At 43.5% G+C, this 288,358-nt stretch overlaps 1 protein-coding gene across 2 annotated transcripts; it reads left to right on the top strand.

The window, feature by feature from the left end:
- The first annotated feature begins 81,189 nt into the window (after window positions 1-81,189).
- Window positions 81,190-255,109, top strand: LOC126210502 (mRNA decay activator protein ZFP36L1). 2 transcript variants are annotated; one of them, XM_049939747.1, is made up of 2 exons: window positions 81,190-81,664; window positions 251,407-255,109. In XM_049939747.1, the coding sequence occupies exons 1-2, from the start codon at window positions 81,602-81,604 to the stop codon at window positions 252,400-252,402; spliced, it is 1,059 nt and encodes a 352-aa protein (XP_049795704.1). In that variant the 5' UTR covers window positions 81,190-81,601; the 3' UTR covers window positions 252,403-255,109. The 2 variants fall into 2 exon arrangements, with proteins under 2 accessions (XP_049795704.1, XP_049795703.1); XM_049939746.1 differs by lacking the exon at window positions 81,190-81,664 and adding an exon at window positions 214,961-215,113.
- Window positions 255,110-288,358: the final 33,249 nt, after the last annotated feature.

Raw genomic sequence — 288,358 nt, 5'->3', positions numbered from 1 at the left:
CTCTTGCTCTCCCTCTACGATTTTTACCCTCAACGCTGCCCTCCAATACTAAATTGGTGATCCCTCGATGTCTCAGAACATGTCATACCAACCGATCCCATCTTCTAGTCAAGTTGTGCCACAAGCTCCTTTTCTCACCAATTGTGTTCAATACCTCCTCATTAGTTATGTGATCTACCCATCTAATCTTCACCATTCTTCTGTAGCACCACATTTCGAAAGCTTCTATTCTCTTCTCGTCTAATCTATTTATCGTCCACGTTTCCCTTCCATACATGGCAATACTCCATACAAATACTTTCAGAAACGACTTCCTGACATTTAAATCTATACTCGATGTTAACAAATTTTTCTTCTTCAGAAACGCTTTCTTTGCCATTGCCAGTCTACATTTTATATCCTCTCTACTTCGACCATCATCTGTTATTTTGCTCCCCAAATAGCAAAACTCCTTTACTACTTTAAGTGTCTCATTTCCTAATCTAATACCTTCAACATCACCCGACTTAATTCGACTACATTCCATTATCCTAGTTTTGCTTTTGTTGATGTTAATCTTATATCCTCCTTTCTAGACACTGTCCATTCCGTTCAACTGCTCCTGACAGAATTACAATGTCATCGGCGAACCTCAAAGTTTTTATTTCTTCTCCATGGATTTTAATACCTACTCCGAATTTTTCTTTTGTTTCCTTTATTGCTTGCTCAATATACAGATTGAATAACATCGGGGAGAGGCTACAACTCTGTCTCACTCCCTTCCCAACCACTGCTTCCCTTTCGTGTCCCTCGACTCTTATAACTGCCATCTGGTTTCTGTACAAATTGTAAGTAGCCTTTCGCTCCCTGTATTTTACCCCTGCCACCTTCAGAATTTGAAAGAGAGTATTCCAGTCAAAACTGTCAAAAACTTTCTCTACGTCTACAAATGCTAGAAACGTGGGTTTAGCTTTTCCTTTATCTAGCTTCTAAGATAAGTCGTAGGGTCAGTCATGCCTCACGTGTTCCAATATTGCTACGGAATCCAAACTGATCTTCCCCGAGGTCGGCTTCTATCAGTTTTTCCATTCGTCTGTATAGAATTCGCGTTAGTATTTTGCAGCTGTGACTTATTAAATTGATAGTTCGGTAATTTTCACATCTATCAACACCTGCTTTCTTTGAAATTGGAATTATTATATTCTTCTTGAAGTCTGAGGGTATTTCGCCTGTCTCATACATCTTGCTCACCAGATGGTAGAGTTTTGTCAGGGCTGGCTCTCCCAAGGCCGCCAGTAGTTCTAATGGAATGTTGTCTACTCCCGGGGCCTTGTTTCGACTCAGGTCTTTCAGTGCTCTGTCAAACACGCAATATCATATCTCCCATTTCATCTTCATCTACATCCTCTTTCATTTCTATAATATTGTCCTCAAGTACATCACCCTTGTATAGACTATATACTGCTTCCACCTTCCTGCTTTCCCTTCTTTGCTTAGAACTGAGTTTCCATCTGAGCTCTTGATATTCATACAAGTGGCTCTCTTCTCTCCAAAGGTCTCTTTAATTTTCCTGTAGGCAGTATCTATCTTACCCCTAGTGAGACAAGCCTCTAAATCCTTACATTTGTCCTCTAGCCATCCCTGCTTAGCCATTTTGCACTTCCTGTCGATCTCATTTTTGAGACGTTTGTATTCCTTTTTGCCTGCTTCATTTACTGCATTTTTATATTTTCTCCTTTCATCAATTAAATTCAATATTTCTTCTGTTACCCAAGGATTTCTATTAGCCCTCGTCTTTTTACCTACTTGATCCTCTGCTGCCTTCACTACTTCATCCCTCAGAGCTACCCATTCTTCTTCTACTGTATTTCTTTCCCCCATTCCTGTCAATTGTTCCCTTATGCTCTCCCTGAAACTCTCTACAACCTCTGGTTCTTTCAGTTTATCCAGGTCCCATCTCCTTAAATTCCCACCTTTCTGCAGATTCTTCAGTTTCAATCTGTAGTTCATAACCAATAGATTGTGGTCAGAATCCACATCTGCCCCTGGAAATGTCTTACAATTTAAAACCTGGTTCCTAAATCTCTGTCTTACCATTACATAATCTATCTGAAAGCTGTCAGTATCTCCAGGCTTCTTCCATGTATGCAACCTTCTTTTATGATTCTTGAACCAAGTGTTAGCTGTGATTAAGTTGTGCTCTGTGCAAAATTCTACCAGGCGGCTTCCTCTTTCATTTCTTCCCCCCAATCCATATTCACCTACAACGTTTCCTTCTCTCCCTTTTCCTACTACCGAATTCCAGTCACGCATGACTATTAAATTTTCGTCTCCCTTCACCATCTGAATAATTTCTTTTATTTCATCATACATTTCTTCAATTTCTTCGTCATCTGCAGAGCTAGTTGGCATATAAATTTGTAATACTGTAGTAGGCATGGGCTTTGTATCTATGTTGGCCGCAATAATGCGTTCACTATGGTGTTGGTAGTAGCTTACCCGCACTCGTATTTTTTATTCATTATTAAACCTACTCCTGCATTACTGCTATTTGATTTTTTATAACCCTGTATTCACCTGACCAAAAGTCTTGTTCCTCCTGCCACCGAACTTCACTAATTCCCACTATGTCTAACTTTAGCCTATCCATTTCCGTTTTTAAATTTTCTAACCTACCTGCCCGATTAAGGGATCTGACATTCCACGCTCCGATGCGTAGAACGCCAGTTTTCTTTTTCCTGATAACGACGTCCTCCTGAGTAGTCCCCGCCCGGAGATCCGAATGGGGGACTATTTTACCTCCGGAATATTTTACCCAAGTGGATGCCATCATCATTTAACCATACACTAAAAGCTGCATGCCCTCGGGAAAAATTACGGCCGTAGTTTCCACTTGCTTTCAGCCGTTCGCAGTACCAGCAGAGCAAGGCCGTTTTGGTTAGTGTTACAAGGCCAGATCAGTCAATCATCCAGACTGTTGCCCCTGCAACTACTGAAAAGGCTGCTGCCCCTCTTCAGGAACCACACGTTTGTCTGGCCCCTCAACAGATACCCCTCGATTGTGGTTGCACCTACGGTACGGCTATCTGTATCGCTGGAATGGCAAGGTAGACGGTTCGTGGGGGGGGGGGGGGGGGGGGGCTCATCATTAACCAGAACAATTTGGAGGAAATCTTGTCGATCAATCCATTGTTGGAGCAACCACTAGCACAAAATGCTTCAAATGGTTCTGAGCACTATGGGACTTAACTGCTGAGGTGATCAGTCCTCTAGAGCTTAGAACTACTTAAACCTAACTAACCTAAGGACATCACACACATCCATGCCCGAAGCAGGATACGAACCTGCGACCGTAGCTGTCGAGCGGTTCCAGACTGTAGCGCGTAGAACCGCTCGGCCAGTCCGGCCGGCCCCACTAACACAATGCGACCTTTGGTGCAAAGTCAGGCAGAAGCGTTGCATGGACACGTTGTGGGTGATATGTGTGTAATTATTGTTCGTGTAGTACTTGCCACACTGTAATATGTGCAGCGCCCATTTCACGTGCAATACGACGAAGACTTGTAGCGGGGTCCGCTACAACACGTTCCAGCACTTCCTCTTCAAAATCGAGTGCGTGAGTGGCGCTCATGTTGATAGGTTCGTTGTTTCTTCTTTCCAATGAACCAGTCTCCTGCATTCGTCGATCGAGAGAAATAAACACTCGTCGTGATGGTTGATGACTATTAGGGAATCGTACCCTGTACAGTCTTTCAACAGTGAGAGCATTTTAACGTACTTCTTCACACACAAGGTACATACATGTCAGTGAGTTCTGCGAAACTGTAGCGGTACTGCTCCATCGTATTGTTCTGTGCGTTTCTGAATAGCACTGTCGTTGATTCATAGCACGTTCTGTCATGGGACAATGTAAATACGGAACAAGAGTGCCACATTATGGACAAGTAAACGAAACGTGCATCATGACTTACTAGTAAGCAGGCTCGTCCTCCTTGAAGAGGAGAATGTACGTGTAAATAAACAGCACACTGCGTATAAAATTTGCAACGTCCCCTTAGAAAAATTATGAATTACTGTGCTGGTAAACTTCTACGTTATTTGATACAAAGACAGATTAGTAAAACCGAACATACTCAAACAATGTATTTACCTTAATAATGTTCAAAAGCCATCATATATATATCTATCAATTCATGACACCCATATTTACAAATTTCCTTTTTCTGGCGGTCACAGGTCCAGGTCGACCACTTATAGCAACCTCTCAAAACTCTGGCATCTCTATCTCCACATCCACCGCTGCTGGCGGCTCACCTCCAACTGCCCAACGCTACGTGCTGTTCGCATCCAGCTGCTCAACACTACAATAGCGAATATTCTAATGATTCCAACCAAAGCACAATCAGTGATTTTCATACAGAGCGCTACGTGGCGTTACCAACATAAAAACCTAAACAGCCTGTTTACATAGCCCCCATGCTCCCCACAAAAAATGTTACAAATTGTTTTGAGCAGTGGTCAATACACATCTGAAAAAATTTTTCGTAATTACAGTAGCAAAGATATCAAATGCACACACTTACTGATACAATGTTGGTCAAAAGCAAAGATTGTCCACAGTCCATAAAGACAGTCCTGATCAGTCATCACTGTAGTAGTTACTTTGCACAAAATCTGATCATTAAAAGAAAATTCACACAGAAGTAGTGGATTTCCATGCAGTCTTGAAGAAGTAGTGTTGTCCTTACAACGGAAAGACAGTGCTAACTCTTGATATGCAGCCGGCCGCGGTGGTCTCGCGGTTCTAGGCGCGCAGTCCGGAACCGCGCGACTGCTACAGTCGCAGGTTCGAATCCTGCCTCGGGCATGGTTGTGTGTGCTGTCCTTAGGTTAGTTAGGTTTAAGTAGTTCTAAGTTCTAGGGGACTGATGACCACAGCTGTTAAGTCCCATAGTGCTCAGAGCCATTTGAACCACTTGATATGCATACAGGTAATGGGCCACAACAGAGCAAACCCACAGCAGAGTCAGTCGAAGCTTTGAAGAATTTTAGTAGGTAGGTCATCACTGAGCACACACACTGTAGACCTGATAGAGATTATGGTATTGATGGGCCACCAGAGGTGCAGACCCACTGCAGTTCTTGTAAAAATAATGGTACTGGCGGGCCATCGAAGGTGCAGACCCACTGTAGTTCTTGTAGAGACGGCCATCAGCCATCTGTTGCGACTGTGGGGGTGCACAGTCACCATCGAAGAGTCCTGCGGGCAATATAGCAAGTTCATAAACCACCACTTGTGCACTCACAAATTTTTTGGAATGTCCTTAGAACCAGCAGTGCTGTTAACCAGTCCCTTGCTGAATTGTCAACACACGTGTGAGCACTAACAGTCCCCTTTTTTTAACTTCTCACTTATTGTGCGTATACTATGACCAACAGAAACGTGTGCAGTGAAACGAAACTTAATTTGAAGTACTAGTGTCTATACAATCACAAATTTACGACATGAGATTACAATTACAAAAGTACAAAATACATCATTAAAGAACATAATAATACAGATATCATTTGTAGTAATCTAGGCTTTACAAAAGAATAGAAATAAACATATACATCAGTGTTACAGGAATTATGACATAAGTAAATAAATAAAATAATGAGAATAATTTTTGAAACATAAACTTCACACATGAGCATTAAAACAGAACAATAAATAGTGTCTAAACATCTTTACAAAGTAAATAACAAATTATTAATGCAAATTATATTTGAGGATAACAGTATTCCTCATCCTAGTGAATGTAGGTTAGTATTAGAAAAATTCTATAACATAACTCTTATCAGATAAGCGCACAAACACAGGAAGATCAAAAATATACGAGGGCAGTTCAATAAGTAATGCAACACACTTTTTTTCTCGGCCAATTTTGGTTGAAAAAACCGGAAATTTCTTGTGGAATATTTTCAAACATTCCCGCTTCGTCTCGTATAGTTTCATTGACTTCCGACAGGTGGCAGCGCTGTACGGAGCTGTTAAAATGGCGTCTGTAACGGATGTGCGTTGCAAACAACGGGCAGTGATCGAGTTTCTTTTGGCGGAAAACCAGGGCATCTCAGATATTCATAGGCGCTTGCAGAATGTCTACGGTGATCTGGCAGTGGACAAAAGCACGGTGAGTCGTTGGGCAAAGCGTGTGTCATCATCGCCGCAAGGTCAAGCAAGACTGTCTGATCTCCCGCGTGCGGGCCGGCCGTGCACAGCTGTGACTCCTGCAATGGCAGAGCGTGCGAACACACTCGTTCGAGATGATCGACGGATCACCATCAAACAACTCAGTGCTCAACTTGACATCTCTGTTGGTAGTGCTGTCACAATTGTTCACCAGTTGGGATATTCAAAGGTTTGTTCCCGCTCGGTCCCTCGTTGTCTAACCGAACACCATAAAGAGCAAAGGAGAACCATCTGTGCGGAATTGCTTGCTCGTCATGTGGCTGAGGGTGACAATTTCTTGTCAAAGATTGTTACAGGCGATGAAACATGGGTTCATCACTTTGAACCTGAAACAAAACGGCAATCAATGGAGTGGCGCCACACCCACTCCCCTACCAAGAAAAAGTTTAAAGCCATACCCTCAGCCGGTAAAGTCATGGTTACAGTCTTCTGGGACGCTGAAGGGGTTATTCTGTTCGATGTCCTTCCCCATGGTCAAACGATCAACTCTGAAGTGTATTGTGCTACTCTTCAGAAATTGAAGAAACGACTTCAGCGTGTTCGTACGCACAAAAATCAGAACGAACTTCTCCTTCTTCATTACAACGCAAGACCTCACACAAGTCTTCACAAACGAGAAGAGCTCACAAAACTTCAGTGGACTGTTCTTCCTCATGCACCCTACAGCCCCGATCTCGCACCATCGGATTTCCATATGTTTGGCTCAATGAAGGACGCAATCCGTGGGAGGCACTATGCGGATGATGAAGAAGTTATTGATGCAGTACGACGTTGGCTCCGACATCGACCAGTGGAATGGTACCGTGCAGGCATACAGGCCCTCATTTCAAGGTGGCGTAAGGCTGTAGCATTGAATGGAGAATACGTTGAAAAATAGTGTTGTGTAGCTAAAAGATTGGGGAATAACCTGGTGAATTTCAATGCTGAATAAAACAACCCCTGTTTCAGAAAAAAAATGTGTTGCATTACTTATTGAACTGCCCTCGTACAAGGGTACACAATCACATAGCGGAATAACACAAAAGGAGAGGACATGGTTTGTTTTCAGAGTAACATTTGGTACTGCAGTGTTTATCGTATTTGATTTGCAAACAAAACTTTCTTTACTTCTTAGAGATCTCCCTTAGTTCATCATTATTCCCAAAAAGTCCTATCTATACCTGTTGTCCCTAAACCCTACATTTTTCTTCATATCCTCTTTCAAAATAATTTTTTCTTCATTGTATACTACTTTTGAGGCCAAACCTTTTTCTTATACCTTGTCAATGCATTTCTTCCAATTCTTCACAACTCATTCTCTTACATACCCTACACCCTCTTAAGCTAACTTAAATCTACTGAGCTCAGATGCATAAACTAAGGGACAAGGCAATGCAGGAGCACAAAACAATCAACACAAACATCAATGGCAAAAAAATGCAAATTGGCAAAGCAAGCAACAATACATATATATTAGCAAAGCAAATGCAACATTACAACTAATATGAGCCAATGTGCAGCAACAAGAAAGATAAAACAGTAGTAAAACTGGCTTAGCAGAGTAACACAAAGTAAAATTCAGTACCACTGTGCCCGGAAAACAGGAGCAGCAAATGCAATAACTTATACCTAAACATGACAAGGCTCAAGCAGAAAAAATATTACAGTAAATGTCTAATACCTATGTCATATCTTAACACTAGAGTGGTGCATCACAATAACTTACTCTACCAAACAAGTTATCAAGTCGTTGAAAACATTATGTATGCAGTTCCTGTGAAGGGAAATGTCAGTTTGTGCTCTTTTTTAAGAAAGTAGATCATAAAATTATTATTTAATACCTCTGTAGACAGAAAACATTTCTATTAGTACATCTAGCTGTAGTGCAGCTAGAAACTAGATATGAAACAAAATGAGCAAATGTATACTTAAGGCATGAATCATCATTCACTAGTCATGTGGCATTTCAGTAAAAATCAGCAATTACGAGCTCCAAAGTGTGATTATATGTCTTCAAGTATGAGCGTGTCGTATTTGCTGTGCTTTCTACAAAGAAATGTCAATAGCAAGGTTAATGGCCTCTTTTTTCTCCAATGGCTTTTTTCCAGGCAATTGTCGCGCAGCTGGGCGCCTACAACGCATTATGTCAAGGTCACTTACCTTCCTTACCGAAATATTTACGACAGCAGTCTCATATAAAACAAAAAAAATTCACAGGTTGAAAAATTTCAGTAGAAATGTGTAGAAACGAAATCTCATAAATAGCAGTGTTCTGATACTCACAGTCACGCATGTACACATATTTCATAACACTTAAAGTACAATTCTTGGTTTCCAAAATCCTTTTTCACAAATCAGTCCCTAACCACTACTGATTATTCCTTATCACACATGCACATATTCGTCGATAGTTCTTCAATATTTCATCATAATAAATACATAGCATAATCAAATTCTTCATATAGCATCAGCTTATTGATCATAAACATACATCAACAGCATAATACACATCATCGTCGTGATAATAACATCATAACACCTCAGTCAAATCTCTAAAACGTCGTAGCTTTCTTCAATAACTTCAAAATCTAAAAAAAAAAATCTCTGTTCACTTCAGTAGAGTCATCTACCTCAAACGTACTTAAAAAATCATGATCCCATACCAAATACCTCATTCAAAGCTCTCATAGCATCACAAGGGTTCCAAAAAACAAATATGGACAGTTCACAAAGTACAGACAAAATACAATATCATAAGTGTGAAGTTATCCATGTAATTGCGTAAACATGAGTCACTGACATAGTAAAAAAAAATGTTTGTCTCTCTGTTAGATAATCAGATAGCTGTGTAATTCTGTGTTAGAGAAATATGGTACCGATCTGTAAAGTTGTATAAGCAAATATCATATTAGCTAGGGCTCCTTGTGCTTGCCAAACACATGGTACACAAAGTAAGCATGTACCCCCCGAGGATTAATGTAATTATACCCTCAGGTGTTACAGATTACAGCAATGGAATGAAATGTATCGCGGAAAACTTTCTTTTTAATTCAAAAATCTTAAAAATAAATGTTTTAAGTACAAAATTAATCACTCAAATACGTGTACTGCCGCGCTAAACGGTGCATCTTGTTGTAAGATTATCTCTGTCATTATTTGACGGTAAAAATGTGGCAAGTGTCGTAGTTATCGTCCTCCATAAGCAAATTTCTGCAGAAGTCAATGTTCTTACCTCATCGTAAACAAAAGTGAAATGCTTTGCGTTTAGACATTGTAGTTATTACGCTTATTGCCATGATGAAGAAAGTACTGTACTGTAATGTATTGTTGTGCTACGGAAAAGGCTGTCTCATTGTAGCTATACCACAAAGTTACTACTAAAACATGTTTAACTTTCCAGAATAATACAGAAACACTGTGCAGTTATAAAACAGATACAGCGCAAAAGCAACAATGGAAATTTTGTCACTCATTAGTAGCGTCGTGCTATAATCTTGTAGCTGTCAAATAAACCAAATACTAAGTCATCTGTAACCTCACAGAAAGTACTTTAAATCCAGAATGTATTTTCAAGTAAACCAAAATGTTGCATTAAAATCTCATTAGCAGTATATGTTCCAAATATATAAGCCTTATAGTCGTTACGTAATCATACAACAAACAAGCAAGAACGTACACTCAATAACATGGTGTCATCTGTCCACTATAACAATGCATTCGTAATTACTGTCTATATAAGTTCTCTTGGTTCTTGACTGCATATTTAACTTCAAACATTGTTGCATGTTAACAGTTTCTAAGTCTGACAAAGCATACTAGTAACGTGAAGTGGAGAGTTTTATGGCAAAGACAAAGTTAAAAAGCAGATTATCTTTCAATAAACGGTTTTACATGTTAAATGTGGTGCAATCCTTTACTCTTCATAGTACTCAGAGTTTCAACTTGAACGCAATTATCATGCGGTATACGTCGGTAAAGAATACTGGAATTTTTCTCAAGGTTAGCGTCTATGTTATTTTTCTCTGAGCCAGCTGGCGCACGTGGCTGCCTGCGGTCAGAGTCATTGTCTACTGTCTGTTTGTTGACGCGCATCATTACTGGGGTTTGGATATCCAACTTCTAAAAATTCACCTTGCCGAGAGGGCCCTTCCCTGTGTGAATCCTGCCAGTTCTGATGAAATTCAGGTCTGTCATTATGATTATAGCAACTGTCGTCATGTCGGTAGTTTCTGTAGTTTCTTTCTTGTCGTTTAAATGGTGGAGAATTTCTCCCATAACCGTATCTGCGAGGTGGACCCTTGCATCTGAACTTATTCTGTCTCCCTTGATAATAATTGTTTTGGTTCCTGTATTTTCTGTTTCTATGGTTGTCTCTGTCATATTCATTACTATGGAAATGCGATCTTTCTCTACAATTATTATTACTCTGCCAACGGTTGTCATACGAGTGGTGTCTGTTTTAGTCACGATTTGCGTTGTAAGAATAACCTTGTCGTGTCCAGTTATTGTTTCTCTCATCACGGAATTGTAATGGATGTGACCTGTAATTTTTGTTCTCCTGGTTTCGTGTCTCGCGAGTGTCTGAGTCAATTTCTAATTCTTGTAAAAGTCCTTGAAAACCTTCGATGTCGTCTTTGCAACGTCCTGCCAAAATAATATGTCGTAAATGTTCAGGAAATTTGATTAAGCAAATGCGGATGAGTTCTGAAGGGCTGTATGGGTTTGAAAGATACTGATTCTTATGTAACATGTCTTCGAAATATTTCACAAGACTGGAAAATTCAGATTTTTCGAAATGTTTCATCATTATGATGCTATGCTTTACTCGGTCTTGTGTAGCTTGAGACCAATATCCTGAGAGGAAGGCATGATAAAATTCTCCTTCACTGTGACACTCGTGAATGACCGATCGCATTCTTACAGCTGGTTCATTCTCTAAATAGCCACACATAAATTCTAATCTGTGCTCTAATGACCAGTTGGGAGGAAAACATGAGAGAATTGATGAAGCCATGCTTGTGGATAAATGTCGTTGCCAGAATTCTTAAATGTTTTGAATTTACGTGTACTAATGAACAGCTTATAGTCAAAATCATCATGTTGGCGAGTCGCATATCGGTCATTGTTAAGTCGTGTTGGCGGTTCCATCTCAAAATTCGGTGCACCTTGCCAATTTCTTTCATAATTCAAAAATTGTTCAAATGGTTCGGAGCACTATGGGACTCAACTGCTGAGGTCATTAGTCCCCTAGAACTTAGAACTAGTTAAACCTAACTAACCTAAGGACATCACAAACATCCATGCCCGAGGCAGGATTCGAACCTGCGACCGTAGCGCTTTCATAATTTCCGAAATGCCCTGTATTATTATTTTGTGAGTTTTCCATATTTCTATGTCCCTCTTCCCATATTGGAGCGCGAATGTCCTCTGAAATATGTAATTCTTGTATTACTTGTGCCAACTGATCTTGCACTTCCCGGATTTCCCTTTTGTGTTGCGTATTAATTTGATTCTGATTTTGTGTTAATTTCTTAATTTGTTCATACTCTTCTGTGTCATTCAGATCATCATCTACCTTTGTAGATAAGTTAGTGAACTGATCTGAAAGGTCGGCTCTTTTCTCCAATAACTGATTTCCTCCGTGTGTTTTTCTGAACCAAGTTTTAGAGTATCTACGGTGTCCTTTAAGTTTTCCTGAGTTTTTTTAAGTTGCGTAACCGAATCAGTAGATGCAACTAAGTCAATTTTAGCTTACAAGGTCTCGTGATTTACATGAAAAATAGTTTGCAGCTCTTTTATGGCTGCTTCGTGATTCTGTAATGCATTTTCATGACGTGAAAAAATAGGTTGAAAATGCTCACAAATTTGTGATTTTACGTCGTTACAGACTTTTTGACATTTAGATTCGATGTTAAGTAACTCAGCAGTTAAATCTTCACGTGTTTCTTCAAGCATTGTGTCTAACTTTTGAAGCTTTTGCTGTGTTTGTCTCTGATTTTGTTCTATTGTGTCTAACTTTTGAAGCTGTTGCTGTGTTTGTCTCTGATTTTGTTCCATTTGTAGTTATGATTGTTTTTGATTTTGTTCCATTGATTCTAACTTTTGAAGCTGTTGTCCCATTTGTTGCATTAATTGTAATAACAATGCACTGGTGTCTGAAACATGTTCCTCTGTACTTTTCGGCAGTGCCTTTGCACCGACCACATTCGCATTTTTAAAAGCAGATAATGTGTCTTGACTTGATTGAGAAATGGGTAATGACGCAAAACTTGAATCTGCAGTATTTGCAAGATCATTTTGATTCCTGGGGCGAGCTGTTGCCGACCGATCGATCGACAATACTACCCTGTTAACTAGCTGTTTCACTGTCTACACCAGGGCTTCCCAACCTTTGCAGCTGGCGGACCCCTTCTTCAGTCGAAAATCCATGGCAGATCCCTAGTCAGTCAACAGCACAGTAACTTCAAATTTCAGAGTGAAACTCATGGGAACTGAAAGCTTCTTAATGCAGGTGCCATGTTCTCAATGCCCCCCTCCCCCTCCCCCGCGGAAGTATCGCTAGTCTTTGGTTTAGAAATGAATGAAAACAACTTGAAATTAACGATCCAATTTGAATTCCCACTGTATCCAGACACTAGTGAACTGTTCGCTGTTGACAAGCTGTCGCTTATGGTCTGTTCACTTCCACTATTTGGCTACTGTTGCATGCATATTTCGTAACAGCCGTGTGTGTGTATGTGTGTGTGTGTGTGTGTGTGTGTGTGTGTACGGTTTTTCGTGAAATCCGAAGAAAAATGTTCAAATGTATGTAAAGCCTTCCTTTGGTCATCCTCCCTCCTTTCATTTCAACTGGAAACTTCCCTTGTTGTGAAGGCGATGGAGAAACTGCAGTCTTCTTCAATGATCCTGACTTCAGCCACCGATCTATGTTAGAAGTAATAAACTAGTCAAAAATCGACTTATGAAACAGGTAGTGCACTGGCAAGGCACGTTAACATTTAATGATGCCTTGGGCCGCATACGTGCGAGCGAGCGCTGTGATTGGTAGATGAATCTCGCTCCGCGCATGCGTAAAAGGTTTCAGCGCATCTAGCGCCGTGAGCCGGCGCACAAACGACCCCCGTATTGTTGGGAAACAGTCGATCAGAGAAGCCGCATTCTCCGGCACTAAACTGTGTATGCATCCTCACGTAGGCACCGCAAAGGCTGCTTGGGGATATGACCTGAAGTAAAAGTACAAATGTTTTTCACACGAAAAAAAAGTGATGAATTTGATGTTCACATTTTTATTCAATAATTTTACTCATTATTTTACACGATTTGGTGAAAGGTGGCCGCGGGCCCCCTAGAAAGAGCCGGCGGACCCCTGGGTTGGGAAGCCCGGGTCTACACCATTATTTATTGCCTGGTCCATTTCCCTATCCACAGTTACCAAATTACTATGTTGAACATTAGCTAATTCATTATTCAGTGGCGCTAACACACTACTCTCGTCTTCACCATCATTTCTCAGTTTACTTTGGAGCCTAGTATTATGTTTTCCACATGCCATAATTGTCACAATATTTCACACGATGACACAGAAAAGCACAATTTGAAGAGTAGAACAACACATTAACATAGCACGGAAAATAATATCTAATTAATTGCAAGCACAGCTGCAAAATATTTGGTGCAAATCTACATGCATGCCACAACTGTTTTACAGTACAACAAAGAAAAACTACAACTACAAGGAAGATTTTCTCTACACTGACACACTAGCTACAAGCAGTAACTACACTAATTACACAAACTACAAGAAAAAATCAAAGATTCCAGTGAAGTATCCTGGCAGGGTCGCCATATGAAACGTCCCCTTAGAAAAATTTAAAAATGACAGTGCAGGAAAACCTCTTATGTTATTTGAGTTACAAACAGCTGAGCAAAACTCAACATACTCAAACATTTTTTTCTTACATATTCTGATCATCACTAAACTGACATACAATATTTTTAGCGCAATGCAATCTAGTTTTCAATAATACCTACAAAATAATGGCTAAGACTAACAATGACCTATACCTTTCATGAATCACTTACCTCACAAAAATCTTCGTTACTCGAACTACTGCTACACAGCAAGCACCAATATTGCCAGCTAAATAAAAGAATCTAACTACTGAAGGCACTAACTACTGATAGGCATAGTTAGCAAATGAAAGATTTTGATAGAGAACAAACAATGTATTTACCTTAATAATGTTCAAAAGCCATCATATATACATCAATTCATGACACCCATCTTTACGAATTTCCTTTTTCTGGCGGTCCCAGGTCCAGGTCCACTGCTTATAGGAACCTCTCAAAACTCTGGCATCTCTATCTCCACATCCACCGCTACTGGCGGCTCACTTCCAACTGCCCAACGCTACGCGCTGTTCACATCCAACTGCCCAACACTACACAAGCGAATATTCCAACAATGAGTCCAACCAGCCACAGATTGCACACAGTACAGTCTGTGATTTTCATACAGAGCGCTACATGGCGTTACCAACAAAAAACCTAAACAGCCTACTTACAGTACTTGCCACACTGTAATATGTGCAGCCCCCATTTCACGTGCAATACGACGAAGACTTGTAGCGGGGTCCGCTGCAACACGTTCCAGCACTTCCTCTTCAAAATCGAGTGTGTGAGTGGTGCTCATGTTGCTAGGTTCGTCGTTTCTTCTTTCCAATGAACCAGTCTCCTGCATTCGTCGATCACGAGACATAAAGAAGTACAGCGTGTTCAGTTTAATCACTCAGTTTGTTGTGCAAGTAATAAGTTTATTGCAAACTTACATCATAACTTATAAATTGCAGCACGTACTGGAAATGTTGTCCATCCATTTCTATGCACTTGTCGACACGTTTGACCAAGTTGCTGGTTACTCGTGTTGACCTTACACCGTCTGTTTCCTTCACGGCTTTCGTATGTTTGTCTTCAGTTCCCGCAGTGAATGTGGACTCCTCTGGTAAATAGTATCTTTTGAAATTTCCTGGCAGATTAAAACTGTGTGTCGGACCGAGACTCGAACTCAGGACCTCTGCCTTTCGTGGGCAAGTTGTCTACCAACTGAGCTACCCAAGCACGACTCACGCCCCGTCCTCACAGCTTTACTTCTGCCAGTACCTCGTCTCCTACCTTCCAAACTTTACAGAAGCTCTCCTGCGGAACCTGCAGAACTAGCACTCCTGAAGGAAAGGATATTGCGGACACATGGTTTAGCCACAGCCTGAGCGATGTTTCCAGAATGAGATTTTCGCTCTGCAGCGGAGTGTGCGCTGATATGAAACTTCCTGGCAGATTAAAACTGTGTGCCGGACCGAGACTCGACCTCGGGACCTCTGCCTTTCGCGGGCAAGTGCTCTACCAACTGAGCTATCCAAGCACGACTCACACCCCGTCCTCACAGCTTTACTTCTGCCAGTATCTCGTCTCCTACCTTCCAAACTTTACAGAAGCTCTCCTGCGGAACCTGCAGAACTAGCACTCCTGAAAGAGAGGATATTGCGGAGACATGGCTTAGCCACAGCCTGGGGGATGTTTCCAGAATGGGATTTTGACTCTGCAGCGGAGTGTGCGCTGATACGAAACTTAAGAAGGTAGGCGACGAGATACCGGCAGAAGTAAAGCTTTGAGGACGGGGCGTGAGTCGTGCTTGGGTAGCTCAGTTGGTAGAGCACTTGCCCGCGAAAGGCAGAAGTCCCGAGTTCGAGTCTCGGCCCGACACACAGTTTTAATCTGCCAGGAAGTTGCATATCAGCGGACATTCCGCTGCAGAGTGAAAATCTCATTGTGGAAATATCTTTTGAGTAGCCCCACGGAAAGAAGTCTGGACTACCAAGATTAGGGTATCGTAGTGCCCACAATCCTCCCGAAACGATTTTTTCACCAAAAAAATCCTTTAGCATCTCCACAGTTGAGGGAGCTTTACAGCAAGTGGCGCTGTTCTGTTTCCATGAACAACCACGCTCATCTTCTCGCAGTAAAGCTGTGAACTGTGTGATGTACCTTTTGCATTTCTTGCTTTTATGTTTTCGTTTTCTTCAAAGGCAAAGGGAAAATGTGAAGCGATAGCTCAGCGTGGAGCCTGCGCCTACCGTTTCAAATGTTAAAAAAACGTTAAGATGTTTTTCTTGTACCTCCGTAAGAGGAGGGACTGGCTCTCTTTTAATGAATGAAGTTAGACGCACGTTATTTTAGAGCGTAATCGGCGGTAGCCATTTTGGTTGAGAGAATAAGTGAAAAGTCTGCATTTTTTATAGAATGTAGCATTATTTTACCAATGAAGTGGTATGAGTTATTATCCCAAGTAGTACTGTAATATATAGAAATCCAAGAAGCCCACCTGTGTACTTGGGAGTTATCACGAAGATCCGATTACAATATCATGGACGCGGTCAAGACTTTGTAGGTGGATACGGCGATCGGACGTAGTATTATTAATTGATAAGCATAAATCTACAACAAGAGAAAGACTATTTCGTGCAAGTAGAACTAATATGAAATGATTCTTTACCCATTACTGGCATAGCTCAGCTTATTGTGCTCGAAGGACACGCCGAAAAATTAATCTCAATATTTCCATGTATCTAAACATGTATTATATATTTTTAATTACATTGTAACTGCTGGATAATGTCTCTGTAGACGTCAACTTTAAACTGCACACCACGCGCCACTCTTTTGTGGGTGTAGGGGAGATTCAATGAAAATGTAAAGGTTGTCAGCGCACCTATGTAGTTCTAGTATTAACATACCCATCAAGGTGAAACCACGCTTCGTCTGTGAAAAACACTTGATGTATAATGCCAATGTTGCCTCTAGGTCTTGAACTATTGACAGTAGTGGACGCTTCTTACACAATCAGCATTATTCAGCTCGTGGGAAACCTGCATGCGGTACGGATAACATTTCAGTGTCCTTACACTGCAATGAGGGCTGAAACAAGCGAAATGTTCCTCTTCTGGCTTAATCTACGCAACGATTTACGGGGAGATGTTGTATGTAAGAACTGCCTTGATACCACGAATGATCTCCGTCGTTAAAATTGACCTTATCTGGTACTTTTCTTATATAATACTGAGCCTACTCTACGAAGTATTCGCGCGACTGCTACGGTCGCAGGTTCGAATCCTGCCTCGGGCATGGATGTGTGTGATGTCCTTAGGTTAGTTAGGTTTAAGTAGTTCTAAGTTTTAGGGGACTGATGACCACAGATGTTAAGTCCCATAGTGCTCAGAGCCATTTGAACCATTTTTCTACGAAGTATTTAACTACTAAACAATGCTTTTCAGCGGTGCTTCCATTCCGAATTACTCTTTGAACTTTCGCTGAGACACATCATGAGATTTCATCACAAAATAAGTTTCAATCAGCAATGCACGTTCTCCAACTGTTAAGTGCTCCAAGATGCTACTCCAGGAGGGTGTGAAAATGAATGTGCGCAACGGAAAATAATAAACGCTAAAATGATGTTTTGGCCCTATCTGACTACCCCCTGAAGCAGATCTTAGGATCTCTCAATGCCCTCTTTTACATATAAGTTAAATCTAAACATAAATGAATGATGAAGGCAACTAATACTACTAAATGATAAACGTTGTTGTTCAATATACAGGGTGTGTCAAAAAATGTATACACACTTTGAACTGTCATAGACAATTTATTTCCCGTTCTACAAGGTTAAATATCTGTGAGAAAGTAATATTATGTTTCTTCAACAGATGGCAGCAGTGGCAAGGAATTTATTCACTATATCACTGTGCCTGGTGTAAATGTGTGGTGTAGTTTGTCTGCAAGGGGACTCATTGGGCCTTTCTGCTTTGAAGGTATTGTTACTGGAGAAACGTACCTAACAATGCTTGCTGATTCCATATTCACTGCCATTCGTGCATTATACGGTGACGATGAGTTTTATTTCCAACAAGATGGCGCCCCGCCGCACTATCATAGGGACGTACGAGCATACCTGGATCACAATGTGTCAGGCCAATGGATAGGACGCAGGGGACCAATCGAGTTTCCTGCACGCTCTCCAGACCTCACGCCGCTGGATTTCTTCTTATGGGGCACAGTAAAAGATGAGGTGTACAAACGTAAACCACGTAGCTTGGACACACTTTGGAATGAGATTCAGGCAGTGTGCACAGAAATCTCATTGGACACTTTGGTACGATGTATGGAATCAGTTGTGACTCGTACTCAGAAATGTATTGATGCTGAAGGCCACCAGTTTGAACATTAATCACATTTGCAAGTACATTTATTTTTCCAATTGGATTTAACTTTGTAGAACGGGAAATAAATTTCCTATGACGCTTCAAAGTGTGTATACATTTTTTTGACGCGCCCTGTATATTCATTATAGATTAAAATCAACCATTTAATTACAATCCTCTGTATTTCCTAAATAAAATTATTAATCAATTGCCCAACTCTGCCCCTTATTATGGCTGCGCAGTCTAATATCACTAACGCAAAATGACTGACGTCATCTACGTACCAGACACTAGAAGACACTACTTTCAAAGATGATCTACGGTGTTGTGGAACCTCAGTGGAAATAAATTACCTTTATAGTCCTAATAAGCCGAAGCAATCTGCGATATCACCGTATGTACTGTGTCTGGTGCGTCGAAGTGATGGTTCTCGTACTCGTCTGCGACGATGGAAGAACTCCAGCCACAAAATAAACTCTTTCAAACACCAGGACGGCAGAAGGCGGTCCTCTGACTAGTGTAATACTGTCTTCTCCTCTCTGTGTTCTACAGACGAGAAACGCCAACTCCCAGCCACATGGACGGAGTTCAGATAACGTCTCAACGTATGTATACGGAGAGGAAGTGCACTCAATTACTGAACGTTGCGTACTGAACGACGAATTCCAACCCGGAGGTGAAGTCCAGAATCGTATAGGTTCGCAACAGTACATTGCCTAACTGTTCTAACTATAAACTCTCCCGAGAGCAAAGACAGCAAGTCCGTCTGTACAAACAAATGCTAATACCGGGCGACTGTCACACACGGGCGCTCACAATGGAAGATTACGTCTCCCCAGCACTCGCTTCCCAGCAAGGCTCAGCTCGCCCCCCCCCCCCCCCCCCTCCTCCCCTCATAATTCCGGAAACGAATCATATTCCGAAACCACGGAATGTTCTCCCTCTCTACAGATTCTTACGTGTGACGACCAACCATATTTTAGTCTTTTGTCCTCCAGCGCGGAAAGTTGTACAATGGTACGTTTCTGAGTAAAACTCCTTGGAACTAGCCCAGCCTGCATGCTTTCTGAAGTGCGACTTCTTCGTTCCTCTCACCAGGGTCCAAGATCTGCAGAGTTCCCGGTTATCATTCCGGTCCTGCTACAAAAGCGGCCGGCCGTCACCCTATTGTGCTCGAGAGCTCAGGTGCCACGATGTCCGTCTAGCTACTTCCTGTTTCTAAGCATGACCCACGCCTGTGCGGGCCTTCCACACAGAGCTTGAGTTCTACCTGCCGTTTCATCTCCAGTGAGTTCTGCCTGCCGCTTCATCTCCAGTGGCGTTCCAATCTCTACTAGTATAGGCATTCATTACGCCATTCTGTTAATAAAGACACACCGTCACCTTTCATGCAATAAGCGTTAACAATTATTTACAAGGCATATGTGACAATGTCAGTCTCTACATCTACATATATACTCCGCAATCCACCATACGGTGCGTGGCGGAGGGTACCTCGTACCACAGCTATCATCTTCTCTTCCTGTTCCACTCCCAAACAGAACGAGGAAAAAATGACTGCCTATATGCCTCTGTACGAGCCCTAATCTCTCTTATCTCATCTTTGAGGTCTTTCCGCGAAATGTAAGTTGGCGGCAGTAAAGTTGTACTGCAGTCAGCCTCAAATGATGGTTCTCTAAATTTCCTTTCACGAAAAGAACGCCTCCTTTCCTCTAGAGACTCCCACCCGAGTTCCTGAAGCATTTCCGTAACACTCGCGTGATGATCAAACCTACCAGTAACAAATCTAGCAGCCCGCCTCTGAATTGCTTCTATGTCCTCCCTCATTCCGACCTGATAGGGATCCCAAATGCTCGAGCAGTACTCAAGAATAGGTCGTATTAGTGCTTTATAATCGGTCTCCTTTACAGATGAACCACATCTTCCCAAAATTCTACCAATGAACCGAAGACGACTATCCGCCTTCACCACAACTGCCATTACATGACTGTCCCACTTCATATCGCTCTGCAATGTTACGCCCAAATACTTAATCGAAGTGACTGTGTCAAGCGCTACACTACTAATGGTGTATTCAAACATTACAGGATTCTTTTCCTATTCATCTGCATTAATTTACATTTATCTATATTTAGAGTTAGCTGCCATTCTTTACACCAATCACAAATCCTGTCCAAGTCATCTTGTATCCTCCTACAGTCACTCAACGACGACACCTTCCCGTACACCACAGCATCATCAGCAAACAGCCGCACATTGCTATCCACCCTATCCGAAAGATCATTTATCTAGATAGAAAACAACAGCGGACCTACCACACTTCCCTGGGCCACTCCAGATGATACCCTCACCTCCGATGAACACTCACCATCGAGGACAACGTACTGGGTTCTATTACTTAAGGAGTCTTCGAGCCACTCACATACTTAGAAACCAATCCCATATGCTCGTACCTTAGGTAGTAGTATGCAGTGGGGCACCGAGTCAAACGCTTCCCGGAAGTCAAGGAATATGGCATCCATCTGATACACTTCATCCCTGGTTCGCATGATATCATGTGAAAAAAGGGCGAGTTGCGTTTCGCAGGAGCGATGCTTTCTAAAGCCGTGCTGATGCATGGACAGCAACTTTTCTGTCTCTCTGTCCTTTAAATATTCATATATATGATGTTTAGTTATTTATTTAGCATATGACATCTACAGAGTAGAAATGCACACATACTATTAATTAATGTAATAAACGAATTACAAATTATTATTAAACGATTGATTGCAAACAACAATATGCGAAAGATTATGGAGACAGCCACTGCAGCTATTACAAGTCCACATCTAAGCAGGTCACCCACTGAACTGCACGTGGAGTAGCATACATGATATCCCTCCATTCTCCTTCAAACCTCCTCGTAGGGCATTCGAAGATCACGTGAGGGATTGTTTGTTCTTCTGCACCACAGTCGCATCGTGGGTCATCAGTGAGTTTCCATTTGTGGAGAATGGCCTACACCTGCCGTGGTTAGTCCTCACATGATTAAGTCTGCACCAAGTTCTTCTGGGCATTTGCATTCCTTCCACCGGTATCGAACCTGTCTGGGAATTTGAGGACTTCGACTTCCCATATAGGTTTCCTGGATTTTTAGGCGAGTACTTGGTAGATGGTCCACTATTTTTCGGATAGGTATATCTTCAGAGACAGAGGGGTCATTAATTTTCTTCCATTCTCGGATAGCTGCTTGTTGCCTTCTGAGGGAGGGAGGAGCTATATTGCAAAGGGCATGAAATCAGGGACGTGGAGCTGACTGCAGAGTTCCTGAGACAATCCTCGTGGTGGTATTAAGCTGGACATCTATTTGCTTCGTGTGTGCGCTCTTGTACCAGACTGGGGCGCAGTATTCTGCCACTGGGTAAACAAGAGATTGTGCTGCGGTGCGTAGGGTGTTAGCTTCAGCTCCCCAGGAGGTTCCAGTCAGCTTTCTTAATATGTTATTTCCATTTTTTATCTTTTGACTGGTTATTTCTAGGTGTTTTTCATAGGTTAGTGACCGGTCAAGAGTGATTCCTAGATATTTTGGATGGCTGTTGTGCGTCAATCGCTCAAATGGTTCAAATGGCTCTGAGCACTATCGGACTTAACATCTGAGGTCATCACTCCCCTAGAACTTAGAAGTACTTAAACCTAACTAACCTAAGGACATCACTCACATGCATGCCCGAGGCAGGATTCGAACCTGCGACCGTAGCTGTCGCAACGTTCCAGACTGTAGCGCCTAGAACCGCTCGGCCACCACGGCCGGCGTCAATGGCTCATTGCAGAATGTTACTTGTAACTGTCGTACGAAGTGTGGACGACCTCCAAGACGGTGTACACCCGGTAAAGGCAAACAGTCTACACACTTGGTGACCGAACTACAGCGGGCGCACGAAATGTGTTACCATTTTGTTTTTGAATATAAACTTTATTGTCAATTCAATCTGAAAGGAATATATACTACAATGAAGAGCCGCCCATGGAGCTTTGTTCTAACTCAGCACATGCTCAATATGTCCATCATTTCGTTTCCTAACTTCCTTCAAACAAATACCGAAGTTAGTGATTACCCTACGGCCCAAGAGATGAATACACTAAGCAGATTCAGAAGGATGTAGGTTGCAGTAAGTACTGGGAGATTCCTCTTAATGTCCCATTGAAGAGGACAGCAGTGATCTCCCTTAATTTACATTTATGATGAAACGTCCCCTTAGAACAATTATACAAGACTGTACTTAAACTGACACACAATATTTTTAGCGCAACGCTACGCACTGTCCACATCCAGCTGCCGCTGCCCAACACTACAATGGCAGACAACAATGCAAATCAGCCACAGACTGCACACAGCACAGCCAGTGATTCTCATACAGAGCGCTACGTAACGTTGCCAATAAGAAAACATAAACAGCCTACTTACAATGATTGTGTCTCATACTGCATTTAAATAAAAGTACAATCAGTTAACCACCTGTTCTACAACACAACAACACGTCACCAGCACTACTTCAGACATTAGTCGAGTCCATGCCACGTCGTACTGGGGCGCTTCTGCGTGCTCGCTACACGATTTTAGGCAGGTGTACCAGTTTGTTTGGCTCTTCAGCGCAGATTGTAAAATAAGGAGTTTCACTTAGTTGGTCAATACGTATGTTTGTGGATAGGGTCCGCCCTTAGCAAAACACAATTTTGTTTTTTATCCCAAACATGTTTCACTGCAGTTGCAGCATCTTCAGTGGGCTTTTGTTTTTCGTCTGTTAAAGATAAAGAATGTTCTTTACTGTTTGTATACATGTAACTAGTAGTTTTTAAATTGTAATTAAAGATATATGAGAAAACACATAAATTATGAATTCATACCTTTTTACCACATGGTGTGGTTTTTCTGATGTGTTTCTACAGTGACTGTTTTGTTCAACAGTTTGTCATCTGCAACCACTTACACCTTAAAGTAGATAGTTTAAGCCAAAATTACGATTTGAAAATGGTTATTTCTATGACATATTAATTAATTCTATGTGTGTGTGTGTGTGTGTGTGTGTGTGTGTGTGTGTGTGTGTGTTTGTGTGTTTGTGTTTGTGTGCGTCTGTGTGTGCGTGTGTGTGTGTGTGGGTGGGTGGGTGGGTGGGTGGGTGTGGGTGTGTGTCTATTTGCATAACGTTTCACTTATGTTTTCTTTCTCCTCGTGTTCATCACTGTCAAACTCAATACATGGAGCTGTCACTGTCACTGTTTCGCTGTTTACCAGCTGTAAAACAAACATGGCGGGCAGTGGAACAGTTGAAGGTGTAAAAACAAGATGGCTGACATTATAAATAGACACACACACACACACACACACACACACACACACACATAGAATTAAATAATTTCAGGCATGGGTATAACAATTTTCAAATCGTAATTTTGGCTTAAACAATCTACTTTAAGGTGTAGGTGGTTGCAGATGACAAACTGTGGAACAAAACAATCACTGTAGAAACACATCAGAAAAAACACACTATGTGCTGAAAAGGTACAGATCCATAATTTATGTGGTTTTTTTTCAAATATCTGTAATTACAGTTTAAAAGCTAATAGTTACATGTATACAAACAGTAAAGACCATTCTTTATCTTTAACACATGAAAAACAAAAGCCCATTGAAGATGCTGCAACTGCAGTGAAACATGTTTGGGTTAAAAAACAAAATTGTGTTTCGCTAAAGGAGGACCCTATCCAAAAACATACGTATTGTTAAAGCAGACAGGGAAAAAAAGAGCTTCAACCCCAATATGATTATAGTTGGTCAGCTTATTCATCCAACAATGTTACTCACAAAAGAAATTCCCAATCATTACCTATAGGAGATAGGTTTTTTTTAAAAGCCGGAAATGGAAAGAAGAGGTGTGTAGTAGTAGTAGTAGTAGTAGTAGTAGTTGTTGTTGTTGTTGTTGTGGTCTTCAGTCCTGAGACTGGTTTGATGCAGCTCTCCATGCTACTCTATCCTGTGCAATCTTCTTCATCTCCCAGTACCTACTGCAGCCTACATCCTTCTGAATCTGCTTAGTGTATTCATCTCTTGGTCTCCCTCTACGATTTTTACCCTCCACGCTGCCCTCCAATACTAAATTGGTGATCCCTTGATGCCTCAGAACATGTCCTACGAACCGATCCCTTCTTCTAATCAAATTCTGCCACAAACTCCTCTTCTACCCAATCCTATTCAATACCTCCTCATTAGTTATGTGATCTACCCACCTAATCTTCAGCATTCTTCTGTTGCACCACATTTCGAAAGCTTCTATTCTCTTCTTGTCCAAACTATTTATCGTCCATGTTTCACTTCCATACAGGCTACACTCCATACAAATACTTTCAGAAACGACATCCTGACACTTGAATCTATACTCGGTTTTAACAAATCTCTCTTCTTGAGAAACGCTTTCCTTGCCATTGCCAGTCTACATTTTATATCCTCTCTAATTCGACCATCATCAGTTATGTTGCTCCCCAAATCTCAAAACTCCTTAACTACTTTATCTCATTTCCTAATTCCCTCTGCATCATCCGATTTAATTCGACTAAACCATATAGTAAAGCTGCATGCCCTCGGGAAAAATTACGGCTGTAGCTTCCCCTTGCTTTCAGCCGTTCGCAGTACCAGCACAGCAAGGCCGCTTTGGTTAGTGTTACAAGGCCAGATCAGTCAGTCATCCAGACTGTTGCCCCTGCAACTACTGAAAAGGCTGCTGCCCTTCTTCAGGAACCACACGTTTGTCTGGCCTCTGAACAGATACCCCTCCGTTGTGGTTGCACCTACGGTACGGCTATCTGTATCGCTGAGGCACGCAAGCCTCCACACCAACGGCAAGGTCTATTGTTCATGGGAGGGGGGGGGGGGGGTGTAGTTATGCAGAGCAAAATCCTTAACATTTCACGTGGAAAGCTGAGGATTTTACTCAGTGTGTAGCGCCACCAACTTGGGGATGGCTACAGTACTTGAGTCTGACTGCAGCGCCCCAGGAGGTTGGCCGGCTTGAGTGGCGGAGCGGTTCTAGGCGCTATAGTCTGGAACCGCGAAACTGCTACGGTCGCAGGTTCGAATCCTGCCTCGGGCATGGATGTGTGTGATGTCCTTAGGTTAGTTAGGTTTAAGTAGTTCCGAGTTCTAGGGGACTGATGACCACAGCAGTTAAGTTCCATAGTGCTCACAAGGGAACCTCCCCATCGCACCCCCCTCAGATTTAGTTATAAGTTGGCACAGTGGATAGGCCTTGAAAAACTGAACACAGACCTATCGAGAAAACAAGAAGAAGTTGTGTGGACCTAAGTAAAAAAAGCAAAATATACAAATCGAGTAGTTCATGCGCAAGATAAGCAACATCAATGTAAGTGTAAGGTCAGCAGCGCCGTGGCCCCGTGGTTAGCGTGAGCAGCTGCGGTACGAGAGGTCCTTGGTTTAAGTCCTCCCCCGAGTGAAAAGTATATTTTCTTTATTTTCGTAAATTTATGATCTGTCCGTTCGTCCATTGACGTCTCTGTACACTGTAATAAATTTAGTGTCTGTGTTTTGCGACCGCGCCGCAAAAGCGTGCGATTAGTAGACGAAAGGACGTGCCTCTGCAATGGGAACCGAAAACATTTGATCGCAGGGTCATAGGTCAACCGATTCCTCCACAGGAAAACACGTGTGATATATTCTATATGACACTGGTGACGTCATGTGCGCTGTCGACCCACCTAACTTGTACACTTGGCGAATGGGTAAAAAGATTCTTCTACCTTGCCCGATTTAGTTTTTCTTGTGGATGTGATAATCACTCGCAAAAAGTGATGAAAACATAAGAGTTTGTCACATAAACTGCAACAAATGAATGCAACAGTTTCACAGTCGCACATTTTTCCCTGTGCTCTGTCAAAACATGTGTTTTTAACGTTTTCAAATTTTTCCGTGTGTAGACCGTCAAATCCTGCATATGTCCAAGCAAAGCTGAACGTGTCCTGGAATTTTGGAGAGCGAAGTTGATATATAAAAATTTAATCATTTCACTCGAGGGAAGACTTGAACCAAGGACCTCTCGTTCCGCAGCTGCTCAGGCTAACCACGGGACCACGGCGCTGCTTAGCTCACATTATCCTTGATGTTGCTTATGTTGCGCATGGACTACTCAGCTTGTATATTTTGCTTATTTTTTTCTTAGTTCCACACAACTTCTTCCTGTTTTCTCGAATGATCTGTGTTCAGTTTTTCACGGCCTATCCACTGTGCCAACTTATAACTAAATGTGAGGGGGGTGCGATGGGGAGGTTCCCTTGTCAGAGCCATTTGAGGAGGTTGTCGCTCGTGCAGCTGCATGCCGGCAGCGGAGGTCGCCGCGTCGTGCCTCAAACCGGCGGGTCCCGGAGTGAGGAAGCGGGCTCGGGCGCTGTCTGCCTAGCCTCGGTGTGGAGGCGAGAGAGCGCCGGTTTCGGCACGTTCCGCCTCAAACGGCCTGTCCAGCCCGGCACGCGCCGCAGAAACAAAGAGACCTGCCGGTCACGTATCGGGCAGAGCCCTGAGGGCACACACGGCTGCACGGAGGTCACCAGGGTCTCGTCAGCTCAGTGCCATTCAGGCGTACACGTTTCTCTGAGAATGTCGTTCTGGCTCAGCCAAGGCAGACTAGCTGGAACACTTCTGAGGTCTTACCTACCACCAACATCAGCCATTTGATGTACACTGCTGGGAAAAAGTCTCGTCTAGGCTTTCACGTTCATAAGTACGAGGGTCACTCCAAAAGAAATGCACACTATCTTTGTTAAAATACAGTTTCCATTCTGCATGTGTGCAAGTCTTACAGTGTGTAGATACATCCTTTCCGCTTGTTTTCAAACTTAGTTCAACCTGTTCCCGTGAGTGGCGCGTCACAGCATGTCTTTAAGGTGGCTGCTACACTTGACGTTCGTCAGAAGCAACGTGCTGTCATAGAATTCCTGTGCTGTGAAAACGAGACAGTGGGAAACATCCACAAGAGGTTGAAAAAGTTGTATGGAGATGCTGCTGTCGATCGCAGTACAGTTAGTCGGTGGGCAAGCAGGTTACGTGATGAAAGCGGGCACGGCAGCATTGAGGATTGTCCTCGCAGCGGCAGGCTCCGTGCTGCACACACTCCAGACAATATGCAGAGAGTTAACGAACTGGTGACTGCTGACAGACGCATCACTGTGAACGAATTGTCACGCTACATTGGGATAGGGGAAGGAAGTGTTTGCAGAATACTGAAAGTGTTGGCGTTAAAAAAAGGTTTGTGCCAGGTGGGTTCCCAGGATGTTGACAGTGGCTCACAAAGAAACAAGAAAAACGGCATGCGGCGAACTTTTGGAACAGTACGAGAATGGTGGAGATGAATTTCTTGGAAGAACTGTGACAGGTGATGAAACATGGCTCCATCATTTTTCACCAGAGACGAAGAGCAATCAATGCAGTGGCATCGTGCAAATTCAACTTTAAAAAAATTCAAAACCACACCTTCTCCTGGCAAAGTTATGGCTACGGTGTTTCTCGATTCCGAAGGATTCTTGCTTATGGACATCATGCTAAGTGGAACCACCATAAATTCTGATGCATATGTGATAACACTGAGGAAACTTCAAGCTAGACTGAGTCGTGTTCGACCACATCGGCAAAAGCAGGATGTTTTGCTGTTGCACAACAATGCACGGCCACATGTCAGTCAAAAAACCATGGAAGCGATCACAAAACTCGGATGGACAACACTGAAACAGCCGCCTTACAGTCCTGACCTGGCTCCATGTGACAATCATCTCTATGGGAAACTGAAACACTCTCTTCGTGGAAGAAGGTTTGAAGATGATGGCTTCCTTGTGCACGCTGCCAAATAGTGGCTCCAACAGGTTGGTCCAGAATTTTACCGTGCGGGTATACAGGCGCTGGTTCCAAGATGGTGTAAGGCAGTTGAGAGGGATGGAAATTATGTGGAGAAATGAAAATATTGTTCCTAAAGGATGTATCTACAAACTGTAAAACTTTCAAACATGTAGAATAAAAGATGGATTTACAAGAAAATAGTGTGCATCTCTTTTGGAGTGACCCTCGTAAATAGAAGTCTTAGGGTACCGTTCATAGTAACGATAAAAGCGAGTGAGTGCGACTAGGACTCGCGGTCTGAGGATTCCAAACAAATTTAATCTATACTCATGTATAAAGACAGTCGTTCTTTGACTTTCTTAATGGGGGCCGTTAATGAAACTGACCAAAAATGTCAATTCTCGATTTGTTTTTTATTTGTTAGTACAACCATGGACAATAAGTTACCAAAGTTTCAATGTTAAAATCGCATCCGTACCGCCTCCCTGCCACCCCCGCGTTTTGAAGCGGCAATTAAGTACTACCTCAGTGAACAACGTGTGCGGCATATATATAGAAGGCCGTGATACATACTCTTACGTTTTATAGATTTTTTGCTCTGTTCCATATCTTGTTGTTGTTGTTGTTGTGGTCTTCAGTCCAGAGACTCGTTTGATGCAGCTCTCCACGCTGTATAACTTTCTTCATCTCCCAGTACCTACTGCAACCTACTTCCTCCTGAATCTGCTTAGTGCATTTATCTCTTGGTCACCCTCTGCGATTTTTACCCTCCACGCTGCTCTCCAATGCTAAATTTGTGATCCCTTGATGCCTCAGAGCATGTCCTACCAACCGATCCCTTCTTCGAGGCAAGTTTTGCCACAAAATCCTCCCCAATTCTATTCAGTACCTCCTCATTAGTTATGAGATCTACCCATCTGATCTTCAGCATTCTTGTGTAGCACCACATTTCGAAAGCTTCTATTCTCTTCTTGTCCAAACTATTTATCGTCCACTTTCACTTCCATACATGGCTACACTCCATACAAATACTTTCAGAAACGACTTCCTCACACTTAAATCTATACTCGAGGTTAACAAATTTCTCTTCTTCAGAAACGCTATCCTTGCCATTGCCAGTCCACATTTTATATCCTCTCTATTTCGACCATCATCTGTTATTTTTCTCCCCAAATAGCTAAACTCCTTTATTACTTTAAGTGTCTCATTTCCTAATCTAATTCCCTCAGCATCACCCGACTTAATTCCACTACACTCCATTATTCTCGTTTTGCTTTTGTTGATGTTCATCTTATATCCTCCTTTCGAGACAGACTCCATTCCGTTCATTTGATCTTCCAGGTCCTTTGCTGTCTCAGAGTTACAATGTCATCTGCAAATCTCAAAGATTTTATTTCTTCTCCATGGATTTTAATTCTCAATCCAAATTTTTCTTTTGTTTCCTTTACTGCTTGCTCAATATACAGATTGAATAACGTCGGGGAGAGGCTACAACCCTGTCTCACTCCCTTCCCAACCACTGCTTCCCTGTCATGTCCCTCGACTCTTATAACTGCCATCTGGTTTCTGTACAAATTGTAAATAGCGTTTTGCTCCCTGTATTTTACCCCCGACACCCTCAGAATTTGAAAGAGAGTATTCCAATCAACATTGTCAAAAGCTTTTTCTAAGACTATAAATGCTAGAAACGTAGGTTTGCCTTTCCTTAATCTATCTTCTAAGATAAGTCGTAGGGTCAGTATTGCCTCACGTGTGCCAACATTTCTACGGAATCCAAACTGATCTTCCCCGAGGTCGGCTTCTACCAGCTTTTCCATTCGTCTGTAAAGAAATCGTGTTAGTATTTTGCAGCCGTGGCATATTAAACTGATAGTTCGGTAATTTTCACATCTGTCAACATCTGCTTCCTTTGGGATTGGAATTATTATATTCTTCTTGAAGTCTGAGGGTATTTCGCCTGTCTCATACATCTTGCTCACCAGATGGTAGAGTTTTGTCAGGACTGGCACTCCCAAGGCCGTCAGTAGTTCCAATGGAATGTTGTCTTCTCCTGGGGCCTTGTCGACTTGAGTCGAAACAAGGCCCCCCCTCCCCTCACTTTGGGGGTGCCTAAAGGAAAAAAATTTCCCGAAACGTCCAAGTGATTTAATGGAGCTCAGAAGACTTATTCTTCAAGCTTGCAGTGAAATTACGGAAGACATGGGCCGTAGGGTGATCACTAACTTCAGTATTTGTTTGAAGGAAGTTAGGAAACGAAATGATGGACATATTGAGCATGTGCTGAGTTAGAATAAATCTCCATGGGCGGCTCTTGATTGTAGTATATATTCCTTTCAGATTGAATTGACAATAAAGTTTAATTCAAAAACAAAATGGTAACACATTTCGTGCGCCCGCTGTAGTTCGGTCACCTAGTGTGTGTGTGTGTGTACCGAAGAGCGAAAGAAACTGGTATACGTATGCTTATTCAAATACAGTGATATGTAAAAGCCGGCCGCGGTGGTCTCGCGGTTCTAGGCGCGCAGTCCGGAACCGTGCGACTGCTACGGTCGCAGGTTCGAATCCTGCCTCGGGCATGGATGTGTGTGATGTCCTTAGGTTAGTTAGGTTTAAGTAGTTCTAAGTTCTAGGGGACTAATGACCTCAGCAGTTGAGTCCCATAGTGCTCAGAGCCATTTGAACCATTTTTTTGATATGTAAAAAGGCAGAATACGGAGCCGCGGTCGGCAATGCCTGTATCAGACAACAAATATCTGGCGCAGTTTTTAGATCGATTACTGTTGCTACAATGGCAGGTTACCAAGATTTAAGTGAGTTTGAACGCGGTGTTACAGTCGGCGCAAGGGCGATGGGACACATATATATACACACCTGGAAATTGAAATAAGAACACCGTGAATTCATTGTCCCAGGAAGGGGAAACTTTATTGACACATTCCTGGGGTCAGATACATCACATGATCACACTGACAGAACCACAGGCACATAGACACAGGCAACAGAGCATGCACAATGTCGGCACTAGTACAGTGTATATCCACCTTTCGCAGCAATGCAGGCTGCTATTCTCCCATGGAGACGATCGTAGAGATGCTGGATGTAGTCCTGTGGAACGGCTTGCCATGCCATTTCCACCTGGCGCCTCAGTTGGACCAGCGTTCGTGCTGGACGTGCAGACCGCGTGAGACGACGCTTCATCCAGTCCCAAACATGCTCAATGGGGGACAGATCCGGAGATCTTGCTGGCCAGGGTAGTTGACTTACACCTTCTAGAGCACGTTGGGTGGCACGGGATACATGCGGACATGCATTGTCCTGTTGGAACAGCAAGTTCCCTTGCCGGTCTAGGAATGGTAGAACGATGGGTTCGATGACGGTTTGGATGTACCGTGCACTATTCAGTGTCCCCTCGACGATCACCAGTGGTGTACGGCCAGTGTAGGAGATCGCTCCCCACACCATGATGCCGGGTGTTGGCCCTGTGTGCCTCGGTCGTATGCAGTCCTGATTGTGGCGCTCACCTGCACGGCGCCAAACACGCATACGACCATCATTGGCACCAAGGCAGAAGCGACTCTCATCGCTGAAGACGACACGTCTCCATTCGTCTCTCCATTCACGCCTGTCGCGACACCACTGGAGGCGGGCTGCACGATGTTGGGGCGTGAGCGGAAGACGGCCTAACGGTGTGCGGGACCGTAGCCCAGCTTCATGGAGACGGTTGCGAATGGTCCTCGCCGATACCCCAGGAGCAACAGTGTCCCTAATTTGCTGGGAAGTGGCGGTGCGGTCCCCTACGGCACTGCGTAGGATCCTACGGTCTTGGCGTGCATCCGTGCGTCGCTGCGGTCCGGTCCCAGGTCGACGGGCACGTGCACCTTCCGCCGACCACTGGCGACAACATCGATGTACTGTGGAGACCTCACGCCCCACGTGTTGAGCAATTCGGCGGTACGTCCACCCGGCCTCCCGCATGCCCACTATACGCCCTCGCTCAAAGTCCGTCAACTGCACATACGGTTCACGTCCACGCTGTCGCGGCATGCTACCAGTGTTAAAGACTGCGATGGAGCTCCGTATGCCACGGCAAACTGGCTGACACTGACGGCGGCGGTGCACAAATGCTGCGCAGCTAGCGCCATTCGACGGCCAACACCGCGGTTCCTGGTGTGTCCGCTGTGCCGTGCGTGTGATCATTGCTTGTACAGCCCTCTCGCAGTGTCCGGAGCAAGTATGGTGGGTCTGACACACCGGTGTCAATGTGTTCTTTTTTCCATTTCCATATATATATATATATATATATATGTGTGTGTGTGTGTGTGTGTGTGTGTGTGTGTACGTCACGGAAAGTTCTTGACCGATTTACTTCACGTTTTTACACGTTACCCTTATCTTCTGAGGTGATCAGTCCCCTAGAACTTATAACTACTTAAATCTAACCTAAGGACATCACACACATCCATGCCCGAGGTAGGATTCGAACATGCGACCGTTGCGGTCGCGCGGTTCCTCACTGAAGCGCCTAGAACCGCTCGGCCACACCGGCCGGCTCTTGACTGATTAATTCATATTTTTCACGATAGTTTAGTAAATGATCGGGCGGACGGTCGTTAGCAAAATTCTCGGAAAGTTCTTGACCGACCTACTTCATATTTTTACACGATACTCTTCCGTAAGTATTCACACTGAAATACGTTATATATCTTTAAACAACAGTTTGTAACTTTCTGTTAAAACCAACTGCGAGAGAGAAAATGCTGTGCTGTGATAGTATGAACTTTAGTCAACATTTTCACAGTCTGTTTCAACCAAGACAACAGTGCATTTAAAACATTAGACAAATGGTTTCTCTCAAATATATTATTTCATGAGACTATATACAGCCAGCCGGAGTGGCCGTGCGGTTCTAGGCGCTACAGTCTGGAACCGCGTGACCGCTACGGTCGCAGGTTCGAATCCTGCCTCGGGCGTGGATGTGTGTGATGTCCTTAGGTTAGTTAGGTTTAAGTAGTTCTCAGTTCCAGGGGACTCATGACCACAGATGTTAAGTCCCACAGTGGTCAGAGCTATTTTAGACTATATACACAATTACACAACTATGTGTTGTTCTGATTTCTTCATCGCTTTTTGGCTTACGATTGGATAACTACTGTCTAATGTTTTTAAATGCCGTTGTGTTGTAATTAAAACTGACTGTGAAAATGCTGGCACAATTGCACGTCTGCACAGCACAGTATTTTCTGAATCATCAGAAACGTTGAAATTCTGCCCGTTGCCATTTGCAACTACGCAGATGCTAATCACTGAAGCCATTATCCTCACAGATCCAGCCGTAGAGGGATCTCTCTCGTGCTTCGTATGCCAATGCTACCAACGTTACTCCCACTCACTTTAAGTCCTCTCCCAATCAAGATTTCGTTTGCAACGTTGTTGTTATGGTCTTCAGTCCTGAGACTGGTTTGATGCAGCTCTCCATGCTACTCTATCCTGTGCAAGTTTCTTCATCTCCCAGTACCTACTGCAACCTACATCCTTCTGAATCTGCTTAGTGTATTCATCTCTTGGTCTCCCTCTATGATTTTTACCCTCCACGCTGCCCTCCAATACTAAATTGGTGATCCCTTGATGCCTACCAACCGATCCCTTCTTCTAGTCAAGTTGTGCCGCAAACTCCTCTTTTCCCTACCCCTACTCAATACCTCCTCATTAGTTATGTGATCTACCCATCTGATCTTCAGCATTCTTCTGTAGCACCACATTTCGATAACTTCTATTCTCTTCTTGTCCAAACTATTTATCGTCCATGTTTCACTTCCATACATGGCTACACTCCATACAAACACTTTCACAGACGACTTCCTGACACTTAAATCTATCCTCGATGTTAACAAATTTCTCTTCTTCAGAAACGCTTTCCTTGCCATAGGCAGCCTACATTTTATATCCTCTCTACTTCGACCATCATCAGTTATTTTGCTCCCCAAATAGCAAAACTCATTTACTACTTTAAGTGTCTCATTTCCTAATCTAATTCTCTCAGCATCAACCGACTTAATTCGACTACATTCCATTATCCTCGTTTTGCTTTTGTTGATGTTCATATTATATCCTCCCTTCAAGACACTGCCCTTTCCGTTCAATTGCTCTTCCAAGCCCTTTGCTGTCTCTGACAGAATTACAATGTCATCGGCGAACCTTAAAGCTTTTATTTCTTCTCCATGGATTTTAATACCTACTCCGAATTTTTCTTTTGTTTTCTTTACTGCTTGCTCAATATACAGATTGAATAACATCGGGGAGAGGCTACAACCCTGTCTCACTCCCTTCCCAACCACTGCTTCCCTTTGATGTCCCTCAACTCTTATAACTGCCATCGGGTTTCTGCACAAATTGTAAATAGTCGGTCCGCCGCTCGTCTTCGTGCGGTAGCGTTCTCGCTTCCCGCGCCCGGGTTCCCGGGTTCGATTCCCGGCGGGGTCAGCGATTTTCTCTGCCTCGTGATGACTGGGTGTTGTGTGCTGTCCTTAGGTTAGTTAGGTTTAAGTAGTTCTAAGTTCTAGGGGACTGATGACCATAGATGTTAAGTCCCATAGTGCTCAGAGCCTTTTGAACCATTTGTAAATAGTCTTTCGCTCCCTGTATTTTACTCCTGCCACCTTCAGAATTTTGAAAGAGAATATTCCAGTCGTTTGCAATAACCAATTTAATATTGGAGGACAGCGTGGAGGGTAAAAATCGTAGAGGGAAACCAAGAGATGAATACAGTAAGCAGGTTCAGAGGGATGTAGGTTGCAGTAGTTACACGGATACGGAGAAGCTTTGCTCAGGATAGAGCAGCATGGAGAGCTGCATCAAACCAGTCGCTGGACTTAGACCACAACAACAACGAAGAATGCTCATAGCGGGCGGAAGAGTTGGCGGACACAGAGGGGGAGGGAGGGGAAGGAGGAGATGGATAGTAGGAGGGATGAGGAACCGACGCACGGAGAGACGAGGAAGAAGAACACTAGGATGTATATCCAACGCCTAGAAAGATTTAGCAACTGCTAGTTATGTATATCCGAGGGCGAACTAAAATTCAACACCACCAAAAAATCGTAAAGTTTTTTTTTAAATAAAACAAATGTTATTAACATTCTTCGGCTTTATTCTTCATTTCTATATACAATAGAGCGTCGATTATCCGAAGTAATTGGGGGACATGGGTGTTCGGAAAACTGGTTTGTTCGGATAATCGAACTGTACATGTTTATTTGCCAAAAAGAAGTACTGTACAGTAAATTTATTCATAAAAACAGGCATCTCCTTTAGTATTACAAAGTAACATACAAAGGCAACTTCAGTAGGAATATATAGTATGTGGCGCAGTTTATTAAACAAAAATACAGGGTGTTTCAAAAATGACCGGTATGTTTGAAACGGCAATGAAAACTAAACGAGCAGCGATAGAAATACACCGTTTGTTGCAATATGCTTGGGACAACAGTACATTTTCAGGCGGACAAACTTTCGAAATTACAGTAGTCACAATTTTCAACAACAGATGGCGCTGCAAGTGATGTGAAAGATATAGAAGACAACGCCGTCTGTGGGTGCGCCATTCTGTACGTCGTCTTTCTGCTGTAAGCGTGTGCTGTTCACAACGTGCAAGTGTGCTGTAGACAACATGGTTTATTCCTTAGAACAGAGGATTTTTCTGGTGTTGGAATTCCACCGCCTAGAACACAGTGTTGTTGCAACAAGACGAGGTATTCAACGGAGGTTTAATGTAACCAAAGGACCGAAAAGGATCTGTTTGAAAAATTTCAACGGACTGGGAACGAGACGGATGAACGTGCTGGAAAGGTAGGGCGACCGCGTACGGCAACGACAGAGGGCAACGCGCAGCTAGTGCAGCAGGTGATCCAACAGCGGCCTCGGATTTCCGTTCGCTGTGTTGCAGCTGCGGTCCAAATGACGCCAACGTCCACGTATCGTCTCATGCGCCAGAGTTTACACCTCTATCCATACAAAATTCAAACGCGGCAACCCCTCAGCGCCGCTACCATTGCTGCACGAGAGACATTCGCTAACGATATAGTGCACAGGATTGATGACGGCGATATGCATGTGGGCAGCATTTGGTTTACTGACGAAGCTTATTTTTACCTGGACGGCTTCATCAATAAACAGAACTGGCGCATATGGGGAACCGAAAAGCCCCATGTTGCAGTCCCATCGTCCCTGCATCCTCAAAAAGTACTGGTCTGGGCCGCCATTTCTTCCAAAGGAATCATTGGCCCATTTTTCAGATCCGAAACGATTACTGCATCACGCTATCTGGACATTCTTCGTGAATTTGTGGCGGTACAAACTGCCTTAGACGACACTGCGAACACCTCGTGGTTTATGCAAGATGGTGCCCGGCCACATCCCAAGGCCGACGTCTTTAATTTCCTGAATGAATATTTCGATGATCGTGTGATTGCTTTGGGCTATCCGAAACATACAGGAGGCGGCGTGGATTGGCCTCCCTATTCGCCAGACATGAACCCCTGTGACTTCTTTCTGTGGGGACACTTGAAAGACCAGGTGTACCGCCAGAATCCAGAAACAATTGAACAGCTGAAGCAGTACATCGCATCTGCATGTGAAGCCATTCCGCCAGACACGTTGTCAAAGGTTTCGGGTAATTTCATTCAAAGACTACGCCATATTATTGCTACGCATGGTGGATATGTGGAAAATACCGTACTATAGAGTTTCCCAGACCGCAGCGCCATCTGTTGTTGAAAATTGTAACTACTGTAATTTCGAAAGTTTGTCTGCCTGAAAATGTACTGTTGTCCCAAGCATATTGCAACAAACGGTGTATTTCTATCGCTGCTCGTTTAGGTTTTATTGCCGTTTCAAATATACCGGTCATTTTTGAAACACCCTGTATATACATATTACATACGCATTCTGCATGAACAATACACATAGTATACAAAATTAACGTTTAAAAGAATCCTTTATTTTGGTCTGTCTAAGCAAGCCTACACGCTTACGAGCAGCAAGTGAACGCCTCAGAAGCTGTTGGTATATTGAGATGCTGGGGGCGCCATCTTTACCGGTGACGACGTTTAGAATCTCGCTGTCCTGCATGATTTGGTGTCCTGGATCTGCATCATCGATATTCATCCATTCATGAACGTCTTCTTCATCACATTCGTGGCAATCTATTTCTTTTAGCATACCGAGAATTTCGGACATATCATTCTGTTCGTCATTTTCAATCATACCTTGTGAATTTTCTTCTGTGTCTAAAATTTTATGCCAGGCTTTCTTCAAATTCTCTTCCTTTACACTATTCCATGCTGTGCTGATCATGTAGGACGCGTCTTTCAAGTCAATATTCTTATGATTTCTCTTTCTAACAATAACTTACGCAACAATTATTTCCTGTAATATCGTTTGAAAGTCTCAATAACGCCTTGATCCATGGGCTGTAATAAGGAGCTTACGTTAGGTGGAAGAAATATTACCTTTATGAACGCGTCTTTTTCGTTTAAAATATCACACGAGGGATGAGTTGGTGCATTGTCAAGGTGAAGTAGTGTTTTCTCCCTCTTCCCATTCTTTAGCTGATGAGCTTTTACAGAGGGTACGAAAACGTCCAGGAACCACTTCATAAAAATCGTACTATCCATCCAGGCACTCTTTTGTGAGGTGTACACAACAGGCAAGGCTGACATATTAACATGCTTGAAACAACGCGGTTTTTTACTTTTACCAATGACGAACATAGGCAGTCGGTGACTTCCAGTAGCATTAGCGCAAGCCAAAGCTGTAATACGGTCCTTGCTTGTTTTAGGACCAGGTGCTGCTAATTCACGACGTGAAACAAGAGCTTTTCTCGGTAAAGCTTTCCAGTTAAGTCCAGTTTCGTCAGCATTGTAAACGTTTTCGAGAGAAAATTCCAATCCCAAAGAAAGCAGGTGTTGACAGATGTGAGAATTACCGAACAATCAGTTTAATAAGCCACAGCTGCAAAATACTAACACGAATTCTTTACAGACGAATGCAAAAACTAGTAGACTCCGACCTCGGGGAAGATCAGTTTGGATTCCGTAGAAATACTGGAACACGTGAGGCAATACTGACCTTACGACTTATCTTAGAAGAAAGATTAAGGAAAGGCAAACCTACGTTTCTAGCATTTGTAGACTTGGAGAAAGCTTTTGACAATGTTGACTGGAATACTCTCTTTCAAATTCTAAAGGTGGCAGGGGTAAAATACAGGGAGCGAAAGGCTATTTACAATTTGTACAGAAACCAGATGGCAGTTATAAGAGTCGAGGGGCATGAAAGGGAAGCAGTGGTTGGGAAAGGAGTGAGACAGGGTTGTAGCCTCTCCCCGATGTTATTCAATCTGTATATTGAGCAAGCAGTAAAGGAAACAAAAGAAAAATTCGGAGTAGGTATTAAAATCCATGGAGAAGAAATAAAAACTTTGAAGTTCGCCGATGACATTGTAATTCTGTTAGAGACAGCAAAGGACTTGGAAGAGCAGTTGAACGGAATGGACAGTGTCTTGAAAGGAGGATATAAGACGAACATCAACAAAAGCAAAACGAGGATAATGGAATGTAGTCGAATTAAGTCGGGTGATGTTGAGGGTATTAGATTAGGAAATGAGACACTTAAAGTAGTAAAGGAGTTTTGCTATTTGGGGAGCAAAATAACTGATGATGGTCGAAGTAGAGAGGATATAAAATGTAGACTGGCAATGGCAAGGAAAGCGTTTCTGAAGAAGAGAAATTTGTTAACATCGAGTATAGATTTAAGTGTCAGGAAGCCATTTCTGAAAGTATTTGTATGGAGTGTAGCCATGTATGGAAGTGAAACATGGACGGTAAATAGTTTCGACAAGAAGAGAATAGAAGCTTTCGAAATGTGGTGCTACAGAAGAATGCTGAAGATTAGATGGGTAGATCACATAACTAATGAGGAGATACTGAATAGGATTGGGGAGAAGAGGAGTTTGTGGCACAACTTGACCAGAAGAAGGGATCGGTTGGTAGGACATGTTCTGAGGCATTAAGGGATCACCAATTTAGTATTGGAGGGCAGCGTGGAGGGTAAAAATCGTAGGGGGAGACCAAGAGATGAATACACTAAGCAGATTCAGAAGGATGTAGGTTGCAGTAGGTACTGGGAGATGAAGAAGCTTGCACAGGATAGAGTAGCATGGAGAGCTGCATCAAACTAGTCTCAGGACTGAAGACCACAACAACAACAACAATCTTCTGCCCTTAATACGTTCCTTAGTTTGACTTTGAAAGAATCGGCTGCGGAAGAATCAGCCGACAGTTTTTCTCCCTGTATTGTAAGCTCACGAATGCCATGTCTTGACTTGAAGCGTTTTAACCAGCCCGAGTCCGCAGCTCGTGGTCTTGCGGTAGCGTTCTCGCTTCCCGCGCACGGGGTCCCGGGTTCGATTCCCGGCGGGGCCAGGGATTTTCTCTGCCTCGTGATGACTGGGTGTTGTGTGTCTTTCATCATCATTTCATCCCCATCGACACGCAAGTCGCCGAAGTGGCGTCAACTCGAAAGACCTGCACCAGGCGAACGGTCTACCCGACGGGAGGCCCTAGCCTCACGGCATTTCCATTACCAGCTCGTGCTCGCTTTAAAATTGGCGAAGGCCCTCCGAGTTGAACTGCATTGCCTTCTCACACAGAATGGGACCTGAGATAGGTTCTCCTTCCGATCTCTTTTGTGCAAACCACTTGTAAACAGCATCGTCTAGATCTGTGTCAGTGGCGAGCTTCATAGTTTTACGGCTTGTTGATCCATCAGTAGAATCGAGCATAGCTATAAAATTTGCTATGCTCGTCTTTTGTTTTTTTGTATCCGTCATTGTCGACCTTCCCACCTTGTACTCATTGGATAAAGTGGTTGCAGATTCACCTTCTTCTAACCTTGTAATAATCTCGTACTTGTCCCTCATAGAAAGGACAACACGCTTACGTTTAAGCATTTTGTATCGTCAAGTTCACTTCTTCACGCAGCAGCACACAAGTGATCGTAACAGAGAACAGAAGGTGACTGTTAGCACCGTGAGAAGCTCTTCTTGGGGGCGCGCAATGCTTCAAACTGCGCGGAGCGGCACGCCTCAACTCTAAAGCCGTCGGCATCCGAACGTTGAGCGTGCCGAGTTTCTGACGTCATAGCCTGGAACAGCACGTTCAGGTGTCTTTCCGAACGTGCAGAGCAATATCTGGCACGTCAGATATTCTGAGCGTGCGTCTAAGCGTTGACCAATGAGATGGCACAACGCCACCTACGTCACACGCACGCCGTCTCCCTTCAGTACAGAGTCGTGAGGCGCCATATTGGCATCCATTTCAAGCTTATACGTATATATGCCGTTTGTGAGCACTAGCAAATTGAGAATCACTGGAAAACCCGTTGTTAACTGTGTGATTCGTTCCAACAAAATAATGAGACACATCATATTCGTGGCAAAAGAATTATTGTAACTTGCGCATTATGAGAGTAGGCTATTTGAAGACAGTCACACACTGAAGATCCACCCAAAACGCATTGTTCTTGGTACAATTTGTTATAATTAAATTTCAATTAGGAACATATCTACGATTAAGGTTTCCAGTAACGGTAAGAAACTATGATTAGTTACGAAGGGTCCGAAGTTTGTTCAGCGTAGTGAGTAGCGTCACTGTCTCTTAATTAAATATTTGTTGTGGCTGTGGTTCGTGTCTTAAAATTGCCAATTTTTTTTTTCTATCATTGGCGTTTTTATTAGGTTCTGATACTTTATTACTAGTTAAATATAAGTATATACTATAACATTTGATGTTATGTAAATATAACTTCACCTCTTTTTGAGGGGTGACATAAGTATATACTATAATATTCGATTGGCTTAATTTAAAGGACAGCTTGCGCTATTTGTATAAAACGGAAACAAGGGAAAACAAGGGAAAAACGGACCACCCAATTCACAAATAACCACCTTACGGCGGGTGGGCAAACGGAGAAGAATGGTGGGACGACCCCAAAACAAAGCGGCTGGTGACCTCATCAAGAAAACAAGTAGAATTTAACAAGTAAATCAAACAACGTATCACCAATCACTTTTAATAAACTGCGATTTCTGGCTAAGACGTGGCGCACCACCCCCAACGCTCTCCAGAACCGTCCGCTGCCAGCCACTTCAACGGACGCAGGAACGCGCGCCGATCTCCCGTCTCACGGCGTCGCAGCTCGCCCCGGCCAGCCCGATGTCGTGGTTTCATTCCTGTTGCTCTCGTGTCAACCGCGAAGTCGCTACCCCTTTCTATACGGCGCGGCCCACTGGACTCACGTGGGGACCTCACATGCGACGACGCTCAAGGCGGACAAGTCATCTCGTGTCTCAGTGCGCGACCGACCATCCGACCGATCCAACCGCCAATGACCGTTGCCCGAGCAACTCGAGCAGACTGGCGGCCTAACGCGCAGACTCAGATGCAGGAACTGAACCCCGACTGGGCGACCACTGGCTGAGTTCTGTTACTGACGGAGTGACTGACTTAAAGTTTGATCCAAACGACAGACATACTCGCACTCCGACGACAGACAGACACCAACTGCCGCACAAATGCGAACGAGAGACAGACCAGCAACTGGTGACGCGAGACTGACCTAGCCTGACTCCGAGTGACCAACTGCAGAGTTTTTTTTTTTTTCCTTTATTGTATTTCAATTCCCCATCGGGGCGGGCTGGCAGCAGCATAGGCGCTGCTCTTCAGCCGAAAGACATACAACAAAACAATAGAAGACATTTAAAAACAGCAAAGGAGAGAATAAGGTGAACATAGATATAAAAAAGGGGAACATCATGGAAGGCAATAGACAAAAAACGGGGTGACTGTAAAATGGAGATAAAAAACTGTTTAAAAGTAGCACACACAAAAAGCCACACACTGCGACGGTTAAAAGAACACGAGGCACAGTATGACTGGAGCATAAAGGTAGCGACGTATGGCATAGCACATAATGTAACACTGACGGCGAACCTCAAGGCAGGACACAATTAAAAGCACACCTCTTGACGCACACGAGAAACAGCACTAAACAACACTGATGAGGCACACTGATGAAGAGCAACACAGAGGATCTGCCAGGCGCTAGGAGATGAGGGAGACCTGAAGAAGGGAGGGAGGGGAAGAGATGGGGGAGGTGACCGGGGGGCGCGTGGAGGAGGGCCAGGGAGGGAGGGATGTGGGAAGGAGAGAGGCAAGTATGGGGTGCAGGGTCTCAGGGGAGGGGGGGACTGAGGAAAATCCGCTCTGGGAGAAGGAGGAAAGAGGGAAAGGGGCCCTGGGGAGTGGGGAGGGGGGAACAAGGCCAGGTTATAGTTGGAAGGAAGGGTAGATGTCACGGCGAAGTTCGTCATCCGGGAGGGGGAGGCGTTGGAAATTGCCCTGACGAAGGAGATGGAGGGTGTGGAGGTGGAGAGAGGGAGGGATACAGCGATAGAGGCGCGGCAACGGGCGGGGGGTGGAGAGGAAGGAGGAAACCAGAGGGTGGGGGGGATCAAGCCTGCGAACAATGTAAAGGATGCGGAGATGTTGGAGGAACAGGAGGAGGTGGGGGAAGGGGATCAGTTCATACAGGAGCCGTGTGGGGGAAGGAAGGCGGATACGGAAGGCAAGGCGGAGCGCATGGCGTTCAAGGATTTGGAGGGCCTTGTAAAAGCGGGTGGGGGCGGAGATCCGGGCAACGCTGGCATAACAGAGGATAGGACGGATGAGGGATTTGTAGGTGTGGAGGATGGTAGAAGGATGCAAGCCCCATGTCCGGCCAGACAGGAGTTTCAGAAGGCGGAGGCGGGAATGGGCTTTCTGCTGGATGGTCAGGAGATGAGGGGTCCAGGTGAGGTGGCGGTCAAGGGTGAGGCCAAGGTATTTCAGGGTGGGGGTGAGTTGGATAGGACGACCATAAAGGGTGAGGTAGAAATCATGGAGGCGGAAGGAGCGAGTGGTGCGGCCTATGATGATTGCCTGGGTTTTGGAGGGGTTGAGACGGAGGAACCACTGGTTACACCAAGTGGTGAACTGGTTAAGGTGGGTTTGGAGGGTACGTTGAGACCGTTGAAGGGTAGGATAGAGAGCCAGGAAGGCGGTGTCATCAGCATACTGGAGAAGGTGGACTGGTGGGGGTGGCTTGGGCATATCAGCTGTATACAAGAGATAGAGGAGAGGGGAGAGGACAGAACCCTGGGGGACGCCAGCCTTGGGATAAAAGATACGGGAGTTGGTGTTGTGGAGGGTGACATAGGAAGGACGGTGCGAGAGGAAGGAAGCGATCAGACGGACAAAATTGATAGGCAGGGCGTAGGTTTGGAGTTTAAAGAGGAGACTGGGATGCCATACACGGTCATAGGCATTTTGGAGGTCAAGGGAAACAAAAATGGCGGAGCGACGGGAGTTGAGCTGGAGGGACAGAAGGTGAACAAGGTTGAGGAGTTGGTCGTCAGCAGAGAAGGAGGGTCGGAAGCCACACTGGGTAAGGGGGAGGAGGTGGTGTTGAGCAAGGTGCTGATGGATACGGCGGGAGAGGATGGATTCAAAGACCTTACTGAAGACGGAGGTGAGGCAGATGGGACGATAGGAAGAGGCGGCAGAAGGGGGTTTGTTGGGTTTGAGGAATAAGAGGACGTGGGAGGTCTTCCACAGGTCAGGGTAGAAGCCAGTAGAGAGGACGACATTATAGAGATGGGCGAGGACAGTCAGGAAGGAATAGGGGCTTTCGCGAAGGTGACGGTAGGTGATACAGTCGTGACCAGGGGCCGTGTTGCGTTTGGACCGGAGGATAAGTTTAATGTCTTGTGCTGTGATGGGAGTGTTTATGTCGGAGGGGGGCAACTGCCCCAAGTACTGGAGACTAGGAGCAAGAGGAGCGACCGAGGTATCGGCACGTTCCATGACCGTGGGGAAAAGAGAATAATCAAAGTGGGGATCATCGGGGATGGAGAAGACCTCGGAAAGGTGGGAAGCGAAGTGGTTGGCCTTACTGAGGTTGTCAGGAAGTGGGCGATCGTTATGGAGAAGGGGGTAGTAGGGAGGGTGGCGTTGAGTCGTGTGCAGGTCTGGCGCCAGTCTCGGCGTTTCGTTGCTGTAATAAGGTTCCGTACGTGTCGCTGTATTTACCGGTGGCGTTGGAGTGTATCCCTGTCACGAGTGCGCAGGAAGGAGCGATAGAGGCGGCGGGATTCACGGAGGAGGAGGACAGCCCGCGGAGGGAGAGTGGGACGGTGTGGGTGGATGGTTTTAGTAGGAACATGGGCCTCCACGGCGTCAGTAATTACCTGCTGAAGGAAGGACGAGGCGTGGTTGATGTCGTCAGGATGGTGATAGGTAAGAGGGTGGCTTTCGACCTGGGCGGAGATGGAGTCCCGGTAGGCATCCCAGTTGGCACGGCGATAGTCATGGACGACCTTGGGAGGGGGTGCAGGGTGCGGAGCCGGAGGGGGGCGGTTTGCAGATGTGATGGTGAGGAGGACAGGGAGGTGATCGCTACCTGTGGGGTCAAGGACGGCGACAGTGATACGCCCAAGGAGGTTGGCGGAGGCAATGACAACATCGGGGGTGGTGTTACTTTCAGGTCGGGTGTGCTGGGGAAGAGGAACAAGGTCACCTTGAAGTGTGGAGAGGAACTGATGCCACCGCCGAAGGGCAGCAGGAGTGCGGCTATGGATGTTGAGGTCGGCGGCAATCACATAGGTGGAGAAGGTGTGGTCAATGTGTGAGATGAAGTCATAAGGAAGAGGAGCAGTGGGGCGGACATAGATGGTGGCACAGGTAATGGTGAGGGAGGGGAAGAAGACGCTAAGGATAAGGTGTTCAGTGGGGTCATTGAGGAGAGGTTGTGGCCGGACAGGGATATGCTTAAGGTGGCCAATCGCGACTCCACCCTGCGCACGAGGACCAGGAGCGTCAGTGCGGTGGAGGATATAGGGGGAGGTGCGGATAGAATGGTGGGGCTGGAGAAAGGTTTCGTTCAAGAGGAAGGTGTCGACCTGGTGGTGGGAGAGGGTGTGCATGAGGAGGTATTTGTTGGAGCGGAAGGAGCGAATGTTCTGGAAGAGGATGCGAGACTCGTGCCGCGCCATGACGGGAAGGAGGGGGGGAAGAGAGGGAAGGGAAGAGACTTAAACTAGGGTGTCGAGGCGGGTGAAGGTGAAGTGGGCTTGGTTGTGGGAGTAAGTGGCGAAGGCGTTCAGGTGGAAAACAGAGCGAGCAGCAAGGGATATTTGTTGGAAGGTGTGGGGGCGCTGAAAAGGGTGAATGTTTTGGAGGACAACGGTAATGAACCGGATGATGTCCTCGGCCGTGGGGGGTGGACGGAGGGAATTGTTGGGATGGACAGGGGGACCGTAAGTTCAGGGGTGGCTGGAGGGGGTTTAGCTTTACATTTGTGGGAGTATGTGGGATGGGGGCCATTGCAGGTATTACAGGAAGGAGGAGCAGCGAGGTTGGGGCAGTTTTTAAGAAAGTGGGAGGCCTTGCAATGGGGACAGGTGGGGGGGTTTTTGCAGTTGGGAGTCAGGTGGTCATTGTACATCAGGCACCGCTGGCAACGGTAGGATTGGGGAGGGGATTTGGAGGATTCAACAGGGTGGCGACGGTGGTATATCAGGGCACCCTGGGTGAGGAGATGGTCTATGGATGGGGCGGATTCAGAGAATACCCGCATGAGGTAGGTGGGACCAGAGGCATTGTGGATACGGCGGGCAGAGCGGATTTCCAAGTCCGGGTGGGAGTTCAGTTCTACCAACACTTCATCCTCTGTGATCACCGGGCTGAGCTTGGTGATCACAGCGGTGTAGGTGGGGGGGGCGACGGGGAGGCTGGGGCTGACGAGGAGTGGAAGCGGAAAGGAAGGGTGTCAGAGAGGCGTGGGGGCCAAACATAACTCGTGGGAGTTTTCGCAGGAGGTCTGTGTGAAAGGATGGGGACGGGGACTTGATAAGGACTGAGTCCCTGCGGGGAATGAGTTGGGAAATGGGAGCACCAGGTAAGTACTTTCGTATTTCCTTGGTGAGGGTACGAGCGTCGAGGAACTTAGGATCGGGAGTTGACAGGACGAAGGTGTGGAGGGTGGGGGCCAAGGTATGGGTGGCAGGAGGAGGAGTGGTGTCCATGGTGACGGCAGGGGGAGGGGGAGGTGGTGTTGATTTTTTGTGGGAAGTCTCGGGAGCAGAGTCGTTAAGGACGCGCTTTTGGGGTTTTTTGGAGACTGGAGGCTGGGAGGAGGGGAGAGGGACGGGGAGGAGAGGGAGGTGGCGGGTGGCAGATCCCTGTGGCGTAGCGGAGGCACCGGGAGAAGCAGCTGGTTCAGTGGTGGCGATGGTGGCTCGGCGCGACGTGATGCGTGCGGGAGATGCAGAAGACGAAGCGACGGGGTCGGTGAGAGAGGGGAAGCCAACGACCTGAGGGGCGGTAGCAGAGGCGGCAACAGAGGCGTACGTGAGGGCGGGGGTAGGAGTGGGAGCTGTTGAGGGCGTGGAAGCTGGAGGAAGGGTGTAGAGGTGTGGGTATACAGCAGGGGAGGATATAGGGGGATGTGTGAGCGGGGGAAGGGAAGGGGAGGCGGAAGGAGGGAGGCCAGGGGCGGCACTCCAGGAAGTGACTGTGGGAGAAGGGGAGGGGGAGGTGTAGATGACGGTGGAGGTGGGAGTACTCATTGCAGACGAACGGCGACGGACAGACGGACGTGCAGCAGGCAGCGGCGGCGTCAGCGTCGGCGTCGGCGATGGTCGGCGGCGAACAGCAGGCGGCGGTGGCGGCGGCGGCGGCGGCAGCGGTTACGACGACGGCGATGGACAGCGAGCAGGCAGGCAGGCAGGCAGGCGGACGGACGGACGAAAACTGCCGAGCTGATAGCGCCCCTTAAATGCACGTGAACAGGCAACCGTTCCGCTTTCCCACCAGAGGGAGACACCAAAGCTGCGACTGCCACAGTGGCGCCACCGCCAGAAACGGAGGGCGACTGCTTCAAACAACGTGCTGCAAAACAGCAGTTCTTTTACCATGGCTCATACTGTAGTAGACTATTCGTAAGTAAGTGTAGCCTACTGTAGTCTTCCTAGTAGCTTTGGTCAGGTAAGGCTAGGCGCGCACAGGCGATTTTTCAGTCGGCGCGACTTAACAATCGCTGTCGCGGAAGTACATTGTGGTGCGCACACAGCGGCAGGAAAATCGCAGCTACTCTCAGTACCAGCACGGATTTCATCGAAACAGCTTGTTTGGTGGCGCTTTTACTACGAAGGAGAGCGAGAAAACAGCGCAAATGTCGTTACTGGGTGCATCCGATTGTAAATCAAAGACTAGTGAAAGGGCAGTTTTACAAATTACACGAAGAGTTACAAAATCACCCAAATAAATTCTTTCAATACTATCGAATGAGTAAGAATAGTTTTGATATACTACTTCAGACAGTATGACCGAATATAACAAAACAAGATACGACATGGAGGAAGTGTACACCACCGGAGGAGCGCTTATCAGTGACTTTGAGGTGAGCACACATTATTTCATTCTACAGTTTTTATTGCCCTTTTACATTATTGATTAGATACATCAAGAGAATCATTCCATTCAACAATTGTTGTTGCCATTTTACATTACTGATGAGATACATCAAGAAAATCGCTACTGCAAGTCGAAATTGGCGAACTTGTTTCATGAGAAAACTGTAAAACCATGTTGCGCATAGAGTTCTCTGTGGTATTGTTGCGGTTGTCAGCAGAGGGCCACACGAACAAATTTTGTGGGGGTACCGTTTCATTTAGGACATTTGAAGAATACGGTTGAACGAATGAAGATACTAGAGAATAAGTTGCTTGAGTGGCGTTATAAGTCGCTTGAGTTGTGTTATAACACATGTTTGGATGCTGTGGAAAAATCGGTGAAGGCTGATAATATCTGGCATTCCTCATCACATTCAGTATTTCTATTTTCTTGTAATGTTTCTGTTCTTCGTTTAACTTCGTCAGCATGGGGACAAGCATTAATGTAAAATTCTCGTTAACTTCTTCTTTTTGTCTGTCTTTTGATATATTTAATAGAGATTCCTCGTAAGACGTAACCTACTTGGCTTCTCTTTTCGTAGGATGTCGTACTTTTGTGCTCTGTGCAGTATCGTTTTTGTTTTGTGAAGACAAAGTAGGGGGAGAACCTACTTCCTTGTTTCCTGTGCTACTGGGCATGATTTCGATGTTGCTGGTGGTCGGTCTGTCTTCCATTTGAGGGAGCACAAATAACATTGCATCCAAGTATAGATATTTCCCCCGTTTTCCTGCAGCCTCGCCAGACGAAGATTTTTTCTGTGATGCCAGTTCTCTTGCGAAGTAGTCCTTCAGATTTTTCCACTTCCTTTGAATATCTTTACCTGTCATAAATGAAATTTTCACTGTATATAATTTATTGTAAGTATTTACGTTAATACTTCTATGAATAAATATTAATGCTGTTACTGAATATTATTTCTTCCAGATACCTTGAAAATGGAAATAGCTTTCGCTCATTACACTACGAATATCTACTGGGAGCCCCTACAGTCAGAGAAATTTTCATGCGAGCTGTTGTGGCAATGTCTACAGCCTACTGATATGGCAGAAAAAACTGAAGATGATTGGAAGATTATTGCCAAACAGTTTTTAGACAGAACTGACTTTCCAAATGGCATTGGTGCTGTGGACGGGAAACATGTGAGACTGAAGAAGCCTACTGACAGAGGCTCAGAGTTTTATAATTACAAGAATTATTTTTCGCCAGTACTTTTGGCCGTAGTGGACGCTGACTATAGTTTCACTGTGATAGACGTGGGCTCGTACGGAGCCAATGGGGATTCTAATGTGTTCAAGAAATCCAACTTCTATCAAAAACTGAAATCTAATCAGTTAAACATTCCAAATCCTCAAAAATTACCACACGACGAGGAAGGAGAGCCTCAACCTTTTAATTTTGTAGGAGATGAAGCATTTGCACTGTCTAGACATATTCTGCGGCCGTACTCGAAGAAAAACCTGACAATGAAACAGTGTGTTTTTAATTATAGACATTGTCGTGCTCGTAAAATGGTGGAATGTACTTTGGGGATTTTGGCTAATAAATGCAGAATATTTCATCGACCTATGGACGTGGATGTTGGTTTTTCAGACATTATCATAAAAGCATGTACGAACTGTGGACGAGCCGTACGAATGCCTTCTGCAAGGCTGTGAGCCTATAGGAATAAGAGCTGATGCGTGTGGTATGCAGATAAAGGATTATTTTGCAAACTACTTTGTGACTCCACAAGGATCAGTATCTTGGCAATACGAAAAAAATTAAATTGTTGTAACTGTGATGTCTACATGAATGAATAAAATAAGTGAACCATGAAATACCTTTGTTAGTCTTTTCGGGTCCAGGCAGTTCAGTCCAGTTCCGAATTAGGCTGCAGCATACTTCTCCCCATAGTTTCTCTTTCAAATTGCGATCACTGTATTCTTTTAATTTCCTGTTGTAGAGAGCTGATCGCTTTTCTACTTCTGCAATTAGCCTTTCTGAATCGACAACATAACTTACAAAGTCATCCGTAGCGCAACTCCCGTTTTCAGACATGCTGCTGGCGCACTGAACTTCTGTGTATGCAACACAGAGCGAGAGCGACTGACTGAGAAATCGCGGCTAGGCGCAAATTGAGACGCGTATAGCGCGCGTGGCGCGACGCAGCGCAGCGCGCGTTTTTTTAACATCACAGATTCAAATGGGACCGCGCAAATTGCGACGCGACGCGACTGGGACGCGACACGCGCCTGCGCCAGGTCGCGCGGCGTTGTGGTTGAGGCAGTTTCTCGCGCCGCGCGTCGCGCTTGCCTCGCCAGCATCGTGGGAAATTTGAGGAGGGGAGCGGAAAAGTAGCCCGGCCATATGCTCACATCGTAACGGCGCATATCAGTAGTGGTAGTATTGCCAAAACGATAAATTTTGTCTTACTGTGTACTGAATTTTATTGCCTTTGTGTAGTGTTTCGTTTTTCGCCATTTAAACGCTCCAGCTTTCTTCGTTAGCACGATATACTTTTCTGTTATTTATATCTGCATAGTTTTGTTTTGTTTTTCTTCTGTCAAGAAAAATGTATACTTCAGTAACTGATGAGCCATTGGCCGCCGGAATTGCACCATATGCCTCCGTGATGTTTTCAGATCGCAAGAAGGGACAGAGGGTAGTGAATAAGGAAGCAAGGAATATTATAAAATCATGTGATTAAGAATCAAGGCAGGAAAGTAAAGCAAGGTTATATTCTCTCAGCCTAGTAAGCTAGCGTATCTGTACGATCTGTTACAAAAATTTAGAAAGGGATAATCTCCACAGGTGTGATCCCTTTGTTCTTGTGGTAAAAAGCGTCCAAGATCTGAAGTATAGAAGTTTCACTGTGATTACTCTGATATGGATGTAATAATGTAATACGACACACTGTACTACATGCATGTGAACAACATATTTCCACTGCAAGCTAGAAACAGTCGAAAAGCAGTCACAAATAACAATGTTTTAATTGGTTCGCCGTGATGAGAAAAAGCATTTCAATTGTTGCATGGACACTATCAGCATTAATAAACTAATTATACAACAACAGGCTACACAAATGAAGAAAATGGTCGTTATTATTACGAAAGTAGGAATATCCTAAAAGAGTGTTATGATTAGATATATTTAATTTGTTGAAATGTGCTGCTGACAAAGGCAGATCTACTTTCATGACAATGTTTTTCGAACTCCATCTCACAAGGCACACATGGCTAACTTGTGCATTCCTGTCGCGCGCATTATCCTTCGCTGCTGACAATACACTGACCCTTGTGTTGTGCGACAGATTAATTGTTTATTTTTCTCAATAACAACTATTTTATTCGCGATCACGCATTGTCAGTTTTGCAAGCCCTAGGTGAGTAAACAGTATCTGGCATGTGCCTATCATTCCGCCTGAAGGAACGGTCGTCATTATTTTAATACTGCTCAGATCAAGAGAAGGAATAAAATCCTTTGGTAAGTTTCCATTCCCGTCACTCAGTGTTAAAAATGCGATGGGTTACGGGGAGTCCACCAAAATTCCAACAGAATTGCCAATCTGTTTTTGTGTGAGTTGTTAACCTTTTGCCGGCCGCGGTGGTCTCGCGGTTCTAGGCGCGCAGTCCGGAACCGTGCGACTGCTACGGTCGCAGGTTCGAATCCTGCCTCGGGCATGGATGTGTGTGATGTCCTTAGGTTAGTTAGGTTTGAGTAGTTCTAAGTTGTAGGGGACTGATAACCACAGCAGTTGAGTCCCATAGTGCTCAGAGCCATTTGAACCATTTTTGTTAACCTTTTCTCATTCGAAGAAGCATCACCATTTATGAGTACAGGCCACATTTCTCTTGGTGACTGGTTTAATTGTACTTCCTTTGTCACAATGTAATTTGACAAACTCATCTCACAGCAGCTATTGAGACAGAATTCCGAAACGTAGGGCCTCATTAAACAAGTAATTGGCAATTACAGAGCTCAATAGCTTACGAAAAACCTCATAGTATCGGTTTGCACTAACATAAAGGAAGAAATTTCATGTTTATTTTCATACTAGGAAGCTCTTGTTTCGCTAGCTGTCGATAACTCTTAAAAAATTAGTCACTGGAGTGAAGTAAATAAAAAAAAGAAGTATAAGTATAGTGATACATCGCCATACATAAGAAAGTTCCGTGTGTTTAATAATTGGTAAAACACTCTCCTCCTTGTATGCTATCATTCGCCAAACTTTCGTTTCGATGTCTCGAGCGGTTTAGGAGATACGAGAGATGTTGCGAGTATTTCATTCTCGCGGGCGTGAGATCGGAAGTGAGCGCGCTACATGGGATCCATTTTCTCGAGATCGGAGGCAGATAGAGATCTCCTCCCAAGTCTAAACAAAAATTCAGCATGTTAGCTAAATTTCATACGCAGCAACATATGGTGTAATACGCACCAAACGCAAAATCATAGCGACCCCTAATTTTCGATGCAAACTTTTTGAGTTTTGAGTAGTGTCTTACCAAAATGTGTACATCACAATAAGAATGGTCATTAGCGAGGTGATGGGCACGAAGCTGACATATAACGCTACAAGTAAGGCAAAAATCATTTATTTTCAGAGAATAGTTTCTGTAAAATCGTTTGAGAAAGATAAGAGGTTGCGCGCGCTTCGGTTCACTCAGCGCAGAGCGTCGCCAGTCGGCTCGTGCGAAGTATGGTGTACGCGTCGCAATATGCGCTGCACCCGCGTGACCCGTGCGGCACGTGCGTGTCGAGCTGTAGTGTCGTGTCACGTCACACGTGCTATACGCTTCTCAATTTGCGCCTAGCCTTCATACTGCCGCTACTTCTACTGCCAGTGCCAAGCAGACAGAAGTGTGCTGATCGTTGAAACACAGCGACTGGCGGCTTGGCCGGTCAGCAGCGCCTTGTGAAGGCCCCGTTAGAAGCAATGTCCAGCCAGCGGTGGCCCAGTGCGGCGACTACTGTGGGAAACTTGGTTTGGGAGTGAGGGGGATGATGGACGGTAGGGTGGGAGAGTAACAGGTGCGAGCAAGTACACAGTTCGGTTAAGCCAGGGGCGGGCAGGAATCCTGCACGTGTGCGGTGCACCATACCTTCTGTCCGCTCCTTCCCCTGCAATGCGTTTTGTTTCCTAGCTTGCTTTATTGAATGTAGGAATAAGGTTAGTGGTAGTAGTGCTTGAAAGATGTCGTGGTTTGAAAGAGTACCTATTACCTACGATACGTTTTATTTAATTATCACAGGTGGAGTGGAACAAAATTTCTACATATAGACAAACGCAAGCCGTTACTTAAATTTTCATCACTGATGTTTGCTCTTAACCGACACTTACTAATTCAGCAAATGGTTTTCCAGCTCTCGCTATATTAAGCTCGTACCGCTGGGCTATTATTGTTGTCGTCCTGAAAATTTGAAAACGGTTCTCCATAAAATGTTAAATCAGTTATATGAGAGACATGACGAAAGGAAGTCGCAGATCTCTCGTGACCACAGTAACTACGACAGATTCATCTAGTATCGTCAGATCGCTCTTCTTAAGCTCAGTCAATTTCCCCATCCGTCAGAATCCGACAATAAATTGTACTCGTCCTTGTGAAATTTGTTATAATGGCCTTCAATACTAAACTTCCGCTGACCAGCGAGAATACTGCCACATATTAAACATTTTGAATTTTCACGTTTTTGCACAAAGAAAAAATGATTCTCCCATGACTTTTTAAAAGATAGCAAATCTCCACTTCTCCGTTTCCTTGTTTCACTCTGCATTTTCCGGTTCTTAAAATACAGGGTGATTCAAAAAGAATACCACAACTTTAAAAATGTGTATTTAATGAAAGAAACATAATATAACCTTCTGTTATACATCATTACAAAGAGTATTTAAAAAGGTTTCTTTTTCACTCAAAAACAAGTTCAGAGATGTTCAATATGGCCCCCTCCAGACACACGAGCAATATCAACCCGATACTCCAACTCGTTCCACACTCTCTGTAGCATATCAGGCGTAACAGTTTTGATAGCTGCTGTTATTTCTCGTTTCAAATCATCAATGGTGGCTGTGAGAGGTGGCCGAAACACCATATCCTTAACATACCCCCATAAGAAAAAATCGCAGGGGGTAAGATCAGGGCTTCTTGGAGCCCAGTGATGAAGTGCTCTGTCACGGGCTGCCTGGCGGCCGATCCATCGCCTCGGGTAGTTGACGTTCAGGTAGTTACGGACAAATAAGTGCCAATGTGGTGGCGCTCCATCCTGCTGAAATATGAATTGTTGTGCTTCTTGTTCGAGCTGAGGGAACAGCCGATTCTCTAACATCTCCAGATACTGTTAGTCGAGTTACAGTAGCACCTTCGAAGAAAAAGGGACCAAAAACTTTATTGGCTGAAATGGCACAGAAAACGTTCACCTTAGGCGAGTCACGTTCATACTGAGTTGTTTCCCGCGGATTCTCAGTGCCCCATATACAGACATTGTGACGGTTGACTTTCCCGTTAGTGTGGAATCTTTGAAACGAAAGATTCATCTGTTTCCATTTGAGCAAGGATAAAATCACAGAAATCGATTCTTTTAATGTTATCAGCTGCAGACAGTGCTTGAACCAATTTCAGACGATAAGGTTTCATAACGAACCTTTTTCGTAGGACTCTCCATACAGTTGATTGTGGAATTTGCAGCTCTCTGCTAGCTCTGCGAGTCGATTTTCCTGGGCTGCGAACAAATGCTTGCTGGATGCGTGCTACATTTTCATCACTCGTTCTCGGCCGTCCAGAACTTTTCCCTTTGCACAAACACCCATTCTCTGTAAACTGTTTATACCAACGTTTAATACACCACCTATCAGGAGGTTTAACACCATACTTCGTTCGAAATGCACGCTGAACAACTGTCGTCGATTCACTTCTGCCGTACTCAATAACACAAAAAGCTTTCTGTTGAGCGGTCGCCATCTTAGCATCAACTGACGCTGACGCCTAGTCAACAGCGCCTCAAGCGAACAAATGTACAACTAAATGAAACTTTATAGCTCCCTTAATTCGCCGACAGATAGTGCTGAGCTCTGCCTTTTGTCGTTGCAGAGTTTTAAATTCCTAAAGTTGTGGTATTCTTTTTGAATCACCCTGTACAACGTTGACTACGTAGTGCTCGCTTCGCATCAACGTCGGCAGCTTAGCCTGGCACTACACTGCCGCAACCTGACAGCTGTCGCCACTGACCCAGTCGTCGCCTGCACGCGAGCAGCACACGTGCAGCGCTGTGCGCTCATGAGCCGCGTGCAACGTTTGCCCGCCCCTGGGTTAAGCGGTCGTTCGGTTGACCGACGTTCGGGTAATCGACGCTCTACTCTCTACTGTATTTATATATCTACATAGTCACCCTAGCGACGAACGCTTTTCTCGAAAAGAGGCACCGGTTTGTTGATACCGTGTCTTTAGAAGTCTTTGACGTTGTTGACAGAGCCTTAGCCTCACATATGCTTGCACCGTGTCTGCCTGCTTAGCTGCGTGGTAACGTGCTTGCCTACCATGCAGCGGCAGGCCCGGGGTCGATTCCCGGCCGGGTTGGAGACTCCTTCTGCTCGTGGTGTTGTGTGGTCATCATCATCATTTCACGCTCATCACCGGCACTCAAGTCGCCCAATGTGGCGTCGACGGAAGTACGACTTGCACTCGGCTGCAGAACTTCCCGGCCGAGAACGCCACACGCTAATTTATACTTGCACCATACCTTCACTATCAAAATGAAGTCCTCGAAGGGGTTACCTAAGATTCGGAAAACAGATGAATGGAGGATGAGGCCAAGTAAGCCACAAATATGTAGACATGAAGTAGAATTCTGATAACGTTTTATTAATCTAAAAAACTTTAACGAGTTTGCACGCAAAAAATTCGGAGGCTTTACTTTTCAGCAACAGATGTGTAACACTACAAGACACATGTCCATCACCAGGCTTGTCCAGTGCACAATAACTTCGTAAGTAGGCTGTTTAGGTTTTTATGTTGGTAACGTCACCTAGCGCTCTGTATGAAAATCACTGACTGTGCTGTGCCTGGTTTGCATTGTTGGAATTTGCTATTGTAGTGTTGGGCAGCTGGTTGTGAACAGCGCGTAGCGTTGTGCAGTTGGAGGTGAGCCGCCAGCAGTGGTGGATGTTGGGAGAGAGATGGATGAGTTTTGAGAGCGGATGACCCGGACGTGTGTCAATCAGAGATATATGTTATTTCGATTCTTTTGTAAAGCCCGTATTACTACAAATGTTATCTGTATTGTTATGTTCTTTAATGATGTATTTTGTACATTTGTTATTGTATTCTCATGTTCTAAAATTGTAATTGACACCAGTTCATCAAATTAAGTAACTTGTAAGCATTCATTTCACTGCACACATTTCTGTTGGTCATAGTGTATGCACAATATGTGGAAAAAATAGGAATGTTAGTGCTCGCACGTGTTGATAATTCAGCAAGGGACTGGTTAACAGCATTGCTGGTTCTAAGGACATTTAAAAAAAAATTTTGTGAGTGCACAAGTGGTGGTTCATGGACTTGCTATATTGTTCACAAGACTCTTCGATGGCGATTGTGCACCTGCACAGTCGCAACAGATGGCTGCTGGCCGTCTTTACAATAATGTGGGTCTACACCTTTGATGACCCACCAGTACCATTATTTCTACAAGGACTGCAGTGGGTCTGCACCTCTGGTGGCCCACCAATACCATAATCTCTACCAGGACTGCAGTGGGTCTGCTCTGTGATGACCTACCTACCAATATTCTTCAAACCTTCGACTGACTCTGTGGTGGGTTTGCTCTATTGTGGCCCATTTCCTGTCTGAATGTCAAGAGTCAGCACTGTCTTTCCATTGGAAGGACAACACTACTTCTTCAAGACTGCATGGAAATCCACTACTTCCGTGTGCATTGTCTTTCACTGCTCAGACTTTGAGGAAAAAAAATCACTGAAATTTTACTGTGATGAATGATCAGGACTGTCTTTATGGACTGTGAGAAAATTTTAGCTTTTGACCAACATTGTATCAATAAGTGTGTGCATTTGATTTCTTTGTTATTGTAATTATGAAAATTTTTTTCAAATCTGTATTGGCCACTGCCCAAAACAATTTGTAAATTTTGTTGTGGGGAGCATGGGGGCTATGTAAGTAGGCTGTTTAGGTTTTTATGTTGGTAACGTCACCTACAGCTCTGTATGAAAATCACTGGCTGTGCTGTGTGCAGTCTGTGGCTGGTTTGCATTGTTGGAATTTGCTGTTGTAGTGTTGGGCAGTTGGCTGTTAACAGCGTGTAGCGTTGTACAGTTGGAGGTGAGCCGCCAGCAGTGGTGGATGTGGGGAGAGAGATGGAAGAGTTTTGAGAGCGGTTGATCTGGATGTTTGTCCATCAGAGAGAGTAAATTTGTAAGGCTGGATGTCATGAACTGATATGTATATTATGACTTTTGAACACTATTAAGGTAAATACATTGTTTGTTCCCTATCGAAATCTTTCATTTGCTAAGTATCCCTATCAGTAGTTAGTGCCTTCAGTAGTTAGAATCTTTTATTTAGCTGGCAGTACTGGCGCTCGCTGTGTTGCAGTAGTTCGAGTAACGAAGATTTTTGTGAGGTAAGAGATTCATGAAAGGTATATGTTATTGTTAGTCTGGGCCATTCTTTTGTAGGGATTATTGAAAGTCAGATTGCGTTGCGCTAAAACTATTGTGTGTCAGTTCAGTGTTGATCAGAATAAGTAAAGAGAGTAATGGTTGAGTACGTTCAGTTTTGCTCAGCTGTTTGAAAATCAAATAACGTAGAGGTTTATCAGCACAGTAATTCATAAACTTTTCTAAGGGGAGGTTTCAACTTGCCACAAGGCAAAGCAATACATTGCTTATCTTTACGCTTTATGTTGCAGTGTGACTGGGTGTTTGGTGGAGGCAACGGAGATGCTCCTTTAGTTACGAAGGACTTTCTTGGCTCAGGAATTCACACTTAGCAGAGCACCGCAAACAGTTCATCCTCCCTTCTTAACCTTAACTGCTTGATTGGGTACAACAGATAGGCCGATAAGGATTCGAAGAATGAGGGCACCTCCAGTAGTTCCACGTTTCAGAAAACAACGATATGTAATACGAGTGCCACTCGTCCTAAAGGACAGCTTCTTGTATTTACCTTGGAATAGGAAATACTGAAACATTGTTTTCCCTGCCTTCTGACTGGTTTGATGCGGCCCGGCGACCTCTTCATCGCAGAATGGCAACTGCAGCCTACGTTTTCAATTATCTGTTGGATATATTCCAATCTCTTTCCTGTACAGTTTTTACCCTCTACAGTTCTCTAGTACCATGGAGGTTAGGCGTATTCCCTGATGCCTTAATAGAAGTCCTATATTCCTGTCCGTTATTCTTGTCACTGTTTCTCACACTTCCTTTCTTCATCGATTCTATGCAGAACCTCCTAAGTCCACCTAATTTTGAACATTCTTCTGTAGCTCCACATCTCAGAAACTTCGATTCTCTTCTGTTGCGATTTTCCCATAGTCCGTGATTAACTATCATGCAAAAATGTGCGGCAAATTAGGTATCACAAATCTCTTCCTCGAACTAAGCCCTATGTTTGATACCAGTAGACGTCTCATGGCCCGGAACGCCACCTCCTCTGCGTCTCTGTCTACATAGATACTCCTCAAGCCACCACGACTAGTCACTTCCTTTCCTGTTCCACTCGCAAATAGGGCGTGAGAAAAACGACTATCTATACGCCTCCCCATGAACCCGTGGTCTAGGGGTAGCGCCTTTGATTCATAATCAAAACGTCTTCGGTCCCGGGTTCGATCCCCGCCACTGCCTAAATTTTGATAAATAATCACCATTGGCGGCCGAAGACTTCCGGCATAAGAAGTCAGCCTCATTCTGCCAACGGCCTTGTCAAAAAGGGCGGAGGAGCGGATAGAGGTTCAGGGCACTCTCTTGTCCTAGGGGTGGGAAATTGCCCCTAAAGGCGGAAGAATCAGCAATGATCAACGACATGAGGATGCAGAAGGCAATGGAAACCACTGCATTAAAGACACGTAACGTGTATCCACAGGACATGTGGCCTGTAATTGAAGAAGTGTCATGATCATCTCTCCATTGGCAAAAGACTCCGGAATAGTCCCCCAATCGGATCTCCGGGAGGGTACTGCCAAGGGGGAGATTACCATGAGAAAAAGATTGAGTAATCAACGAAAGGATAACGTTCTAGGAGTCGGGGCGTGGATTGTCAGAAGCTTGAACGTGGTAGGGAAACTAGAAAATCTGAAAAGGGAAATGCAAAGGCTCAATCTAGATATAGTAGGGGTCAGAGAAGTAAAGTGGAAGGAAGACAAGGATTTCTGGTCAGATGAGTATCGGGTAATATCAATAGCAGCAGAAAATGGTATAACAGGTGTAGGATTCGTTATGAATAGGAAGGTAGGGCAGAGGGTGTGTTACTGTGAACAGTAGTTCAGGTATACATGACGACGTCGCAAGCTGAAGATGAACAGATAGAGAAAGTGTATGAGGATATTGAAAGGGTAATGCAGTATGTAAAGGGGGATGAAAATCTAATAGTCATGGGCGACTGGAATGCAGTTGTAGGGGAAAGAGTAGAAGAAAAGGTTACAGGAGAATATGGGCTTGGGACGAGGAATGAAAGAGGAGAAAGACTAATTGAGTTCTGTAACAAGTTTCAGCTAGTAATAGCGAATACCCTGTTCAAGAATCACAAGAGGAGGAGGTATACTTGGAAAAGGCCGGGAGATACGGGAAGATTTCAATTAGATTACATCATGGTCAGACAGAGATTCCGAAATGAGATACTGGACTGTAAGGCGTACCCAGGAGTTGATACAGACTCAGATCACAATATAGTAGTGATGAAGAGTAGGCTGAAGTTCAAGACATTAGTCAGGAAGAATCAATACGCAAAGAAGTGGGATACGGAAGTACTAAGGAATGACGAGATACATTTGAAGTTCTCTAACGCTATAGATACAGCAATAAGGAATAGCGCAGTAGACAGTACAGTTGAAGAGGAATGGACATCTCTAAAAAGGGCCATCACAGAAGTTGGGAAGGAAAACATAGGTACAAAGAAGGTAGCTGCGAAGAAACCATGGGTAACAGAAGAAATACCTCAGTTGATAGATGAAAGGAGGAAGTAAAAACATGTTCCGGGAAAAACAGGAATACAGAAGTACAAGTCGCTGAGGACTGAAATAAATAGGAAGTGCACGGAAGCTAAGAAGAAATGGCTGCAGGAAAAATGTGAAGACATCGAAAAAGATATGATTGTCGGAAGGACAGACTCAGCATACAGGAAAGTCAAAACAACCTTTGGTGACATTAAAAGCAACGGTGGTAACATTAAGAGTGCAACGGGAATTCCACTGTTAAATGCAGAGGAGAGAGCAGATAGGTGGAAAGAATACATTGAAAGCCTCTATGAGGGTGAAGATTTGTCTGATGTGATAGAAGAAGAAACAGGAGTCGATTTAGAAGAGATAGGGGATCCAGTATTAGAATCGGAATTTAAAAGAGCTTTGGAGGACTTACGATCAAATAAGGCAGAATGGATAGATAACATTCCATCAGAGTTTCTAAAATCATTGGGGGAAGTGGCAACAAAACGACTATTCACGTTGGTGTGTAGAATATATGAGTTTGGCGACATACCATCTGACTTTCGGAAAAGCATCATCCACACAATTCCGAAGATGGCAAGAGCTGGCAAGTGCGAGAATTATCGCACAATCAGCTTAACAGCTCAGGCATCTAGCTGCTTACAAGAATAATATACAGAAGAATGGAAAAGAAAATTGAGAATGCGCTAGGTGACGATCAGTTTGGCTTTAGGAAAAGTAAAGCGACGAGAGAGGCAATTCTGACGTTACAGCTAATAATGGAAGCAAGGCTAAAGAAAAATCACGACACTTTCATAGGATTTGTCGACCTGGAAAAAGCGTTCGACAATATAAAATAGTGCAAGCTGTTCGAGATTCTGAAAAAGTAGGGGTAAGATATAGGGAGAGACGGGTCATATACGATATGTACAACAACCAAGAGGGAATAATAAGAGTGGACGATCAAGAACGAAGTGCTCGTATTAAGAAGGGTGTAAGACAAGGCTGTAGCCTTTCGCCCCTACTCTTCAATCTGTACATCGAGGAAGCAATGATGGAAATAAAAGAAAGGTTCAGGAGTGGAATTGAAATACAAGGTGAAAGGATATCAATGATACGATTCGCTGATGACATTGCTATCCTGAGTGAAAGTGAAGAAGAATTAAATGATCTGCTGAACGGAATGAACAGTCTAATGAGTACACAGTATGGGTTGAGAGTAAATCGGAGAAAGACGAAGGTAATGAGAAGTAGTAGAAATGAGAACAGCGAGAAACTTAACATCAGGATTGATGGTCACGAAGTCAATGAATTCTGCTACCTAGGCAGTAAAATAACCAATGACGGACGGAGCAAGGAGGACATCAAAAGCAGACTCGCTATGGCAAAAAAGGCATTTCTGGCCAAGAGAAGTCTACTAATATCAAATACTGGCCTTAATTTGAGGAAGAAATTTCTGAGGATGTACGTCTGGAGTACAGCATTGTATGGTAGTGAAACATGGACTGTGGGAAAACCGGAAGAGAATCGAAGCATTTGAGATGTGGTGCTATAGACGAATGTTGAAAATTAGGTGGACTGATAAGGTAAGGAATGAGGAGGTTCTACGCAGAATCGGAGAGGAAAGGAATATGTGGAAGACACTGATAAGGAGAAGGGACAGGATGATAGGACATCTGCTAAGACATGAGGGAATGACTTCAATGGTACTAGAGGGAGCTGTAGAGGGCAAAAACTGTAGAGGAAGACAGAGATTGGAATACGTCAAGCAAATAATTGAGGACGTAGGTTGCAAGTGCTACTCTGAGATGAAGAGGTTAGCACAGGAGAGGAATTCGTGGCGGGCCGCATCGTTGTCCTTACACGCAGTGTATGTTGGCGGCAGTAGAATCGTTTGGCAGCCAACTTCAAATGCCAGTTCTCTAAACTCTCCCAATACTGTTTCTCGAAAAGAACGTCGCTTCCCTGCAGGGATTCACATTTGACTTCTCAAAGCATCTCAGTAACACGTGTTGTTCGCACCTACAGAAACACAGCCGGCACGGTAGTTCTGCGTGTTCGGTCAGAGAGCTGGTTGGCCTTTGTAATAGCCGGCCGAAGTGGCCGTGCGGTTAAAGGCGCTGCAGTCTGGAACCGCAAGACCGCTACGGTCGCAGGTTCGAATCCTGCCTCGGGCATGGATGTTTGTGATGTCCTTAGGTTAGTTAGGTTTAACTAGTTCTACGTTCTAGGGGACTAATGACCTCAGCAGTTGAGTCCCATAGTGCTCAGAGCCATTTGAACCATTTTTGAACCTTTGTAATAAAAAAAACTGAGTGGAAGGATCAACAAACAAACTTGAAGGTATGTCTTGTGACGTCCGCAACGACCATACACAATGATCAACAACGAACAAAATGATCAAAAAAACAGTGGTCAGCGTGACGGATTGCAGTACTACGGGCCCGGGTTCGATTTCCGGCTGGGTGTTGTCGTCATCATTTCATCCCCATCCGGCGTGCATGTCGCCCAATGTGGCGTCGAATGTAATAAGACCTGCACCAAAGCTGTCGGACCTCCCCCGTCACGGGCCTTCCGGCCAATGACGCCAAACTCTCATTTCCATTTCCATTAGTCCCACCAGGTACGTACCCCAAACACTAGAGCAGCACTCAAGAATAGTTCCCACCAGCTTCCTATATGCGGTCTCCCTTCCCTGTTATGATCCCCTTGTGCTGTCACCTACTGCAAGGTAGTCAATATCAGCGACCTCAGTAGTCATTAGATAGCGTGAGAGAGCAGAATGGGGCGCTCCGTGGAACTCACAGACTTCGAACGTGGTCAGGTGATTGGGTGTCACTTGCGTCATACGTCTGTACGCTAGATTTCCACACTCCTAAACATCCCTGGGTCAGCCGTTTCCGATGTGATAGCGAAGTGGAAACGAGAAGGGACACGTACAGGACAAAAGCGTACAGGCCAACCTCGTCTGTTGACTGACAGCGACCGCCAACAGTTGAAGAGGGTCGTAATGTGCAGTAGGCACACATCTATCCACACCATCACACAGGGATTTCAAAGTGCATCAGGATCCACTGCAAATACTATGACAGTTGGGCGGGCGATGAGAAAACCAGCTCATAAGCCACACATCACGCTGGTAAATGCCAAACGACGCCTCGCTGGTGTAAGGAGCGTAAACATTGGACGACTGAACAGTGGGATTACGTTCTGTGGAGTGACGAATCACGGAACACAATGCGGCGATCCGAAGGCAGGATGTGGGTATGGTGAATGCCCGGTGAACTTCATGTGCCATCGTGTGTAGCAAAATTCGGAGGCGGTGGTGTTACGGTGTGATCGTGTTTATCGTGGAGGGGTTTGCAGCCCTTGCTGTTTTGCGTGGCACCGTCACAGCACAGGCGTACATTGATGTTTTTAGCACCTCCTCGCTCCCCACTGTTGAAGAGCAATTCGTGGATGGCGATTGCATCTTTCAACACGATCGAGCACCTGTTCATAATGCACGGCTTGTGGCGGAGTGGTTACACGACACCAACATCCCTGTTATGGACGGGCCTGCACAGAGTCCTGACCTGTGTCCTATAGAACACCTTTGGGATGTTTTGGAACGCCGACTTCGTGCCAGGCCTCACTGACCAATATCGATACCTCTCCTCAGTGTAGCATTCCGTGAACAATGGGCTGCCATTCCCCAAGAAACCTTCCAGTACCTGTGAACGTATGCCTGCGAGGCTGGAAGCTGTCATAAAGGCTAAGGGTGGGTCAACACCATACTGAATTCTAGCATTACTGAGGGCGCCACGAAGTTGTAAGTCATAATTTTGATCACATAGTGTATGTCCGAATTACGTCTGGACATACCAACTACATCCACCTCATTTTACAATGCATGTCCTATTAACACTGAGTCTCCATTAATAAAATCATATGCATGCACATCCCTATCCACTCGGTAACTGCTAGTCCGTCCAACCACAGGATCTCTTGCCCAGGCCGCAGAGCGCTGTCAGCGATATTAATACAGTCTGCAGCGCTGCCAACATACAAACATACAAACAGGCTGCTTATAAGTTAAAACTCTTCCTCCGTAGCAAACGTGTCTCCTCTCGACCATGTGTAACTTGCACAATGGACGAAATAAGTCTGAAAAGTTTCCAGTGAACACTTTACTGGCCCAGGAGCTTATTCACCGCAGCAAAGACACAAACCAATTACAACGAATTAAACAAGTGCACTGCAATTTATATTGTACAAGCTCTGTTTTCTGTGTAAGGTAATTCTCTACTGGAGCAACTGTTACAGATGAAATAAACAATTATTTACTATTTATTGATCGAAACCTTTGACAACTGTTGCAAGAAAATAAGACATGTGCGCTTGCTGGGCAGCAGACCTGACTTTATTTTTCGATTGTGACACCTGCTACAAGTAAAATAATCATTTCTGCTTACTGTGTTGACGCCATGATCTTCCGTTTGCTATGCTGTTGTGAATTACAAGCTATCTAATGTTTCCTCATCAGTTAGGAATATAATTTCTCTAAGTATAACTTGGTGCTTTCATATAAATGCTCCACTACTATCCTGATTTTTGTCATTTCATTTACTTTTTTGAGCCCTTGGCGGAATCTTAGACGAAAGAAATTATTGCGCAATATATTGAGCGTGCGTCAATATTTTTAAAGTTCTGCAGTTTCCTTCAACATAGTGCATAAACGGTCTACACGGCTATAAAACGGTCTGTATTATAGCGCAGTACTTAGTATTGCGCAATAAATTTTGAGCGTGTGAGTACCTCTTTGCATGTAATATTGCTATTTGGTATAATTCGCTTTTCTGTTTCTTATTCTCCTTTTTGAAGTCTGTTGGGCTGTTGGCAGCAGTTAAGCGATAGTATGTCAGATAATTTCCAGGTATTGAAAGAATATAGGGGCCCCTCACACGCTCAATATTTATTGCACAATACTGAGTAAAGTTCCAAAGAGAACGGAAGAAAGGTAAATAACGAAAGATTAGGGAGTGTGCTTGAGAATGACAATTAGAACACCTCGCGTTACTTCGAAAAATTCAGTTCCTCATTTTTTAGGAATTGCCAAATAGCTCGTTGTCGACAATAGCAGAGGAAACCGAAGATCGTGGTTTCGTAACAGTAGGCAGAAATCATTCTACTTGTAACAGTTATAAGAATTGGCTAAGAAGAACAGGTCAGCTGTCCAGTGAGCAAACATGTCCTTTTTTTTCTTTTCTTTGCAACACTCGTCACATCAGGAACATAAGATCACCTAAGCTTTCAAGAAAGACGAAATTAATGAGAACTAGTGCAAATGAGAGCAGCGAGTAACTTAACACCAGAATTGGTAATGATGAAGTGGATGAAGTTAAAGAGCCTTGCTTTCTAGGCTTTTTAAAAAAAAAAAAAAAAAAAAAAAAAAAAACTTGACGGACGAAGCAATTAGGACACAAAAAGTAGACTAGCACTGGTAAAAAGGGCATTACTGGTCAAGAGAAGTCTACTAGTATCAAACAAAGGCGTTACTTCGAGGAAGAAAGTTCTGAAATGCACGTTTGGAGCGCACTATTGTATGGTAGTGAAACATGGACTGCAGGAAAACCGCAAGCTTTGGAGATGTGGTGCTACAGAGGATTGTGAAACGTTAGGTGGACTGATAAGATAAAGAATGTGAAGACTCCCCGCAGAATAGCAGAGCAAAGGGCTATATTGAAAACTCTGACAAGAAGAAGGGACAGGGTTATAGGACATTTGTTAAGATTTCTGGAATAACTTCCGTGGTACTAGGGGAAGTTGTGCAGGGCAAGAACTGTAGAGGAATACAGAGACTGGGATACATCCAGCAAATAATTGAGGACGTAGGTTGCAAGTTTTACTATGAGATGAAGAGGTTGGTAGATGAGAGGAATTCGTTGGCGGGCAGCATCAAACCCGTCAGAAGACTGATAACTCAAAAAAAATTGAAGCCTTGAATCCTTAATCAGTTAATAATTGTTTTATTTCTTTTGCAACAGCAGATAAATACGTAGAAAACAGCACGTGTACACAATAAATTACACAGTTCAGTTGTTTAATTAATAATTAGTTGTTGTACCAGGTGCATTCAAGTTCTAAGACCTCCGATTTTTTTTCTCTTGACTGGAAAGAGATAGAAACATGCGCATTGTTTTAAAATGAGGCCGCGTTCATTGTCAATACGTCCCAGAGATGGCAGCACCGTACGGCAGATGGAATTTTACCGCCAGCGGCGAGAATGAGAACTGTTTTAAATGCTTAAAATGGCGACGTTTTCCTTACTTGAACAGTGTGCAATCATTCGTTTTCTGAATTTGCGTGGTGTGAAACCAATTGAAATTCATCAACAGTTGAAGGCGACATGTGGTGATGGAGTTATAGATGGGTCGAAAGTGCGTTCGTGGGTGCGACAGTTTAATGAAGGCAGAACATCGTGTGACAACAAACCGAAACAACCTCGGGCTCGCACAAGCCGGTCTGACGACACGATCGAGAAAGTGGAGAGAATTGTTTTGGGGGATCGCCGAATGACTGTTGAACAGATCGCCTCCAGAGTTGGCATTTCTGTGGGTTCTGTGCACACAATCCTGCATGACGACCTGAAAATGCGAGAAGTGTCATCCAGGTGGGTGCCACAAATGCTGACAGCCGACCACACGGCTGCCTGTGTGGCATGTTGCCAAGCAATGTTGACGCGCAACGACAGCATGAATGGGACTTTCTTTTCGTCGGTTGTGACAATGGATGAGACGTGGACGCCATTTTTCAATGCAGAAACAAAGCGCCAGTCAGCTCAATAGAAGCACACAGATTCACTGCCACCAAAAAAATTTCGGATAACCGCCAGTGCTGAAAAAATTATGGTGTCCATGTTCTGGGACAGCGAGGGCGTAATTCTTACCCACTGCGTTCCAAAGGGCACTACGGTAACAGGTGCATCCTACGAGAATGTATTGAAGGACAAATTCCTTCCTGCACTGCAACAAAAACGTACGGGAAGGGCTGCGCGTGTGCTGTTTCACCAAGACAACGCACCCGCACATCGAGCTAACGTTACGCAACAGTTTCTTCGTGATAACAACTTTGAAGTGATTCCTCATGCTCCGTACTCACCTGACCTGGCTCCTAGTGACTTTTGGCTTTTTCAAACAATGAAAGACACTCTCCGTGGCCGCACATTCACCAACCGTGCTGCTATTGCCTCAGCGATTTTCCAGTGGTCAAAACAGCGTTCCAAAGGGCACTACGGTAACAGGTGCATCCTACGAGAATGTTTTGAAGGACAAATTCCTTCCTGCACTGCAACAAAAACGTCCGGGAAGGGCTGCGCGTGTGCTGTTTCACCAAGACAACGCACCCGCACATCGAGCTAACGTTACGCAACAGTTTCTTCGTGATAACAACTTTGAAGTGATTCCTCATGCTCCGTACTCACCTGACCTGGCTCCTAGTGACTTTTGGCTTTTTCAAACAATGAAAGACACTCTCCGTGGCCGCACATTCACCAACCGTGCTGCTATTGCCTCAGCGATTTTCCAGTGGTCAAAACAGACTCCTAAAGAAGCCTTCGCCGCTGCCATGGAATCATGGCGTCAGCGTTGTGAAAAATGTGTACGTCTGCAGAGCGATTACGTCGAGAAGTAACGCCAGTTTCATCGATTTGGGGTGTGTAGTTAATTAGAAAAAAAATCGGAGGCCTTAGAACTTGACTGCACCTCGTAGTAGATACGAACGAATGGTACAGTGAATGAGGAAGCTTTTCAGATTCATTCCGTCCGTTCTATACAATTTCTCTTTGTGTTTTGCAAGAGAAACAACTCCTTTGCAGTACGTACAGTATGTGAGCAAAAGTATCCGGACACCTGGCTGAAAATGACTTACAAGTTCGTGGCGCCCTCCACCGGTAATGCTGGAGTTCAATATGGTGTTGGCCCACTCTTAGCCTTGATGAAGCTTCCAGTCTCGCAGGCATACGTTCAATCAGGTGCTAGAAAGTTTTTTGGGGAATGACAGCACTCTGTTCACTGAGGAGAAGTATCGATGTCGGTCGGTGAGGCCTGGCACGAAGTCGGCGTTCCAAAACATGCCAAAGGTATTCTAGAAGATTCAGGTCAGGACTCTGTGCGGGCCAGTCCATTACAGGGATGTTGATGTCGTGTAACCACTCCTCCACAGGCCGTGCATTAGGAGCAGGAGCTCGATTGTGTTGAAAGATGCAATCGCCTTCCTCGAATTGCTCTTCAACAGTGGAAGCAAAAAGGAGCTTAAAACATCATTGTAAGCCTCTGCTTTAATAGTGTCACGCAGAAGACGGGATGCAAGCCCTCACCTTAAAAAACACGACCACACCATAACACCACCGCCTACGAATTTTAGTGTGGGCACTACACACGCTAGCAGATGACATCCACCGGGCATTCGCCATACCGACACCCTGCCATCGGATCGCCACATTGTGTACCGTGATTCGTCACTCCCACAACGCTATTCCACTGTTCAATCGTCCAATGTTTACGCTCCTTACACCAAGCGAGGCGTCGCTTGGCATTTGCCAGCGTGATGTGTGGCTTATGAGCAGCTGTTTGACCATGAAATCCAAGTTTCCTCACCTCCCGCCTAACTGTCGTAGTACTTGCCGTGGATCCTGATGCAGTTTGGAATTCCTGTGTGATGGTCTGGATTGATGTCTGCCTATTACATATTACGACCCTTTTCAACTGTCGGCGGTCTGTCAGTCAACAGACGAGGTCGGCCTGTACGCTTTTGTGCTGTACGTGTCCCTTCACGTTTCCACTTCACTACCACATCGGAAACAGTGCACCTAGTGATGTTTAGAAGCGTGGAAATATCGCGTACACACGTATGACACAAGTGGCACCCAATCACCTGACCACGTTCGACGTCCGTGAGTTCCGCGGAGCGCCCCATTCTGCTCTCTCACGATGTCTGATGACTACTGAGGTCGCTGATGTGGAGTACCTGGCAGTAGGCGGCAGCTCAATGCACCTAATATGAAAAACGTATGTTTTTGGGGGTGTCCGGATACTTTCGATCACATAGTGTATATCTCCAGATCACATCTGTATGTAGACTGAAGCTACGTAAGTAAAACGCTAACAGTCAACCTAACCTATCGAACGAAGTAAAGCAATGTACTCACAAAACTAAGTGCGCATGAACACATGTCACTCCTCGGGAAAACCTTGGATAAGACGGCAGATGGGTAAGTGTTTATGCGTACTTGCACGCTGGAAGTCGTGGTACATGAAGTACTAGTTTTGTGAGATCATTGCTTTACTGTCAACTGTCACATACTGCATGCGTTCCACATCGTCGAACGCCGACACGGTAGATTCGACTGCAGATTTCTGACTGACTCGTCCCAGGAATAAATATTGACCAAGAATATTGTGCCGGTTTTGGCCTTGCACTTCCGCGCAGCGTCAGAGGTATGGCTATAAAATAACTAGACTGATGTCTCAGAGTAAGTAAGCATACGCCAGTCATGTACGAGCAACAGCTTTGAAGCGTGAAGACTTCTCATGGTCAGTTGAATGCCGCATCTCTGGTGCCTGTTGACAAATCATTGTGGCCGTGGCCTTCGTTTGTGTAAGTGTGATTATTTTGTTTTGCCGGAAAAAACGATAAGTGTTGTAAGAGGTCCATGACTAAAGCCGTCGGCACACGGACCGTGCATCCGAATCCGAACGTTGAGCGTTGAGCGTGCCCAGTTTCTGACGTCATAGCGTGGAATAGCAGGCTCGGGAGTCTTTCCGAACGTGCAGAGCAATATCTGGCATGTCAGATATTCTCAGCGTGCGTCTGAGCGTTGACCAATGAGATGGCACAACACCACCTACGTCACACGCACGCCGTCTCCCTTCAGTACAGAGTTGTGACGCGCCATATTGGCATTCATTTCAAGCCTATACGTATATATGCCGTTCCGAGCACCAGCAAATTGAGAATCACTGCAAAACTCATTGTTAACTGTGTGATTCGTTCCAATAAAATAATGAGAAACATCATATTCGCGGCAAAATAATTATTGTAACTTGCGTATAATGAAACTAGGCTATTTGAAGGCAGCGACACACTGAAGATCCACCCAAAACGCATTGTTCATGGTACAATGTGTTATAATTAAATTTCAGTTAGTAAAATATCTAAGATTAAAGTTTTTCGCACGAGGTAAGGTACTATCATTAGATACAGCAGATGTGATGTTGGTATAGCGTAATGAATAGCATCATTGTATACTAATGAGGTTTTTTTGTTGGGGCGGTGGTTCGCGTCCTGACACGACAATTTTTTTTTCCTAACATTCGCGTTTTTATTAGGTTCTGATACTTTATTATTAGTTTAATATAAGTATAGACTGTAATGTTTGATTTTATGTAAATACAAGTTCACCTTTTTTTGAGGGGTGACTTTGTTCGATTGGCTTAATCTAAAGGAGAGCTTACGCTACTTGTATAAAGGTATTTTTTCTCCTTTTTCTTTTACGTTCGTAATTGACATGTTGCAAAGATTCTGCTACTGGGTACGAACAGTGATCAAGTAAGACTGACCTTGGGGTTTTACTAAAATGTGGGAATGATGAAATAATGTTTATCTTATGCGGAAAGTATTCCAATTTTGTAACGCACTGCTTGTAATGGAACTTTTATAAGCCTGTGTTCTTATTGATTGGACATGGTACTTTCCTTTTCGTGGACGATGGAAGAAATGTGCATTTTAATAGAGCTAACGTGGGAATTTTACGCGCCCGTTGAGTAAACAGTGTGATTAACGAACTAGAAACATCCCTCAACTGTCGCTTGAGTGCGTTGCGATCGCGTATACCACGTTGGGTCCCACGTACCGTATGTACAAGTCGCATCGTTCCTGAGCGTTGAGCAGCACGTTGAACTAGGCACGCTCAACTTGAACGTTCGGCAGCACGGTCCGTGTGCCGACGGCTTAAGGAATGTCTTGCTAGCGCACTCGAGCAGATGTAATTTCGATGGATTGCTCACGCGCTACCTGCGATATGTAAGCTATAAGAGAATCTCAGACCAGAGAGCAGTGTTGGCTGCAGTAGGAATTGTGTGGCAGTAGGAGTAAGTAGTAGCTAGCGATCAGTCGTGTGTGTGGAGTTGGCTGGGCTGGTCGTGGGGAGCGATGGCGGTGCCTTACCGATGTAGTTTAAGGTAAAAGCAGCCTCGCGCATATGTACTATGGTAATATCAAGTCCCATGTAAATGTTTTTAAAAAAATATCTTAATAATAATAATTCTTATAAAAAGTAACTTTTAAGAATCATTCATCTCAATTTAAAGAATTTACTAATATCTCCAATCCATGGTCATCCCAATTACTGTAAAGAAACATCAGTTGTTTCTTTTTATACATGACAAATCTATCAGCGAGCATTGCACCGGGCTGTGCCAGAAACATTTCTTATAGGAGCAGATATATATGCGCTAACCGGCGACCATATTGAGGTAAGAATTTTCAATTTATTCAGAATGAATTTTCAGGGCCATGACGCAGCACTGCTGACGTCCAAATTTACCAGTTCAGATTCATAATCAGTTAATTATTGAAAGGTTATAAGTGAACCACAATTTTATTGAGAGATTAGTCACATTGTATTATTGGTAGGTTATGGAATTTTCTGTTGGGAGGTTACAGTGTAGTAATAGAGGAACGAGGTCTCGTTCAGTTTCACATGAAAGTTGGAAAAACTGCTACTGAAACAAATCTTTTTACTAGAAGAAGAGTATGGGGAAGACTGTTTATGAGTGATTCAAGCATTTGTAAAATGGCCGACAAGACATTGAAAATGTGAAACTTCATGGCAGATTAAAACTGTGTGCCCGACAGGAGAGCTTCTGTAAAGTTTGGAAGGTAGAAGACGAGGTACTGGCAGAAGTAAAGCTGTGAGTACCGGGCGTGAGTCGTGCTGCGGTAGCTCAGTTGGCAGAGCACTTGCCCGCGAAAGGCAAAGGTCCCGAGTTCGAGTCTCGGTCGGCCACACAGTTTTAATCTGCCAGGAAGTTTCATATCATCGCACACTCCGCTGCAGAGTGAAAATCTCATTCTGGAAACATTGAAAATGACTCATGCCCGGGACACCATTCAACATCAAAAAGGGATGAAGATATCGATAAAGTAGATAATCTGATTCGATCTGAGAGTAGACAGAGTATTCCATCGATTGCTGGAACTGTACGAATTGACGAAGAATACGTAAGAAGAGAACAGAAGCTTTCGAAATGTGGTGCTACAGAAGAATGCTGAAGATTAGATGGGTAGATCACGTAACTAATGAGTACGCCTTGAATAGGATTGGGGAGAAGAGACGTTTGTGGCACAACTTGACAAGAAGAAGAGATCGGTTGGTAGGACATATTCTGAGGCATCAAGGGATCACCAATTTAGTATTGGAGGGCAGCGTGGAGGGTAAAAATCGTAGAGGGAGACCAAGAGATGAATACACTAAGCAGATTCAGAAGGATGTAGGTTGCAGTAGGTACCGGGAGATGAAGAAGCTTGTACAGGATAGAGTAGCATGGGGAGCTGCATCAAACCAGTCTCAGGACTGAAGACCACAACAACAACAACAACAACTAAGGCAAAATTTGTTTAACCAATTTAACGTGAGGAAAGTATGTGCGACTCTGATGCCGAAAATAATCACGATCGAACAAAAAAAAATAGCTCGTGAAAATGTTTTTACTGACACTTTGAGTACCACTGAAAACAGCCCGCCCGGATAGCCGCGCGGTCTAACGCGCTGCTTCCCGAGCGGGAAGGCGTGCCACTCACCGGCACGAATCCGTCCGGCGGATTAGTGTCGATGTCCGGTGTAGCAGCCAACCTGAGGAAGCTTTTTAAGGCGGTTTTCCATCTACCTTGGCGAATACGGGCTGGTTCCCCTTATTCCACCTTAGTTACACTATGTCGGCGATTGATGTGCAAACACTGTCTCCACACACGCGTACACCATAATTACCACGCAAACATTTGGGGTTACACTCGTCTGGTATGAGACTGTGAAGATCCCGGAGGGGGGGTGGGGTGGGGGCAGGGGGGAGGTCCACTGGGGGCGGAACCGCACAATAACCGTGGGTTTGGTGTGGGGCGGCGGTGGGATGGGTGGACTGCTGTGGCCTGTTGCGGGGCTGTGAATTACTGAGGGCCACGGCGAGACTCCGTCGTTTCTAGGTCCCCGGTGTAATACACACACAATACACACACCACTGAAAAATTATCCTAATTTCTTGGAAAGAATGATAGCATGTGAGGAATCTTGTTTCTTCACTTATGATCCAGAAACTAAGCGCCAATACGAGCACTGGAAGGACCGAACTTCAACGAGAGTGAAAAAAGCTCGAATGAGTAAATCAAGATTCAAAGCGATGATGACTTTGTTCTCTGTGGACCGTGGTGCCAAATATGTCCTCTAACGAGAAGTTTACGTAGTTACCATTATAGGTAGGTGGTGTGTATGATATATTGTGAATATCACCCAGCTACACTGCTGTTTAATTGGTTTTTATTGCATAAATCACTCGCGATGAGCCCGTTTCGGCATTTTGCCGTCATCAGTTGCCCTGTAAGTACGTAGGTAGGTGATGGTGTTAATATAATGACATGTAACTGTGATCAGAAAAGTTACAATACATTCTTTTGGTGTTTTTACCTTACATGTAATATCTTTGCTGCTATATCCTGTCTTTTTTTAGACTTATTTGTTTCTCCTTAAACGTACGTCGGAAACGTATATTTGACTTTAGCCAGTTTCTATATATGGTACTTTTCTCTTCACAGTCTGGATGATAGTGGATCAGCGATATTACATATCTGCATAGTTAGCATTACAAGTAAGTGATGTGTGGAAATTCGGTTGTTTTTATTATTTTTATAGCTTTGGTTCTAATAATGTTTTTGCCTGGAATTTTTTTAAGCTTTATTTGAGATCTTTATGTTATATTTTTATTTTTTTGCAATAATTTTGAAATTGTGTATAATTGTATTTCGTGTTATGTCTTGGTGTATATTCTTCCATAGTAAAAGGGTAACAATAGAACATTATACAACAAAGACATACCACAAAGAAAGCATCATAAATCATAGACTATAACAAAAACATTACGACAAAATAAAAATATAACACAAAAATCTCAAAACTAAAAGATATTCCACGCAAAAATTATAGAACGAAGCCTATAAAAATAATAAAAAACAACCGGATTTCCACACATCACCTACTTATAATGGTATCTGTGTAAACATGTAACATGACTGATGCAGTGCATCCAAGCTACCAAGAGAAAAACAGCATACATAAAGACTGACTAAAGTCAAATATACGTCTTCAACGTACATCTAAGGAGAAGCTAATAATTCTAAAAAAGAACAGGACATTAGGCAGCAACGATATTGTCTGTAAAATAAAAACACCAAACGAATGTATTATAACTTTTCTGATCGTAGCTGCAGACTTTTATATTAAGACCATCACTCATTTATGTACTTACAGAGCACCTGATAATGAAAAAATTCCGAATGGGCTCATCGGGAGTGATTTATAAAATAAAAACCATTTAAAGACCAATGTAGCTGGCTGATATTAATACTAATCTTGCGATAATGACCTTTTTCGCTACGCATGGAATTGTGTACCTTCTCTGAGTTCCTGAAGGTCAGACTGTTAACGAGCATTACTAGATTGAGGTTCTTATTCAACTCCGCGAGAAAATAAGCAAACGACCTAGATTGTGGAAGAACAAGTCATTGGTTCTGAATCAACATAACCTACCGCCCCCTACCACGTTGTCTGTCAAGAGGTTTTTAGTAGCGTACAGCATCTCAAGATCAGAGCACCTTATACTACCTGACCTATTACCATGTGACTTTTATCTATTCTAAGGTCAGACTTATATTAAAAGGAAGAAGATTTCAGTCCGTTGAAGCAGTGAAAGAAAAATCGGCACGCGTCATCAAGGTGCTCACAGAGGAAGATTTCAGCACTGTTTCCCTGAAAGGAAAATTCGCATGGAGCGTTGTAGGGATACAGGAGGGGAGTGTATTGAGGGTGACAATAATTAAATATGTAAGTTTTTGAAATAAGATGTTTTACAGCCATGTAACCATTATTTTATAGCCACATGTCGTATTGGCACATTGTTGCGCAATAAATAATGAGAGAAGGCACCTTTAGGATAGGACTTTTACAACTTTGATGGCGACGGGACTAAAAGCCTAACGCTCCAAGAGGGCAGCTATTTCAGATGAACTGAGCAACCTTGTAGGCTGGTTACGGTAAATACCGAAACAGAATACGACTAGCGTAAGATCAATACAAGTTGTTGTAGAGGTAGAAGGGACTTACTAGGTTTCTGATAAGGAAGCTCTACTCGGAAATGTACTGTTTGGATGTTAAATAAATGTTCACTTTCAACTCTCCCGCTCCGCGGTACGGTACGTACTGATAGAGTTGAAGAATGCATGCATCGAGAACGCTTTGCCGGATCGCCTCTGTCCATCACAACACAGTTTTTGTCTGATTTCTGCGAGAAAGCTGGCCTCTGTGGCCTAGCGGTTCTAGGCGCTTCAGTCCGGAACCGCGCTGCTGCTACAGTCGCAGGTTCGAATCCTGCCTCGGGCATGGATGTGTGTGATGTTCTTAGGTTAGTTCGGTTTAAGTAGTTCTAAGTCTAGGGGACTGATGACCTCAGATGTTGTCCTATAGTGCTTAGAGCCATTTTTCTGCGAGAGACTTGTAAGCGCTCAACTAGCAGGTTTGCCTGTGGTAGTCCCGGGAAAGAGTTTGTGGGCCGTTGGCTATGAATGCATGCGTCGCGCATACATCTTGTACAACGAACATCTCGCTCGCCACATGGAGCACACAGTTCAGGAATCGTCTGTGTTGGTGCGTACCGTGAAATGGGAGATATGACAGTCGTCCGATCTTAAAAACGGTACAGATCAGCAAATTGGTTCCTTATCAACACTTTATCCACTCTATAAGTTCTAGAAGCCTATAATGAGAATTGTAAAACGCCCTGCATTTGTTTAAATGCTGTTGTGTCGCCATTCTTGACTTTTAGATGATGTTGTACCTCAAAACATATTCGAATATTAAACAATTTAAGCACATCAACAAAAACATTGTAACATAGTGGAATCTAAATAACCTGCCCATAATAATCTTTGTTTTATGACGCTTGGCAGATTCATGGTGTATCCTTTTTGTCTATTTTGTAAATAAACGCTGGAAATTAAATGAGTTTTAAAGGTGCGGTAAAGTGGTTGTTGTTGTTGTTGTTGTGGTCTTCAGTCCTGAGACTGGTTTGATGCAGCTCTCCATGCTACTCTATCCCGTGCAAGCTTCTTCATCTCCCAGTACCTACTGCAGCCTACATCCTTCTGAATCTGCTTAGTGTATTGATCTCTTGCTCTCCCTCTACGATTTTTACCCTCCACGCTGCCCTCCAATGCTAAATTGGTGATCTCTCGACGTCTCAGAACATGTCCTACCAACCGATCCCTTCTTCTAGTCAAGTTGTGCCACAAGCTCCTCTTCTCCCCAATTCTATTCAATACCTCCCCATTATTTATGTGATCTACCCATCCGATCTTCAGCATTCTTCTGTAGCACCACATTTCGATAACTTCTATTCTCTTCTTGTCCAAACTATTTATCGTCCATGTTTCACTTCCATACATGGCTACACTCGATACAAATACTCTCAGAAACAACTTCCTGACATTTAAATCTATACTCGATGTTAACGAATTTTTCTTCTTCAGAAACGCTTTCCTTACCATTGCCAGTCTACATTTTATATACTCTCTACTTTGACCATCATCAGTTATTTTGCTCCCCAAATAGCAAATCTCCTTTACTACTTTAAGTATCTCATTTCCTAATCTGATTCCCTCAGCATCACCCGACTTAATTCGACTACATTCCATTATGCTCGTTTTGCTTTTGTTGATGTTCATCTTATACCCTCCTTTCAAGACACTGTCCATTCCGTTCAGCTGCTCTTCCAAGTCCTTTGCTGCCTCTGACAGAATTACAATGTCATCGGCGAACCTCTAAGTTTTTATTTCTTCTCCATGGACTATAATACCTACTCCGAACTTTTCTTTTGTTTCCTTTATTGCTTGCTCAATATACAGATTGAATAACATCGGGGATAGGCTACAACCCTGTTTCACTCCCTTCCCGACCACCGCTTCCCTTTCATACCCCTAGTCTAAAAAATGTCGACGGAAGAAGAACGGAAACCACATGTATGCTGAAGGTATATTAAGAATATTATGTTTTATTTACTTGCCTTATAAACGGAAGAATTTTAAACATCAATGTCTAAATATTTAGACCCGTTGCACAATGCAGCGCAAACGCATGTTTGGTTTGTGAGGCGTTCAACTGCGCGGTCATCAGCGCCCGCACAAAGTCCCAAATTTTACACAGTCCAATTTTTTTACACAGTCCAACCTAGCCACTGACACGAATGACGATGATGATGATGATGATGATGAAATCACAAGAACAACACAGTTCCCGAGCAGAGAAAATCCCTAACCCGTCCGGTAATCGAACCCTGGACCCCGTTATCGCAAACGCATGTGAACAAAGATGCGAACTGAAAATGTAAAGACACGTTCACCTCAGTGCACCGTGTGCACTATGAACGGAAGCGCTCATAGCGACCAGTAAGAGAAACAAAATAATCGATCGTCGAAAGCAAAGGAACTGATAATATTATGGGTCTGGATGTTAATGTGACAAGAAACAATATATATGTTACAAGACATAAAAACCAATAATTATAATGAATCGTGTCAAATACTTTGTTAAAAGTTACCTGAACTCCGATAAATTGTTAAATCTGTCGTTGCAAGCAGTAACTGTAATGGCTTCAAACACTTACCAAGTATACCTAAACAATGAAAATGATTTAAATCGTACAGTTAATTAATTCAAATGCTTCACATTTCCACTTTTTCTATCAAACATCACTTAAATGGACTTGCTCCACTTAATCTAACCACTTCATCTGCCCCCTGTGTAGGGTTGCCAGATTTACTTAACAAAATTACCTAACATTTCCTGGCGAAAGGTTTTGCTAAGCTGAAGGCGAATACAGTAAAACACAAAGTAAACGAAAAAACATTATTATTGCTACTTACAGATTTCAATAATTTTTTTTACCTTCGAGTTTTTGGTGAAAGTCGGTGCATGTTACAAACTTCAAATTAAAAAGAATGCACAATTCTGCTTTTACTGGATCGACACTCAATTTCTTTTTATCGTCAGACCATAAATGATTCATGTGACTGAAGACTCTCCACATATGCACCGCTGCATAGAACCGCCATTATCCTTCAACAATACTGTTACGTTCTCCGTTTAACAACGTTTTGCAGCAAAACGGGTTTGTGGATGTAGAAGCTTGACTTTTTAATCGTTCCAAAATTTTATTTAGTATGCAGATCTCTTCGGATAAACTAAATTAGCGATACGAAAGTATGAAAGGAGTCCAAAAATTACCAAAGCATTCATATCTCGGTACCGAACGCCGAACACGAGGCTGAAAGACCGAACAGTCTGGTGAAAAAAAAAAAAAAAAATCGGGAACCTGGCAATCTAGCGCCAGTGTCATAGCAAAAAAATGTGTCTGTGAATTACTAAGGGACCAAACTGCTAAGGTCATCCGTCCCTAGTCTTCCATACTACTTAAACTAACTTAAGACGAACTTACGCTAAGGACAACACAACACCCATGCCCGAGGGAGGACTCGAACCTCCGGAGGGGCAGCCGTGTGTCATAGCACCTGCATTGCGTCAGCATGATTGTATGAGTAGACTTGTAGAAGTAACTGGTTAGATTTAAACCGCTGGTATTCGATGCTGTCGATATTATGTACCTGTTACAAAATATTCGTTACTCATTACTTTCGCTAATAATCACGTCCGACCTCTTACATGACGTTGCCCGTTTGCTGAGACTTGATGATGGGAAATGCATGAGAACCACGCCATATTTGATTACACAGTTAACTGTCGTTTTTGTATTGACGTCTGAGTGCAGAAAAAAACAGCTGTTTTGTAAGCGCTGGTGCATTAAGCATCCATCTGAAACGAGTCGTTTGTTACGATTTGTTGAAATAAAACGTGCTGCAACAGAAGAATGCTGAAGACTCCTAACTAAGGTACGACCATATGGGATTGGTTCCCAAGTATGTGAGTGGCTCGAAGACTTCGTAAGTAATAGAACCCAGTACGTTGTCCTCGATGGTGAGTGTTCATCGGAGGCGAGGGTATCATCTGGAGTGCCCCAGGGAAGTGTGGTGGGTCCACTGTTGTTTTCTATCTACATAAATGATCTTTTGGATAGGGTGGATAGCAATGTGCGGCTGTTTGCTGATGATGCTATGGTGTACGGGAAGGTGTCGTCGTTGAGTGACTGTAGGAGGATACGAGATGACTTGGACAGGATTTGTGATTGGTGTAAAGAATGGCAGCTAACTCTAAATATAGATAAATGTAAATTAATGCAGGTGAATAGGAAAAAGAATCCCATAATGTTTGAATACTCCATTAGTAATGTATCGCTTGACACAGTCACGTCGATTAAATATTTGGGCGTAACACTGCAGAGCGATATGTAGTGGGACAAGCATGTAATGGCAGTTGTGGGGAAGGCGGATAGTCGTCTTCGGTTCATTGGTAGAATTTTGGGAAGATGTGGTTCATCTGTAAAGGAGACCGCTTATAGGACGCTGGTGCGACCTATTCTTGAGTACTGCTCGAGCGTTTGGGATCCCTATCAGGTCGGATTGAGGGAGGACATAGAAGCAATTCAGAGGCGGGCTGCTAGATTTGTTACTGGTAGGTTTGATCATCACGCGAGTGTTACGGAAATGCTTCAGGAAATCGGGTGGGAGTCTCTAGAGGAAAGGAGGCGTTCTTTTCGAGAATCGCTACTGAGGAAATTTAGAGAACCAGCATTTGAGGCTGACTGCAGTACAATTTTACTGCCGCCAACTTACATTTCGCGGAAAGACCACAAAGATAAGATAAGAGAGATTAGGGCTCGTACAGAGGCATATAGGCGGTCATTTTTCCTTCGTTCTGTTTGGGAGTGGAACAGGGAGAGAAGATGCTAGTTGTGGTACGAGGTACCCTCCGCCACGCACCGTATGGTGGATTGCGGAGTATGTATGTAGATGTAGAAGATCATACGAGTACCTGATTAATGGGATTTATTCTGTAAGCACTCCACCTAAACTAATTAAGGAATAAACTAAAAGCTGGTACCGATTCTAATTAGGCAAATAATAAATTTATGGCACAACTTGACTAAAATGAGGGATCGGCTGATAGGACGTCCTGTGGCGTGACGTAATGCTGCAAAAGAAGGGGTGGGGGAGGGAGGAATTGTAGGGGAAGACCAAAGGATTAATACAGTAACAAGGTTGAACTGGATGTAGGTTGCAATAGATATTCGAAGATGAAGAGGAGGCTTAAACTGGAGAGAGTGGCGTAGAGAGCTGCATGAAACCGGATTGGAGGCCACTAGACAAGATGCTTGTAATATGAAGTTTTAGGGAGTACTTCGAGTCTCTCAGAATATTCGTTAATCAGTAACGAATACATTCGATCTGCAACAAGCCTAGCTGTGAGATCTTTTAAAACGTGCAGACTAAGGGGAGAGAAAGGATGAGTGTCACTGTAACCGTGACCGTCGCCTTCTTCTTAGTTGCAGAGAGAGCGTGTGCAGAAGCCGACGACGTGTGAACGTGCTGTCTTGCCACAGAGCCAACTTCTCGCTACGCCACCTCCGTTCGCCCGTCTTCCCAGTCGCCGGAGGCAGTTTGCCGTAGCCGAGCGCAGCGCCCGTGCACCACGGCGCACGAAAGCAAAACAAGTCAACAGCGACGCACCAACAATGCCCTCCGACAGTCCTTGACTGCCGGGGTCGTGACGTCACGCCGCCGCTCCCTCCCCTGGCGCCCTTGCCCGCGCCGCGCCGACTGGCTCCACCCCCTTTCGAATGCGGCGCGCGCATGCGCCGTGCGCCGCTCATGACGTCCGGGCGCGCGCTCCCTGGCGGCGTCAGTTGGGCGGTAAGAGAGTCGCCGAGTGCTAGCGTGCGAAGTCCGATCCCGCTCATCCTCGCAAGTGGCGAAGGCAACACAGAAAGTCGCTAGAGGCGCGCCGAGTGAGATTCCAAGTGCTGTTCCGTGGCGGACTCCCCCTCACCTGCTCACCCTCTCGCAAAAAGTGTCGATACCGGCCTCGTAGCGTGCTGCGTTCCCGCGGTACGCGAGTGTTTATATTTTTTTACCCGGTGCACCGACAGATCCTCCCATAGAACAGGGGTGTTTTTGTTTCCATATTTTATTTTTTTTGTTTCCCACTTCACCCTCCCTCCCCCCTATTCCTCAGTTTTGTGAGTGCAGCTGGTTTTTTTTTCTACGATAGTCGTCCGTTCCGAGGGAATTATTTCGCTCCGCAATGTCTGCAGCAGTGATGAACGCCGGAGCAAGCGTCTTCGACTTTGGTGATTTCCATTATAAGGTGAGTACAGAGTTTCACAAACACTTTTCCCCTCCGCAAAGCTTCTTTTAATCCTTTTTTTGCCGGTGTTCAATAGTTCCCGCCTTAACGATCCGGTGAGAGACAGGGTGCGTCGTTTTTAGAAAGGTGAAAGTTAGGAAGCGCTGTGTGGGTAGCGCCGAGAGACAGAGAGAGCTGAAGTCAGTCAGAGAGAGAGTTTCTTGTCATAGTAACCTCTTCCCTCGCGCCGGCGAAGGATTCGTGGGAAGTGGGGCGAATAAGAGTAAATACTTTCCCACCTCCGTCATCCTGGAAACTTACTGTTCGATTCCAGGTTGTTTTTTGTCCGTTCGACAATGTCTTTCTGCTGGGTTGGTAATATGCTACCTTAGTTTCGCATCCTACTCTGATCAGTTTTGTGTTTACGATGTTGCCAGATGCAATTTATAACTTCCACATTGTATGTCATGCTGTCCATCGTTTTCGGCGAAGAATCCTGTTTGTTGGTCCTTAGCTGATAGTTTGCTTTCGGGGAGAAATAGTTTTGTGAACCGTGTCCATGCTAGGTTCTAGCTCTAAAACTTGGCTGTAAACATGAATGGGCCTGAGAATTTCGCTAAGACTCCGTATAAGTGTAAACTGCCGAACTACTCTTTCCGAAGCAAGTACTTTTTTTTCTATTGCGGAAACAGCTGAGAGTCCAATGATTGCAATGTTAGTACATTTAGGGATATAAAATAGGAAGATCAATTGTAAGTAAAACAGATGACAGGCAGTATTCGGTTCATTGGTGGGAAACAAGGAGAATGCAATCTCCATAAAGGGAGTGTTTTGTAAACAATTGTGTGAACCATCTTACAATATCAAGTGTGTATGACCCATGCCATATAGATAAACGGGGGATACTAAACGTGTACAAAGGACAGCAAGTATGTTCACATGTTTGTCACGCGTTGAGCGTCACAAAGATGCTGAATAAATTTATTTGGCACACGCTTAGAGACGTGACTCCTGTTGTCTCGCGAAGGCGTACGAGCGAAGTTATGCTACTACATACCCGTCGCATCGCCCTGGTAGCTATCGCGAAGACAAAATTAGATTGATTAAAGCGCACGTAGAGATATTAGTCAATCTCTCTGCCCACGGATAACGAGAAAAATGGAGTAGAAGCAATCCCAAATGAATGTTACAACGTGTGAAGTACCATCACCCATTCACTTCAGTAGTTTTCGGGATATGGAAGTACCTAGGAAGATGTTCACGTTGATGCACGAAACTAGCAATAGACAATACGCAACCTGCGGCGGTGCATATGTACATTGATAGGCGGTTCCCTCGTTTCTTGGTAGAATATTTTATACTTTAAGAATAAAAACACACGCAGTTTTTACTTTATGAATGAAAACACACACAACCCTAGTGTAATGTTCCCGTTTTGTTTCCTTCCGGAGAGCACAGTTTTGTGTTAAGTTCGTTGTTAGCCTATTCGCTTCTTGCAAGAAACTTGAAAGGACGTGTTTGCAGCTGCAAGAGTCTCGCCCGTATTTGCTAAGAGCATTGTTGTGGGTGTTCTTTGGAACAATCTTAGCCAAGTAGTAGTTACCCTGGATGAGTTTTGCGTGTTTTTCCTGTTAGCAGGTAGGCCAGTTAGGATGAAGTTTTCCAGCGGCTATTTTATTATTGTTAGAAATTTCTTATAGCTGACTTACTATTGTAAGCAGTTGTGCCTTAGTTTTCGTCGTATCGTACCAGGCCTTGCATGGTGGTCCAGCCCATGCTAATGACTTTTACACTTCCAGTAAAGAAGTTACATGGCAAAAATTTATAGCTAATCAAGCGCGACAGAAGCCAGCTTATCAAAATGTTTGCGTGAACATGCTGCAGCATCGAGGTGTAATGCTTATTTAGTGCCGTTCAGTGACATATTTAGCATTTTGCGAAAGAAAACCTTGTGCCTAGTAGGCACAGGCTGTGCAGCCTACAGCCTTTTTCGGGCAATAATTACGCTTACAGCTGTAAGGAAGTTAATGAAGAGACTTTATTGTAAAGCATTATTGGCCCTGAGACCCCGCCAGGCGCATTTGACGCCTATTAGGCGTTTTGTGTGTCGACGAATATGAAATGAAATCATTAGTCAGACACAAACACCCAGTCCCCAAGCGAAGAAATTGGCCGAGCCATCCGAGAATCGAACCCGGGACCCTGCGATGTGGAGCCTGCGACACCGACGACGAGCTGTGGACAACGAAGTTAATGAAAACTTTGATCCTTGCCGATTCAACATATTAATACTAATTTAATGCACCAGAAAACATAATGCTTAACTAATTTCCTGATAGTAGTGCCGGAGGATTAACCATGTGTAGACCGGACGAAGCTAGTAGTAAAAAAGTTTTCCTTAAATATTTTGCAGCTTCTAAAAATTGCTAATTTACTTCGTAGCCACAGACCACAAAACGGTAATCCTGTCGTTGCAACTGCTGTTAATGTTTAGTTCGCGACGTTTAGGCGACGCGATGGTATTCTGAGGGAGGGAAAATTCAAGTCCGGTGGTTGTAGGAGGGTTCGAACCAAGGTACTGTAGAATGAGTGCCCATCGGGCTCAGTCATTTAGCCAAGCGTATGCCAACATTGTCGAAAGCGGCTTGCTAGTGGTCCGATAGGACTTAAGAATCGAATGGTCCGCTACCACATATTTACCAGATCATAGAAGTTGTGATCAGATTGTTGTTTGTAAACAAGGAAGTGGCCGTATGTTCGTATATAGTGGGTAGCGAAACTGTGGATCATTTCTTTGGTTCAGGAACTCCAGAGCTTTGTCATAATGTTAGATACTTGGTTTGCCTTTGCCTTGGGCGTACGCGACTGCATCTCTTGGGCAACCTGTTGAGTTCGTGATCGCCGGAGATGAAAGTGTCAGAAAAGCTGCCCGGGGTCGTGGCTGAAATTTCGCTCCATCTGATCAACCTTTCGTAAAAGAGCGCAATCTCTGTCGCAGGTTCCTCTCATTTTGTGGAGTTTACCGCCGAAGTCCTTAGATGCGGAGGAGCAGTGGAAGGCAAGGCGCGTAAAGAGGTGAAGGATGAAGTGTACATTTTGTGGTAGTACACTGCTTTCACCAATGTTTGCCCGATTCTAATGCCACAGGCGCATACGACTTCGCTCTCTGAGGTTCACGACGCGACGGGAAAGACAGCCTAGGATTTTTTAAGATGTCAAATCATGAAAACAGCAGAACTGGGGATAACTGGTAGGAAAGAGAACGATAGGTTGCATTACTTCAGTTACTCCTATACTCCAGCGCGGTTTGTTTTACAGAAGTGTGTACGATAGATAGACCCCACTTGCACAGAAGCCAACTTTATGTTAATTAACTATTAACGTGAGACTATCTACGAGCTCTCATAAAGAGTTCGGAGGTGCAAACGTCCTTTATTGTAGTGTTCAGGCTGCAGCCCTGTAGTAGATAGCCGGCCGTTTTGGCCGAGCGGTTCTAGGCGCTACAGTGTGGAACCGCGCGACCACTACGGTCGCAGGTTCGAATCCTGCCTCGGGCATGGATGTGTGTGACGTCCTTAGGTTAGTTAGGTTTAAGTAGTTCTAAGTTCTAGGGGACTGATGACCTCAGAAGTTAAGTCCCATAGTGCTCAGAGCTATTTGGACCATATTTGTAGTAGATATGCGATTTAAAAAGAAAATTCAACCGCATGTCTTTCGGCATTGAATAAGCTCGTTAGACTTCTAATGATTTTTCTGTTCGTGCATTTTTAAGTAGTTCCGGTGAAGACAAATTATCTACTTTTGGTAGCTTCTGAATCTTCGGTATTTTTTCCTTCGAATCTTAAGTTCTTCACCATTTTGAACTGCGTTATTTAAACGTTTTAGGCTCTATATTCGGGTTTGTATTGAGCGTCTGTTTCATTGCCGACGTTGTGCAGCGCATAATATATTCTTCGTGGAAAGCAGCGTTACCTTTGGAGGGAAACTTCAGCGGGAAAATTGATAGAAAAACGTTGAGTGGAGAGTTTTTACGTAATTTGGCTGTCGAAAATATTAATGATATGTAACAGAGAGAGAGAGAGAGAGAGAGAGAGAGAGAGTGTTTCTACATATGAACGTTTTTTTTATTTCCTTTAACGTACTTAAGTTTATACTGCGAATGCTGTTACGAGGACGCCCGTAGCCAGTGGAAGGGGGGGGGGGAGGCGCCACTGCCCCCTCCCACCACCACCTCTGTGCGGGAAAACTTTAGTATAGGTAGGTCTTTTTCTTTCAAGAGAATTATTGTATATTATATATTACGCAGATTTTTAACAGGGTCGGAACTGGGACTTTTTTATGGCTTTATGTCGCCATTCGTCCTCCAAAATATTAAAAGTACTCTACAACCCTAGGTCTGGCACCCCTGTCCCCGACACATTATCGTGTGTGTGCACTTAGGTTTGACGTTTTTTTAGCACTGTTCACGTTCAAGACGTGCTACTTTTTTGTGTTAGCTTGCAACGTCAGTGAGTTTGCTGTGTCACATTTACATGATTGGTCTTTGTGTCCGTGCGTTCTTATCGTAATATCTCGACCGAGGTCTTACCTAACGTGATTTGAAGCTAGTTCTGTACGACGCTGTATCCATGGTTACTGCTATACGTCATTGGAAATGCTTTGTACGAGATTGTGCACCACCCCACCACGGAAGCCACAGAGCTTGCCTGGAATTATTTCAAAAGTGCTTGTGGTGCTACGTAGTGGGTGTAAAGTCGTTTATAAAGCAAATGCTGTGTGTCCACGAACATGTCCTAGCTGCAGGAAACAAGTTCTAGAGTCAGAGGTAATTCGTAAAGACCATGACGTTTCTCTGCCCGTACAACGTGATTTGAAGTTTAGCCTGGCGAATGCGCCAGACACTGCCTGAGCAGCCCAATAGCGTTTCTATAGCCTCGTAACTTGTTTTTGTTCGGAGTCCGCGTCGGACTTGAAATCCGTGTAGTGACAATCATTTTTACTGGCATTTAAAGCACCCTTTGTTCCTCTGCTAAATGCCATGCTACCGTGGGCCATATTCGACTCTAAACTCTAGTTCATCCTGTAGGTAACCTGGTGAAGTGACGAACCATTTCTAGTGAAACGCCGCGGCATTAAAACCGCCTGTCCGTTTGCGGGATTCGTTTAATAATTCGTCCAGTGATTATCTCACATCGATACAGAGTTTAATAGAAATTTATAGCGTAAATATAGACGTAGAATATACGGGAGATATGTTTTTATGAGCGTAGGACAGGTGGTAGACGGGACGGGAACCATTCTGGCATTTACTGGAAATGATCGAGGAAAACCAAAATAATGAGATGTTCAGTCCAATAGGAGGGCAAGACATTACTATCGTGCATTATTGATCGACATTTGATCTTGGTACATGATTTTCTTTTTGTGAAAGCATTACATTATCACGCATTGTGATGTGTCATTGTTTCTATTATTAATCCCTAATCTTTCTTCTGTAATTAATACTTGTGTAGTATGCGTTAATTAGCGTGTGCCTTAGTCGCATTTTTAAGTACAGTTCAGTAATTTTTTTCATCTCCCCAGGATATTGATTATGCAGTTTTATTCCGTGATAGAAAATACTGATTTGAGTTTTGTTCATTCCTTCTTGATAAATTAAAGCCGCAACATGCAAAATAAAAATTTAACCCTGTGCGTTTTGTTTCCACCTTACATGCATACTAACCTTACACCTATTGAGGATACAAACACATGGTAGGCTTCCCAGTGTAACATCAGTGATCATCTGATGTTGGATTGTTGCCATGTTACGACATTTGTAACCGACAATGAGCTTCCATTCAGTACGGTAGAAGAGGCCATTGTCGTATATTGTAAACAGTAATCTGCCGCTGCAGTTTAGTGCATGTATAACTAGTGATGACCAACGAACATGTCTACAGACTGACATACCGATATGTGCGCTCGCGCTATGTAACAGCGTCTCCAATGTATTGATAGTAAGACAACGACGTACATATGTGTCGGCTCTAGGTTGACATGGCCTAATAGCTACAACATCTTTACTTTATAATGGCCTAAGGCTTAAATTGCAATTGTGAAATAAAGTGTTAGTCACAGGCGTAAACATGTCTTTTATGAAATTAGTTGGTTTGCTCATTAGTATTTGTGATATCCAGTACGCCTTCCCCTGCTCCTACAGGAGTGATATTCTATAATCGTGTTAAATGAGTCCTATTTCATTCGGAGGTGAGCAGAGAGGTGGTTTCAGTGCCACATGTATGCGGTGATATCACATTCGTCTGTTACGGAAGACGAGACGCGAACAACTGATAAAGCTCGGCTGTATGGTGAAGCACAACGGGTGGGCAAATGAAATACAGGTACACGATTCCCCTCATTGTCTTTGTTTCTTGCTATCGTAAGAACATATCTGGCAATCGTTGTTGTTTTTTGATAGTTTAATCATAAGCCAAATAAGAGGTGAGCTTTTGTTTAGAATTCCGTTGTCCGGAGTATTTAATCTTCTTACAATTCTGTTGAAAGCTTTGATCGAACTTCCTCTATATTGGCGACGCAATCGCTATTTTTTATTTGCTGGTACGTAGGAGCCTAGAACATTTATTTATTGAGCGAAAGACCGGATTACGATCTCGCCATCGTTTCACAAATACCGAGAATATAAGAATGTTTTACCGCTATGTTTTCTAAGTGTCTCCCGAATTTTTGTGGTTGTATGTAGTCCGAAGGTTTTGGCGTAACTCTCCCCCTCCCTCTCCCCCCCCCCCCCAACCTCCATTCCACCGCCTGTCCAGTTAATGTGAGAGAAAGGTTGGTTTAAACAGTACGGTGCTGGACTAGGGTTGGTCGTTCTGGATGTACTTACACACACTTCTGTACCGACTTGAGCCAGAGATATCGGAGGTTCTTCTATTACCTCGCATTCCCAAAAGGGGGGGGGGGGGTGGTACTTTGTGCCCATCTTTGGGAAATGTTGTAATCTAGTGAATTACTGTATACTTCAAAATTTTGAATATGTAATTACTGTTGAATATATAATTACTGTTTTTAATTCATTCCTCCACCAGATTCCAGATGTAATTTAAAATTTTCGCGTAAACTTAACCCAAAAATGTCTCTGTAGCAGTGTGCGATTTGTGCTTTTACCAGTGGGGGGGGGGGGATGTCCTATGGGGTTAGTATAATTATATATGTTATTAGCTTGGACCGTGGCGTTACCCATGGTTAAACAGTTATTTATAAATAGATGTTAATGCCGAAACTCACTATTCATGCGTATGCACTATCAGAAAAGCCATCCCTTGTTGTATCTTTAAAAGTACATTATAGGTAAAGCTTATTTACAGCATCATCTACATACAGGTATACGAGGGGAATTCAAAAAGTAAAGGCACATTTGTGAAAAGCTATACTTATTCTGATGATAGAAAACTGAAACATGCGTTATTTTTCTACGTAATCTCCCTGGACTTCAATGCAGTTTTCCCGACGTTTTACGAGTTTTCAGTAAATACGTTTTTCGGCTGCACCTGTAACCAATTTTGCACCGCAGCAATGACGTCTTCATCACTTTAAAATCTTCTTCCCCGTAGTGCTTCCGTTAAGGGTCAAAACATCTGAAAATCGCTTGGAGCCAGGTCTGGACTGTTTGGTGGATGTTCCAGCACCTCGAATCTCAACTCCTTTATTGTGTTGGCTGTCCGTTTGGCAGAATGTGGGCGAGCGTTATCTTGCTGCAGGATGACACCTCGTCACAGTTTTCCACGACGTTTGGATCTGATTGCAGGTTTTAGTTTCGTACGAAACACATCACAGACCTGGCTCTAAAGCCTCGTTTACGCTAGGGCGACGTCTTGCAACATTGTGGCATGCTATGGAAATGTGGCGTACGAAGTCTTGTCATTTAGTTCTAAATGTTTTGAAATGCTTAACTACTACATAACACTTTTCAAAATTAATAAGCAAACTTATTAATAGTATTAATAGAAAACTTTGTGTTCGGCTCCACAAATCCCCACAATCCTCCACAATCCATGGGAATCCCCCCCCCTGCAAATCGCACACTGCTCTGTAGCAGACTTCACCTCCCCCAGTGAATGTTGTATGCAATATTTCCAGGTTCATTGCCTTATTTCCACATCAGTATATCTATAAAAGTATCTTGGCTGTAAACGTGTGTCGATATTCGTGTGTGCTGTTTCTAGAAAAGGTTATGTACGTTACTTGCATATTGGTATCTATTTATATGTTAACATAATTTAACAACAATTAACGACTTTCGTTTTAATTGTTTAGGGTGGGCATAAAGTAACCCATCTTGGTTGCGACCATTAGCTTTGGGCTTGCAGTATGGAACCACATTGATCATGTTGAGTTGCCTTTTTCCGGGTTAAACTTAATGCCCCCGTTACCAATGTGAGAATGTCCGCCTTTGGTAGTTGGTCAGCGCGACTGAAAGTAAATCCTCAGGGCCCGGGTTGGATCGGTTGGATTCCCGGCTGGGTCGGAGATTTTCTCCGCTCAGGGACTGGGTGTTCGGTTGTCCTAATCATCATTCCATCCCCATCGACGCGCAAGTGGCCGAAGTGGCGTCAAATCGGAAGACTTGCACCCGGCGAACGGTCTACCCGACGGGAGGCCCTAGTCACACGACGTTTATTTTATTAATGTGAGAATAAATTCAACTGTGGCTGAAATATTAGGTATTCGGTTTTGTGTAGGCTCTTCATGTAGTAAGAACGCAACCACATTCATTTCGTAATACTCGCAAACCTGTAATAAAGTGGGCTTATGCGCCCCCTCCTCCCGCAAAAGAAACTTTTATCCAGCTGCACCAGGCAGACGTACCCAACACAGTTGGTAGAAAAACATTTTTGAAAAGGAGGAAATCAGCATGAAACACGAATTTAAGTGTTGGGATGTATTTTCTGGAAGTGCGTTATTTGTATGGAGTGTAGTCATGTACGGTTGTGCGAGAGTTTCGAACTCTAAAGCAGTTCAGGTGAGAAGAAAATAGACATTTGAAATGTAATGCTACAGATAAAGTGCTCGGGAAGAAGTGAACAGACCAAGTAATTCATTATCTGCTGAATTACATTGGGGAAAACAGAAAGTAATTGTAGTTTCCTGCTTTTAGAAGGGACTAGTGGATAGGTGAAGCTAAATCTACTAGGAATAGACCTGTATGAATCGTAATTCGTATTTGTGAATTGCTTCTTTATTAAGAAAACGAAGCGTGCCACGAATTCAGAGCAGACTATACTAGAAAATTAGGTAGAACTTCTAGATGTTTTCTTAGCGTGTATAGGGTGACACAGAAAAACGAACATTTCCACAATCCAATAAAATTAGAAGTGATGAAGGAAAGAAATCACATGCACAGTAATTGAAACCTTATAACTTCGCTATTTATGAAACTTTGATGGCATTTATCATTTTTTAAAAATTACGTCCTTTAGATGGCGTTCTCCTGTACGAATACATTCGTGAAATCTGCTGTTGACCGCTTCAGTATCTCAGACGGGATACTGTGAACTGCATTCCGAATTCTGTTTTAACTCACCCAGGGTTCTTGGTCGAGTCGTGTAGACTTTGCTCGTGAGGTAGCCCCACAAGAAAAAAATCACTGAGGCCGGTATTACACTATCAAATTTCTTTGTCCAATATCTTTGTCAAAGATATTTGATAGTGTAATAGGGACTTTGTCAAATGTCGTCCAATATTTGATCAAATCTAGGGCCTCGCTGTATATTTGATGAAAGAAATCGCTTGTCTTCTATTCATTGCAGTGTGACATGTTACCACACGGAGCGCTAGCATCGCTGCGGCGTTCTGTCGTCTGTAGTGTTTTTATAACCATTGCCGGTAAATACAATTGGTGTGTGCCGACAACTACAAAATTAATAGAGATGTCTGAAGCTAATGAGGCGCTTTACAACGTGAGGCACCCTGAATACAAAAATAGATTACGAAGATTGGAGACCTAACCTAACATAACCCTCTCCTGTAGCAAAGAATCGGAGTGTTATAGTGAGCCTGTCTTCTGCAGATGTAGCAGTTCTTAAGTGAATATTGTGCTTTGTGATATGAGGATACACTTCATTGAGCACATACAGAAATGTATGCTCATCCATTCTTAAGTAATTGATGTACGACTTGACGTCTTCCACTGTAAGCTCACGTAACAAGTTTTGTTGAATGCTTTTATCGTGTCGTCGTAAAACCCACGGCTTCACCCAGATTACATTAGTTTTTCGTTCCATAGATCCGTGCTGAGGAGATCCTCGTGGATGTGGAAAATGTCGATTTTTGTAAGCTGAAATAACAATACTAATAGTATGAATAAATACATCATTTGTTTCTATTAAAAATTTCGCCAATGGAGTAGAAGGAGTTGGCCAGTTGTAAGTCTTTCAGGCTCCTTTTAAACTGATCTTTATTTCTAACTAAATTTTTTATGTTTGCTGGCAAATTATTGAAGATGAGTGTTCCTGAGTAGTGGACCCCTTTTTGAACTAAAGTGCTTTTAAGTCCTTGTGCAGATCATTTTTGTTCCTGGTATTCTATGTATGAACCGAGTTGTTTGTTGGAAAAAGAGATATATTATTTACGACAAATTTTATTAAGAAGTAAATATACTGATAGGCAGTAGTTAGTATACCCAGTTCTTTGAAGAGGTTTCTGCAGGACGTCCGTGAATTTACTCCACAAATAATACGTATTACACGCTTTTGGACTCTGAAAACTTTTGTTTGACTTGAAGATTTACCCCAAAATATTATCCCATATGACATTATGGAATGAAAGTAGGCAAAGTATGCAAGCTTTTTCATTTGTTGCCTATGTCTGCTAACACTCGAATTGCGAATACAGATTTGTTAAGGCCTTTCTGCAGTTCTGCGGTGTGCTCCTCCCAACTGAATTTATTATCAAGTTGTAATCCCAGGACTTCTGTCAACCTCGTATGTATGGTTCCATTTTCTCCCCCACTTCTTTTCCGCATGTGCACACAATGCAATTGGGGTACGTACAACTGCTGCGGTTAATAACAAGTTGTTGTCAGCCATCTTGAACTTTGACGAAAAATTTGATGACAGTGTAATACCCCTTGTAGCGCTACGTCAAAGATCTTTGTCAAATATATTGGACGGAATATTGGATCACATCTTCGATCAAATCTTAAACAAAGAAATTTGATAAATACCGGCCTAACGGATTAAACTGTCACTGCCGATCGTTACGTGGAGATGTTAAGAACTTTCTTTACGCCTGCGTTGAACAACTTTCCCAGCGTTCAAGCAGCTTGGATTCAGCAGGACAGAGCGACATCACACACGGCACGGCAATCAGTGGCATGTATATGCGAGAATTGTTCGGCAATCTTGTGATCTCACGGTTCGGTAACATCCACTTTCCCCATGGATCGCCAGATTTATCCGTTTGCGATTTTTTATAGTGGGGCTACCGCAAGAGCAAAGTCTACACGACTCTATCAAGAAACCTCGACTAGTTAAAACAGAGAAGTCGGGAGGCAGATCACAGTATCCCAGCTGAGATGTTGAAGCGGTCAATGAGAAGTCTCAGCAGCAAATTTCACACATGTATTTGTACAGGAGGAGGCCATCCAAAAGTCGTAATTAAAAAAAAAATAAAAAAAAATTCCATCAATGTTTCGTAAATGGCAAAGTTGTAAGGTTTCAATTACTATGAATGCGATATCTTTCCTTCATCACTTCAAGTTTTATTGGGTTGTGGAAATGTTTGCGTTATTTTTGTGTCGCCCTGTATATCGATTACCATGTCAACAATGTGTGTCCAGAGCATCTTCCGCTGGCCTGGGGGTAAATCAGCGGCACACAAATGAGAAAATCAAATTTTCATAAACATTTATTCCAGTTTTGATTATGGATTAATCAGATCCAAATGTTTCTTTACAGAACTTTTTACGATCAGAAAACTTCAGACCTACAACCGAAAACTACCACAAATGGCTCGCCGGAATTAAATCGGCGGTCATATCCACCTGAACGTATATAAAGGCTTCACGGTAAATGACAGCCAAAACAGTTGCAGGATAGATTTATTAAAATTCTTGACCACGGTTTCGGTATATGTAAATATACCTTCATCAGAAGTAAAATACGCTGTGTCCTAGTGTCAAGCAGATTGTGCTGTTTTGGCTGTCATCATGTACCGTGAAGAATTTCAATAGTTGTTTCAGCCATGTTTAAAATCTTGGTATATAAAGGCGTAACGATACAAATGTAAAAGACATTAGTGTAATGATTACATGAATGAACATGTAATTAGAAATTGCAAGCTTAAGGTATTTCTCATACTTCGTTTTCACGAGTAACATTGATTTACGAGGACGCGCTGAAACGTAATGCCGCCGAATATTTTTATGTGAAAACTAGTAATGTTTTGTAAATAAAATAAACTTATTAGCATCCTTTTTTGTTAATAGCGTTTGTTTTATTTAAAAAAGTTACGAGTGTACTGTCATCCACAAGTTCGAAGAGGTATGACGTGTGTGTTGTACCAAGACTCTAGGGTAACCCAGGACACTGTGTAGCGGAGACACGCAAAACGCTATTTCAGAACGTAATTTTTGGGAGGTTCTTGACCAAAAACGAAACGAACATCTAAATACGAAAATAAGACTAAAATAAAATACCTTCAGTGGTCACCAGCTTCTTTCTCTGTCTTAATACATGACATGTTAACTGTCAAACTTTGTAAACAAAGATAATACCTAGAAACTTTTAGGTGCAAAGATAAATATAGCAAAAACAAATGTTCAAATGTGTGTGAATTCTTAAGGGACCAACCTGCTGAGTTCATCGGTCCCTAGACTTACCCGCTACTTAAACTAACATAAAGTAACTTACGCTAAGAGCAACACACACGCCCATGCCCGATGGAGGAATGGAACCTCCGGCGGGAGGGACCGCAGAATCCGTGACATGGCGCGCCTCAAACAACGCGGCTGTAACGAAAACAGAAACATCTTAAAAGGATATACATAGAAAAACAACAGATGTTTGGACGAGTTCAGGAATACATCGTTGGAATAAATATTTCGAGTGTACATCCAAATCCTTTCAGGTGACCTTTTGGAAAGGTTAACTATAATAATCCTGTTGCCAACAGCGATAAAATTGTCCATAAATAACAATTTTGGCTAGTATTCAGAGGATGAACTGACTGCGAGAAAGAGAGCAAAGTTTCGCACATGCTAGAGCTGTGCGTTTGTGAAACGACAAAGAAAGGAGGCTGCGACTGTTGGAGCTAGTGTTTATTTTCACATTAAGGTATAAATTCAGTTTTTAGTAGTCAACCTCGCATAACTGTTATGAACTAGTGTTTTTTTTTAGACAGTGCCACAGGTTACCCCAGAGTCGTCACACAACACACACTTCACGCACTAACACGTGTAAATCCACCTGGCGGATTCCGCGTTACGGATATAAACGAACAGTGCAAAGCATCCCAGATACGCTCAGTACTGTTCATGTCTGGAGAGTATGGTGGGCAGCGGAAGTGTGCGCAATGGACATGAATGGAGATCAGGTGATCGGACAGGACGCCTACGTACATGTCACCTGTCAGAGTCGTATCTAGACGTGTCAGTGGACCCATATTAGTCCAACTGCGCACGCCCCACACCATCACAGAGCCTCGTGAAAAGTTCCCTAATGATATGCAGAGATCTTGGATTCTTGAGGTTCTCTCCATAACCGTATTATGTTAGGAGTATAATGACTTTTCTGGAGACTAGAAATCTGTAGGAATCGGCATGGGTTTCGTAAAAGACGGTCGCGTGAAACCCAGCTCGCGCTATTCGTCCACGAGACTCAGAGGGCCATAGACACGGGTTCCCAGATAGATGCCGTGTTTCTTCCGCAAGGCGTTCTATACAGTTCCCCACAGTCGTTTAATGAACAAAGTAAGAGCTTATGGACTATCAGACAAATTGTGTGATTGGATGGAAGAGTTCCTAGATAACAGAACGCAGTATGTCATTGTCAATCGAGAGAAGTCTTCCGAAGTAAGAGAGATTTCAGGTGTGCTGCAGGGGAGTGTTGTAGGACCGTTGCTATTCACAATATACATAAATGACCTTGTGGATGACATCGGAAGTTCACGGAGGCTTTTTGCGAATGATGCTTTGGTATATCGAGAGGCTCTAACAATGGAAAACTGTACTGAAATGCAGGAGGATCTGCAGCGAATTGACGCATGGTGCAGGGAATGGCAATTGAATCTCAATGTAGACAAGTGTAACGTGCTGCGAATACATAGAAAGAAAGATCCCTTATCATTCAGCTACAAAATAGGTCAGCAACTGGAAGCAGTTAATTCCATAAATGATCTGGGAGTGCGCATTAGGAGTGATTTAAAATGGAATGATCATATAAAGTTGATCGTTGATAAAACAGATGCCAGACTGAGATTCATTGGAAGAATCCTATGGAAATGCAGTGCGAAAACAAAGGACGTAGGTTACAGTACGCTTGTTCGGCCCACTGCTTGAATACTGCTCAGCAGTGTGGGATATCCGTACCAGATAGGGTTGATAGAAGAGATAGAGAAGATCCAACGGAGAGCAGCGCGCTTCGTTACAGGATCATTTAGTAATCGCGAAAGCGTTACGGAGATGATAGATAAACTCCAGTGGAAGACTTTGCAGGAGAGACGGTCAGTAGCTCGGTACGGGCTTTTGTTGAAGTTTCGAGAACATACCTTCACCGAGGAGTCAAGCAGAATATTGCGCCCTCCTACGTATTTCTCGCGAAGAGACCATGAGGATAAAATCAGAGAGATTATAGCCCACACAGAGGCAAACCGACAATCCTCCTTTCCACGAACAATAAGAGACTGGAATAGAAAGGAGAACCAATAGAGGTACTCGAGGTACCCTCCGCCACACAAGTCAGGTGGCGTGCGGAGTATGGATGTAGATGTACACGTCCATTCGACGCTCCATAATATTTGAGATGATACTCTTCCGACCAGGCAACATATTTCCAGTTATCAACAGTCCAGTGTCGGTGTTGACGGATGCAGGCGAGGGGGGTAAAGCTTTGTGTCGTGCTGTCATTAAGGGTACACGTGTGGGCCTTGCTCCGAACATTTGGATACTGTTTCGTTGAACGGTTCGCACGCTGATATTTAATGATGGCCAAGAACTGAAATCTGCAGCAATTTACCGAAGTGTTGCGCTTCTGTCACGTCGAACGGTTCCCTTACGCCGTCGTTCGCCCCGTCCTTGCAGGATCTTCTTTTCGGGCGCAGCGATGTTGGAGATTTGATGTTTTAGCGGCTTCCTGATATTCAGGGTACACTCGTGAAATGGTCGTACGGGAAAGTCCGCGTTTCATCGTTACCTCGGAGAAGCTTTGTCCCATCCCTCGTGCGCACACCGTACCACCACGTTCAAACTCACTCGAATCCGGATAACCTGCCATTGTAGCAGCAGTAACCGATTTTAATAACTGCGCCAGACGTCGTATATAGGCTTTGCTGGCCGCAATGCCGTATCGCTGTATTTGGAATTCGCATGTCTATACCAGTTTCTTTTGCGATTTTTGTTGTTGGGTATCCCATATTGATCATACTTGTGCAGAAAGGAGTGCAGTATTCTGCTGTATCCATTTTCAATAAGCTACCACAAGAACTCAAAAATCTTAGCAGTAGCCCAAACACTTTTAAGTCTAAAACTGAAGAGTTTCCTCATGGCTCACTCCTTCTGTTCTGTAGAGGAGCTCCTGGAAGAGCTGAAAAATTTAGCAAATTCCAGTGTTACATTATTGATTTTCTTTATTTAAACTTACGAATAGTCGCCTGAATATGTTTCTTATATTTCGTTTTATCTGTTTCTACTATCGTGTTATAATTTCATGTATTGACTCGTTCCATGACCATGAAGATTTCTCCTTAATTTGCTCCCACGGAACAATAAATAAATTAAATAAATAAATAAATAAATGGGAAAATGGACATGAATTTGCGCCATATAGATAGGGAAGTGTACTTTAATCGTTTACATGTTAATAGTTGCTGTCGCGGAGGCCATGTGAGTGGATGGGGGAACTATACATCCTGCTGGTGATGAATATTCAGACGGCTTCGTGTTACTAAGGATCGTGTCCAGGCTTTCGCGAAGAATTGGGAGCGTCAAATGGGTTGTTTCTCAGGCGGCATCCCCGTGTGACATTAGCGCCATTGTACGTCGGCGTGCCTGTGAAAGTCAGGACACAATGGGCTGCCTTGTCGGCAATACGATTCTCGTCCTTACGCTGCGCTGCTCGTCTCCGGCACGAAACACCGCTCAAATCTACCTCGCCGCCGTGTCATCAGTTCGCCCTCCCGCCTTGAACTTTCAGCCGAGTCGCTACAGGACAAAGCACTCCCACTCACTCCGGTGCTTAGGCGACGTTCGTAATGCTGTGCACTCTTCCGAATTAGGCCCGAGGCGAAATCGCGCCTTTGCTGAAACGAATGTGGTGTTCCCGAAACCGCGCACAGAATACCTAAATACGATAGTGCGCTTTTATGTACAACCCCGCTCTTTGTTCGATTCGCACGTGTTTACGAAAAAAATCCTTAGAAGCGTTGAACCAGCTGTCGTCGTACGATAGTAAAATAATGATTATTATTTGTAGTGTTTCATTAACCCATTTAGGACCATTTTTTCCTTAACGGAACAATCTTCTTCTGGATATTCTTGGTCTTCGTTATCCAAAAGCAGTATTCTGCAGCAGAGTACATACATATTCCATTTAAATTAGGTATTTATTCGTACATAGTTGGGAAATGTGTACAAATGGATTAACAAAATTAAAATTGTTTCCATGAAAAATTCTAATTGCATGGGGGTGGAGGTGGGTTCGGGTGCAACATTACACTTCAAGCATTTGATAGTTGAAATTTCTTTGCACTGTCTACATTGTGTCTGCTTGTCCTTTTGTTGTTGTTGTTGTTGTTGTTGCTGCAAATGGCAGTTATGAGAGTCGAGGGGCATGAAAGGGAAGCAGTGGTTGGGAAGGGAGTGAGACAGGGATGTAGTCTCTCCCCGATGCTATTCAATCTGTATATTGAGCAAGCAGTAAAGGAAACAAAAGACAAGTTCGGAGTAGGTATTAAAATCCATGGAGAGGAAATAAAAACTTTGAGGTTCGCCGATGACATTGTAATTCTGTCAGAGACAGCAAAGGACTTGGAAGAGCAGTTGAACGGAATGGACAGTGTCTTGAAAGGAGGATATAAGATGAGCATCAACAAAAGCAAAACGAGGATAATGGAATGTAGTCGAATTAAGTCGGGCGATGCTGAGGGAAGTAGATTAGGAAATGAGACACTTAAAGTTGTAAAGGAGTTTTGCTATTTGGGGAGCAAAATAACTGATGATGGTCGAGGTAGAGAGGATATAAAATGTAGACTGGCAATGGCAAGGAAAGCGTTTCTGAAGGAGAAATTTGTTAACATCGAGTATAGATTTAAGTGTCACGAAGTCGTTTCTGAAAGTATTTGTATGGAGTGTAGCCATGTATGGAAGTGAAACATGGACGATAAATAGTTTGGACAAGAAGAGAATAGAAACTTTCGAAATGTGGTGCTACAGAAGAAAGCTTTAGCTTATGTGGGTAGGTCACATAACTAATGATCACCAATTTAGTACTGGAGGGCAGCGTGGAGGGTAAAAATCGTAGACGGAGACAGATGAATGCACTAAGCAGATTCAGAAGGGTGTAGGCTGCAGTAGGTATGGGGGATGAAGCTTGCACAGGATAGAGTAGCATGGAGAGCTGCATGAAACCAATCTCAAGACTGAAGACCACAACAACGGTTATTACACAAATCGGGAGGCATGACTTTTCAGCAAGCCCTCTTAATTAAACCTTCTCACTTTCCAGTTTTGTCACGAATGATAAAGTATTGTCTAAGAAGAGGGAGTGTTTTCTTTCTTTACATTGATGATAGGCAGCCGTTCGAAACTACAGTGATAAATTCTCTGAATGCGAATAACAGGCTGCATTAGTTGCAGGTATTCTACCTGTCGGTGACGTGTGAAAATTTCTGCCGGACCGGGACTCGAATGTGTAATTTTGGGTCGATCCAGGAGGCGTGCACGGATAGCCTAATGGTACGACGCCCGCTCAAAATAAGGTGAAAATCGGTGTTCGAGTCCCGGTCCAGGACAAGTTTTCCAAGGTCACCAAAGGTGACCTAAGGCAGCCAACGCAAAGTCATTCGCATTTAGCGAATTATTTCGATCTCAGTTACATTTGCTATATTCTGTAATTTTCTTACGCGTAGTTACTTGCTATGTTAACAAATTTCTCCTCTTGAAATGGTTTCGTAGCTTCGTTTTATATCCGATCTACTTCGGTTATCGCCAGTTATTCTGCTGGCCACACAGCAAAAACTCATCTGTTACTCAGCGTCGTATCCTAATCAGATTCCTCTAGTATCGCATAATGCAACTGCCCTCCATCCCACTGTCTCAGTTTTCATTTTGTTGATATTCGTCTTACAGCCTATCATTTTCTTTCATCGATCCCAAAATTGATTCTGATGCATTTGAGCATTGTCATGTAGTGACGGATATTTTTCCTCTCTCTGGAGTGATTTTTGCACTGTAAACGCCTTTTGTCGTGGGGTTTTACTTAGCTGGCAGTTCTTAGCACAAGCCCGCAACCACCACGTATCGTGTTACGCGCTTCGGACGCTCGAGAATCTTGTTCACTCTCCCAGCCAAAACTGGCTGGTAGCCTAGATCCGCCGTGGCAGAATCTCGTATTTCGCGAAACTGCCGCAGCGACTTCGCCACCTACGCGGGTGACTAGTCCGAAATGGAGGCTACACGTCCCGTGTCGGCGGCTAGCATATATTAGCAGGATACCGAATCTGATCTGTAAACTGCGTGCTAGCAGGGAACTGTACTGTCAGGTTACGAACCCAAAGGTCTCTGGTTCGAATCTTCGTTAGCACGAGGTACATTTGTGGTCCGCAAGCCATCTTACGGCTTATTGTAGAGGAAACTTAGCGCGCTGCTACGTTCACTACCCATCTTTCGCGTTCCACGCGCGAATAGTGAGTCTTAGAATTACTGTTGTAAAGTCTTTGTGTGAGCTTTTGAATCTACACTGCCTTGGGAAGGAAAAAAAAGGAACACCCCGAAGACATTGTCTTACGTCAATGTTATCTCGTACAAGTACACAACAATGTACACATGTTACTGATGTTCCTACTCTTATTTCGTTCAGTATTTGTTATAGTTTTCAGTCCAGAGACTAGTTTAATGCAGCTCTCCACGCTACTCCATCCTGTACAAGCTTCATCTCCCAGTACCTACTACAACCTACATCCTTCTGAATCTGCTTAGTGTATTCATCTCTTGGTCTCCCTCTAAGATTTTTACCCTCCACGCTATCTCCAATACTAAATAGGTGATCGCTCGTTGCCTCAGAACATGTCTTACCAACCGATCCCTAACCGAGCGAGGTGGTGCAGTGGTTAGCACACTGGATTCGCATTGGAGAGGACGACGGTTCAATCCCGCGTCCGGCCATCCTGATTTGGGATTTCCCTAAATTGCTCCAGGCAAATGCCGGGATGGTTCCTTTGAAAGGGCACGGCCGACTTTCTTCCCTAATCCTATGAGACCGATAACCTCGCTGTTTGGTCTCTTCCCCCATACATCCCAACCCAACCGATCCCATCCCTTCAAGTTGTGCCACAAACTCCTCCCCAATTCTATTCAATACCTCCTCATTAGTTATGTGATCTACCCATCTAATCTTCAGCATTCTTCTGTAGCACCACATTTCAAAACCTTCTATTCTCTTCTTGTCCAAACCATTGATCGACCATGTTTCACTTCCATACACGGCTACACTCCATACAAATACTTTCAGGAAAGACCTCCTGACAAATCTATACACGAAGTTAAGTAATTTCTGTTCTTCAACAGAAACTCTTTCCTTGCCTTATTTTGCTCCCCAAATAGCAAAACTTGTCTAAGACTATAAGTCTCATTTCCTAATCTAAGTCCCTCTGCATGACCTGACTTAATTCAACTACATTCCATTAGCCTCGTTTTGCTTTTGTTGTTCATCTTATATCCTCCTCTCAAGAGACAGTCCATTCCGTTCAACTGATCTTCCAGGTCCTTAGCTGTCTCTTACAGAATTACAGTGTGATGGGCAAATCTCAAAAATTTTATTTCTTCTCCATGGATTTTAATTCCTACTGCAATTTTTTCTTTAGTTTCCGATACTGCTTGCTCAATGTAGAGATAGAATAACATCGGGATAGGCTATAACCACTGCTTCCCTTTCATGCCCCTCGACTCTTATAACTGCCATCTGGTTTCTATACAAACTGAAAATATATTTCGCTCCCTGTATTTGACCCCTGCCACCTTCAGAATTTGAAACAGATATTACAGTCAACTATGACAAAAGCTTTCTCCAAGCCTGCAAATGCTAGAAACAGATTTGCCTTTCCTTAACCTATCCACTGTCCGCCCTTCGTGGTCTCGCGGTAGTGTTCTCGCTTCCCGAGCACGGGGTCCCGGGTTCGATTCCCGGCGGGGTCAGGGATTTTTCCTGCCTCGAGATGACTGGGTGTTGTTGTCTCGTCTTCATCATCATTCATCCCCATTACGGTCCGAGGAAGGCAACGGCAAACCACCTCCATTAAGACCTTGCCTAGTAAGGCGGTGAGGGTTTCCCGCATCGTTCCCCTACGCTCTGTAAAGAAGCATGGGACTTCATCTCATCATCTCAACCTATCCACTAAGATAATTCGTAGCGTCAGTATTGCCTCACGTGTTCCGACACTTCTGCGGAAACCAATCTGATATTCCCCAAGGTCAGCTACTAACAGTTCTTCCTTTCGTCTGTAAAGAATTCGTGTTAGTATTTTACGGCCGTGACTGGTAGTTAGGTTATTTACACACCTGCTTTCTTAGGGATTGGAATTATATTCTTCTTGAAGTCTGGGGGTATTTCGCCTGTCTCATACATCTTGCTCACCAGATGGTAGTTTTGTCAGGCTGGCTCTCCCAAGGCTATCAGCAGTTCTGATGGAATGTTGTTTACTCCCGGGGCCTTGTTTCGTCTTAGGTTTTTCAGTGCTCTGTCAAATTCTTCACGCAGAATCATCTCTCCCATTTCATCTTCATCTGCGTCCTCTTCTATTTCCATAATATTGCCCTCAAGTACATCGCCTTGTTCATTATGTAACTGTATCGAATCCTTCCAGATGCCAAGGAACCAGGCATATATATATAATTACAAAAAGCTACCGGTTGTAACACTGCGACATCCAGTGTAGCCTCTATGAACTTACAAAGAAATAGGGACTTTCCTGCCGCCAGTTAAAAGTATCAGTACATTAAATTTTCTATCACTGCTTGGCTGGAATGCTCAGTAGCAAAAGGGGAGAAAAAAGTTTACAGCTTCGAGAAAAGAAAGGCAGACACGGCGTGGACTGCCGGCGCAGCTGTTTTCCAGTGGCGACGGGCTGCACCGGCAAGGTTAACCCGCTGAGAACTTTCTCCGTGGCGGGAAAGTGGCGGAGTGTTCCGTTTTGTGGGGCAGTGCTCAGCTCGCACTTTCGAGCCGCCATCGCCCACTGCCGGAGGAGATGCCCGAAGTCTGTCTCGTGGGCAGATCGGCCGTGTCCGCGTGTCTTCGGGCCCTGCTACGAACTGTAGCCGTTGAAGCGTGACAGATGACTTTCGAGCTTCCATTCTTGGCGTTCGTTTCAATAAAGAAATGGCCGATTACACACGCGTGTGCAGTTATTGCTACTGTGGAAATGAGTCAAGACTTGTTTGCGAGCTTTTAATTCATTCCATGACCATTAAGCACCAAATGTTCCAGATTGAACCGATACATATAATCAAGCTGATGGAACAACGTGCCTGGTTTTGCTATGGCTGCACAATTTAAGGTAACTTTCTATTTTGTGAGTTTTAGAACATTAATTTCATCTGTAATTTCTTACCGAAAGTCGTTCACCTGTATAAAGCCAAAAATCCCATAACTGAAAATTGCTTTCTATGCTGAAGTGACAGATCAGCAAGAACTACCAACCGTGAAGTGTTCTCTCTCTCTCTCTCTCTCTCTCTCTCTCTCTCTCTAAAATAGAGGGCTTTAGCTTACATTATGGACTAGTTAAACATGCAGAAAGTACCCTGACAACAGCACTCTTATTATTGCTTATTTTAGTTCTGCCAATTTAGAGTTGTTATTCAGTATAGCATTTAATTTTAAGTAAGTATCGTTACAAACCGAAATTTTTTGTCCCTGCTTTGCTTCATTTGGGATATTAATGTGTTATATGCCATTTACTTAACAAAAAGTTTTTTGAGTATCAGGTGATAGTGTCTCCGTTTAGAATAGTAAAACAGTGGTGGTTTTGACGTTGCGAACAGAATTACTCATGAAGAGCTGCAAAGACGGTAATGCTCTTCAGTCCGTCTGATTACTTTTATTCATATTTACTTAAGTTTGATATTTAGCACTACACCTTTCAGCAAAATTAAATATTGACATTTTGATAACCAAAGTATTTCTGAGGATATATTACGTAGTACATTTAATATAAATCCGAATATTTTTAAGCATTAACTAGTCCATATTGCTATTTATATTTTTCTTTTTGCATGTTTTATTAAGGGTTTGAAGTGTTCATGGAAAATAATTCCTTTTCTAACGCAATTTCAGACTAGATGTTTTTTACGATGGATAACTTTACAGTAGTTGCACCATTGGGTATTCGTAACATGAAATTCGTAACTTTTTGTCGTCCTTCGATCCTTCAGGATTCCATGCAGCTCTTATCTTAACAGGAAGCAATAAAAGCGGGCGGTCTTAATTTTCTATAGCACTCTGCCTGAGCAAATATAGTTGTTAAGCTCTATTTATTTCTCATCCATACCGACCTCTGTTACTTGAGCATTATTTTACTGGCAAGCAAGAAAATATTAAACCAAAAGAAGGCTAGACTATTGCATCAAACTTCCCCGGACAGACAGTATTCGAATATGCCGTCTCGTTTAATTTGCACAAATGAGCGACCTCATTCCGGCCTATTACGCTGCTAGGAGGAAATTTGGCTGCAGTGGCGACCTTCTGACCCGGAGTAAAGAGCCATTAAAACAGCTATTCATTGCGACTGAAGAAATGTGGCAAGCCAGCGCAAATTCTTTCCGAACAACTGCGCAGCGATAATGCATGTTATCTCGTACCAAAGAATATGACAAGCAAAGAAGTGCACATGACAGAGTCAAATAGGAAACTTGGCGGAAAACTTTAACTTAGTATTGTGTTTGCATTAGTCCATTGGTGATAGAATGGCAAGACCACAAATGATGACTTGGCGCGTAACATTTAAGTGGGAGTACGGGAACAGAGGAAATAAGGTATGGTATGGAATTTCTCATCTTAGAGAAAAGTCGAATAAATTAGATTACGTGAAATCCTTAGCGGTGTAGCCTATATGCCAAATTATTGGAACAAAGCGTGTTACAAACTGAAGTTTTAATGCCTTAAAATTTTCCGTAGATGTTTTCACGTATAGAGGTATTCCTAAATCACGCGTAAAACTTTCTAGGTCCGGTAAGACTGTGGACAGATTTCTAATAAAAACTAGTAATTGATACAGCTGTATAGTATGAAAGTAATGGGTGTTGGTGATACATGGCTCTGTGATGGAATTTTACACACCGTTAAGAAAACACAAGTAAAAATTTTCAACATTGTTACGTTTAAAAGGAAGGCCAAGTAAAAGTGCTCGTGTCAAAAATATTGAAGGTGTTTCCAGCGATAGATGTTCGCCCGCAAGTAAGTTTCGTGGTAAATTCAGTCCTTCATTTTAAAATTTGGAGCTGGTAGGTTTACACCATAAAATACAAATTTTGTGTCATTTAACTGTTTTCAACTATAATACCTAAAATTCAAACTTCTTAACTACAATGCTGTTGCTTGTATCGCTGTTATGGAATGGTGATGTCATATGCCCTTTTCCAAAATCTGGATAAGAGACATGCGTACTGGCGTATAACTAAGTAATGGCTTTTTTAAATGACTATCTTTCCGTAGCTCGCCCTCCATCGTAATGCTACATGTATTTTGTTATTTCAGCAATTTAAGCAAACAGTTAATAACTTCTGTGGATCTGGTTCATACCAACTGGCCAAGCTGTATTCTGCCAGCCTTGTAAGGTTGATTGGAATTTGTAAGGTCGCCTTGAAATGAAATTAAAGCCTAATGCGATCAGGATTTTAGTCATTGTAATTACGTTCGCTTCCTAAAGTGGTCACACACGCAACGGCAGACGCGACAATCAGGCATGATCAACACTTCAAGTGCACGTCACCGTCTGTAGGATAATTTTGCGGAAGCACATGTCCGAGCATATTCACAATGTGCAGGCTGCTTCATAGCAGTACTGTGCCAAGCGAATGAAGCAAAGCAAATTGAAATTGCTGCAAGAATTTCTTAGTGTTCACTATATCTAGCCTTGTTTCAATATCTATTGAAATGAAAGCCTATTACGATAACACCACATCTCAATAAGACAACAAAAGATTTTGCATGCATTATACTTTGAACAAACTACAAAGCAGTTTATTTACCACAGTAATGACATTAATAATTACCTTCAGCTTTCTCCTTTTTAATAATGTGGAGCACGATGGTTTATTGATAGCCGTGTTTATAAATGCAGTATTGCTGTCAGTCTTCCGTGTGTTGTTAATCTATCAAGCTTGTATCGTCCATTCATCTTCAACACAACGATTAAGTTTTTCATGTTATTCATTCTTCACATTACATTGTTTTCTTCTTGCATTAAGGCGTTCTCCACGTTCCAGTTTAAGTTTCTTTGTTATTTATTCATTTTATTCTAGTATTGCTTCATTGTTTCGGTATGCTTCTTCTCCTTATCTTCAGACTACTTTGTCAGGGCCTGCGTTGGAATCCATTAGGTTTTAAAACCGTTACCTTGAAAAATTTCACCAATACTAAATCCTTTATACATCTTGAAGCCAGATAACAGTTAATTGCTTTTCCCTGCGGTATTTTTGAAGGTCCGCGTGGTGCGTCTATTGTCGCCCTTTCTGCAAGTATGTGCAAGAAATGTCCTCGACCTTACTTTTTTAGAGTGCTTTAGGTGTTCTGATAAATTTCATCTTTTTCATTTTCAAAATTCTGCATTTTACTAGGACCTAATATTTTCCGTATAATATTTCTATTTTATGAGGCTCAGAATTTAACGTTAGGTATTTCCTAGCATACTGGCATTCTATTTTCAGTAATGTGTTTTAGTGCGTTAAATTTTTTTAGCACATGTTTTCGTAGGTATCTCGTGGTAGTTACATCGTACACCTTTTACACATTGTGATGCAATCCTATAGAGCAGCTTTTGCTGCGTAATGTTGAATAATCTCTCCCAAATATTTGAATTGTATTACTTGTCCTATTTGCTCAATATTTTTAATATTTTTAAGGTGTGCCGCGGTTCTCAGTGGTAAAGTGTTTACTGTCCACCCAGTCCTAAGATTTTCGGCGTTTATGTGAAAATTAATTTCGCACGATGTCTGTCTGACACAATAGCTTTGAGCAGGAGTATTTGTGCAACCGCCATTCGCACCCGGCGCCCTAAACCATACGGACAACACCCGGCGCCCCAAACCATACGGACCAAGATGCAAGTGACGCAAACAACTAGCTTTAGAATTGCCTTTCGCGGAGCTGCTATCTTTCCTGCTAGCGCGTTGGCGGCTGCAGCGGTAGCTGAATTCGTGGAATAAGCCGTCGTTTGTCCACGAAGCGACCTTCGTGGTTGGCGTCGGGGGAGTGGGGGGAATGTGGTAGAGAGGATGGGTAGGCGTGCTGGCGAAATTTCGCCCCGAGCGGAGCCGTGAAGGCTGCTGGGTCGGCGGGGGGGGGGGGGGGGGGGGGAAGCGGCTCTAATTAAGCGTGTGATTGCCCTTCCACGAACGGCCGGCGCGATTCCGCTCTTCCAGGGAACAGTTGACTGCCCGCCCGTTGCACTGTTTTCATTCACAGTTGCAACGCACCGGCTATTCAGCCGGTGCTCCATTGTCGGCAATTTGAATTAGCGTGTGGGGCTTATTCACGCTTGTTCGTTCTCTTCTGGGGCTTACGCTCACACTGCCAAGTGTTGATTTTTGTATGGAGTTGTTTCCCTCACTTTCCTAATAATGGAACACGGTTTAACCCATTTGTGCTAATTTTGTTAATTATTTTTACATTTATAAACCTTAATTGCATCTTTTTCAATACAACAAACGAGGTAAAGTGAAAAAAAAACCAATTTTTACCTTTCTGGATTGAATATAATGTACCGTACATAATGCGAGGACATTCAATAATTTAGGGGCGTATTGGTGACACAGTTTGTAAGAGTTTTCTTTTAGTGACTGGGACGAGCAGACAACAGCTGACGGATAAAAACTTTTTGTCTATTACCTCAGTATTGCATTTAACGATGGTTTGACTGCTACAAGTTCCTGCATGCATTGCACAACGTTCTGAGTCTTTCTTTCTCTCTTTCTGAAGGTGAAAAACCGACTAAAGTCTTTTGGGCGGCATTGCAGTATGGTAAAAGTCCTGTGAACCGCGGTAACTTTTGTAAATAGTTAAAACAGTTGGTCGAATCTCAGTGATTTCCGAGCAACGTTCTGGCCAGCCAGTGTCAACTCCTTCGCTTGAAACCCGTACTGACGACATTATTTATGACGTAAGCGTCCAGTAAACAGTGCCTACTACTCAGACATGCTGACGGACAGAGTAAAGCCGACAAAGAGAGAAAAGCGCTGCGAATCTCGTGGGAGAGGCTTGATACTACCCCCCCCCCCCTTCCCCTACCGTCCTCCCGCAAGTGGCTCGAGAAACCATTGCAAAAATGGGTTGGGAGTTACTATATCATCCTCCCTCCGTACCAGATGGACTACATCGTAATTTCATTTGTTTGGTCCCGTCGTGGAGGCATTACGTGGAGAAAAAAAGTTCGGCAACAAATACGTCAAAGAATTAGTGGAAAAGTGGTGAGCCACAGTCATGCAGTACTTTTCAAAGAAAATAAACTGCCATTTTATTGTTGTATTTTTCTCCAGTACTATGTAGATTTAGGCTCGTAAGAGTACAGTGACTAGTCGTCGCAGCTGCTTTGGGCTGATTGTACCAGATGTGACGTGTTCGTGGTCTGTGAACTTTCAGCATTGTACTCGATGACGTAGAAGTCGAAATGCAGAAGAAACTATAGTAATTCACAAATGGCGGTTTATTCTTTCAAAAACACAGTTTACTAGTTGCGCAAGAATTGCTGATGCGGAAGCTGGCTTGATTTCTTTCGCTATCTGAAGTGCAATAAAAGCTTAGCAGTGGCAAAAAGGTTTATTCGGGTCGTATTTATAATAAAAAATGCCTAAGACTGAACTAAATAAAGTTAGACAGACACTAAAACACTTGAAGCGTGAAAATGTTTCCTAGTCAAGATGATAAGCCAGATACAGGTAACTACTCATATTCCTTTGACGAAGGAAATGATTCCAGATGGTCATCACAGCCTCCACCACGCAATGTGAGAACACCAGCACATAATTAGGTCAGGAAATTTCCAGGCTTGCGGGGTGTGATGCACAGTGATGCAAATGAGATAGAATTTTGATCCTTTCTTTTCTGTAATAGTATGGTGAATGAACTAATGTAATACAAAAATTGGAGGAAGAGAAACCTTTGCAAAGTAGTAAGTGCTCTAGAGAACAGCGGCAATGTACGTAACGAAGTAGGCATTATAGAAATGAAAGTCGCTTTTTAATGAGGACACAATGATCTAAATTCTCTGTGTGCTTGTGATTGAGCTCTTCGTGATACACACTGTGATCAAAAGTATCCGGAAACCGCAAAAAATAGTTTTCCATATTAGGTGGATTGTACTGCCGCCTACTGCCAGGTACTCCATATCAGCGACCTGAGTAGTCATTAGACATGGCGAGAAAGCAGAATGGGGCGCTTCGCGGGATCCACGCCACAGAAACTCCTCTCGGGAATCCTCGCCAAAGGGCTGGCAGAGGAGCTCGAACCCCCTTCTACCAAAGGAGCAGTTTGGTGTCAGGAAACGATTATCCACGACTCTGGCAGTAGAAAACCTGCTCGAGTAAATAAAACAGACGCTAGGAAGACCCAAAGGTAAACTATGTGGTTTTTGTCTACTTAAAAGCCTTCGACCTGGTCAACAGAAAGGTTTTAATAGAAAAACTGGAGGAACTAATTGGAAGAACAACGACCCTGATATAGAATATACTGACATAAAACCACATACAGGTATACGGTGGAATAGGCATATCCGACTGGCTGCCACAGACATGTATTCGCAGTACATTACACTTGTCTACATTGAGATTCAGTTGCCATTCCTTGCACCATCCGTCAATTCGCTGCAGATCCTCCTGCATTTCAGTACAATTTTCCATTGTTCCACGCTCTCGATATACCACAGCATCATCCGCAAAAAGCCTCAGTGAACTTCCGATGTCATCCACAAGGTCATTTATGTACATTGTGAATAGCAACGGTCCTACGACACTCCCCTGCGGCACACCTGAAATCACTCTTACTTCGGAAGACTTCTCTCCATTGAGAATGACATGCTGCGTTCTGTTACCGAGGAACTCTTCAATCCACTCACACAATTGGTCTGATAGTCCATATGCTCTTACTTTGTTCATTAAACGACTGTGGGGAACTGTATCGAACGCCTTGCGGAAATCAAGAAACACGGCATCTACCTGGGAACCCGTGGCTATGGCCCATCTGAGTCTCGTAAACGAATAACGCGAGCTGGGTTTCACACGATAGTCTTTTTCGAAACCCATGCTGATTCCTACAGAGTTCAAATGGTTCAAATGGCTCTGAGCACTATGGGACTCAACTGCTGAGGTCATTAGTCCCCTAGAACTTAGAACGAGTTAAACCTAACTAACCTAAGGACATCACAAACATCCATGCCCGAGGCAGGATTCGAACCTGCGGCCGTAGCGGTCTTGCGGTTCCAGACTGCAGCGCCTTTAACCGCACGGCCACTTCGGCCGGCTTCCTACAGAGTAGATTTCTAGTCTCCAGAAAAGTCATTATACTCGAACATAATACGTGTTCCAAAATTCTACAAGTGATCGACGTTAGGGATATAGGTATATAGTTCTGCACATCTGTTAGACGTCCCTTCTTGAAAACGGGGATGACCTGTGCCCTTTTCCAATCCTTTGGAACGCTACGCTCTTCTAGAGACGTACGGTACACCGCTGCAAGAAGGGGGGCAAGTTCCTTCGCGTACTCTGTGTAAAATCGAACTGGTATCCCATCAGGTCCAGCGGCCTTTCCTGCCAGGGACACCTTCCTGATAAGAGGATCTGAGATGCTAGCTCATACTCCCAGCTAATGCCGACTCCAAACAGCTTCTACAAGATCTGCATGAGAAGAAAAACAACACACCAGAGGACTTCTGAGCAACGCCTGCTGTGCAAGACAGGACCTGGATGGAAGCCAACCATGAAATGCGACATGTGACGACGGGACTGGCAAGCCATGCTTTCCACCACAAGGTGTCTCGCAAGAAATTATTTCACGAACCAAATGCTTGGAATTTTGTGACAGATACCATCGTACCAGATGCAGGCACAGACAGAAATCCGCCGCGTGTTAATAGCAAAGACAAGTAATGTGATTGTAATCCTTTGCACGGCGTGTGTACGTCCCCGATAAATTTAAATTTCCAACTTTTCCGGTGGATTGCCCGAAAATTTTCGTTCATACAAGCTTTGTCCTGCCAATTACGAACACAACAACAAAGTAAGCACAATCGGTCGAGCCGTTCTCAAGTGATGAACTTTCATACATGCGGCAGTTGATTTTTAGTTGTATAAAGGACGAAACCAGTGTCTTAACTGAAACCAAATAATCTTAAATAATCGTGACTGGAACTGTGATAAAGTGATATATTATGAATTTCGTAACTTGGCAGACCCGAACCGTTTACTTCAAATAGTGTATCTGCCTCTGCAGCTCTCTGGGCAAACGCTTGGTTCACGTTCTGTTTCCCGGCACGTCGTGGGTCGCCCCTTCCACGAATCCTGTGGACTGCTAGCGTGGTTTCCTAACTTCTACCCAGGGTCGACGAACGCACCAACTGCTGGGCTCGTAAAGTCTTCTATCTTGCGCTGCCTACCCGGAAAGTTTTCAGTTTGTAAACACAAAGGCTCTGCTGCTCGTTATTAACCCTTTGATATGGTGGTGCTGTCGAGTCCCGCTTCGATATAAAGAGAGCATAATATTCTCTATTGTTTGAGGCCCCACGACACGCGGTTTCCCTTTAATTCCTAGATTCGTATAGTGTTGATAGTATGTTAATATACTGCAGAATATTCACGGATCCGTAGGTGTAAAGCAGTTTCTATCTCGGTGCGAGCAGCTGAACACGATTTGGTTGCTTGCAATTATAAAGTGGACGTTCACTGCGTAATTCCGAACGTTTCCGGTGATAATCAGGTATTCGTATTTCCCGCTCATTTTGTGGTAGGTTTGTTTATGCTAATAATTGGTTATACGCTGAAAACAGGAAGATCTTTTAAATTTTCGTATATATGGTTGTGCACTAGTTAAGTCCCGTCAGGCCTACAGCTTCATGTTTTTACGTTGACTAGCTATGACAAAGTTGAAACATTTTTTGGAGTTGCTCCAGGAGAACTTTTTTAAACAGTGAGGAAAACTTAACAGTTCACAAAACAAACAGGCCACCACGCCATGTATCAGTCGACAAAATACTTCCACTTGTTCTCCAGAAGCGCAAGAAATTCAGTTTAGAGATAGCAGTGATAGCTACAAACGTCCCCAACTCTTTCAGCCCAAAGACGGGAAGGAAGAGATTTTCACCTTTAAATGAAATTGGAAGAGAAAACCTTGACCTGATTTTATTGATCGTCGTAGATGTGAGAACTTGAGTCATAATATAGATTTAACACGTTTAGCGTTCCTAGTGTCTGGTTCTGTTTATATTAAAACAATTTCCAACCGATTGTACTGACATTCAAAAGTGGCTACAACTCTGTCTGACTCCCTTCCCAACCACTGCTCCCCTTTCATGTCCCTCGACTCTTATAACTGCCATCTGGATTCTATACAAACTGTAAATAGCCTTTCGCTACCTGTATTTTACCTCTGCCACTTTCAGAATTTGAAAGAGAGTATTCCAGTCAACATTGTCAAAAGCTTTTTCAAATTAAACTGGTAGTTCTGTAATTTTCATATGTCAGCACCTGCTTTCTTTGTGATTGGAATTTTTATATTCTTCTTGAAGTCTGAGGGTATTTCGCCTGTCTCATACATCTTTCTCACCAGGTGGTAGAGTTTTGTCAGGATTGGCTCTCCCAATGCTGTCAGTAGTTCTAATGGCCTGATGTATGTTTAAAAAACTGAGTCATCATTTAATCTCTGTGCGCAGCATGCTTCTTTTTAAGAAAATGTTGTTTTACAAATATTAAAAGTACTGGAATATTATGGGCGAGTTTCCAAAAACACGCAGTCCATCACTCCTTTCAGCCACTGCTACATAGGGTCTTTATCCCTTCCTCTATCTCGTCTATCTTACTGGGTCCTTTTGTCCCCCATTCGCTTAACACATCTGTATCGTCTACACCTTGATTATCTATCATGGTTCCTCCCTTACTAACACCCTAAACCTTTCACTTCTTAACCCGCACATTTTTATCACTCCAGTGCTACTTCCCCTCGGCGGAATCTCGCTACCATGTGGGCACGAATATCTCAAATTAATCGTCATTCTCTTGTTGCGAGAGTCTTCTAGAAACGTACGCTCTCGGAACTCAACAGTAGAACCACGCCGTCAGACAGAACGCCTCTCTTGCAGCCTCTGCGAACTGGAGTTGGCTATGCATCTCCGTGACGCTTTTGCGCCTACTACAGGAATCTCTAACATGATGTGCTGCTCTTCTTTGGATCTTCCCTTTCTTCTGTTAGTCCTCTCTGGAATGGAAGACTGACGAGTAGTGTTGAAACATTTGTCGAAAGAGTGTTCCTCCTTACCTTTTTGGGACTGAACTTCTGAGGATTCGTCCAGTGAATCTATCAGGCACCTGCCTCACCCGCGACTGATGTTATATTGCCCTTCCACAATCAGAACATTCTGTACGCATGCCTCATTCAGGTAATTTACTGTAGTAACTGCTCACATTGATTTTCTGCAATCGTGAAATCCTCCCAGTCTTGAGGTCCATGTACTTCTAATACAGTACATTTATGTTGATCAATTGATACTCCCTGCACGCAAGGGTCGTTGTGACTTCTGCGTGTACAAGAAAAGCCACATGGTACTTCCGACATTATTTCACTAGGTTATAGTGAAAAGTAGTTACCCTTCAACGCTCACTTGGAGTACGCCCAAAGTTACTTTTACGTATGGAGATTCTCTCCGCTGAGAGTGCCGTGCTGGTTTTAAGTTTGCTGTAAACCCTTTAATCCAATCATACAGTTGTTCTCATATTCCCTACGCTCGTATGTTGTTCCATGTCCAGCTTTTAACCTTCTTCCGGGATGCTTCTGCTTGTCGTTTTCTCCACACTCTCGCAGTAAGCTTCCAGATACTTGGAACTCTCTACGTTTCTCTGTAGTTCCCCATTAGTTATTTTAGTTTTTCCTGCTTGTGATCATCATTTTGCACCCAGCTTTTGCTGTCATCCCAAATGCATGTAATATACGTTGCCATATGTCCAAATGCTGCTATGCATATTTCGCATTGATTTGTCGAACCGTCTGAAAACACCATTGCTTTTATTTGTTCTTCAGCAGTTCCACTCTGCTCACTCTAATCCATCTCCCGTTGTACATCTGCCTTATCCTCCAATATCTTGGGAAACAAACGAAGCCTCAGTTTTGTTGCTCATGCTCTTACCAATAAAAAAATTTCCTAGAATTATTACAAACGATCGTGACGTTTTTCATTATCTTCGTATTAAACCGGAACGACAAACATTACTTTCAAGATCCGTTTGTTCGTAATTTTCTTTCTACTACGACATTGGTTTCGCCATTAAAAATAGGTATATGTTGCAGATTTCATTGGAGTACGTATTGTTCTAGAACTACCTGGAAGCTACTAGGTCAGTGGCTGGCCCTGTTCTGACACCTTTGCCCTAAGTCACGTACAAACGGCTTGTTCGACAATGTACGCGAACAAGTCAAGAATTACGTTCAGTATTACGACTGTTGACGTGATGGAAGCTTTTTAACTACTTTCCCCGTTTACAGATATAACTTGATTCATACTTGTGCAATGGCAACACCGTACTAAGTTTTGATTCTAACATTATTATTGGTCTCGGATACTACATTTTGTTGACGGTTTTAGCATAATATTGAGACAGAGTACAAAACCTTTAAAATATTGACGCTCGCTCAGTATATTGCGCAACGCATTGTACCCTGTAAGGTGGTATTGCGTAATTAGACCTGCCTAGACCGAGAGAGAGATTATGTTCGCTCCGGACGAATTCGCGCAAATAACTGATAAAAGTAAATGACAAAAGATCAGTGTGTGTGCTAGAGGATGTTATATTAAAACACCACGTGGTACTTAAAGACATGAAATTGCTGACTGTTGAGCAAAGGCCAAATTCAGTACATCGTTGTCCACAACAGCAGAGTAAATTGACCGTTGTTGTATCATGATATTAAGCAGAAATACTTATTTTAGTTCTAGCGGTTTCGAAAATTGGCAAATAAGATCAGGTCAGCTGTCTAGCGAGCATGCATGCTTGTTTCCTTAAAGCAGTTGCCGAGCACGGACATAATATCATGCAAATATTGTCAGCAAGGAATTGTAATATTTCGTTGGCAGCAGATGTTCCAGTAGATAAATACGTAGAAAGCCGTACATGTACACGATAAATTACACATCTCACTTGTTTACTTTGTAATCTGTTGTTGTTCACTAATATATGCAATAATTAATGGTATATTGAAATGTTTACTGGGAGCTTTCCAGACGGATTTAATCCATTCTGCGCCGGCCGCGGTGGTCTAGCGGTTCTAGGCGCGCAGTCCGGAACCGCGCGGCTGCTACGGTCGCAGGTTCGAATCCTGCCTCGGGCATGGATGTGTGTGATGTCCTTAGGTTAGTTAGGTTTAAGTAGTTCTAAGTTCTAGGGGACTGATGACCACAGATGTTAATTCCCATAGTGCTCAGAGCCATTTGAACCATATTAATCCATTCTGCATTCTGTCTGTATTTTGCAAGGCAAGCACGTCAATCGAAATACGTGAACGTGCAGACACTTTCGTAACAAAGGACAGTTCTGACGCGACTCGGGAAGCATAAATGTTGCGCAATAATATGGTGCCGTTCTTGGATTCTTCCTGTGGAGCCCCTTTGGCCTTGAATGGTGCATTTAATAAAGACCTGCGTTGTCTGAAGTCCACGCTAGAAGAGGATTTAGGTTACATTAAAGCCAAAAGCGAAACTCAAAATCCCTGTGTGTATGAATGCAGGTAAACAGTATAGTTTCCAGTTCCATATTCTTCGCAAAGAATCTAACGGAAAGCGAAAGTTACCAGAGAAGTGAAAGCTTAGTGACGAGAGTCAATCGAATAACCAAATACGGAAACCACACAAGGCAGTACTTAGTCGGCCAAGAATATTAGTTTCTGCAAATCAGAATTCGATTAATCGACGTCACAATGGGAGCTGGTATCTGCTACAGTGATGAGCTGATAAACAGCAGCATCCATGAAACAATCCAGTTCAAACACGTGCCTTGAACTGTACAGCATTTCCTAAAACAAGAGATTGTCATATCGCCTCGCCAGAAGTAGCCAGTTCACCTGTGTTCTATTTTTACTTCCGCGCATCTAATTTATTCGACACACGAGTGCGTGAAGCTCGTTTGCCGTTCCTAAAATTGCTATATAGATAGTGACGAATGTGTTGCTCTTCTCAAACTTTCCTGACTCGAGTAAGTACGATTCTATCGCTGTTTCTTCACGGGTTTCTGCGCCTTTATTTCACATGCTTTACAAGAGTTGAACATGTAACACGGCCAATGGCTAGATCAATCGAGACTTTCATATATTTGGCGTGCTTCATTGCCATTCACGCTACAATACCAATGGAACAACTGTGGTACTTCAGAAGAGCCTATTCCTTCGGCGTAAGAGCATCAGGATGAACAGAGAATCGTCAAAGTGCCACTGCGCCTGTTTCCGTCGTTATCAGTTGCGTTCGTGCACACTCTTCACACCGTGTGTGAAATGGAAGACAGTTGTTGGCTTGCAGTGTTCTACGAACGTGCCGGTGGGAGACGCACGAACAGTGGTGCGTCGACGCATTGGGCGGCCTTTACTTTTTCTTTCTTTACGTGCCGATCCTTTCACTTTTGTTGGTGCGGCATGCGTTAGCTGTTGGCAGCGCCGCAAGGTCATTTTCGTGCTCGTTGTGACGTAGGCTGCCGATAGCGCATGCGCAGAAAGGTCCAGAAGCTATTCAGGGGCTTCCGGCTCTTTATCCTGTTGTCGCCACCTGCGCGCTGTGTTTTTCTTTTTCCACTTTCCCGAATAGGCCCGCTATTAACAGATGTGTCTACAGAATTTTGAAGACAAACAACCGACAAACGTGTAACGTCAAAATGAAATGCAACCACAGTCAAGTGTGAATGAGGCAATGAAAAGTCCGCGTGTGTTGCAGCAGTTTCCCTTGGGCAAGATGTTTACGCTTTTGTTGGAGCTTAGGGGACCGTGTATGCGCGCGCAAGAGGGAAACATACGTGGAACATCAAATCAGTACAAAATTGCTTCTAGCGCGCTTCTGTGGTTTGTAATTTCATTCCTTATACAAGTAATTTTTCAAGCCTTTTTACTGCGTTTTCTTGTCCTTTAGCGGCTCAACTATTTAGCCAATTACATTTTGTGCTCTCAAAGTCAGTGAGAACAGAGTACAGCACACTTTCTATAGTACCATATATTGTTCTTTAGCACTTCCAGTTATAATTCATCCAGTTCTATGGCACCATATGAGCCGAAGCTACCTCGTAGTGGAAATAGTGATTACATAGTACACAGAAAGCTAGAAAAATTTATAGCCCTAAGCCAAAAAGGGTGCAAAAACTTACGAACACGCAAAGGATGTACTTTATTACATTCAATAAAGATGTTACGATGTAGGAGGTATCAGCGGCTGTAAGTACGGCAAATCCAAACATGCTCAAGCACGTGTGTTCTGTATAATTAAACAGAATTCGTGACAGGTCACATTTATTGAATTTTTTTGCGAGGAAATGATTCAAGGGACGACATTACGTCGGGTTTCAACAGGAGCGGAACTGTAAACTTAAGTCGCCATTCGTCCTTCAAAATTCGCTGTAGTTGATACGTCAGTTATTGCATTTCGCATTAACAAAAGATTTCAAATCGCCCAGTGCAATTTGTCGCGGTGATCAGAGAGAGCTTAAAATGTGTTTGTGAGAGAGACTAGTAAGAATTGTGGTAGAACCATTCCGCAACTTTGCTGGTGGTGTTCGCAGCAGTGAATGGCGTTTGGCGGGCTGGCTGGGACAGTGAAGGTCAGGGCACTTATGTGTTTGGGTTACGTGCGCAGCAGGGGCAGTACGGGTGTGACGTAACACGTTAAATTATGACGAGCGATCAACCCCCTGAGGTCATGCGTACTGCGCGGTAGATTTACCGCGCTTGCGCCGCAAACACTGGTGTAATAGCATGTGGGGCAACAGAATTTTACGTCGCCGTATGTAGTGCATTGAATAGCGCCTAGTTAAGAGTCGTAACGCGCGAATTGTCCTTGGGGCTTGCCGTTTTCTCTGGCTTCGTTTGTTCCCCGTAGGAATTGCATATCGTTTTGCAACAGGTACTGGTTTGTAAACAATTGATTTCTTCCACCACACGTGGTGTAAACAGTAACTGGCACAAATGTCGTAAATTTCTGAAACGAACTGAAGATTATGTTGCACCACATTAGTCAATGTGAATAAAATCAACAGCGTTTTTACTTAGTGTGCATTTCGAAGTAGCAGCTTTATCGGGACCGCAATTGTTAAATTTATTGCGATGTCAACACACTAGAAACGCATGTGAGTGTTACACAGTATTCTTAGTTGTAGATTGCGGAATTATGATGGGAAGCATACAGAATTTGTGGAAGGTGTATTGGCGTTAACCTCCCAATACCCGGAGGGGGAATAGTAGCGTGTTCTGTTTTAAAATTTTGGAATGAATTATTTACTGTTTTTTAAAGATTGCTTATACCAAATTCTGTAATTGTTTTAAATTTTTCTGTGTAACGTAAGTCAAAAATTTTAAATTCTTAATAGCAATTGTGAGTTTTCGTAATAACGTAATATTCATATTAGCAGGGTCAGGACCGTTCCTACGCATCTGTATATTTTGAAAAAGTGTGCTGTGAATGCAAGTCAACGACAATTAACGAAATTTGTATTTCCATATTTTTTGTTATGTTCATGAGGTACCCCGCCCCCTCTGTGTACACATTACGGGAAATGTTCCAGTATTGCTGAGACTCTTGACGAGAGATTTTCACGTACTTGTCACTACTGAAACATTATTTGAAAAGTGTTTGGTGAATAAAAGTTAACAAGTTACCGAAATTTTATTTCTTGTTAATTTTTGTGTGGTGGATACGCAACAGACCGGCCGACGTTTAGTATCAAGGCAGCCAGTCATAGACTCAACCCAGATGAGCAAGAGCGGCGCTTCAGTCGTCAAAAATTCATTCGAAAAAACGACCGTTCAAATCTGCTCGACCATCTAGTTAAAGTTTTTCATGGTTTCCATAAATCCCCGTCGGCCTTCCTCTCCCTTCTTAGCAAATATATCATCACAAATGACCTAGTCGTCGACGACGCACTCTCCTGCATCATCCAGTCTCATTTTAATGTGTTGCTGTCACATAGCGCATTTAGTCAAATTTTGTCATCTTGAATCTTATGTGGTTCTGTGTTTGAAGTGTGTATTATTAAATCTACATGGTTACTCTACACTTCACACGTAAGTGCCAGGCAGAGGGTTCATCGAACCATTCTCATGCTACTTCTCTACCATTGGCGCGTGGGGAAAAGGAACACATAAATCTTCCCGTTCGAGCTCAAGATTTCTCGTATTTTGTTGTGATGATCATTTCTCCCTGCGTAGGTGGGTGTCAACAAAATATTTTCGATTTTCGTATTCGGAAGAGAAAGTTGGTAATTGTAATTTCGTAAATAGATCTCGCCGCAAAGAAAACCGCCTTTGTTTCAGTGACTGCCACACCAACTCGCGCATCATATCAGTGACACTCTGACCCCTATGGCACGATAACACGAAACGGGCTACCCTTCTTTGCACTTTCTCGATGTCCTCCGTGAGTCTTACCTGGTAAGGATCCCACACCGCGCAGCAATATTTCAGTAGAGGACGGACAAGTGTAATGTAGGCTGTCTCCTTTGTCGCATCTTCTAAGCGTTCTGCCGACAAAGCGGTCTTTGTTTCGCCTTTCCCACAATATTATCTATGCGTTTCATAGCAAACTGTATTGTGACGACTTCAATCGTAGAATAAACCTAATGTGATACTCTTTTTCCCGCGCTACTTTAATCCCCATCATGCCTTTCAATTGCCGTGTCATCCCCATGTGGAAAATTTATCACAAGTAGATCAGTGAATAGAAGAAACAAATATTTGCAGCAGCAGGCACGATGGCGAATGTGGTTTTTGTCATCTTGTATCGTACGGAAGTAAACTTGTCCGTCATGGTACTACCATAAAAGTTACAACTTATAAAAAAGTGTACTTGCGGAAGAAAAGTAAGATGATTCGGCATACTACTACTACTACTACTACTACTACTACTGTTGCTACTGTGCTCTGCTCGCGAGCTACTAGAAATATGATACAGCACAGATCATAGTCACAAGATACCAAAAACATGTACTTGAAGAGAAGGTGCCAGTCCTCGCTGCTCCGTGGCAGTGCATGCTCACTCTGTATGAGGAAGGACTAGGCGTGAAGGACTGGGGTGTAACATCATTCGTTACAAGAACACACCTAAATGCGATGTTGGTATACCGATCAGGTTCATTTCAGAGTATGCAGACAATAGCGCCTTTTTTAGCAATCATACAAAACCGCTCACTTGACGAAACGTCTGTTCCTAAAGACTGGAAAGTAGCACAGGTCACACCAATATTCAAGAAAGGAAATAGGAGTAACCAATTTAATTACAGACCCATATCACTGACTTCAATTTGCAGTAGGGTTTTGGAGCATATACTGTACTCTTACATTGTGAACCACCTTGAATAAAATGACTGATTGATACACAACCAACACGGATTCAGAAAATATCGTTCTTGTGCAACACAGCTAGCTCTTTATTCCCAAGAAGTAGTGAGTGCTGTCGACAAGGGATCTCAGATCGATTCCATATTCCTAGATTTCCAGAAGGCTTTTTGGTACCGTTCCTCACAAGAGACTATTAATCAAATTGCGTGCATATGGAGTATCGTCTCTGTTATATGATTGGATTCGTGATTTCCTCTCAGAGGGATCGCAGTTCGTAGTGATAGACGGTAAAACATCGAGTAGAACAGAAGTGATATCTGGCGTTCTGCAAGGTAGTGTCATAGGCCATCTGCTGTTCCTGATTTACACGAATGATCGACGTGATAATCTGAGCAGCCCCCTTAAACGCTGTAATTCACCGTCTAGTAAAATCATCAGACGATCAATTCCAATTACAAAATGATGTAGAGAGAATTTCTCTATGGTGCGGAAAGTGGCAATTGGCACTAAACAAACGAAAGTACGAGGTCATCCACATGGGTACTAAAAGAAATCCGATAAATTTTGGGTATACGATAAATCGCATAAATCTAAGGGCTGTCAATTCGACGAAATACATAGGAATTACAATTACGAGCAACCTAAATTGGAAAGACCACAATACAGTTTGCTATGAAACGCATAGATTTTTTTTTCTGCTCTGGGAAAAACTGTTTCCGCATCACTAAAAGTAGAAGTTAGACGGGAACTCGTGCATTGCCGCACCATCCGTTGAGCAAGCTGTTTACCACGTTTTGTTGACTGAACGGAACGGGAGAAAGTTTTTCTAGTGGCGCTGTCACTGTTACGGTGTGGCTACGTCGTGTCCAGTCCAAGGCGGTCATGCAGAAACGCATGCCCCGTCCTTTTCTAAACTCGACACCAACTCCATCAGCAGAACATAATAAAGTAATGCTGATCCATTTGGGAGACCAGAAAATGTCTCTGCAAGGCCGTTTCTAGGTCCTTATTTTATTGCTTTCTTCACATTGCTTTAGCTGGAAATACAGCCCACATCAACACAGTACTCGTTTTAGTTAGACGAGATAAGCTGCCGGTAGCTTTAATATTTTTTTTGTTCCTGGTTCCCGTACTGTAGCGGAGAATGTAGGGGGGGGGGGGGGGGCAGAAGTCTAATTGGTTTTGCTTGAATGCTTTCTGATTGCTACAAACTTGAGATAGAAGGCAACCCAGCTGTTTAATATCTGGAAAGTGTCAATAAATAAGATTACTTCAAATTCGGTTACACATCGTCTAGCCATTGGTCGTCGAATTCTCGTGTAACTTCTGATTTCATAGGCGTAGAGACTGAACGCATTGTTGTTGTTGTTGTTTGCAAATGAACGTTTGCAGTGACTAGAGATAACGTGGTACTTTTCCATTGGGTGTACGGCAACCTGTAATAAAGTTGTATCACAAGAAAGAGAATACGAGGGCAGAAATTGGAAGCCTGAGACCTTAAGTCTCTCGTTCCTATCTTGACGCATGAGAGCCTAAACTAGCCTGTGGAGAGGAAAAAGACGTGCAGAACATGGATGTGACTGAATCGACGACGGTAGTGGAGAGAAGTACAGAGGTATTTGAATTGTACAGTTCCGTATTTTTATAATGTAATTTTGTATTTTTTTCTGGCAAATAATATCATGACTTGACGATGAAGACGTGAAAATAAGTAGTCATCCGGGAGTCCATTCGTGATGCCAGGACGATTTCATGATAAAAACGGTCTCTGGCAGTAAGGACAGAATTTTACAAACGCTTCCTTTCTGCTAAGGTCGTATGTGTTTTCGCTTTTCTAGCGCTTTTGAGCGAATTGCGTTCGTGTTTGTGATGTAGCACTAAATTCTGAAATCAGCGTTCAGTGGGAAAAGCAAATAGTTCCAGATAGAAACCAGAATGTAATAACAAGGCAGAAGTCGACAGTCAAAGACCTCAAGCCTTAGCTCACGTTTGTGACGAGAAAGGCTGTCAGCACACGGACCGACTAAAAAGGAACTCGACGGGTAGGCGATTTACATGGGCAACTGGTTGCTCCACACACGGGCAACTCAAACGAGAAACTGAAATTACAGTTTGCGAGGAACGAGGGGAGGGAGTATTGTTTGAGGCACCGGAACGTCTTTCGGTTACACTCGTAATGTGTAGTATTGACTAAAGGTCAGAGGAAGATGTGCCTCTCCGTTCTTATTACTCAAGAATAACAAAACGAAGAAAATTCTAAATTCGTCCGTACATCCGAAGAAATATTGACTGCAGACTATGTAGCAACCAAAGAGCTGTGACAGACAGATGGGGAATTCATAGCATTTTTTTTGTATACTAAACAGCGTTACAGTGATTTTCGTGTAGTAAATTTCTCCCGGCATAGCACATCGTTATTTTTATTTTGATACCGTAAATATCCTGAGATTTATAATCAGCTGTCTCCGCCAGCGTCAGCAGGCTGCAATTACATCTATATAAGCAGGACACAATGCCAGCCCCAGCAATCAGTGATTTGATTTGAGCTCCTGATGACGATAGCGGGGACAGCTGTCGATACCTGGAGTGTTTTATTCGACATGACACGACTTGTAAACAGAAGATCTTATTGAACCATGCCACCGGGAAACACTGAAGGCACCATTTACACGTATCGGAGATTTGCGGCTTTTCACTGTTTCTTTCCATTTGACAGTGTAATTTTACAAAATAAGCAAGGCTGCTAGTCCTGCAAAAGTATACTATCGGTATGATTTACAACTTGCGTACAGTTCTTTCAATTGACGTACTGGTAATTTTATTTTCTGCAATTTACGTACATTTTATTACTCTACGTTGTTGTTGATGTTGTTGTTGTTGTTTTTGTTGTTGTTTTCAGTCCTGAGACTGGTTTGATGCAGCTCTCCATGCTACTCTATCCTGAGCAAGCTTCTCGATCTCCCAGTACCTACTGCAACCTATATTCTTCTGAATCTGCTTAGTGTATTCATCTCTTGGTCTCCCTCTACGATTTTTTCCCTCCACGCTGCCCTCCAATGCTAAATTTGTGATCCCTTGATGCCTCAGAACATGTCCTACCAACCGATCCCTTCTTCTTGTCAAGTTGTGCCACAAACTCCTCCCCAATTCCGTTCAATATCTCCTCATTAGTTACGTGATCTACCCATCTAATCTTCACCATTCTTCTGTAGCACCACATTTCGAAAACTTCTATTCTCTTCTTGCCCAAACTATTTATCGTCCATGTCACTTCCATACATGGCTACACTCCATACCAATACTTTCAGAAACGACTTCCTGACACATCTATACTCGATGTAAACAAATTTCTCTGCCTGAGAATCGCTTTCCTTCCCATTGCCAGTCTACATTTTATATCCTCTCTACTTCGACCTTCATCAGTTATTTTGCTCCCCAAATAAAACTCCTTTACTACTTCGAGTGTCTCATTTCCTAATCTAATTCCCTCATCATCACCCTACTTAATTAGACTACATTCCATTACCTTGTTATGCTTTTATGTTCATCTTATATGCTCCTTTCAAGACACTGTCCATTCCGTTCAACTGCTCTTCCAAGTCCTTCGCTGTCTCTGACAGAATTACAATGTAATCGACGAATCTCAAGTCTTCATTTCTTCTCCCTGGATTTTAATACCCACTCCGAATTTTTCTTTAGTTTCCTTTACTGCTTGCTCAATATACAGATTGAACAACACCGGGGAGAGGCTACAACCCTGTCTCACTCCCTTCCCAACTACTGCTTCCCTTTCATACCCCTCGACTCTTATAACGGCTTTCTGTACAAATTGTAAATAGCCTTTCGCTCTGTATTTTACCCCTGCCACCTTCAGAATTTGAAAGAGAGTATTCCAGTCAACATTGTCAAAAGCTTTCTCTAAGTCTACAAATGCTAGAAACGTAGGTTTGCCTTTCCTTAATCTTTCTTCTAAGGTAAGTCATAGGGTCAGTATTGCCTCACGTGTTCGAAAATTTCTACGTAATAAGAATCTTATAAAAATGTTTCAAGGATGAGAACAAAGAAAGAAAACGCAATTGAGAAGACGCAGTATCGAACGACTAGGACTTCCCGCTCTTCAGATAAACGTTTATTTTCTAACAAGAGCTGTTTATCAACTCCTCAGCGTATGATGTATTAGTCTCTAACGGGCGGACGCAATACGGTTTTTTGTCTGTGGCGTGGGGGGAGAGAGAGAGAGAGAGAGAGAGAGAGAGAGAGAGAGAGAGAGAGAGAGGGGGGGGACTGGAACGGGAGAACGTGTTTATCAGACGGGAGGCGGCCGTTGACGGGCTGGAGGGGGGAGGCTGTGAAAACGGTGCGTAGGAGCAGCACTGTCGAGCGAGCGTGTGGTTTTTTGCCGCAGCGCCTGCGTGCCGACGCACTGCGCGGGCTTCTGGCAACGTCGCAGCACGCAACGGCGGGCGGTTGGCCTGCCGCTCGCGCCACGCACGTGTGCCTGTATGACGCACCGGTGGAGGGAGGAATATACCCGCGTCCCAGCGTACGAATCGTAGACCACGATGCGAATATTGCACCAATTAGGATGTCAAAACTCGTGTGGAAATGCAGGCCGCATACTTCATGTACGTACGTGCTTGGCGAACCTCTGAAGCGCGGCTACGGATGCTGCACACACTGCCACGTAATTATGGTTTCTTCCCGTTTCATTTCCATGTGGAGCGCTGGAAGAAACTGTTGAAATGCCTCCGTGCGCTCTACAGTAATTTAGGTCCCTAAGGGAACCATTCGTACGGGACTGATAGTGCACTATGAGGGGAAGGTACAAAGGTGAACACTGCATTGCCACTCTCTGTGGCAAACGGCTTGTCACGTACAATTAGTATCAGTAAGCGTACGAGATCGCTCAACCTGTGCCAGAGGATCGATCGTTTCTATATTGCTCTCTACTTCGGTTTTAGGAAAGCAAACGAAAAAGACGTTTGGCGACACCGTCTCTGGCGGGCCGCTTGAATTTGGACGCACAACATCTTTAAACTCATAGGCAGAATCGTGAGGAAACGTTTTCTCATCCACGAGAGAATCGTAGAGTACGCTTGTTCGCCCACTGCCTGAATACTGCTCAGCAGTGTGGGATCAGTACCAGATAGGGTTGATAGAAGAGATAGAGAAGATCTAGCGGAGAGCAGCGCGCTTCGTTACAGGATCATTTAGTAATCGCGAAAGCGTTACGGAGATGATAAACTCCAGTGGAAGACTCTGCAGGAGAGACGCTCAGCAGCTCGGTACGGGCTTTTGTTGAAGTTTCGAGAACATACCTTCACCGAGGAGTCAAGCAGTATACTGCTCCCTCCTACGTATATCTCGCGAAGAGACCATGAGGATAAAATCAGAGAAATTGGAGCCCACACAGAGGCATACCGACAATCCTTCTTTCCACGAACAATACGAGACTGGAATAGAAGGGAGAACCGATAGAGGTACTCAAGGTACCCTCCGCCACACACCGTCAGGTGGCTTGCGGACTGGATGTAGATGTGGCTTGCAAAACCGTTGTGGAGTATTGTTCATCAATCTAGGACCGTTACCTGGGAAGAGTGATGCGGAGAGAGAGAGAGAGAGAGAGAGAGAGAGAGAGAGAGAGAGAGAGAGAGAGAGAGAGAGAGAGAGAACGTAGAACGGCACTTTACGTTACGGGATCGTTTAGTCGGCGCAAGAGCGTTACGAATGAACTCGATTGGGAGAGATCCATTGTGAATCACAGAGAGGGCGTCAAAATGTATAGCGCTCACGCTCTAAAAACGCATTATTCCTCCCCCATGGAAATCAATAGGGGTCTTACGGAGCCGACATTCTGTTCATACATCATTCATGTATGGAATAAGGAAGGAGGAAAAAAGTGATGTTACCAGAAGTTCAAATGGTTCAAATGGCTCTGAGCACTATGGGACTTAACATCTATGGTCATCAGTCCGCTAGAACTTAGAACTACTTAAACCCAACTAACCTAAGGACATCACACAACACCCAGTCATCACGAGGCAGAGAAAATCCCTGACCCCGCCGGGAATCGAACCCTGGCGCGGGAAGCGAGAACGCTACCGCACGTCCAGAAGTATCCCCCTGTACACACCATAAGGTGCATTGCGTAGCTTAGTGGTGGCCCTACTGAGGACAGGGATGCAGACCAACTACAAGTAAAGAGATCCACGCAGGTTTTTTCCCCTTTCTGGAACCATCGCAAGTGTTGCAAAATCTTAATTAACCGACGACTGCAGAAAGACGTGATAATCGCGTGAAAAATCTCTCTGAATTTAGGGGACCGGTTTTCACTGCAGCGGCTGGGATCGTCCTTCAGTTAACATAAAACTGCTCACAGAGAGATGAAGATTAATCGACTGACAGACCGTAAACAATGTCATATCTTTCAATCAGTCACTGGTAAGATCCACAGACGAGGCATAAAGATTATGTACAGGAACGCTCAGTATTCTTCCTTCACTGTATCATGGTTTGCTGAATAGTTTTCCAGACTTGTAGCGTTTTGTTTAATTTTTCACTCGAGTATGAATGATTCTTCCAGCTGTATTTGAAGGTATTGCTTTATTTGCTACTGGTTCCAGGGTGCTCGCGTACGCGTCAGTAATAGTGGAAAACGGAAATGCCGGCCATGGTCACGCAGAAGGAACGATTTTCTCTGATGTACCGGCACTATGCGGAACTAATTCGTTGTTGCGCAGAGCAGCACGGTTTGACGTCCACACCGAACACGGCGAGCAGCACCGAACCTCTTTTGTTTGTTTTACGTGCGCGCGACCTATGTGGAAGCAGCTTGTGATAAACCCGGTAATCATGCGGATAGCTAGGCATCCGCCGTCATACATATCGATAGAGGATACAACCAAATCAGTGTTCGCGTTCTGCATGTACGTGACTGCTCTGCAATTCACAATTAAGTGTCTGGCTGAGGATTCATGCATCTCACACTATTCCTCTGCCATTCCACTACCTAACAGGGCGGGAGAAAACTGAACACTTCAATCTTTTCTTGGGAGCTCAGATTTCTCTTAATTGTAGTGTCATGCTCATTTCTCCCCATCTGGCGCCAACAAAATAATTTCGTTTTCGGAGAGAGGGGGGGGGGGAGAGCTGGATATTGAAATTTTGTGGAATGATCTCTGTACAACGAAGGTGGCCTTCTTTCTGATGACTGCTACACCACTCACGTGTCATATCCGTAACACTTTCTCCACCATTTTGCTATGTTATGCGTTGGCCTTCTTTGAACTTCCACGATAACCAATCCTACTTATCGATGATGAATTCCTCTCTGCTCGTTGGCGCATCTAAAAGTCTGAAGCATTGTAGCATTCGGCTTCAACGAACGTCCGTCAGGAGTCGAGTTATCTAATACAAAGTAAAAATATTCTTCTAGATCGTCAAACCTGCCTGGATTGCAGTCGGTATAGAAATAGTTACAACACTTTCTTTGGTGAATGTTTTCCACATATCTCTTGGCCGGATCTGTAGAGAACCTAATTTTTTATCTTTTTGTTTTCAGCAGACTTCTGTAACACCACGTCTAAAGTAATTAGATTTTTTTACAGTTTTCCCATAGTCCATGATCCACTTACATAGATCACTGTGCTCCGTACGTTACATAGGTTACTGTGCTCCGGACTTGCTGTGGACTTCACCGCGAAGAGGCTTTGATTCAGCGTTTCACGGCACTCTTTTATCTTGTGCAGTTACCATCATCATCGAATAACTACTGCGACAAACATCGATCGATTGAAACATGCGTACCGCATTCGCACAGAACGAGGTTGCGCAGTGGTTGGCACACTGGACTCGCATTATGTAGGACGAGGGTTCAAATCCCCGGCAGGAAATTCTGATTTAGCGAAGTACGGTATATGAATATCAACAAATATAAAATTGGTTCAGCTAGTCTTAATCGCACTGTAAATTGGTCTGTCACGTTATGTTTTGTAGACGCTTGAAATGGTTTAATCCCGAAATTGCATTTGAGAAAAAAAAGTAAAATAAGATATCATGTTATAAATTTATAGAAAATGTTGACTCATATTATCAGAAAGTAATTCATCTAATGTTTTTAGTGTCTTTTTGCCTCATTTCCTGATGAGCATTCTCAGCAATCTGACCGATCATTTTACCTCCAGGCATGCAACACACCGAGATATGATCGTCGGTTCATTCGTATGGTGGTGAGAACCAGCGATACGTACGGGCAGCGCTGTTACTAGAGGAAGTGATAGTTAAAAAAGTGGCTGACTGCGTGAAAGCGCTTGACTTCCGCCACTTTTCTCGAGGAGAAAGTCGAGGCGAGTTCATTTCCGGTTGGATCTATGGTGTGGAGAGGGGGGGGGGATAGAATTGGACAGAGGGTGGCAAGCTGCTAGCAACCTGTTGCAGGACCAGCTGTGCTGGCGGCTTCTTTTGTGTCAGCCAGACACCTGTTGGATCCCCCGTTCGCAGCTGGCCGGACTGTAAACTTACACCCTCCCGATGTGACCTCCTCCCCTCTGATTGGATGCCGGCCACTCGGGTGGCGCAAGCCAAGCTCATCTCAAGGTCGCAAGAAGCCCAGGGCGATGGGGTGATAGAAACAATGTTAACCCTAGGACGCCCAAGCCTTTTTTTTCTAACTTGGCTGCCTAAGGGTGGGGGGGAGGGCAGTTCGGCGAACCCACAAGTATTAAATAAGTTTACTGACGAAAATTACAACTTTCAAAATGGTTTGTGTTTTAACTAAGGCATCGGTTTATAAATGTTAACTGTTATAAATATTGGATTGAGCGAATAAAAAATTGACATATTAAAATACAAAATACGGATGTGTGCATATACTCTGAGCCTCAACTGCAAGGCAAGAGAGACACTTCACAATTTTTTGTGAATGTGTGTTACACATATGTTTATGACACAGTCAACTATACTGTGTTGCTTTACTTAGATTGTTGCATTTCTGCTTCTCTGTTTTAGCTTCTCTTACACATATATGGCACAGACGTTTCCCTACAGGAGGCTGACGTGCTTCTGTTGTCACTTCTTTGATTTTCTTTTGTAGAATAGTCTCCATTGATTGAACAATTTGGTTAGATAACCCCTCTGCATTGGCACTTCTTTCTTCTACCTGCAATTTCACTAGTTCCAGCGCCCTCCAAACAATTTGAGCATCTCATCAATGGTGAGGTGGACCCCTAGTTTGTACAGTAGTGGAAACCTATCATTCACTTTGTTGAAAACATCACGGATTGCTGTGAACTTGTCTGCTTCCCTTCTTAGCTGGCGGGTACTTTCGTCATCAAACCTTATGATTGCAATAAGTTCCTTGAAACGTTGTCTTGTAAACTGGCAGACCCATTACGTCTGACAAAAGATCGTGTACACTGACAGAATTGTCCTTATTTGCCCCCATGAGTGTCAGGATTCCTATAAAGGCATAATATTCTTTCTCATTAGTCAAAGTAACATTTCGCCTAACTGCCTCTTCATTTGAATGTTTTACTATAACATCCATGATGTCAGGCGTAAGAAGTAACTTCAAGGCTTCTCCGGGTGAATGGCAAACACCAGCTGGAGTTACTCCTGCCTGCTCTCTACTATATTAGCAACAGACCTCGGAGGAATTCTAGACTGTGTGGTTACGTACCTTCTTCCAGACTTGGCCACAATAACATTCTGATGGTCACTGCCTGAAGCTGCGCTATCTTAATCTTCTCTTAACATCCACTTTCCCGATCTGAATCATACTCCATAACACCATCCTCATAATCACTTCCACTCCCCGAGTCAGAATCTTCATCTGAAATTTCATTCAGAACTCTTTCTAAAGACGAGTCACGTATTCTTTTAGTCATTTCTAAGTCTGGGTGTGAACAGTAGGGAACTGCACTAACTCACTGCAAGTTTACAAGATAAATAACAGTAGACTGACATCAACAATCACTTCCTCTGAAAGTAAACCGATTGTTGTGAATATCAAGAATACCAACCATCACGAAACTAACTTGCATTGTTGTAGATATGTGAAATATGAAATACTACTAAGGGACATTTTCTATAGCATGGAAGCCTAGGGGGGGGGGGGGGGTTGCTGGACCCATAATAAGTTTGTTTCTTTCAAAGCAGGAATTTTCTGTAGAATACATAGACACTAACGTTTCATAAAATAGCCAAAAACAATAACTCAAAGGGAATACGTAGTATGAAAGTTACTTGGGCAAAAGCAGGGGACATGAAAATATTGTGGGTTCAACGAAACCCCCCCCCCCCTTTTGGCGTTCTAGGGTTAATTGATGTTACGGCTTCGCTAGACGGTGATAGTACATAATTAGTTGTCCGGTTTTCTATTCCTGGTTGGTTATAAGACTTTTTCTAACCTTTCGACGGTGCAATTTTCATGAAAATGTTGAGACGAAGCGAACATTGGGTATACGTAAGTAAGTGTGGTCAAGACATGAGGAAAGTTGCTATTCCCAAAATACACGTTTCGACATGCCGTCGTTTTTAAAGACAGTATTATGTCAGTCATATAAAACTTCATTAGGTATACGATATCTTGTCAACAATTTCAATCAGGAGATAAGTGCAAATGTATCTAATGAATAATTTGTGATTGGTGTAAACACAGCCTTTGAAAATAAAGGAATGTCGAAACGCGTAAAGTGATTTTGGAAGTAATAAACAAAATGTGGTCAATACAACAGGCAAGATACTAAAATTCTTTTGAGACTGGACACCGTGCGCAAAAAATCTCTCACAAGTAGCCCCGCAGATGCCGTCACTAGACACTCCGTTACAGCCTCCCGCCATGGGAAAGATTACTGCCAGTCCCGGGAATCGAACTGGGGTCCTCCGCCTTGCAGCCAAACACGCTGACCACTTTCTTTCTATCGTCGTTCTTGGTTCTGTGCGGATGTCGCATGACTTCAGTAAGATTTCATCGATGAGAACGTCTCTGCCACACACACACACACACACACACACACACACACACACATACACATAACAAATGAATCACATTTTTGAAAGAAAAACGAAAATAATAAAACGTTTGAATATTTGAAATGAATTACTAACATTTGTAGATCCTTAGCGCTTAAAGTTTTGTTTTTCCACCTACCCTCCTGCAAGCTCTCTTTGCCGTAGCAAGTTATTTGTCTTCCATACGATTTTTCCGTGGTCTGCCTAGTTACTTTCTCTTCGTAGTGATCTTCCAAGTTACTTTTTACACACTCTGTGATGACGATGACTGTTTCAAGCCAGTAATTAAGTTAATTTTAGAAATTTAGACGTTTAATTTAATGGGTAAGGAACGTTAAAATATGTGAAAAACCTGCTAGGTGAATTGCTCTTACTTCGCATCCAGTTGACACCAGTGCACACATCTGAAGCTGTGCACACGCTTTTGTTTGTGTGTGTGTGTGGGGGGGGGGGAGAGGAGGGGAGAGAGAGAGAGAGAGAGAGAGAGAGAGAGAGAGAGAGAGAGAGAGAGAGAGATATGGAGGGTCATGCAGGCCGTTAAATTCGACCAGAGTGAAAGCTGTGAGAGATTCGACCGAACACTAAAAACCATAGGCATGGCGAAGAATAGTGGAGCGCAGCGTGTGAGAACAGATTGACGCATTTTACGAGGCAGTATAAAGAGTGAAAGGATCGCCTGCAAGAATGCGGCGCCGGCTGATAAATTGCTGCGTAGTACTGCTGTAGTGACAGTGAGCACGTGCATTTCCTCGTTCAAAGCCGCGTGAGAATTGAAGATTGTGTGGCAAGCCTGCCTTTCCTGTTTCCACATTTTTTTATCTGAGGCAAACATTCTTGATTTATCGCTGGGTTTTAAGCCTAATTACTCATGCGCTGCGCGCTCCCTAGCTGTTGCTAATTACACGTTTCCTTTGTTTCAGGTAATTCCACACGCAGCATTCCTCAGTCGTTGAGGCGCCTTTACTGTAAGTGGACGGCGCACGAACTTATTATCGAACTAGTTAGTAAGCCGTATAATGGGTAAATTCGCACACAGCAGTCTCTTAAATACTAGCATTACATGATCGATTTCGCGTTTATAAAATCCACTATCGAGGGAAATTCCTGCCCGTGACTATAAATTCCAGGTTTGGAAAGATGTTGATGGCGGCGTGTCATTAACAAAAATATTCCGAACGTATTTCATGCGACCATACGTTCGGATGTTTCGATACTTGATCGAAATAGTCATCTCAACCATAGTTACACTGATGGATTTTGAGTGACGTTTGCGAATTTAATCGGAACTGGATCGACATCTTCGTGTGGTACTGCATAATTCCGAAATCCTCAATGCAAAGTGAATATCTTAAATGAAATATAGCTGTGTGGGAATGTACCCTATATGCGATTAACAGAATGTAGCTGAAAACCCCCACACAGTACTCGATCTGCAAATATATCGTTTTTACGACCTAAGCCAGTGATCAAGAATAAAGTAGGTGGTTGTTGTTGGTGCCGTGACTTGTCCGTATGAGTATTTGCGTTAAGAGTTCCTCCTTCAGTCACTTCAATCTATGTATTGCGCAGTGTATTTCGAAGTTTGTCGCTACATCATGAGATACATTTTAGAGGAAGTTGCTCGTACGATCTTGGGCCTATTTATTGCAGCTATACTGTTGAAAAGACTGTATAAGATGAACATCAACAAAAGGAAAAAAAAGGATCATGGAATGTAGTCGAATTAAATCAGGCCATGCTAAGGTATTAGGTTAACGAGACATTAAGCTTAGACGAGTTTTGTTATTTGGGCAGCAAAATAACTGATGATGGCCGAAGTAAAGAGGATATAAAATGTAGACTGCCAAATGGCAAGAAAAGCGTTTCGGAAGATGAGAAATTTGTCAATATCGAGTATTGATTTAAGTGATTTTTGAACGTATTTGTCTGCAGTGTTGCCATGTATGAAATTGACGTATGGACGATAAACAATGTAGATAAAAAATAGAGGCTTTCGAAATGTGGTGCTTCAGAGGAATGTTGAAGATTATATGGGTCGAGTCCGTTCCTGAAGAAGAGAAATATGTTAACGTCAAACATAAATTTCTGAAAGTATTTGTATTAAGTGTAGTGTAGTGAAACGTGGACGATAAACAGTTCGGGTACAAATAGAATAGTAGCTTTTGAAATGTTACAGAAGAATGCTTGATATTAGATGTGTAGATCATGGAACTAATGAAGAGGCAATGAAATGAACTGGGGAGAAAAGAAATTTGTGGCACAACCTGACTAGAAGTAGTGATCGGTTGGTAGGACTCTGACATCAAGGGATAAAGTAGCGTGGAGATTTGCGAAATGAGGACAACAGATAGCCTCAATTCGCACCTTAAAAGTGCTTCAGCCATAGATCATGCGGTTTGCATTATAATGTGTCCAATACCTCGTTGTAAAGTGAAAAGAATAGATACGAACTACCGAACTATTCAACAGTGCACTGTAGTGTGACATTGAAAATGATAAATGTATTGTTACTTATTGGTCTTAATCTTTCTTGTGCATAGGTGCAGTGTGGTAGAGAGGAACTATTTGTAATACAAATGGTACAACTAATGGCCAAAGCATTTCTAAGCCTGAGGTGGACATAGACGGTCTAGGTGGAACAAATGAGCACAAGAACGGACTTGTGACGACCATTTAAATGCATCCGATCATACAGCAACGAGCAATAAATTAAGGTATCTTCTTTCAGTCAGTTTAATTTGTAAAGTAAATGTTCAGGAGGTAGTTTGCATTCCCCTTTGCTGGCTTCCACCAAATGTAATACCAATGGATCCTGAAGATGGAGGAGACTGGAAATAATTAAAAAGGGATTAACGTTTTTGAGGAGCATAAAGTACTATTTATTGTGGTGATTACATTGCCTGCCAAGTATCATCAGCCCGTATATTGGAGTACGTGTTGTTCCTGCACACTACACACGTCTTCAAATTATTAAACGAATATTTTTGATACTCTTTTTAAGTTTTCGGGTGTAAAAATAAGAGGAAAAGTGTAACAATTTATTTGTTTTGATGGTTCGTGATGCCACGAAATTTTCCTTCCAAGTAACTCACACATTACTGAATTTTTGACAGTTGGTAACATTTGTCATTTTCCCTCCAAAATGTGTTGGTGTTTGTTGTCTGTGTATATGCTTTGAAACTGTGTTCAGTGTTTGATGTTTCTGTGGTGTACGTCAGCTTATTATTTATTCTATCAACTTCTTGCAACATTAACTAGATGTTATATAGCTTGTCAACTTAAATGTTTTTAGCTTTAGGAATGGATCGCGGAGTTTCCAAAGTTAGTTAGGTTATGGGGAAGACAAAACGTTCCACCTCGGAAATTTTCGACTGTTTCAGCACTTCTTGCTGAAAATCGTTATACACAGCAAGAAATTGCTGGCAGAATGAGAATATCGCAGAAAACTGTCAATAGAATCAAACTTTCAGTGCAGAAAAGTGGTGAATACAAGTCAAACAGGAAAGGAAAATATGGCCATAAAAGAGAGATCTGTCGTAGGACAACGAGAAGACTGACAAACATTGCAACAATGAACCATAAACTTACTTCTTGAGACATCAACTGAAAGGTTTGGGTGTTGTAGTTTCACCTGTGACAATGACGAGGCGGCTGTTTGAATGTGGCTTAAACGCATGCCGACCAAGGAAAAAACAGAAAATCATCACCTGCCACGAAAACCAAAAGATTTCAGTGGGCTAAACAACTTCAGAAGTGGGAAAGTGAGGACTGGACTAAGGTTTGTGCAATGATATGGTAAATTAAATGGGTCTGATCTCTGAAATTAGGATTTTTTGCTTCAAATTGTAATGTCTCCAGTGCTACTATTCCCAAATTTCTAACTTGCAATTTTGTGCACATGCTTTAGGTATGTATTAGTGATTATCTGTATTCACTGTGATGGAAGAAAGCAGTCAGTGTGTTCGTCACAGACCTTGAGAACAGTTCAAAGCCGTGTGTGTGTGTGTGTGTGTGTGTGTGTGTGTGTGTGTGTGTGTGTGTGTGTGTGTGTGTGTGTGTGTGTGTGTGTGTGTGAGAGAGAGAGAGAGAGAGAGAGAGAGAGAGAGAGAGAGAGAGAGAGAGAGAGAGAGAGAAGCAGCCAACTTCCGTTATGGTCTGGGGTGTAGTGTCCGTGAAAGGTCCTGGCAGATTACACATTGCCGAAGGGAGAACGAGGCAAGAACAATATAAAGAAATCCTTGAATATGAACTTTCCCCCAAATAAATGAGTGGTTTCCTAATAAAGATGCCATTTTTGTGCATGACACCTCTTGCCACAAAGCCAAAATTGTTTCCACATACTTGGAAGAAAAGCAACTGAAAGTGTTGCCCTGGCCAGAAAGTAGCCCTGATACGAACCCAAATGGAAACTTATGGGCTATTGGGAACAGAGGACAAGGAAATTTACAAGAACCACCAAACAAAATCTCCTGGATACACTAGAAATCTTGTACCATGACAGTGACATTAAAACGTCATGTGAAAAGTTAATAAAAAACTATGCCAAACGCGACAAAAATGTTGATTAAGAACAAAGGCATGCATACGAAGTATTGAATGTACAAATATCTGCATGTTGATGTAAATGTGTAATAAACATGAAGTTTTGCAAAAAATGTCTTAAGTCTAGTAATTTGAACACGTCTGTATTTTGACACACGTGGGAATGGCTGCCAGTGTAGATGAAACAATTCTTACATCGAAAAAGGAAACGGAACTGGTCTAGGGAAGTCTGCTGAACGAAATATTATGTTACCCACAGAACCTAAATGATTTTCATCAACTTTCTCCTATTGATAGCCAAATGGAGAGTCCAACTTAACACTTTAGGTTACTTCGCCCTTTTCTCAAAAACCAGACAAAGTTACGCAGAATCTTTCCATTTTCGCAACGTCCTGTGATCGTTTATTCCTGACTATGATATCCTAGTATCTTTGTCTCTGCAAACTTGGATACTCAATATGCATCGAGATCAACTAACACGCATTTTTGCTCAAAAAACGCGGCGAAAAATGAACACTGCGTTTCCCCGTCTACGAAGTCTGTCGAGTAACTTGGTTTTGTTTGACTAACGCAAGCGTTGAGTATCAAACTAGTTTCTGAACTATGCTGTCAAAACAAATTAGCTTCAACCATGTCGAACACACTGTGGACGTTTTGAGAAATAGAACGAAGTCCACGAGGGCTTTATGCACTAATTGCACCCGCACGCTATTTTCATTTTTTATGCCGCGACAATCTTCGGCTACAATATACTCCATTTCGTTGGAACCTGCGTCCATTCCCATTCACTTCTGCCTACCCAGTGAACAACATGGCGCAGTGTTAAGACAACAGACTCGTATTCAGATGAAAGGCTGCTCAATTTCCACCTCCCATCTGTCCAGATACAGGTATTTACGCCGTTTCCCTGGACTCCGTACTGTAAATGCCTAGATGGTTGCTTAGAAAAATCATACAACCGATTCCCTTCTTCAATCCGAGCTGGTGTTTCACGTCATCTTTTCGAAGGCACATCTTGCTTTTTCCCTACCACTTAACCAGCATACCGCCTAAGGCTGATAATCACTGAGAAACAGACATCTCTTTTTATCTACAGTGACACGCAACCCGTGTTCAATCGTGGTTAATCTGTTCAATAGAAGAGCAGCAGTTTATCGTATACTTTTAGAATGTGTATGTTCGTGGCCTTGTTTTGTAAGCAAACAATGAAGCACTGATTTTGTATTGCACTAACCTTAATTGCTTTTTCCCGTGCTACCCGAAAAAATCCCTTATTGTTTTACCTTGTACTGCTCCTCCTTCCAAGCAAACGCCTTCACAGGATTTTTCTGTAATTACTATGACCAGTGCTCAGGAGTAAACATGCAGGTAAGCCCGTAAGGTGTGCAAAAGCTGTTGTTTTGGTGGATGATGGTCGCGGCACGCGTAACGTTGAAGTTTGATAGCTACATCTTCTGCGGTTTCCAAGACTGTAAGAAGATACGGGGGAATGTGGAGGATATGCAAGAAAATCGGGATCAAGTGCGAGAAGGGGAGCACTGGCAAGAGATGACCACTTCTTACAATTTCCAAGTTCTCAGCAACTGCCACACCATCGCCGATGAAGTACGAAATTGACTTAAAGTTCGACGATTCAATATCGGTGACATTACAGTCTCCGAAGAAGACTGGAAGAAAGTAATTCTCAACACACAACAGGCTCAAAACTCAAGAGAGCACTGCACTGCTCGACTAGGCTTCGCAAGTGAATATCGCAGTTGGAGAGTTATAACAATGCGAACAATTGTTTATCGATGAGTCGCTATTTGGCCTGTGGCCACTTGACAGAGCGGAGGTTTGGGAAAGGTCTGGGGTGAAGTATTCCCCTCTGACACATCCATCCAAGATACCGTATGTAGGATGTTGTCTTCTGGCGGGGGCGTCTTCGTGGAGCATCGGAGTCTTGCAGTGCATCTGTATGTAGAGGAAATTATTCTTGCCGATGTGCCTTTCGCTGGTGATCGTTTTGCACTAATGCACGACAATGAACGCCCACATGTTGTGAGAGTTGTGCAGCTCTTCGTTAGAATCACACGTGGTCTGATGTGTTAAGAGGGCCTGACTCGAGTCCTATTGAGCAAGTATGGGGGCAGTACTATTCGAAGACCTGGAAGAATACGTACTGCAATATTAACCAGCACGCCTGAAAGGGGGACACACTAAGTTAGCCTTCCCACTGTTAAGACACCAATATGGGACCGTAGCACAAAATTGTATCATAAAATAGTGCATTAGAGTACTATGGCGGTCGGCTTACTCTTGTTCTGTGAACCCACTTAGAGTTCGCCGGCAGCCAGCGAGCGTTTGATAGTGTCCTGAGCGCGTTGCTGTGAACGTCGTTTACTAATCCGAGTATTGAACGTGATCCTAGCGAGTTGTTTAGTGACTTTCGATTCCATTTGTTGCGGGTTGTCATCGCTGATTGTGGTGGTAAGCGGTACATTCTGTATAAGCAAGCGAGACAGTTGATTTGCAGGATACAAGCTTTCTTAAAGCGAAAAGCACGCGCATGCGCGTAACGCAACCGTCCCTTGGATTCGTCAACAATGCAATCCCCGTCCGTGCTTCGACATGCGCGAACGGCCATTGTTCGTGGATCTGACTATAGTACGGTAAAAATGACTAATTTAAAATGAAAGTGTTGCGGTTTTTTTTTTTTTTTTTTTTTTTTTTTTTTTTTTTTTTTTTTTTTTTTTTTGCGCGCCGGGTCTGTGCAGAACTCACTTCCCTGATATTCGAAGTGTACTTCCTTAATTGCATTAACAGAGTTTCACTGCCAGTTAGGAAAGAGGGCAGAGACAAGTTTATGTTCCGCTACTCCATTAGCCGTTTGACGCACTTGCTTAAGTCTATTTCGCGTTTGGTCCAGTGTTTTTGTATACAGCGTGAACAGAGCACATTGTTTATCCAAAGACGTGTTTTCGATCCGGTGCCAAATGACCTGTTGAGATTTCGTCGCTCCGTTTCCTAGGCCGCCGTGAGGGAATTCTTCCGCGGTCGTCCGCCTGTTTGTGAGGTTTCTTAAAGTAGTCCTCTTTGTTTCCCGGCGTGTGGGTAAACAAGCCAGTGACACTGCACATCGCGCAGAAATATCCCACTCGCCGTGTGGGCGAGTATCCAACATTGCTGTGAGGCTGTTGCCTCCGACCTGTCTCCCAAGGTTGCGCTCGTAGGTTCTTGCGCGAAGATAGTCTAATCAATCTTGAAGCTTAAGTGTTGATTCTCAGAAATCGGCAGAGCAGTAGTTGTTATAATTACCCCGCAAAAAGTAACCTTTTCCACGGAAAAGGTTCCGAGAACTTCGATCATAGGAAATTTACCTGGAGAGGGGCGGAACGATTCTATAATCGCCATTTTTTCATATAAATGAGTTGGTTACTTTAGAGACCTGCTAATATTTCCGTTGCACTTCACTGCAGAGTAAGTAACTCCGTCCGTATTGACCGAATTTTTGGAGGACAAGATGTAATCTGACAACCCAAGCACGTTTCAAATACGGTTATGCGTTTGCATGGAACGAAAATCGATTGCGCAATTAGAAAACCAGCAAGTAGAAGCGGATTTCCGGAATCGAAGTGTTTACATGACCACACAGAAGCGGTATTGGGAAATCGGTTTACGCAATCCGGTTTTTAGAGACACATGTAAACGGGGTGAATGCTGAACTTCACACCTGTCATACAATTCCATGGCACAAACGAAGGTGATTCGACGCTTCTAGACTTTTACAGAATGCTTTTAATTTTTGATACTCATGTAATCAAATTTTAGCTTTGCCCATGAAGTTAAGTGTGCACTACATTGCTGAATTAGTCGCTCATTTTACAGACAGTATCCACATATACCACTGAATATACCTGCAAAAATTGTATCAATGAACGACAGACAGCTCAGAAAACACGACTTCATTAGCAGTGAAATGTGTGAAGAAACCAGTTTGTCTTAAAACGGAGCTCAAACTCTATTCTCAAAAGAATTCGGAATAGGGGTTACAGATCAATCCAAACTGGTAAGGTGACCGACTGACAAATGAATCGGTCGGAAAGATGCGTGGTTCGTGCATGACTCATTTATTTGACATTTTTCCAAAGAGTGCTACTTTCCTTCTCTCCAGCTAACTTTGTGACCTCTACTGGCTTGCTTTCGTTCCGGAGTCTCTGTCTCTCTCTCTCTCTCTCTCTCTCTCTCTCTCTCTCACACACACACACACACACACACACACACATTTAACGTCTGTTGGCGACTGGAGAGGTAAATCGCCAATAACGTACTCAAACGGTCATTTACATGTATCATGTTATATTTGTGACTTGAAGGGTGGGGTCCTATTTCACTACCGCCTCCCCATCATTCACAATTGTTCCCGTTCAAACGAAGTACCGGGCGTCTTGCAGGCAGACGACAGTATACTATAGTCAGTCGGTTTAAGACGCGAGGAAGAGTAGAACGGTGCCCTGACGGCGCCTCCGGCGGAGACAGCACTGGGGAGCTCTTTCAAGGACTTGGAGCTTCGCCGCGAAATACGCGGTGCAGCGAATGATTATCTACCGCAGTCTCATAGTTGTATAAAACACGGCTTGTCAACGAGAACAACAGATAAGTATGTTACGGCAAGGAACCTTACTACAGACGTTTAGACTGAAGACAGTTCCTTCCAAAGCTTTACATATATTACACATTTACAGCCACATACAGATTACATTTGTACATTCAATACTTGGTATGTATGCCTTTGTTCTTAATCAAAATTTTATCCTGTTTGGCACAGTTTTTAATAACTTTTCACATCACATTTTAATACCATTCTCATTTCCTGTAGTTTCTCCATGAGATTTTGTTTGGTGTATATTGTAAATTTTCTTATCCTCTGTTCACAATAGCCTATAAGTTTTCAATTGCGTTCATATCAGGGCTATTCCCTCGCCAGGGCAACACTTTCACTTCCTTTTCTTCCACGTATTTGGAAACAATTTTGGCTTTCTGGCAACGTGTCCCATCATGCATAAAAGTGGCATCTCTATAAGGAAACCACTCATTTATTTTGGGGGAAAAGATCTTTTTCAAGGATTTCTATATATTTTCTTGCCTCATTGTCCCTTCAATGTGTAATCTGCCACGACGTTTCACGGACATCACACTCTAGACGATAACAGAAGTTGGATGCTTCACACATTGCAGCACACACTCAGCTTTGAACTGTTGCCCAAGTCTGCGACAAACATACTGGCTGCTTTCTTCCATCACAGTGAATACAGACTCGTCACTGAAGCATACCTGAAGCTAGTGTACAGAATTGCAAGTTAGAAAAGTTGGGATTAGTAGCATAGGAGACCTCAACAGTCCCAAAATTCGAATGTGCATTTCTTCAGTATCAATAAAACATCACAGTTTCAATCCTTACTCCTGACTTTAAGAGATCAGATCTATTAATTTACCATATCATTGCACAAACCTTAGTCCAGTTCTCACTTGCCCACTTCTGAAATTGTTAGCCCGCTGCAATCTTTTGGTTTTCATGGCAGGTGTTGATTTTCTGTTTTTCCTTGGTCGGCATGCCTTAAGCCACATTCAAACAGCCGCGTTGTCACTGTCGCAGGTGACACTTCAGCACCCAAGCCTTTCTCAGCTGATGGCTCAAGTCTGTAGAAAGTTTACGGTTCATTGTTGCCATGTTTGTAAGTCTTCTCGTTGTTCCAGGACTGATTTTTCTTTTGCGTCCACATTTTCCTTTCCTGTTTGGCTTGTATTCACCACTTTTCTGCACTGAAAGATTGATTCTGATGACAGTTTTCTGATATTCTGATTCTGAAAGCAATTTCTTTCTGCGTATAACGATTTTCAGCAAGAAGTGCTACCACAGCCGAAAGTTTAGACGTGAAACATCTTTTGTCTTGAAACTTCCTGGCAGATTAAAACTGTGTGCCCGACCGAGACTCGAACTCGGGACCTTTGCCTTTCGCGGGCAAGTGCTCTACCAACTGAGCTACCCAAGCATGACTCATGACCCGTCCTCACAGCTTTACTTCTGCCAGTATCTCGTCTCCTACCTTCCAAACTTTACAGAAGCTCTCCTGCGAACCTTGCAGAACTAGCACTCGTGAAAGAAAGGATATTGTGGAGACATGGCTTAGCCACAGACTGGGGGGGTGTTTCCAGAATGAGATTTTCACTCTGCAGCGGAGGAAGTTTCGTATCAGCACACACTCCGCGGCAGAGTGGAAATCTCAGTGTGGAATCTTTTGTCTTGTCCATAACCTCACTTTCTTTGGAAACTCTAAGATTTATTCCTATAGCTAAAAACATCCACGTTCACAAGTTACAGTATATAATGCCTTTGTAATGTAACAAGAAGTTGATAGAATAAACAATAATTTGAAGTACACCATAGAAACATAAAACATTACTGTAAACACAAAGCATTTACACAGACAACTAACACCAACACTATTTGGAGGGAAAATTACAAATGTTACCAACTGCGGAAATTCAGTGATGTGTGAGTTGCTCTGAAGGGAAATTTCGTGGCATCAATCAAACCATTAGAAGAAATCACTCCATTTTTACACCAGAAAACGTAAGAGTATCGAAAATAATCGTTTAATTCAATAATTTGATTCATCTGTACATGGCTACGCGAAAACTACACAACTGCTCAGGATGTAAGATTTAGTTCGACTAATTTTGTCTGCACTACGGTTTGACACACATGCGTGATGGTTCAAAGGCGTATGGATAAATGTTGAACACAATAGTACGAGGTGCATTCAAGTTCTAAGACCTCCGATTTTTTTTCTCCATACTGGAAAGAGATAGAAACATGCGCATTGTTTGAAAATGAGGCCGCGTTCATTGTCAATACGTCCCAGAGATGGCAGCACCATACGGCAGATGGAATTTTACCGCCAGCGGCGAGAATGAGAACTCTTTTAAATACTTAAAATGGCGACGTTTTCCTTACTTGAACAGTGTGCAATCATTCGTTTTCTGAATTTGCGTGGTGTGAAACCAATTGAAATTCATCAACAGTTGAAGGCGACATGTGGTGATGGAGTTATGGATGTGACGAAAGTGCGTTCATGGGTGCGACAGTTTAATGAAGGCAGAACATCGTGTGACAACAAACCGAAACAACCTCGGGCTCGCACAAGCCGGTCTGACGACATGATCGAGAAAGTGGAGAGAATTGTTTTGAGGGACCGCCGAATGACTGTTGAACAGATCGCCTCCCGAGTTGGCATTTCTGTGGGTTCTGTGCACACAATCCTGCATGACGACCTGAAAATGCGAAAAGTGTCATCCAGGTGGGTGCCACGAATGCTGACGGACGACCACATGGCTGCCTGTGTGGCATGTTGCCAAGCAATGTTGACACGCAACGACAGCATGAATGGGACTTCCTTTTCGTCGGTTGTGACAATGGATGAGACGTGGATGCCATTTTTCAATCCAGAAACAAAGCGCCAGCCAGCTCAATGGAAGCACACAGATTCACCGCCACCAAAAAAATTTCGGGTAACCGCCAGTGCTGAAAAAACGCTGTCCATGTTCTGGGACAGCGAGGGCGTAATCCTTACCGATTGCGTTCCAAAGGGCACTACGGTAACAGATGCATCCTACGAAAATGTTTTGAAGAAGAAATTCCTTCCTGCACTGCAACAAAAACGTCCGGGAAGGGCTGCGCATGTGCTGTTTCACCGAGACAACGCACCCGCACATCGAGCTAACGTTACGCAACAGTTTCTTCGTGATAACAACTTTGAAGTGATTCCTCATGCTCCCTACTCACCTGACCTGGCTCCTAGTGACTTTTGGCTTTTTCCAACAATGAAAGACACTCTCCGTGGCCGCACATTCACCAGCCGTGCTGCTATTGCCTCAGCGATTTTCCAGTGGTCAAAACAGACTCCTAAAGAAGCCTTCGCCGCTGCCATGGAATCATGGCGTCAGCGTTGTGAAAAATGTGTATGTCTGCAGGGCGATTACGTCGAGAAGTAACGCCAGTTTCATCGATTTCGGGTGAGTAGCTAATTAGAAAAAAAATTGGAGGCCTTAAGAACTTGAATGCACCTCGTATAGCCAGACGAGTCTATCCAGCAAGGTGGTTTCATAAAAATTGGTGACCCCGTTCACGCAGCAATCCCGTTCGGTTACGATCGAGTCTGCACATAGCCGGTGGCAGCGCCTGTGGGGAGATGGTATAAAAGCGTCGTCCCTGGGAGGTCGCACATTCTTCCACTTACAAACACGCGCACGCACGCACGCACGGAGAGGAGAGGCAAGAGGCGACGTAAACACGCGAGGGCGCAGGGCTGGCAACGCTGCGGCTGCTCCCCCTCAGCGTGGGAATGTTTGGCTCAACAGGTGGCAGCTCGGGCAGAAGGGGACCCAGCGTCGACACGCGGCTCAGCGCTGCCCGGCCTTGGCCCATTGGGGGAGCCTTTATCATACGCAAAAAGTATACTGTAGGAACGGGTGTACTTCGTCCATCTACATACATACTCCGCAATCCGCCATACGGTGCGTGGCGGAGGGTACCTCGTACCACAACTAGCATCTTCTCTCCCTGTTCCACTCCCAAACAGAACGAGGGAAAAATGACTGCCTATATGCCTCTGTACGAGCCCTAATCTCTCTTGTCTTTGTGGTCTTTCCGCGAAATGTAAGTGGGCGGCAGTAAAATTGTACTGCAGCCAGCTTCAAATGCTGGTCCTCTAAATTTCCTCAGTAGCATTTCACGTAAAGAACGCCTCCTTTCCTCTAAAGACTCCCACCCGAGTTCCCGAAGCATTTCCGTAACACTAGCGTGATGATCAAACCTACCAGTAACAAATCTAGCAGCCCGCCTCTGAATTGCTTCTATGTCCTCCCTCAATCCGACCTGATAGGGATCCCAAATGCTCTAGCAGTACTCAAGAATACGTCGTATTAGTGTTTTATAAGCGGTCCCCTTTACAGAAGAACCACATCTTCCCAAAATTCTACCAATGAACCGAGGACGACTATCCGCCTTTCCCACAACTGATATTCATGCTTGTCCCACTTCATATCGCTCTGCAATGTTACGCCCAAATATTTAATCGGCGTGACGGTCAAGCGCTACACTACTAATGGAGTATTCAAACTTTACGGTATTCTTTTTCCTATTCATCTGCATTAATTTACAATTATCTATATTTAGAGTTAGCTGCCATTCTTTACACCAATCACAAATCCTGTCGAAGTCGTCTTGTATCCTCCTACAGTCCACTGTTCGATGTTATCCATCTTCTCCTATCTCGTGTGTCGGCTCCTACTATTTTTTTTCCCCGGCACTGCTGCCTCCAGCGCCAAAGTAACTATTTGTAGTTACCGTAGCAGATCGCCCACTCAAGTGCTTCTTTTCTGGTCAACGTCTTGCACAGACTTACTTCCTGGTCTATTCTTTTTCGTATTGTACTTACGCGATTCACTATCAGTATTCGCCTGGAATCCACTCGCCTATCCACCTCCATACGAATCGCGATTAACAGGATCGAACTGCGATGTGGAAAACAGCTTCAACGTCTCATTACTTTACAGATTAATTGGTATTACGTATATAACGTAAATTGTGTAAAACCTCCGTACTTGAAGACAAACCTAATTATTTGGTTCATTGGTTGTAGCACTTTCGGAGCAGTGATACGCAGACTAATGGTAGAAAGAAAACCAAAATTGCTTAAAAGTTCGTGGGAAATTGCGTGGTGAGTTGCGTTGCCTAACGACATAACACAGTTTCTTATTTTCCGAAGTCTTTGACTTACTGTGTTCAAACCATTCTCAGGTTATACCCCTTTATGTGTAGATTACGACAGCATTTAAAATTTAATTCGGCAAATAATTAAGAGATATCGAAAATGATTTTGCTCTTGGACTGGATGCCGTTAGATGGCAACCTGAAATTCGTGCCGCTCGCCATCAGCCATGTACCGGGTTAGGCGTTTACTGACATAGACAGCGCAATACGATATACACTTAGAGTTCCTTCTCCGAGGCGTTTTGGATGGTCCGCGATTCATTTCCGTGCAGTACTGTGCGGCAGACGTCCACTTTAAGAAACTTGGCCCGTTCCATATCAAAATCTGGTACCACATATGTAATTGAAGACAACGTCACGTCCATCGCTTGTCAGTCCACTTTTTACGTGGCAGAAATGTTTCACTTTTTGCTCGACAGTCGTTCCGAATATCACGGCTAATGCAGGCATTGTTCCCATTCCTACCTTCGGCTTTCAGCTATTTAGCGTTAAGCAATATTTCATGCTAAGTGTGACGTCCATTACATCAAACAGATGTAAGTTCATATGTATATCGTCTACGGACCTTAGCATTTGTTCATGGTGGCATGTTCCGTCGTTACGATTAAATGAAAGGCCGTTTAGAAAATTGTAAAGGGTTTCGTGGCCACTTGTTGACAAACTGCCTACTGGCTTCTGCGTCGGGCTCTTCGGCCGACGTTCGTCTGATGATTTTACTGACGTTTCGCCAGCACCAGTGGCTGGCGTTGTCAAAGCTTCACCCTCCATTGACGGTGGTGGTGCTGGCAAAACGTCAGTAAAATCATCAGACGAACGTCGGCCGAAGAGCCCGAGGCAAGTTTGTCGAAGGGCAGGCAGGTTTGTCGAAAGGCAGTTAGTTTCTTGCCATATTCATTTCGCTTTTATTTATGAAGCAATATCATTGGCCATTTGGAGTATGGGGACCACACACATGATTAGCAACATGGGAAATCCTAACACTAAACTATAATTTAACCCCACGAAACTTGCTGCAGAATTTGCTTCTAACCTGAGAATAGAGAAAACGTAGCATAGAACGTATTTGTATACACACAAACCTGTATTAAAGGTCACTGAAGTTACTTCATAAACAGGAAAAGCGAAACGCGTATGGCCAAAAGGAAACTGATCCTCGTTTAGTTGCATAGACGGAAGATACCTCCACAAATTTTGAAGTAACTAAGGGAACGACAGAAGACGGAAAAAATGACTTAGCAATTGTATTCTCGTTTCTCCCAGTCTTCGAATACCTCAGACGTTTCCCTGTGTCCTTCTAAAATTTTCTTTCATTTGTTTCACTGCGCCTTTAAAGTACTTGTGGAATTTCAGTGGTGAAGAGCCGGGACACCACCGAACATGAACCATGGCCCCTTACTTAAATTCCTCGTATTCATCTTACGTAGTTGTATACCGTTCAGCTGTCTCTGTACGTTACATCCAACCTTTCTTAGGATTGTGGTTATCGCATTCCGTCGCACACTCCCGAACGCGTCTCCAGTCCAGTATATTCTTGAAGGAATACTGGTTTTCCTTCGATTGGCTTAAATTTGTAAGTAATTGCTTCTTTGATATCTCTTCCTTTCTGAAACAATTTTTGATATATTGTGATTACCTGATGTTGCACGCCATTCAAGGCGACAGAAAATGCCTACTTCAAACAAGGTTTTTCGTTCATCGTCAAATTTTGACGTCCACATATACACTCAAAAACCCACAAGTATTAATGGCGGTCCAACATCAGCCACCCCTTGCTGTGTGAGGAAAAATATTGTTTTTCCCCATTTCTTTTTTTACAGAACAGTGTTAACTGGCGAACACGCAATCTGTTTCAGAGTCAAATAATCCAAGCACGTTATAAGGACGCAGGAATCACTCTAAATGTTCTGTCAGTCATCTGATGCAGAACTTTCTGGTGCATGGACAAAAACTTGAAGGCTCACAACAGTCTGACATCGGTGTATTGATTAAGCTAGTGGCAGGACTGTTGTAACTAGGGCGCGTCTTAGGGTTTGTGTTGAAACGCGAGAAACTGCTAGGCCATGTTGTTTACCAGAGCGTTACCAATCATCCTTTACCATGGAAGCTGCATGTACTATTCCATTCGCCTGTGGAGAGACTGTGTGTGTCCTCGTCCATCCAAATCTTTCATCTCTTACTCCGATGGACCCTAAAAGAGGAACGCAGTAAAGGCAGAAAAACTCTCCCACAGCGTTACAAGAATACCGGTTATCTGAATTCACCCAGCAGGTTCGTGGGGCAGCAGAGTCATAAATATTCTTATGGAAACCAGATTTCTTTTTCGTGCTGCAATGATATTTATTGTCCCAGACGCCTTTTACTTGTAAGGCGTCTCCTGTCGGCTATCCGAAATAATGTATTTTTTTCTGTTTGCTTGTGTAGTTACACATGTTGCAAGAAAACTATTTCTAACGTGGAATTTTTAAAATGTGTGGCCCTGCTCACCCCAAAGTTACGTATGGTTAAGTTGGAAGTCTTCGGACGAGTTTACCACGAGTACCCCACCCCAACAAGGTTTCGTAGAGAGACGTCACATTTCTCCAGTGATTATCGTTAATGTTCCCTCATAATCCCTGTTGGTTGGATAGCGGCTTGTTGCCGATATACTGTCCTTTCCTCCATTCCGTTAACTGGAAGTTACAGCTTACGAGAGATATTCCGCACGCCACAGGTACACTTCAGCCATTGTAGCAAGTTCGTGATGACCCGCTTTAATACAGACGAGAGACCGCACGGTTAACCCAAAATAGTTTTTGCCCGAATCTATTAACTGCATTTAGAAAATAGGGTATGTGACAAGTTTGAAAGCCTACTTAATTTCGTAATGGCGTTACTCTACGGAAAGTGGCAACCTAGAACGCACTGCACTTCGTATCACTTACTTCTATAGTCCAATTTTACCGATTATGGCTTTGGTCCCGGATACTGTTTATAACAGATTTAACACATTTCCTTTGCTCAATATGCCTGACAGCGGGTTCCTGGATCGCCTCGTGTTTGCTCGTTTCCTTTACTGAGCACACTTCATTCACTATATCCGCGCCGGCCGGAGTGGACGAGCGGTTCTAGGCGCTACAGTCTGGAACCGCGCGACCGCTACGGTCGCAGGTTCGAATCCTGCCTCGGGCATGGATGTGTGTGATGTCCTTAGGTTAAGTTAGGTTTAATTAGTTCTAAGTTCTAGGCGACTGATGACCTCAGATGTTAAGTCCCATAGTGCTCAGAGCCATTTGAATCAACCTGTATGCTTCTTCTTGTGTGTACGCTATTAGGGCATTGTAGCCTGCATAGGCGAGATAGGTAATATTATCATTTATTTGAATGCAAGTTCGGATTATTGAATTCCCGCATTATCGCCTCTAGTGCCAAATTGAAAAGGATACGTCATAATCCTGAAACGTGATGATAGGCTGTAGCCTAGCCTAACATTGGCTTTCTTGTCATGAAAGTATATCTCTTTAAGTCGAACCAGTTTGCCTGATACGCCAAACTCTGCCATGACTGTCTACGGATACTATCGTAAGCCCTCTTGAAGTCTACGTAGAGATTTTGCACGGCCGTATTCGAGCATTTTCTGCCAGATCTGTTTAAAGACAAACATCTGGTACGTGGTTGACCGCCATGTTTGGGAACCACCTACTCGAGAATTCTTTGTTGCCTGATTCGTTCGAGTATGCAGTTCGAGATGTTGGTTAGCGCTATGACTACTTAGTATTTTTTTTTTTTTTTTTTTTTCACGAAGCACCGAACAATGCACGGGTAATGAAGGAACTGGGTAATCGGCAGTGTGGTGTATTTTGAATGCCGCGTGGAGTCGCGGAACCTCGGAAAGCGCGTGCTCGCTTCGCTCCGCCTGGCGCGTTTCCAAAGAGCTTAATCGCGCAGTAAGTGCGCAGCCAAGGCCGGCCGCTCGACTCTGCGCTCTTTGTCCGTCCGTTCCCCATCACGGCTGGCTGGCTGGCTGCGTGGAGCTGCCGGCGCTTGTTTTCCGGGCTCGCAGGTGGTTGGCTGCCCGCAGCCGCGAGGCCAGTTGGTCTCCAGTCAAGGCCGCTGGAAGCTGCTGGAGCGCATAGCGCCGCGGCACGCTGACCGCCTGCCTGAGTTGCCGCTGGAGAAAATTGCTACTCTCTCTCTCTCTCTCTCTCTCTCTCGTACAGCGTCTTTTGCGATCTGCTGTCTGCTCAGAGGCAACTCGGAACAGGCAAATATTTGAGGACCGTGTTGATTCAATTACGCAGCGAAAGGAATCATAAAATGAGGTCGCCAAGAGGTTTCCCGTTGTCTTCACTTGCCCAATATAATATCCACATTTGGCTTCTCACCGCACTTTGTTAGGTACTCGGAGGCTACTAATAGGGTGGCTATTAGTCTGGGAAATCGGCATTTATCAGGGATATAGAGTTCACTGGAAAAGTAAGGATAATTTAAAGGACCTTGTCATGTAGGTCCTCCCAATCGGGTCCTAAAGACGACGCGATGTCGACCGGTCGCTGTGTCATCTTTTGCAACATGGCTGTGTTCCAGTGCTCTCCCGTTCGCTGTCGTGTTTTCGGACCTTGGAGCCTCGACTGCGCCTGAGTGCACGCCGTATCAGTCTTTCCACCAAGGAAAATCCCTGACATTGCCGGGAGTGGGACTCGCGTCCTCCGCATGAATCAGAAAGTTTGTGTTTTTCGTCAGCAGTCCCGTGCTTGTCACATCGATGAAAACTCCACTGGCTTTATTATTATTATTATTATTATTATTATTATTATTATCGTCGTCGTCGTTAGAGATGGTAGCCAATCCCCTGACTAAATACGCTCATCTGCTATGCTGGCTCCACTCCGCTACAGATCCGAACATTGTGGGTCTGCAGTACTTTAAATGTAGTTTTTTGATTTTGGCTGTAACCAAGTACAAGCACAAGATGGGATGTCGTATTGAGACGTACAAAGAGCCATGTAAGGCTGGGCCACGTTATGAATATCACGAGTAACATAACAGCTATTGACTGTGTTACTGCTAAATGTGCCATACACCTAAAACGGTATTTCGGTGTCACAATATTAATTCGAACCTTGGGCTTGACGATGACACATAGCGGAATTGCAATAGCACATTGAAAACAGTTGCAGCCAAAAGAACAACACCATGTCGTTAAAAGAAGTTGTTGTTGTCTTCAGTCCTGAGACTGGTTTGATGCAGCTCTCCATGCTACTCCATCCTACACAAGCTTCATCTCCCAGTACTTATTGCAACCTACGTCCTTCTGAATCTGCTTAGTGTATTCATCTCTTGGTCTCCCTCTATGATTTTTACCCTCCACACTGCTCTCCAATGAGGTAGAAAGACAAGGGCTAGTAGAAATCCTTGGGTAGCAGAAGAAATATTGAATTTAATTGATGAAAGGAGAAAATATAAAAATGCAGTAAATGAAGCAGGCAAGAAGGAATACAAACGTCTAAAAAATGAGATCGACAGGAAGTGCAAAATGGCTAAGCAGGGATGGCTAGAGGACAAATGTAAGGATGTAGAGGCATATCTCACTAGGGGTAAGATAGATACTGCCTACAGGAAAATTAAAGAGACCTTTGGAGAAAAGAGAACCATTTGTATGAATATCAAGAGCTCAGATGGAATCTAGTTTTAAGCAAAGAAGGGAAAGCAGAAAGGTGGAAGGAGTACATACAGGGTCTATACAAGGGCGACATACTTGAGGACAATATTCTGGAAATGGAAGAGGATGTAGATGACGATGAAATGGGAGATATGATACTGCGTGAAGAGTTTGACAGAGCACCGAAAGACCTGAGTCGAAACAAGGCCCTGGGAGTAGACAACATTCCATTGGAACTACTGACGGCCTTGGGAGAGCCAGTCCTGACAAAACTCTACCATCTGGTGAACAAGATGTATGAGTCAGGCGAAATACCCTCAGACTTCAAGAAGAATATAATTATTCCAATCCCAAAGAAAGCAGGTATTGACAGATGTGAAAATTACCGAACAATCAGTGTAACAAGTCACAGCTGCAAAATACTAACGCGATTTCTTTACAGACGAATGGAAAAACTGGTAGAAGCCGGCCTCGGGGAAGATCAGTTTGGATTCCGTAGAAATGTTGGAACACGTGAGGCAATTCTGACCTTACAACTTATCTTAGAAGAACGATTAAGGAAAGGCAAACCTACGTTTCTAGCATTTGTAGACTTAGAGAAGGCCTTTGACAATGTTGGCTGGAATACTCTCTTTCAAATTCTAAAGGTGGCAGGGGTAAAATACAGGGAGCGAAAGGCTATTTACAATTTGTACAGAAACGACATACTATGGATTTAATCGAGGAGCTGGAAATCTTAGTACACCAGAAAACCACGAAGAAAAACTTCTCAATGACAGGAAAGTAGATAGTGGGTCGATTAATTTCTTCACACGTTTCTCCTATAGGCAGTAACTGTCGACAATGCATCAATACTTCTTACCACTCAGTATTTGTAACAAAATAAAAGGAGAAAATGAAAGTATAATCGATGATGTAAGTAGGATTTTTACAAACCATAACTGCGTGTAAATAAGTGATCCACGAAAAACTGATCTCCTCTGGCTGTATCCATACACTTCGGGAAGCAGTACTGTGTGAATAACCTTGCAGCATATTTTGATATCAAAAAACAGTGTGATTGATGGTTCGCACCTGTGTAACATCAGCGCGTTTAAAATACAAAAGATTTGTTTTCAAAATTTTGTGATTGCGGTAAAACCGCAAAAGATTACCGCATGGCAAGAGGCAGAACAACATACATGCAGGAATCACGTATAATGGTAATGTAAAATTCTGCGCGTACGATCCTGAAAACGCATTGTGCGATACAAGAGGAAATATGTAAATGGTTTTTCTTTAAATCAATATTAAATTCGGCTGGGGTAGACCTTAGCGGACACAAATGCTGTATAGGAAATAATGCTTTGTGTAGTTGTGTAAGAAAAGTTGAAGGGCATCAAGTTGTAATGTTTCTTCCTTGATAGTAGCTACCCACGGCGATAGTAGCTACCCACGGCGTGTTCACGAGCTTTGAAAATCTTAGTTACTGTCCGTGGATTTCTCGCGCCTGAGAACCCTTCAACGTTTTATTCTTGTGAGTGCGACGGAGTGCAATGGACTCCAGAGAATTTGTAATCCATATTCATATGGGCTTTCCAGAAAGTCTCTGACCTTTGAAACACATTTCTACATGGACAAAATTGATTTATTAGAGCACGAGCTTGAAGCTTACAGGCCTGTTCGATCTGTCCCAAGTCTTACTTGAATTTGGGATCCATATCGGAAAACGGCTTACCCTGTGTACGGCGCACCGTTCCCCCTGCAGCATTGCCAGTCTAATGCTTTCAAGGGCCAACAAATTTGATTTTCACCGTTTCATAGTTACTGGCCGAATTCAAAAAAATTTAAATACTGTCAATATCTGCTCGTCAAGAGGTATAAACAGTAAAGGCTTAACATAAGAAGTCAAGTAAAATTTCAGAAAGTACATATACAGAGCGATTCAGGTTCCCCTGTCCAACGGTTTTATGCAGCTCGCAACACCTGTGAATACCACGCGCGACATTTTTATATAATCTCGCTCGCTACACGCATGCTGTTAGTCCTGCAGAAGAAAATGACCAGGACGTTTTCGTAGAAAATGTAATGTAGTTCAGTGTTCTACTGGGATATAGTTTCACTACAGACTGTAGTTTTCGAATTATTCAAGAAAAACGTACAAAAGTAACAAGTCAGACTCCTTTTTCTTGAATAACTCGAAAACAATGGGCTCCGCAAAAATTTATCTCGGTATAAAATTTCACTACATTAAATTTTTACAAAAAGGCATTGTCAAATTTATCTGTGGGACTAGTAGTTAGTGCGTAGCGAGGTTTTTGAAGGCGGTGTGGGTTGCGTAGAACTTGTCGGTAAGTGCAGTAGAATGGCCCTGGATGTCTCGAGGCAGCGTAACTCAAGGCGCGCAAGTTATCCAGACTATATTCTTCCAGCACATAAGAATGAGAGCAGTTCCAACATAAAATATTTAACACAACTCATTTGTGAAGTAATCAGACGTTCGACGTTTTCTACATGGCTGAAATTTACTGAACTCAATCTTCCTCCTATGTCGCTTGTGTTAACAAGTCCATATTGTGCCATAATCTTTCCTTCTACTCCCTCCGCTACAACCGTATTCGAATACCACATGATTACTAGATTTTCATTTCCGTTTACGCACTGAATTGTTCGTTCAATATGCTCAAATACTGGTATCTCTTCATCCTCCCCTTCCGATATCAGCATGTATCCCTGAACTATTCTTGTCGATGTTGGTCCGCTGTCGATTCTGATAAGAACCTTACCAGCTGTTTAAAGAATTGGGGATGGGAGGTTTATTGGTAATCGCTAACAAGTGAGGTGGAAAAAAACGTGCTCTCATACGCAACTACAATCACTTCAGCGAAATTCCAAATTTCACCCCGGGAATACCAGGCAAATATTTTTCTGGTGGAACAAAACTACCCTGTAGGGGCCAGAGGTTCAACCGTAGTAGTTCCAGTTGCCACTACTTCACCTCTGGCAATGTTGGTTAATGCGCCACATGGCAAACTGCGCCGCAGTTAGGGGTCCACGTTAGAGAGGAGTGGCCGCTTAACTCAATGAGTTGTTCAGTTCAACAGCAGAAGGGATGCAAGAGCATACCACCTCCATTAGGACTTAATTTGGGTTGATGATGGCTGCTTGTACGGTAGCGAAGAATAAGCTACCAAATGTACTTCGGGCGATTTGCTTCTCCTCCCCCAAGTCGTTTAAGGGTCCACTTTAAAATGCCTGAAGAAGAAGATGGATTAGTTAAATTTCGTAAAGGGCACTGTAACAGAGTTGAATGGTATTGAATGTCGTTAGCGTGATACATTGTTCTAGCATTTCGTGTTGGGAATCGAATAGTAGTCCCGTGCTGTTGTGTCCGGTTTGTTTTGTTCCGCCGTTGGCGCAGCCGGAAGCCATTAGTGCAGCTAGGCAACCGCCGGAAGACTCGGGGCTGAGGCGAGCAGTGGGTTACCTTCACACGCCGCAGCGCCGCTAGCGGCTTGGAGCAGCCGTGCATTTCATTTCACGGCGAGTAGACCTGAGTCGAAACAAGGCCCCCGGAGTAGACAACATTCCATTAGAACTACTGACAGCCTTGGGAGAGCCAGTCCTGACAAAACTCCACCATCTGGTGAGCAAGATGTATGAGATAGCTGAAATACCCTCAGACTTCAAGAATAATATAGTAATTCCAATCCCGAAGAAATCAGGTGTTGACGAATGTGAAAGTTACCGAACTATAAGTTTAATAAGTCACAGCTGCAAAATACTAACGCGAATTCTTTGCAGACGAATGAAATAACTGGTAGAAGCTGACCTCGGGGAAGATCAGTTTGGATTCTGTAGAAATATGGGAACACGTGAGGCAATACTGACCCTACGACTTATCTTAGAAGAAAGATTAAGGAAAGGCAAACGTACGTTTCCAGCATTTGTAGACTTAGAGAAAGCTTTTGACAATGTTGACTGGAATACTCTCTTCCAAATTCTGAAGGTGGCAGGGGAAAATACAGGGAGCGAAAGGCTATTTACAATTTGTACTGAAACCAGATGGCAGTTATAAGAGTCAAGGGACATGAAAGGGAAGCAGTGGTTGGGAAGGGAGTGAGACATGGTTGTAGCCTCTCCCCGATGCTATTCAATCTGCATATTTAGCAAGCAGAAAAGAAAACGAAAGAAAAGTTCGGAGATGGTATTAAAATCCATGGGGAAGAAATAAAAACTGAGGTTTGCCGATGACGTTGTAATTCTGTCAGACACAGCAAAGGACCACAAAGAGCAGCTGAACGGAATGGACAGTGTCTTGAAAGGAGGATATAAGATGAACATCAACAAAAGCAAAACGAGGATAATGGAATGTAGTCGATTTAAGTCGGGTGATGCTAAGGGAATTAGATTAGGAAATGAGACACTTAAAGTAGTAAATGAGTTTTGCTATTTCGGGAGCAAAATAACTGATGATGGTCGAGGTAGAGATGATGTAAAATGTAGACAGGCAATGACAATGAAAGAGTTTCTGAAGAGAAATTTAACATAGAGTGTAGATTAAGTGTCAGGAAGTCATTTCTGAAAGTATTTGTATAGAGTGTAGCCATGTATGGAAGTGAAACATGTTCGATAAATAGTTTGGACAAGAAGAGTAGAAGATTTCGAAATGTGGTGCTACAGAAGAATGCTGAAGATTAGATGGGTAGATCACATAAGTAATGAGGAGGTATTGAATAGAATTGGGGAGGAGTTTGTGGCACAACTTGACTAGAAGAAGGGATCGGTTGGTAGGACATGTTCTGAGGCATCGAGGGATCACCAATTTAGTACTCGAGTGCAGTGTGGAGGGTAAAAATCGTAGAGGGAGACAAAGAGATGAATACACTACGCAGATTCAGAAGGATGTAGGCTGCAGTAGGTACTGGGAGATGAAGAAGCTTGCACAGGATAGAGTAGCATGGAGAGCTGCATCAAACCAGTCTCAGGACTGAAGACCACAACAACAACAACAACAACAACAACAACGTTGTCGTCGCGCGCAACTGGGTGTACTTACGCCCATCTGATGAGCCGCATCCACTTTCAGGGGTTCTGCACCATTTGGTTCCTTGTGTCGTGGATTCGCAGCCATCAGAGTAGTATTCTGCCTTCCAGAACTTCCTATAGTCGCACTAATAGTGTAATGGTGTTTGATCGTCAGCGGACTTTGACTGCCCAGTCAGCAATACACCGGTGGGAGCTATTTTGGGTTCGTCGGTTCCCACTGTGTTGCCACTTCCTCTCCTCGAAGAGCATTGCTTGCCATTCTCAAGTGGGAATCTTTCCCGGAAATACGTAGAGATACTGTCTCTTACTATCCCGAGGGAACAAAAATTTGATTTTAATATTACACACGGCTATGGAACGAATTTTAAGAAGCTATCATCTACTCATTGTGAGCTATTATTCATGATAAAGGTATAACACGATACGTATTATTGCTAGAAAGTGAGTGTGTTGAGAGGCAGGGTAACTCTGCGGCTTACAAATCACCCAGAAAATATTATCCAGTATTCGAGACTGAGGGCACTTACCGACTTCAAACCAACTTCACACACAGTTTCAAACTTTTCAGATCTTTCTCTCGCAGACAACCCTACAAAGTGATGAAAGAAGAAACGCTTATCGCGGCTCATGCAGTAAAACTGCAGCCTGTGGCATGACATTGTTACTTACTACTAAGTCAAATTTTGCAATAGTTTGCACGGTGTATCCGTATGTACCACTTAATGTAGCCGCAAACTAATATCATTGTAGACATAGTTTTGGAGATTCCATTACATGGGATTTCTATTTTTTAAAGAATCGAGGGTGGGTCATTAACTGCAAGTGCATTCCAGAAATATATTATTGCAGTTGGGCTTCAAATTTCATACTTGTTAAGAGTAAAATGTTAAAGTTGCAATAAACCTCATCCATAGAAAACAGTTTTGAATAGGGTACCGCACGTGGTATTTTGGTAATGAATGAAGAAAAAAGGTTCGTTAATGTGCGCAATAGTTTTAATACATGTCGTCATATGTTTCAAGCTAACAGTTTTCAAAGGAATTAACTCCAACTGCATTTTAATTCATAAGTTTAGAACAAATTGGGCGTGCTTAGACACAACAGAGAGATCTATGCTGTACGTGTACGTATGGTCGCTTACGTGAGTTGTGTGGCAGATGAATTCTAAAACGATTTTCTTACGCCGCGGAGAACGGACCGTTGTAAAGGCTGCCTGCAGACACTGCGTGTTGCAACTTACGACTTCAAAATACTGATGCCAACGAAATTGAATCACAGGTCCCGCGAGCTGTAGCGTACTGACGCGAAGTAGTTCTCTTCGACGCACACTCCACACTTTACGGGGATCTACCTCCGCAACAGCGGTGCCAGCTTGGAAATTGTTGCCATTGCTACAAATATATTCTGCTCGTTCCGCCTAGAGGAAAAACACAACTTTCTGTTGATCTAGTTCGCTCTCCCGCGTTAATATATATGAAATACTCTTGTTTGCAACTGCATGATTTCGTCGAAATGGCGGAACTTTGTGACAAGTCGAAATCTCTCTCTCTCTCTCTCTCTCTCTCTCTCTCTCTCTCTCTCTCTGTACTATCTTCTGTGGAATAGTATGCATCAGTATTTGACTACTGTTTTGCCTGCGCCTATACTACTCACTTGAAAAATGAGCTCTTCTCAAAACCGGTTTGGCATGAATAAAGTTGTATAATGGTTCTGGGTGTGAATGGTATGCCCTTCTTAGAAGCTTTAAACTGCTTTACTCAGCATGTATAAATTATCGTCGTTTTCCAAAATCACATTGCTACGATGCTTCCTCAACAAAGCTGTGGTGACTTCCTTCGCTAATTCTTCTGAAAGTCATTGCCATCACTGATCGACGTCAACGATACAACAGATTCCAAGCAACGAAAATAACCAAAATTTAACAGCCTGTATTACTCTGCTCTCCGCAAACAAATACAACAGAGTTGTGCGCTCGAAGACGCCTTGACATGTAGTAAAATAATGCGCTTTTGTTGTTACTAGCCAACTTTGATTGTCTGTGCCCGTTGACTCAGCTGCCATTCGCCGCGTCACGGCTGTAGCCAAGTCATTCTCCTACAGTCGCACTACGCGCAGTTCGCAAATGACGGCAGCAAACAGCGCTATCACTCTTGTTATCGCGTTAATAGCGGCTGCCCGTCACATTAAAAAATACCCCCACCCCCCCACCCTTCAGCAGCGTATCGCTTTAAGAACACAGTCCGCCTCTATCGTCTAAGACACAATCCTGCTGTTTTCCAACCGTCCAACGAAATAATCGTGGAGAAGTGGCCAGTATGGTTAAAAACGAAATCAGCGAGCCATCTCCGTGTTCCAATAGATCGAATTTTGGTACGATATTGTGACTTCTGAAGCAAGAAATGATGTTTCTGGATGTGTGTTCAAATTATTACTTGTAAATGGTTGTCACCATACTAGCAACAATAATAATAATAAACGCAGCAGAACAAATGAATGTATTGAAAGTAGTAAGTTGCTGTCCATGCATCAGCACGGCTTTAGACAGCATCGCTCCTGGGAAATGCAACTCGCCCTTTTTTCACATGATATCTTGCGAACCATGGATAAAGGGTATCAGACGGATGCCATATTCCTTGACTTCCGGAAAGCTTTTGACTCGGTGCCCCACTGCAGACTCGTAACTAAGGTACGAGCATATGGGATTGGTTCCCCAGTATGTGAGTGGCTCGAAGACTTCTTAAGTAATAGAACCCAGTACGTTGTCCTCGATGGTGAGTGTTCATCGGAGGTGAGGGTATCATCTGGAGTGCCCCAGGGAAGTGTGGCAGGTCCGCTGTTGTTTTCTATCTACACAAATGATCTGTTGGATAGGGTGGATAGCAATGTGCGGCTGTTTGCTGATGATGCTGTGGTGTACGGGAAGGGGTCGTCGTTGAGTGACTGTAGGAGGATACAACATGACTTGGACAGGATTTGTGATTGGTGTAAAGAATGGCAGCTAACTCTAAACATAGGTAAATGTAAACTAATGTAGATGAATAGGAAAAAGAATCCTGTAATGTTTGAATACTCCATTAGTAGTGTAGCGCTTGACACAGTCACGTCGATTAAATATTTGGGCGTAACACTGCAGAGCGATATTAAGTGGGACAAGCATGTAATGGCAGTTGTGGGGAAGGTGGATAGTCGTCCTCGGTTCATTGGTAGAATTTTGGGAAGATGTGGTTCATCTGTGAAGGAGACCGCTTATAAAACACTAATACGACCTATTCTTGAGTACTGCTCGAGCGTTTGGGATCCGTATCAGGTCGGATTGAGGGAGGACATAGAAGCAATTCAGAGGCGGGCTGCTAGATTTGTTACTGGTAGGTTTGATCATCACGCGAGTGTTACTGAAAACTTCAGGAACTCGGGTGGGAGTCTCTAGAGGAAAGGAGGCGTTCTTTTCGTGAATCGCTACTGAGGAAATTCAGAGAAACAGCATTTGAGGCTGACTGCAGTAAAAGTTTACTGCCGCCAACTTATATTTCGCGGAAAGACCACAAAGATAAGAGAGATTAGGGCTCGTACAGAGGCATATAGGCAGTCATTTTTCCCTCGTTCTGTTTGGTAGTGGAACAGGGAGAGAAGATGCAAGTTGTGGTACGAGGTACCCTCCGCCACGCGATTGTGGAGTATGTATGTAGATGTAGACCAGATAGGATTGCAGATACCTTAGGAGAAAACAAAATTAATGATACATATTGAGAATAATACTATCAAATGAAATATCAGATACGGAACAATGAAACGAGTGAGTAGTTCCAAACAACTGTACGAACTTATAACAGCGAATGGCCAAGCTAAAGAAGTCTCAAAGGAAAGAGTCAGAAAATTGGCATTAGCTTTCCACACCAACCAAGTTCTTTACGACAAATATCAAAATTCATTTTACAGCTGCCATAAAATATTGTGCCTACACCCATTTGAGAATCTTTACTAGCAAACTGAGAAATTAGAGAGAGAAACACGTTACGCATTCTGCTGGGTCCTGTTTATAATAAATGGGATATACGTTACCTAATGAAAACTACAAATTAATTTAAATTAGAAAAAAATTACAAGGTACACAAACGCATTGTTCGGTTTTATGGCTTCATAAGCATGATGATTACAGGTTTGCGAATTGCATCTTCAGTATCGATTTGAAATGGTAAACAAAGGAATGTCTTGGTACCGGAACGTTAAAAAAATTAGAGGTAATTGGTATACAACCGGAAGACGCGCAAACCGAATCACCTTCAGTACGTGAGGGATATCCCGAGAGGCGAAACAAGCCGTGTCAAGTGTCGAGTTGAACGAGACACAGTGCATTGATACATAAAGTCTTCGTTTAAACGATAACATGAACACGCAAAAAACTGTTGAACGATTATCATAATGGTTCTAAGCTTAAAATGACCCGTAGATAGCAGACTACCGAAAATAATTAATATGTAGTAATTCTGTTTTTTCTCAAACCGTTATTAAGTCAAGGTCAGCACAACACAATACGTATTGGGGGCTCAGAATACCTCTACAGATGGTACACTGGCAGTAGAACACGACGGAAGATGTCTCTTAACAGATAAGCCAGAAAATAAACTCTGAAAAGAGTGCTTTTTATATACCAGGTTGTTTTCAGTATGTTGCCAAGCCCCTTTGCAATACCGTCAGAGGTCGCTCGGTTGATGACCCCTTTGTAGCATAATTTGGCCCCAGGCTATCGCGTTCGACGCTAAACTGTAACGAGATGGAGTTTGCCAGAAAAAAGGCTCGTGACGCAACGGCCGGAGATACGCCGCTTCATATACGGTATGTTAATGTTTCTGGTTCACGGATTCGACCTCTTGTAGCGATTTGTGAAGTTTACCCAACTTTTTCTCTCCCTATCTGCGTTCTGCTGCCAACTTCTTTCCGAAGTTGTTTTGACGGGATAAATAATGCACTATTCTCGGTCTTATCGTGCCCTAACAGTACACTTGTTTTTGTAGAGCAGCTATTTCCATATGATAAAAGTTGTACTCCAAATCCGCCAAGAGCTGTTAATAAGTAATTATTTACTTTTATTCTGACTAGCTCCAGGTATCATAAAATAGAGCGGTCCTGCGTCACTGCTATCAGTGAAAAGACGTCATACAGTTGACAGCAAAATATAGTGCTTTCGTACAGCGTCACAATGACAGTTACATGTAAACAGAAGTAAACTGTGCAATCGTTAGTACGTCGAAAACCTCCATATCGATGGTAGGCAAAGAAAACCTCGTTACAGCTTCGCTAAAATAAATGATTAATTTCAATAGCGCCAGATTAGAATGAAAATCTCCTAAAACAAACTATTAGTTAGAGAACCTCGTCTCTTCAACTATTAGCAATACAGTAAAAGATAATAACCCATGTTCTGCCCTCTGGTGAGAGAAAAACAGTATTTTTTGGCAGTCATATTGAGGAAAATCACACGCGCAACCTTAGAGATACGCTGTTTTAGTTACATCCCGACGATATATTTCGTTCGGCCTACGTCAATTAAGAATCTATTCATTTTTTAATATTTATGTTAATAGCATGACGCAGGAATTTGGTCCAAAAAAGCACGAGTTTCTTCCGCCAGTCGCTGTAAGTTACATTAAGAGCAGCCCCTGACTATCAGAATTCATGTATCGATCAAAGGAGGGCTTTTATAAGCTGTCTACTTGGTGGCTGCACTACACTTCCCAAGTATTGTCCCAGTGAACCTGTCTGGCATCTGCATTATGCAAGATTAGTATTTCGTGGTTGTTCCGCTTCAGTTCGAAGATAGGGCGAGTCGAAGCTCTCAAAAATGCTGAAGCAGACTTCGGCTATAAACATATTAGCCTGTCATTCAAAATAAAACACGAGTCAGGATTTCGTTTCGACTCGGAACAGGCCCCCTGATTGTCCACACAGCTCAATATGAAGAGACTGGAGCACAGAAAGGCCGACTACTTTGTGAATTCGGGCTCGCATTCCCGTCTCTCCATTCACCGCGCTCTGTTAGCGAGACTTCACTTAGGCCGCCGATAAATCACACAACAAAAGAGCAACTCGACGCGGTCTGAAGGGACAGAGCGACTCTCGCGCGCGGACAATGAGTCTTTTGTGCGAAAGCGATAACCGGAACGGGCGCGCAACTTGCGAACCACACTGTAGCTGCGCGCTGCCTCGCGTCTAGGATGACGTGGGTGTGTGTAGGAATAACGGCAGTCGGTATTAAGCATTTTCGGAGCCCAAACGTGATAAGGTATTTCAAAGCGATTGACCTCCACCATGCCAATCAGCATGGAATCCCGAAAAATTAGTCATGCGAAACAAAACTTGGATTTTTCTCATCCCGAAAGCTACGGATCAAGGCAGATGCAATTTCTTGACTGGATTAAAGAAACTACGATCACGGGGGTATCAAAGAAAGTTCGTGATTTGATTGAGGATTTCTTGGTAGTCAGGACACAGCATCGCAACATGGTATCTTGGATGGGAACTCATCGGTAGAGGCAGTAATTTCAGGCGTGCGTAGGGAAGTGTATTTGGACCTTTTGTGTTTGCGGTGTTGGTTTGACCTAGTAAACAGTATTAGGAGTAACCTCGGACTTTTCATTGATTATACAGTATCGTTAATGTAGTACCACCTTCAGATATTCAGTCTGATCTTGATAAGATGGTTCAAAATTTGTCAACTTCTTGTAAATGTTCGGAAGTGATAATGCGCGCTTTACAAAAGGCTGGAAAGTAAGTATCCAATGATTACCACACCGGTGCGCTTGCTGAAATCGTTCAGGTCGTACAACACGTGAGGGTAACGGTGAAACTTGCACCCAGAGAAGGTGGAAGAAATGACCCTAATTCTCCTGCCCGAAAACTGCAGTTTGGCCGTGCTCGTAACACGGTATTTTATGATGACTACTGATGAGAAGGGCTGTATATGCTTAAGACTTGCAATGCAAATGTTTTCATTTTGCAATCAGAAGTTATCGTTTATTTTCCATCTAATACAATCAAAATAGTTTTACTTACGACCAGATCTTTAGAAACTACAACGGAAATTATAAAACCCAAATTGCAAACACGGATTTAAAGTTTCTCTTCTGCCTGTCAAAGCATACTTTAAAATAGACGTAAAGTAAAATGTGGTTCGGGTCAGGGATTTTATCTGCCTCGTGATGACTGGGTGTTGTGTGATGTCCTTAGGTTAGTTAGGTTTAAGTAGTTCTAAGTCCTATGGGACTGATGACCATAGATGTTAAGTCCCATAGTGCTCAGAGCCATTTGAATCATTTTTAAAATGTGGTCCATATCCATCGATCTGCATACACGTTGTCATACTAACCAAAAGGCCTGGAATATGCGTCTATACAGGTTACAAAAGCTCTGCAAAGCTTCTAGGCCTCACTTCTAGCACTAAACGCGTGTCCTCAATGTAGGACATAAGATAAGTGTAAGGACAGTAGACACGCTGTTGTTCAGGCAGCTGGATATTTATTTACCCTGCCTGAGTTACTTGCTCGGACAGGGCAGCAGTGCAGTTCACTGTGGGCGGACAACGCGAACTCCAGCCACTTAAGGACGGCAGATAGACCGTGAGTCACACGAAGCGTTCCCGTGGATGTGGACTGCAGGTAGGCCGTGACTCAGTCAACAGGTAGTTTCCGACAATAGCAGATGCCTCTAAGGACGTGTATTTCATTTATCTAAGTCCAATAGAATATAGACGTGAAACGAAGTGGAATGATCACATAGCATCACTCATGTGTAAAGCACGTAGCTAATCTCGGATCGTTGGCTGGATTTTGACAAAGTGCAATACACCTACAAACGAGACTGCTCACAAGCGCGTGCGACTCTTCTTAGGCACTCGCTGAAGTGTGTGCGCGAATACTGAATGTATTTAAAGATGTGCAGCGCGAATGGCGAAAGATTTCTTTGGCTTGGGCCCTCGTGAGAGCGTCGTTAAAAAACTGAACTGGCAGGTGATTGAAGGCAAACACCAACTGATACGCGAAAGCCTATTTAACAAAATTTCAATACCCGTTATGAACCAAGGAGTCCACGCGTAACGATATACGGCCGTCCACTGCGTATCATTCCTCCGCAGAGATAAGGTCAGACTAATTAAAAGGCGCACGAAAAAAAAATTTTTTCGCGGGAAAAGGTAATAATGTTTCGTACACTCTTCCATGAACTTGATAGTTGTTTCCAAAGTGTGTATGTAGATTAACAAATCTTTAATTCCGTTAGTCGGCCATCTGTGTGTGACAAGTATATCAATACTATTATGACTCTGGAAGGCTTGTGTTGAAACTTCATCTTGTCGCTTTATGAACCACTTGTTTAACCTTACATTTTCATTAGCTAGTTTTAGAGCCACTGCAGGCTCATGTGATACTATTTTTACCAGGTGCAACTAGCCGCCGTAATTGTGGCGCTAATGAAAATAGTTGACGGCTAAAATTTTGAGAGATTACATACGTTCCTGAAAGAATCAACCGATATATTGCTTCCCCCTAAGGATACCTTATGAGAATACCCACGATTATAAAATCACCGAATATAGAGCTCACACGGAGGTCTACTTACAGTTGCTTTCTGCGAATGGAACGGGGAAGCGGTAAGTGATAGTAGTGTTCCAAAGTACAATATAAGTTGGCTTGCATAATATAGTTGGAGTAAAGGCAGAATGGGCATTTTAATACCGAACCTGGGACGGAGAAATGTGGAACTTCTAACACTGTAGGACGCAGTGGAAGTTATAACATACGATCCGGTACAAATTGCAGCCTAGTCACCATGTAATGAGCCAGGAGTTTTGTGTCAGTGTTTTCCGGCCATTATGTCATGAGGCGATATTTAATGTATCATCTCGAGAAGAAAGCAGGCACAATGTCCAGGTATGTGCAACTGAGGAACAGCTGTTTCGGTATTGAAAGTATCGACAAGAGTAATGTGTGCGTGTGTGTTTTTTAAGATTACCTGTTTCGACACATTATATGGCAATGGCGCTTTCAGAATTTAGAAAATGCGGCAACTTTGCCATCGAAATCAGCTTACATGATCGTCTGAGAGCTTGTGCAAGGTGCATCAAGAGGTCGTTCGTTGTACCAACGCCATATTCATGCGTTCTACTGCTAAATGTAGGCGTCCTCGCGCGTAAGGCAGTTTTGTTGCAAACTTTATATCCCCAACCGCTGATATTAAAAATTTTGCACAGTTGCATTCCGTTCTGTACGACTGTGATTTGACGCAGGATTGAGCTTGGTCTGACTTCTCGTTTGCTCGTAATTCTCGTTCCGTTGGCTAATAACTCGAGCATGATGTCACTTAAAAACATCGCCTGTCGTATGGTAAAATGTGCGCTTGCTATCGTCAAACTACTCTGGATAAATGAGTTAGATGAGGTTACGTACACTCTTGTCTATCATTTACCTAGTCATCTACATCTCAGTGAAAACCGGCACGAAAAGGTCCCACAGTGGCTTTGCACACGAGAAAGCTAGAGATGCAACGAAAAGGGGGAAAAAATAGCAATATTCACCTCTAGCCAGCGTTTTGATGATTTATCCTACACGTTATTTTCAGACGAAATTTGAAGATGTCGAGTGAGGGAAATTGGTTGAAACTTTTCTTCGAACGATAGTTGATAACTACGGGAGATTCCACAAGTGAAAGTGGGAACTATCTATTCTGAAATTGCAGTTGCGACTTACTCATTTTAGCTCCCATGATCAATATCCGTTCCCGTGTAATCTCAGGACGGACGAGTAACCTATTTTTCTTTTTCTAGAAAACGGACTTACGCATGCTGAAACGGTGGTACGTAGAAAAGCAGGTCACAGAAAATTGGGTAATTCCGCGCACAAGTGACTCTGAATTTTCCTAGTCATTTTGTGGCTCCAAATCTTAGAGGAAAGGCAACGATTTCATTATTTTCCGCTAAGATGGCCGGCTAGGTGGTCAGCAATATATTGGCACACATTACTCGGTAGGATAAGTTTCTTGAAAACTCCTCCTACTCCTCTTCCTGTATAACACTAAGTGCTGGCAACTACACCTGAAAACAGTAAAACTGACAATCTTAACAGCTGTTTTAAAGATACCGTTTGTCTAAAACTGCTGAGTTCGGCCAAAAAAATGGGTCTCATCGGATGTGCAAAATCTATTCTGGTCTATCAAGTGAACGTAACATTGAAAATCGCTTTCGAACGTTTAAATGGGGTACGACATCAAACGGGCCGACTTCGAGGAGGAGACGTACCACAGGACATTTTGATTTGCACTGTCTACACTTTCACAATTAAATTCGCAAAACTTTGTCAGCATGACCAGGAAGGATTCACACTCATAGCAGTGAAAGTTCAAAAACACGAAAAAATAATATTTTTTAAATGTGAAATTTCATGATTTTTTCACTTACTGTTGGCAGCATTTGTTGTTATAGTTACACTTTTCTTCATAAGTAAGAGGGATTCTTCGATGAATTTTGCGCAGCTTACTAACCATACTTACAGGTGTATAAAACTAGAATTTATTTAATCTACGGAAAAATGAATGGGCTGTTACGTTTTAAACTCAGTGTTTAGAGAACTCGAATTTTATAGTTCATTATCTCAATTTTTACCACAGTTTTCCAACAGATTTCGGAAATTCTAGAGTTTCATACAGCAACAAATGCAGCCAATACCAAGTGAAAAAAATATTTCACATGTAAAAAAATTGTTTTTGAACTTCCTGTGCTATGAGTGTGAATCCTGAATCCTTCCTGGTCATGCTAAAAAAGTTTTATGAATTTATTTGTAAAAGTATAGACAGTGTAAATTAAAATTTCCTGTGGTGCCTCTCCTGCTCCAAGTCTGCCCGTTTCACGTCCTACCCCCCCCCCCCCCCCTTAAGTTCAGTCTTCCTTACTCTCTCTCGTATGATCGTTGCATAACAAGGGCAACAAAACCGATGAGCTTTTTTTAACTTTTTTGTCTTCAGCTTAATCTGCGTCCTTGTCAAGGTTGTAATGCAGTGCAGGTGTGCGTTAGCGCAGGTAGGTAAGTAGTTCGAAATGGGGGAGTGTAGTAGGGACGGTGAGGGAGTGTTTGTTGGGGATTGTGGGGGGGAGGGGGGGGGTCGGGAAATAGCAGGCGGAGGCGTCTGGTTGGCGCCCAGAGTCTTCCACTGGCTCGCATCTGGCCGGCTACCTGCTCGGGCTGCCTTTGTCCCTACAGCTGGGGGGACTCCCTCCCCTCACAGCAGGTACAAGGGAATCCCTCCGGACGTGCTGGGGGAGAAGATATATCTCAAGCGTCAACATAACCCCGGCGATCCGTCCTCGTCAGGGTAAAATTTCCGGACAGCTATGAGCAGGTGGGTCCGTGGATCCCCTCGGCAGGGATGCATGGCGTTGGCCGATGCTGGCATTTGCTACCTGCTCTTGCAGAAAATCACCTGATATTGTGGTGCAGGTTTTAAATTTGCAGGCGAAACGCTAGTGGTTCGCGCACTGCGTTTCTCGTTAAGATCCTGTTTCACTTGTGACACCTTACCGGGTTATCAAACAGTCTCCAAGCAACATTTCAACGTGTGTTTGCATGACCAAACAGAATCGATTTCGGATTGACGGTGACGTGTGATCTATACCTCATCGAAAGGTCTTGCCTATCTACTATCCTAGCTGAGTTAATCCATAGCACTTCAGCATTCTCAAATCCCTGCTCATTAGCTACTACCTGCCTGTGGATGAAGCTACCCTCCATTCTACGTGCAACAGTATGCTCTGTTACTGTTAAGAAAATGTAAAGCACTTGGAATCCCCCGAATTTTCTCTCAAAATTTAAGACGTACTGGTGTGGCCATTTCACTCTCTGAAACAATGAAGTAAATGATTTTCATATAGCGGTTATGATTTATTTTGTGTTAGCAGAAGAGCAAACACCGTGTTAAGAGTAGAGGCCGAAATGCACTCGTTTTAGCTCACGCAGGCTGGCGTGAGGAGGGAAGAACTATACTGACGTGAGGTCTGGAACATGACAAGGAATGAGAATTCAGAAAGCGGACGTAGCTAGTTTGATACTTCAATCCATTAATGATGAACGTCGTTCTTGACGGTACATGATTCACAATATTATCTGTTCAGAATACATTCTTGAAGATATTATAGTAACTGAATATGGCGCCTTGCTAGGTCGAAGCTAATGATGTAGCTGAAGGCTATGCCAAACTATCGTCTCTGCAAATGAACCATAGTTAGCAAAGTCGGCTGTACAACTGGGGCTAGTGCTAGGGAGTCTCTCTAGACTAGACCTGCCGTGACGCGGGTCCGACGTATACTAACGGACCGCGGCCGATTTAAAGTGTCGTGTCTGGCGGTGATACCACAATTTATATTTTCGTTATTCAGTCAGTAACGTCATTTTTTCCTTTTCATTACTTGCTCATTCGTACCGCTCCCTAATCTCTCTCTCTCTCTCTCTCTCTCTCTCTCTCTCTCTCTCTCTCTCTCTGCGCCACGACAGACGGTCTAAATGTGCATGCCTGTAAATTATTTGTTGATATAGTATCCTTCATACCCTTCAGGAAGAAATACAAATTGTTCAGCTGTAATAGCTGTTAGATTTTTCTTCCAGTGTTGTTTCCCTGTATGAAGTTAGCCCTCTTTGAACATGTGCGACTTCATAGATTATAAAACGAGAGCTGCAGGCTCCACTGCAAGAACGAGCCTTATAAATGAACCAATAAATATTGTTAAATGGCCTATGGTACCAGCTGTTGCGCAGTATCTGCAGACCGAGGTGTCGCGGTGTGGAACACATTAAACCTTTATCTTAGAGGGCATTGCTCCAAATCACTGAAGGTGAATACCGAAATAGTTAACTTGAAATGGCACGGGCTAATTGTTTCCCCCACCCCTTGCTCTGACGTCAGTCATTTGAAGCCTTTTTTGGAGACAACCAACCCCTTTCTGTAGTGGATTTTTAAGCATTCCTTCTGCTTTTGGTTTCTCCAATTTTATGACTTTGTTCCCATTGCTGCTGGTTTTCAATTTCGGTTTTTTACTGTTTCCTAAGTCACGGGCTGGGCGCTAATGACCATAGAAGTTTTGCGCCCTAAAAAAAAAAACAAACCTTGCTTGTACTCAGTCTCAAATGACCAAGTCGCCGACAGTACATTAAACCGTAAACTTCCTTTGATTTTACTCCGTCCCTTCCCTCCCATACACAAATTTACTTATTGTCTAACGCGTTAGGCATATAAACAGAAGCTAGTAGCTATAGTGGCGGCCTAGCAAGTGTTGGCAGAATGTGGGCTGTGTGTGTCATTGCGAGCAGCGTGGCGTCGGCCTGGACCTAGATGGCTGGTTTGATAGCGCCCCATCGGAATTTCGACACTCGTGTCCTCGTTTCTCGTTTGCCTCGTCCTCCACTCCACTCCATGCCATGTCGGAGAAGAGTTCAACGGACGACCCGGTGTTAACAAACCCGTGACCTCATGAGCGCAAATGTCAGCCCACCCCGCCCATACTGTTCCGCTACCTGTAATGCCAGTAATTCACGCTGTTCAACTCTGCTCCCGCCTCCATGGTGAACTTGACGCTCCTGCCAAGTGCCGTAAGTGCAACTTAGTCGTACAGTTGAAAGTGATGAATGTATGGTGTTAAGATGATGTGGACTATGGTGGTTGATGATGATGATTGGATTATGGTCGATGACGACGCATATGGTGATTATCGTATCGTTTCGATGATGACGCGGTTTCTATCCCACGAAGGGGTCACCGCAACCATGTCACATACCCTTAGTGAAGTGTGCGTTGAAGTTTGGAAACAAACTCTGGCAATTAGAGTACTCTCTCATATGGAAATTTGTGCGAGTATGTCTTTTGCCCCCCCCCCCCCCCCCCCTCGAGCTCCACCTCATTGGTGTGCATTGGTATTTGCGCTTCGGAGACAGACTAATTCTCGTCAGCGGTATGCTTGTAATGACTGATATTCCATGTCTAGAGTGTTACTGAGTTTAGAGTTCAACAGTTTTAAGTATTTTTTCTTATATATCTTTTACGTTCTAGACTGCCCTAGCGAAATAAACTTGTTCCAGTAAGTCGTCTGATTTACGCCCACATTGCTGCGTTAAATGCTCCAGTGTTTCAACCGCAGTTGGAAAAATCCGCCATCAGCGTGATTTTCTTGAGGTTTTAACGAATCTTTAGAGTCGAAATTACGCAGCCGGTGATGGAACCGAAATAGAGTATATTGAGACCAGGGACTAATGGCGGCAAGTTGGTATTCTTTCTATTTATAGGAACAAGTTACATTGTTGAGCAACTATTCAAATTGACAGTCAGGCTTAGTGGATGCATGACTGCATAATCCATTGTCAAAACTGAAATGTGCTTAAACTACTTTGGCGCCATAGCTAGCACACGTTGTTTGTCATAAACAGCTTTTCTTTGCGATTACTTATGTTATTTTTTTAAAAAAAATGACATTAACCATCGTAAAATTATAGTCACGGAAAAGTTACCATTTAATTCGCCAAACAAGCAATATCATATCGTTGCAGACGGCAAGCTACGAGGTGTGTTCAACAAATAAGGTGACTTTCATATTGTTATGAAAAATATGTATTTATTCGTCGATTTTCATGTTGTCCCTATCAAAGTAATACCCCTCAGATACAGTACACTAGTGCCAAAGCTTCTTCTAATCCTGGAAGCGCTTCTCACAAGCACTTTTTGGTACAGCCTTGAGTACTGCCAATGACGCAGTTTTTATTTCCTCAGTCGTTGAAAATTTTCGTCCTTCTATGCGTTTCTTCAGTTTTGGGAACGGGAAAAAGTCGCAGGGGGCCAAATCCGGGAATATGGTGGCTGAGGCACGATCTTCGGGTTGTTTTCCGCAAAAAAAATCTCTCACAAGCAACGATGATTGAGGAGGTGCATTGTCGTGATGCAAAGTCCATGAATTGTTTTTCCACAATTCCGGACGTTTTTTCTGTATTACTTCTCGCAAACGGCGTGTATCGTCCCGGTAATACTCCTTATTGACCATACGACCCTGACGCAAAAATTCATGGCCTACGCCACGGTAATTGAATAAGGAAAACAAAGTGAGCAAAACTTTAGACATTTGATTGACCTTGGCGTGCTTTTCCAGTATTGGCTCTCCGGGATGCTCCTATTGGGACGATTGGGCTTTGGTTCCGACGTCATAAGCGTAAAACCAAGTTTCGTCACCAGTTGTGACTGTTTTGAGCATATCAGGATCATTATCGACGTCAGTCAAGAGCTGACTCAGCGATGCTCATGCGACGGTGCTTCTGACCAAAACTGAGAAGTCCTGGAACAAACTTCGCAGATACGTCACACGCCCAGAACATCCGAAAAAAATTACGTGACACGAGCCGACCGATATGCCACCATCCTCAGCCACTTCTCTTACGGTAATTCGACGAATTTCCAAAACAATATTGTTCACAGCTTCGACGTTACCATCTGTTGTTGATATGCTGAGGCGTCCAGAGCGAGGTTCGTCATTGGCAATTTCTCGGCCATATTGGATGAGCTTGAACCACTTACGAACATGTTGTTTTACTTACACTAGACTCACTATAAGGCACTATCAACAATGAAGTGTTTTAGAGCACTTGATTCTATTTTTCACACAAAATTTCATGCAAATTCTTTGCTCCATTTTTTATAATAATCGAAAATCGCCGAGCACAATAAAACAAGTCTAACCTTTCTATCTGTCAAAAACAAAGTAAGTATGCTGTACGCTCGAAACTGTAAAAATATGTTAGGGACATGCATTCCACCGTAACAAAAGAAGATCGATAATCGAATGTACTTTGCCCCCACAATTTGAAAAGTCACCTCACGTTTTGAAAAGCCATCGTGTACTGTATTCAAACGAGGGCTCACGCTTTGTTTTCATTCTAATAAGTGTTGATCAAAACTTGTAGCAACAGATTGTGGGACAAAGGTGGCGAAACCTTGGGTATTATAACAAAAGCAGTTTTTACACAAGTGAGCATCATAACCAAACGGCGATAAATATGTGTAGCACAAACTCTCATGACGTAGGTGGAACGGGGTGCGTGTGTGGTAAAAGAGGACCCCTAACACCTCACGTGGTTAAAATATTGGGACGCACTACTCGGAAAATCCCGAGAAAAATCGATCCAAAGTCTTAGGTGCCTTACGAGTATAAAATGTTAGTCCATTGCCGAGCCGCCGTCTGTCCTACACGGTTAGCAGTTGGACCCTTACGCCGGAGGTCTCGGGTTCGATTCCTCCTCCGGCACTTTTATTCCTTCTGTGGCTTGCAAAATTGCAGCGCATTGTTACAGGAGAATCGTCAAATTAATTCCCGGGAAGACTGTATAAAAATTCATTCTATTGTTCACCATCAGTTATCGTCACCAATATTCCGAGACATGATTAAATATGCCTGGTTTGCCTAAAAATTATCAGAAACTCAAAACATTTTCGTAAATGTTAATGGGGCATGTTTTTGTACAGATTTATTGCAAACGCCTTCTGATTGTAGAAAATCAGCTTTTATATGTTGTGCAAGATGCCGCAAAAATTATTGCCATGTTTGTTTTTGCGATAATTACCACTGCGGTTCTTGTTTATAATTACTATATGTATAAAAATTGAATGTTTCCGAATCTAATTTGTTATTCTGATTAAAAACCCAATGTTTCTCCTCATATACTTTACTATGAAAAATGGACAAAAAGAAAATTTTTATTCAATACTGTAACTAATTTGTTAAAGATAATGTAGGTTTGGGAAACTTTATGAATGATTGGTGGAATAACAAAAGAAAATGAAACAGAAGGAAAAAAGTGCCAGAGGAGGAACGGAACCCGAGACCTCTGGGGTAAGAGTCCTAGCCCTAACCATGTAGGCCAGACAGCGGCTCGGCAATGCTTTAACATTTTATACTCATAAGGCACCTAAGAAACTTTGGATCGATTTTTCCCAGGATTTTCCGGGTAGTGCGTCCAAATATTTTAACCACGTGAGGTGTTAGGGGTCCTCTTTCCCCACACACAGTTTCGGACAAATCGCCGACCCCACGCTCGTGCCGTCTCCTTGTAAGACGCGAACTGACCGGTGCGAAGCGACGCCTGCATCCCGGGGCTGCGAGTGCGCTGCGCGCTCAGCTTTAGGGGGGACCGGTTTCTTTTAGCGCGGCAGTAAAAAGAATGAGCAGGGGGACGAGGCAGCACAATGCGAGGAGAAAGCTGGCCGCCTGTCGTGTGGAGTGGACATGCCCGGGCACCGGGAGAAACCGTGGCCCGCCGTGAGGTTCTGGAGCATACGCGTGCGTCTCAGGAGCAGGACCTAAAAGTCATAGACAACGTTTCACAACCCCAAATGGCGTAGGAAAGGGCAAGAAGTCAGAAGAAATTAAAATAAATAGTGAAAACTGCATCCAGCCTCTTTATTGATATACACTGAAGAGTCAAAGAAACTGGTTACACCTGCCAAATATCCTGTAGGGCGCCCCACCAGCACCCAGGAGTGCCGCAAAACTACGTGCCATGGACTCGACTTAAGCCTGAAGTAGTGCTGCAGGGAATCCTGCAGGGCTGTCCATAAACCCTTAACAGTACGAGGGAGTGGATATCGCTTCTGAACAGCACCTTGCAAGGGATGGATATGAATGGATTGCAGGTGAGCGGATAGGATGCTTACGTACGTGTCACCTGTCAGTGTCCTTTCTAGACGTACCAGGGTCCCATATCACTCCAACTGCAAGATTATGAATTACTCCGAAGAAAACTGTCTACTGACACACAGTCACCATGGATTTGGAAAACATGGTTCCTGTGAATGAGAATTACCTCTTTATTCGCACGAAGTGTTGAGTACTGCTGACAAGGTATTTCAAATTGATTCTGTATTTGTGAATTTTCGTAAGGCAGTGTACCACACAAGTGGCTTGTAGTGAAATTGCGTGCTGTTTGACTATCGTCTCAGTTGTGACCGGATTCGTGATTTCCTGTCAGAAAAGTCACAGTTAGTAGTAAACGGAAAGTCTTCGAGTAAAACAGAACTGATTTCTGCGGTTCCCAAGGGTAGTGTTAAAGGCCGTTCGCTGTTCCTTATCTATATAAACTATTTTGGGAGACAATCTGAGCAGCCATTTGGGGTTGTCTGCAGATAACGCTGTCGTTTATCCACTAGTAAAGTGATCAGAAGATCAAAGCAAATTGCAAAACGATTTAGAAGAGGTATCTGTATGTTGCGAAAATTGAGAATTGACCCTAAACAGCGAAAAGTGAAACGTCATCGACGTCAGTGCTATAAGGAATCCGTTAAACTTCGGCTATACGATAAATCAGTCAAGTCTAAAGGTCGTAAATTCAACTAAAATACATAGGAACACACACAAAACGTTGCGAGGAAGGTTACTGCGTTTTATTGGCAGGGCACTTAGAAAATGTAACAGATCTACTAAGGAGATTGTCCACACTAAGCTTGTCCGATTACTGCTGCACGGTGTGGGTTCCTTACTAGATAAGATTGACGGAGTACATGAAAAATTTCAAAGAATGGCAGCAAGTTTTGTATTATCGCGAGATAGGGGGGAGTGTGTCACTGAAATGATACAGCATTTGGGATGGATATCATTAAAATATAGGCTTTTTCGTGGCGGAGCAATCGTCTCACGGAATTCCAATCACCAACTTTCTCCTCCGAATGCGAAAATATTTGCTGACGCCGACCTACATAGGGAGAAACAATCACCACGATAAGGGAAGTCGGAGCCCGTACGAAATGATTAGGTGTTCTTTCTTGCCGCGCGCTATACGAGACATGAATAATATGGAATTGTGAAGGTGGTTCCATAAAACCTGTGCTACGCACTTAAATGTGATTTGCAGAGTATCCATGTAGATGTAAATGAAACTTCTAAAGTTAGAATGATGTTACGGTTTTACAAAAAAGTGAAGGTGATGAAATAATTTTTATTTTACGTGGAGAACTAATGTAAATTTGCATCGCGCTGTTTGTAACGGAACTTTTGTAAGATGTTGTTGTGGTCTTCAGTCCTGAGACTGGTTTGATGCAGCTCTCCATGCTACTCTATCCTGTGCAAGCTTCTTCCTCTCCCAGTAGCTACTGCAACCTTCCGCTCCCTGTATTTTACCCCTGCCACCTTCAGAATTTGGAAGAGAGTATTCCAGTCAACATTGTTAAAAACTTTCTCTAAATCTACAAATGTTAAAAACATAGGTTTGCCTTTCCTTAATCTTTCTAAGATAAGTCGTAAGGTCAGTATTGCCTCACGTGTTCCAACATTTCTACGTAATCCAAACTGATCTTCCCCGAGGTCGGCTTCTACCAGTTTTTCCATTCGTCTGTAAACAATTCGCGTTAGTATTTTTGCAGCTGTGACTTATTAAACTGATAGTTCGGTAACTTTCACATCTGTCAACACCTGCTTTCTTTGGGATTGGAATTATTATATTCTTCTTGAAGTCTGATATCCATATTGACTGGGTATGGTACTTTCCTTTTTGCCTTGTACAATCTTCATGTGTGTACAAAATTTTTGTTTATATATATCTGAGGCAGAACAACCAAATAGCCTATGGACAAGGGAGGAAATACGCGTTTTAATAGAGCTAAAGTGGGAATTTCGTTCGTCCATTTCGTAAACACTTACAGCCGACAACTGCCGCTGCAGTCGCGTATACCACATAGAGGTTCACGTGCCGTAAGCGCACGTCGCATCATTTCTGCACGTTCAGCAGCACATTGAACTCTCCACGCTCGACAATGACGTTCGGGTCCAAGATCCGCGTGCTGACGGCTTCAGGTCTGGCCGAGGCGCCGGAGTGTGGTGTGTGGGATTTGTGTGCGGTGGGCAGGTGACTGTCGCCTTGCGTCAATCGCTCGCTGGCTTCCACGCGGCGTCGTGCGAAAGCGAGAGTTTCTGCAAGAGGCCGGCGCGCCGCGCACATCGTAATGAGCAGAGTCTGCAGTCGGCATGCAGAAGCGGGGGCGTTTCGACAGTGTGTGCGCGCGCGTGTGACGCCAGGCAGGTAGGCTCGGTCGGAGGGTCGTGCGCTCGTCACGCGGGGCACGGACGGCTTCCTGCGGCCGCGTCGCCCGCCACGCACGTGCGTAGCCGGGAGAAAGCGTGCGGCGCTCCGGCTGTTGCAAAACACGCCGGCGGGTCCCCCGTGCGTGCCGTACCCAGGGGCCCGGCAGAATCGCCCGACCGGTTTGGAAAGTTCACACAGACGCGCACAAGCTGGTTCCTCCACACAGCCGTGCCTGCCGCTAAATAAACCTTCCGTTTCGAAAATTAGGTTTTACAGTTCGTTTAGTTAGTTTTGAGCCATGCATGAAACAGAATTGCCATTAGAGTGCGGGAGCTCCTCGTTCAAGGCCGGGTAGAATCCATCTCACGCTAGGTGAGGAGAACCCTACGTCATGACGTAACGCTACGTCATCGTGACGTAAATAACCTAAATCGACTATCGATCTTCGCAGTTGTACCGATAACGTCAAAGCTTAATGTAAATACATGTGTACAAACGAAGTGGCAGGAGTTGTGTGATATGCTCACCCCAGCTGAATGAATTGTTAAATGTAATCCCGACAATTTGCGATGTTACTGTGTATTTTTGAACATGAGCGAAGGAGCCATAACGAAATCAAATAAAGTTTGTCGTTCTTTTTAAATCCGATGAATCGTGTGGACAGAAAAGTGAAGTAATTAATTATTAAGCTGCAATCCAAAGAATGTGGGATGTTATTGTGTGTTTCATGAACGTAACGAATATCTGAATGAAGGTATCGTAACCATAACGAAAGTTAAGAAAGTGTCTAGTCACGTTCTCAATCCGATTAATATTGAATAAATCATGTGGATAAAAACGTGAAATAGGAAGAAATTAAAGTGTTTTTTATTTTTATAAAATCCAATGAATTGTACTTAACCTATGTGGGCAGAAACGTTAAACCGAGAAATTGAAGTGGTTCTGAAGATAATTCCGAATGTTGCTAGAAACATTAAACCATCTAGCTCCATTTAATTTTGCCTTCGTGTTATAAATCAACTAAGAAAGATAGTGAAATCTTTCAGACTATCTTCATGGATCTGCTCGAAAGTTATCATATTTCCGTTAGATCCACGCTAACAACACCGGACAATAGAACAATGAAAGCACATAAACCAATAACAATTCAGATTCAAGACGCACACAACAGTCGATAGGACAACTTGTGAAACTCATGACGACGCGTGCCTACGTCACTATGACGTAGGCCTCTCCTCACCTTAGAGTGAGATAACTACTACCCGTTCAGGCCCTGAAGACAGAGGAGAACCGACTGCCCGCCGTGTCATCCTGTGCCATTCGGCTTGGTGCGGACGTGGCAAGGAGAGGTATGTGGTCAGCATACCGCTCTCCCAGCCGTTTTAGCTACTTTTCATACCGTGGAATCGCTACTTCTGATGAAACTAGCTGCTTAGTATCACAATCTGAGTGCATCCCGTACCAGTCGTTCCACTAAAGAAGAAAAAAAAAATACCGGTGTTTGAATTCCGGCTCTCCGCATGGCAGCCAGCTACGCTGACCATTCAGCTGCAGTGGCGGACAGTCACCGAGAAGGAAATACTATCGTATAACCGAAGATTGAACACTGCACTGTTTTAAGAACAGTGGAATTATATCAACTTTTAGGAGCAAGGAATACCATTTACTTTTGTAATTGTATCTCGAAATTGATCTCAAAAGGTCTGGAACACACTTCATGAATAAATTTCGACATATTTAGCAATATGTATTTGTATATCTCTCAGAAAATTTGAAGATTTAACCATTGAAAAAAAAAATTCGAAAGTTGCGCTCGCGGGATAATAGAAATTAGTTGGGAAATAAGGAAAAGGGTAGTAATCAGTTAAAATAATATTTCGGAAAAGCGTATTTAGTATACACAAAACGCAGTTGTGAGACCGTTCTTAAATGAATTATTTACCACCAACAGAAAGAATAATTCGTTTCAGTTCGAAATTTCTTAAGTTTATTAACTTCGATACCAAGCTCTAAGCTATCTTCATAGTAAAAGTAAATCATTTTAGATCCGTCTGTTTGCAGAAGTCACAATGTAATTTTCGTTCTCAGCATCTGCGGAATGGAAGTCAGCCCACATATGATTAACTATGTAATAAAAAGCACTCCCTATTGCTCGATACGCCATCTTCGTTTTACAACAGAACCAACTATATCCATAGAAAAAAAAATCAAGCCAAATGTAACTATCTACTACTCTGTCATAAATAGCGAAATTGTAATTTGTACTGTAAGTTTTAATTAATTATTGCATGTTGTTGAAAACTTCACTCCAAAATTTTTGTAAAACTACGAAAACAAAATTTTCTACGCTGTAAATCTCGCAGCTTCAGGAGACGAACTGGACTCGCTAAAGAGTATCACGCGGACATTTTGAAGTAGGTCCTGCGTCTCCCGATTGTGAGCACCACTCGATGGATCAGAAATCATGGTACTCCGTATTGCTAGACTATTGCACAGTACCGGAACTTCATCCGTGTGACATCGAACGCTCAGAACCGTACGAAAATGTTTTTGGAATATAGATTACCCATCATAAAAAACAGCGGAATGGGCCATTACAAATTTGTGCTGCCATTAACCACGAGAGACAATAGAACGATCGTCTGTTCGAGATGTTTGAGAGAAACCTTGGTAACGCGATGAAACCAAATATCGATGTAATAGGTCCAAAAACATACTTGTTTAAATGTTGAACAATGGAAAGTCAGGAAGGAATAGTCAATTTTTTAACAGTCTTTCTGTTGTGCCTATCTGCGATTCAACATCTCCACCGTATGTTGAGTGGCAACCCACCCTTTCCAGTAATACTGACATTTAAAATGTCAGGAATTATTACTGTATTCGCCTCTGCTTAATAATTACACGATCTGAATAACAAACTATTTCTACTAAATTATAGTGTCGCGCAGCTGTTCAGTCTTCAAAGTGCATATGTGGTATATCAACGAAATTTTCAAAGCACAGTGGAGCAGATCTGACTTAACTCACATTTTCACATTCAACATCAGCGTTCGAGCAGCACAACATCAAACGCCACACTAACCAGGTTTTCAGACAATGATAATGATACATGTCTTTTGCCATGCATATTGTAACATAACGTGTACTAAGGTACAACATGATCGTATAGTACAGAGTGGGAATGTTTTTGGTCGTATTGTATCGATATTTTGTGTCTTCGCATTACCAAAGTTATCTACTCAGACACCGAATAGGTCATTACTCTAGTGTCTCTGCCGGCCGCGGTGGCCAAGCGGTTCTAGGCGCTTCAGTCCGGAACCGCGCGACTGCTACGGTCGTAGGTTCGAATCCTGCCTCGGGCATGGATGTGTGTGATGTCCTTAGTTTAATTAGAACTACTTAAAGTTCTAAGTTGTAGGGGACTGATGACCTCAGATGTTCTCGCTTCCCATGCCCGGGTTCCCGGGTTCGATTCCCGGCGGGGTCAGGGATTTTCTCTGCCTCGTGATGACTGGGTGTTGTGTGCTGTCCTTAGGTTAGTTAGGTTTAAGTAGTTCTAAGTTCTAGGGGACTGATGACCTCAGATGTTAAGTCCCATAGTGCTCAGAGCCATTTTCTAATGTGGTAAACATTCTAATGTATCTCATGGTAAGAGGCGTAGTTTTGCATGCAAATGACTTGTACCATTGCCTTAGAGATTAGCGATCAGTATTCTGTGCATGTTTTCGTGCGGTTGTGAGCGTTCAAGGTCGGAGGTGGAATGCCGTTGTCTTCATCCGACCTTTCATGTGATTCAACTGTGTTCCGCAAACCAGGAACGTGTGCGTGCATCCCTGTGAAAACGGCTGTTACCTTGGAAGGCGGAAATGTCCAGAGCGTGTGCAAGCAAGGGCAACATCTAGCTACCGGGAATATTTAAACATACACCCTGACTCATGTTCACGGTAACCTGAATGAGTGGGCCCAAGTCATCAAGACATCACACAACCAGCTCTGGCTTCAGCTACACTAGGCACCTTCACGCATTTGGAAAGAAGCTTATTGGCCTTTTGTCTGACCACAGTACACGCCTCCCGTCAGCTAAGGCGCAGTTGAAATGTTTGATTCATTGAAGACATGTAATTTTTATACGCTGATGTGATCAATAGCCTTTTGTGAGGTACCAGACCCCGAATGTCCATTGCATGTGAGTCCGGTCGTAATATTCGCTAAGAAACTGACAGCAGAGACTACTAGTCAGGTTTAAAACAGTGTGTCATTGACAAGACGTGACGTTCGTTTCCTGAGCCTGTGGTTAGGATCTTATTACGTACGGCCACTACCTCGTGTTACATGGCGGCGACTGGTATATCAATCCTTTTAGTAGCATTAGACATTCCGTGTCCCAACAAAACTGGCAAATTGACGGTATGGTCAGGGATGCGCCCTAACGCGCTAACTCCCTTCAACTTGTTCCTTCTGTATGCGCAGCTCTCCACTGGTCGCCTATAAGACATCTTAGAGAAGATCTAAGTAAATTGTTACGTGCATTTCATTGTAGTTTTTAGGAATGGATAGGAAGTAAGCGGGGATGACCAAAGGTGACCGTAAAATGCTTGTCACACCGCTCAGCGACTGTATTCATTAAGCACGTGGTTCTCAGTTGTCGCCACGTGTGAGGCTGGGAGAAAGCGACCTATGGCTGCCGGGTGTTTAATGGGCCCCGCCCACATTTAAGACGGAGGCACGCTTGTCACATAGCAAGGCGTTTCTGTTTGGCGTGTCGAATCAAAACACATGGCGGCTGTGTGTGTGTGTGTGTGTGTGTGTGTGTGTGTACACTCCTGGGAGTCGGCTGGAGATGCTTGTGCCCGAGTAGACTGCGTGAAAGTCGCACACTCACGGGCCTGTGAGGAAACACCAATTGTCTTCCACGGCACGGGCCTTGTAAAACTGTAGGCAGTCGTGTTCGGCAATACGCCATTGTTACGGTCGCCGTTCACAACGGCGAGTCAACGTTCACTGACAGAGATAAATTTCTTAATAAGTTCTCCGGTATTCCCCTTCTGAAGGCAGCTTTGGTGCAGCGTTGGCGATAAAAAAATGTTTACATTCTGTGCAGTAACAGTAAAAATAAAATCCAATGAATGCTCATAATAATTAAATAATTCAACACAGTCTGACACGGCACCTGATGCGTCCTAGTATCCAGTCTAGCGAATATTCAAAATATTAGCTGCACTCTTACGGCTCCAGTTCTCGATCAAACTAGAGTTTGTCAGACAAACCCTTACACGATCAACAATTTTGTAAGCTTGACCTCGTTTTTGAAGCAGACCTTGCTCGTGTGTTTCCACACTGGTGGAAGTGGCTACAAATGCTCGACTCTGCTACTGTGGTTGAAGAAGAAGAAACAACAATATGCTGGTCCAGGGAATGATTTAGGATGGGAGAGAAATATATACGTGAACACCAGTTAAAGGAAATGTTGCACTTAAAACCTGATGATTACTTTAACTGTAGCCGAATGAAACTTATTTTCCGGTTACATAATTCGCCCTCACATCGAGAAAGACAAAATTATGCGAAAATTTATTCCCTTCTACTTGGTCTTCTAATGACACTTCATTGAAATACCGCAAAGTGGAACATACACATCGTCCATGGAAGAACCGAAGAACTTCAAATTTTATTGTTTCATTCCACTCCCGCTTGTACGTTGTGCATAAAATATTTTCTTCGTAACGTCTTCCTAAGTAATGGAGGGCTGGGCAAGACGCGGCACCTACCGCTTCGGTGTTAGCCAGTATTCTTTCCGTTTTTTTTCTTTTTCATGGATCATAATTTCCATTTTCACTGAATACATGCGGTAAAAAATCAACACAAACACAGTACGCAATCTTGTCGACTTCGTTCATCAGTCAAGATTTCTCTCCAATACACTCTGTGTGACTAACATGTAGAACGGCACCGTACTCCGTCAAATAGTAGCCAAACACAGCAAAGTTTAACAAGTTACTGATTGTGTATGCGGTGTAACTGTCGTATTCCAGCATGACCGTACATCTTAAAAGCGTTTGTAGATGTTGTATGAATGAAAGTAATGTTGTATGATCTCAGCTTCCCCCAGGGCGACTGATCGATGAAACACTTCCGGGGGCAAAGACGACGACGACGAAAGCTATTGGGTAAAAAAATTCAATTTTGCATTGGTTATATAGCTTTATGTTCAGGCTCATGATGATGTGACCGTCATTTCGTAATAGTCATAGTTACGGTGATACTTACGTGGAAATTTTGGAAAGTTGGCAGTGAAAAATAAGTCGCTACGATTTTGCGTTTGCTCTATAGTACATAACATATTGCTGCATATGAAATTTAGCTAACGTTTTGAACTTTTTTTTTTTTTTAGATTTCGGTATAGGTGTCGGTCACCAATCTCGAGAAAATTGATCTGATGTAGCACACTAATTTGCGATCGCGCCGCGTCAGCGATAAAGCCAGAGTGAAATATCCACAACATTCCTCATATTTCATTCAGATATCGAAATGAGATTTTGGCCAAAGACAGCACGCATAGAGGAGAGTATTTTGCCATATCGTTACTATGCAAAACTTCGTTATCTACCGTGTTATTCCACTAACTACAGAAATTTTCGGTGGAAGAACATAATTTTTAAAGGCCATCCATAGCTGGTGAAACTGGAAATGCTATGGGCTTTAGAAGAACATAAGACGTTACACTGTTATTTGTACCGAGGATGTGCTGTTTCATAAGCTACTAACCTTACTTTTCCTCACTTACCAAACTTAATAAACCACTGTTTCTGAAATCTCTCGCAGTTGTGTAGGTTTTACTCAAAATTGGTCACTCGTGACACTTCTCTAAAAGTAAAAAATATTTAAGAAGCCAAGCGAAAATAAATCGCTGCATTTTCGACGGAATTCTTTTTAGATGCAACCCAAATCAGAAAGCACTCAGTCTTCAGGCCACGAGTGGCCTACCGGGACCATCCGACCGCCGTGTCATCCTCAGTGGAGGATGCGGATAGGAGGGGCGTGGGGTCAGCACACCGTTCTCCCGGTCGTTATGATGGTATTCTTGGCCGAAGCCGCTGCTATTCGGTCGAGTAGCTCCTCAATACCCAAATCAGATATGACACATTATTTCGAATGGTCACCACGCAAGGGTGGGCGTGGAGGGGCCCCGCTTAATTTAAAAAAAAAAGTTACACACTGCGCAACTCGCAGCACCAGAAGAAGACAGCTGAATTGAAGATAGGTATTTCTATATACACATACATTTTGCATGAAATGGGAACAACAATTACACCTGGAAGTAAAGCTACTGCACATTCATAAACGAAAATTGAGAACAAATATGGGGAAGATACAGTTTTCTCGGTGGAACTGAATTGTCTTCTTTGTACCTGTTTATAATACAATAACTTTATGTTCACAACTCTTCGGCGTTTAGCGTTTTAATCATGCGATCGGCCTTGCCGCCGTGGTAACACCGGTTCCTGTCACATCACCGAAGTTTAGCGATGTCGGACTTGGCAAGTGCAGTCAGCGCTTGTGAGGCCAAATGAGGAGCTGCTTGAGTGAGAAGTAACGGCTCCGGGCTCGTAAACTGACGTACGGCCGGGAGGGCGGTGTGCTAACCACATGACCCCCGTATCCGCATCCGATGACGGCTGGGGATGACACGGCGTCTGGTCGGTGGCGTTAGGCTTCAGAGGCGTGTTCGGACGGTGTTTGTTTTTTTTATTTTTAGTGTACCTTTTCCAGTTTTCGTTTCAGCAAATTTGATTTGTCTACTGTCGACATTGCAACTAATGATACTTCCATAAACTTGATTTCATTATCTACCGTGATGTCATTATAGGATGTTGTAAAATATTATCTCGTTACAGCAGATTTAAGTGGAAGGTATAGTTTATAATTACAATGGAATAACTGAAATTGAATACAGGTGAATCGCATTGTACGTCACATGAAAACGTTTTGTCTCTAGTAACCGACACGATCCAGTACAGTGTGTTAACTGTAAGACGGCAGAGACGTGAGGTGAGTGCGGGGAGAGGAGGAAGCAAGCATTGGCTGGCGATGGGAGAGGAGCCGATGGGGGGGAGAAGGCACTCCTACCAGTTGCAGTGCTTACACGAAAGCAGACGAAAGGCTTGGAAGTAAAACTCGCTTTAAATGTTGTTCGTAAACGAAACTGAAATCGTCATGTACATTAAAATGTTTGTCTACTATGCGCTCACAAACCATTCATCCGATTGCAGTGAAACTTTGGTGAGTTTTTCCCCGAACGCACGAAAAGAGTAATGGACAATGTTTCAACAGTTAGATCAATGTAGCGCAATTGATTAGGTAAAGGTTTGTCATGCAGCGGACCCGGATTCGATTCCCACCGCTCGCAATTTTTTTCCATTTTATTTCATTCCCCGCAATGTTAAATTATTAATTACAAAATTTAAATATACTTAAACAGGTCATATAGTATAACGTAACTGTCAATCTCTATATATAAAAATGTATGTATGTACGTCTGCCTTCTGTGCGTTCCCAAACCATTCATCCGATTGCGATGAAATTTTGGTTATTTCTTCTCCGTACGCCCACGAAGGTTCCTAGCCGAAAAAAAGAAATGGGGACACATTCGTGAGGAGATATGACGTCATAAACAATGAGATGCCGCCGCGGGAAAATACCCAGATTTATGCATCCACTATTTGCGAATGAGAGCACTTAGCGACTAAGAACAAACGTTACATACAATTTCAAACCTTTACGAAAATTTTTCTCTGACACCCCCCCCCCCCCCACACACACAAAATAATGAAAGGAAAAAAAGGTTGTCGCTTACTACAATTTCTCAGTACATACCGTAAATATGCCGCAGTAGGCATGACGTTTTAATGTATTATTTCGTTGCTATTAACTCTAATCGCAACATATTTCGCATACAGTATCCACACATATCAGTAAATGCGCCGGCAAATTTGTGTCTCTTTACGACGTATAATTCAGGAGATATGACGTGGTAAACATCGAGATGCGTGAAAAAGTGCCGCGTCAGGCATGACGTTTTTTTCTATTTCTTCACTACTAACACTATTCGCAACACGTTTCGCAAACGTGTTAAAACAAGTATATAAAACCACGGGCGTATTCCTAAAAAACGTTGTGCCAAAATTTTAAAGGCAACTGCCTCTTCACTCTTTTTGATAATGTTTAGCATAACTGCACAATAAAAACACGCAGAACAGTACAGCGCAAAACAACGAAGCAGACGACAATGGCTACCTTGTACAACAGTCAGCTACGTAATATTGGCAGCAGTCGAAACTGCGTGCCTACCGAAGCCTCCCGACTTTTACCGACTTCTACTGATTCAGGACTAGGGAGAGGTGTGCCATCTAAAAGTTTACACACTGTACGTCACCTCAACGGACATTCTTGTTGTATAGTAGTGGTTACTTTGTATTGTTCCGTACTTTTTCGCTCCCACCCTAGCGATACTTGAGTGGTACAGTCTGTAATAGCAGTGCACGTAGCAGGAATGACACTTGGAGTGATGTAGGTGCAGTCGTCGGAGACGGCTGAGGCCGTAGCTTTCGATTTCAGGAGCGTCGGCGAGACGGCAGCGGGTGGTGCGGTAATGGCGAGTCTGTTGGCACCGGTGTGCCGGTGACCGGGTGCTGGCGGGATTAACGCGCAATGGCGTGGCCAAGGTCAGGGCGCGGCGGGGGGCTCGCTCTGGGGGAGCAGGTGCGACCGGGCGCCATCGAGGCAACCGCGAACGCGGGGTGGGTATAGGGGAGTCTTATGTCGTGCTGTTCTGTTCCCCGCAATATGGTGTTACCATTCTCTCATCTTCGAACTGACTCACCCCGGCCAGTTAACAGCGACACTTAACAGCTTAACATGAACTCCGAAGAAAGGAACCTATGCAACGCCGCAGTTTCCATCCTAAGCTGCGGTACTGTGAGAAGGCATACAAAGGTCTCGGTTTCGGTCCTATGCCAGTCATAAGATTTTTATACCACGACCACGTCTTTGATCTTCAGCAGTGTTTAAGTCCGGTACAAAGCGGACAATAAAGTGTAAAATTAAGATATTGATAAAAATATTAAACGTTTGTTTTTATATAAACCATTTGCTATGCAATGCAGAAACTGGATAAATTTTTATGGTGTATAAATTTCCAAGGAAACATTACTATTCTTTGTGCACTACGAGAACAGTGAAATTCGCAAATACGTATGTTAAATATATACCACTGTCGCTGTCGCATGGGCAGAATTTACGTCGCAAATATGTTCGGGTTTTTTCTTTCATCGGGGTGTCCAAGGCTGGTCTAGTACTTTGAGGTTTTCTGATGTTACTGCACAGTCCTTGGTGATTCGTCCACTCTTGGAGGCTGTGTTATTCTACATCTACATTTATACTCCGCAAGCCACCGAACGGTGTGTGCCACTGTGTCATTACCTCCCTTTCCTGTTCCACTCGCATATGGTTCGCGGGAAGAACAACTGCCGGAAAGCCTCCGTGCGCGCTCGAATATCTCTAATTTTACATTCGTCATCTCCTCGGGAGGTATAAGTAGGGGGAAGAAATATATTGGGTACCTCATCCAGAAACGCACCCCCTCTAAACCTGGACAGCAAGCTACACCGCGATGCAGAGCGCCTCTCTTGCAGAGTCTGCCACTTGAGTTTGCCAAACATCTCCGTAACGCTATCACGGTTACCAGATAACCCTGTGACGAAACGCGCGCCCTTCTTTGGATCTTCTCTATCTCCTCCGTCAACCCGACCTGGTACGGATCCCACACTCATGAGCAATACTCAACGGAGTGTTTTGTAAGCCACCTCCTTTGTTGATGGAATAAATTTTCTCTCTCCCAATGAATCTCAACCTGGCACCCGCCTTACCAACAATCTTACATGATCATTCCACTTCAAACCGTTCCGTACGTAGACTCCCAGATATTATTGATCTAAATATGAGGCTTTGGGTGATTTTTGAAGTTATTCTAAGAGTACTTGTATTATCAGTGTGTTTGCACTCCAGTTGGGACCTACTAAATTAAGGAAAAATATGTTGTATGCAGAAACATACTATCATTGGCCAACGATTTGTATATTGTTGATGGGTGTAAATAAAAACATGTTACTTGATAGTGACAATGGCCCCGGTAGTTCGCTGTCAATTACATTTCGTCTCTGGATATTTGTCCTCTTTCGCAGGAACAGAGAATAGAGGCGACAGTCAAAAACACAGTATTTTTGACCAAAATTGAAGTGCCTGGAATAATTTGCTGAGGCACATCATTTTTGCAGCTGTGTGAAAGGAAAAAGTTGTTCGTAGTATTAAAGTATCCATGTTAGGGAAGTTCGTGAAGTAAAAAATGTTTCAATGTTTAATCAACATGTAGCGTGAATGAATCATGTACTTCGTAGCGGAGTATTTGCCAGACCCCAACTCTTCATTTGCATTTTATTGACTGTGCTGAGGTAGACATCCATCGTCTCGAATAGTGCAGTTGTTCAAAACGCATCTGTAGTAAGCTAATAAGATACGTGTTCACCGCCAAATTGAAACGTGCCTCAAAGCAGAGGCACAGTTAACCATCGATCGATCGAGCGTAAATCTACCTAACATTTTCCCACGCCCTTTTAGGCAAATTCAGTCTGGGCCCCTCAATTCCGCTTCAGAGAATACGATATACGAGCAGTTAAAATACACACAGAACAAAGATTACACACAGATGGCTACACTACTTCCCCCATTTCGGTTATCTTCAGGACCGTGGCGTCGATGTGTCGTCGGCCACAAAGTTAAATGTAGTCTGCCGAACTTGAGAAAGCAGATCTCTTACCAAACCTATTAAACGCTAGAGAAGAGATCGATGGAGCGATCTTGAGATACGTGTCTTCCCTGCCTGGCGGACGTAGATGGGATGTTGATAGCCGCATCAAGGAGTTAGCCTTGCGGGCTGCTTCCGGGAGCAGGGCTAGGCCCGCATGACGCAGACATCGTCGCCCTTCGCCTTGCCGGCCCAAGGCACTTCCCGGTTCTGGCGAGGTGAACCTGTCTGCCTGTGCCGTGTATAGGCCTCGGGACTTGAAGCTTCCGCACGTACAAGTGCCCTTTGTCCGCCGGCTGCTGCTGCTCGCGAATCGCCTTTTATGGACGTTTTCAATCTGGCTTTCGCCGCGGCCGACTCCATGAGCCGCAAGCATGTATGCCGTGTGTACAGCAGCAGGATTTCGGTCTGCGGTGGTAAATTTTTAACATCGTTCATAGGTAACAACGATAAATCAGTAGGGTCACAGTTAAATCTGTACTCCGCATGCCACTTTAGTTTGAGGCGCGGGGGGGAGGGGGAGGGGGTGTACTTCGTATACCTGCTCAATTCGGGAAGGACGATTGCTCGTAAGCCTCTGTGAGGACGCGAATGTCTGTAATTTATCTTCATAGGTGATTATTCTAGGAACGTATTCTCTTGGAACTATTAACAGCAAACCACACCATGCTTGCAGCGTCTGCAGACCGTGTCTGTCGCGCTTTCGCACTTAGCAAATCGACTTGTAATGAAACGTGCTGCTCTCCTTTGGATCTTCTCTATTTCTTCTTTCAGTCCCATTAGAATCCAGTTTTGACGAGCAGTAAGCTACTAAATTTCCCGAGATTCTTCTAAAGAATTTGTTGGTATAACACTTTTCCGGCGATTAGTCCTTCATGCTCTTTCCACTTCAGATCGGTTCGGAAGCATACTCCTAGATATGTTGTAGAAGTAACAGTTTACTATGATTGTTTTGCAGTGTTTAATCATACAATGATGGGTTTTCTGACTGTACACTCAGTACGTTAATTTATGTTGAGGGTCAGTTGCCATTCCTTGCGCCAAGCGTCGATCCTCTAGCGCCGCGCCGGCCGGAGTGGCTGAGCGGTTCTAGGCGCTACAGTTTGGAACCGCGCGACCGCTACGGTCGCAGGTTCGAATCCTGCCTCGGGCATGGATGTGTGTGATGTCCTTAGGTTAGTTAGGTTTAAGTAGTTCTAAGTTCTAGGGGACTGATGTAAGTCCCATAGTGCTCAGAGCCATTTGAACTATCTAGCGCCGCGACCTCTGTAATAAACGACAGCGTCGTCTGCGGAAAGCGGAAAAAAGACCAGACGTTATCTGGTGGGATGAATAGATTTTACTTATATAATCATCAGTTGTGCTGGCTGTTAAGCTCCGTGCCTGTGTGTTATATTTTCAATTAATACAGCGACCATCCACGTTTTATATATTTATATTTAAGCTAACACACGTTTCGGACTTAACCACCTATCTTCAGTTTGAGTCATAAGTATTTGAGTCTCCAGTCAGTACGTAGTTACATCATCGACAGTGTATATTCATAACGAAGTGGCTGGCGCTCTATTTTTTAAATAATTTTTGTGTGTGTTGTGAAAAGTAATGGTCCTGTAACACTCCCTTGCGATACGCCTGAAGTTACTTCTACATCTGAAGAACTCTCTCCGTTGAGAATGACATGTTGTTTTCGGTTTGCAAGAAACTCTCCCACCCAGTAAAACAACTATCGATATTCCTTCCGCTCGTACGTTGCTCATTCGGCGTCAGGTCGGAACTATGTCGAACGCCTTATCAAAGTCAAGTGATTTAATATAGTTCCGAATGGTTACTCTCATGTGTTTCACGGGCATCATTGTTTAGAGTGATAGGTCACCGTTCTACTTTAATCGTACTGCAGTGTATTTCTTCGTCTGTTTACGCGGAGTACATGACATTTATTTACGTTGAGGGTCGCCTCCAGTCCTTAAACCATTCACCGACCTCCTGCTGGTCTTACTGCGTTCCTCTACAAGCGCCATGGAGACAGCAGACGTCGACCGCGGATGGTCTAATTGCGCTTCCCGGCGTTACCACCTGATGAGGTATGTAGTAAACTACTCTACAGCAGTTCATTGCCGTGATCCCGGAATTACCTTTGCACGAGCTGGGGCTTACTAGGTAAAGGAGGTAGCTCCAGTTGTACAAATCTACATCAGTAATCTTCGAACCACCGTGAAGTGCATAGCAGAGGATACTCCCATTGTACGAAATTAGGGCTTTCTCCCGTTCATTCACGTATGGATTGCGCGAAAAATCATTGTCATCGAGGTTTCCGTGGGAGCGATACGTTGGGGACTGGATTATATTCAAAGATTCATTCATTGCTGTTCGTTCTAGCAAGTTTGAGTAGGTTTCCATGGGATAGTTGGCGCCCATCGTCAAGCATCTTCGTGACACACTCGCATGATTCGAAGAAGACTGTGACCATTCGTGCTGTGGCCTTCTTTTTCGTCCGTTCGGTATCCCTGTTACTCCTATTTGGTACTGGTCCCACGAACTTGGAGCAGTATTTCAGAATTTGACTCGTAGATCTTCTGTACGAAGACTCCTTCGTAGGCAGATTGCGTTTCCCCAGTATTCCACTATTCATCCCGCAGTCTGACGCCTCCTTTACCTGCGACTACGTTATTGCTCCATTACATATTGCTTCAGATTCTTATACCCAGGGCAAAATGAAATCGCCTTTTAAAAAGCAGAATTCAGGGTTCTGTGAAAATTGTCTGGGAGGTGAAGTTCCTTAATGGATCTTCCGTATCGTGACAGTTTTTTCACTCAGACTTGTAGCTGAACTATCTCGTGGCACATCTCTGATTGTTGGAGCTACATCTTTCTTGTCTCACACACTTTGTCTACTTTTAGGAAGCAGAATTCTTTTGAGAAAGGCCATCTACAAATATAGTATGCGTTGAAGTGATGCAGATGTTGCTTTATAAGCGGACAGAATATACGATAGGAGAAGCTGCTCACTATTCTCTTCTGCGTTGAACTCGGTAGACGCGAATGAGACCTCCTGAATAAATATCTGGCGCTCCCTTGTCGTCCATTTCTTTTAAAAAGAAATTAGTATAAATGATTTGTTCAAGTTAGGATTGTGTACGCCTTGACTTCAGGGTTTCGTCATTCCTTTACACTTCGTGTCCGGGATTGTCACGGATTTCGGCACAACATTCGCTATAAGTGATTTCTACTCTATGAGCGCGCTCGTGTTAGTCGGTCAATCTTCTTCCGTGTAACGTACCTGTTGGACGGAACGCATGAGCTTCCTCTTTCTTGTACATACAAAAGAGGTGACCCTGTTTCTTGAGCAAGAAAACAGAAACAAACATTTTCGTTGGCAGACGACCCTTTTTCTCATGCAAAATAATACTCCAATTTTCCCAAAATAGTCGCCCACTTTTTTGCAGCGAACCCCAAAACTTGTTACGAAATGTAGTGAACAGTTCGTTTGCATGGTGCGGCTCTTCTGGCAAACTCGGAATTATCAGGCAATTATATACATTTCACCTGGATAAATCGGGGAAATCTCTGGGAATTTCTGTAATTTCTTAAAATCTCAGGGAATTCTGCGTTTTAACCTGTAATTTAAATTGGGTTTTATTGAGTTTTAAGAGTCACAAATTGTAAAATGCTATATTTTTCAGTGAATATTATGCCATATAAATGTTATTTAAAAACCGCTGTTAAATTGCCGCTTTGGTGAGAGGAAAGAAAAGTCATTGTGGTAAGCTGCTCCCGCATCCGCTCATCATTAATATATCAGGAGCTTCTTGACACAATCTCTCTCCTCACACCTGGAATTCTCAAGGATTTGAGTAAAGACCCTGGTTTTCTTCGGCGCCGAAATATGTTAGTGTTCTCACACTGAAGCGGAAACCGTTGGTAAGGAGTGTCCAACAAAAATTTTTACTGCGATTGCCTCGACCACTGAGAGAAAGCGAATTTGTGAGTTAATCCGCTTCCGGTACTAAGTTTTAATTTGTCTGCAAGTTCTGTTCACTTCCACAGGTTCCATCTTCATGCTTCTTGTGTCTCTTATGTGCGCACACACTCCACCTTTGGCTGCCATTTTGCTTAGTGTCGCGTGCTCTGCTGGACACCATTTGTTCGTGGGCCGCAGTTCACCCGCACGTATTGCTTACATTACACCGAGCGGCTGTAGGGGCCTATTGACGGTCGTTATCTCACCGCCTCGAGTGTTCAGGAATCTGCGCGCCCGCGCTGATAGCGTATCTGCTTTTCTGTCCCTCTGCTTGCAAACAGGCCTCTCGGCGGCGGAAAATAACGCGCGCGATACCTGCACACGGCTAATTACGGTGCACGGTTGAATGTGCCCCAATGGGGGCGTGATGAAATTTTCGCTGCCGAGGTCAACGCGCTTGTGCAGTAGCGCATCTCGAACGTTTGCGTTTATGAATGAAGTACCAGTGTGGACAGTATGTTTCTGCTGCTTCGGAGTTCATCGAAAGCTCTGTGTAACTGGCGTTCGCATGAGACTCCAGTACGAATAAAGTGGCGTTACGTTTTTGCCAGTATGCATCTGTTAATCAGTCATATATTTGTTACGTCATACAACTATCCTTAGAACGAAGGCTGGTTTGAACACTGTGCTTTACACCTCGTAGAAAACGTTGAACGGAATACGACCCGAAGACAGGGTATTATTGGCAGAACATGTAGAATGTACAACAGATTTGGCACGAAGACTGCTGAGAACAACTTGGTCCTCCAAATCCCAAAATATTTTGTCGAACTTCGTCACAGGAAGGCAAGGTCATAGCATCTCCAGCAGGACCAAGGTTATTATAGCGCTGTTATGTTCAAGCACACATTCGGGCTGAGAAAACCTCCGTAATTCGTAGTAGCACGTTGTTCTAAATTTTGGCGGCTACTTCCAGCATTCTATGTTTTTGCTTTTCTTTGAATGGGAGATGGTACCATAACAGACTAGCGTAATCTAGGCCAGACATAATGACCGATGTGTAGTTGGACAGCAACGTAAGTTTACTTCATCGTTTCCTTAACCATTGTCTTGCTTTTTCTATCGTGCCGTTTGTGTGTTGCTTTATGATAGTATGTATTCCGCGGGGATTGCTGAATACTCCCCTATGTTTTGTGATTAAAGTTGTTGCCACTATAGGTTTGCTGGTAAAATATGTTTATTTTGCCCAGTGTCTTGACTTGCAAAATGAGTTACCGCTATTTTGCTCAGACTTAATTAACTCACTAATTTTACTATGTAATCTGCGTTCGTTTCGGTTATACGTTTTGCCGGGAATCGAAAGGCACATGTACTCACATTTCTTAATTCAGCAAATAGCTAATTTTTTGTGAAAATATAGGGTTTCAGCATACAGTTTTGTGCATACTTCGTTAGATCACTGTGAACGCACAATATGTACATAGATAATACTAAATCTAATTAAACCATTCCGTGTCTATTCTTAAATTTTTCGTTTAATTTGGTTTATTTCGGTACCTATAAATTTGTCTTTGGCAGTGTAAGTTATTGTGCGTAAGAGTAATTTGTGTGTATGGTGCATCTCTGCATTAGATTTTACTTAATTCATTTTTACTGTTGACTAAACCTTATGGCTATGCTAGATCATTTATATGGGCCATTTTATTGTTGACTAATTCGAATGACTTCGTTTCTCTTTTCGTGCAATATGTGACTCGTGTTACTACTTCTTCTGAGGAAAAGTCTGTCGAAACCTAGGTAAAGGTTTGAATTAGCTTTCGACATGCGGTTGGTGGTTGGCTGTATAACTGCCACCGCAACCGTAAAGAAACTTAAAGTGTGTTGTAAAGAGAGACCAAGTTGATCCATAAGAGGACATAATCAATCACCGAAATCCTTCACTGACGTTCATCACATTTTTTGTATCTGGCTAACTCCGGAAGCAGTCACGTTTGCGGATAATTGGAGTTAGAATAGTAATTTGCATCGTGTAAGTGGAACAACACATTATCAACTGAAAGGCGCATATATATTTTGCATACGGAGTGTGTTCCTAGTGTGCTGACGGCGTTATTTTTCTTCTGTTACAGGTGAGTGCCGAGTTTAGCGGCTGGCATGGAGCGTGTCGGTATACTGTTGGGTGAGTTCGTTTTCCAGCAGGACCTAACAAGATTTCTTCCTGTATTCCATATCTCATTTACCATCTATCATCTTCTTTATGTATGTCTTATGACATGTTTCGAATGAATACTGTCCGTTGTGTCCTGTTCTGAGCTATGTGTCGTCCATTTCTAATGTCATCCACTTTAAAAATTCATCCCCTTCTCTTTCCCGCTCAATGTATGCCCCAGCGAAGATTTTTTTTTCCTCTTTCTGATCACTTCCCGTAATCTTCTTTCTTCCACTGTTTATTCCATTAGTTCTTCAGTCTTAATTCGTAAGTTTGTCAGCCCACTTAGTCTTAAGAATTTTTTACCACAGTTCATAACTTTCTACATATATTTCTTAAACGATTTTATTTGTTCAGTCCTTGTTCGTTTAAGAATATGCTAACTGGATCGTTCTTCTTGGCTGTTTATCACTTTTGTCTTCCTTTGATGTATCATCAGTCCGTACTTGACCTTCTTACAGTACTCAACATCATCTGCTGTAGCTTCTTTTCTGGTTCCGCCAGCACTGTTTGATCATCCACGTATTTTAGTTTTTGTTTTCTCGTTCAATTACAATGCCTCGTTTCCCCTGTGGCCTTTCCTATCAGTTCACAAAAACTGTATGCTGAAACTTTCTCCCAATTAGTAACGCACGCGCACATCCTTGTTCATTTCTGTCACTATTTTTGCAGTCATCCTCCAACACCCTATAGCATTTCCTGTTTCTTTACCCTTTACTGAACTTTAACTGGTTTTCTCCAGTATTTTCCTCTATTTTCTTTTCAGTTCTGCTTAACAATATTGTCGTAATAGTTTTGTAACGTAACACACAAAACTAATGGTTCTGTAGTCATTGCATTATTTTGTGTTGCACTTTTTAGGTAAAGGCACTAAAATATTAAATACATCTTCAGGCCCAACTTCTGTCACAAATTTTGTTCACTACTTCAGTCAGCATGATTGGAGGTAAGACATTCAAAGCCTCAGATGTTATTGTCTCAGCAGAGCTCTTCACCATATCATACCCTAGCATAATTTTCCGCTGCCACTTGAGATAGACGAATAATGCCTTAATCTGGAGAAAAGTCAGAACATAAATAAATGTAATGTATTACGCATGAATAAGCGGGCAGAACAGGTTAGCGTATGATCACATGATTGTGTAACAATAGCTGGAAATCGTTACATTCATTAACATCTTGGGAGTGTGCGTACAGACCGATCTAATGTGGAATAACTGCACATACCTACTGGTGGTACGAAAACCTACTGGTGGTAGGAAAGGCAGATACCAGACTGTGATCCGTTGGAAGAATCTTCAGCGACTATTGTTCACCTTTAATGAGATGAATTACGCAAGTGCCGTTCGACCTACATTTCACGATAGTTCTTAGATTAGATTAATACTAGTTCCATGGATCATGAATACGATATTTCGTAATGATGTGGAACGAGTCGAATTTTCCAATACATGACATAATTAGGTTAATTTAACAACATACTTAAGTTAATATAACAACTTTATTTTTTGTGTTTTTTGTTTTTCTTTATTTTTTATTTTTATTTTTTTAATATTTTTTTCTTTTTTTTCTTAATTTATATCTAAAAATTCCTCTATGGAGTAGAAGGAGTTGTCATTCAGAAATTCTTTTAATTTCTTCTTAAATACTTGTTGGTTATCTGTCAGACTTTTGATACTATTTGGTAAGTGACCAAAGACTTTAGTGCCAGTATAATTCACCCCTTTCTGTGCCAAAGTTAGATTTAATCTTGAATAGTGAATATCATCCTTTCTCCTAGTATTGTAGTTATGCACACTGCTATTACTTTTGAATTGGGTTTGGTTGTTAATAACAAATTTCATAAGAGAGTATATATACTGAGAAGCTACTGTGAATATCCCTAGATCCTTAAATAAATGTCTGCAGGATGATCTTGGGTGGACTCCAGCTATTATTCTGATTACACGCTTTTGTGCAATAAATACTTTATTCCTCAGTGATGAATTACCCCAAAATATGATGCCATATGAAAGCAATGAGTGAAAATAGGCGTAGTAAGCTAATTTACTAAGATGTTTATCACCAAAATTTGCAATGACCCTTATTGCATAAGTAGCTGAACTCAAACGTTTCAGCAGATCATCAATGTGTTTCTTCCAATTTAATCTCTCATCAATGGACACACCTAAAAATTTGGAATATTCTACCTTAGCTATATGCTTCTGATTAAGGTCTATATTTATTAATGGCGTCATACCATTCACTGTACGGAACTGTATGTACTGTGTCTTATCAAAATTCAGTGAGAGTCCGTTTACAAGGAACCACTTAGTAATTTTCTGAAAGACAGTATTGACAATTTCATCAGTTAATTCTTGTTTGTCAGGTGTGATTACTATACTTGTATCATCAGCAAAGAGAACTAACTTTGCCTCTTCATGAATATAGAATGGCAAGTCATTAATATATAATAAGAACAACAAAGGACCCAAGACTGACCCTTGTGGAACCCCATTCTTGATAGTTCCCCAGTTTGAGGAATGTGCTGATCTTTGCATGTTACGAGAACTACTTATTTCAACTTTCTGCACTCTTCCAGTTAGGTACGAATTAAACCATTTGTGCACTGTCCCACTCATGCCACAATACTTGAGCTTGTCTAGCAGAATTTCATGATTTACACAATCAAAAGCCTTTGAGAGATCACAAAAAATCCCAATGGGTGGTGTTCGGTTATTCAGATCATTCAAAATTTTACTGGTGAAAGCATATATGGCATTTTCTGTTGAAAAACCTTTCTGAAAACCAAACTGACATTTTGTTAGTACTTCATTTTTACAGATATGTGAAGCTACTCTTGAATACATTACTTTCTCAAAAATTTTGGATAAAGCTGTTAGAAGGGAGATTGGACGGTAATTGTTGACATCAGATCTATCCCCCTTTTTATGCAAAGGTATAACAATAGCATATTTCAGTCTATCAGGGAAAATGCCCTGTTCCAGAGAGCTATTACACAGGTGGCTGAGAATCTTACTTATCTGTTGAGAACAAGCTTTTAGTATTTTGCTGGAAATGCCATCAATTCCATGTGAGTTTTTGCTTTTAAGCAAGTTTATTATTTTCCTAATTTCAAAGGGAGAAGTGGGTGAGATTTCAATTGTATCAAATTGCATAGGTATGGCCTCTTCCATTAACAGCCTAGCATCTTCTAATGAACACCTGGATCCTACTATATCCACAACATTTAGAAAATGATTATTAAAAATATTTTCAACTTCTGACTTTTTGTTCGTAAAGTTTTCATTCAATTTGATGGTAATACTGTCTTCCTCTGCTCTTGGTTGACCTGTTTCTCTTTTAATAATATTCCAAATTGTTTTAATTTTATTACCAGAGTTGCTGATTTCAGACATGATACACATACTCCTGGATTTTTTAATAACTTTTCTTAATATAACACAGTAGTTTTTATAATTTTTGATAGTTCGTCAGTGTAAGACCCTTGCCAGAAAAAGCCCTTTTTCACGTGGAGTTTCATTGTGCTCACTTTAATTCCAAGTCTCGTGGCACGCTTCCTGCCCGAGTTGCAAGGTGAACACAACACTGAAGCACCACCTTAGAACATGTTTCCCTTCAGGGTGATTGACGATCAGAGCGGGCGGCAACCAGAACACTTCCCAGACAATGTTTCTTCTCCCGCCTGATTAAAATCTAAAAGACTTGGTTACTCTTTAACAAACCATCCACGAAACTACCTACTACATGAGTTAACGAAAACTAGCTGTGCTTCGTTTCATTGACCCACACTCAAAGCTATTACAAATTTAAAAAATGACAGAACTGTTTTGAGCCACACTGTTGTCAGATAACTTAGATCTATTTTTTTTATTTGTAATAGCTTTGAGTAATTTCATATATATAACAACATCGTACTTCCTAGAAAGTTTTCCATAAAAAATGTGAACCAAAAAATTTTATAATGTGTGTCAAACGTCGCAGTCTTTAATAGCTTTCTAAATTTCTATATAGGCAACACCTTTGCACTTCCTGTGGCTAAGTTCTTTGATCAGAACACACGAGTTTCTGTGTGAGCAACATCCTTACATCTGCTACATCTAAGTTCTTTGACCACAGCCCACATGTTTGTATGTAAATATAGTGTATTTTACGAGTGCACATCACAATAATGTAATATGGAGCTATACCTGATATATGGACGTGAAAATGACCATAAGTGTGTAACTAAGTGGCAAAACTATCATAGCAGGACTGTAATAATGGTGCTTCACCTTTTTGTAAGTACAGATATATTTTCGTCAAATGCTGCTTTACCACTCACAATTGTCCCACTTGTATTTCTGTAGTCACCAGCAAATAATTTTTTGTATTTATACAGTGATCTCCAACAGTGTAAACACCTGAAGATGAACGCAAGCCCGAAACCGGTCGTGTGACGAATAAACAACCTTTTATTGTGACTGGTAGCGGATATTTTTCTACAACCCTGTACTTTATCTTACAGTGTTACACGCACTTAGTTCAAGTGTAATGGGACCTTGTGGCCACACTGCAGTGTTTTATTCTTCTCGATTGATGATTACGCAAACGGCAGCCGTGCACACGGTGTCATAAGCAGTAGGAAGCTAGGAAGAGGGGCGCATGCCGGCAAGAAACAACTCTGACTGCTGAGTGGGAGCGTAGAACGCTTTTTCGGCGGCAATTAGGCGGCGTCTGCTGTCTGCTCGTTGGTGGACTGCTGAGTCTGGCGGCGCGAGACGGCGGGGCTGCGGCGCAGGATTCGTGGAAGGAAGCGAAAGAGCTGCGGTAGGCCGCGCCGGAAGCGACTATCGCGGCTGCGGCGATAACCGTGGCAGGCGGATCGTGGCTGCTGGCTAGCTGCCTCGTCCAGGGCCCCTGCTCTCACGCGTCGACAACGCCCCGGTTGTCCGGCGCCAGTACCCAGTTCCCCGTCTGACGAGGGGGCGGTTTTCCTCACAGTAAATCTGAAGCACATTGCCGGGACATCAGTTTCCTAAAGCTGTCCGACGCCACTCTCACAAGGGAACCTCCCCATCGCAGTTACAAGTTGGCACAGTGGATAGGCCTTGAAAAACTGAACACAGATCAATCGAGAAAACAGGAAGAAGTTGTGTGGAACTATGAAAAAAATAAGCAAAAGGCAACATCTAGGATAGTGTGAACTCAGGAGCGCCGTGGTCCCGTGGTTAGTGTGAGTAGCTGTGAAACGAGAGGTCCTTGGTTCAAGTCTTCCTTAGAGTGATCAGTTTAATTTATTTTCAGAGAATTATCTGTCCGTCCGTCCGATGCGAGGTAACTGCTCCGTAGTGAATTGCAGTGCGTCAGGAAAAATGGAGAAAAGATTAGTGAAAGACTTTAATGAACGTGTGATTGCCCCTTACGCGGACAAAGATTTTGCCTTACTCCTTGACAGCTATACAGGACATAAGGATCAGGCATTGTACATTCTTAGTGTGGGAGTAGACGTGAGTACCATTCTTCCAGGTTGTACACCTCTTGTGCAACCGTTACATGTGTTCGGTTTTCGGCAAGTGAAATACTTTGTGAAAAGATTCTATGATTTTGCGAAGCAGCACAGGTACGCAGATCAGTACTGTTTACGTGATCGTGTGTCAATTATCAAAGTTCAGGCACTCACATATAATCAACTTCGCTCTCCAAAATTCCAGGACACGTTCAGATTTGCTTGGACATATGCAGGATTTGACGGTCTACACACGGAAACATTTGAAAACTTAAAAAACATGTTTTGACAGAGCACAGGGAAAACTGTGCGACTGTGAAACTGTTGCATTCATTTGTTGCAGTTTATGTGACAAACTCTTGTGTTTTAATCACTTTTTTGGGAGTGATTATCACATCCACAAGAAAACCTAAGTCGGGCGAGGTAGAAGAATCTTTTTACCCATTCGCCAAGTGTACAAGTTAGGTGGGTCGACAACATATTCCTGTCCTGTGACGCACATGCCGTCACCAGTGTCCTATAGAATATATCAGACCTGTTTTCCTGTGGAGGAATCGGTTGACCTATGACCTTGCGATCAAATGTTTACGGTTCCCATTGGAGAGGCACGTCCTTTCGTCTACTAATCGCACGGTTTTGCGGTGCGGTCGCAAAACACACACTAAACTTATTACAGTGAACAGAGACGTCAGTGAACGAACGGACAGATCATAACTTTGCGAAAGTAAAGAATTTTCACTCGAGGGAGACTGGAACCAAGGACCTCTGATTCCGCAGCTGCTCGCGCTAACCACGGGACCACGGCGCTCCTAAGCTCTCACCATCCTTGGTGTTGGCTATCTTGCGCATGGACTACTCAGTTTGTATATTTTGCTTATTTTTTTCATAGTTCCACACAACTTCTTCCCGTTTTCTCAATTTATCTGTGTTCAGTTTTTCAAGGCCTATCCACTGTGCCAACTTATAACTAAATCTGAGGGGGATGCAATGGGGAGGTTCCCTTGTCAGAAACACTGGAAAATATCGCCTTGGAAAATTAGGACAACTTAGTCCTTCGTTAACATACAATGAAGCAGCAAAGAAACTGATGTAGGCGCGCGTATTCAAATACAGAGATATGTAAACAGGACGAATCCGCCACTGCGGTCTGCAAAGCTTATGTAACACAAGAAGTGTCTGGCGCAGGTGTTAGATCGGTTACTGCTGCCACAATGGCGGGTTATCAGGATTTAAGTGAGTTTGAACGTGGTGCTATAGTCGGCGCACGAGCGAACCATTCAACGAAACATCGTCGATGCGGGCTTTCTGAACCGAAAGCCCACTCGTGTACCCTTGATGATTGCACGACATAAAGGTCTACGCCTCGCTACGGCCCGTCAAGACCGACGTTGGACTGTTGATGACTGGAAACGTGTTGCTGGCCGGACGAGTCTCGTTTCTAATTGTATCGAGCGGATAGAAGTGTATGAGGATGGAGACAACCTCATGACTTCGTGCACCCTGATTGTCAGCAGGGGACTGTCCAAGCTGGTGGAAGCTCTGTAGTGGTGTCGGGCGTGTGCAGTTGGAGTGATACGGGACCCTGATGGTCTAGATACGAGTGTGGCAGGTGACACATTCGTAAGCAACCTGTCTGATCACATGCATCCATTCATGTCCATTGTGAATTCCGATGGACTTTGCAATTCAGGACGTGTGGCATGTCGCATTGTCCTGCTGGAACTGCAAACACCCCCGAGACATGAACGTTATTGAACGTATGAGAGATGCCTTGCAACGTGCGGTTCAGAAGAGATCTCCACCCCCTCGTACTCCTCTGGATTTATGGACAGCCCTGCAGGATTCAACGTGTCAGTTTACTCCAGCATTACTTCAGACGTTAGTCGAGTCCATGCCACGTCGTGTTGCAGCACTTCCGTGTGCTCGATATTAGCTAGGTGTGCCAGTTTCTTCGGCTCTTCAGTGTAGTTCGCGGTTGCTGAGTGCGTGCGATGGAAGGCTAGTAATGACGAATAGGGTTGTTAGTCTCATTTGTAGTAAATTTCGTTTATTTGCATCCCACATAAGTTAACAAAAGGTTCTGTTAATTAACATGTACTCAATCATATTAATAGAAAAATATTGTTATATTTTTAATTAGTAATAGCGTGAAAATGCGAGTATTCACAATAATTGAAACAGTTGGTAAGAAAATGCAAAACATCAAATGGAAAATAAAATACTTTCTATAGAATGAATGAAACTGGAGAGGGAGTCCGCGCTTTGCAAGACGCGTTCGTTAAGTCTTTCTTTATCAGGACATGTTCCAGCATTTTTAGTGCTATCTTTTGTGGCATTTTTTATTGCTCAGCCTTACACGTTACTAAAAAGTTACTCTGTTAGTAGCTGTATCACTACTGCCTTTTTGCAGCCTGGCATGATTTCGGAATGAAATATTCCACTCGGCAGCGGAGTGTGCGCTGATACGAGAAGAGGTACTGGCAGAAGTAGAAGTCTGAGGACCATGCGTGATTCGTGCCGGGTAGAGCACTTGTTCGCGAAAGGCAAAGGTGTGGAGTTCGAGTCTCGGTCCGGCACACAGTTTTAATCTCCCGGCAACTGCCATGATTTTTGATTCTTTACCTTTGTTTCCAGTTTTTTTCAAGGTGTTAAGATACTTGAGAGAGTTCTTTTTCCCCCATGGCGCGATCCCTCGCAAAACCATATCGAAAAATCCAGTGACGCCCTCGCACAGATATTTTGCAGTGTTTCTAGTATGCCGTCGACCGCGCCATTTCGCACATATCGCGGCTGAGCGTCCAGTGAGCACGTAAACGTGCTTAGAGCAAGAGTGTGTCTCGTAAAGTGTGATGTGCGTGCTGTCATTCGGTATCGCAACGTGAAGAGTTCCGCTCGATCCCGTGCCGCCCACATTACACGACTGTCACGCGTACGACGCTGCTCAGCCGCACTCGTCTTTTGTCCTCCGCTTTTCATCAGTTTGTCATATGAACCGCTAGATCGTTACACACGTATTTTTATTTAACCAGCCCCATACCAAAATGTCTTCACTGACTGAAAATAAATGGAAATAAGACTATAGAATCACAAATCACGATTAGACGCACCTGTTTGTCGTGAAATTTTTTTGCCAGATTTCGTCATTTTTAAAAAGTTATTTCGGTATATTTTTCGCTATTTTTTTTCCATTTCGTCAATTTCGTTAAATTTTATTTGCACTTTTCAGCAGTAAAAGGTACAGGAAATACATTTATGGCACATTTGCAGTGAAAAGTCTTTTATTTTATATAAATTGAAAAAGCATAAAAATTATAAATCATGAAAGTTTGGAAAACATTTATCCTGTCCTAGTCTATGTACACAACACGCAAGTCAGCCCGAGAAAGCCAAGGATACCATGACTTCCATATTACTGGGAGTCAGAGCTGTCCTCCTGTTAGACATTATGTTGCAGTATCTAGAAAAATGATCTCTCACTATCAACATTACTGACTGGGAGCCACACAGCCCCCACTACAGCTTTACACAAACCTGCTATGTATTTAGAATGAGATTTTCACTCTGCAGCGGAGTGTGCGCTGATATGAAACTTCCTGGCAGATAAAACTGTGTGCCCGACCGAGACTCGAACTCGGGACCTTCGCCTTTCGCGGGCAAGTGCTCTACCATCTGAGCTACCGAAGCACGACTCACGCCCGGTACTCACAGCTTTACTTCTGCCAGTATCTCGTCTCCTACCTTCCAAACTTTACAGAAGCTCTCCTGCGAACCTTGCAGAACTAGCACTCCTGAAAGAAAGGATATTGCGGAGACATGGCTTAGCCACGCAGGAGAGCTTCTGTAAAGTTTGGAAGGTGGGAGACGAGATACTGGCAGAAGTAAAGCTGTGAGTACCGGGCGTGAGTCGTGCTTCGGTAGCTCAGTTGGTAGAGCACTTGCCCGCGAAAGGCAAAGGTCCCGAGTTCGAGTCTCGGTCGGGCACACAGTTTTATCTGCCAGGAAGTTTCATATCTGCTATGTATTTGTTCATCCATTCTCTCAATTTCGGATGATCAACTTTTTCCATCGGAATGTTAGCCTCAATGAAAGGTCGAATAGTCGATAAAATGAATTCTTTTTTATCATTTTTCGCTCGTTTTGCCCCTGCAGTGACTTCGGTGAGCGTAGCTTGTCTTTTTATACCAGTAGTTGTTAGCGCCTTCTCCTTGTTCTTCTTACGGGAAGGATTGTTATTAATGTTTCAGGCACGTGTCCTGCCTCTGCCACTCAATACGCAAATTCCGGTATTTGCACATAAGTATCTTCCTACCCGGCCTATGTGGCCGTGCGGTTCTAGGCGCGTAAGTCCGGAACCGCGCGACTGCTACAGTCTCAGGTTCTAATCCTGCCTCGGGAATGGATGTGTGTGATGTCCTTGGGTTAATTAGGTTTAAGTAGTTCTAAGTTCTAGGGGACTGATGACCTCAGATGTTAAGTCCCATAGTGCTCAGAGACAGCCAGTTTCTTCCTACTTTTGTCGAAAACATAAAATCCTTCGGGCGAAAATCCCTTTTCTCGGTCGAAAACTGTCACTACCATATTAATCATCTGTAGCACGACAGCACAATACAAAACACCACACTCAATACACCGGCGATCCACAGAGATTTCCAACACGCAATACTGAATACACTGCCAGAACATCCAGAACATTGTAGAACGTCTTTGGAATACTCGATATATTATACATATCGAAATGGTGTACAATCGATATCCAGACTGTATTACCATAACTCCAATCGAATTTCCGCAGTTAAGTTCAAACGACGAGATTTTGCAAAGTTTCGTCATTTATTTCGCGATTTGGCTTAAAAGTAAATAGTTTCGCGTTTTCAACAAAATGTGTAAAATTTCGTGAAAATTTCGCGATTTCGCGCTTTGCGAAAAACAGGTGCTTCTATTCATGATACGTCGTAAAAATATGCGGTAGTTATAAAGCTTTTTTAAATACATCAGAATGTGTTGTATGAGGTATGCGACCATATTGCTGATGCTGATAGCTCGCTAATAACCGTCACAAGATGTTGGTTTAACTACTTTTTTACAATCGTGAACGCAGAGACAATCGACAGCCGTAATATAAAAATATGTAAACATACCAATGTAGGATGTACAAATGATACCAAAATAGAAATGACTTCATTCAGATGCTCCACGGTGCAGGTCTTATGGCTCCAGCAGCTCGTTCTCCTGTAATGGGCGTTAGCATCGCTAATGAAGGGCTTTGGCATTTCAGATCTCCCTAAAATTCCCAGCTTATATACCGGGTGATCAAAAAGTCAGTATAAATTTGAAAACTTAATAAACCATGGAATAATGTAGATAGAGAGGTAAAAATTGACACACATGCTTGGAGTGACATGGGGTTTTATTAGAACAAAAAAAAAAAAGAAGTATTGCTAGAAGCATGAAAGATCTCTTGCGCACGTCGTTTGGTGATGATCGTGTGCTCAGCCGCCACTTTCGTTATTCTTGTTCTTGGCCTCCCAGGTCCCCAGACCTCAGTCCGTGCGATTATTGGCTTTGGGGTTACCTGAAGTCGCAAGTGTATCGTGATCGACCGACATCTCTAGGGATGCAGAAAGACAACATCCGACGCCAATGCCTCACCATAGCTCCGGACATGCTTTACAGTGCTGTTCACAACATTATTCCTCGACTACAGCTGTTGTTGAGGAATGATGGTGGACATGTTGAGCATTTCCTGTAAAGAACATCACCTTTGCTTTCTCTTACTTTGTTATGCTCATTATTGCTATTCTGATCAGATGAAGCGCCATCTGTCAGACATTTTTTGACCTTTTTTCGGTTCTAATAAAACCACAGGTCATTCCAAGCATGTGTGTCAATTTGTACCTATCTATCTACATTATTCTGTGATTTATTCAGTTTTCAAATTTATACTGACTTTCTGATCACCCGGTAGATCCCTTCGTGTCTTGATTCGCGAATGCAACAGTCAGTTCTGCAGTGACCTTTGTGGTTGTCGTCCCCGCACTTTTCACCTCAATCCTTTTCAGTGACTTACTGAAGATCCATTGTCGTCCACTTAGCGGGTTTTTTTCTTTCCCTGTGTGCGGCATCTTTGAAACACCATACACTTCGGCTACCTTCGTTATACAAGCACCCAGCATAAGAGTGCCAACAGTACCTCCGCGTCCTAATTCACGTAGTCCCACCATAATTCACTCACGCCTACACACAACACTCTTGTGAGGACACAGTGTTCGTGGTCAGCGAAAACAGCTACACCTGCATTTGCGTCCGTGTTCGAGCGTGCATTTCTCGTACTGATTCCATATTTTTTGTTCAGTCCCTGTAATCAGGGTCCGCGATGAGTCTGCAGTAGTTTCAGCTGTCGGTGACGTCACACGGGGGAGGGGAGTATGTTCAGCCTCTGAGCCGTTGGACTGAGCATTCGGTCACGTGTGCCCGGGTCCCGGCAGGCACGTGAGGTTTCAGTCACGCGGCGCCAGTGTGCAACCTTGGCCTTGTGTGAGCTAGCGCGCTACCTGTTGACGCTCAGGATGCGTTTCCCAGCGGAAACTTACCCACTCACCTTGCAGCGCGCACCTCTGCCCCCATACAAAGGTATCTCATGTTAATAATAGACTCACCGCGGTAATAGCTGAACCGAACTGTCTCGTCGTTACAACCTCAGAGTGTTGGGGAGAAAAAAGAATGGACGTGGCCTTCTGCTCATGTTGTTCTCATTGAAGATAACCGCGTTAATGAGTATTTGTCGCGTCATTGATTAGCCCTTGAGTGTGATATCTCTATGCTAACTATTGCGTTTTCGTACGTAAACTTCTTAACTTCAGATGCTGAAGTTACCACTGTGGCGATGCAGGAACTATCTCCTCTTTATTGCTCGGTGTGTCAACACTTAGCAGCGTACGAGTCAGTACGGAAAATTGCTGCTCGTTTCTACAGCCACTCATGTTTAATCACGGGTGGCAATGTCACGCCTCCATCCCCTTCTTAAAAAAACTATATCTTGTGTTCAACGAATACAAAATGTAAGTCAAACTTAGTGCAGCTCATATTCTCGTATATGACGCTGTGAAGAATTAATGAAAAAACTGAAGAAAGAACATGTTTCATGAAACCCGTTGCCGATCAAGGTTCGTGTAAGGAACAAATAAGTGTACATGAAGCCCGAGTCAAACATTTGAATCCTCCAGCCCTGTCTCTCCTACCGGCCGGAGTGGCCGAGCGGTTCTAGGCGCTACAGTCTGGAACCGCGCTACCGCTACGGTCGCAGGTTCGAATCCTGCCTCGAGCATGGATGTGTGTGATGTCCTTAGGTTAGTTAGGTTTAATTGGTTCTAAGTTCTAGGGGACTGATGACCTCAGAAGTTGAGTCCCATAATGCTCAGAGCCATTTTTGAACCTGTCTCCCCCTTAAAAAAAGATGAGTGTATTTGCGAAATTATCAGACTGCTTGTCGATACTAGCTTAGGTCGCTGGGTTGGATCATTTCGCTTTTACGGTAAAGAGCTTCCAAAATCAGTATGTTGTGCATCTCCACGAAATAGTTTTGGTGCTAAAGTAGGAAATGTCATGTGTCCACTCCTGTTGTGGTTCTGTCCGTAATGACTTCAGTGTGGAAAGGACGAACTTTGTAGAATATCTCTCTCTCTCTCTCTCTCTCTCTCTCTCTCTCTCTGTGTGTGTGTGTGTGTGTGTGTGTGTGTGTGTGTGTCCATGAGCAAGTTTTTCTCGTGGAAAAGATAACCGCGTAACATTGGCAAAATTTTTAGACAATTCTGAGCCATGAAAAGAACCCTAAGAAAGCATGCTTTAAAAGCTTCAAGCTGTGAAACTTACTTTGATGTAACACAGAATAGAATCTCATTTAGTTACGGCGTGTTAGCAGTTCGCAGATAGTACAGATACATTCAGGAGAAGGTTGGGGGGGGGGGCAGTGCATTTAAATTGCATTCACTACCGTTCAAAGTTGGTGCAAGTTTTTTTACGTCCTAAAATTCATGGAGAAAAAGGGATAGGAAACAAGGGAGAACATGACCGCATTGGACGGTGATTTGCATGCAAGTGTCCAGCCGCAGAACTCCGGTCAGCGTACGAAACTCTTGCTGAGAGAAAACATTTAGCGCCAGGGAGAGTGTAGGTATTCTCGTACAGGTAACCTCCGGCATACAATACAGTATAATACAGTGCAAGCGGCAGTTATTGGCTCTCTGGCCCTGGCCTTGTATACTCTGGCCCGCAGCTGTTATCTGCCGGCCTCCATCTGACTTGTTCACCCCCCCCCCCCCCTACGAGCCACCTGTTGCGGGTACGTACTTGGCTACGGGGGTGCCAGCCTGCGAGCGCATGATCTGCATTGCAAATGAGTGCCGCGCATGCGCAGAACGCGAACCTTCGCCTCTGGCAGGGTGGCGCTGGCTTCAGCGTCGCGTGCCTACCGGATGTGTGGTTTTGTTTTGCTTCTTGCAGCTCTGACCTTTTGTTCTATTCAGCGGCGACACGCTGCACGCGGATGTTTTGCCACACACACACACACACACACACACACACACACACACACACACACGAGTACGCTTGGCGGCTGTTCTTTCAACGAAAATAAATTGCCCTCGCAAGATAATTAGAAGCAAACGTGAACGGCCTAAATTGAGAGATAAAGTTGCTAATTTATTAGAAATGTAGTGGCAGCAGAGCGACGTATTTGCGTAATTCGTGACTCCCACCTATCGTCGTCGTCGCTGCTGCAGATGATGTGATGTACAGTCCGAAATGAGGTTTGAAACTACGGTCCTCGCCGATAACTTACGTGCAAGCCTAATCATATCTGCTGGAACCTACACCTGTTTCAATCGGTTTACTGTATTCATCTATGGTCTTCGTCTACAGTTTTGAACCCCCCCCCCCCCCACAGACACACACACACACACACACACACACACACACACACACACACACACACACAAAAGCTTCTTTTGTCTTGTTGTTTCAACTATTTATCGTCCACATTTCGCTTCCGTAGCACTGGACTCCGAACAATTACCTTCAGAAAAGACTTCCTAACACTTAATACATGGAAACAAACTGCTCTTTTTCAGAAATTCGTTTCTTGCTTTGGCCAGTCCGTATTTAATATTCTCTCTACTTCTTCATCATCAGTCAATTTGCTGCCAGATAATAAAACCCGTGTACTTTCAGTGTTATTTCCTAATCTGATTTCCTCAGTGTCGCCTGATTAAATTCGAATACATTCTGTTACCTCTTATCTAGTTCGATGTTTTATATTACATCTTTCCAAGATGCTGTCTATTCGGTTCCGCTGCTTCTCAAAGCCTTTTGCTGTCTTGCTGAATCACAGTGTCTTCGCAGACTGCAAAATAGTTATTTGTTGTTCTTGAACTGGTAATTCTCTTTCCGAATTTCTCCTTGGTTTCCCTCACTACTTGCTCCTCGTACAGACTGAATAACACACACTGTAAGAACCCCCCCCCTCCGTCTCTCTCTCTCTCTCTCTCTCCCCCCCCCCCTCCCTCCCTCCCTCCGTCTAGTGATACAGCGATCCTGGGAACTACAATGTCGACCCGGACAAGAAGAATTTTTCAGCCTGTCTTTATGCTGACGTTCACCTCTATGATGTGAAGATAAGACGTGAATGACACGTGGGCCGGATTCCACATTAAACTGCAGGCCCTCTTTCCGTGATTGGATAACCGGTTTAGAGTAGGAACAGACAAGTCGTCGAATGGGCGTTCAGTTGAAAGAACTTGGGGAACAGGCGGCTAAAGAACCCTCTTGATGCTCTCGCAGCCAATCCTACGAATTTCCTGAGGGTATTTCATGTAGAGGTACAGTGTTTCGTACAGGACAGATCAAACGAACGCTACATTTCGTTACGTATTCTCCTGCTTTTGATCTTAGTGACACAGCATTTTTATAAGACAGGATGGAAGCCGTGCCGCGCCGTTTTGTGGTCGGTAACTGCCTACAGTTTTACGCCACGAGATATAACAAGCGTTTCGCTGTTTTTGAAAGGATACAAACCCTTGCGGGAACCACGTTCTCTATTAAAATTATCTGTTGTGGAAAACTGAAAGACGAGATGGATAAAATAACATACTAATACGCCGTGGTAATTAATATTACGTGGGAGCGTGTTGGCAGAGGCCTCCAAACAGTGGTAGCTCAGTTGGTAGAGCATTTGCCCGCGAAAGGCAAAGGTCCCGAGTTCGAGTCTCGGTCCGGCACACAGTTTTAATCTGCCAGGAAGTTTCATATCAGCGCACACTCAGCTTTTACGATAAAGAGCTTCCAAAATCAGTATGTTGTGAAAATATGGTTAGTGGATAGATAGTTGGACGTAACATGGGGTCAGCTTGACTAACGCCACGTGCGGCTGGCTCCGCAACAGCGGGTAGTTGAGTAAACGGGAAAAAGACAACCGGTACTAGTCAGTGGTTACGATGCACTGTCGTGATGGTGTTGATTACAACAAGGTTCGGAGATAAGATTTGGATAACTTCACACCGCGAAGAACTGAGAAACTGGTAGAAGGTCGAAGTGTGAATAGAGTAGCCGAGGAGTTTGTTGCCGCTCAGAGCATTGTTTGATGTGGACGGGTAGCGTTCCGAACCAAAGGCACTGCTGTCCGGAGGGGAGGGGGTGGTCGACCACGGTAAACTACAGCAAGCAGATGATTGTTACATTGTGCAACAGGCAAGAACGAATCCACACCTTCCGCAATACACTGTAATAGATCTCTTTCTGTGCATATTCAAAATTACATCGCACTATGTTACTTCACACGTTGTGCGAAAGTTACTTTCGCCCCCACGCGTTGCAGACGAGGGTAGGTTGGTGCGTGCACCCAACAACTGTAGGAAAAAAGTGTCTTTCAGTTGCAGCACATCCCTCATTTACTTCTGCGGAACGTTTCAGTGCTAAACCAACAAGCGTTGTATATCGGTGCACGCCTACTTCAGTCGGAGGAAAAATAAAGTTTCGGCATCTGCATTGGGGGCAGGCGCATCAACTACGTAATAAAATTAATATGCATCTTTTTTCGATATCTTGAATAGTTCAGTAAAGCAAGTCGTACGCGACTCGCCCTGTGTACGTCCTATAATTGTGCAGGTTTCTTCGTTTTTCGTGATGCGGCAGTGACGTGTCTGCTGCATGCGAGTTGCCTTAGTCTCGTGTGCGGACGTCGTCGGTGAAAGTGAGAGTCTTGTTGTGCCGCAAGCCGCTTGCTCTCTGCGTACCATGCTCGGGGTTTTTCCGAGAAACAGTCTCCACTCACAGTGTTGACACTGTACCAGTGTGTGTGTGTGTGTGTGTGTGTGTGTGTGTGTGTGTGTAGTTTCTTCTTTCGCAGCTGTTGCGCAAATGTGTTTACTTGATCGCTCGCTCTTCCTCCTGCTGTGTCCGCTTCTCCGCTGCGGCTGCTGTGGACTTTGATATTCGCAGCTAACACCGGATTAGATCCAGTGATAGAGAGAGAGAGAGAGAGAGAGAGAGAGAGAGAGAGAGAGAGTTTGATTGCGACGCGTGTTATTTTTTGTAGTGTCTCATCAGAGCTATGGCGGTACAGTTTAATGGGATGCTCGGTCGTACCGCGAATTGGCTTGCTGTGGGTTTATTAGCTGCTGTCCTCTGTCACCCATTTAGTTCTCGCTCGCTGCGATGAGTGAAGGAAAAAAAAGAGGTGGTGCTCGTAAAACAGTATTGACAGAAGTCGTAGCCACTAGCTTGTGTGTGGTGTAACACTGTTGAAATGATCTTTGGGAAAAGTGTGACCCGTATCAATCATCGCTTTTGTACGCAACGAGAAATGAACATGTGTTGCATTGTAGTCGTTCTGTACGTTCTGGTTTGCGATTTAGAATGTAGCATTGTAGATCTGACTGCTATAATTGAATGTATTGGAAACTTTTGTTATATATTGGTTTTTGTTTTTTTCCTCGTGTGTTTTCATTTTGGGCCTAATGTTGTAATAGATGATGAGTTTACGTCTGACACTACATGATGCCGCGTCGTGTAAATTAGTTCTAATGCTTGCTATATTTAGGTGGAGAGGATGCACTAATTCAATCGTGTGTGTGCTTGTTTCTCCTGAGGAATGTCTATTTAAAATAAGCCTTCAGTGTCAGAAACGCATATTGAATAATTCGCAGTACGTCACTTGGGGTGGCAGTATTTGTGATTCACAAGTTTTGTCTCTGCAGACGTGATGTCCACTGTATTGTTCCGGCATTCGATCTGCCTCAAGTTGCAAGTCTCCACAGTAATTTGCTGTGCTCTTTTCCCACAACCTTTTGTAGCTTATACTCCAACCAGTTCTTCATCACCGGCAGATGGTAGTTCTGGCGTCAGTTATGGCGCAGCATCGTGCCTCTGCCTGTAGTCCGCCTGAGCAGTCCAAAACTGGATGATAATTATCTTTCTAGCCAAGGGTGGAAGCATTACTGGAGCGGCTAAGTTTGTGCAGTGTTGGCACGCCGCTGTGGTTGAAGTATACCGTGCATGGCAAAATGACGGTATCCAGAACCTGGGCCGAAGCAACTGTTGTGCAGTACGCGCTACGGTCGCAGGTTCGAATCCTGCCTCGGACATGGATGTGTGTGATGTCCTTAGGTTAGTTAGGTTTAAGTATTACTATGTCTAGGGAACTGATGACCACAGCAGTTAAGTCCCATAGTGCTCAGAACCATTTGAACCATTTTTTTTTTGTGCAGTGCGTTCCGTAGTTGACAGGGGTGAACGACGGCTGCGGAGATCTTTCAGGGCGAATAGACGTGCAACCGACGAGCAGTTGAACACCCGGATGAACCGAGTGGCTACCAACAGCGTCTCGTCAACGGCCGTTATGCGTACGTAGCTGCTTATGGGCCTCCGCAGCTGGTGCCTAGTTCGTGCACCTACGCTGACGACTGATGTTCATCGGCGACGAAGGCTGAATCCCCCTCCCAGTGCCGCAACTGGACATCCACTGAGTGGCGACAAGTTGCCTTTTTGGGTGAATATGTCGTCGGACTGGAAAGCAAACATGCTGCAACAATCGCCTGATGGTCCAGTCTGGAGGAGGGAGCGTTGTGGGCTGCGTTATGTTTTCTTGGAATTGTCAGGGTGACGTCATTCTGGAAGGCAGCGTGGATCAGCATAACTATATCTCCTATCCTAGGAGGCTACGCCCACCGGTACGTGCAATTTGTTATTCCTCTGCACAATGGCATCTTCCATCAGGACAGTGCAACATGCCGCAGTTTACGTGAGTAGTTTGAAGAGCACAGGGACAAGTTTACCGTATTCGCGTGACCAACAGACTCCTCGGATTTGAACCCAGCCGAGAATCTGAGGGACCACCTCGATCGGGCCATTTCGCACCAAGCACAGCAGATCCCTGCATTGAAGTCGGTGTACCAGCTAGAATCTTAGGACTTGCTGCACGTCTCGCAACGTCCCCGCTGCCGAATATTGTAATTCAGGATTTTGACGGGTGTTCATTTTAATGTGACGAGGGTGTATAGTTGTCCTTTTTGTGTCTTCTGTAAAAGTAATATTTATATACTACTCGGTGACCATGCAGCTCGTTAGAATGATTTTCATCTGTCCCCGTTGACGTATGTCAACGCCTGTAAGCAGCTAAGGGTGTTCATTTCATTGTAAAGAAATTTTTGTGTTGGCGACATTCAGCTGCCGAAAGCTGATTCATAATCAGATAAATATGCACGAGAACATTAGAAAACTATTTCCTATTTGATGTATGTATATATTGTCGAAGTAGTATCCAGAAGTTTCACTTCGCCTGGGGCTCTTCTGTCGTACGCTGGTTAGCGTTGCTGTTACTAATGCGGACGCCTGTGGTTCGATTCTCGATTTTTCGGCGTGGAAAGCGACCAAATGCGAAACCGCTTGAATAAAAACAGTAGCGAAATTGACAGGCTTTAAACGGAGAAACATCGAAAGCGCTTCAGCTACCACCAGTATTTTTGTGAACCGTTGACGTAAATCGCAGGTATCGAAATGTGTACCCCCCACTCCAGTTCCTTTTCCCAAACACCGTAGTTGTGAACGCGATGTTGCGTGGTCAAGCGCGGGGCAGTTAGTAGTCGTCTTATTTTCGTGGCACGCTGTGACGCACTTGTGGCGCAGCCTGCTAAAGCTGGAAGTTCTCGCGCCGGCGCAGTGGAGCAGAGAAGGCGGTGGACAGATAACGGCCTATAGTGTGTCGTGGCGCGCGCCTTGCATAAGGCAGTGTTTGTCAGTCTCGTCTCAGTGTGCCGTCAAGTGTGGTCGTGTCAGCTGGACCGTGGGCAGCCGCCATGTGTCTCTCGCAGTGCCCGTGCACGCACATCTGCCAGTTGCGCCTGGCTGGTGTGCCGTCGCCGCTCATACTGGTATGTTAACTCTCATGGTCGTAGTTGCTTCTCACAGTAGGTGCTCGGCATGTTGGCTCTAGTCGATAGAGACTAGAGTCTGGCACTCGAACTTATATTCTATCTCGCATTAGGTGTACATCGATCGTTCACCTTCGGGTGTCCCGATACGATGTATTAAATCCTTCACATACTTCTTCATGTGTACGGGTTTTCGAAACTGTCGATGCCCATACCATTGGGGATGCATAACTGTTGCCAGGGCAGACAGGGATAGTGAAGTATAACGGCGTTGTGACCGTGCTTTGGAATCCATTTGGGTATGAGCATGAAGTGAAATGCTTCAGTGAAACAGGATGGCAGAGCGGGATTTAAGTAAAACCTGTGTAGTGGACTCCCTTGAACTCCTGTAGTTTACGCACCTAATATGTCTAGAATTGTCGTCGAAGACTTGCCCCTTTAGGCTTCCCAAATTTATTTTTCAGTTTGTATTTATGGCGAAAACTGCGGTAATGTTGCGAGAACATAAACATTAGGTTAAACAACTAATCAGTCTGTGAGCTAATCTTTTATTTGGAATACACATTGTTGGCGTTGCCATCTCATAACCAAACTATCATTTTCCTACCCAGAGTGAACTTGAGGGCTACGCCACAGAGAAGTCTGCCACCACAACCACAATTTCAGGGGCATGAAATATCTCTCACTAGCTTGCTTCTGAACCCAGCTCCTGCGGAATGCGAGGTGCGTACAGTTGTCTCCCTTCGTGGACAAATTCATGAAATCTGTAGTCGTAATGTACCACACTGCGACCTGTATACACGTTACTAGCCTCTCGTAGTTTAATGGTGAGACCTTGTTCAAGAATCTGATAATAGCTTATCATATGTCATGGGGACACTGAACGTATTAGAGTTCATTACGGGATAAATAGTTAGACTCGACGACAAACACACTTTGGTTACTGTGTTTCTCTCAGCAGAGACAATGGAAAATGCAGGTCATTCCAAAGATTAGTGCTAAATGACGTATGAACAAATAAATTCATGTGTGATGATCGGACTAGTCTTGTGACAGCAAACAGGTAATCGATAAAATTGTGATTAATGCTGAGTATTATCCTGTAATAAGGATAAGTAATTACGTAGTGTCACATTGGCAGCACTGCTTATCTTTTCCTTGAACTGGTTTCTGACGGATGGTATGTTCGTTCACTAGTAGACGTTACGTTCGCACTTCCAATTTTTAGAAATTGTTGCATGTTGTACACACCATCACCCTACACCATTTTCAAAGATGTTAATACAGTCTTTTTACACGACGTAAGGACACCACGGCATTGCCTTGTTGTAACTTTCCAACAATCGAAAAATGTACAGGAAACAATGTAATCCATCCAACACGTATGGCAAGGTCGAAATTGGCTTGCCGGATTATAACAATTGAAGTTCTGCTTTTATTGCGTGATTATTCCAGAGTGTATAGTTGTATGCAGCGAAGTCATCTTGTACTCTTCGTTATAAATGCTTAAGTCTTCTGGGTTTGATATCCAGTTACTGAACGTTTTCCTGTCAATTGTGGTCTTACAGAAAATGCTGTAGGCTACAAGTACTAAAATGTGTGTGTGTGTGGGGGGGGGGGGGGGTTTGTTTTTGCGCAGCACACGATATTTAAATCTTGGGATAGCACTTACCTTTTCCAGTCTGCTGTCCCATGGCGATGCGTATTAAAACTAATTGATCAGTTAAATCTCAGAATACGGAGGCGACACGACCAATATTTCGTTATAAGATCCTAGATATGTGTGCTTCAAATCAATGCAGTGGGTGGCAGAAGGTTCTTCATAGTATAACACGTTTATGGCGGTCTTCCTGTCCATGCCTGAGGATGGAAGTAGTGTCTGTAGAAAACTTGTCGTTGGTCCTGAAGTGTCTGTTTTGAAGAAGGGTTTCTCGGGAGACTTCCACAAGTTTTACAGCATTTTTGCTTTGCTCTATCGTACTTAACCGTCGGATTTTGGTTCGGCTCGAGTATGAATCGCGCGTGCATTTTAGATATGTTCCAGTGTGAAGTGAGTGTCGCTTTATAAGCAGTTTGCATCATTCCATGTAATGCTGTTACACATGGAATAGTCAGTTTGAATGACGTGATGGGCTTTAGCTGTCGTGGCTTACTAAGTTTAAGCAGTTCGTAAAGTGCCTATCTCATTATTTCCTGATGAGCTGTTGACCAGAAACATGTGTTCGTTTGAAGTTTTCATTTCAATTTGTCTTTAGGTTTGTGCTCATGCAGGCATCTCAGTAGTAGAAAGACGATACCACAGTGTATTTGAGGCGACGTTCGTGTCAGTAATAACGATACGAATGTAAAAATAACACAAGACAACATCCAGTCCCCGAGCGGAGAAAATCATGGCTCCGGCCGGGAACTGAACCCGGTCTTCTTTGTTGGCTGTCTACCGCACTGACCCCGCAGGTACAGGTGAACCGTTTGTGTTCAGGCTGCTGGGGAAAAAAACTCGACGTTTAGTTTCTAATACTTCAGTGCTATCGTTAGTAGTATATGCTGCTTACATTAGAATGTATTTGCAACCCGCTTTGTGTGACGTGGAGTGGGAACCAGGAGGAACTTGGATTTTTTTACAAACACAAAGCGATACCCTTGGTCTATGGCAGCAGAATGGCATCTGCAAAAAAATGCAGACTCCAAAACAGAATCCTCAGTGTCAGCGCCGCTGCAGACTGCTACACACCAGACAGACATATTAATGGCCTCTTAGAAGAACCATCAATCTACACCTACATTAAAATAAAATCAGGAAAACTCTGACAAGGCGCCTACTTCGTCCCACCAACTAATTCACTAGCTAGTAATCCATTTTCCTGATGCTTCAGACAAGCGACCAATCTCAACATTAACAAGAGAATTTATGGCGTAACAGTTAAGACATATATCATACATGCAAACATGCTTTAGATAAACTACAAAAGCTGTTCTTCTAAATACCATTCAGCCATACTAGAAGTCAGACGGGCAAAGCCCCGTGGTGCTTCAGTGGAACATTAAGAGAAGCAAACACCTACAGTGACTTTGTAGGAGACGTCGGTGAGACTGTTTAGATTATACGTTTTAATGAATTTGACAGTGTTTGAAACTTTTGAATTCACAAATTACATAAACACTGGAAATAAAATTGTTGCCGCCCCTGGAAGCCGCTAGACAGGCAACTTGCAGTGGGACCGTGTGACATTGTAAGCCGTTTAGAAGTACAGAGCGTAGGGTGTGTTGAGAAATATCAGAAAACTGTCATGGCTCACAGGAGCTCTGACTCCTCCATACTGATCCGCAGTTCCACAGTTACGAGTTAGGTACTAATTTGCACAAACGAATTGTTTCAGGTCATATGCATTCATTGTGCGTACCTTTTGGTACTGCAAAGGAGAGAGATCCGTCCTAGACGAGGTTGGCAGATGGTCACGGTGGCTGAGTGGGCGTGCCTTGCGAAAGCGCGAAGTGGACCGTTGACATACTGAGTGGCGATTTCGGCAATTTTACATTCAGATGCGCGCTGCTCAGCGACTGGTCCTTAACAAGCACTGCCGTGGACTCCCTCCTGGTTCTGCTGCGTGCGATTTGCGCCGTAAACGCACGAGGAATACACACTTCTCGCCGCTTCGTGTTTGTTGGGACTCGCATTCGAAGAAGTGTGTCCCACTACGCAGAACAACAGGAGATACTGAATAGTATCACCTGATACGTGGTCTGTTCGTGGAATTTCCGCACCTAACTCGGTAGGTTTGCCCAGTTAGGTGGTGCCGTGCGTGTAAGACGCCCAGACACGTAACTGGAGTGAATGCTTGATCGTCATCAGCGTAATTTTACTCAGACATTAGAACTATCAAAGCTGACTGACTGAAGTCTGATCGATTTTCATTCATGCAAGTTGCGCAATTACACTCAAGTATATGTTTGTTGGTGTATACCGACGATGTACAGGCTTACACAAGGTTTTACGTCGAGTAAAATAAGCAAATCGGTAGAAGATAGCTGGACGAGCCTATACGAATATACAAAAGAAAGCCATAAATCGAAAGCCTGTCACATTGAACGCAGATATCTCGTATGCGCTTCACTTTTAGCAAATTGCAGTGTTTAAAATCTTGTCGTGAACAAACGTCTTATTGAAACTACAAGTTCTCTTAGACCTTAGAGAGGGCATCTGTAACTAAAAGACGTACTAAGTCAGTTGATGAAATCATGGGCCGTCAACAGTCTTGGCGCCTCATTGTCGCAAAGTTTCCACGAGTTTACTACTCATCTACAGGCAGAAACCTGAAAGTGGCTACTAGAAAACTCGTCGAAAAGTTGCGACAGTACTCAGCGACTCGGCTGGTAAACGATTTAATCAATGATACTCGCGGAGTCTTTGGTTTGGTGTCAGATTCCTCATGAAGGTGTTGCATGTAAAATGAGGTCCAAATATTTCTCTATCTTGAAATAATGGCTCCAGTCCTATGGATCTCTCTTCAGCTGAAAGTAACGTTGAGAGAATAAAATAATTCTTTTACTCACAAAGTCTTCTCATTCCCTCTTTCTCCACATAGTAGAAGCACAAAGTAATTGCAGAGAATTGTTAGGAATGAAAGTAAAAAAATCTTCCTTGGCGATTCGATCGGAACATATTTCGTGTCCAGTACTTTCCGACCGCTGTAGTGTCATAATATGGTCGAAGATTGTGGGTTAGTATCTGTAGAATGTAGCACATACTGTATCGGCGCAAAACTAATTTCCGGGATTCTAAATCAGACGTCAAAGCTTTTAACAGGATGTTTATGGAGCCGAGAAATGTCGTAGATTGTACATCCAAGGATGGCATGGGAATAATTGCTCCACATATGTTTCTATAAGTTGTTGACAACGACGTTTTGGCGTATCGTATTCGTGTATTACTTTCTTTGCTACGTGGTAGATTTCTTTCAGCGACTTGTCTAACATTATAAATAGTTCTGTAATGGAGTGAATTTGATTCTTATGATTGAAAGTTCATGGAATTTTTACGTTCCTGTAGATTAGCAAGACTTGAAACATTATTAGCTGTGTAAGTATGTACCGTGCCCCATTATAGGTTAAAGTGACGTACCCATTTAAGTATATTTTTCTGGAAAGTAGTCAGCATTGCCACTTAAGATTGCTTGTGATAATGCAGAGATGATAACCAACGATTAGAGCATGATAAGAGTGCATTCCAGTCGAGACTGAGCAGTCTATATTAAAAATGATGCTGCTGTATTGAGTATTGTTAACCTAAGTCTTGCACAAACGAATTAGTATTTTGCATGACATCCGTATGTTGCTGCAACTTCTGACGGTTACATTGCCCTCAAGAGATGGATTTGTATTTTTCTTGTTCTTTGTGACTCATAGCTTTCGGCAGCCACCTCGGGGAAATAACAAAGGAGGCGTTAACATGACCGTGGATTGGAATACGGCGTGATAAATATCGTTAGGTTGTCACTTTATTTAGATTGTCTAATTTTCAAGGTTTTTAACCAGAGGCGGTATTTTTTGCCATCAAAAGGACAAAGGACGGGGTTGAGCCGAAAAAGTTCCTTCTTTTTTGCTATTTTGAGTGTCTGAAATAGAGCCAACTCTTCACGTTGCCGTGAAGAGACATTGTGCCATTTTATGGGAAGTGCGACAAACAAATAACTACCTTAGTTGTGTGACGGGAAATAGCACACGCTCCTAAGTTTAGGAGCCCGCTGCCCATAGTGAGAAATTTTCCAAGGGCTGGTAGCTGGCTTGTTTTCGCGGTTATTTCTCTGCAACTGCTGGCAGCGGCTCCAAGTGGCAGCTTCCGTAACTAATGGGGGAAAAATTGGGCGGGAAGGCCACAGCTTCGGGCGAGCGGTGCCGTCTGCAGCGCCGACCTGGCGGAGGACACCGCAACTGCCAGCCTAGCTTCCGTCGAAAACACACATCGTTTATGCGTCAAGGGTCGTTCCAGGATTTGTCGGCGAAACGGAAATTCAGCTGTATCATCGTATTGAAATTCCCTGAGCTCTCCACTACATTTAGTTTACGAGGAAAGTGAGAGAGGAGATGTTACTACATAAGAAATTGCGTTTTTTTTTCTGGGTATATTGTGAGAGAAATTGGAATGGTGTTACAACGGAAAAAATTTAAAACTAAATCGTTGTTACCCAACCGATTGGATGCAGTTGACAGGCTACATTCTGAAGTATAAAGTAGTAGTTTATTCATTAATAGTGGGAAGTTCTAGGAACGATAATTCTGTAGCGAAGGACGAAGAATTGACTGCAGCTATGCAGGATATAGGTTGCAGTAGCTAACGCAGAGATGAGTTGTTATGAATGGCCTAGCATAGAGAGCTGCTTCAAACCAAAAACGTGTTCTAGGTTTCAGTGGGTATATCTATGCAGCTGCCTGAAGCTTTCAGAAATAAGTAGCACACACAACTTCATCGAGGCAAAAGCAGGAGAAAAGTTCGTAGCGACCATAATAGCCTCACACACACAACTTCTGGTGGCATTTCTTAGGGATACTAACAAGAACGAATAATTGTTGCCTTGCATCTAGGTTTTTTCTGTCTGCTTCAGGTTTATAAAAAGAAGCACACGTATTTTGTGTGTGCGCGTGTGTGTGCGCGTGTGTGTGCGCGTGTGCGCGTGTGTGTGCGCGTGCGTGTCGATGATCTGGTCAGGTTTTGGTGCAAACCAACTAGTATCCCGCGCGACTGCAACGGTCGCAGGTTCGAGTGCTGCCTCGGGCATGAAGGTGTGTGACGTCCTTTGGTTGGTTAGGTTTAAGTAGTTCTAAGTTCTAGGGGACTGATTGCCACAGATGTTAAGTCCCATAGTGCTCAGAGCCATTTGAACCAACTAGTACCATTCCGTCAACATTTATTCATTGATTTGTAGTATGTCACATAAAGATCATCATACTGTTACATAATATATAAAAGCAGCACTAACAATGTGTCAACAGGCTTAGAATTAGATATATTCGACTAGCAAATGTGTGCTTTGCCTTACGATGTCCGACGATGGCACACTAATTATAACCTTCGAATGTTTTCTTTGCGCCAAGTTTCAGTTGCCACCGAACAGTAAAACTGTGTAGTTGTTTAATCCTTATGCAAGAGATGCCAATAATGGTAAGAGTGAGCGTTCACTTTACACCATTTTTATTTTATACATCGTCTCGTTCCCGCCTAATGCATGATTTCAGTTAAATAGTAAGACAGTGGATATAGGTACTTTTCTGAAAGGTTGAAATTGTTGAAGCACAATGTAATACGAGGTTGTTTCTAAGTTAGTCCTTTTTTCTGTCTGCACGTGGAGGCGTATCTTCCGAATTACACGTGAAAGTTAGGAGTAAATAATTTGTCACTACTCAAGACAAGCCGTTCGATCGTCGATAACTTAGGGGTTACCCGTGCAAAGTCGGAGCGGGTCGCTAATCATCACATATATTGCCATTATGTAAATGAAATAATTTCGTTTTTTATGTACATTCTGTTGGCAGTTTTGGTGTGCTCCACTGATTAAGTTTCATTTTCGTCTTCCTGCCAACGTATTGCTAATTTAAGATTCCGAGGAAGAGTATCGTGACAGATCCTGGGGATGACAGTAAAACCTGGTGACCCGTGATGCTATTCCAGTCAGTACGTCCGTACATAAAAGATACTTACAAAAACTGCTCTAAGTAGCAGTTGAGAAGAGACCCTTGAAGCGCTGTTGATAAACTGCTCCGAGACTGTAGACGCTCGTTTGTTTACGAGCAGAAAGAACCAGAAGCTGCTATATCGGTATCACTCCCCCCCCCCCTCGCCTTATCAGCGGAAGGCCTGTATCAGGAGGGGCGGCGCCAGTCGCGCCACAACACGCGTCTCCACTACGGCTGAGGCAATTACTTTTAATAACGCGGACCAGTCTTGGCTGTCGTAAAACTCCGGCTTTCTCCCATTTATACACAAGTGTTACAAAAAGGTACGGCCAAACTTTCAGGAAACATTCCTCACACACAAAGAAAGGACATGTTATGTGGACATGTGTCAGGAAACGCTTACTTTCCATGTTAGAGCTCATTTTATTACTTCTCTTCAAATCACATTAATCATGGAATGGAAACACACAGCAACAGAACGTACCAGCGTGACTTCAAACACTTTGTTACAGGAAATGTTCAAAATGTCCTCCGTTAGCGAGGATACATGCATCCACCCTCCATCGTGCGTGAACCACATGTTGTGTCGTACTTGTAAAGGCACATGTTCTAGCAGCACAGGTAGAGTATCCCGTATGAAATCATGATAACGTGCTCCATTGAGCGTAGGTGGACCCAATCAAGACGTCACCAGCAATGCCCGCCCAAACGTTCACAGAAAATCTGTGTTGATGACGTGATTGCACAATTGCGTGCGGATTCTCGTCAGCCCATCATGTTGATTGTGAAAATTTACAATTTGATCACGTTGGAATGAAGCCTCATCCGTAAAGAGAACATTTGCTCTGAAATGAGGATTGACACATTGTTGGATGAACCATTCGCAGAAGTGTACCGGTGGAGGCCAATCAGCTGCTGATGGTGCCTGCACACGCCGTACATGGTACAGCACTCTCCATGCAGTGACGTGGTCAGCGTTACCTTGTACAGCAGCAACTTCTCTGACGCTGACATTAGGGTTATCGTCAACTGCACGAAGAATTGCCTCGTCCATTGCAGGTGTCCTCGTCGTTCAAGGTCTTCCCCAGTCGCGAGTCATAGACTGGAATGTTCCGTGCTCCCTAAGACGCCGATCAATTGCTTCGAACGTCTTTCTGTCGGGACACCTTCGTTCTGGAAATCTGTCTCGATACAAACGTACCGCACCACGGCTATTGCCCCGTGCTAATCCACACATCAAATGGGCATCTGCCAACTCCGCATTTGTAAACATTGCACTGACTGCAAAACCACGTTCGTGATGAACACTAACCTGTTGATGCTACGTACTGATGTGCTTGATGCTAGTACTGTAGAGCAATGAGTCGCATGTCAACACAAGCACCGAAGTCAACATTACCTTCCTTCAATTGTGCCAACTGGCGGTGAATCGAGGACGTACAGTACATACTGACGAAACTAAAATGAGCTCTAACATGGAAATTAAGCGTTTCCGGACACATGTCCACATAACATCTTTTCTTTATTTGTGTGTGAGGAATGTTTCCTGAAAGTTTGGCCGTACCTTTTTGTAACACCCTGTATAGCAGCAGTAACCCCTGCACTCCATACTTCCAAGAAAAAAGACTGATTACTTTACAAATAAGGTAGTGTGTAAAATGTAGGATGTCCCAGGAAGAAAGGTCAATATTTAGGGATATGACAAGAATGATCATTCGAGGAAAAATATCTAGTTGGGGATGGATTTCATAACCGTTATTACTAGCACGTGAACAGCCCATCCCCAGCCCAGATTTATTGGTAAGATGGTCCACTGGATAAGCCGTCAAAAACTTACCCCAGATCAAGCATGAAAACAGGAAGGAGGTGTACTGAACATTGACAAAAAGAAGAAAAATAGAAACAGTGAATTGTCCAAGCTTCAGATGACGTAAGATGTGCAACATCGAGCGAATACGAGTAGCCAAAGCGTCGCGGTTATGCTGTTGGATTACGAACCACAGAATTACGAACTGTGTAACGTCCGCAACAGTGAGGCGCAAGGAAGGGGTTGCCAGACGTACGTATCTCCTATTTGTTCTTCTTAGTACTATATGAAACGACTCTCGCGTTCCGTTTTGGAAGTTTTGAATTTCTTTGTTGTAACATAGTCCACACCTGCGCTTATTTGTTGTTTTTCACTTTTCTGAAAGGTCAGTGCGGCATCTCGCCTGCTCACTGTACATCATTTACTTCGGACAGTAATATATTCTTACCACATGACATTCTGTGACCAATTGGTTGTATGACTATTGTCAAGGCTTCAGAATGAGAACAGGCACGTGAGTGACTGGACGGAAAGTTTATAATTTTGTGAAGGACGTCCCGCTTCAGTCAAACACAGACACCACACAGCCACGACGCTGGGGTTATTGCCCTTTGCTCAATGTTGCGCTTCTTGAGCTTGGACCGTTTACTGTTTCTATTTTTCTTCCTTTTTCTCAGTTCAAAATACCTTGATGCTTCATTCGTGTTGAGTTTTTACCGGGCTATCCACAGTTCGTGGTCTCGCGGTAGGGTTCCCGCTTCCCGAGCACGGGGTCCCGGGTTCGATTCCCGGCGGGGTCAGGGATTTTTCCTGCCTCGAGATGACTAGGTGTTGTTGTGTCGTCTTCATCATCATCATTCATCCCCATTACGGTCGGAGGAAGGCAATGGCAAACCACCTCCACTAGGACCTTGGTTAGTTAGGCGGCGCGTGTCTCCCGGGTCGCTCCCGCACGCTCTGTGAAGGAGTATGGGACTCACCATCATCATCATCATCCACTGGACCATTCTGTCACTAAATGTGAGGGGCGTGCGATGGGGATTTCCCTTCTTCAGCGGAAGACGTGTTCCACAGTAGCGAAGACGAACAAGTGCTCATCTTACTGTAGGCAGTTGAGAGCCCGTGTTAAGTAGACTTTCTTGCTTCGAATGATAGTTCCCGTCATATCCCCAAGTATAAGCCGTTCTTCCTGGCACAACCTGTATTTGACAAGTGTGTAAGCGAGAAAAAATTTAGAAAAAGTTTGACATTTCGCAGACTGTGTTGGAAGTTGCTAAGCACTCTAATTCTCAAATATTGAATAATGTAGTTTAAATGTAGTACTTGGCATAAATTGTTAAAACCTTAGTACAACATCGTACCTGTGACTGACTAGATTCTGACGTTTTAAATTTGATAAATAATTGCACGAATTATTTAATGTCAAATCTGTATTCCAACGGGAAGCCGTTCTATCGCCAATTGAACAGCAGGGACTGTGCTCAGTCAGTTTAGTGACGTAGATGTCAAGATCCAATTTCTTTTAGTATAAGCAGTTACAGAGTCTTAACGTGCGTGTGTTTAAATCTTATTCCAAGACAGTAGAAATGAGCTGTACATCTGACGTATCACTTGTAGTCGCAGACGAATTTCATTCGTCCGACACTTCAGACTTCCATGGCGTAACTAGTCGTTTGCAAATTCTTGGTTGTGCAGTTGTATTGCCACTTCCGATGAGTAGAGAAGTTACAAAATAGGATGTAAAGAGAAAAGACAAAGACAGATTTCTTCATAAACCCAAAAATGTGTGAATCAGTTACATGCGTGACGAGGCCATCTGCCCCATGGCGGCGCAAAGGTCCAGTTATTTTCTTTAAAGAGTAGATATTTATCTCTTTACCAGAGTAACATTAGTGGACTTTCTGTACTTTAGTTTCCATTGTATTATATAAGAGTGTCAGCTTCAGCAAAACGACTACCATTCGACAGTCTTGGCACGAACGTGTTATTTTTTTAATGTAATTTGATAGATACTTCACAGTGAAGTGTAACTTAGACAATATACAGTTTGGGCAAGAAGAGAATAGTGTTTGAGATGTGGTGCTACAGAAGAATGCTGAAGATTAGATTGTTAGATCACGTAATTAACGAGGTACTGAATAGAATAGAGAAGAAAAGAAATCTGCGGTGCAACAAGAAGGCATCGGCTAATAGGACAGCTTCTCAAGACATGAAGGGGGTCACCAGTCTACTGTTGGAAGTGGGAAGGGAGAGAGGGAGGGACATTAAGAGACGAATACGGTAAGCGGATTCAGAAGGATGTCGGGTGCAGCAGTTATTCTGAGACGAAGCCTTGCGCAGGATAAAGTAGCATGGAGAGCTGCATCAGACTAGTCTCCAGATGGAATACTACTGCTGCAATATTACTATTCTTTATCGTGTAATATATGCTTGCAAAAGGAACAATTATATTTCGTGTATGGGGAAGTATGTGTTGTGAAATGGCCTTGTGAAACATGCTCTTCCAAATTTCACAGTAGTTCGTACCGCACGCGCAACCACACTTCCGAAGGAACAAACGCTGGGTTCCAGTTCTGCATGCAAAAACGTTTCTCAGAAGAGGATGCGGTTGTCCGGTCCCGCTGGAGGAAAGATCATTTTCGTTTCCTTGACGATTATCTGCCAAACAGTCGTGCCATCCTGTTCTTCGAAGAAGGGAAGGCATCGCTCAGAGCTGATGAAATGGGAAATTTCGAGACGAAGGAGTTGATGGTGGGTCTTGGAAGAAGTGGAATTAGTTTGTGCTAGTAGTAGGTTTAGTGGTAACTAGTTCAATCTTGCACTGCCTGTTTCTAGCTAGGCGCGTATCTTCAGATGAAGGCATACCTCCGGATTACACGTCGAAGTAATACACTTCAAATAAAAAAATTGAGCATTTAAGGAAACCTAGGTTTATGCATAGGTTGATTTGTAATGCAGACGTGAAAAACCAATTAAGAGTTTAACTTTCAATTGCGGTGTGAGATGATTCTGAATTGTGGATTGAAAGTGCCATTCTGCTCCGAATTTCTTGTATCCAGTTACTTTGAATGAGTCTGAAATGTTAGGCGTTTCGACTCACAAGTTGCATCAGTTCGCGAGCAACTGCTTCGTTAAAATATTTGAGGAAACGAAGAAAATTAAATTTTCACGGACAGTGTGAGACATTGGCCTTACATACATTCTATTTGTCATTGATTTACGCGTGCGAAAAGCTCTTTAAGTTGGTTAGAGTTCGTCATAATGTTTTAATCGTTGTCTGGGAGAAAAAAATGTTGTTCGTTTGCGGGTTTCTATTGCAGTCCTGGAAGATTGATATGCCCGCGCTACATTATCCGTGGTAACGGAGCCAGAACAAGGCGTCTCAGCCTACTGATAAAGTGAAATAAAAGCAAACTCGGTCCTGAGGCCCTGGCGGGCCCATCGGTATTAGCCGACCGCCGTTTCGTCCTCATACCAGTGGGGTAATTTCATACGGTATGGATGGGCGTAGGGTCAGCACACCGCATGACCTGGAACCGCTTCTACTCGGTGCAGTAGCTCCTCAGTGGGCGTCACAAAGGAAAAATCCCTGGCACACCGGGAATGCAACTCGGGTCCTCCCCATGGCAGTCAGACGCGCTGATTTCCAGGCTACGGAAGCGGACGATGAAGTGTAGAACCGTATCGTAATTCGCCTGACACAACTGCAACACTTCCACTGCTGCCGAATACGAATCACCGGACGGTAGCCCACTTCGTCAATGCTCTGCGGCATTTTGTGTTGGCTCGTGAAGGCTTGGTACGCCATTGCGGCGCTTGACATCAGTGTGGACTGTACTGCAGTCGTTTACCTACAAAACTTTCGAATATTCCTCGTTGGAGAGATTGAAATGACACTACATGGTGATTCAAAATTAAAGAACAGATTTCAGTTGTGTGTTCCTGTCAAACCATGAAAGATTGAAACACATCACGCATGTCATTGGACAGAGGACAGTTCAGAGTTTTATGTTCGCACCCACACACTATACACACACAACATGAACAGCTTGCGTTACTCTAAAGACATCGAAACGGTAGTCCACTTCATTCCACACACGAATCAACAGGTCCTCCTTATTGAATCAACAGCTGCAACAATTAGACATCGCAGCTCTTCAAGAGCAGCTGCCGTGGACGGGACAAAGACAGTCATTTATGTACCCACACAGAAAAAAAAATTGCAATATGTGGGATCTGGTGACCTGTTCCACTGCAACGTTGTGGAATACTGCTGTTAAAATATTGCCAAATGTCAGGGAGGAAGTGAGGCGTGGTGCCGTCATGCATAAAAACGAAATCATTCAAATATTCGTGAAGTTGAAGAAACAACCAATTTTGCAGCACGACTAGGTACGACATTCCTACCACTGTTTCCTCCGCAAAGACTAAGTGTCAGTAAACTTTGTGAACGTTAACGGCACAAACCCCATTGGTTCGGCGAATCTATTTCATGATCGACGACCCCCAAATTTTTAAACTATGGCGGTATACATTATTCGGTAAGTGAAACATCGGTTCGCCCAAAAGGATGAGTCATCCGGAAAAAGCGCCCTCTGACATATCCTGGAGACTTGAAATGCAAAATTCTGATCTTGTGTTATGGTCGCCGGGACGCAGTCGCTGCAGTAACAGCAGCTTGTAAGGCTTGAGGCGCAGTTTGAGGATGCTGAGGTTCCTGGCTTGCCCGTTTTGTGGACTTGCCGAGGGGTCCGTTACACGCATCTCGGATGCGCTCGAAATTTTCACCAGATGTGCGTGGCTGACGAGTCTTCTTCCCCTTGCGTATGTTTTTTATGCCAGTCTGAAATCTGCTTCCTGCAGAATCGCCGTTGGAATTGAACTTTGCACTTGAACAATGGATTGACTTTGTGCAGTTTCCATCACAGAATGATTTCTCCTGTTGTGTAGTCGCCATTTTTTGCTACAAACAGCGCAGCTGCGTCAAAACTTTGAACCTTTCTTATTGAATCGCTCGATGTACGACAAATGATTGTAGGAGCTAACTCCAAATTTTGTGGGGAAAGGAGATACTGACAAGAAAACCTTACACAGTGTTAAAATAGATTCAGTAACAAAAATCTTTTACTGGAAAATTCGCCGACTGAATAGGGATCTTCGAAAGACGAATATTGTGGCGTAACAAACGGCACTTGGCAGTAGAATTCAAGCGAAATCGTGTTCCTCCACATCTTGAGCAAGGTGGTTGACTGGGATAGTGTTACGGGAGAAGGTAGTTGAGGCCCGGTAGGTGGCGGCTGGAGAAGTGCCCTCTCCAAGAAAAGCCTCCAGCGGCCGGCCAGGCGGTCAGAAATACTCTAGCCTCCGTGAAAACGGGCCTTGCCCGTATTTATAGCCACGCCCGTGTATACAGGCGGGCGCGACCATCTCCAGCTAGCTGTAAGCAGACTGCGAAGCTTCTGGCAGCTGTGCAGTGTTTCTTGTTGTGTTCATGTTGCAGCGGATCTTGTGACGGTTTTGCAGACAACCGTGTGTCGGAAATGCACCAATGTAGAGTTACGGCCATGAAACGTCAGCCGACGAGCGGCAGTTTTGATAGTTAACCCTGCCTTACGCACATACGTACGTTTGTGTTGCACTCGCCTGCTAAAATGTATCTATAGAAGAGAAAAATCATGAAAATGATTGCTCATTTGACAAAATATTGTTATACTTCAGATTGTACACGGCGTTCTTCTGAAAACAATTGACAACTAAACTGATTCAAAGCATGTTAAACATGCCTTTGAGACGTTTTCTGCTCATCCACCCCTTATATTTCAAGCACTGCTTCCCTGTGGTTTCCTCTCTTCATCTACTTGTATGACGTCATCTTGAGACCGACGACTTCTCAAGCTCGAACATTCGACACCAACAGTCCACCCATCTCTTTCGATGGGACCTGGGAATGGAGTATGGGCGTTGTATCCCCAGGCTATTATCGCTGGGCTGTTACACCGATTCAGTTTCGTGGAAACTTGTAGTCAACGTGATCAATTTCGTGACTATCGTGCATGCCGCTACAACAGTCGGCCAAAGTAAACCATCAGCTATTGAAAAGCACGACTTCGAAAATCAACACGCAGTGTTGCAAACCTGCTAGAGACAGCATTGGGGTAGTCTCACCAACGCGCTTACCGTGTCCGACTAAGCGCTTCTGTGTTAACGCCAATCATTTCTTCTACAGTCTCATCTTTAGAGCGATGTTGCAGGAGGAATTTTGGTATCTGCTGCATAATACGTGATCTGAGAACAAAAGGATTTTTTACAGTTTAATTTGTTTCATGTTTGATCATTGCCTGTGTTTACATTTGAGTTACTGTACTTATTACAATAAAAGTTCGTTCATGCTGTCTGTACGTCAGCAAAAATTAAAATCGTGGCTTTTGATTTTTATTGTGAATAACATTGCACCTTCCACATGACGACCACATTACATCAGTATTGTACTTCTGACGTAGTTCCTTTTTAGTGGGTTGCGCAGTAACCAACGCAGCAAATTCTCGTTTGTCGTAGCAAAGCCAAGGATAGGAATTCAAAGTTTGCCTAGTGTCGACTGTTACGCTGAAATTATAAGGTTCAGTTAGTGTAATTAGAAATTGTGCGCTCTAGTGCAACGAATATTATCTGGAGCAAGTTACTTCAAAGGCACGTTTCCGTACGCTTGTCGTTGATACGCAATCATATGTCCATAGCTCCACAAGGGTGCATTTCCGACCTGTCGGGAAAATTTTACTGTACTGGACGTTCCCTACAGCCCTGTTACCAAGTTGATTTTCTCCATCCTTCGGAATAAATGGTTCAGATGGCTTTAACTGCCGAGGTCATCAGTCCCCTAGAACTTAAAACTACTTAAACCTAACTAACCTAAGGATATCACACACATCCATGCCCGAGGCAGGATTCGAACCTGCGACCGTAGCGGTCGCGCGGTTACAGACTGTAGCGCCTAGAACGGCTCGGTCACACAGGCCGGCCCTTCGGAATAGCACCGACGTTCGGAACGCCAGCTGTCGCATGGTATCATTCGAGTAGTTTTGGGATTAAGTCTAGCAATTAGCGCAAAGTCTAGCGATACAGAAGTATACCCTACCTTTCTCCTCCCCGTTCTGGCCAAATATTGGAGGTGAAAATTTCTTCCACGTCCGGTATTGGAAACGGCCACTTCGTAGTCCAGCACCACCGCCTACGTATCGGTGGCACAGATATTTTGTAACATTTACGATAAGTCTTCAGTAAGTTGTTGTTTTTTAAAGATAAAGCTGCAGTCAACCTGAAGGTTGAATACCACTGCTTTACTAGGCACGGTCGTGTTGGAGGGTAGTATGCCGTCGCCTTCTTCCGACCTTTGAACTGACATATACAGGAGGATCAAAAATTTAACGTGATTTGCGAATCACGAGAGGATAGAAGTGATAAGTGGCAGTTAAGGATACAAGGACTGAATCCCAGAGGATCGAATTTTACTCCATAGTCTGGTACTTCGGTACTGAGCCAACGTGACTCACCCTGTGAAAGTCACTGATGTGTAATGATTACAGAAAAAATGACATTGTTCGGAAACAATCTTAGCTATCTGCGCAACAGTTCTGTAATTGCTGTGAAGGTCGGCAGCTGTTAGAGGGCATTCAGAAGTCGAAGGAATTGCGTATAAGGCGGGTCGTCCTTCGCAGGATACTTCCGCGTTATCGCGGGAGCCCCGGATGTTCCGTAAAAATAACATACAAGTGCGCTTCTCTGGAGCGAGTAATGCCGGAAGCGCGTATGGCAGCGGCCATTTTCGTTTTTTTTCATGCCGAGAGCAAGGTCAGCTGCACTCGTCTGGCCTATCGCTTCGTGCACTTCCCATTGTAGTCGAAAAAGTTCAAAAACTGAGAGAGGTTGTGCGACAAAGCTTTCAATCTCCAGGCTCGAGAAACAAACATTCTGCGCGAACGTCACCACGGTGTCGACGTCTTTCAAAAAGTCAGGAGATCGGGAAAATCGGGACACTGAGTCATATTTCGGAGACGGGGGTTGAGATGTTGAAGTTTCCTTGACATTAAAAAGATGTTTTGATATGTCATACAAAATTCATTCATTCTCTCTCTCTCTCTCTCTCTCTCTCTCTCTCTCTCTCTCTCTCTGTGTGTGTGTGTGTGTGTGTGTGTGTGTGTGTGTGTGTGTGTGTGTGTGTGTGTCTTGTTGAGAATGTTCGGTAGCGAGACCTCCCCTTTCACTGGATGTGAATCCGTAGGATTTGTGCCTGTGGGGACATTCAAAGGCACTGGCGTGTGCCCAACCCATACGCAGTGTCCAGACGTTACAGGAGCGTTTGACAAAAGCAAGTGACGCAATCCGAATGGAACCAGGTCTTGTCGAAACAAGACCGAATGATGTTACGGTGCGTGGTAACCATATGCGGCGCTGACTTGAGTATCTTCTACGTAACGGACGGATGGGAATGACAGGACAGATTTTCGTATCTCAACAATGATTGGTTTCCAGACATAGTTGCGAGAACTATTCTTCGAGATTTCACGAATAATAGGTCATTGAGGAATGACACTTTTTAAACATTGCGTACTTCCAAAGTATTTAAAATCAACTAAATAAAGAAAAGAAATTCTACTAGTTCCTCTCGTGGTGGTAGTGGTATCTTCTCCCACAGTATTTTATAGAAATGATTGTTAGGTATGCAAAATTTAGTTATTTCTACAGACGTTCGTGAATTACACTTACTTGGTAAACCCTTTTCACCACACCCTAGTGGGAGCCAGGTGCATCTTTTGATACGTGTATTAACTTTGGTTGGTATCGACCCAGTGGTTTAGATGATGAGGAAAGTACGTTTACATACATACAACCAAATATAATGTTAAGTGTGTAGCTGTGAGATTCTGCTTCGGAAACGGTGGGTCGTGGAGTCGCGTAGGGAAAGGTGCATTGCATTGCGTTGTCTTCTCGCCGGGCCTCGCTGATCACTCGAATCGTCGTTACTGCACGTGGCGAGGACCAGTTCGTCACAGCACGTGGCATTACAGGTCTTGCAGTCTCCGGCAGGGAACGAGTAACTAATCCTGGCGACCTTAGTAACTCTCGTCTGCGCTTTTAAATGCATGCGAGCTCTCGATCGCACGCGACGTAGTTAAGACCTTTAGTGGGTACCTTTTTCAATGACATGTTGATTTTCCGTGGGTCCTATACGGAGCCGAACGTTCGCGAAGTGTGGCGGAAAAGCCGACTTGGGTTACTTCACAAATTTGTTGCGGGGCCCGTGTTTCTCGCGGACCCCCGGCTCCAGGCCCGTTACATAAAAGCACGATTGAGATTCCGATGGAGTGTAATGTGGAAATTGTCATATCGCGCATGGTAACTGAAGACGGTAAGGAAGTATTTATTGGAATAGTCACCAAGTGACGGGCAATTTTTTTTGTTTTTTGTTTTGCTGCAATAAAAACTAGACAAGGAGAAGTTGATTCATGGAAATATTTTGTCATGATGTAGTCGACGGGGCGTTAAACTCTTAATCTTCCTTCCATTTGCACAAGTACTAGAGTGCGAGAAACTGGCCTTGAGCGGTTTGGGTCCGGGAGGCTTGTAAGTTATTTCGTGAGACGGCATATTCCTCCACTCTGCCCCCTAGCTCTTTTGTAACGCGAGGAGCCGTAGCGTCGGTCTCGGGCGGCGGGCGGTGTAGGACAAAGCCGGCCAGGCGGCGGTTGACTCACGTAGCGAGCTGAGCCTTCTGCTAGTAATCAGCTTTGGGAGGAGTCATCCCACGCGGCCAGAGCCTCTGAATCAGACGCCGCAACAGCTCGCGTTGTGTGGCTTCTCCGAAACCGCACTGTTCGTCGTAGGTGGCTCAGAATCGGCGTATCTCGCGTTGTTCGCGCTGATGGTTGGAGGGCGAAGACGGCGACACAGCGCTCCGTTACTTGTCCTCTGCATCAGATTTCTCACAAATTGTCGTAGCATTGCAAGTGTCAATCATGTTCTGAGATCGTGCCGTTGACAGCAATTTTGCACATATTCATTACATTCGTTCAACCAGAGAACTGTTAACACACTGCAGTACTGAAATTGCGACTAGTCGCTGTATATTTTTTTAAACTCATCTCCTTTAAGTTAGATATCGAGCCTTCAGATTGTGAGTACTCTTAAGCATTTTATTTATATATTTAATTTGAATGAAACAACACATTTATTTCACAAACCGGTTTTAGTCTATTCCTGCTGGCTGAGTACCGGCGAAAACCGGTGTGTCTTCATTTATAACGTATAAAACGTTCTGCTAAGAAGCAACGGGACAGTTAATATACGCAATTTTATATTTTACACGAAATGCAGCTAAGAGCTGTGTGTGGTTGGAGCAGGGGTGAAAATGGAATTGTGTAGAATTTGCCATCGTAAAGGATAGCTGTATTGTTTTGTTAACTTTCGCGACATGAGACTCGTGAAGTATGTCACTTTCGAACGATATTCACCAGCGCGGAAGTTCAATGCAGTTCCGTTGACGACTTGCGCATAACGGAGATAAGTTTCAATAGAAGACATTTTACCACATGGCGGTATAGTTCTGAGTCAGATGTCACCAATTATATATAGTTAAAAATCGCTATTATAGGATTCGAGGTCGCTGAGGGACGTAGTAGATAGTATTGATAAGGAATTAGTTTCCATGAATGTACCGTTTGGTTGTGAAATAAGTTGGAGGATCGCATAACCTTAGTATCTCCCGCTTCACTGCACGCACAAAGCGTAGACAGGGAACTCTGACCCGTGTGCTCTGCAAGAGCAGGTCCATAGCGGCTTGCTCCACAAGGTGTATCTGCGAGACACATCTGAATAATTTATGCTGCCACAAGTACTCTTGCAAAGAGATCTCCATCCGACAGTAGGGAGTCCCATACGCAATATTATTCATATGACACCACAAAAACGTAGAGAGGAATTAAATTTCACGCCCATAGTCGCTAAGGAGTTGGTTGGGATGTTGTCGGACACAACTTGCAAACTGTCCGGATTCGCCTTCATATTGAGAATCACAGTTGCTGATGAAGGGACAGTAACAAATCTTCTAGTAACAACCCCAGTTTTTGTGCATATCGTGAAGCATATTTGAAACAGCTCCAGTCTACGAACTTACCTTAATGGCATTAATTTAATGACATGTAAGTTAAAACATCGGCACACCGTATGTACATTATGCGGCGGGTTTCTTAAAATTCTAGTTTCGCCAGCTCTGCGACCTCATGCACTAGCCGAGTAGTAGTCCAGACGAAGAATGTACTAGGATACCAGTTTCGACATTTGTGGACACTTTGTCACTGGGACAGTTAGCGTTGTATGTGCTGGCGCCGGGTGTTAGTCACGTGGGAGTATTGGATGGTATCACAGTGCCGTTACACTACTGCGTCGCGGATTGCGCGCGGCAGGGAATGTCCAGCTATTGAGACTAGCTAATAGTTTCGAGAGGAAATTCCGTAGAGCGAAAATTTGGATGGCTGCGTGCACGGAAGACCGTAGATTGCAGCACAAAAATGCCTGAAGCAACCCAGTCGTGGTCGCCAGAAGTAACAATTTATTGTGGTCGACAAATTGGAGGGTTTCACTGTCGTCGCGTATGTGCGTCGCCTTCATTCGGGCATCTTCGGCGTATTACTGAATTTTACGACGAACCGTGGGTGCAGTTCCTTGTGTCTAATAACGCAATTGCAGACAATCGTTACAGTGTGTAATCTAACATCTCTGTTAATAGAAAACGGCGGTTTTCACGCAAGTATTCAACGCGAACTCAACCGCATCTCCACCACCCCTAATGATCACGTCATTGACAGAAAGAATAGTGAATTAAATTGATGGGGGCGTGCGGTAATGTAAAATATTGCCGTACATTTTGAAGTAGATTTTTTTCAAATGGTTGAGCTTCTGTTGACAATTTTTCCATATATTTCCTTCAACCAGAACATTTTACTTGGCCAATGTAAGAATGGTGTAGGTTTTGTGTTTTCGTAACCAAGTGGAAATTTGACATGGGTTGATTACAAATCTATCAATTACAATTTGACCGTGTCTTAATTAGACACTGAAGTGAAGTGCTTTATAATCGAAATTGGTAGCAAGATATTCATCTTAGCATCTATCTTCAATACGAATATCCTTTGTTATTTAACAGCTGTGGAAGAAGACGAGCCAAAAGCACGTCGATGGAACTTTGGGGGGAGGGGGGGGGGTGTTTTGAGAGCGCTGCAGACGTCGTAACGCTACGGGCAGGTTGGTGCCTGCCGGCTTACATGCCTGCTATCTGCCCGACAGCTGTGTGCGCAAGTGGCGGCGGCAGAAGCAGCAGATGACGAACAGACACGTTAAAAAGCACACACACTGCGGGGGACCACTGGCGACGAGCCAAAGCACTGCTGCAGTCCTGCACCTCTTCTCGACCACAGGATACACACATACTGACCGCGGGAATAAATGCAGCACCTTCAAGGCTGTGGTCATTTTATTGACAGGAGATGAGACAGTGCTTCACTGTACGGAATAAAGGCCGACGACACGACGGTTATACGTACGACACTCCTGTTCCCACAGGAGCGATGCTACTTGCAACAGCAGGCGGCAGGCGGCAGTAGCCTCGCGTGGTCGTCTTCCTAAAGCGCCACTATTAACACGAGCCTGCAAAGAGATAGGCACTACAAACAGTACAGATATGTTGTTGTGGTCTTCAGTGCAGAGACTGGTTTGATGCAGCTCTCCATGCTACTCCATCCTGTGCAAGCTTCATCATCTCCCAGTACCTACTGCAACCTACATCCTTCTGAATCTGTTCAGTGTATTCATCTCTTGGTCTCCCTCTACGATTTTTACCCTGTACCCTGCCCTCCAGTACTAAATTGTTGACCCCTTGATGCCTCAGAACTAGTTGGGCATATTTGGTGCGCATTTTGTGTGACCTAAAATGCACCAAACGTTAACCGGTCAGCGACTACATTCGTTTATTGCAAAATTTCCAAAATATGGAGGTATAGCAGTAATCGTGAACAATGGCGCGAAAGAAAAAGCAGTTGGAGTCTGTGACATCAGACTGTAAAAATAATGAAATGTATTTTTATACCTAATAGTCCCTGAAAATCGAATGACATTGCGTAGTGAATCCTAAAAGCGGTAAAGCTTTGGAAAACTAATTAGACGGTTGTACCATTGATTTATCTACATAACCTTTTTTAATGAAATGACTGATTCACCTCTCCGTTTGTTTTGTCCGCAGCTCGTGGTCTTGCGGTAGCGTTCTCGCTTCCAGCGCACGGGGTCCCGGGTTCGATTCCCGGCGGGGTCAGTGATTTTTCCTGCCTCGAGATGACTGCGTGTTATTGTGTCGTCTTCATCACCATCATTCATCCCCATTACGGTCAGAGGAAGGCAATGGCAAACCACCTCCACTAGGACCTTGCCTAGTACAGTGGTGCGGGTCTCCTGCATCGTCCCCTACGTTGTAGCTGGGTGGAGCAACCATAACTCCTTACTGCGCCGAACGATATGGTAGAAATCGTATCAGTGTAGTATCGCCGTAGCCCTAGTGTGAACCATTTAAGCCACTTCTACAACGTTTCTACGTGCTTCACCAATGGGGATTTCTTCTGCGTCTTGTGTGTAGAGTCGCATCGCCTCGGTGAAAATCGCGCCCCCCTACGGTTCGACACATCGAAGCGGTATCAACATCTGTAGCCTTACACTCTGGATCGTGTGCATTGACCGATGTTTTGGGAGCCGCTCTTCTGTTTCTGTTTACCAGCTGAGGTACCTGAACAGCTGGCAGGGACAGAAGCCACGGTGGGGTGGGGCAGCTCGCGTGCATACCGAAGAAGAGTTCGTCGAACTTCTTTGTGAAGGGAGCGAGAGACACCTGCCGGGCCATTCTGCGAGCAGCTGTCTGCCTCCGTTCACGTTGTGGGCGGCATGCGAGGCCCGAGGAGTAGTTGCGAAAAGCGCCTGCTACGGAAGGGCCGGGGCGCAGCAGGTGCGCTTTCGTCACGGCAGCTGTACCGCGCGGGCCATTTCTCCACGCCGAAAAAGAAGCGCCGGTGACGTATCTGGCGAAGCGGAAGAAGCGGCCGCGAGTTGGCAGGTGGCGTCATGCGCGACACGCTCAGCATCCGCCGCAGCTGCGCGTCCGGTCGGAAGCACGGATGTGCGTATGTTGCCTGCGCGAGACATGCGCGTCGAAATAGCGTCAGTGAGTAGACCGCACCGTTGCCCGATAAAACTAAACGAGCCGACACTGCCAGAAATTACGTCCCTCTGCCGTCTGTTAACTTCCAGCTGTTAAACTTCGCGTCGTCTTATGCCGTAGAGTTTCCGGGGTCTGGGATACATTTTTCCTGCAGAGGTGGCCGAGCGGTTCTAGGCGCTCCAGGCCGGAACCGCGCGACTGCTACGGTCGCAGGTTCGAATCCTGCGTCGGGCATGGATGTGTGTGATGTCCTTAGGTAAGTAAGGTTTAAGTAGTTCTAGGGGACTGATGACCTCAGATGTTAAGTCCCATAGTGCTCAGAGCCATTTCAACGACATAACGACATGGACAAGAGATAAAGTATCACGCCTTACGTCAGCGACGATCTATTCCAAACCCGACAAGAATCGATGCTGTAATTAATGCAGTTTCAACTCACTCCCGAGCGAAAATTGCAAAAAGGACTGCATGCTGTGGACATTCTAACTTCGCAGGTCATTGCTTACGGCAGCACATGAAGCCACAAGTCTTCAGTGGGCCAGCCAACACAAATTTGATTGGAGGCGTGTAGTGGGGACCGACAAGTCGAGATTTCGCCTTTTTCAAAAAGAGGCCTGCCAAGTGCGACTATGTCCAGAGAAGCATTTAACTGTTGTGCGAAGTGTAAAGTTTAGACCGGAGGTGGTTGTTAAGTTTTGGGAGTGTTCTTCGTGCATAGACTTGGGCCCACTCCCTCTTCAGCATTCTAGGTACTCAAACATTTCCCTTTCTTCTAAAGGTGTGTGTGTGTGTGTGTGTGTGTGTGTGTGTGTGTGTGTGTGTGTGCGTGCGTGCAGTCCAGAGCTTAGATGTTATCAGTGAAAAGTTTACTATGTTTTGGGACAAAAAAAGCCTGGAATCCAAAACTGAAAAGATCGGTGTGTTCAAGGTGAATGTTACTTGTTAGGAAATACCTGAAATATGTGCAATATTCAGAAAAAACAGTATAAAACAGAGAAACTAGGAACACAATGCCACTGGTATGTGAAAGTATAGGTCGTTGCCCATTGTAGACCTAGTGCTACATCTGATGCCTTGTCGCTGTATTTTTGTGATTAAAAAACAATTGCTTATTCGATCAAGTAGGGTATGTTAGCATGTTCCTGCATATTCTAAACAATTAGTAGTACAGAACTACTGAACACAAGCAGTTAATAGCCTTATTCCTCGAAGACATGCTGACACTCCAATGCTTTCAAGCACATATTGCAACCTACTGGGAACTTGTGCAAACGAAAGCAAGTGATGAATAAGAAACTCATTTTGTAAAGTGCTACAATCACACAGAGCTTAGTATACTCCCTGGCCATAAACAAGAAATTGTAATGTACTATATATGCCCGATTCCCTGTACTGTGCAACCTGTTTATTTGCTTGTGTTTTCACTTTAAAGTGTTCTGTCACGTACTCATCGCCACAGTTTTGTGTCTATTCATTCGTCAGCCAGTATAAACCTAATTCCTCCGGGCGACGTTGGTGCGTCAGCAGATGTGGACAAAGAGGGTGCGTGTGTAGGGATTTGTGGCGATATGTTTTGTGCGCGGTGGCCGCGGTTTCCCTGGGCTGCGGTTTTTATCTGGAAATGTCGTGTCGGCCGCCGGCCGCGTCACTACTTCCTGCGTGTCCAGCTGCGCATCGTTGGCAGGAAGAGGAAACGAAATACTGGGGGAGTCCTCCTCCTTTGTCTGACTCCGGGGCACGCCGCGGAACACACCACAGCGTAGTCTTCCTGGAGCTAAAATTTAGTAGAGCGCAGTTCGGCAGCGACCATACCACACACTTTGTGGCAGAGCGGTCAGACTGAGTTGTTGTTGTGGTCTTCAATCCTGAGACCGGTTTGATGCAGCTCTCCCATGTTACTCTATCCTGTGCAAGCTTCATCTCCCAGTACCTACTGCATCCTTCTGAATCTGCTTAGTGTATTCATCTCTTGGTCTCCATCTACGATTTTTAGCCTCCCCTCTGCACTCCAGTACTAAATTGGCGATCCCTTGATGCCTAAGAATATGCCTTACCAACCGATCCCTTCTTGTAGCCAAGTTGTGCCACAAACTCATCTTCTCCCCAATCCTATTCAGTACCTCCTCATTAGTTATGTGATCTACCCATCTAATCTTCAGCATTCTCCTGTAGCACCACATTTCGAAAGCTTCTATTCTCTTCTTGTCTAAACTATTTATCGTCCATGTTTCACTTCCATACATGGTTACACTCCATACAAATACTTTCAGAAACGACTTCGTGATACTTAAATCTATACTCGATGTTAACAAATATCTCTTCTTCAGAAACGCTTTCCTTGCCATTGCCAGTCTACATTTTATATCTTGTCTACTTCGACCATCATCAGTTATTTTACTCCCCAAATAGCAAAACTCCTTTACTACTTTAAGTGTCTCATTTCCTAATCTAATTCCCTCAGCATCACCCGACTTAATTCGACTACATTCCATTATCCTCGTTTTGCTTTTGTTGATGTTCATCTTATACCCTCCTTTCAAGACACTGTCCATTCCGTTCAACTGCTCTTCCAAGTCCTTTGGTGTGTCTGACAGAATTACAATGTCATCGGCGGACCACAAAGTTTTTATTCCTTCTCCATGGATTCTAATACCTACTCCGAATTTTTCTTTTGTTTCCTTCACTGCTTGCTCAATATACAGATTGAATAGCATCGGGGAGAGGCTACAACCCTGTCTCACTCCCTTCCCAACCACTGCTTCCCTTTGATGTCCCTCGACTCTTATAACTGCCATTTGGTTTCTGTACAAATTGTAAATAGCCTTTCGCTCCCTGTATTGGACCCCTGCCACCTTCAGAATTTGAAAGAGAGTATTCCAGTCAGCATTGTCAAAAACTTTCTCCAAGTCTACAAATGCTAGAAACGTAGGCTTGTCTTTCCTTAATCTAGCTTCTAAGATAAGTAGTAAGGTCAGTATTGCCTCACGTGCTCCAATATTTCTACGGAATCCAAACTGACCTTCCCCGTGGTCGGCTTCTACCAGTTTTTCCATTCGTCTGTAAAGAATTCGCGTTAGTATTATGCATCCGTGACTTGTTACACTGATTGTTCGGTAATTTTCACATCTGTCAACACCTGCTTTCTTTGGGATTGGAATTATTATATTCTTCTTGAAGTATGTGGGAATTTCGCCTGTCTCATACATCTTGCTCACCCGAGTTTTGTCTGGACTGGCTCTCCCGAGGCTATCAGTAGTTCTAATGGAATGTTGTTTTACTCCCGGGGCCTTGTTTCGACTCAGGTCTTTCACTGCTCTGTCGAACTCTTCACGCAGGATCGTATCTCCCATTTCATCTTCATCCCCGTCTGAGCTCTTGATATTCATGCAAGACAGAGTAGTGCGAGATATTTCTGGAAAGCAGACGTGTCGCCTGTGTCGTCAACTAGGTAAAGAAAATCATTTTCCATGTTCTGCGATTGAATCTGTGACTTTGCCATAAAAATGTGCAGTGGTAAACAAGGAATACGAAAATTAATTTTCACCCTGCAGCGGTTTGTTGCCAGGATGGCTCTGTCTGTTGAGCATTTGCCCGCGGGAGGCTAAGGTTGTGTGTTTGTGTCCCCAGTCAGGCTGTGCTATATGATAACAGGAGATCTTTTGCGTGATGAGCCACCCCCCCACTTTGTGGTTGTGGAGCCTTCCAGTCAGTAGCCCACATTTTGGTTGAATGCCCCCTTCTTTTGGCTCTGCGTGCTAAGTACAGACTCCTCCACACTTTACCTTTGATGTTGGCTGACGATTCCCGGATGGTCTCTCTGGTTCTCGGTTTACTCCGGGAAAGTGGTTTTTATTCTCAGTTTTAAGGTTTTTAATCTCTCTGGTGTAAGGGCAGGGCGGTGAGTGTTTGGGTGTCTCCCACTGTACACCGTATTCGGAGATTCCCGATTCACCTCCCTGACCGAGATCCTCTTTTCTTCCCCTTTCTGTACATCTCACGTTTTTGGGAAACGTTGCTATCATCATTTGCATCCGTCCCCGTCTCTTCAACTGGTAATTTCCTCGCGTCTAGATTATGAAATACTCGCAACACTTGGAGTATGCCTTGTACGGTACACTGCTACACGGGCTGGTGTCCTGTGACCAGTCATTATGCTTGAGCATATGGCGCCCGTCAGCCGTCTCGAGAAATGTACAGGTTATGCAAATTTGAAATCTACCATCCGGTGCCTACCAGCCTACACGACAGCGTTTTTCGCTGCCTTCCTGCAGCAACAAAGTCTTACTGATGGACAGTTAGGAATTATTTCGAAGTGACAATAATGAGGGCTAGTTTACAGTGCCAGGTGTGTACTGTGTAACTACCGAGGCAGGCAAGCAGCCCCACCATCCAGGAGAATTCTCGCCACAGTGCCTCCGAATTTCTCGCGCTCGGCTGCGCGCTCCTTGGCACAGTGCGAGAGAGAATGGGAAGCATGTAAACGAAGTTCACCGCGAAGCCGCCCAGGAGGCAGCACCGTGCAGGCCCCGGAACGCGCCAGTGGGAATTCTTTGAATTTCCAAAAGGGGATCAGTGACATATTTAATACATTAATAGCAAAGTCTGTCAGTTGCCCATTGTGCGTGGGATTGCAAATGAAACAACGCGACGTTTAATGTGATCGAGAATAGTCATACGTGAAAGTAGCGTCGGCCGTACGTACCCAAAGGACCGTTACGGTTCGTGATTAACGGTGGGAGCACCCTCAGGCGGTTCGTGGACAGTATCGTTGTACACTGTACGGTATTGCTAAAATAAAACCGACCGACATTTCGTTAGAACATACACAGCAGAGGGGTGATTCGAAAACTGTCCATTGAGAATTCAGAGACCAGAAACAGTAGAGAAAATGCAGTTCATACTATGCCTTTCAGATACGCAAAGTAGCTCAGTGACGGGCTGAGATTGGTTTTGCGTTCGCAGTTTCCCCTCCCTTTTATTTTGACCGACCTTCATGTAAGCAACTTCTCGATACGGAGGGTCCACGCTTGCTTTAGCGACTGTCTAATAACACAAAGACGCGTTGCGTTTTGACCACAAATAAGAGGTAAGACCCCACTCTTATTAACATTACAGTACAGATGATTAGCCACTGGAAACTGCCACAGTTGTTGAAAAAGAAGGCTGAATGCATACCTAGCGACATGGAGTGAATGAACAACAAAAAAACTGTATGTGTAAAGCAGATAATTTCAGCCGTGAATAAAGAAAATTTCACAACCGCGGTCCTAACTAAAATCGAAAGCAGATTTTTGACACTGTTGGAGACGCTATCTATATTACTAAAAGACTAAACGGGGTACGGTCAACCATTCCCAGTTGCAAGTTGCCTATCCAAGGGCTTCCAGAAGCAACAAAAATTATATTTTCAGCATTTCATATAATTGACTGAATTTAAAATATTAAAATGCTGTCTTATTTTTTATTAAGAGTTGCTATGTCACAGTAAATGTATCAACGCAATAAGTATTACACTTGTAAACAGTGGACTCAGCGCACAGATTAGTCAGGCTGTAGCCATCCAGTATTGGAGAGTGAGAGCACAACGAACTTTACACACAATTTAAAAATATTTGCGAAACTACTTCTCGCTAACACCCATCCCCTCCACATATATAAAGAGAGGAAAAAAGTTCATCGCACACTTTAGATGTTCGTGCAGTTAAACTTCAGCAGTAGGTACCGTGTTTCAATTTACTTCCTTACTGCAAACCCAATCACGACACGCTTCGCAGACAGTACTCACATATACCACTGAATGTACTTGCTGAGTTATATCATCTACAGCACACAGTTCAGCAGCAGATATGACGTTCATAAACTTGGAGATACGTGAAAAACTAGCTTTTGCTTAAAACTGAGCGAGCGCAAACTACCCGGAATATATTCACCCAGGGTTTAATAATAAGGGCACTTGTCACTTCCAACAAACAAGTACGAGGTACATCAAAAAGAACCATCTGATTAAAAAATGACAACTATTATCTTATTTGATGTACGTGCGTGAACTGTCGGCAAGAACAAACGCTAGTTTTACATGGTTCCCGCTAGGTAGCAGCACTGTGCGCCCACTTCAGTGTGACCAATGTGCTTCCAGTGGAGTTCGAAAACTCCGCTATCCAGCACTAAGAATGCATCTACAGTTGTCCAGTTACGTTCTAGTCGGGACAACAGAAAGCGACTTCATTTACCAACAGGATGGGGCACTGCCACATTGGCATCAGGAAGTGCGTGAATTTTTAAATCGAAGGATTACTGAACGATGGATCGATCGCACCTTACATTACTGGCCTCCAGGGACACCGGACCTCACTATGTGATTATTTCTTGTGGGGGTTTATGAAAGAATCTGTTCATGTGCCTCTGTTCTAGGCGCTTCAGTCCGGAACCGCGCTGCTGCTACGGTCGCAGGTTCGAATCCTGCCTCGGGCATGGATGTGTATGGTGTTCTTCGGTTAAGTCTAGGGGACTTGATAATCTCAGATGTTAAGTCCCATAGTGCTTAGAGCCTCCGTTACCGACAACAATGAATGAACAGAGACATCGTGTGAACAGCAGGTGCGGGAGGTTTAACTAAAGGCATGGCCGCTTCAGTGTGGGAACAGTTTGAATACCGCATTGACATGTGCCGTGCATTTCAGGGCGGGCGTATTGAACACCTTAAATAGGTGTGGGGGGGAAAAATTTTTTGGGTTTCCCGTTCATCAAAAAAGCAATGAATTATGTAAATGTTGATTAGTTTCAGAAATATGCACGTGCCAAATCGGATGATTCTTTTGATTCACGCCGTTTAATTTCAAGCTTTTCTGTTCTTTTTGATGCGTAGATGTCCAGCGTCAAATACTTAACACATTAGCTCATTTGTAATAGACGTTGAAAGCAATGTTATGCATGGGAGTTGGAATCGTAAAGGAATTGGGGGAGGAGGGGTTAGTGGTAGAGATCTATAGCACATGTGATTCCAGATTTTTGCGTCATTCCTGTAGCTGCTCAGAGCGATTTTCTACGGTCACGGGCGAGTGGTCAGCCGTGGCGGCTACATGCGCACACTATTTGTCGCGACCAGGTCGAAACTTCGGACGTCGGATGGCGACTGATTTAAATGGAAGCGTGATGTGTGTCGGGTGTTGCTGGCGGCCCTAGGTAGAGCTGTGCGTGGGATGTAGCTGGTGGAAAGCGGCTGGTCGTGGTCGCTGTAGAAAGTGCGGAGGCGTTGCGGCCGACGGTGGCAGTGAAAGCTCACGAGGGAGCGACGCGACCTTGCTGCTGCAGCAGCGGCAGAGGACCGGTCCTGAGCGGTGATTTCTGCGAATGCCAGTTTCGGTTAAATGGCTATTTTTGATATTTGTCAGATTTTAAAATCACATTTTAATTACCATCCCTCCGCACCCCACCAACATTAAAATGTTCCTTTTTGTGATCAATGTAAAAGTTAAAACTGTGAGTAGCGAAGGGTAACAACTAACACACTGCAACGGAAGTGATACGTCCACGCCTGTGAAGTGTGCGAGCTCAGTATTTGGACAGTGTGTCATCGGAGTCGTCATGCGATTAGAAAGGGATGATAAATTTGATTACCCTGTGAACGTACAATGAAAATTGCTTTCTGCCCTTGTCAGAGTCGTCCGACACGTCACGACGTAGTTACCAGTAAGAACTTGAATGTGTGGAAGAGTGGGAAGTACGGGTATTCCAGTTAAGTGGACAGGACACACACATTACTGTCAAACATTTGGTTAAAGTTACGTAGTGGACCCCTCTGCATTTCTCGTAGTTGATGTACGATGTTTCTTTACAATACGCATCAAAATACTTTCGAAGACATGTACACTACCCAGTATAAATTTTTTGAATTGACCGTTCAGTTGTTTTTATGGTGAAAAGCGCGTTTGCTTGTGTTCAGGTATACCTGGAACGTTAAACATTAGACAACCCTACAGTGTGATCTGTTACCGGCACCTTTATTTAGCGTGCGCAATCATTGGTGCCGCCAACTCTCAACCAAATAATCACCTTTCAGTTAAATGTGGTCAACAACCAAGCTATTCAGGGGAGGGGGGGGGGGCGTCCAGTATCAAACGCAGCTCTGTTGCCTTGTAAAACACAAAGTCTAAATTATCAGAGAAAATTAACGTCTTGGCTCGTTTCTTCGATCATAATTCAGTTCTACATTGATAGCGCGAGACACTAGGTTCTGAGAATGAAGTACGAACGTCGGCCAACCGATTGCACACAATATGGAATGTTATAATGTTATCTTAGCATTGTAATAGTCGGTACTCGATTGCATGACACAAGGTTCTCATGAGTGCGAACTTCGGCCGACAGATTGGCACACTGCGTTAAAAGCTACTTCACTGTAATTTGACTTGTAGTTCTGACAGAAATCACAGCCGGATACTTAAAATAATTGCGTAAACTGCGACTTCTCAATCACTTCTGATTTGCAGTATTCGTGGTTTCTTGCCTACACAGGAACCGCTGACCTCAGCAGTTTGGTCCCATGAGACCTTACCACAAAAATTTGCCCGCATCTAGTCGCCACATAGTGGCACTTAATTGCTTCCATAGTAAGGGTTGCAGATAAATTATCGAAACACTTTTAGGTGGACCATCATTTTTACCTTCTATGTAAATAGAAACTTAGTAATAAATATGGCTGATGCTTGTAGTGTGTATTACAGGGTAATGAGCAGTCCAACACTTTGTTACGCAGTTTGTGTCTGACACTGGTCGACTCTGTCGTTTCCGATTTCCTCCAGTACGTGATCCACAGCGGACTCAGGGTGACGGAAATGCTTCATTGCTCGCATGTTCAGTATTCATTTAACAGCGTAGAGTGGAACAAATTTTTGCATGTACAAACATATTCCCGAAGACTTGAACCGTAAGAAACCTCTCAAGTTCAGCTACTCAATCTATAATTCCTAGTGTTAAACGAATCTACTTTCTAACATATTTTGCATTTCTCCACTCAGTGCCTCATGAAATAATTTTCCACAAACAGTATTGATACCACAAAAGTGAGCAGTATTGGTATTCACCCACAGTCATCTTGTAGGTACCTCTTGTAATTGAGCATAACTGCACCTCCACTGTCTGTACGTTATTCATACGTACGACACTAAAAGAAAAATTTGAACTTTATTATCGATCATTAAATCTGCCAGTGTGGCCCAGGAAGGCGCTCAGTGTGCATCAACAAATAACCGTCATTTTACCAATAACATTGCAATAAAGTTGCAGGTAGGAACGCAAGTTCAGAATCCAAAATAATTTATCTGGACAACTCCTGGAGACCTATACCACAGACGAATTTATTTGTAAACGCAAGTAACGTATAGTAGTTCCGAATACATGTTTTCTTTCCCGGATGCAGTTCGTGCCCGGTTCGCGCCGAGTATTAGTAAGCCTCCAACTTCTTACTGCCATGTACATTTCGTGAGTCAGTGAATTCAAACGTCGTGCCCGAGCAATAGCAGGCGGGAATGACTCATTTGGGAACTGTAAGACTCTGACATCAATTAGGTCGACGACCTACCTACCTACCTACCTACCTACAATACCTACCTACAATGTGTTAAGTTCGATTTTAAGATTAATTTGTGACCTGAGCTGAACGGCGAGATCAATTCTGTTTAACAGCAACTCTTAACAATGGACATTCAAGTTACCATTGACGATTATTGAGAGCACATGTTACTATGTAATATTGCAATGACCATGTAGCGTAAAAGAAGTAAACAGTAATTTCTTAAGAGAAGAGCAAGAGAAGCGAAGTGTGATCTGTGTCGACCGTCATACTTGGAGGAAGATCCACAAAAAAAGTTGAAAACGCCTGTTTATTTGATACGTGGGGGTAACTGTACGATCTGTTTCCGGTTTTTGGCAGTGGAGTCTTCCGATGCAGTAATATAAACTGCAGTACCGCTCTTGTTTTTGCATCGTCAGTTACCGATAGGCGGGAATATCGAGATGTATTACAACCTCCACGTTTCCCAGATGGTGGTTTCCGTAAGACAATGTTAGAGACGAACAGTGGTTGCCCGCAACGCTTCACCCTGGTGCTGGCTGGCTCGGCGGTAATGGTGAACAGGAGGCCCTGCCTTGTACGGCGGCCGGCGGAACTGGTTAGTCCGGGCAGCGCCGGCACAGCAAGCAAAACAACCGTCGGCCGTGGGCGGGGAACGAACCCGGGACCAGCAGGCCACGTGGCCCCAACCACTTCGTAGGGGCAGCTTAAGAGGAATTTCATTTTCCATCTGAATCGAATACTACAAATGATATCAAACTGGAGCAATATTTACACTAGCGACTTCTCAATTCACGACATGTGGCAAATGTATCCTGCAGCGTCCATGGCGTTTACTCATGTTAAGAGTCTCAACATACATTTATTTGCACGACAAAATATGTACAAATACAAAAAGCGATATATAGTGGGCAGTAAATGGCGTCTTGTTAATTTTGTTTGTATCTTTTCTGCAAATGCCAAATGTCAAAGAAGTAATTCTTCAATATCTCGATATTAGGCAGTGAAAACCTAACTCCACTTGCCTGTGAAAACTCTACTCTTAATACCCAGTAACTCCATAGTCAAAGACATTTGAAAATGCGCGGATTTCTCTGTTCTGTCAGTAACTAGATTCGTCCTGTACAGTTTCAAAATGTAGCATCTTTCTGTATCACGTTACATTTTTAAAAAAACGGTCTTGCATCACCTGCAAAATTTAACAAGATAAGTTACGATTTCATTGCCTGCAATCGACATTTGTCTGAGGTGAAACAATTTCCAATTAGAACAGTTTATCTATTAAAATTCGTATTTTATGCACAGATCGATTTTTTGTGTTGTAAAACATAAATCCGTTTTTCATGTCCAGGGTATTTAGTTTCTTGTGGGAGAACACTTTCGGAAGCAATATCGAGACATCGAGTAACATTTTCAGTAAGCAACGAAAAGAAGGCAAGCACAAAAGCACATCAGTGTAACATGAGGGTGTCAAAAATTGATCAACTTTAGATGTTAGCAAATAACACCACAGTACCTCTGTTTCTGCACGTGGAGTATACAGAGTATGTTAGAAGGTGCACTTCGTTCAGTTAATTGGTTATTGACCTCTTAACTGTACAATGTGATTTCTGGCTGATTTCATTGTAGGCACTTGACTCATGGTCGCTGTGAGTATCTATTTTGACTAGAAAGATGCTCACGTAAAACAGAAGTAAGAGGAACCACATAAAGTAAATTATACTGCTGTTAAATTTTGATTTTAAGGGACAGAGCACCACGTCATAATTTTAATAATTATGTACAATATGCACTTCAAGAACGCTGAGAATTGTCAGGCAGTTACACCTTTCACAGGCAGCAACAGTCTACAGCCAGAAAATGTTGTGTGTACTGAGAACTACGTGACAATTCTTTGTCACCATCCGTGATTGACGAGCTGACTCTAAAGCCTAATGATGCCCCATGGTGTTATCTTTTCGTCCTTTTAATAACATGTTTTGCTGTTTGGGCAGAGTGGTAGGTTTCTCATTTTAACCACACATACATCTTTTGGTCTACAAGTAGTTCGTTTTTGTACATATTAACACCAAATGCAAAAAGCCTTCGTGGTTAAAGGAGTCAAAGATTCAGAATATGCTTAAACACTGTTGCTCAAGTTGTTTCTAATGCACGGTTATGCAAGATATCCAGGTGAAAATGTTAAAATTGTTATGGATTGCCTGATAATTGCGAAGCAGTGAACAGTAGGGTGAAAATGACTAAAGAGTTGAAGGTAGAGAGATAACTTGTATAGTGTTCATTCAGTTACAACAATCACAAGTTACTGGTTCAGCTGTTGGTTGCAACCATCAGCAGGTGAACATGGGCAGATACTGTAATGAATTGCTGAAAAATAATGGCGAATGACAATGATGGTTGCATTATGCTTATATTATTGCAGTCAAGAAACCTCCATTCTTGACTGTTACGCTATATGGTAGAAAAGGCTAAAACTGCCATTAATTTGAAGCTTGAACACCGCAGCAATTTCCTAGGCATGGTCCTAAGGGAGATGGTATGTCCCGTTCCAGTGGCCTGCGAACTGACTTACCTGGCCAGTTACAGACGACCAACAGTGTAATGTGGGATCTGAACTAAAATGCAACCAGCAGTTTTTCACATTAACAAACACACTGAGGTGAAGGAAGTGATAAATGTGATGTACTGACCAGGGATTGGAGCAAAAATTAATGGATCTGTAGTGTGGTACTGATAGCTAAATGAAGGAAACAGCGCATTCGAGAAATAGCATAGCATAAACATTCTTATACAGCAATCCCTACATTATAGGTTTGATACTAACGTTTACCCAACAGAGGAAATTGGGCCATTGTTGGCTCACACAGTTACTAGTTACACAGTAGCATCATCCATCAGTATTTGAAAGTGACTTTAAACTAGCCTTACTACATGATATTTGTTTTAACAACAGTTTCACACAGTGTGCTGAATTATTTGCGTTTGTATTTTTGCAGAGCCACGGGATGAGCAGCGGAAGTTCAGCCGCGTCTAGTGCAGCGAGCACCACGAGCTCCGGCAGCAGCAGCAGCAGCAGCAGCAGCAAGGCTGGCGGGTCATCGCCGCCTCCGTCTTCAGCATCCAGCTCTTCTGGTGGCAGCACATGCAGCAGCCCTACCAACTTGGGCTGCCCTGTGGTGCTGTGTGGCAAGGGTGGCGTCTACCGCCGCAGCTCCAACCCTCTGAGTGGGGACTCACATGGGCCAGTGAGTGGTGCCCAAACGCCGCAGCCCCAACCACACCGCAAGCTGGATCGTAGCCAGTCAGAGCCTGCATCTGCCGCCTCTGCCTCTGCAGCCGTCAATACTTCTCGCTACAAGACAGAGCTCTGCCGCCCCTTTGAGGAAAATGGCTCCTGCAAGTACGGGGACAAGTGCCAGTTCGCGCACGGTGCCAGAGAGCTGCGCTCGCTTGCTAGACACCCCAAGTACAAGACGGAGCTCTGTCGCACTTTCCATACGATTGGTTTCTGCCCGTATGGGCCACGCTGTCACTTCATACATAATGCTGACGAGGCCCGCCCCAAGACCATAGCTTCTCCTCCACAGTCACCTCTGCTGGTTTCTCCAGTGTCACCTGTCACTCCAGTGGCTCCGGGTAGCCCACTAGCACCAGGTAGTCCTCTAGCTCCTGGAAGCCCACTAGCTCCTGGCAGCCAACTGGCCCCCAGAAGTCCCCTGGTTGCTGCATTGGGCGTCGCCTCTGCATCGTCCACCTCTACTTCACCCCCACCAGGCAGCAAGCCGTCCTCACCACCAGCTGCCACCTCTCCTGCTGTGCCGCAGTCCCCGACCGATGCTTTCACTTTCAACATGGTATTTACGCAGCCACCATCCACTGCGGCGCCTTCGCTGCAGACTCTTCCGGCGTGCTTCCGTCCATCACCGGAGACGCGCCTGCCAGTCTTCAGAAGGGTTGCTGCCATGTCGGAGCTTCTGGCTGGTGGGCAATAAAGGGGAGGGGCACAGAGGGAGAGGACGACATTATCTGAATCCTAAAGAACCATCCCAGAAATACAGAGGTTGGATAAGTTTCGTTTGAGGGAGAATGTGGAATTATCCTTTCCCTCTGCCACTAAGATCAGCAACGCTCTCACATTACTTCCATTTCCTTTGACATGCTTAATGGCAGAAATTAGATGCCTTTTACCATTTGCTGTGATGATTCTTGGGCATTTAAATAAGTTTTTTTATTTATCTTGGGGTTAATTAAATGTAAATAAGTGTACTTTGTTTACTGTGCACATGACGTATACTCAATTCAGTGGTTTGTTTCTCCAGTTGTTTTGTTTTGCTATTGATGTAGTAAACTGGTCATTAAGTGTAATTTAATGTACCAGTCTCATGAAACTTAACAACTGAGCCAGATTGAAAACGGTTGTTGAGTTTCTTGAAACTAGTACATCAAATTTTCAAAGTTTGGCAAGTAACAATGTCTTCCATGCACATTTCTTGAACATTCCACATTCTCTCTCATATATGTGCAGTTGTTTGAGACACTCAGCAGCAATGAAACAAATAATTCCCTATAGGCAGCAATAAACACCATTTATTTTTAAGATCTAAGTGCCTTTTTGACTAATACTGTACCAGTTTAATATGATTAAGATTCTCTTTTGAGATCCAGGTCTGAAATCCCTGGGAATAAAATTCATGCACTTGACGCTATACATGCATTCTCGCACAGTAAAATATTTTTGTGTGTTTATATATGTATATATAAACATGTGTATATTTCATTGCATGGAAAAACAGTTACAATAAATTAGCCAGCGTAGAAGTAAGAGAGGCAATAGCCAAGGCATATAGTATATTTCTGGTGTGATAATTAAGCCATAAGAGGAAGAAAAATATTTAGTAGTAGACTTATTTTTATATTGATGTTTCAGCTGCAACTAACCTTCATATCAAAGAAATTTGGCAGTGTGCATATCATAAATGCCTGCAATAATAACTTTTCATGAATGTGTATATCTGCACATAAAAGTGCTTGAATCAGAAGCACGCGAAATTTTCCAAATTTCTCAGTGTATCAGATTTTTTACATACTATTGAACTATAGACTGATAGATTGTAATTATCCGGTATTATAGTGTCTCTAGCATGGATGAGGACCAAACGTTGCTGAAATCTGGTTAGTTTTCAAATGAGAAATCAGCAACATTCCAAACAGGAAACTTCTGTACATTCATTTTATTTATGGTTACAGTATTGCTTTGAGTTTTAATTTTTGTTTCCTCTCCTTGAACAGACTGATAATAAGATTCAGTTGTACAAAACTTTGTATACCACATTGTACATAAACCTGCTGTCTTTCTGATACCGTACTAAATTGGAGGAGAATGTTTTATTATAAATATAATATATTATGTATACATATATATGTGAAAGTGGGGTGCCACATTATTTAATTTATACACATTAAATTATATTTTGATGCTGTTACATATGCATAACATTATTTTCTTTCTCTTTCTATGATGCTTTGGACTTTCATTATTTATAGTAATCTTATTCTTGATATGAGTGTCTAAAAATTCTGGTTAACAAAATGCTGTTAGAAGTGACACTGTTGTGGCACTAGTTTTGGAAGTGATTATGCTACTGAACTGATTAATGAAAATGTGCCTTGTGGAAAGAAATTATATTGTGTGTTGATATGTTATGGTATTTGGAAGGTATAGAATTGACTGGCAAGACTTTATTTAATTAAAAAAATTGCCTCAAAATTTTTGTTCCGCTTCTAGTATTTGAGGGAAGTCCAAACAGCAATATTGACAAATTTCTCCTTTTCATGTTTTGAAAAGCTCATTTAAATATTTGTGTGAAGTCATTTGGGTTCTTGTATTGTTTTATTTATTTTATGTACAGACAACATTTTCATTCCATTTTTAAAATATCTGAGCATTATTTAAACATATTTATTTCATAATGACATCATGAACTTTGTTTTTAATTATATTGATTCAAATGTAAGTTTCTTATTTATTAATGATAAAGTGGATAGTTTTGCATGCAAAATGATGTGAAAGGCTGAAGAAATAAAATCTGTACAAATTTAAATGTACTGAATTCTATTTATTTATTATCTTTAAAGGGAGTGAAGTTCGAATATGTTGCTTGGCAGAATGTTAGTATGTTACTATTCTTCAATTCAGTTTGGGAATGCGTTAATGCAGTCATTTAACTTTCAGTGATGCTGTTGTAGCAACAACACACTCCTTTCCACAAAATGAAAACTTAGTTTTTATAATTTTTTAAGTAATGGGATGGGGGGTATTTTTTGTTCTTGTGTTTACACAATGTTATATTTATGTGACTTATTTATATGAATAAAATATATTTATCAGATTATTATCTCATTAAAATATTTAATTAAAAAGCTGAACCTGTGAAACCACAATTGTATTTGTTTGCTTGGCACTATATTACAATTTTGCATTGGGAAAGTTTTTTTTTTTGTTTCGTTTTTGTGGCTCATTTAAGGAGTTTGGATGTCATCAGATTGTGTGTTACTTAGTCTGACATAATTGTATATTGTGTATTATTGTATCTGCAATATACAACTCATGTAAAATGTCATTATTTATAGACGTTTAATATGTGCACAAGCTCAGTGTGTATGCAATGAATGAAATATTTATAAAGTGGATGAATATAATTTTATAGCATTTTGATTAAATTATTGTTTTTATTTAACAATTTCCTTTCCTCTTGGACACCACACTCTTTATCCAAATGAAGTACCTAAATCTGCATTGTGCACAGATAATTGCAGAAATGAGTGAAAAAAAAACTGCCATGATAAAATAATACGCCATGCAGCTAGACATGAAATCCATCTGTGGTAGGAATTGCTGTAGGAATTGCTGTTGACTGTTACAATGAACACACACAAGGAAAACAAGGAGTTTTTGGTAACACACACACACACACACACACACACACACACACACACACACACACACACTCTTTATTTTATTGGTATGCTGATGTTTGGAGATTGCAAAGTACTGAATCAATGAGAGTGCAAGTATTTGTGGTATGGTATGGCAAATGTAAGGCTTCCCACAAAAACGCAAATTGAGAGAGTAGTTGAGAAAAGCTAACATTCATGTGAGAATTAGTGAACCAGATGATGGGCTCCCCATCCAAATAAACTGCTCTTTCCCTTTAAATATCACAGTGGGAAATAACTGGAATAACTTCATGTGCCACTCAGGCCTGACGACTTAGATACATATCTAATTGCACTGATTTAATTGAAGGCCAAAAATAAATTCATAACAGGTTACACACAGAAAATACAAGTATTTTTGAGGAATACTGTAAGTAGTGCACTTCCTTGTTTATGAAACGAGGTAATTCCTTTTAGTATGAAACAAATTAAAAGCACCTGAAATGAAAAAGTGATGGGGCAGAAACTGGAACTCAGAAGTGGATTTTCTACCTGTCGGGGACAGATGCCTTAATCATTAGGCTATTCGATAACTCCTCAAGGCCCTTGTTGAACTTTGTCCCCAACATTTCTGCCTGTTCTCAAACATGAACTACCAGAGATTATCCCAAGTTTGTGAGTATAGCACACTGTGAGAATAGTCTGTGGAGAACTACTAAGAGATTGTTATGGTAGAAGTAAAATTATGGCATGGACCCAGTTGTCTTGATAGCTCAGTAGGTAAGAGTTGCCTGAGAAAAGGAATGTGACGGGTTAGTCCCAGTTCTGCATGCTTTTAATATTGTAGGGAGTCGTAAAACAGTGCACACTGCACTTCTGTGTGAAAGATTCATTCATGTAACCATCTTTATGACAATATTCGTTGTGATGTCTTGTAATTGACTACAAATTTCAATTTACTCATAACAGGAAGCAAATTGTGCACACAAGATTCTCTCTTTTTAAAGTGTGGTTCAGGTGCTTAACAATGGAAAAACTTGTCTTGAAACAGTTATTTCAGAAGCAAGGTGCTCTAAGTGTTGATGATGTGCTGAAGGAACTTACCAATTTACCTTCACAGCACTTCGTAAAATTCCAAATTATTTATTTTTAATTCTTGATGTGGTACCATGCAGCCAGCACCTTATTACATAACATAGTAATTTATTGTGATTAAAACTATCCACAGAATTCTTAGCACATTATAGGTAATATCAAGTTGTTGAGGAAAAATAAAGGAACACAACAAATAGAGTACTTTGTTCAGAAGAGATGTTTTAAACTTTATTTACTGAATAGTTTCTGTAAGGTAAAGATCAAAGAATGCATAGGTAACTCAACATTCTATGCTGTGGAATGGTAGAGAAATTCTCTGTGGAATACACAAATGTGTGTCATTACACTCTCTCTGATAAAGTCAGTGTTGATTGTATTAAGTTGTGTTATGCAGTGTGATATGATGTTGGTGGTGCTAAATAGTGGAAAATTTATCAATAAGCTTTGTACATTCTAAAGCTTGTGTGTTGAGACATGCAAAATTGCTCCATGTGTAATGGTAGCACTCGTGGCTGGTCGTCTCTTAGTATGTAAAATCTGTACTGCCATCATGTCATAAATTATCAGCCAAGGTATATATATTGCTGCTGAGACATTTTACTTCATTCAGCTGAATAGGTCCTTAATATTTTCTCATCCATCAGCCAGCTATATGGCAAATCTCGTAATAAATCATCAATCCAACTACAGACACTCGTCACACAATTAAGAAACAGTTCCAGTACACAGTTCATCAGTGCTACCGCCAGAAGTAGTTGCTCTGTAGGACAGGTGTATGCATTTAGGTAACTCGTGTGATTAGTATTACTAAGACCATTTTCTAATGAGATTAGAAACTTTACAAAAGGTGCTTCCAAGGAATGAAAGCAAAAAATATCAGTGACAGCTGCAGCAAAGTTTTCTTGATACCGCAAGAACCAAGAAGTGAGCCATGGGTAAAACAAAAATTACAGTATTGAAGGGCCAGGGAAAAAAAAGGTAATTCACTTTTTTTTCGAAACTGTTACGGCCAGTGCTAGATTGAGACTAATTGCTCACATCTGAGAGAGAACAAAGCAAGTCCAGAGATTTTACTGTTTAAAGTTGTGCTGTAAGGGGAAAGAACCAGGTAATTCAGTTTTTCAGAGGAAAAAGCAGCGAGTCAATGAATGTCCCAGCTGGACATGAGAGGACAGAGCAGATTCTTATGCAACCTCTCACTGCTCCAGTAAACTGGAGACAAGGAAAAGTAAAAAGGTGGCAATCTGGATACACGTTGCAAAAAAAAAAAAAAGTGTCCCCCTGACAAACATAGCAAATAGTGAAGTTTATTTTAAGCGGCATCTTTCGATGTATTAATGAAATAACAATGTTCTTGCAACTGGTGAATCCTTGTTTTTATGTTTATGCTGAATGCTTTATGAGAGAGGCCCAAATAAAGTGACTCCATTCTTTTTCCTCACGCCAACACCCTTGTTTTTGGTGAGGACTGTGAAGAGTTCTGTACAGGGTGTCCCAGGTGGAAATGTCAATATACAGGAATATGACATGAATGATTATCCAGAATTCCTGGGACATCCTATGTATTTTGTTATTTCTGCTGGTGGTTAAAATAAAACTTTATCTTCCCTCCAATCATTATGTAATTGTCAATCAAATGAATGGCCTGAAGCTGGTCAAAATTATATTCCCTATGCATGGCGTGAAAATACTTATAATTTAAAGGAAATTGTACAATCATCAGATGTAAACTATTTCCTTCGACTGTAATCACTTTTAATCAAGAAATGGAAAAAACTGTTTCACTCGAAGTACCGGTATACTGCAAAATGTTTCAAAAAAGCTTATTAAGACATCTGAATTGAGCCACTCTACATGCGGAAATGTCAAATGACATATCACAGAGGAATGCAGACGGCATCAAAAGAACACCATTAGAATGTTAACCAATGGATGGGCTGTTCGAACTGCACATATCAGTTTATAATGGTTCAGAAATGCATAGTTTAATTCACATTATCTTCGCAATTATTCTCTGTTCACTGTAATCTATCTCGAACAATTCCATTTTTCATTCTGGATCTCCTAATTTATAGGCTAAAATATAAAATATTTGCAGTCTGATCAAATATTTTCGTTCTGGTATTGTGACGTTGTTCAGTCGCCCACCTCACAACTAAATGTATGTGATATGAGTACTGTTGCTGTGTTCTGACAACCATAAATTCGTTTAGTTATTGTTATTATTATTATTATTATTATTATTATTATTATTATTATTACTACCAAATTACTGTCAGTTTTGCCTGACTTAACGGTCTCTTTTCCATGACAGGCTGATGGACTGCATTGTGATATCACTTTATTCTGGATGCCAATAACGCTATTTCCACTGTTGCACCCAAGATGTTTATGAAATAAAATGTAATGTATTATATGTGTATTGATGTAATCACAGTTCACATTAAAATCGATTTTTTTTTCGTGTTTCATTGAAATTAACTTCACTGGGTTTCTTTAGAGTTGCTGGTAAAAGACAAAGAAACTGGAACCAAAATGTGGGACCATATAAGCAACAACAACAGATAAATAGAAGAGCCTGACAAGAACAAATGGAAAGGAAACAATTTTAATATAGAGGGGAAATTGATGTGGTACCTGAGTTAACAGACCTTGTTTTAGGAAATTGAGCCACAAGGAAAAGTTGGTTTGATAATATATATTGTGTGTGTGTGTGTGTGTGTGTGTGTGTGTGTGTGTGTGTGTGTGTGTGTGTGTGTGTGTGTGTGTGAGAGAGAGAGAGAGAGAGAGAGAGAGAGAGAGAGAGAGAGAGAGAGATAGAGAGAGAGAGAGAGAGAGAGAGAGAGAATTTACAAGAAACATAGAAACTGCCGACTTCCACATACCAAGTTGTCTGCAGCACTGATATACGGACACTGATGAAATACATTTAATAAATGTTTGAGATGGGGTCCTGAGGGTTTCGACGACTGAAGAAGTCATGCCATGACTTAAAAACATGTTTTGATACCAAACTACTACAGGTGAAGGTAAAATCTTTTGGTTATGGAATGGAAGCTAAAAAAATGAAAACATTAATTCAGGTAAAGGTAGCTGGAGAAGGTAACTGATAGGAATCTCAGTGATTCCCATGAATGGGAAGATCATTTGAAAGGCCCCATGTCTAAAAAAATGTCATGTGATGAATATAAACGAAAGTAAAATGAGGGTAATGAAATTATTCGAATTAGAGTAGGATGTGGGACAGTTAACCAATGCGTTTTGCTTTTTGGATGGCCGAAGTAAGAGTCCTAGCCTATATTCCTGAACACACTTCTCCAAGAAATTGGCAAATCAGTTGAATTCTATGAATATTTGGCATATTAGGTTATGAGAAAAATAGTAAAAAAATTCGGTAAAAGGATAATGGGTAAAACACTAGCACAGTTGTGTGGGCCAGGTTTCTTTTTCAGCTAATCAAGTTCTGATTTACTGCATAGTTTTTCGTATAATGAAGAGAAGCTTATTCATATTTTTTTAAAAAAATTCTTTCCCTTTGCAAGTCAGAGATACTGGCTGCATGTTATGCCTTTTTAGTTCTGCTATTGTAGTGGTTACAGACATGTCTGTGGTCACAAAATGTAATCCACAGTGGTAGGGGGGGGGGGGGGGCGGCAGTGATAATATCCATCCCATCGTATCTCTTGTTAGGACGTGGCTTTGGCTGAGGTATGTATGTTGTTACCTTCTTTCGGCACTGGTTCGTATTCTAATAGTGGTAAACACACTTCTGTCTACCTGGACAAGCCCAAAAAGGCTCTGTGAGAGATATCCTAAATTTCAGAAAACCCAAAATGCTCTTCCTCGCCGTCTGATTTTTATGGCAAAGCTCTGTGCAGAAGCCAACAGTTGATAACTCAAATCTATACAAATTATAGTAAACACAGACGAAACACCACTCAGATTAGAACCCAGTAACAGAGAACTAAGTTCTTTTTCTATTACGCCTGCATGTAAGAAAGCTAATGTGCATCAATGCTACCCCATTAAAACTGGATAACACCAGTACAACGTCACATGCTACTCTCCAAAAAGCCGTACCCAGCAGATCGCCGACACAGCTAAATTTAATGTGTTAGGCTGATGCATAACTTGGTGGCGTTTTTGTTTTGCATTTTCCTTTTCGGGTTGCCATGGGTTTATTTATCGATTGTAATTTTTTTGTCGTTCGTTAGTGCTATCTGAATTTACATATCGTCCTTTTCTCGTCTGGGGACAGTGGAGTTGTGGACACTAAAAATGGTGTGCCACGTGGAGAAATCGGAACATTTGACTTTAACAGAGGGTTGACAGCAGCAGAAGGAGCCAGACATTTGTGTCATGAATGGAGGTGATGCCATTGGGCAGGCCACAGCAAGAAAATTGTTTTCTCGTTTTAAGTAGGATTCGTGAGAGTGCAACAGGAGTTCCACTGTTAAATTCAGAGGAGAGTGCGGATAGGTGGAAGGAGTACATTGAAGGCCTCTATGAGGGGGAAGATTTGTCTCATGTGGTAGAAGAAGAAACAGGAGTCGATTTAGAAGAGATGGGAGATTCAGTAAGAATCAGAATTTAAAAGGGCTTTGGAGGCCTTAAGATCAAAGAAGGCAGAAGGGATAAATAACATTCCATCAGAATCTCTAAAATCATTGGGGAAGTGGCAACAAAATGACTACGTTAGTGTGTAGAATATGAGTCTGTAGATGGACCATCTGGCTTTTGGAAAAATATCATCCACACAATTCCGAAGGCTGCAAGAGCTCACACGTGTGAAATTTATCGCACAATCAGCTTAATGGCCTCATGCATTCAGGCTACTGGCAAGAATAATATACAGAAGACTGGAAAAGAAAATTGAGGACGTGTCAGATGACGACCGGTTTGGCTTCAGGAAAGATAAAGGCAACTGTGAAGTTATTCTAACATTGTGGTTGTTAATGGAAGCAAGACTATAGAAAAATAGAGACATGTTTATAGACCTTGTCGATGTGGAAAAAGCGTTGAAGAATGTAAAATGATGCAAGATGCTCAAAATTCTCAAAAAAATAAGGGCAGGCTGTAAATAAAGTGTGTAAGACACGGGTGTAGTCTTTCGGCCCTACTGTTCAGTTTGTACAGCAAAGAAGCAATGTTGGAAATAAAAGAAACATTCAGGCGTGGGATTAATATTCAAGGTGAAAGGATATCGATGATAAGGTTCGGTGATGACATTACTATCCTGGTAGAACGTGAAAAAGAATTACATGAGCTGCTTGCTGGAACGAACAGTCTAATGAGTACAGAAAATGGATTGAGAGTAAGTCGAAGGCAGACGGAAGGAGGAAATGAGAAGTAACAGAAATGAAAACAGCGATAAACTTTACATCAGGATTGATGGCCACGAAGCAGATGAAGTTAAGGAATTCTACTACCTAGGCAGCAAAATAACCAGTGACGAACGGAGCAAGGAGGACATCAAAAGGAAAATAAAGCTGGCAAAAAGGACATTCCTGACCAACAGAAGACTTCCAGTATCAAACATAGGCCTTACTTTTAGGAAGAAATTTTGAGAATGTATGTTTGGAGCACAGCATTGTATGGTAGTGAAACATGAACTGTGGGGAAACCGGAACAGAAGAGAATCGAGGGTTATGATATGGTGCTACAGAAGAATGTTGCAAATTAGGTGGACTGAGAAGGTAAGGAATGGGGAGCCCATGCGCAGAATTGGAGAGGAAAGGAATGTATGGAAAACAGTGATAAGGAAAAAGAACAAGATGATAGGACATCTGTTAAGGCATCAGTGAATGACTTCCCTGGTACTAGAGGGAGCTGTAGAGGGCAAAAACTGTAGACAAAGACTGGAATATATTCAGCAAATAATTGAGGTCGTACGTTGCAAGTGCTACTCCGAGATGAAGAGGTTGACACAGGAGAGGGGTCTCGGCAGGTCACATCAAACCAGTCAGAAAACTGAAAGACCTTCGGAGTTTGAAGATCGTTTAAACATATTAATCCTAAATGGCCCACATCAGTGTACTCGAGAACTGGCAAATGTGATGAACTGTGATCATTCCACCATCATGCGACATTTGCATACGTTGGGAAGGTTCAAAAATCCCCTATATAGGTACAGCATGCTCTTAAACCAAAATCACAAAAATTAGAGGTGGCCATATGTGCGACTCTGCATGATCGTCATCCCAATTGACTCGCACACAACACCGACTGTTCCTATGCAGTATCGTTACTGGCGACGAGAAATTGTGTCTTTATCCTAAGGAAAAGAAAGGAATATTTGAGCCCAAACAATGCAGACTCCACATACAAAGACCCGCACGCATCCACAAAAGATGGTTATGCATCTGGTGGAACAGTGATGGTGTGGGGTGCTGCTAATAGCTTCCCGATGTGAAACCAGCACAGCTGACATTTATTCTCGTCAACTGAGACGTCTCGCAGCCGCAATCCTAGAACAACGACGAGGATGTCTGTGAAAAGTGATGCTACTTCACGATAAAGCCCGCCCACACTCTGCTAGGGTGACAGAAAACACTATAAAGGAGTTGGGCTGGAAAGTCCTTCCGCTTCCACCTTATTTGCCTGATCTTGCGCCCTCATATTTCCACCTCTTCCGCTCTCTGTCGGAACAACCATATAAAAATGCGCTCCGAACATGGCTCGAAGAGTGCTTCAACTCAAAACCATGATTTCTTACAGTCGCAAAATGGAAAAGTTACTCCCGCGTTGGCTAACTCTCGCAAACAGTGAAGCAAGATATATTATTGATGACTGCAGTCTCCGTTATGTGTATCTCTTGTGTTTATTAAACTTATGGACCCACGCCACAAACTTATGCGCCAACCCAGCTGGTGACTGGCAGCAGCATAGTGATTTCGTCTTGACAAAACTCAGCTGTGTGTGCCGCGAACTGTTGGCGAACAGTGGAAGCACAACAACAACGTTGCAGTTCTGTTGGAAATTAGACAAGAGGCCCATTCCGACTGAAATAGAGAAAATCTAATCCTTACGATTCTGTGGACTTGGGCAGAAGAGGATAAAAAAAGGAAGATTTTTAGGAAGTCTTTTTCTGGAACTATTTATGTGAAGAATAGCCTGAAAGTGATTCTTGAATGATAAGCGGTTTGGACAGAAAGAAATTAGAAGCTTTTGAAAGAAATGAATTGATCGTATGGGACTGGTGGCTGGGACTCCCCATCTGGAGTAGTTCAGCTAACAAGCTGCCAGTCTTTTCAGTTGATGCCACGAGCAGAGAAAATTCCTAGCCAGGTTGGGAATCAAACCCGGACCCACTGCGTGGCAGGCAGACTCGCTGACCATTGAGCTAAGGTGGTGGACAGAAGCTTTTGAGTTGTGATGCCACAGAAGAAGGCTAAAGATTAGATGAGCAGGTCAAACGACTAATGAGAGGGACCTGGTGAATCGAATTCGAGTGAGAAATGGAAGTGTGGGAGACAAAAAAAATGTAGAGGGTGACGACAGATTGACTACAGTAAGCAGGTGCAAGTGGATGTAGGTTACAGAAATGAAGAGCCTTACACAGGATAGACTGTTGTGGAGAGCTTCATCAGACAAGTCTTCAGACTGAAGATCATAACAGCCATAATGTTCAGAGAAGATTTGGAAAACAACACTCTTTCAAATGAATGCGGGAGACTGCAGTAATTCTTGATGAATTCAATTCGAGGAAATTGCCACAGCCTATGAGTAATTTTGTAACCTGAGAAGACTTTATCTTTGGAAAACGAAGTCTATTTGATGATAATCATTGTGCACAACCTGAGGTGGAGCACTGTGGCTGTCGCATCGAGTGTGGCTTGCTGGAAGGAACTACACTGCAGTGGCTCAGTCGAACTGTGGAAAATTTAAATCTAAATGGCAGGAGAGTAATTTTATTTCAGTTCAGTCTCGCTACTGTAATAGGATGATGACCGGAGCGGGTGACGTGGTCGGGGTTGTAGGGTGTGGCTGGGTAGAAGAAGGTAATATTCCTCTTTATTGTTGGTTCTTCCAATACATTTTCTGGTAGCTCAGTCCACCGCTCGTGTCGTGATAGATACGTGCTGATGCACACAGCCCCGGGGAACGCGACGCCGTGCTCGGTCAGCGGCTGCGCAGGCGGTAGGTGGTTAGCAGCGCGAGGCCCAGCCCAGCACACCTCCTGCAGGTACTGCGGCTCGTGACGACGCCGGGAGTCGCCGGTGCAGCAGCGGGCAATGCCCCCCCCCCCCGCTGGCCGGTCCTCGGGGACAGCATTACTGAAGACGACGAGGTAACAGCCACCAAACGCTCGATGCCGATGCCCACCTCTGATGCCCTTAAATAGTGCAGACCGCTGCTGAATCCGCCGGTTACGCGGCGGCGTGTTTATTAGAAGGTTCTCAATGAGTTTGCTAACGGAACCGCGCCACACGCGGCCCTCGCCTGCGTAATTCTGCTAAAGCTGCGTTCTGATGGCTGCCGCACACGTACACACATACTGACGCTCGTTGCAAAACTGTGTCACCTGCATAACGCGCTGGCCAACCTTTGTCCGTGCCGTGAAGCTGGCGCACCGCGCACTGAAACACACTAAATCACAATTTCGCACCATATTTCCTAAAAATATCCCCCTGTATTGTACAATTCCTCCCTCGTACAAAAAGAATTCGTCCCTGAATTCAACCAAAAAGTCAAAACAACTACAGTTCACTTCACAAACACCACAAAAGTCACTATTTACGCTGTGTTTATTCACTTCTATCCTCGGTCTAATCTTCGTTCATAAAGATTTCTCAGTGTCCTGCTGCAGTGCCTCACAACTGTTCAGTGATTTTGTCTGGACCCTTAGGTTAAAGGTTGGAAGGGGCGGGATTTGGGCTGCCGTCCTCTTGAGCCGATAGTACACTAATCCTACGATAAAGATAAAAATACAGGGGGCGGTGGTTGATGATCCAATAACTAGTAAGCGTTGCCTATGCTCATTACGGTACTAATGCACTCGTTGAAAAAGATGTTCCATAGTTATATGTCCATCCTGAGCTGCTAGCATCCGGTCCAAAGAGACGAGCAGAGTCGGGTCTAATGTGAGATTTTCTTTCATGACGAATTGTACCAGTTGGTAGGGTACATAGATCAATGTGCGTGTTATGTTCATGATTGTAGTTCCAGTAATTACGGCTGGTAAACGGAAAGTTGGCCCTGAAATGTCACACCGTGTGCCGTTAATTAACAGTCCCTGCCACTGCAATTCTATTCTTTGCGTAGCCCCTTGCTTACCCTGCTCGTAACAAAGCAAATAACTACTGTGTTTTCCATTACTGAAAATACCCAATGTGGACCCACTTGCTGAAAGAACTACATCGTGCCTGCTATAATTTCCTTAGGGCACTCTGCGACTGGTTCTTGAGAGCAGAATAGAGAATACTCATAAGATTTGGGAACACTGTGTAACAATTTCGCGGGGCAGATGGTAACTGGACCTGTTCGACAATGCAGCAAGTCTTGTGCAGTGAGGAACACATGAGCTTGTCTGTTACATGCCACTAACAGTACAGGGTGATTCAAACACAATACCACAACTTTAAAAATGTGTATTTAATGAAAGAAACATAATATAACCTTCTGTTATACATCATTACAAAGAGTATTTAAAAAGGTTTTTTTTTCACTCAAAAACAAGTTCAGAGATGTTCAATATGGCCCCCTCCAGACACACGAGCAATATCAACCCGATACTCCAACTCGTTCCATACTCTCTGTAGCATATCAGGCGTAACAGTTTGGATAGCTGCTGTTATTTCTCGTTTCAAATCATCAATGGTGGCTGGGAGAGGTGGCCGAAACACCATATCCTTAACATACCCCCATAAGAAAAAATCGCAGGGGGTAAGATCAGGGCTTCTTGGAGGCCAGTGATGAAGTGCTCTGTCACGGGCTGCCTGGAGGCCGATCCATCGCCTCGGGTAGTTGACGTTCAGGTAGTTACGGACAGATAAGTGCCAATGTGGTGGCGCTCCATCCTGCTGAAATATGAATTGTTGTGCTTCTTGTTCGAGCTGAGGGAACAGCCAATTCTCTAACATCTCCAGATACTGTAGTCCAGTTACAGTAGCACCTTCGAAGAAAAAGGGACCAAAAACTTTATTGGCTGAAATGGCACAGAAAACGTTCACCTTAGGCGAGTCACGTTCATACTGAGTTGTTTCCCGCGGATTCTCAGTGCCCCATATACAGACATTGTGACGGTTGACTTTCCCGTTAGTGTGGAAAGTTGCTTCATCACTAAACACAATCTTTGAAACGAAAGATTCATCTGTTTCCATTTGAGCAAGGATAAAATCACAGAAATCGATTCTTTTAATGTTATCAGCTGCAGACAGTGCTTGAACCAATTTCAGACGATAAGGTTTCATAACGAACCTTTTTCGTAGGACTCTCCATACAGTTGATTGTGGAATTTGCAGCTCTCTGCTAGCTCTGCGAGTCGATTTTCCTGGGCTGCGAACAAATGCTTGCTGGATGCGTGCTACATTTTCATCACTCGTTCTCGGCCGTCCAGAACTTTTCCCTTTGCACAAACACCCATTCTCTGTAAACTGTTTATACCAACGTTTAATACACCACCTATCAGGAGGTTTAACACCATACTTCGTTCGAAATGCACGCTGAACAACTGTCGTCGATTCACTTCTACCGTACTCTATAACACAAAAAGCTTTCTGATGAGCGGTCGCCATCTTAGCATCAACTGACGCTGACGCCTAGTCAACAGCGCCTCAAGCGAACAAATGTACAACTAAATGAAACTTTATAGCTCCCTTAATTCGCCGACAGATAGTGCTTAGCTCTGCCTTTTGTCGTTGCAGAGTTTTAAATTGCTAAAGTTGTGGTATTCTTTTTGAATCACCCTGTATTTCCCGTACGGTTAATTGTACGAATTTCTGCAAAATTTCCCACTTCACTGGATACGTATGCAAAGCATAACATTCAGATTTACAATCCTTACATGTTAATGGTATTATGATGTGAATTCTTAGGAGGGTGCCCATCCGCATACTGGTAACAGTGGCCATTTTGTAGTACAGAGATAAGTGTTCGTCTGTTAATGTCGTCAGTAGCTCCAGGGATGCGGGCAATTCTGATTGCACTGTCCGTAGTCCTTCCCGAAGTTGTTCCGAAGGTAACGGTACTAGGGTTAGGTGGCTGCGCATTGCGTGCAACAAAGTCTTCTGTACTACCGTGTCTTTTATGTGTGCTTCTGTAATACTACCAGCAAGAAAACGGAGCAGCTTAGCGACTATCAGCTGTGAGTCGATGTTATACCCAAGTCGTGATTAGCTGTGTCGGCTGTGGCCTTCATGTGGGACATCAAGGTCGCGGTCAAAGCTCGCAATTGGTGCGTATTATTAACTACATCTTTCTCCAAACTCTCTAATTGGGTTGTGTGAAGATATAGCATTCCCTGGTTGCTATTCACATTATCCTGTACCTGCTGTAGCGTTTCATTAATACTCTTAATATCTTCCGCGTCAGCGGTCCCTAAAACAGTTTTAGGATACGGCCACCTGCGTCTAACCATCTCTTTTCCTACGGACGTGCGGGACTAACCCTGCAGTTTGCCGCAACTGAGCTTGTAAGCATGCAAAAGCTGATCGTAGTAGCTGATATTCCCCCTGTGTGTCATTAAACCTTGACTGATTAGCCACCATGGAATGAAGTTCATTAAGTCTATCCTCTAATTTACAGATTGCGTCTACAACCGCCGAAATATTACAGTCCACCCTTAAGGTCCATTGATGTCCGGACATAATTACGTTGCAACAGCAAAACAGAATAACTATACTGAGAGATAGTGCACACCTTCCCTCTTCCCTCTTCAGCGCAACCCATGACGCTGGAACTGCTGTTCTTACCAGAACGTCACGCCCCCTGAGAAAGAAAAGAAAAACAACTCACATTAGCTCTTCCTTTTTACACATGGCCTAAGAGCATAATAGCATGTCTGATCGCTTCCACAATTAACTTGGTTCTCTTGTTTATCTACTCCTTTCTTATTCTTTTTCTTAGATTCATATTTCTCTCCACTAGAAGTGCCCGCATCTCGTGGTCGTGCTGTAGCGTTCTCGCTTCCCACGCCCGGGTTCTCGGGTTCGATTCCCGGCGGGGTCAGGGATTTTCTCTGCCTCGTGATGGCTGGGTGTTGTGTGCTGTCCTTAGGTTAGTTAGGTTTAAGTAGTTCTAAGTTCTAGGGGACTGATGACCATAAATGTTAAGTCCCATAGTGCTCAGAGCCATTTGAACCATTTTTGATCGACTAGAAGTTACTGCAGACAATGAAGGAAGTTCCTCAAAATTCCCCTTGAAAGACCTAATTCGGCTCACATGCACAATAGTAGGGCGAGTTGGAAGCTGTAATTTTACATTCACCGGCGATGTGATCTGGATCACCTGGAAAGGACCTTGATAACGGGATACAAATTTTTTCGTTTTGCCTTTTGGCACATACAGATTAGTCACCATCACCCATTGTCCTACATGATATTTGGGTAAAGCTGCCTTTCTATTGTGAACTTTGTCCTGCCTCTCTAACGCTGTAGTGCATATTTTTTCACCTGCCGCCAGATTGTTTTCAGCTTTGTGGATAAATCCTTAACAGCCGAAATATCGGTTCCTGGTGAGGTCTTGAGCAGTTCAAATGGAGATGGCATCTTCCGACCGAACAGTACTTCAGACGGAGACAATCCTGTACTTTCATGCACTTTTGAGTTATACGCCGCGGTTACAAACGCCAATAGGGTATCCCAATTGTTGTGTTGAGAATTTACATAATAACGTAATATCTTAGCTATTGTATGATGAACTCTCTCGGTCCGACCATTAGCCTGCGGGTGTAATGCACCCGTTCTCAATTTCTCTACATGCAACAACTTGCATAACTGTTTCGTCAAATCGGACATAAAGTTTCACTCTTGATCTGTAATTATAGTTTCAGGTGTTCCGAATTTCAATATCCATTGATGTACCATGGCGTGAGCCACTGTTTTGGCTCGCTGGTCCGGAATAGCTGTCATAGACACATAGCGAGAAAAATGGTCTGTTATTGTTAAAACATGGCGATTACCCGCTGGTGTTTGCACAAACGGTCCTAAGACGTCAACGCCCAGTAATTGGAGAGGGGGTACACACAGTAGACAATTAAATTCAGATGTACTGGCTGCTGTCGGATACGCAAGCCAAAACAATCAACAGGTTAATGTAGCAGCTACATACACGCAGCAAAACCAACAAGCTACACAGAACAGAAACAATGATTCCTATCTTGCTAGCGGTAATCCGCACGAGAGATCATACAATAACAATAGTAATAACCACTACCAAAACGGTAGAAAAAATTACAAACGAAGCAGAAACGGGTTTTATTCCTCACCGAACCAGCAACAGAGCTGGATTTATAATAACAATAACAACAACAACTACGCTGCTCAGTGTCAAAATATTTTGACACTAGCGCAGCAAAACAACAACACGGGACAATGGCATTCACCGCCACAAATGCAAACACAAAAGAGGAACGCACCTACGAACCCGTAGGTGAGTCCAAACACAAAAGTGCAATGAACACAACAGTTCGGTGACTGGAACAGACTGTACTCGAACGTACACGTAATCGAAGTAGCTTATGATACTTCAACAGTTTCTACGCCCACTACAAATGTGACGTCAAACTAAGAACAGTCACAACTGTGCCCCACGCCGCGACTGTGGAAGAAATGGGGGTGGGGGGACTTCAGTTTAAATTATCTACTTGACACACCTACTTTGCAAACACACGAAGAACATGTACCGAACCAGTTGTGTACAGCAGCCACTATTACTTATAAGATACAATCAGGATGAGAATTTATCAGATGAACTCCTGCAAGAGAGCACTCAATGTCGTTCATCAACTAGTGAAATTGTTTTAGCCTCAACCACTGGTGTTGTAGGTGGAATTCCTACTACAATTATTCTGGACACAGGAGCGGCTATTAGTGTCTTCTCATATCATTTTTATAAGAGGATGTGTGAATTTGAACGTGTGCCAGAGTATCCTGTCCAGAATTGCAAAATTTTAACTGCCGTATGTAGTTAAGAAACAGCTATTTGTGACTGTAAAGGTAGGTAATGGAACCGTACAATGGCCATTCCTAGTCTTCCAAAACCTGGTTACAAATTGCATATTAGGTTTAGATATTTTATGTGAGAAGGACAGCACAATTGACTTCTCCAAACGTAAATGTATACTTAGAGATAAGGGCAGTGAAATTTCAATTGATCTGGATACCAGGACTCTAAAACATGAAAAATGCTGTACTGGGTACAAGATTCAATTAATACACGACACTGATGAAGTTGATACACAGACACATGCACCTGAAGTCGATATCGAGGATCTTAGATTTTTTTTTAGTGATAAGTTGTCACAAACCACAGCTGTCACACAAGATGAACGCAATGAACTCTTTGATGTTTTGTCTAAATATATACAGGTTTTCAGCAAACGACCAGGTGTGATCGACGCATTCATTTATAATATAGAAGTTAAGCCTCACCAGATTTTCTTCCACAAAACATATAATGTGCCACTGTCACAACGACCCGCAGTATGGCACAAGTTGAAGCAAATGCTAGAGTGGAAAATTATTGAATCTTCCACTTGTCGTAAAGAAACCCAATGGAAGTATCAGAGTTGTTCTGGTCGTGCAATTAATGAAATTATTTTACCAGTCCGCACAAAACCAGAAAATTTAGAAGAGCAAAAATTTTTACATTCTAGGTATTTTTCTAGCGTAGACTTGACAAATTCATTCAGGCAAGTCCCGCTCACCCCAGATTGTAGAAAATATATTGCTTTCATATTTGGAGGGCGAACTTATCAATTTTGTGTTCTTCCCTTCGGTCTGAACGTCAGTTCAGGCGTGTTTATCACCGCTTTAGACACGGTACTTGGTGATGAATCAGTTGAGTGAGTCACTCACTACGTAGATGACTTGCTCATAGCCAGCTAAACATGGTCCGAACATATCGACACCTTACAAATTTGCACAAGCTGGAGTGACAGCTAATCTCAAAAAGTCGAAATTTGCTTGCAGAGAAATCAAGTATCTTGGACACATTATTAATGCTCAAGGTATACGACCTGATCCAAGCAAATTAGACGCAATCAGGAATTTTCCTAGACCACGGACTAGAAAACAATTGAAATCTTTTGTTGGACTCTGTTCTTTCTTCCGACGATTTGTACCACACCAACTTTTAAACAGCGAACATTTATGCAACCTTCTAAAAAAGAACCAGATATGGATATGGTCTGACCAGTGTCAGAAAGATTTCGATAGTATTAAGCATGCATTATTAGTCAATGCAAACAGTTTGGAACACCCTGATTTTAATTTAGATTTTTGTATGTCTTGTGATGCCTCATCATATGGATTAGGCTGTTGTATGTTCCAAGTTGTAAAGAATGGAGAGCATGAACGGGTGAAAATTATTAGTTTTGCGAGCCGCACACTTAGTGAATGTGAACGGTCGTACTCTACCACAGAACTTGAAACACTCTCTGTAGTGTGGGGATTAGGGAAATTTAATTATTATTTACATGGTAAGCGCACAAAGATTTATACTGACCACCAAGCTCTCACGTTTTTCTTAACCTGTAAGCTAGTACATCCCAGATTATCACGTTGGGCTCTATCACTACAGAATTATTCTTTTGAAATTGTACACATGAAGGGTAAAGACAAAGTCATAGCCGACTCTTTGTCTCACCTACCACAAGGTTTGAATCAGAGTAATCCCGACCTGGAGAATGTAAATGACTACAGAATACTTCTTATGCAGGATAAACAATATCACCAATACTACACTGTCTTATTCAGAAATATGTCAACATTTGTAAAAATCCGATCCGCACTGGAACAAGGTAAGAATTTTACTCACGAATCAACCTGACCATCCTCTATCACACCGATATTTAATACATGATGATGTGTTATTTTATCGCCGACATCCTGAAGCCACTACTTGGTGTGTCTGCATTCCCAAATATTCTGAACGAAACCTAATTTGGCACACACATTTTGTTTGGGGTCATTATGGTACCAAGAAGTGCTTAGCAAAACTCAGTACCTATTGTTATCTTACAAGGGAACCTCCCCATCGCACCCCCCTCAGATTTAGTTATAAGTTGGCACAGTGGATAGGCCTTGATAAGCTGAACACAGATCAATCGAGAAAACAGGAAGAAGTTGTGTGGAACTACCAAAAAAATAAATAAAATATACAAACGGAGTAGTCCCTTTGCAATATATGTAACATGAAGGAGAATGTGGGCTCAGGAGCGCCATGGTCTCGTGGTTAGCGTGAGCAGCTGCGGAAAGAGAGGTCCTTGGTTCAAGTCTTCCTTCGAGTGAAAAATTTTCTTTCTTTATTTTCGCAAAGTTATGATCTGTCCGTTCGTTCATTGACGTCTCTGTTCACCGTAATAAGTTTAGTGTCTGTGTTTTGCGACCGCACCGCAAAACCGTGCGATTAGTAGACGAAAGGACGTGCCTCTCCAATGGGAACCGAAAACATATTGCCCACGAAATACATCTCACGTATTTAATGCACTCTCGTCCAAAGTAGCGAACAGTCAACTGCCAGCCAGGGAGCCTCGTTAGCAGGAATACTCTCTCTTCCGTGCGCTGTAGTCGACTGACGTCGCGTGTTTCGATGTTTGTTTACGTGTAGCGTCCCCATACTACGGCGCAGTTACCTCGCATCGGACGGACGGAGGGACAGATAATAATTGTCTGAAAATAAAAAATTAAAATTTTTCACTCGAGAGAAGACTTGAACCAAGGACCTCTCATTCCGCAGCTGCTCACGCTAACCACGAGACCACAGCGCTCCTGGCCCCAGCTTCTCCTTCATGTTGCATATCTTGCAAATGGACTACTCAGTTTGTATATTTTGTGTATTTTTTTTATAGTTCCACACAACTTCTTCCTGTTTTCTCGAATGATTTGTGTTCAGTTTTTCAAGGCCTATCCACTGTGCCAACTTATAACTAAATCTGAGGGGGGTGCGATGGGGAGGTTCCCTTGTTAGTAATATGAGACGCAAGATCCACAGTGTACTCAAGACGTGTGTGATCTGTCAGAAATCTAAACCGTTGAACGTATCCACAAAAACTGATCTACATTCCATTTCAAAAAAATGGTTCAAATGGCTCTGAGCACTATGGGACTCAACTGCTGTGGTCATCAGTCCCCTAGAACTTAGAACTACTTAAACCTAACTAACCTAAGGACATCACAGACAGCCATGCCCGAGGCAGGATTCGAACCTGCGACTGTAGCAGTCGCACGGTTCCGGACTGCGCGCCTAGAACCGCGAGACCACCGCGGCCGGCCATTCCATTTCACCCAGCGAAACTTCAGAAATAGTAAGTACTGACATAAGTGGTCCACATCCCACAAGCAGTGGAGGTGTAAAATACATCCTCACATTTTATGATCTATTCACCAAACACGTTAAACTGTATGCCATAAGATCAGCTACTGCTACAACCATCATCCGACGTTTCTCATGTGACTACATTCCTCACGTGGGAAAACCAAAAGCCATTCTATCCGACAATGCCACATATAATACTGAATACAAGTGGCGAAAATTTTTAAAAGACAATAGCATTAAAAATATATTAATTTCCAGGTTCAGTCCACAATGCAATCCCATTGAACGCGTGTGCCGTCAGGTTAACCAATTCATGAGGACTTACATTTCTAATAACCATACCAGTTGGGTAATGCATTTGTCGTTATTCGAGGAGGTACACAATAACCTCAACATCTATGAAACTCCCTACACTCCAAATGAACTCATGTTTCATCGTAAGAAAGAGAACGATTGGACAACACCACTAACTAAATTTTATTTTCAGCATGTAACCCACGAAGACAAGGTATGAGAAGTTTGCACGACGCTGACTGCGGAAGCCGATAGAAGAAACAAAGTGTATGCGCGCACTGCCAAAAGGAAGCAACAGTACAGAATAGGTATTGTAAGACGTCGTGGTCTCCTGACCCTCATTGCTTACGTATTCTGCCCTCACAATCATATTGCGCACATCAAGCTACTTCATTCAAACCCAAACTCGATAAGCTAAAGTCAATGTTGTATGAATTCATGTAACCGATATGCAAATAACAAGTAATTCGCAAATGCGCACTGAGGTTGAAATACTCGAGGCTGGCGTACACACACACATTCAAGACATGATGGTCACAGGAGCTTTTAGTTCAGGAGAGGCAAACCGCACGCCAGGAGGCTGGTCCCTTCAGAGGACGAGTCAACCCATCTACGTCAGCTGGCGACCGCCCGTAGAGCAGACAGCGTTTGCCCGAGTGAAAGGGAGAATGACCCCGTGTTCAGCTTAAAGGCAAATTCCGCTACATTGTGTGGGAGAGCCCAGCCTACACATTCTTTACAAACATAGCACGCAGTTTCAGAGGTTTTGACAGGGAGACAGCAAATGCCAAATGCCGATGCTACAGGTTTCCGGACTGGTCGCCTTAAACGAAACATCATTCTCCCGTTTTAGAAGAGCAATGCTGATTGGCAGACGATATTCCTGACGCCTTGAACTGAAGGAGTAATGGAAGAGACTGAAAGCTATACCCCTTCATGTCTGGCGTGGAGAGGGGCCGTTCTGTTTCGCTCTTGGAGCGAGAACACGTAACGAGAGCGTGCGAGCTCGTACGTGTACTCAAAGAGTGAGGAACAAGTCTCTCCTCAGTACTTCACTGGGAGAGCACCTCTGTCGAGAGTGAATCGAGGTGCAAGTCTATATTGAGTCCTTGCGATTAAGCGTTGTTCACTGTGTTGGCCGCCACACTTATTGTGCGGTGTGAACGGACAGAGTTACAGTTAAACGCCTGCGAGCGAATTTTTGAGTGGCATCGCGGTGGACTGGTTATCTGACCAGTGTACCACGCTAATGGACTAGGGACGATTAGGGGTCCTTGACTTCATCAAGGCGTAGGGAGAGTTTGATTGGCGAAGGTCAATCCATATAGAACGAGAGTTATCTTATTTGTCAGCAGCGAGCGGCGCAGACAGCAGTCATCGCAGCTTATGATATTGTGCACTACAGCTCTTGCAAGCCTCATATTTCCTCCACAACAGTACACTTCACTACATTTCACGTGCGACAGCCTTGACCATACCTAGCAACATTCTAATGGATAATTATTCAAGTTGAGTAGGCGCGGCTCTCAGCCATTCTGCCAAGTCAGTAACAATGTTAAACTTTGTGTAGAAATTTCATTAGCGAATCCTATCCTTGAGAGGTAACTTCACATTCCGAAAAGAACCCGGAAATAACTTGTTCAGTTCATAACTAAAAGTGCCATTGTGATTTCTCAGTATTTTAACAAAATAAATAACAATTTCCGTTAGTTTCGTGTTTTTCTTACACTAACTAGCACTACTCCAGTACTCAAGTATCCCACTAGTTACGTAAGAAATTTTGTGAATTTTTGTGTCATTTCCTTACAGCGGACGACTACAGAAGATATTTATTGCCGAAAGTTTTTCAGGCATTTTTCTTTAGAAGGTTAGGAGCGTCTGTCTGACTTCTGTAGTAATGTGGGGGTGGAAATAGTATCTTGCAGGAGCCACAGGGTAAAGGGTACATCTCAGATTAATCCGTTGCGCAGAATAACAGAATAGCACCCACACGCCGGACACAGTATGAAGGTACTTGTGCGTACTCACCATAAATCATCAGCTCTTCAGCGGCGCAACGCAAAGAGGCGTCTGCTGTGCGGCGGTCCTTATATCATTATCAGCATTCCACGTCCCAATGCAAATCTGCTGCAGCATCCTAAGACAAACAAAACTATTGGACTATATGCTCACCGTGATCTAAAGGTATACTATGCTCAACGATAGACACACCTATAGATCATGCTTAAGTTATACACAACTATCAAATACACGTACCTCATAGTACTTCCACAGTGAAGCTACGTAGTATAAGAATTTTATTTCAGCTGTTCGTGTTAGCAGCAGAAGGGGAAAGAAGAGAATCGTCTTCGCCGAATACTTACAGTAGCCACATAAAACTTTAAAGTAAGCTATACAGGGTGAGTCACCAAACGTTACCGCTGGATATATTTCGTAAACCACATCAAATACTGACGAACCGATTCCACAGGCCGAACGTGAGGAGAGGGGCTAGTGTAATTGGTTAATACAAACCATACAAAAATGCACGGAAGTATGTTTTTTTAACACAAACCTACGTTTTTTTAAATGGAACCCCGTTAGTTTTGTTAGCACATCTGAACATATAAACAAATACGTAATCAGTGCCGTTTATTGCATTGTAAAATGTTAACTACATCCGGAGATATTGTAACCCAAAGTTGACGCTCGAGTACCACTCTTCCGCTGTTCGATCGTGTGTATCGGAGAGCACCGAATTACGTAGGGATCCAAAGGGAACGGTGATGGACCTTAGGTACAGAAGAGACTGGAACAGCACATTACGTCCACATGCTGACACCTTTTTATTGGTCTTTTTCACTGACGCACATGTACATTACCATGAGGGATGAGGTACACGTACACACGTGGCTTCCGTTTTCAATTTCGAAGTGGAATAGAGTGTGTCCCACTGGAAACGCGTCGACGTATGTGGTATCAGCATGATGGTGCACCTGCACACTCCGCAATTAACACTAGGCTGACCCTTGACAGGATGTTCGACGGGCGTTTCATAGGACGTGGAGGACGCATAAATTGGCCAGCCCGTTCTCCTGATCTTACACCTCTGGACTTCTTTCTGTGGGGTACGTTAGAGGAGAATGTGTACCGTGATGTGCCTACAACCCCAGAGGATATGAAACAACGCATTGTGGCAGCCTGCGGCGACATTTCACCAGATGTACTGCGGCGTGTACGACATTCATTACGCCAGAGATTGCAATCGCGTGCAGCAAATGATGGCCACCACATTGAACATCTATTGGCCTGACATGTCGGGACACACTCTATTCCACTCCGTAATTGAAAACGGAAACCACGTGTGTACGTGTACCTCACCCCTCATGGTTATGTACATGTGCGTCAGTGAAAAAGACCAATAAAAAGGTGTTAGCATGTGGACGTAATGTGCTGTTTCAGTCTCTTCTGTACCTAAGGTCCATCGCCGTTCCCTTTGGATCCCTACGTAATTCGGTGCTCTCCGATACACACGATCGAACAGCGGAGGAGTGATACTCGAGCGTCAACTTTAGGTTACAATATCTCCGGATGTAATTAACATTTTACAATGCAACAAACGGCACTGATTACGTATTTGTTTATATGTTCAGATGTGCTAACAAAACTAACGGGGTTCCATTTAAAAAAACGTAGGTTTGTGTTAAGAAACATACTTCCGTGCATTTTTGTATGGTTTGTATTAACCAATTACACTAGCCCCTCTCCTCACGTTCGGCCTGTGGAATCGGTTCGTCAGTATTTGATGTGGTTTACGAAATATATCCAGCGGTAATGTTAGGTGACTCACCCTGTATATTAATTTTAAAACAGGTCTGAAGAGGACATATTTTCAGCCTACAAGATTGACTATCTGGACCGTCAGTATTCAACTACTAACGAATGATTGACGTAAAAGACTTAATTATTTTACAGCTGTCATTTTCATCCAGAAACTGAATAGATACGCATCTCACCACTGAACGTGCATACTTACAAGCAGGTAAGGTCATGCTTGCGAGGCACACTTACACTCGTGTCGCGAGTATTTTTTTTTTTTTTTAGACTTAAGTTAGCTCATGATTTTGCCTATCAGTAGATATGTGCTTAGTCTTAATGCTGGAGTGAGATGTCGTGTCTAACCATTTTCTATTTCGGGTGACATCACGCACAACGCAAGGGTGTCGCGGATGACAAGCAGAGGGGTCCTGCTACGAAAACAAACGGCCTACCGGACCGTCACACTTGGTTGTCGGGCAGTACAGCCGGCAACAGTGAAGATCGTATCCCACTACAGCCCGGGCCACCTCCAGACACGTCTTTAGCCAAGAATCTCTTTACCTACAGTAGAATTGTCTTCAGTGATGAACGTCCATCGCCGTTCCCTTTGGATCCCTACGTAATTCGGTGCTCTCCGATACACACGATCGAACAGCGGAGGAGTGATACTCGAGCGTCAACTTTAGGTTACAATATCTCCGGATGTATTTAACATTTTACAATGCAACAAACGGCACTGATTACGTATTTGTTTATATGTTCAGAGTGCTCAGAGCCATTTGAACCAGCCAATTGAGCCGGATGACCAGCTTCCGTGTTTTCTGTAGTAAAATGTGACACATAACGTTCAAGTTGGTCTGAAAATAAAATATTTATTACAATATCCGAGGATTTTATGGCACATTTTCCTTCGGTTACCCGTTGATAACTACCTTACCCAAAGTACACTACCGGCCATTAAAATTGCTACACCACGAAGATGACGTGCTACAGACGCGAAATTTAACCGACAGGAAGAAGATGCTGTGATATGCAAATGATTAGCTTTTCAGAGCATTCACACAAGGTTGGCGCCGGTGGCGACACCTACAACGTACTGACATGAGGAAAGTTTCCAACCGATTTCTCAAACACAAACAGCAGTTGACCGGCGTTGCCTGGTGAAACGTCGTTGTAATGCCTCGTGTAAGGAGGAGAAATGCGTACCATTACGTTTCCGACTTTGATAAAGGTCGGATTGTAGCCTATCGCCATCGCGGTTTACCGTATCGCGACACTGCTGCTCGCGTTGGTCGAGATCCAATGACTGTTAGCAGAATATGGAATCGGTGGGTTCAGGAAGGTAATACGGAACCCCGTGCTGGATCCCAAAGACTTCGTATCACTAGCAGTCGAGATGACAGGCATCTTATCCGCACGGCTGTAACGGATCGTGCAGCCACGTCTCGATCCCTAAGTCGACAGATGGGGACGTTTGCGAGACAACAACCATCTGCACGAACAGTTCGACGACTTTTGCAGCACCATGGACTATCAGATCGGAGACCATGGCTGCGGTTACCCTTGACGCTGCATCACATACAGGAGCCCCTGCGATGGTGTACTTGACGACGAACCTTGGTGCACGAATGGCAAAACGTCATTTTTTCGGATGAATCCAGGCTCTGTTTACAGCATCATGATAGTCGCATCCGTATTTGGCGACATCGCAGTGAACGCACATTGGAAGCGTGTCTTCGTCATGGCGGCGTGATGGTATGGGATGCGATTGGTTACACCTAACGGTCACCTCTTGTTCGCAATGCCTGCACTTTGAACAGTGGACGCTAGATTTCAGATGTGTTACGACCCGTGTCTCTACCCTTTATTCGATCCCTGCGTAACCCCACATTTCAGCAGGATAATGCTCGACCGCGTGTTGCAGGTCCTGTACGGGCCTTTCTCGATACAGAAAATGTTCGACTGCTGCCCTGACCAGCACATTCTCCAGATATCTCACCATTTGAAAACGTCTAGTCAATGGTGGCCGAGCAACTGGCTCGTCACAATACGTCAGCCACTACTCTTGATGAACTGTGGTATGGTGTTGAAGCTGCATGGGTAGCTGTACCTGTACACACCATCCAAGCTCTGTTTGACTGAATGACCAGGCGTATCAAGGCCGTTATTACGGCCAGAGGTGGTTGTTCTGGCTACTGATTTCTCAGGATGTATGTACCCAAATTGCGTGAAAATGTCAGTTCTAGTATAATATATTTGTCCAGTGAACACACGTTTATCATCTGCATTTGTTCTTGGTGTAGCAATTTTAATGGCCAGTCGTGTACTTGGCGCCATTTGATGTGTTCTAAGGATGACTTGTATTGTGTCTCCTTGGGAGCATCCGTTTCCAGTACGCGATGTGAGCGGATGCCTGCAGAGGACGGCGTCACGCCGCAGGCTCGTCTGTCGCCGTCTGTCTCTTCCGTCTGTCCCTGCGTTCTGTCGCTGCTGTCCTTGGAGCGTTGCGCAACGCTTTTCCCCCCGCCGCGCCGCAGCCGGGAAGAGAATGCCGTGCTCTGCATCGCAGGTGGCTCTCTACCCCCTACGAGGCCTACATACACCTTGGTACGAAGTCACACTCTGTTCTTCCGCTGTCCTGTCCGATAGGACCGTCACAGTACGCCAGCTGGCAAACTGTCTTCGCTTTCCACGTTCAAAAATGTTCAAATGTGTGTGAAATCTTATGCGACTTAACTGCTAAGGTCATCAGTCCCTAAGCTTACACACTACTTAACCTAAATTATCCCAAGGACAAACACACACACCCATGCCCGAGGGAGGACTCGAACCTCCGCTGGGACCGGCCGCACAGTCCATGACTGCAGCGCCCCAGACCGCTCGGCTAATCCCGCGCAGCTTTCCATCTTCAATTCACATATACACATCATCAGTGGCAGGGAAGATCTGGGTTGGTCTTTCGTAGAAGGTTGCTCTATTCATTCCTATTTAGAATCGAATTACTCAGTTCTGAATTCCAGTTTTCGTTCTGTCCTCTCTGACACCTTGAAAGAGTCACGTTGAAACTCTTTCATTAATTTATAAATTATAGAGTGCAGCAATCAGTTTTCCTTCTTAGATTTTATTATGCAAATCCAGATTTCGGCTAGTACCGAGCCATTCTCAATCCGCTATTTTTTATTCTCCATGCATGTAAGTCCCTGTTCTTCAGGCATCAGTCACAGTTCTACATCTACATCTACATACATACTCCGCAATCCACCATACGGTGCGTGGAGGAGGGTACCTCGTACCACAACTAGCATTTTATCTCCCTGTTCCACTCCCAAACAGAACTAGGGAAAAATGACTGCCTATATGCCTCTGTACGTGCCCTAATCTCTCTTATCTTATCTTTGTCGTCTTTCCGCGAAATGTAAGTTGGCGGCAGTAAAATTGTACTGCAGTCAGCCTCAAATGCTGGTTCTCTAAATTACCTCAGTAGCGATTCACGAAAAGAACGCCTCCTTTCCTCTAGAGACTCCGACCCGAGTTCCTGAAGCATTTCCGTAACACTCGCGTGATGATCAAACCTACCAGTAACAAATCTAGCAGCCCGCCTCTGAATTGCTTCTATGTCCTCCCTCAATCCGACCAGTACTCACGAATAGGTCGTATTAGTGTTTTATAAGTGGTCTCCTTTACAGATGAATCACATCTTCCCAAAATTCTACCAATGAACCGAAGACGACTATCCGTCTTCCCCACAACTGCCATTACATGCTTGTCCCACTTCAGATCGCTCTGCAATGTTACGCCCAAATGTTTAATCGACATGACTGTGTCAAGCGCTACACTACTAATGGAGTATTCAAACATTGCAGGATTCTTTTTCCTATTGATCTGCATTAATTTACATTTATCTACATTTAGAGTTAGCTGCCATCCTTTACACCAATCACAAATCCTGTCCAAGGCATCTTGTATCCTCCTACAGTCACTCAACGACGACACCTTCCCGTACACCACAGCATCATGAGCAAACAGCCGCACATTGCTATCCACCCTATCCAAAAGATCATTTATGTATATAGAAAACAACAGCAGACCTCCCATACTTCCCTGGGACACTCCAGATGATACCCTCACCTCCGATGAACACTCACCATCGAGGACAACGTACTGGGTTCTATTACTTAAGAAGTCTTCGAGCCACTCACATACTTGGGAACCAATCCCCTATTCTCGTACCTTAGTTAGGAGTCTGCAGTGGGGCACAGAGTCAAACGCTTTCCGGAAGTCAAGGAATATGGCATCCGTCTGATACCCTTCATCCATGGTTCGCAAGATATCACGTGAAAAAAGGGCGAGTTGCGTTTCGCAGGATAGATGCTTTCTAAAGCCGTGCCGATGCATGGACTGCAACTTCTCTGTCTCAAGGAAATTCATTATATTCGAACTGAGAATATGTTCGAGAATCGTGCAACAGTTCTTCGGATAGTATTCAGGGTAGCGTTCTCGCTTCCCGCGCACGGGGTCCTGCGTTCGATTCCCGGCGGGGTCAGGGATTTTCTCTGCCTCGTGATGACTGGGTGCTGTGTGTTCTTCATCATCATTTCATCATCATTGACTCGCAAGTCGCCGAAGTGGACTTTGCAATCCGGCGGCGGCCGAACTTCCCCGCATGGGGCTCCCGGCCAACGATGCCGTACGATCATTTCATTACATTTCAAAGAACTGTTACTGACGCCCGAACAACAGGGACTTACATGCATTGAGAATAAAAAATAGCGGATTGAGAATGGCTGGCTACTAGCCGAAATCTGGATTTACATAATAAAATCTAATAAGGACGACTGATTGCTGCTCTCTGGCTACTAGCCGAAATCTGGATTTCCATAATACAATCTAAAAAGGAGACTGATCGCCGCAAATTTATATATCGCATACAGTAGCTGACAAGGGAACCTCCCCATCGCACCCCCCTCAGTTTTAGTTATAAGTTGGCACAGTGGATAGGCCTTGAAAAACTGAACACAGATCAGTCGAGAAAACAGGAAGAAGTTGTGTGGAAAAAAATAAGCAAAATATACAAACTGAGTAGTCCATGTGTAAGATAGGCAACATCACGGAGAGTGTGAGCTCAGGAACGCCGAGGTCCCGTGGTTAGCGTGAGCAGCTGCGGAACGAGAGGTCCTTGGTTCAAGTCTTCCCTCGAGTGAAAAGTTTATTTTCGCAAAGTTATGATCTGTCCGTTCGTTCATTGACGTCTCTGTTCACCGTAATAAGTTTAGTGTCTGTGTTTTGCGACCGCACCGCAAAACCGTGCGATTAGTAGACGAAAGGACGTGCCTCTCCAGTGGGAACCGAAAACATTTGAACGCAAGGTCATAGGTCAACCGATTCCTCCACAGGAAAACACGTCTGATATATTCTATACGACAGTGGTGACGGCATGTGCGTCACATGACAGGAGTATGTTGTCGACCCACTTAACTGGTACACTTGGCGAATGGGTAAAAAGATTCTTCTACCTTGCCCGATTTAGGTTTTCTTGTGGATGTGATAATCACTCCAAAAAAAGTGATGAAAACATAAGAGTTTGTCACATAAACAGCAACAAATGAATGCAACAGTTTCACAGTCGCACAGTTTTCAAATGTTTCAAATGTTTCCGTGTGTAGACCGTCAAATCCTGCATATGTCCAAGCAAATCTGAACATATCATGGAATTTTGGAGAGCGAAGTTCATTATGTGTGAGTACCTGAACTTTGATAATGGTCTGAAAATAAAAAATTAAACTTTTCACTTGAGGGAAAAGTTGAACCAAGGACCTCTTGTTCCGCAGCTGCTCACGCTAACCACGGGACCACGGCACTCGTGGGATCAGAGTCTCCTTGACGTTGCCTATCTTGCACATGGACTACTCAGTTTGTATATTTTGCTTATTTTTTTCCACACAACTTCTTCCTGTTTTCTCGATTGATGTGTGTTCAGTTTTTCAAGGCCTATCCACTGTGCCAACTTACAACTAAATCTGAGGGGGGTGCGATGGGGAGGTTCCCTTGTGAGTGCGTCCAGTTTCCGAATGGAAGGTAACGTGATGGGTCTTTCATTAATGCTAAGTGTGACTTCCGTCTTAGCAGGCTCTCTTTGTGTATATTTCGATACGGTATTTTGCCAGTCCGACACAGAGAGTCTTTGCACAGCCCCACTTCCTTTCAACCATCCCGTATTAATCAGAAAAAAAAGCAAATGAGGGCGGTTCAAAACTCGCTCCAGCACTGTCGGAGTGTTTGCTAGTCTCGTACTGTTTGATGTGGTATCGCCAACTCAGACTTCCGTGTGGGCAATACTGGGACCAAAGACAGTAACTTGATGGCGTGGTCGCACCGCCGTTTTCGCATGCGTTGTGGAGTGCAGTTGGTACCTGCCCCCCCCCCCCCTCCCGCCCTAAAGCCGTCGGCACACGGACCGTGCTGCCGAACGTTAACGTTGAGCGTGCCAAGTTCAACGTGCTGCTGAACGCTCAGGAACGATGCGACTTGTGCACACGGTCCGTGGGCCCCAACGTGGTATACGCGATCGCAACGCTCTCCAGCGGCAGTTGAGGGATGTTTCTAGTTCGTAAACCACACTGTTTACTCAACGGGCCCGCTTAAAATTCCCACGTTAGCTCTATTAAAACGCACATTTCCTCCATCGTCCACGAAAAGGAAAGTACGTCGTCCAGTCAGTAAGGACAGAGACATATAATAGTTCCATTACAAACAGTGCGGTACAAATTTGGAATAAAACTTCCTGGCAGATTAAAACTGTGTGCCCGACCGAGACTCGACCTCGGGACCTCTGCCTTTTGCGGGCAAGTGCTCTACCAACTGAGCTACCCAAGCACGACTCACGCCCCGTCCTCAAAGCTTTACTTCTGCCGGTATCTCGTCACCTACCTTCTAAAGTTTCGTATCAGCGCACACTCCGCTGCAGAGTGAAAATCCCATTCTGGAAACATCCCCCAGGCTGTGGCAAAGCCGTGTCTCCGCAATATCCTCTCTTTCAGGAGTGCTAGTTCTGCAGGTTCCGCAGGAGAACTTCTGTAAAGTTTGGAAGGTAGGAGACGAGGTACTGGCAGAAGTAAAGCTGTGAGTACCGGGCGTGAGTCGTGCTTCGGTGGCTTGGTTGGTAGAGCACTTGCCCGCAAAAGGCAAAGGTCCCGAGTTCGAGTCTCGGTCGGGCACACAGTTTTAGTCTGCCAGGAAGTTTCATTTCAGCGCACACTCCGCTGCAGAGTGAAAATCTCATTCTGGAAATTTGGAATACTTCTCCGCAAAGATAAACATTATTTGATCATTCCCACATTTTAGTAAAACCCCAAGGTCAGTCTTCCTTGATCACTGTTACTACCCAGTAGCAGAATCTTTGCAACGCGTGAATTACGAAGCGTAAAAGAAAAAGGAGCAAAATAGCATTACACAAGTAGCGCAAGGTGTCCTGTAGATCAAGCCAATCGAACAGTCACCCCTCAAAAAAGGTCAACTTGTATTTACATAACATCAGGTATTATAGTCTATACTTATATTAAACTAATAATAAAGTATCAGAACCTAATAAAAACGCGAAGGTTAGGAAAAAAAAAATGGTCGTGTCCGGACGCGAACAACCGCCATAATATGTAATACACACAGGACAGTGACGCTGCTCATTACGGTAAACCAACATCACAGCATTCGCCCCAAATCATAGCATCTTACCACTTGCTAAAAACCTAAATCATACATATGCTACTAACTGAAATTTAATTATAACAAATTGTACCAAGAACAATGCGTTTTGGGTGGACCTTCAGTGTGGTGCTGCCTTCAAATAGTCGACTCTCACTGTACGCAAGTTACAATAATTCTTTTGCCACGAATATGATGTTTCTCATTATTTTATTGGGACGAATCACACAGTTAACAACAGGTTTTGCAGTGATTGTCAATTTTATGGTGCTCGGAACGGTATGTGTACATATAGCCTTGAAATGAATGCCAATATGGCGCCTCACAACTCTGTACTGAAGGGTCAACGCTCAGACGCACTCTCACAAGGGAACCTCCCCATCGCATCCCCCTCAGATTTAGTTATAAGTTGGCACAGTGGATAGGCCTTGAAAAACTGAACACAGATCAATCGAGAAAACAGGAAGAAGTTGTGTGGAACCGTGAAAAAAATTAGTAAAATATACAAACTGAGTAGTCCATATGCAAGATAAGCAACATCAAGGAGTTTCTGTTCACTGCACTAAGTTTAGTGTCTGTGTTTTGCGACCGCACCGCAAAAACCGTGCGATTAGTAGACGAAAGGACGTGCCTCTCCAATGGGAACCGAAAACATTTGATCGCAAGATCATAGGTCAACCGATTCCTCCACGGGAAAACACGTCTGCTATATTCTATACGACACTGGTGACGGCATGTGCGTCACATGACAGGAATATGTTGTCGACCCACCTAACTTGTACACTTGGCGAATGGGTAAAAAGATTCTTCTACCTTGCCCGATTTAGGTTTTCTTGTAGATCTGATAATCACTCCCAAAATAGTGATGAAAACATAAGAGTTTGTCACATAAACTGAAAATAAAAAATTAAATTTTTCACTCAAAGGAAGACTTGAAACTAGGACTTCTCGTTCCGCAGCTGCTCTCGCTAACCACGGGACCACGGCGCACGCGGACTCCTAATGTCCTTGAAGTTGCTTATCTTCGCATGGACTACTCAGTTTGTATATTTTACTAATTTTTTGATAGTTCCACACAACTTCTTCCTGTTTTCTCGATTGATCTGTGTTCAGTTTTTCTAGGTCTGTCCACTGTGCCAACTTATAACTAAATCTGAGGGGGGTGCGATGGGGAGGTTCCCTTGTCAGAATATCTTACATGCCAGATATTGCTCTGCACGTTCGGAATGGCTCCCGAACGTGCTATTCCGCGCTGTGACGTCAGAAACTCGGCACGTTCAACGCCCAACGTTCGGGTGCACGGTCCGTGTGCCGACGGCTTAAGGCCTGGATCGGAACGTTGCGACGTAGAGAGCCGCATGGGGCGTTCGTCTTCTACCGACCGGGTGGGTAAGCTATCGAGGATTCTGGTACTATAACAGCTCCCTTGATTTTCAGATGAAGATCCGTGGCTGTTACGCATCCTTCTTTCAGTTTCACGCTCCAAACTGTAGACTTTGCTAGGGGTCGTGTAGGCTTTTTGGCGACTGAATAGGTTTTAACATAAATTGACGGAAAATATTCGGGATATAAACGAAAGTTGCTAGGCCTTTTTTCTACATCTGAAACATGATGTATATTCAAATTTCGCAGCAGTCGCATAAGAGTGCATTACTAGCGCCGCTATGAGGATGCAAATCAGGTTTGCTTTAAATACACACTGTACGGACTTGAGCGTTATTTACCTTTGAGGTTGGACGTGGTGGGTTTGTGAGAGATCCACTTGTAGGTGGAGGCCGGTTTTGTAAAATGTTTCATGAAAAATGACATGAAATGGTTATCACATGTAGAAGAGATTGTATCTTTGACACCACTGAACCAAAGATGTCGCCTGAGTGGCAGAATCAATTGTAAGTAAGGGAGCGCAGTAGCAGTAGCAGTTGCCGTTGCACTATGTTATAAGGTAGGATGTTAGACTTTAAGCTAGTGGCTAGCTGTGAGAATTTAGCTGTTGGCCTATGGACGCAGCATAATACAGTTTTGTAAGGTAATGAAATACGGTATATTTAGTTTTTAGTATACAGCAGCGCAATGTGGATTTTGCTAATTCTAACAGTACCATCCGTTGAATGTAGGAACCACGTATTTGCCATCAGGTTTAATGTATGAAACGTCCCCTTAGAAAAATTATACATGACTGTGCTTAAACTGACACACAATATTTTTTAGCGCAACGCAATCTGACTTTCAAAAATCCCTACAAAAGAATGGTCGTGTCTACCATTAACCTCTACCTTTCACAAATCACTTACCTCACAAAAATCTTCGTTACTCGAACTACTGCAATACAGCGAGCGCCAGTACTGCCAGCTAAATAAAAGATTCAAACTACTGAAGGCACTAACTACTGATAGGCATAGTTAGCAAATGAAAGATTTTAACAGAGAACAAACAATGTATTTACCTTAATAATGTTGAAAACTCATAATATACATAGCAGTTCATGACATCCAGTTTTAAAAATTTCAAAACTCCGCCATCTCTCTCCCCACATCCACCACTGCTGGCGACTCACCTCCAACTGCGCAACGCTACGCGCTGTTCACATCCAGCTGCCGCTGCCCAACACTACAATGGCAGACAACAATGCAAAAATGCAAACTAGCCACA

This window comes from Schistocerca nitens, chromosome 10 (assembly GCF_023898315.1).
Source record: "Schistocerca nitens isolate TAMUIC-IGC-003100 chromosome 10, iqSchNite1.1, whole genome shotgun sequence".
NCBI lineage: Eukaryota > Metazoa > Arthropoda > Insecta > Orthoptera > Acrididae > Schistocerca > Schistocerca nitens.
Note: the sequence above shows the minus strand (reverse complement) of the source record. Positions and strands in the feature narration are given on the sequence as shown.

Coding starts and splice junctions, on each gene's coding strand:
- LOC126210502 (XM_049939746.1), top strand. CDS start 215,039: ATGTGTCTCTCGCAGTGCCCGTGCACGCACATCTGCCAGTTGCGCCTG. Junction 215,114..251,406: donor TGCCGTCGCCGCTCATACTG/GTATGTTAACTC, acceptor GTATTTTTGCAG/AGCCACGGGATGAGCAGCGG.